Source organism: Dermacentor variabilis, chromosome 1 (assembly GCF_050947875.1).
Source record: "Dermacentor variabilis isolate Ectoservices chromosome 1, ASM5094787v1, whole genome shotgun sequence".
NCBI lineage: Eukaryota > Metazoa > Arthropoda > Arachnida > Ixodida > Ixodidae > Dermacentor > Dermacentor variabilis.
The window spans coordinates 202877858-203166215 of NC_134568.1; the positions used below are offsets into that span (position 1 = coordinate 202877858).

A 288358-nucleotide genomic window follows, 5' to 3' on the forward strand; every position below is an offset into this window, starting at 1 on the left:
CGCCGACCATCTGCGGGCTGAAACCTTGGCTCCACGACAATGTTCGCTCGGTACAGGATCTTGTTCATCGCCGGTATTGGTTTAGCCGCTCACGCACCAATGCTTGAAGCTGGTCCTGCGATATTATCTGGTAAGCACGAGGACAACTAGGCTGGAAACCACTTTGCGACGTTGTCGTTTGACAATGCGCCCGTTCAGCAGTTTCTGAGGAAATTTCGTGGTACACAGCGTAATTTTCGACTGTGCTAAAAGTTTCGACATCTCTTTGTTTGTTTGATGTAGAGCTTTTATGCAGTTCGTATATTTTTTGAATTTGCATAACAATCACAAAAGTCTGCTGGCAATCCTGATTATCTTAGCGTACACAATATTATGTTTAACCATGGCCGGTATCCCACAATTCCCATTTTGTTTCAGCTCTCTTAAGCACTCAGGTATCATGAGACAACCTTTCATGGCTTTTTTTATGGCAATGGAAAGTCAATTGTCACACCTCAGCGGATGAGAATAGTTATTTACCGAGGAACCCGCGGCTAACAAATAATTGTTAGAAACAGGGCCGAGTCCACATCTTATTAACATCCATGCGTCAATGAAAAAATATGGTGAATAGCAATGAAGCCATGAACAGTGCATGCCGTTTCATGCTGTATGTTGTCGTCTGCGTATAAGTCTCTGTGGACCTATAGGTCTGCTCTGTGGTTTAGGTTTGATGTGGATGAAAAGAACCAGGGGCCAAATATATTCGTCAAAGCTTTTCGTTCGTAAGAGCTTATTGTCATTGGCTGGCAGCCTTCATTAATGATATGTGCAACATCACTGTTGTTTGGCAACCGCTCTTAAGGTCAGTTGTAGCATAAAAACTAGGCCCCTATTCACAAAAAGCTCTTACGCTCGAACTGTTAGTAAGAATGAATTACAACCAATTCTGATGCTGGGCATATTATTAGCGAAGACATCCGGAAAATGGCAAAGAGCACTTGTGGATTAAAAGCTCGGAGAATTCGGTCCCAGAGGCCTAACTCACAAACAGTTTTCTCCGCAAGATGGCCAGCATCAGGAGTGGCTGGCATTTGCTCTTGCGTTTTCTTCTTGTGTTTTTGTTTTGTTTTATTGTTTGGATACGCGCCCAGAACTAAAATGACTTTCTAGCAGTGCAACAGGGAAACTTATTAAACTCGTGCCTGGGAGCATTACTGCACAGTTTATGCACTAATGTTCCATACACACAAATGTTGTTCTTATTAGTTACAGATAACCACCGAACTGCATGTTGTGCAATCAGGACTCCGGTTGTAAGGTTTACTTGTTTCTCAAAAGTTGCTCTTAGAATGAATAGTTGACCAATAATTCTAAGGTCTTCCTTGAATTATGTACAGTGTAAGAAAAGCGGAGTATGCATTGCAAGAAAAGAACACCGTCTTGCGTGCTCTCTTCACGCTAGCACTGTAGTGCATAATGCCACACAAATTAGCCCATAAGTGCGCTCCTTTCATCATTGAAGTTCAGCCCGAAAACCGTATTTTGCTGTCTGCTGTGATTTATACTTTCTGCGACATCTCTAAATACTTCCCTGGGAAATTAGCACACTGAAAGAATTTCCAAAACGCGGCATTTTTAACGAACAAACAGCAAATGCCGAGTGCAAGTGCAGCGAAATCGGGTGACTAGCTGCCGTTGTCGCACGACGAATTGGACGAAACGATCACAAAACGATGACATGGCCACCGTTCACGTACGGAGAACGCCAAGCTAAGAGAAGAAACTTCTGCTCAATATAAATAAATAAATGAACAGTGTTTTTATCTTTCAGAAAATACTTGTCATTATTACGTACAATGCATAATGAAAGGCGGGCATTTTTTTATCATCAGAAAGTATCATCTTCTAATATATGCCTATAGCGTGCTTCAGGCAGCAGTTGACCTTACAAGCGCGTGCTATAGGGCCGATGGTCTTACGGCTTAGCCTCTAGAACGCCGGTCTTTGAATCAAAAGTCCAGGGTTACATTCTCGGCGCGACCAGGGAAGCAGAGTTTACGTTTCACTGCTTGACAATCGAAAAGGGGTATTATTTGCCAAGAGCTTGCCTGAATGCCATTCTTGTCGCCTTGAATACATTCCCACGGCCAATCATTATTTGGTGTTTTGCAAATTGTCCGCAGCACGCGCAGCACGCGCTATCAAATATTGGGAAGCCAGTCGGAAGTTATGTCTGAAAGTCCTGAGAGAGTGAGAAGACGAAATGTAGGGAAGTTAAACGTATCGCTCATGGCTTACTATGCAGCGCGGAGGAAGCGCAATGTGCTCATTACATAGCTTAGGATACGACGATCAGTTAAAGCGGACTGCAATTACCTATCATGAATAGGGACAAAGTAATAAAGCGATGAAAAGGTGACAAAGGAGCAAGTGAGCACTATGATGAACAGCTGGGGTGTAAGCCCAGCCACCAGAACAAGAACAGCAGTGCTGTCATCCACGAGGAATTTATTTACATTGACCAGGAACTTTGCTGTGAGAATAGTGGTGGCAGTGAAGCACGTAGGTGGCATGCAGCTGCTGCTGCTCGGTTGGTTGAGGGGTGTCTTGACGGATATATTTGTGTGCATATGCCCGAAGTTTATATGTGCGCCGAATAGAAGTGGCAGCAAGTGGCCTCATGTTCTGTGGAATATTTGATTTACTTGATTTTCTTTTATTCACAAATTCTGGGGCCACTGGGTGAGTGTGAACATTCTTGGCCAATCCTCCAGAATTGGTCTGTGCCACTGTGACAGAAAAGGTACAGATCCTTAAGTGTAGCTAGATATGTGTCGTACTTATCGGTGCATACACCTGATATCGCCATTCTTCTGTCTACAAGAATCAATACATCAGCTTCGGCCTTGTGACATCGCTACGAAGGCATGTGACACTGTGCATCCGCCTGATTTCGGGTTCGCATTTTGACATTGGTTGATGCGGTGTAGTGTATAAATATAAAAACTACAGGAGATTACAGTTACGTATTTTATGATGGATAAACGTAAACATAACATGAGCTTGGCCGCTACATAGATGAAAGTAAACACAAGTGTACGCATCGCTGTAAGTTGTACAGCATTTAATTAACCGCTTCACCAATGTTTCGCTTTACATAGATTCCAACGTGAGCGTTGGATCAACATTTATTTTTTCCATTATATGCATTCAGTCACGTTCTACAAGTGTAGAAGTTCAGGGAATCAAAAACACTGCTGACAGGCAACCAAAAAGCGCGTTTTCAATTGCGGAGCACGTGCTTCGAAAATCCAAAAAGTGACGAAACTGCAAATCACCCAGGAGAAACATGCCACACGGCTAGCCGCAAGTTATACCTACAGCTCTACTGTTTCTTTTTTGTCGTAAAAAATCTCAGTGGCGTAGCTAGGTCGTCTGGCACCCGGGGCCCATAGATGTTCTGTCTACCCCCCCCCCCCCCCTATAATAATAATATTTGGAGTGTTACGTGCCAAAACCACTTTCTGATTATGAGGCACGCCGTAGTGGAGGACTCCGGAAGTTTGGCCACCTGGGGTTCTTTAACGTGCACCTAAATCTAAGCACACGGGCGTTTCCCCCCCCCCCCCCAGGGTGTAGTCGAGGAAGGCGAGGATATCGACATTTTCCGGGTTTCAGCACCAGTACAGCCTCCTAGGAAATCGCACACGTCCCCCGGTTCCCCCTCTCCTTTGCTTTCTTTCGGAGAGATCGCGAATGCAGCAGGTATACACGCTGTTTTTCTGCGCCAAATAACACAGGGCGCTGCACTGATACTTGTGATAAGCGCATGTGCACATCTTCTGTCAGACTGTAAGGCTTGGCAGCCAATACAAATGCGGCATCGTGGAAAATATGGCTCACGTCACAATTAACAAAAAATATCTTTATAAAGTAATAATTACCAATTTCAACGGCAATATTGCATTTGCAAAATTGAATCCCGACATTCATATCTTGCACAACAACAACTTCACAAAAATCCTCGTAGGTACTATGGCGCGCAGCATTTTGGCTGTGGGCAGCCCTGAACGAAAACGAAAATTAAATTGTGTCAGTGATTCTGATCTCCCCCCCCCCCCTATTAGAAGAACGGAAAACGCCACCTGCCTCCCTGCTGCGCGGGCGCCAATGCTATGACAATTACGAGTTCTCTTCATTCTGATCAATAAAGCCTTGTTATTATTTGCTGCTATACGGACAAACCTGATTATCCGAGCTGCGGTATCCCCACAAGATTGGGAGCAGAATAGAGCACGCTTCGTGTCGATTCTTGGCGTCACCATAAAAAAAATAGAAAAGGCCGCGATGAAGCCCGTGCCAGCGAATGCTTGCCCTACTGTTGGTCTGCACTCTGCACTGCTATCTTTGAAGTTTGTTCGTCTTCGCTGCGCGTTCTGAACGGAAGAGGGACCCAAGAGCCTCAACGCCCTACAACGACTGACTATGTTTAGTGACGCCTGCTCCCAGCATGAACGCACGGCACGAGCGCTCCCCACATGAAAAGTTCCGCTAAGGCGAGTAGTTTAGCAACCACATTGCGAATTAAATTTTTTTGCCCGAACATTCGTGCAATTATTTCGTGGGGTGTTGGTAGAGCTGCAGCTGACAATTCTGCGGCGCGACGCATCGGGTACATGAGCTCGGGCTACTGGATACCGGAGCATTCTTTGCCATTTGCGCCCAGTCAAGCCGGCGGAAAGAGGGGTGTTTTCAGACGTATATGACACCCCCCCCCCCCGCCCCTGGCCCCTCGCACCCGGAACCCCCCCCCCCCCCCCTCCGTTGCTGTGCCATTGCAAAATCTTGTTTAAAAGATTGCAGCAGAACCCATCTCACGATGATTGTCGACGGTGTATAATGCGTTAGCATTGAATCAATACAGCGACGCTGCGCATTGCCACCGTCGAAGCAAGTTATGTGTGAGGCGTGTACTGTAGCGCGTCTCCTTCGCGCTTCCCTAAAACACTCGGCCGCGTCTAATCCTGCGCGTAGCCTCCGAAATGTATGGCGCGCGAGCCGTTCGAACGCTGATATATATATATATATATATATATATATATATATATATATATATATATATATATATATATATATATATATATATATATATATATATATATATATATGTGTGTGTGTGTGTGTGTGTGTGTGTGTGTGACTATGTACTGTTAAGCGTTTATCACTGTATATATCATAATCATCACCCAACACCTGGAGTAGCATGTCCAGCGAACAGCCAGGCTGACATCTCCATCATATCATTGAAGCCTGTTTCTCTTCCTTGCATGCACTTTTGTCTGGACACGCTGCACCATCTAGTAGCACTGTCGAGAAGTCCACTCGTAGCCGCCGAGACGATAAGCGGGGCGCGCCGGTGCCCGCGGACGCTGTCACTCGCTTGCCGCACACTCAGTGGCACACACTCAGTGATCGAAATTGCTGGGACGTTCAGTGAAGAGCGGTGTATACCTAGAGTATCGTTGGCGCAGCTCACTAATGGGTTGGCCTGAAAGGCGTTCATTGAAAGCGGCGCATACCCAGTGCGTTTGTGGCGCAGCCTGCTTATGAGTCTGGTTGATGTCTTTGAGGAGCCCTTGTGCAGTGGGTTTGATTCTGCTCAGCATCGAATAAATTTAAGAGATATTTCTTCGTCATCGTAGGGCGGAACATAACTGTTTACCCAAGCTGGCGTCAAAGACCTTCAATGAGGAGCGGCACATACATACTGACACATGCCCAGTTGCCCAAGTTGGCATCAATGAGGTTCATTGGAGGCCACCAGCACAGGCCGAGTGGCACATACCCAGTACTCCCAGTCGGTCTCAAAGAGGTCGTTCGGACAACGGTGCCTACCCAGTCCCGCGTCTACAGTGACTCATGTCGGCATGAAAGGGATTAGCTTAAGAGACACGCTAACACACACCCAGTGACCCAAGTTCATCCGGTGGCTGGGTTCCAGACGTGCTTCCTCAGCACGGCAACCCTATGCGATACCTATTCGACCACTGACACAGCACAGCAGCCTGATACGCTAACCAACCGACCATGGTCAGCAAGTTGCCTCGCCCGTCCCTGGAAGATGGGATCAGGCAGACCTCATGGCAAAAGGCATCATGGGGGAGGCAGATGCCTATTTAATTCAATTCAGTTCAATTTTATTCCATTCTACACCTAAAAAATATGGAGGAGGCCAGAACAAAAAGTGACTCTTTGTTCACATGACGGGCACTCGGGGCCACCTTACAAGGCAGACAACATGACACTACATGTTATTTTTGACGTAAAGAAACACGCTCAATATGCGTAATTGCAATTCACAGAAAAACGCTATACGAACACATACATCTAGAAACAAGAGAAACACAATTGTTCTCAGATATACGTTACCGAAGAGACACACACACACAAACTTTCTCATTGCTTTCTTACTGATAAGTGCAATAAATAATTCATGTTTCAGCAAGTAGTTGAAAAGTTTCGGACTCATGTGATATAATATCTACTCACTCACAATTAAACGTGCGTGTAGTATAATCCAGTTTTCGGTATTCCGGAATGGGTATAGGTGTGTTTTTAATTTAAGGTTTGCTAATGAACGCAGTATTCCATCAGAAAATTTAAGGCTTTGTTGGTATCTGCGGACTAAATTGTAGGCATAGAAGCTGTGAAGAGAAATTATGCAAGAATGCGTGGGAAGTGGGGCCGTGTGTATTTTTGTAGTGTTTCCCAGCTACATACATGACGGATGGCTTTCTATTGTTGTGCGTGTAATCGTGCGTGTGCGTGTCCCAGACAAGAAAACAGTAGCCTCCTTGAAAAAATATAATGCCTGATACAGTGGGGATATGCTAGCAGGGAGTTTTAAAAAAATGATATTTTGCTAGTACACCAATAGCCGTGGAATTGCAACACTTGAGACGGTTGATATGTGTATCCCACGACAAATGTTTATGAAAGTAGACTCCAAGAGTTTTAACGGTATCAACAATCTCTGTTTATTTATTAAAAATGATAATATTTATTACGTCATTATTATAAAAATTAAGCAATAACGGACCTGAAATGCTCCCTTGAAGAACTCCTGTATTTGCGCGTGCGCGTGAGGTTAAATAACCATTTATTTCGACACATTGCATGATGCTGTTAGATCTAATTGTAAACCGCAAACACCGTACAGCTGTAATTTTTTTAGTAAAGTTAGATGACTCAGACGATCAAACGCCTTGGAAAAATCTATGTAAATGCCTCTTACTGATTGCTTTCCTTCGAATGCTCTAGGAATAGAATCTGAGTTAAAAGCGCAAGTTCTGTGGAACGGCCACTCCGAAAACCAAATTGAGCGACTTCATTAAATTAGTCAGCGAACTTGGTTAGTCTAGATGGTGATGACCCTGGATGGTTCTTGCGCCAGTGATGGACAGGCGCAAAGGAGGGAATACAATGTCTCGATGTGGCCGCACAGGCTGAACGCAGGATGGTGCGATGGGACCCTTCCTGTAGCGACACGTCGCCATGAAAAAACAGCTAGTCCGTAGAACCGCGCGGGCTGCCGTACTCCTAAATAAAAATACGGAGTGCGCTTGTCCGAATAGCCGGCAACGACAGAGACTGAAGGGAAAAGGGGCAACCCATAGAGCGTCATACAATAATTACTAGAAGGTTCTTTGGCGCTGCGATCGTTCAGCCACCATGGGAATGATCGAAAGTAGACGGATTTAGCTGATCTTCGGGCTTGGGGATGGAGACACTCCTGTGGCTTTGTTCATTATGCGTTTTATCTGCCTTTATTGTCCTAAATTTCAGAGCAATGTGTACTTATTTAAGTGCTACATACTCTGCGAACACACAAAATTGCTACTAATTGCAGTGGTTCAGACTGTGGAGGTGACCAAATGGAAACGCACCAAACGTCTCAATGCGCCGACTTTCCCGCGAGAAATTCATAAGGGCGTTTGTCGATGCTTGCGTCCGGGCCATAATGGTTTCAATATCGGGCTTGTCTACTGAGGTCCTGTGCTGAAATCCTGCCATCGAAGATTTTTAATCATGTTTATCTACTTATTACACAGTACTTTGTTGAAATGACGAGTTTACGAAGTCACGAAGCTGTTTGAAGGCAGAAGGACGAAGTTTAGGCAAATCCATGTACTTCCAATAATTCCCATTCCAGCTGAACCGTCCTAATTGTAGCTACCGTAGATACTAGTGCCAGAGTTACCTCTAGTATTTATTGTATGAAACTCTATGATTCAACCAAAGAGGAGGAGCCAGGAGTCGCTCGCACTGGTTTTCACCGTTCTGAGTGCTGTGTCATTTCCGGCGAGCAGTAATGGTGGCATTCCCCTCCCGAGGAATTACATCTACGTCGATACATCTACGTTTGCGAACTTTTTCTGACATATTCACTCGTATTTCAAACAGGATATTTTGCACATAAACTGGTGTATATCTGTACTATCTGAAACTAGGGTTTATACACGGTCGAATATTTGTTGCTTGGCCTTTAAAAGGTACGGGCCTTTCAAATGAGACTAATTTCTAGTTATACGTGCACGGGGGGGTTGCGCTGCAGGCATCGTTCAGAAACCGCGTTTGGTCGAGTAGCATGACAAAAAATTGAAGAATAAGGTAAACTAAGCCTCTCAACTGTTACAATGCACACGAGCAAGTTTCTTTCTTTTTCTTTTCGTACTTCGTCTTGATTGGTTCTATGCGCGGTGATACACTTTTTGAAGATATGCTGTTTCAGCATCTGTTAAAGATATGGAGATATATGGATATATGAAAGATACGCATCTTGCCTCTACTGGATATGATGTGAAATCTCTCTATAATCTTCCTACTCCATTTGTCTTTTTTCGTGAGAAGTGAACCTCGTGTCACCAAACGGTGTGCTGACCAGGCGCACTTGTTGATGTGCATTGCCAGTGTCGTGGTTATGGCTAAGTGTCTAAGTCTTGCATTTGCCCAGAGGCATACTCCTTCCCGCAGGAAACGGGTATGGAGTACTCTACAGCGCAACTCCGTGTCTATGAGAGAAAGCTTTAGTTTGGGGCCAACTCCAACTTTACAGCGACGCTCTATCTGGCTAGCCGATTCATCCAACCATCTGTCTGTTGCCTGTACGCCGAAAACTCCTCCGGCGCCACCCCATGCTTATGCACAATAATAAAAAGAGAAAGAAAGGCACCGGATTGGCTGCGCCAGTAAGAGCGTCGTTCTTCCCCGTCGCAGCCGAGCGTGTGCGCAGCAGTTTCTCTCCGGCTCCAAAATGGATAGACCCCGCGTCATACGTACTCCTGAGGATAAGGCAGCTTTCGATCAGCAACATAGCGAGCAGAACCGGGGACGAGCTCATCTAGGCCGTGCCGATGCTGCAACCCGGGCACGAGAACAGGCTCGTGCAGCCAAGCACAAGCAGCAACTGCGTACAGAGGATCCGGCAGCCTACCAAGGCGTCGTTTGAAGAATTGTCGCAATTAAACCAGTTATAAACACTGGGGCGGCACGTTTCATCTTCGCTGGTTAACCATCTGTACGGGGTGCTTGGGTGGTGTTTTTGTTTTTCTATTCAAAGACAGTCAAAACGCAGAAATGCTTTGATGGAACAACCGCTGGAATGATTTGAATGACATTTTTGTATTCTAGAGAATAAGTGAAATTCTAGTCACACTAGAAATCAGTAATTTCATTTCTGGCTTGCAATTTTTTTCGAAAATAGCCGAAAATGGGTTCGTTGAAAAAAGCAGGAACTTTACAAATCCGTAACTCTCCACCAAAGATATGCATTATGTTCTGTAAACTGCATCCATTAGAGGATCTAAAGCGGACAAATTTTACATCTACATCTACAACTTACCTGAAATTATTACAATGTTTAAAAGGGTTTTGCAAATGTCCTATTTACAAATTAGTGTTATATATTATAGTGGTGTATCAAAATAAATATAATACAAGTTACAGAGTCCTATTTTATGGCTGAGCTTTTTTTTTAATTTGGCGATTTCCATAATTTTGTTTTAAAAATCTACCAGCTTGAATAAAAAATATGTTGCCTACAGTAACTAGATTTGAACGTTTGAGTGGAACAAATCTCACCAAAGTTTGTGGAGTGGTTGCCGAAAAAAACTATTTCCCCATCAACATGTATAGACAGCCGCTCCAGAGCGCTTCCTCTAACAGATGCAAAAATGTCTTATCTTTCAGAAGTGCATCAACGAGCAGAGGACTATTCTAGAAGATGTGATGAAAGAAAAATTCTCTTTATTACAGTTGTCTGGCTTTGTAGACCTTGTCTTTCTTCGATTTCTTTGTAATTCTACTCTTTACCTACTACCATCTCCGTTTTATCACCGTCGATGAATCACGTGTGCAAAATCAACAGTTCTTATTCTGCCCTCGTTGTATACGTGCTTGCTCCTTCATCCTCGTGTGTGTCTTTTCGTCATATCCACCAAGGTTGCTTAGTGGCTCTATGGCGTTGTGTTCGGCAATTCCGCCGAGCATCAGAGATATTAAAAGTATCTTTTTTGTCATTATAGAGCGGCAAATTGCCAGTGGCAATTCCTCGTTAACGAAGTTGGTGTCGAAGACGTTCATTGAAGAGTGGACACCTTCTTGCACATAGTTAACCAGTGACCCAAATTGGTATCAAATGGTTTCGCTAAAGAGCATCACATACAAAGTGGAAAATACGCAGTGCTCTAAGTCAGTGGGAAGGACATTCATTTAACACCAGTACAGATACCCATGCCCCATACCCAATCTGGCATTGCTAGTGGCCCATGTTGTCGTAAAAGAGGTTCGTTGAATAGCCGAATTTGTTTTCTGGCAGGTCCACGTTATATGGTAGAGCGTGGGTGTTTCCTGGCACGACGGGTATTCGTCAGTGTACTGTGTGGGTTGTATTTTACTGAGTGTGTTTAAGTTCGGATATGCACCCGTCTGTAGCAGCCTCCAAGCTACGGAGTCCTCTCTAGTGAGAGAGCTATGTGGCGGGGGGTACCGCTTCATGCTGCCCTTATAATGGTTTAGGATAGCCGAGTATTCTCTGGGGACTGGCTCGGTTTCCTCGAGGTCATTGGCGGAGGGTGCTTGGTATGCAGTGTATCCTCGAGCTACCCTATCAACCTCGCGGTTGCCTTCCACGTCCGTGTGACCCGGCATCCACACTATCGTGTGTCTAATTGGTTGTTCTTTTTCTGGGTCTTGTGTGTGGTGATCTTCAGAGCGGAGTATGCGGAGCGCTCTGTGACCTATTCTGCTTAACATGTAGTTTTGGCATGCTGTTTGGGAATCGGTTAGGATGGTTAAGGACTGCCTAGTCCGATAGCCCTCCGCTGCCGATAGAGCGACGGCCGCTTCTTCAGCCTCGACTACCGTTCTGTCCCGTAGAGATGCGCTGACGATTTCTCGCATGTCCGAGTTTATCACCACCGCTACTGCGTTGGGGTTGGTCGGTCTCGCCCTTCTGGTGCATGTGGCTGCGTCCACGTATACTGTTGTTGCCTGGGAAGCTAGTATACCAAACCCGAGTGCAGTGCAATGGGGAAGCTAGTATACCAAACCCGAGTGCAGAGCAATGGGAAGGAATGCTCTCCTGCGACCGTCAGGACGTCCAACTAGGGCTGATCCGACGGGCCCAGCTGGCAGCGGCATCCAGCGGAGTCGGACTAGGGGCAGAAGGCCATTGCCAAGAAGATGGAAGACACCATCTTAGCATCAAGTTCATCAAATTTTCTAGAGCTTAATAAACGTTTTTCCTCCTCCTCCTCGTTGAATAGCGGCACATATGTACACAGCACCACATGCCAAGTGTCCCAAGTTGGCTCGACGGTTAGTCTCTAACTATGTTCCCTCAGTGCCGCAGACCGACTCGCTATCCGTTCGACCAAGAACTGCACAGAGATCCAGGTTTACGAGAAAGCAGTTATAGATAGATAGATAGATAGATAGATAGATAGATAGATAGATAGATAGATAGATAGATAGATAGATAGATAGATAGATAGATAGATAGATAGATAGATAGCCCCCGGAAAGTGCTTGAAGTTCCTTAATAATGCTAATCACATTAAAGGTCATTACACTACAACTAAATTAAAGTGAAATTCTGAGACTAGACACCCGAGACTGCACATTGTGTTACGAGGGGCATAATAGAGAGCCTCGAATTATTTTCGGACACCTAGGTTTCTTCATGTGCACATCAATCCAAGTACGCCATCGTACTTGCATTTTGCTGCCTTAAAAATGCGGTCACCGGGGCCCGGAATACAACCCGCGACTTTATGCTAAGAAAGAGAAGGCCGTCACTGAGCCTCCAGTGGGTCTTAACGTTGGGACTTCTCGGAAAAGAAGATTCCAGTCAGCCATCATGTTGTACATATATGTCAAATCCAGCTGGCCGTTGGCAAACAACCCTTATGAACGACAAAGCTCCTGATTCCTGCGCGCTTACGTAGGAAACCTCGTGTGCCAGTCCCGCCGTTCTCGTATTGTTCGGAATAGCGCGAGAGTCTTGGTAGCGGCCCTGGGCTCCATTTCAGAAAGTTTTTCGTTCGTAAGTTCACATTGCCATTGGCTTCGTTAAAAGATGTCTAGCATTAGGATTGGCTGAAATTTGCTCTTACACACGATTCTAACGGAAGAGCTTTTAATGCGATCAGAATACTTCACGCACCCTCCGCGGGATACTGTCGTCCCTAACCGTTTTACCGCCTGTTTGGGTCAATGGGTAGTTCATGGTCTACTGGGATGCGCAGATCGGGCTGCTGTGCTGACAGAACAGAGTTCAAAACCAACCATCGGACTAACTTGTGTCACTTGTTATGGGACAGAGTATGCGTCACTTCCCTGATGCGCTATAGCAGTGTTTCAATACTGACCCGGCAGTACTATAACGCAGCAAAGACGTTACAACTAAGTGCCGTAAATACGCATGTTAATAAAACAGCGCGTTGCTCGGGTAGCTGTATGAAATATAATTTTTTTAATGCGGCCCATTAAGTTAAGCTGGGGCACTGCGGTAAAGTTCGACAGATGGCCGAAGGGACAATGCCCAAAATTCTGGCACATGTTCACAAAGAGGGAGAAAGAGAGAGAGAGAGAGAAACATTGAGTTTTGAAGTGTCGTATCGGCGAAGACGCAAGCTTTCTACCTTGCAAAGGTTTGCAAAGAAAACAAAAGAACTCAGCCTTCAAACAACTTATAAAAGCCGGCATCTTGGGTGTCCCTTCAGTCCTCATCTTTTTGGCGCTTCAAAGCTTCGTTCACACTGAACCAGCTCGTCTACTCCAAGGTTCTTCCAGTGTGCGTGTGTGTATGTGCGTGCGTGTATGTGCGTGCGTATCCGTTACTCTCGTTGTTGCTCACGTTCTCTCTCCAGAGGTGAACGTGACGACGCTGTTGAATCCCGTACTGCAAGCAGTCGACGAAGGCGCTAGAGTGGCGAGGCAAATCCCGGTGTACAACCGACGCATTGGCTTCTACCCGTATGGCGTGCGGTTCGGCAGCCCGTTTGCCAGCCTGACGGGGGGCGCTGCTGTCCCGTTTGGTGGCCTGCTAGGAGGACCATTCGGCGCCAACATCGGGAGCGGAATCGGAGCTGGCTATGGGGGTGGCCTGGGTGGCTTCCTGCCCATACGGGGACCCACCTCGTCCGTCCTCGTGCCCCAGCTGGTTGTTGGGTACCAGAGACCCTACCTCCCTTTCCTCGTGGGTATACCGTACCCAGTGTACATACCGGTACTGCCCACTACAGGCGCGGGCATATTTCCCACAGACGTTGGCTTCGACGCCGCCACCAACTGATTGAACTCTGTACTGCCTCCACGTGTATTCTGATGTGCTCTAGACGCACTTTCACTACACTTGCAATACATCTTACCTGAATGCATCTTTCAAAATTAAGCAGTTGTTTAAGACTGTAGTGTGTTGAATTTTCTTGACGGCTTAAAAGATGGCTGGCATTCCATATGCTACGAAGGGTTCAGGAGGGATGCAAGTGACCTTGACAATCGGTCATTGTCTTTCCGGTAAAGCCTCAGAAGACTGCCAAAATGGCACAGCTGGTTGCACTCAAGCTTCGTCCGGGGGACGTATACGCCGAATTAACAGGTAAATTTGCTCCTTTGGAATCACTGATATGTTGAATGACGCAATCACATGTCGCATTTAAGTTCGTGTATCCCATATCAAATGGGCAATAAAAATTGGGTGAAATACACTTTCAGAATGTGAAATAGGTGACCATTACCGAAAACAATCGTTCGAAAAAAAGACTCGGCTGGAAAGCCACGTAAACTGAAAATCAAGTGGTCCCATCTCGAAATTCTTCCACCAGTCATTCGTGGAACTACAGCATCATGCCGCAGTACGTGCTGAGTTCCATAATAATAATAATAATAATAATAATAATAATAATAATAATAATAATAATAATAATAATAATAATAATAATAATAATAATAATAATAATAATAATAATAATAATAATAATAATAATAATAATAATAATAATAATAATAATAAGTATTATTATTATTATTTTTCGCTAGTAAGTGTTTTTGCAAGTAACCAGCTGCCTTCGCTAATGAAATATCCAACATGACAATCGGCTGGCAGTTTTACGAAGACTTCCAACTCAAGAACATTTCCTAGAATACGGGTTCTGGTGTATTGTAAGACAAGTAAACATTAAGCGTGGCACGCTTTATGGAGTTCCGCGACACAAAATGAGCCTAACTAAGTGAAAAAGCCGCGACATCCTTGACGGGACACATATGTCGCAGCAGCTGTGCTTTAAGTTCTTAATCCATAGGCAAGTTTGCCATTAGCTTTTTTACTCTAATAAGCCAGCACACTCCCCGAGCAAAAGCAGTTCGGACGCGTAATCTACCTCGCTAGATTGATTATTTGCTTCCATATATCGTGCGAGTAGGGCAATCATAAGCAACAATTTAGATATGCATCGGATAAAAATGTAGAAAAGGTAAATTGAGAACTGGAAGCGGGAGGAATATTTGCGCATATCTAAGTTCTTGTTGACGCTGTCCTGTGATCATGTAGGCACGTTATTTAAGTGTGTCATATCGATGCTTCTTCTACGTCTTCAATAGTTGCGTTAGACTTCGGTGAAAATTTTGAGTGCGGGCATTCTGTTGAGAGTGTTCAGCTACGCCAATCAGAGATTTCCCGTATATTTGAAAATTTGAGGCAGGAAAATTACTGGTACCCCTTCGTTCTGCCAGAAGATCATGTTACAATGTCTAAAGTTCCTATAAAGTTCTCATTCTAGGCATACTAATTCTCATAGCAGCAAAACTAAGTTTCTTAGGTAATCATCCGTAATATTCTCTTGGATTTTGAGAACAAAACTACAAGGTATATTGTAAACTCGCGAAGGGCACTGCAAACCTATTGATCGTATCGCGATTTCGCACGCCGTTTGGGAAATAATGTGGGGACGTTAATCCCCATAATTTATTTAAGATAAAAATTCATGATCGTTCCACGGTTCAGCACGTTTGCGTTGCTTTATCAGTGCCTTTGGAAGAGGCATTCTTTTCAATGCTGGTTTCCTTCCTATGTGAGTGTTGTTCCGCAATGTTTCTTTAACACCATCAATAATGGCCGACAACACTTTGTCCGACGCCTCCGTGATGCTGGGTAAAGATATGTAGTGGGGAAAAAGTATACGTCTGCTTTAATCCGGAGAATAATGAAGCTAACCATATTGCCTGGTGGACAAGTCGTGGCCAAGATAGCAGCTCCGAAGGGACGTTCTTCTTCTATCTGGGAAGCGCAATTTTGGCGCATTATCTGACGGGAGCTCAGAAGCATGCAGTCCTTATTTGTGGTTCTATCACATGGGTACCTTAGTTACCTTAGTCGTCCTAAGATCTGCATTTACAATGCCGTACTATTCTACGCAGTTTGCTTTATTTATTTATTTATTTATTTATTTATTTATTTATTTATTTATTTATTTATTTATTTATTTATTTATGTTGGCTGTTAGTGCTGCCCTCAGTGCCACAACTGCTTAGCCGTGTCCAGTCCGAAACAATAGAAATGATCATTGCCGCATCGTCATGTGCATGATGAAATAATGTATGAGTTCAAAGAAGAGCACACGATGTGCATAACCACTGTCGTATGTCGAACATTTTCGACTGGAAAATTGACGATCCACCATAATACGTCTTGAGAACGTCCTCAAAAGGCGAACGCTAAATATAGCGATGGCTCATTGGGCGACCGCTATGGTTCGCGCTAAAGTGCGCGAGGCAAGTCTTAAATCAACGATAAGATGTTCAAGAGAAAACAAAGACGAATATATGCACTGTAGCCGTGGTTGCAATGAATGAAGGCGACTACGCAGGGACTCCTGATGACATACCGAATATGTGTTCGGTTCACATTGTATTTCGGCTGTTCCTTATTTTCTAGGGACCCTGCCTATCAAATTAAACCCCTTGTGATCTTACAGAAGTACACTCTAAAGAACAGTTGCACCCTTTGGGGTGTATATTTGCCACACAATAATCGCCATCTGTCTTGCCCGCATTGCCTTTCTTTAAGGCTACGAGCCCAGTACTTCCAAGTCACGAACGGCATGCGCGTTATCAGCACGACACAGCATTCTCGACAGGAAAGTAACGAACGCTGCGTTTTCAAGAAAGGAAATGCGGGCAAGACAGATGACGATTGTTGTCCTGTGGCAAATATACACCCCAAATGGTGTAAACTTTTTTTAGAGTGTATGCTTATAATCTTAGGCTACCTAAGTTCATCGTGGACAGGAAGCAAGAATACCTATACAAGCCTGCTGATTACGCGTCCGTGCAGTTCAGACTCTTTCTTTCTTTTTTTGAATTTATGATATTTCACGGAGGCGATTACAATATGCCTGGTGTTCTTTTTGGATTCTACATAATATTTAAATAGTGCGTGTCGCAGATAGCACAATTCTAGTCTTTGAGCTGGATCACTCAAAATTGGTGACATTAGTTGCACACGAAATCCAAATGCATAACATTTTTTTTCTAAATAAGTTTTTAATTATTTACTTTATGACACACATTGCAATTTACGAAGTGTAGCCGGTGAGTTCACAAGGCGTATTCGAACGAATTCTCAGGATGACAGTTTCGAGGTATTACTTTCCCAAGTTGGTGCCGAAACGCATTGACGGTCCAGTTTCTCGTGTGCGTCAATGCATAAAACAACGTTTTATTAAAAAAGTAAGTGGAACAACAGTGCAACAGTGCCTGCTTTAATTACCCGCATGAGTGTTATAACTTCCAGGATAATTTCGCTAGCACTGCACAGTTGTGCGCGTTACGCTATATATATTGGCACAACCCTACCATGCATGATCACTTTTGATAGTTACGACGTTAGATTCGGATAAACTTCTTACAACAGTCAGAAACATATTTATTTACACGAACAAACAAACAAAAAACAGGAAAAGTGAAGGAACACTCAAAAGAATCATGTAGGAACCGGGACCTGAAGATGAATAACAATGAAGTCTTGCTTTTGGCAACACTTGAGACACTGACAAATACCCCGTCACCTGAAAAATAAGCCATGAAAGCATGCGAAAAAATACGTTAAGGACAAGTAAAATCGAGAAGCATGTCACAACACAATAAAATCCGAGGACACCTAAGCACTTCTTATTAATTGTGAGTGTGAAAGCATTAATGTCCAATTCAACGCCGCTGGGCGGTCCTTCGAACTATGAACTCCTCGCGGGCAAGCGAGCGCGTTGAGGCGCTTGGCCAGCGCCTCCTAGATAGCACAAATCCGATGCACTTCGATCCATGACGTTACGTTACTTTGCCCGATTGCCATAGAATCTAATGGGGAAGCTCCCCAGTAAGCCGCTGTGATTATGACATCAACGCATTTGTCACGCCGGGCCTCGCAATGGAAATTTCGGACCAAGCAGCATGATGTCATAAAGCAGAATGCACAGGGCTGCTATGTATACTAGGTGCTGGTTTTGCCCAGTGGGCAAGACACTCGGCCTCTGAGCGATGGGTAGTAGGCTCGAAACTCACTACCGCCAAAGTGTTTCCTTTCGAATTTATTCTGTTTTTCATACAGTAATTTATTCATAACGTTTACCGAGGTGAAGTTAGAATGCAGGCGAGAGCTTGCGTGGACAAGGAACGTGCGGATAACACGGACCTTCGAGAGCGAGGATGATGTGGCGTCTTGGCGATTCTCTCTCCCCTCACGCAAGAGCTGGCATGCCAGCGCGGCACCAGGTGTTCCCTTTCGCCCGCTCTGCTCCGTCGAGGCACGCACGTGATCTGGCGTCGCAGCCAATGAGAATTTAGGTGCCCTTTCGTTGCTGCAGGCGACAGACGCCGGCTTTTTCGCTCAATTGGCCTCTTGATGCTTTCGAATCGTAATTCAAATTACTGCAGTCTTGAAACACGTGTTGGTAATTGTCTGATGACTCTTCGTTCATTTGATTAACTCGCTGCACATTACCACGGGTTAATAGTAATGATAATATCACATTCCTATGGTTCTGCGTCTTCAGGCACGATGGCACACCACAAGTGTGGACATGTGCGTATATGCATGCGACTCAGTGAGAGCACCGCACAGGCTTAGAAGTTTCGCCATATTGGGCCAACTACAATTTCGTTTCATCTCGCAAGACCTCATAAATGTTTATAGCAGTGTTACCTGGATAAACAGCAAAAAAAAAAACCAATCTCTAAAACCGGTACTCCCGTATGCTACATTGCATAGTGATATAGAGTTGGTAGGAATGTTCCTAAGTCGTAACAGTAAAGAACACATAAAAATACCTTTGTAATGACTTGTGCCGAGACATACGGGCCACAAAAGCCTGCTTACTTTCGACCAATGACTCCTTTATTAGCTGAGCCGATATGACACGACACCTTGCTGACGGTTCGCAGCGTGCCGCCTACAACTTCGGTTTTCTGCATTTTTTTTTAAATCACGAGCGCTGCACTGAACATACGAGTAATAACCGGCTCTGTAAGAGCACCTTACAAATCAGAGAATATGCCTAAGGCATTTAAACGTTATGCCAATTACTCACCGAGTGGCTATAAAAAATCTGAATATCCTAATGAATCGTCATTGACGGCTGAAAGCTCGCATTGCATGCCCTTCGGGTAGTAGAGCTTTTCTCACAACCTAACTTAACGTGCTTACTCTATTGGTGTTTGTGTGCCTGAATATTATTTTAAGGGAGGCGAAAATTAGACCCCGGTCGTTATTCCTCACACTGTATACGTTATATTTCTTTCTCCCGTTGTATACTGTTTTCACGTACTAGATCATAGTCTATCAATCAAGGAACGAAAATTATTGGAGCCCCATCATTTGTTTGCGACAGCTAATGGGTATCACATTGCCCCTGACGAAGACAAGTCGCTTTGTCGAAACGTTGGCTCCAGAGACATTTCTTGTCCAATTACTCAAAACTTTCTGAAATGTGCAATAATCCTTGGTAAACGAACTCGCATTAAAAGGCGAATTATTTATAGTAATTCCCACTCTCATAACTGACTCAGTACGGAGGCTAGTAGCACGATTCGAATCAATGAACGTAGCAAAGAACGAACGCTGATGGTGACTGCGAACGTAAAGCGTAGGACGCAAGTTGCCGAGAGTGTCGCTCAACTTTGTTGCTAGAAGTGTGGATATGAACGCCTTGAGGAATTCTTTTGTTTTGATGGTAATTCGATTGGCTGGTCGTAGATATTTCTGCACTTATACAGGGTGTCCCAGCTAACTTTAGCCAAAGGTTAAGAATATACGAATGCCACGTAACTGGACAGAACGAAGATAATGTTGTTTGCCGTCGCTTGGAGATACCTAAATTATTTTTTTTCATTCCGCCGAAATAGATAAGCGGTCTTAAGTAAATAGTCAACTTCTCAAATGTTACAATTATATGAAAGGTGTTAATGAGACAATTGTAGAGCAGCATGAAAAACTGCTTTCTGTTGCTCAATACAGGCTAGATAAAAGTGTTTTTCCGAGCCTGAAAGAAGCCCACAAATGCACGCAAAGTGCCTCGAGCGGCCAGTCGCGCGGCAATTTCGCGTGCATTTACGCGTTTCTTTCACGCTCGAAAAAACACTTTTATGTAGCACGTATTGAGCAACAGAAAGCTGTTTTTCATGTTGCTCTACAATTGTCTCATTGACACTTTTCATATATTTATAATATTTGAGAAGTCTAATAATTAATTAAGGCTAATAATCTACTTAGGCGGAATGAAAAAAGTAATTTGAGTATGTCCAAGCGACGGCAAACAAGGCTACCTTAGTTTTCTCCAGCTACGTGACATTCGCATACTTTAAAACTCTGGCTAAAGTTAGCTGGTGCACCCTGTATACTGTTCGAGACTATCTCAGGTAATGTCCCCAGCGGTCACGAAAAGCTGTGGCAAGAGAAGGCACGCGGAAATCCATAACCCATGCGACTGCAAGTGTATGATCATGAACCTTAATGCAGCAAATAAATTGTCTCACCTTGATCCCAATAAATAAGCTCGTTTGGAAGCGACTGCCTATCCCAGATAGCCATGCCCGTAGCCTCCGTAGCCTGCGTAGCCTCCGTAGCCAAGACCGTAGCCGTGACCAAGCGCACCGAGACTACCGTAACCGTAGTGAGGAGCAGCTGCGTAAGCAGCCACCGGAACGGCAGCCTTCGCGACCACAGCAGCGGCGACTGGTGCGTGGCCGTAGCCTCCTCCGTAGCCTCCTCCGTAGCCTCCTCCATAACCATATCCAAGATGTCCGCCGTAAGCAGGGATCACTGGCTTCACAATGGCAACCTGAGCCGGTTGGACCGAAGCCGCAGGCACAGCCTTGCCATTGGCCGACACGTAAGGAGCTGAGGCAGGTGCGCTGGTCTTTGTACCAGGCTCGTTGGTCTTGACGACGGCGCGGAACCCGAGCTTGTCGGCCACGTAGTGCACCTGCCGGTGGCGGCCGTCGATGTCGCCGAGGTAGTAGGAACCGTGCACGGGGCCGTACGCGCCTCCAGCTTCGTGGCGGCCGTTCACGGCGCCGTAGCCGTTGACGATGTCGTAGCCGAATTGGTAGTTCCCGTAATCCTGGACAAGAAGCGGACGCATATTACTGCAGCATTAATATACTGTAATATATGTCATGGCATAGTTTAGATGCGCTGGAACTACTGGAGAATTTCAGTTATGCAATAACCACATTGTTAAAGGTTAACGACATTTATTGAAATACATCCTGAGGGTTGGAAATGAATCCTAATTCCAGCAAATTAAGAATTTCCTGCTAATATTTACGATGGGTGCATTAAGTTCAGTTCAGTGTGAGAGAATTATCACCATTATGTACCACTGCGTAGATACGAGCCGAGTTGTTCAATACAAGGACTCTCAAACGAGCGAATATCAGGTGAGCACACATCTCAGCAGGCCTTACGCACCTCAAAGCATATCTCAAATTTAAATAACCTGCAGCTGATTGCAGCTGCAGGTTTCCGAATTTTAGCTAGGATTAGTGAGTCATGAATAAAAATTGCATAAATGCATATAATTTGCACCACCGCTCCAAATAAAGAAAATTTATTCGTTGTCATATAAGATTTATGGCGCACCTTGCGTTCTTTTCAAGTTCCAATATCAGGGTGCAACGATTATTTTCTCAATTCTGTTGTTTATAGTCTAGTAACTTGACAGGAAACCAGCATTAGCAGCATCTTAAATGTTTGATGTAAAGCAATAAGAAAGAAAACTGTTTCAAGTTCAGCGGACAACCTTTTTGGCATAGAAAGGATGTTTGTGTCACGTTACACAATGCGTTACTCACGTCCTGTTTCCTGTGCTGCACACTGTGTCCTCCGCTAGACGCGACGATACCAGCGCTGACGGTGACTGCCAGGCAAAGGACCGAAGAGACACACTGCATATTCGTGAAAAAATAGAAAACGAAACAGGAGTTGCAGTCTCCCGAACTGATATAAACATGTTATTCAATATTTAATATGTTCGTGTGAGACCTAAATGTACCATAAAAAGAAGAACCCCACCGACAATCAACAGCGCGTTATTCTTTTTTTTAACAGATGTGGTTTCCAATACTGTAGGGATTTCGGTCGAGATAAGTGAAGACATGTTTATTCTGTGGAGTCCCTTGCATATCGCATAAGTTACTCAGGGGCAACACATAGTCACTGCACATTCTTTCACTGCGAATATCTGTAGTGTATTTTAGCGTTACAATGGCTTAAAACGACACAATAATCATTCACAATAGCTACAACGTTGCCCTTATACCATGCCTCGTGCTTAAGGTGGTATGCAAACGATATAAATGAGAATTAGAGACATGCTCAAAGTTCACATGCTAAAGTTACAGTATTACGTGACGCCAATTGTCAAAAGCATGTAACACATCTATCATCACGGCTCTGAGTGGCGCTGGCTAACACTCCCACGGTCGTACCTTTCACAGATACATAAATACTTAAGAATGGGGCCGTGGGAGAGCCGTTGTCATAGCTCAATGGTATATCATCGCACGCGTAAGGCGTAGGTTTTGGGTTCGGCTACCATCCACGGTAGGTTGTTTTTCGTCCACTTTCTTTTTCCGTTACATCATAATTTCTGCATTTCAATTTAAAGCAACCAAAAATTTCCCCTACGCTGTTCTTGGCTTCGTATGGTTGTGCTTAAAAAAAACTGTCCCTCCAGTACGCAGTTTGTGTGACGACGGTTTGTGTACGCGGTTTGTGTGTGTGACGACAGCAGCAGTGCAGAGACGTTGTTGAAGACGATAATTGACGGCTACGGCGATGAAGGTGACTGATTTTTAAAACGTAAGCATTCTTAGGCGACTCACCAAGAAAATCTCTCCGTCAGTCCGTAACCCGTAAAACGATGCGCTCCGTAAAGAAAAACGGAATAAGTTTGAAAGGAAAAGAATATTGGCGGTGACGAGTTTTGAGCTTACGACACTCCACCCAGAAGGCGAATGTCTTAAACCCTGAGCAAAGCATCCACGCTAGCGGAAGGTGAATATGTCTGAACCAAATGAATGTGTTGTACCGGCGGTACAAAACAAATGTCAAAGGAGAACAGTTTTATGAAGGCTTTGTGAAATATTTGAAGACAGTAAAATAAAAGCCTCCTCTAGGACCATGTGTGGAGCTGACTTAGAGCCTTGTAGACATCCGGAATATTCCGGTTTTGCAAAGTTTGCTGTATATATATATATATATATATATATATATATATATATATATATATTGTTGCGCGAAAAAGGACTCTGAAACATGGGCTGGACCCCCCCCCCCCCCCCCCGAAGGTGCTACAGTCTAACGGAGCGTCTCAACGCGCTAGATGCCACAAGGGAAAAATGGGAGGAATCGGCAGGCTTTTACCTGGCTCGCGCACGCGCCATTAGTTTCAAAGCGCCTGTTGACAATGGCCCGAGTGAAGTATACGTACGATTTTGGGCCAACGGTTACAGCGTCTGGTTGTTGTGCTGAGAGACCGGCGTTTGATCCCACTATCGGACACGTATTCTTTCTATTGAAGAGGCCCGTTACTAGGCCTACATGCCGACCGAAACATACCTACCTAGCGCAAAGTGCGTGGTATTAGGCAAAAGAATGCTTCGTATTAAAAATGCAGCAAAAAGAAAGAATGACAGGTCAGACACTGCCATTCTCTCTTTTTTAGTCTCCTTAGAGAACGGTTTCCTATAAACGTTTTGCTACGACCATTGTTACAGCAGAACGAAGAGGACGCCAAGCAGTCGCATGCGTGCCTACATGCATCTGCGGCCTTGTGCGGAACCGAAATTCACGGCTAGTGGCGGCTGGGCACTGTCTGTACCACTGGTTGGCAGATAGTGCACTTACTATTCGTACTGTACGTCGTGTGAGGAAGCGGATCTTGTTCTTTCCCAAAGGCTGCGCTCTATTGCTCTACGAAAACCGTACATGCATGCGGGAGGCAATCTTTTGCACACATAACTGCACCAGTAAAATTGACCAAGCTCCCTCAATGGAGGAAGAACAGAGAGACCAACTCTTCAGACACCTGCCACGTAAACAGTGGCGAGATCGGGTGGCTGAACAGTCTTGTCAAGGGCATCGAGTAGCTCACCTGTTCTTAATCGCCTTCGCCCATGCCTGCAGCGAATACACTACATACACATTACCTGAGTTGTACATGCTTGAAGATGGGCACAAGTGCCTGCATATAATTACTGAGGGTTGCGAATTGTACCGGTAGAAAAGTAATGAGGAAGGTAGTTCCACGACTGTTTATTGCCTTTCTTCCAGACGAGGTCAGTATATATGGTGACACACCCTTGCTAACAACGTGCGAGATGCTCAGGCAGAACAGTTGCCACTCAAACATGCCAGGCTAACCCCGCGTGCTCTAACACTACCACAACCGGCCCCACTACCATGTATATTACTTATTATGATGCAAGAGCAGCGGATACAACCATAGAGTCTTGTTTTGCAATCCAAACCTTGTTGTACCGCGTTGTACCGCGTTGTACCGCGTTGTAGTCGTCAATCAATTACATGCTAACATCACCAAACCTCTCAACCTTGTATTCTCCTCTACATAGATTTGACTGTAGCGCCTAAAACTACTTTGTAGACAGAAATGCACCAAGCTATATTATACAGGGTGATCACTTTTAAGTTTTATGGAGTTTTCAAATATAGCCTGTTGCAGATAACATTGTTCTACTCCTTGAGCTGGGTTATTCAGAGGGGCGGACATTACTTGCACAAAAAATAGAAGTACATATTTAACTAACTGGCAAAATCCACTAATTATCTTTTTAATAATTACTTTACGGCACATATTGCAATTTACGAATTGTATCCGGTGAGATTTCAAGGCGTATTCACTTGCAATGAATTTCCAGAATGATACAATTTTGGAGGTATGAGCCATCTAACTTTCCCTAATAATGCCGTGTTCCACTTACTTTTTTTGACAAAGTGCTCTATTATGTACTGAAACGCAAAAATAACTGGAACGCCCATGCATTTCTTTCCACACTTTGGGAAATAATATCGCAACATTGGTATCATCCTGGAAATTCATTTGAAGTGGATACGTCTGGCGAGCTCACCGGCTACAATTCGTAAATCGCAATATGTGCCATAAATTAATAAATTATGTGTTTCCATCACGCGTTTCGATTTCTCGTGCTAGCAATGTCCGCTTCTTCGAATAATCCAGCTCAAGGACAAGAATTATGATATCTGCCACAGGGGACGTAAAAAAATTCCTAAACTTTGAAATGGTCACCCTGTAGATGTATAAGCTAAACTAAAAGCTGGCCGAGCCAGTTTGGTAACCGCGTTGATAAAACAGTAACATTTTAGGACTGGACGCCAGAAAAAGGCAGGCCACAGACGCTGTATTCCTGTAGTGTCTTGTCCAAAATGTTGAGTATTTTCTCATCGACATAGCAAGACACACTGCAGTTTCCGAAAAAAAGAAACGAAAAAAACATTCCCGTTTTTTTTTTTATCTTCGCGTGTTTAGCCACAGTATCGGTACGGCTTAGGGAGATGGATGGATAAGACATGCAAGTGCGCTCTGCCAAGCCAATCGGGATGAATCGGGAAGCGCGTATCTGGGGCATAGACCACTGCGAGAATTAGACAATTGTGCCTACCGACGATGCAGAATCTAACGAGATGAGAGCAAGAGGTGCCTCGATTGAACTTAAATCTCTTTACGGAACGTTCGGGCGTGTACCGTGGAATGCGACAATGAACGGAGCATCCGTGGACTATTACATGTTCTGTAAAAGTTCGGATTCACATGCAATGCACGCAGTCATCTTCAAGTTACTCGTTTCCGAAACTAGTTGCTGTGTTCGCATCAAGGTGATCAGTTACGGAAGTACCCATACCGAGGCGCTGTAAAGAATCTATCCGGACAAAAAGAATTTTTTTTCTATACTGATGGCAATAAGGCCCCGACCACCCTTTGCTTCTCCATTTTACGCAATAATGGTTAATATTCACATACTTTTATACTCGCAATATCTTTTTCCTTTCATATTTTTTAAATATCAGTACATAACTTCCTTCCTTTTATAAAACTTCTTCCTCTTTTGCAGCTGCTACTCGTGAAAAAATATTTGAGGTCGCGAATAACGTAGTCATTACGGTGGTCTGCACCATGCAAGTCATCCGATTAATCAAATCTTTTCGCTGCGAGGCCACTACACTATATAGACTCGGCGGCACTATGGCCACGCAAGTTATGAGCACGTATGCTTGAATTTAAGACATGGAGCACCTGCTTTGAACGGAAACATTCCTGCCTCCCGAAGCGACACAGGTCCCAAATCTTTTACAAAGACACGAAAGGCATTTGGTTAGCGTGTCTGTATTTCGAACTGACTTTTATTGAGCCTGACATTTAGTGACTTCCACTGACAGAATCTCTGTCAAAACTGGCTTCCTTAAGAACTTCATTGCTATTACCGCTGTTTTAATCTCTGTGTTACAAGTTTAACCAACTTCAACGAACTTTTCTGGCAGACGAATTGATTCGGCATTCAATTTTATTCACCTCCCCAGATACTTCTCTTTATGATTGGGCCGGAAGTGTCATATGTAGACGTGTGATCGCATACATACGGTAGAAAAAGGCGCTTGATCACAAGGATTTGGAGCTTTGTTGTGAACAGCGCTGATTCTTACATTTCTGTTTTGCTATGATGAACTGCGGCCACGGACTCGAGAGCTGGCTACAAGAACATTAAAGTACTTGAGCAGCATCTCAGCTTATTTAACGTGCAAAGCAGAAAGAAAAATAGATTAGTGGGAATTGCTCGCTTTGTCCCTGGCGCTCGAAGAAGGAGACAGTTAGCTGCTAGTTCCCTATAGAACAATAGGTGCGGGACGTAATAGGAGCTGCTGCACTGTGCTCACGTATTGCAGTAGTGCGAATTTCCTCAAATAGCCAGCAAAATAACTTGACATGGCCAGCAACATTTACTGAGCTTTCCTGGCACTAAATTCAAATTTCGGCAAAGCTAATCCTTGAAAGGTCGACAACTCCGACCTTGAAGTGAACACTCTTAAGATTTCTTTTCCTGCGAGACCATTACTGCATCCAGAATACATATAGCTGTGGCCGTCATCACGGATTAGGCAGCTTCGACAGGTCGACGTGCTTGCTTCGATATACTCGTCTTTTTTTCACTTCACGCACAGAAGTGCTTCGGCTATTTCAAAATGTGTTTAGACAGGTATTACAGGAAAACAATTAAGTCAAGCGCAACTTGTAGATTGTGCTTTAACAGTAGCGAACAGATCAGTGTTACGAAAACTGGAGGCGTGCCGTATGCCGAAAAGAGAGAGGCACAAAAACCACACAAACCCATCGACGTCACCTTCCAATTTCTGAGGACGCTCGTGTGGCCTAAATAGTTATTGCAGCATCTAATACAGCATGAAAAAGAACTGAATTACGGCCGACTCGAAGGTTAAAGGGAGCACCAACTTGTAATTTTTGCAATAATTCTGCATTAGAAAAGGATGGTTTCCAACAAAACGAAACCAAAAAGGTAGGTCGTCACTCGATGACATAATCAATTACGCAGTTTGGACACTGGGAATAATAAAGGGAATCGCTTTTTTTATGGCCTAGCTTGATATGTAATATGCCCTTATTGTAACTTTAACGCCTTCTAAGAAAGAATTGAGAAGTTGTTCTAAGTTGTCAACAGTGAACAGCTGAATATTAAAGCAATTCAGAACGAAAAGGGGCAGCAAGCTGAATTGATGATTTACGTTAGGAGTGAGTTCTTGACAGCTTTATTAGGGGCCTACGTAGCATTAAATATGCGTACTTTTTATCCTCGTGATCGCGTCCGAGAACATTAACGGCCACTACGGTCATGCACATCTCTAAAGCATAGAGTGAAATGGGCGTCGTCCCCATGCGGTTGTACATCAGGGTAGCCACTATAAATGTACACACCATCAAAACGCACTGCAAGACACCCAGATTCCCAGGGTGTCTTTCTTATTCCAAGTCCCGGAGACATATCATGCCTAAATTTCGTGTTTGTATTTCAATTACTTCCCGTAACATGTCCTCAAAGCATTGCAGCTAGAGATGCGTACTGCATTTGACACACAAAACCAGATCGCTAGTTGAAGTTTTCAATTGGTACTGCACTGAAAGCACGGTGTCCCTTTTCCATGCGCTGCATGTTTACGCGGTAACGCAGTGGACAGCTGCGCGCATTTTTCGCATTCTTCCCTTCAACGTGCTCATCGTCGCAGTACAAGCAACACACCACCTAGGGCACATCGCCCAAGTCATAGCGCCCCCTCTCGCATGCTGCAATGGAACGCCTCCCTGTGCCAAGCTGTTTGAGAGAGATGTGGGCTCGCAGAACACTGCTACGACGGCACCGCGGCCAGACCGCGCGCCACGAGGCAAGAACTGTCCCTCGTGCCGAGTGTCGCCGGCGACGCACGTGGACGCACGTACCTTGGCGAACATGTTGCTGGGTTTCCGTCCCGTCGGGTGCACTACGTATTCCAGTCGGGTGTATGCGTCGGCGCTGCTTTCACTGTGACCACTTGATGAGGCGTACGGAGGATTTTATAGTTCCTCCTCCGGCGGAAGAAACCACCGCGCCCAGAGGCCTCCTCGCTCGACCCCGAGGCGCCGGATGGAAGGAGGAGTGACCGCCTTTTGGGGCCATTATTGCGTCATCCGCTGCCCTGCTGTCTTGGACCATTCCGGGCGGCCCTTATTGTTTCTCCCGCGCGGCAGCCAACAAAACGGTATTGTATCGGCCGTAGGATGGGGAGAGCGAACACGGCTTTGTTCTCCAGCGGCTCCTGCCGCCACCGCTGACCAGGAATCGGGTCGGCCCAGCATTATCGCCAAATCACTGGCTCGTGCGCGCTTCGCGCTCTCGTCTTGCCCCAGCCTTGATGCGTTTTTACGTGTGTGCCTTCACGCCTGGACCAAGCGTGCTCCGCGGCTCTTAACGCCCGGGCACGCGTTTCCGCTGCGGAATGTTTCTCCTTTTGAGCAACAAGGCGCGCACCCTGACAGCGACGTCCCTACGCATGCTCGCGTGAGCCTGTTTGCCGAGACCTTGTCAGAGCCATCAGCCTCAGCTTTCCCCTTCGCGCAATCGAAGCGAGCTCGCCGGCCGGCCCGATTTCGCGGCCGATCACTTGCCAAGTCGTTGACAGCCCCTTCTGTTGTCCGTCTCGTTTGACTATCGTCGGCGCAAAACAAGAAAAGGAGGACGTACTAATTGGGCCTGCAGTTTAATGCGTCATACGCCTACATGCCTATCCAGGCCTTGTCAATCAAGCCGCCACACGAGTGGGCCGTGCTGGCAGCTCGCGGTGAGAGTACCGCGTTAAGCTCCTTACGAATTGGTCATCTGTCCGAATGAACAATTAGCGAGAGCTGCTGGAGGAGGAGGCGCGAAGCGGAAGGGAGGGGGGGGGGCAGCACCCGATAAACAGTGGCGTGACATGAAAGATTGAGCACTCCAAGTACCGGCTTATTGTATAGCTCAGCATAGTGTCCAAATCGATTACCCATGGCAAGTATAAATCGATCGGGGGAACAAGGTTCGCTCTTTCTCGCGACAGATCACCTGGTAGTAGTAATTCCTTGTTTATCAACATCAATAAAATAAATTAGGGGTAAGACATGCAGGAATACTGCTGCTGGCCGCCCTGCAACTCTGTAGCTTTGGCTACTGACACCTCAACCGTAATCAGTAGTGGGGTGACAGGCTATGGGAGTACTTCCGCTCACTGTTTGATGCCTTATGTGGAATTGTTGATATTGCATTCCTTTTGTTTAACAACGCACTGATTGACATACATAAAGCGCCTTAGAGAAAAAGAAAATTTGTGGCAAAGGACAAAGAGGCGAAAATTTTACTAAATTAGAAGCACTTTTATGAATTTAGGGCTGCAGTGTATGTGTGCACAGAGCCAAAGTCATGAGGCTATGCCACAAACATAGTTATGAAACGAAATTAGTGTCGGAATACTGCAAGGCTTAAAAGATTACGTGCTTATACTTGTTGACTAACACACAAGCAGCATTCTGTAGTGTTTGGAGTTATTTGATCCCAAGTTGGCTGCTGCTTGAAGGCTGCTCTTTACTTATACCTTTAAATACCTCTGCCCCATTTTCGCAAGCAGTGACCTGATTCACAATGCATAAGCGCGTTCAATTACTCTTCAAGCTTTCTGGTGCATAACTACTGCTGCTACTGCAAAGAGAAAAAAGAGCTAGTCTTTGTGTACATTGACCAAAAGTCCACCTAATTGAAATTTAGCAGAGGAATTGACGCGAAGGAAAAAAAGCTGCACAATTTTAACAGTCGTGTACTTTTCCCGTACGTATTTTATTGCACGACGCTTAGTTATTAAGTTAAATATTTAAAAAAGTTCTAAATTGTAACCTAATAACGATGGTGTTTCTGAGAAAGTGGCATTTGGAACGTCCAGAGGCTTTTGAATTGAATACTTTTGGCAAGCCTACTTTTTCGCCCCTTCTTTATACAGCAAAGCTGTTATCTGGTGAGGTACGGGGAAAATGAACGCACTATAAAACGTACTCTAAACGTCAGCTCCATACGTCAACAAAAATGAATTACTATAACTATTTCCGTCGGCGAATTTAAAGTTGGAAAGAACGTTTAGCATATGCGGAAAATCAGAAGTCTGTCGGGTAATGTGCGGCTTGTGAAAATTTTCAAAGTTCTGTTCCTTACGCTTTAGGGATTCACGGTTTATACTCAACAGTCCGTCGTCCCAGAACCATCGGCCATGTTAATATTGAACTTGACTGGAGTAAAATGCAGCTTAGGGGAAACATGCTGCGAGATACTAAATACGTACATACTAAAAATACATACTAACCCTACTAAATTTCACATTTCAAAGTTCTCGAAGATTGGGCATCGTCGTAAGAAATTATAAATGTGCCATTTGCGGGTCTTCTAGATGCCCGCCAAGGGACTAAGACGCTGACTGTTTGCTAACCACTAGGCGTATCGCAATGAAACTTGACGCGTTAGGGGCAAGGCGCTTGAGGCATTTTCCATTACGCGCATTGGGGCACCATAAAAAACTTTTTCACTGCCATCGGAATCTGTAGAGAGCTCCTTCTAGCAGCGAATTGCATTGTTTTATTAAGATGGAACTATAAATTGCAATCCACATCGAAAATCTAATTTAAGCGAGCGGCCACACCATTTCGGCTTTCTCCTTTAAACTTTGAACACATGCTGGAAGCAACCATTGAAAGTAGTTATAAGTTGAGGAATGTTCCTTTGAGAGTGTTATTTATGAGCAGTCGTGCGCTCATCGTCGCCGGCTCATGCGTGACAGTGGTGCGACGCGAGGTGATGGTCATAGGGTGGTGCACATGAACTGAAAGTTTCGCTGGGACCGGAAGAGCCTTTTAACCGCAGAGAGAGATGAAGAGGAAAGGCAGGAAGGTTAACCGGTTGTTAGTCTCCGGTTTGCTACCCTACTCTGGGGATGGGAGATAGGTGTTAGAAAGAGGACAGAGAGGAAGCTATAAGAGAGAGAGGCTATAACGAGGAACGTCTTGTGCACCTCGGCCCATTTGTCTCAAACTCTGCGTTACTGGACCTGGGTTGCCATTCTGCAAAGTCAAACAAATCTGCTTTTAAGGCAAAGCGTGCATATACAATGACTGCCCGGGTTTTAAGTGCAGCATACCTCCAGCATATCATATGTCTAGCATCTCTTCCCGGTATCCTCAAACGCACAACGATATAAAAAATTGGCAGTGGCATAGCTCGGCTATGCCAGGATATACGTAGTGAAAGCTAAGGCATAGCATGGTTAGCCTTGGTTAATCTTGATTGCAAGCCCAGGTTAGTCTGGTTGTTTAGCTATGTTGCGGCGTTTAGCCAGTCGTTCGGCGCGCTGTTCGTCTGTTTTCTGGGCAATTCGTTTCCTCTTCATCTCGTTCCGATGTCGAATACAGGCCTCCTCCTGCTTATCAGGATTGTCGCCGTCCATACTGCCGCCTCAGCTGTGGTTGCGGCGCACGCGAACTCTCCTTTTCAATCCTCCGACATGTTATCAGGCATGCGACGCAGCTGGCGAAGGTAGCGGAGGCGAGCGCAACAACGAGGAACGTGGTGTGACGTCATACCAAACGGCGGCACGGAAAGGCGCGGCGCTGCGCAGCGGCGGAACACCTGTGGCTCGGTGCTACTAGTGGGGCATGCGCAGTAGTGACTTGGAAGCGAGAGAGAGAGAGAGAGAGAGAAATATCCGCGGCGAGGCGCGCGTTGTGACGTCATGTGCCTCCTCGGAGCACCGCCACTCCGAAATCGCAAATTCACGGGCCAGTAAAGCTTTCGCTTTAATAAAATTAAATGTTCCGTGGTTGGATTAGAACCAAGGGCCCCCATCGTAGCAACCCAATTGCTCGGCCCATTATATAGGCCTCAAACGCACACATAGCGCAAGAGAATAACCACTTTACCACTTCTTCTGTCGAGCAAGCAGCGCTTTGATTCACACTGTGTGTGTTGCTTCACAAAGCAAATGAATTAGTTTTAAACGTAAGAGCGCGCAAGTTTCCCCCATCCGTACCAGCGGCAGCTAGAGCTTTGAGATGTTGTGACGTTGTACAACGTTCGGGCTCGGCCAAGAAAGGCGGTAGAAATTACGCGCCCGGCGTTGCGTGCTGTGTAACACTACTACACACGCCAAAAGCCAGACAAACGTTTGCGACGAAGTTCGCGCGCAGTTTTCCGCCTCGCTGTCATGCCTGCGCTCGACCGCCAAGGGCTGTGGTGCAACCGTCGCACAAAACGACGACGCCTCGTAGTTTGGTGTCAACAAGCATCGCGACAGCGCAAGACCTCAAGAACAATGCATCGTGCCGCCATTCTGACGATGCTATGCGCATAATTGTTTTCCCACATGCGTTATTTAAAAAAAAAGTACGGCGAAGCTGTTAGTGCGACTGTGAAGTGCGACACTTGCACCCGAAATCATTACACGTACATTAAGCGCAGAACTCGTGTTTGCCCTGCGTCGTGGGAAAGATGAATGTGTCCGTGAGATATTTGAAAGGAATCGGATTAATGTTATAGGTGTCGCGTGGGCAAATGTTAAAGTGTTTCCGTTAGTAATGTTAGTCAGAGAATGTAACTAATACAAGTGTTCGAATGCTTTATCCGCACACATCCCCAGTGTAGTGGGACAGGTGAATGGGCCAAAGAGATCATATATTATACACAGGTAAAATTTAAAGTTTGAGATTTAATTTGAGGCCCTAGGGATGATGACTATGTCCTGGTGTCTGTCTGGTGTCGTGGGACAGCTTAATGGAGCAGTATGGGTGATGTGAGGGTAAAGTATACATTGTGTGAGTTTATTACGAGCTCTGTAGAAAATTACTAATACAAGCCCTGGAAAGCGACATGGGGCCCTATAACATAACACTATTCGTATTTTTTTTTCATTCTAATCTCTTGACATCAAATTTTGGTAAACGCCTAAGCAAGGAAGGGGCGTTGACCCGCAGCGTTGCCTCAACAGCCCAATCAAACGCTCGATTAGTTTACAGGAGCTCACTTTTCTTTGCTTTCAAAATTAATAACATTGCCTACATTGAGTAGTTTTTTGTTTGTAATTGGCTGCCAGGAGGCGAGGAGTTGGCTCAAATGGAGAGGGTTTCGATGGGGCCGGGCCAGCGCACTGTAAATCGATAACTGGATGAAGAGGGAGGTGCCGGCGCCTCCATTTTCCCTTCCTTAGCTTGCGGCGGCTGGCAAAACATTGCGGCGGCATGCAACGCAAAGTTAAGAATGCTGCTAAAACAGATCCTCAGCAAAGAAGATTTGACAGCGCGAGGTCGTAAAGGTGCTGAAAGTACTCGAAAACGTTACACGGCCGCGCAAGGAGTCTTATTATACGCAAATGCTCTCCGGCAGGTGCGAGGGGCCAGCGCCTGAGCGATCGGTAGCAGCCATCTTTTATTCCTTTCGGAACGGGGTAACCTGCGGCTATTAAGAAAAAAATCAGTTTTGTTCGGCATATTAGTACATCTTTAACGCGTTCACGTCTCTTTGACGCGGAGATTTTTCGCGGTTTTGTGATGTCGCGTGAGAGGCAGGTGAAGTGGGTGCAGCCCGAAAACTTTTGACCAATAGCCGACGGCTAATGGCAAAAGAAGGCGTCTAATAAGGAATAACTATTTTTCTTTTGTTCGGTCCAATCATGCATAATCAGTGTTTACACGTCATATCAGATGGGGATCTATCGTGGTTTTCGTGACGTCGCGTGACAGACAGGCGAAGGCGTTGTGGTTCAAAAAAGTTTGTGACCAATCGCGGAAGGTTGACTGCAGAATTAGAATAGGAAAGTTTGGAATAGCTTTACGTTATAGCGTCCATGTTTTTCAAATGGCAAAGAAAGTTTCTCCGGTGTACTGGGAGAACTAAATGCGGCTGAGTTTCAATTTGCATGGGATTGTGGTCGTGTTAAGGGTAATGTGTGGCTAAAACTTTAAGCCTTTTGGTTAATTATGGACTTTGGAAAAACATCTTCCTTGGAAATGGAGTTGCGATTTTACAAAGTTACATAAGGTTGCAATGTTTTTTCTTCCTGTTTTTCTTTACTTGCCGCCAAATAAACATTTAAAAGATAAAAAAACATTTTGCTATTCATTTATGCACCAGAATTTGCTTTCGATGGGGATCTAAAATGAATGAATCGCGCATGCTTTCCACAGTCGTAAATAAATGAGTCCACTTCTCAACGCTTTTTACGCCTTTCTCATTCAAATCCGCTATGTTAATTCAAGATATAAAATATTATATTGACTGAATGTTATGTGTGTTCAGTTATGCACCATAAGAAATACGGGCTGTTGCGACGCACAATTACTTCATATGCACATTTGCGTTTTTTTTTTCTTTTTTGTTGTTGTTGTTGTTGAGCTCCCCGGTTATATATTAAAAGAAAATTATACAGGCAGTTTTATGGGGGCAATTTCAGGGCATCATAAAGAAAGTGCACGCAGACCGTGTGTCGAAGGTAAAAGAAACATCGTAAAAGAACTGCGGGCAACACCCGCAAAGACGGACATGATACTTCAAATAAATATGAACGAAAGGAAGTGGCCGAATGAAAATGATTAAAAGCGAGATGCAAGAGGATAAAAAGCGGACACGAAGATGTCGGATATTATTTGCGGGCAGTCAAACTTTGCTATGGAATGGAATTGCACTCTTTTTTACAAAGGTGCATGGTTCTATGATCGCACTGTGGCCGCAGTGATAAAGAATTGTGTACGGAAAGCCTGCAGGGCTACTCAGTGGATTGCATGTGCGATTTCACTGACCCCGAACTCACAATGCCGTTCACATGAAATAGGGTCCCGCAAGAACGAGCACCGGCCAATTGTGTGGTTAAAATAGATTACATTAAAGGAATTTGACAGTGAGCAGAGTTGTCAAGAGCCATATTTTATTGATAACTTGTTTATTCAAGGACAAAATAAGAGCCGGGAGGAGAAACCTTAAGTTGTACGGGCCCTGACTTAGAAGAGGTACAGGGGGAAGAAAAGTGTGCCAAGTGTGGAATTTCAGACTGGTGTCCGGTAAATGCTGCAAGGGGGCGTATAGAGTGCCTTCTGGGTTCTTTTTCGGTTATCGCGGTACAAGTCCAGGTCCGACGTCGTCAAATTCAGTAGTTTGAGGTTAGAGGATTTCACAGTTCTTCTCAGTGACGTTGGGTCAATATCGATAACATTCCTAAATTGTTCTTTTTACATAGAGGTGAATGTTAGCTTCCGAAAAGGAGCTGGGTAGGAGTGATCGTTGTTGCCATTCTGAGATAATTGTCATTGACCACGTAGGAACGTATTCACCGTGGAACCGATGCCCGTCTTCCGAAACTAATCAATTACGCCTCTTTGCGGCTACAGGCCGCTTGTGACGAGCAAGGCGCTTTAAAACACGAACAGCGCATACTAACAGGACTTTTTATTGGTCCGTTTGTGTGCGCTCTTTTCGTTCTAATTCTCATGTGCGAACTAGCCCGAAAGCCAACTCTGTTTAAGTATGGCTTCTTTTCTTGCCCCTTCAAGATTGTAGCAGTCGTAAGCATTTTTATTATTGTGCTGACGCAGTTCTTCACTGCTGGAGCGAGGACAGGTGCCCGGGAGTCGACCTCTTTTAGCCATTTTGCTGTGTCGAGAACTGAAATTTGTTCATGGGTAGAGAGCCGAGTGGTACCGCAGTGAAAGCGAGGGTCCCTGTCAGATTTCTTACGAGGGTGTTTGCTGGCAACCTAGGACATGTGAACTCGTGCGCCTTGAAGGAAGAGTCGCCGCAACATTACGTGAATGTACGTCGTAGACCCTACCCCACAAATATCAGCACTCTCGAAGCGCTATCGTCGAGTCTGCGTATAGGTTGGGTTATCGCTGCCAGGAGATTGTGCTGGTGCCCGGTGGAGCAAAGGCAGATCAAGCGACGAGTGACACGTAACGAAACTGCTGTCATGGCACTGAACGACGGCCATAATTTCGTTTGCATCAACCGTAACTTAGAACTTAATCACAAAGTGTAAAAAAAATGTCCTCGCCTAAGACTTCAGCTTTCGGTACTCTACTAATTATTGATACCTGGAGTAAGCGGTAAAGTGGCTTCGGAATATCAGGTAAGTTGGCGAACGTCGAAATAATGTGCATGTCCAGTGGACATGTTCGAATCTATGTGAAGGGACGCTTAAGTGAAGCGGGTAAATAAATGACTTACAACTAATGGTGATGCGTACAATTTTGTTTATTTTCATGCTATGCATCGTGTAAACTCATGAAATTTTGTTTTCACTACAAAGAACAAAGCTTTATTGTCATGCTATTTTTATGACTATGTACTGAATCGCACTCAAGCTATGCCAAAATTCAAGCACCAAATCGGGCAGATGCACAGCGTCAGACTTAGAACGACAGAACGTCGAGCGCTTCGGTAAGGATTCACGTTAGAAAAAGTTAGGCCTGCAGACACGAACACAGAAAGAGGGAAGCGGACGACAAAAATGCCGCGTGATAAGTGTACAGTATCAGACGTCTACTGTATCAGTGAGATACGCATACGCAGTAGTGTCACAAAGGCGAAGGCGATGCATCATGTGGGCTGAGGGAAGAATGGGGATGACAGGTGCATGCACAGAAAAGTGCGACACGTATGAAGCAATATTTACGGATTCTTTACCTCTTGGGTCATAGTGGGAAATGCGCATCCGGGAAGGTTAGGCAACCACCCAGTGACACATGCTAAGTGTTTAAATCAAAGAAACTAAACTAAATCAATGACTCTGTTAAATATAATTCACCATGTCATTAACATATCGGTGTGCTATAGAGACGCCTGTGAGTCGACATTATATGTTCAAGCATTATGTAGGAAGATATTTTTTTTTATTCAGAACAGGTCAGCAAATAAGGTTTATATAAGCCCTCGTCGGTAGTTTCATATAACCTTTGCATATATATCCACAAGTATATCCGCTAAGATAGCGACCGGCCCAACAGCCAGGCATGCATGCAGCCAAGCAACACATGGAAACGTAGACCAAAGAAAGCTTCGCTCTGAAACCGAAAGCCCCGTGATGTTCTGTGTGGCTTACATATTGCGAACCTTATCCTGAGCCATCAAAAGTTAGGGCAATCTATAGTTAAAACCATTAGAAAGGCGTTAGTAAGATTAAATCCGTTATGACAACCTTTACAATAATCCATCTAAGCAGTTACTCAAGCTGTGGCGAAGCAAAACGCCGATGAACGTTAGTATAGCAAAAACATCAATTCAGCGACCTGACCAAGTGCAGTTTCTTGTCGTCATACCTGACTCCAAGATGTACCCACTGCTGTTGTGCGGCAGACTCCCTTCCACCGCACTCTAGCTACACGTTAATGCAACGCAAAGAATGACTAATGGGCGCTGGAAGAATCCCTCCTTTTCAAATGTTGCATTCTAAGCTGCTCGTGAATTATGTACGAGTACTTTTAAAGCGAAGCTTTCTTTGCCTCTTCGTGCTGCCTCTTCGTGCTGCCTCTTTTTGCCTTTCTTTGCTGCTGTGATGGTCCTGACGCGAGTGCCACCAGGTTTCTTGGAACACCATCAGACCACTGCGGCAGCGTCGCACAGTTTGTGCGTATCGCACGTGCTGTGATTGCTTTGCTATGCGACAAAAATGCAGGTGTTGGACTGTGGAGGTCGCGTGCTGGGCTGTGACAGTGTAAACATTACAATCGTCCAGTGCCTTAAGAGAACGCTTGGCGCTGGCGTCTCAACAGGGTGCTGGCCACGTGTGAAGAAGGCGCACGTAAGCCCGTGCTAGCAAATGGCTCCAAAGCATGCACTCAGCGTCGAAGACACCAAGGCCCGAAAAAAGCGTCGCGCGGAACAGGAGCGTCTTCGCTACGTAGCGAAACGGGGTGCAAACCGCGAATGTATGTATGTAATGTATACATATTAATTGAATTACGCACAGCTCCATAATTCAATTAAATTTTAACACTTCTGTCACGATGGGATGTGCTATGTGAGGCAATGATAATGCTCAACCCTCTCAGACATTATGAACAATGACGCATAACACCTCAAACAATCACCTCTTCCTGTGTGTTCTGTAGACTACACAGACAAGCAGCAGTGGTGCACGCAAGGTAACGTGTAACATCAACTCACCACTCTCGTACTGGACTAAACGCTGAAGGAATTGCAGATTGGCCGCCAAAATCACCGCTAATTATTGTCAATCAAAGCAAACAGCATACAATGCTTCACTTACGTCGATTCCCACAGTGCGTGCGATCCGCCATTTAATTGTTTTTTTTTGCTTTATTTATTTTATTTAATGTGGCAAATTGGGCGTGTTGGTGCATATTTGAAAAGGCAGCAGCACAAAAAGACACGGACGGAGACAAGATGGCGCATGCCCGAATAACCCCTGGCGCTCGGGCGGCAGGTATATATTCGTTAATCATTCACAAAATCAGCGCTCATCCTAGTCGTCTCGTCTCCGTCCGTGTCTTTTTGCACTGCCGCCTTTTCTTTAATTTGCCTTTCGAACACCAGTATGACAGCCCATAGTCGTTATAGCTCAAGAACCTCAGGACAGCTTTTCGTGTGCTACAGACAGCTGCCAACAACACGGTACTCATCATCCGTCTCATCATCATCCGTCTGTCATCAGCCAGTATGTCTCATCCAGTCATCATCCGTCTGTCTTCTTCGCTCCCAGATCTCTTCCAGCGAAGTCGGAGGTGGACTTTATCTTGCGCTTCCCTCGCAGTCGACATCCTCCGCGTCCTTAGTTTGCTGTTTCCCTGGAAACTAGAACACCTCAAGCCTCCGTTGTCATGCGACAGTGTGGAATCTCATTCCAAATTTCCTCATTTTTACACCAAATGCCTTACCTTCGTGGTGGAAGCGGACCTGGTATACTCGAACACGTTTGCTAAAGGTTCGGCAGCTCTTTTGACAATGAAGATGAGATAGTGCAACGTGTATGTGATTACGGCTTGTTATGGCTGCCACATCTTAGAGATGAACAAAGGGAGCATAGAAATAATCAATGAAATAAAGTATTAATTACATAGTTCTCTAGTACGCTATGTAGACTCTGTAGTTCAATATCTTAGCCGTATCACAGGAATACTAAACAAGAATAGATATCGTCTACTAACATCCGTAAAAATATTAATTTACCACTAACTATTTGCATAACACATTATTTATACACACCTTGTGTGGGGCACAACTGAAACTAACCTCAGGAAAATGCACTTACTACAGAAAAAGATCGTACGTATCATTACAAACGTGCCATATCACAATCATAGTGAGCACTTCTTTAAACAATACAACATACCCACAATCTACTCTCTATACCACCGCTCTCTCCTTTGTATATGGCACTCAAACTCAAACTTTGAAAACAGCGTATTTAATGAAATTGCTTGCCTGCAAAAAAATACAGCTACCTATATTACCCGTCATGGAAAATATTGGTCTATACCCCCTTCAAGAACCAACTATGGCTTGCAAATGACGAAAAATAAATTACCCAGAATGCTTAATCCATTACATGACGCCGAAATTGCCATCATCAACATAACATGGTCAGAACTCTCGTCACTTATGAGAACCTTTCCTAATTAGTGAATCAAGCGTAATTTCTTTTTCACCTGTACTCACATGTGCGTCTTGTTTAATGTTTGTAATGACATAATTTCTGCTCATCTTTTCTTTCTCCTAATCATTCCAATATTAATCGAGCACCATATATTTTCACCTTTAATTATGCATCGTCAAGTGTACGCGATTTTTACTTTTATTTACGTAGTGCCAAGTGTATGTAATGTGGTGGTGCGTACAATCTGCATTGGTTTTATTTGTCATTATCCAATTTCTTTGTTCCCCTATAGAAAATTATCTTGAACTGACTAATGATTGTATTTAATATTTATATGTAATGTTTTTTTGTGTACGGTTGATTGCGCGACTCACTGCCACCATGTAACACGGGGGCTAAGGGCACCTCAAGCTGCATCACTGCAGCTTTTATCTTATCCTCCGCCATTTTATTGTATGTTTAGCAATGGAAAGAAAGAAAGAAAGAAAGAAAGAAAGAAAGAAAGAAAGAAAGAAGGAAAGAAAGAAAGAAAGAAACAAAGAAAGAAAGAAAGAAAGAAAGAAAGAAGTCCTGTCTTCTACAGTGTGTGAAAACGTTGTCGTCAAAGCCTGAAAAAATAGAAGTCCTACCAATCACAGCTTGTTCAGATTTCAGAAAGCAAGGCTGTTCTGCAATCATCATATCAAGGGTAGCCTTCTCCATAGGTGCACACAGTGTTCATTTCTCACGGTTCTATCATTCGGCTTGTACCGGGGTAAATTAACGAATACATTCCAATGTATGAGTTTCGTACACATGAAAGCCAGCTGACCCGTTCTGTTTGTCTGGCCGATGCTTCTTTAAGTGGTGACATGGAATATACGTGCACAGGCCCAGCGCCTCCCATATGCACATCCTGTTTTCTGCCTCGTCTTCTTTAGCGCAGTTGACGTGTTAGATGAAGAGCATCGTGTTCCTGTATCTAGTTTCTTTTTTTTTTGTTAGAATCCTATAGTCCAATCCCCTATATACCTTAGGCGTAGAATGGTACATGGATCCAAAAAAGAAAAAAGAACGGCTCCCTATCCCAAGCGGAGTTGTAAGCAGAAATTGGTCACACCAGAGCCAGTAATTCGACACTGCCTCCCTCATGAAGTTCACAATTAACACACTTTTCCTAAGTTCCCTATGGTTACGCAACACTTCAGTCGTTGCGAAGACAGTCGACAACTCGAAGCACGGGAAGACTGAATATGATAAATCAGTTGTGCAGAAGCCTGCAAATTTAAGTGCACGAAAGCGTCGCCCTGGGTGGCTTCCGAATCCTTCCTCCACTCTGGCGTTCCTCTACGATTTGCTAGCCTCCCGGCGCACTAAGAGCGCAGAGCGGAATAGAAGCTTGGACTAGTTGGTTCGACATTAGGAATGATAAAGCAGCGCGAAAGACATACACGAACCACGAAGACTCAGTACACATATACAGGCACCGTATATGTGTCTTGAGTTTTCGCTTTAATCCATGTCATTCGCGCTGCTTTACTATTCCTAATGATAAACCGCCGTGGTTGCTCAGCGGCTATGGTGTTGGGCTGCTGAGTCCGAGGTCGTGGAATCGAATCCCGGCCACCGCGGCCGCAGTTCGATGGGGGCGAAATGCGAAAACACCCGTGCACTTAGATTTATAGGTGCGCGTCAAAGAACCGCAGGCGGTCGAAATTTCCGGAGTCCTCCACTACAGTGGTCCTCATAATCAGAAAGTTGTTTTGGCACGTAAAACCCTAAAAACCCCTAAAACGTGTTGGTGCCGGGTTCGATAGCCGGTATGGGACAAATTTTTCTTCAACACTGAAGTTTTGTGTCTGAGAAGCCCGCATTGCGTTTTCTGTGAAGCTTCGTGGTACTGTCGGATGGACGACAATATCCCTTTATAAGATGTGGATGTTAGAACGTGTAAAACGTGATGTACTTTAGTCATGGGTGACTTAACGTAAAAGCGGCGAAATGGCAGACTGGAGAACAGGTACTTTGAAATTATGGGATCGATTCTAGAAACAATAGAGGAAATATGGTGATGCGTCAGGCTTACCGCCTTTTGTCGCAGTTCCCTCTTTCATCTTTGAAGCAAAATAAACTTCAACCTTCAACCTTCAGATGTTTAGGAGAGTAATAGAATGCGAATAATGCTGTTATTGAGTCGAACTCGAGAAGGGAGAAGGGAAGAGCAGTTGAGGACGGCAGGAAACTAGGCGAGGTGATGAAATTAGGAAATGCGCAGACGCAAGTTGGAATCAGTTGGCGCCGGACAGGGGTAAATAGAGATCGCTGGGAGAGACATTCGTCCTGCAGTGGACATAAAAATAGGCTTATGATCATCAGTGGAACTCTCGCAATGAATAAATGAGAGAAGGGGAAGCGGGGGGCACAATTTTGCTAATCGTGAACATATGATGCCAACGGACAATGATGCCAAGGAAAGCGTCGGGTAAGTTAATTGTGGTTGAAACTGGAACGTAGAAAAATATTTATACAATTAACCATTTTCTACATTCCGACCTCAACCACAGTAAATTTCCCCGATGCTTTCCTTGGCAGCATTGTCTGTTGGCTTCATCTGGTCTTGGGGCGCTATAACGTAAAGCATTCCAAACTTTTCTATTCCTATTTTGCAATCAGCACTCCGCGATTGGTCAAAAACTGTTTTGGGCCACCCTCATTTCGCCTGTCTGTCACGCGACGTCACGAAAGCCACGATAGCTCCGCATCTGATATGAGGTGTACACTCAGATTATGCATGATTCCAGGGCCCCAGCCGTCTACGGAGTTTTCCAGAGCATGGGGAGGGGGGGGCTCAGCCCCCCCCCCACCTAAATTGCCTTTACCAGCGCTTTCTCACCCTCATCATTTGAGGTTCCTTTTGCCGTTCCTCGACCTTTTCACTTGAAATTCTACTGGGGCTAATAGTTTACTGCATCACTGTTGGCGTGGACGTCCACGGCTTTTCATTCATACTGTCGCTTTGTTTCTGCCTATGCTGACAGTAGGAAAACACGCGCATTATAAGCACTAGCGGCAGCTGCCTCATCCGTATTTTCCCACTTCAACATTGTTTTAAAGTTCCACTGTAAACACCATGCACATATACAATATATTTAAATATGCACAAAAGACAAAGTTTATTATATTTTTGAAACAGTTGGAGGTAGCCAATTAAAGTTTATTCCATTTCCACCCGACGCTATACAGCTACATCTGTCCACACTGCAACGTGCCAGACACCCTGATGCACCTCCTCATGCGATGCAAGAACGCCCGAGCAAGCATCACAGCGCTGCAACTAATAGCAACAGACGCAGACCCAAACCTCCTCGCTGAAATGTGGGAGGCTGCGATCTCCAAGCCGGACCTGGTCGACCAGCGCGAACTCGTCGCCCAGGCCCGGAGGGCGATCCAAGCCAGAGGGTTCCTGGAATAAGCGACCCTCCCACCTCGACTGACAAATCACTACTTCAAACAAAGTTTCTCTCTCTCTCTCTCTCTCTCTTTCTCCCCTAAATGTATGAATAGCCTATGCCTAAAGAATGAATATGTTGCTGTATGTTCACCACGCTTCAAATTGCTTTGCGTAGTTTTTTGACCATGAAAAACACCTATAGACTTCAGTGACCCCTTGGGCAGAATCTTTCTCTAATGGCGTGTGAAATGCAGCGGAATGTTGTGTGTCTCAGTATTGCTTCTCTTTCTAGTAAGCAGTGCTAACGACTCATGAAAAAAATATTTTTAATTATTTACAACATTTATTTGGGATGGAAACATCGTCACTGGTATGCAAGGGTTATGAATATATACAGGGTCTCCCCATAAGCCATCGCACCAAGATTTTAAAAAAGAGTTATGGTTTACTCGAAGAAAATCTAGTGCATATTGTTTACAGTACATTGCAGTAGCTGTGAGTATTTTTTTGTTACTGAGATTTAATTAGGTAATTGTAATTGATTATCTAACTTCAGACGTACTATCCTAGTTATCAAAGTGTCAATGAGGCATTTGAAGGCACAGCCAAGGGTAATCTAACTGTGGTATTTTCAGCGACGCACTAATTGTGTACTAATTCTTTTTGCGGCTGATACAAAAACCCCGCGAAATATGGAGAATACCACGTGGCTACGCTCCCACTCGGATCATAAAGCAGCGGCCTCAAACAGGCTCCCTCTGAGTTATCCAGAACGAAATAAAGCAAATCAAGAAAAACATAGTGATCAAGCTAGTGTCTTATCTGCCGCGCCCCGGCCGAAGTGACACGTCGCGTTTGGTGTTAGTTGGAAACAAGCTGTGATAGCTGTTGTCTTAGCGTAGATAAAGTGCACGCATGTTGTTGTTGTTGTTGTTTTTGTCACAATAGGCTATCCCCACAAAAGCGAATTGGCGTCATTGTAAATGTTTAAAGGTGCGTTTTCTTTCGTCCCAGTCGCCATGTCTTTCTCTAATGAGCAGAAGGTAAACATGATCCTCGCCTTGGGATGTGCAAATGGCAACAAGAGGAAGGCCGCAAATATATGTATCAGTCATGGAAGTGTGGCGGTAGATCAAACGCATCGACTGTCATCAGAAGTTATGAAAACCTGAGACAAACCGGCAGCTTCAAAAAACAGCGGCGGAGGACTCCATCTTTGAGTCCTAGCCTACGCACGGATCTTCTAGCATTTATGGCTTCAAACCCTCATGCTAGCGTGCGGGACGTGGCCGCCCAGCTACCAATTTCCAAGCAATCGGTTTGGAGGATTCTAAAGGACTTCCGTTCACCCGTACCACCTTAACCAGCACCAATGCTTGGAAGATAGGGACCTGTAAAATCGCCTAGATTTCTCCAATTGGGTCCTCACAAAAGCCGACGAATCACCGGACTTTTTGAGCAACATCATGTACTGTTTTGATCCCACCGATGGCATCGGTTGTTGGGAACTCGGCGCTGACGTCCGTGGTTGTACCTGGGTCGCAAGCCCCAAGGGTAGCGTTGGCCTGGCGGCCTGGGGTACAACTGGAAGCATCCGAAGGTCCCGGCAAAGCATGAGTCGACTGGTAAAAACAAAACAACTTGTTTATTTTAACATCGCAAAGAGTTGGCGGTCAGGTTGACCGAAGTAGAGAGACGGGAGAGCACTTTACTCAACAGAAGAAATCGGAGCCCTCCTTTTGGCGTCCGGGGGCAGCTGTTTTTATACTCTCGCAGTTGAGGGCAAGAAGGAACCCCTCAATAGACGAGCACGTGATTGTACAATGGGCTAATGGTGACGCACACTGTCGTAGCGCCGCCGGTCGGGCACAAAGACTGGGAGGAGAGGGTGACCCCCTGCTGACGCATCGCCGCCGTTCGGGCACAATGGCACATACACTCACACACGCACATGAAGACACGTGGCATCGGAACATGCCTGGAAACGCCTGGAAACGCCTGGCGGGGAGCGTTGCGGCGACGCCGAACGGGCCAAAATGTCTGCCGCCCCGCCGCAGTCGCGCCTGGAAACGCCTGGAAACGCCTGGCGGGGAGCGTTGCGGCGACGCCGCACGGGCCAAAATGTCTGCCGCCCCGCCGCAGTCGCGCCGGCAAAACCGCGTGTCGCAGGCGAAACGCAACAGACCGCCCCGCCGGGGGAAGGAGATCCCGATGGACAGGGGACTGCATCCGCTGTCCGGAGGGATGTCGCTCGATGATGCTCATAACCGAAGTCGGGCGTCCCTCGACGTTTCTTGAGCGCAGCGCACAGAGAAGGCCTCGTTCTCTCGTTCAGGTTCGCACGGGACACTGCAAAGTGACTTCGGGAGAGTTCACATTTTTGTTCTCGTTCCCGGCAAGCGTTAGAACTACGCTGAAACTCAACCGCTCAGTCAGCAAGCACGGCACAACCCTCACTAAGCCCTGCCAGGCTCTTTCCCCTTTTTATACCACTGCCTAGTTCCTTACAGTAGTCTAGCATCACTCAGAACGCGTCCACAAATTGGAAAATTGCACTAGAAAGCATATCATCACTTTGAAACACTAAACAAAAGCAATATGTTAAAAAAAATCCTGCCTCAGGAAGAAAAACATCAGTAACCAACAATTTTGAGGCTGATTCCTACGTTAGGGGCTTCGACTTAAGCCATCGGCGTTACCGTTGAGACTCCCCTTTTTGTAACGCACCTCAAAGGAATATTGTTGTAAAGCGAGGCTCCAGCGCAGGAGGCGGCCATTTTTGGGAGAGATGGTCTGCAGCCATTGGAGAGGGCAGTGATCCGTCTCAATGATAAACCTCGAGCCGGCTAGATAGCATGACAATTTCTGAACGGCCCACACGAGACATGCACACTCTTTCTCGGTGGCGCTATACGCCTGCTCACGACTGGTCAGCTTAGGACTAGCATACAGGACGGGGTGTTCTACTTCTCCCTTTTCCCGTTGGCACAGTACAACGCCCATGCCTCGCTCACTAGCATCGCACTGAACAATGAACCCTTTTGTATAGTCTGGCGATCGTAGCACAGGCTGGTTTGTTAGGGCACTCTTTAGGGCGCTAAAAGCTCTTTCCTTTGTCTCGTCCCAGACGACTGTTTGAGGCTCTGACTTTCTTAGAGCATCCGTCAGGGGAGCCGCGATATCAGAGTACCTGGGGATGTACCTCTGATAGTAGCCGGCGACACCTAAGAACGACCGAATATCGGTCTTTGTGCGCGGTTGCGGAAAGTCTCGCACAGCGGCCACTTTTATTTCAGAGGGGCGGCGACGACCCTGACCAATCACGTGACCGAGGTAGACCTGTGCTAACTGGCACTTAGGAGCCTTTACTGTCAAGCCCGCTTCGCGCAGGCGGGTTAGCACTGCCCGCAAGTGTGCCATATGCTCAGACCAGGATGCGGAGAATATCGCTACGTCGTCTAGATACGGTAAAGCGAATTCTTGCTGTCCCCGCAACACCTTATCCATGAGGCTTGAAAAACAGTATGGCGCGTTCTTCAAACCAAAACTCAACACTTTAGGACGGAATGTTCCCATTGGTGAAATGAACGCCGCATACCTACTAGCCTCTTCTGTAAGTGGAACCTGCCAATAACCCCTGACAAGATCTAGGGTGGAAATAAACTGAGCGCTACTAACTTTCTCAAGGCGCTCCTCGATGTTAGGGATCGGATAAATTTGATCCTTAGTGATGGAATTAAGCCTGCGGTAGTCGACGCAAGGACGAGGTTCCTTGCCCGGTACCTCAACTAAAATCAAAGGGGAGGTATAATCACTCTCACCTGCCTCAATAACACCGAGCTGTAGCATTTTCTTTACCTCAGCCTCCATAATATCGCTCTGGCGGGGTGACACCCGATACGCCTTGGATCGTACTGGCTCTGGGGAGGTAAGTTCTATATCATGAGTAAGGACAGAAGTCCTACCAGGCCTCTCAGAGAACAGACCTTGAAACTCTTGTAATAGCTGGTGTAGTTCGGTTTTCTGCTCGGGCGACAGCGGTGCTTTACTGATTAGGTCACTAATGACTTGACCGGTGTCTTCCCTGTTCGTCACTGAGCCTAGTCCCGGAAGCTCGACCGGAAGCTCTTCAGGAACGTTTACCATCATGCACACCACTGCTTCCCTTTGTCTATAAGGTTTGAGCAGATTACAGTGGTAAACTTGCTGTGCTTTCCGCTTTCCTGGCAGACTTACCACGTAGTTAACGTCCGACAGTTTCTGAACAATTCGTGCTGGGCCCTCCCACTGCACGTCTAGTTTGTTGTTTAGCGATGTGCGCAATATCATGACCTCATCGCCCACCTCAAAACGACGGGCCCTGGCTGTCCGATCATAATAAACCTTGGCCCTCTGCTGGGCCTTTGTCATTGCTTCACCTGACAACTCCTGTGCCCTTCTTAAGCGTTCGAGGAGCTTAAGTACGTACTCCACCACGACTGGGTCGTCGCCCCTACCTTCCCACGATTCTCGAAGCATGCGAAGCGGAGATCGAAGCGAGCGACCGTACACCAGTTCAGCTGGCGAAAACCCCGTAGCCGCATGCGGCGCGGTCCTTAAAGCAAACATCACCCCAGGCAGACACAGCTCCCAGTCAGTTCGATGTTCAAAACACAACGCTCTCAACACGCGCTTCATGACGGAGTGGAGCTTCTCAACGGAATTCGACTGTGGGTGGTACACTGAGCTGTGTAGCAGCTTTACCCCACACCTTTCGAGAAAAGTTGTCGTCAAAGCGCTAGTAAACACTGTGCCCTGATCTGATTGGATTTCCGCAGGAAAACCAACTCGCGCAAATATGGACAGTAGTGCATTGACTATCTCAACTGAGCTGAGTTCTTTAAGCGGCACTGCTTCAGGGAACTTTGTCGCTGGGCAGATCACAGAGTCAAAATGTGTCTGTACCCCGTGGCTGTTACCGGCAGAGGTCCCACTGTATCAATAACGAGCCGTCTAAAAGGCTCCGTAATGATAGGTACCAATTTCAACGGCGCCCTCGATTTGTCCCCTGGTTTGCCTACCCGCTGACAGGTGTCACATGTCCTCACGAAATGGTCTGCGTCCCGAAAACACCCTGGCCAATAGTACTCTTGCAAGAGACGGTCCTTAGTTTTCTTAACTCCTAGGTGTCCGGACCACGAACCCCCATGCGACAAGCGCAACAGATCCTGACGATAGCATTGAGGAACGATCAGCTGATCGAACTCCACTCCTCTGCGGTCTAGATACTTCCGGTACAGGACTCCACCTCTTTCCACAAAACGCGCATTTTTCCTGGCGATACCTTCCTTGACATTGCAGCGTATGTTTTCTAGGCTACCATCCTTCTTTTGCTCGGCTATCAAAGCCGACCGGCTGACTTTTAGCAACCTATCAAGTCCGTCTGACGTAGGCGCGATGAGCAAATCAGTAGATAGCTCTTCTAACTTTCCCGCATCGGGATTTTCCTCTCCAGTATCTGGTGCCTTTAACGTTACAGACTCAATTTTATTCAGTTCGGGCGTGCTCTGAATATCGGCTTGCTGCGCCTCTGACCCTTTTTCGTTGTTTGATAACATCGGCCCCGCAACTACCGCCTTGCAGCGAGCTCCCGAACCTTCGACCTGGTTAAGGCCTGAACGCTAGCCTCACCGAACAAAAGCCCCTTCTCGCGCAGGAGGTGATCGGACCTGTTTGAAAATAGGTACGGGTACTGGGGTGGCAGCATAGATGACACTGCCGCCTCCGTCTCAAGCGCTCCTAAAGGTCCTTCAATAAGCACCTTTGCTACTGGCAGACACACGCTATGAGCTTCCACGGCTTGCTTGATCCATGCGCACTCGCCCGTGAACATATGGGGTTCTACGTAAGACGGGTGAACTACATCCATCGTAGCTGCGGAATCGCGAAGCACTCGGCACTCTTTCCCGTTCACGAGGAGGTCTCGCATGTAAGGCTCGAGAAGCTTCATGTTCTCGTCAGTGCTGCCTATTGAAAAAAACACAACTTTTGGTGTTGTTTCCGGACACTGCGCCGAAAAGTGACCCGGCTTCTGGCACGTATAACAAACGCGCGCTCGCCTCATCTCGAACCGCTTTCTGCGTTTGGCTGCCGCCGTCTCTTTACGTTTGGTCGGACTGCTTTCACTCGCATCCTCACTACGCGTGTCCCCTTTTAATCTCATGGGCGTGAACCTCGGCCTCTCAAACTTCGAGCCAAATTCACCCTTTTGACCGTCCTTAGCTCCGCGAGCCCGACGCGTCACAAACTCCTCGGCTAGCTCAGCGGCTTTAGCCACCGTACAAACGTCTGGCCTATCCAAGACCCAGTATCGCACGTTCTCCGGTAACCGACTATAAAACTGTTCTAGCCCGAAGCACTGCAGAACTTTATCGTGGTCACCAAACGCTTTCTCTTCTTTGAGCCACTCCTGCATGTTTGACATAAGCCTATACGCAAACTCTGTATATGACTCACTTTTGCCTTTCTCATTTTCCCGAAACTTCCGACGGAACGCCTCCGCAGACAGCCGGTACTTTTTTAGAAGACTCGATTTCACTGTGTCGAAATCCTCTGCCTCCTCTCTATCCAAGCGAGCGACTACGTCGGCCGCCTCGCCGGGTAACAAAGTGAGCAGGCGCTGTGGCCACGTTTCCCGAGAGAACCCCTGCTTCTCGCACGTTCGCTCAAAGTTAACCAGGAACAAACCAATGTCCTCTCCAAGCTTAAACGGCCGCATCAGGTCAGTCATTTTGAACAATACGCGTTCTCCTGCACCGTGTGCCTGACTTCCATTACGAGCGCGTTCCATCTCTACCTCAAGACGCTTCATTTCCAAAGCGTGTTGACGGCCACGCTCTTGTTGCTCTCGCTCTTTCTGTTCTTTACGTTCACGCTCTTCTGTCGCGCTCCTGTCTTTTTGCAGTCTCCCTCTCTTCAATGGTCTCAAGGCATTCCGACAGCTCGTCATCCTCAGCCTCTAACTCAAGAATAGCCTTTAGCAGTTCAGGTTTTCTGAGTTTGTCTGAGACATCCAGACCCAACTCTCTTGCAAGCTCCAGCAATTTCGGTTTGCGCAACGACTTCAAATCCATGGCTGCTCTGAATGCTGCTTTCTCTACTGCCTAATATTGTCTTGCCGCAAACTAACCCGGCAGCAACGACAACCACAATTACCAGCTCTGTTTCTAACACTAACAAAAGCCTGGCAAAGCTCAGAAGAAGAAAGTCCCGCACTCACCAAACCTCGCAGTCAAGAGTTCAGCGCAGTCGTTCCGCTGCAGGCAACCAGTCATCACACAGGGCTCGTTGCACTGCTCCCGGATCGTTGTTGAGCTGCTCAGCATACAGTCAACTGCATCCCTTCGCTGCTGGCCTCCGTTGTCGCGATCTCACCGCTGGCAGACAGTTGTTTTGAAGTCGGAGGCGATCTCACCGCTGCCAACCAGATGTTTTGATCCCACCGATGGCATCGGTTGTTGGGAACTCGGCGCTGACGCCCGTGGTTGTACCTGGGTCGCAAGCCCCAAGGGTAGCGTTGGCCTGGCGGCCTGGGGTACAACTGGAAGCATCCGAAGGTCCCGGCAAAGCATGAGTCGACTGGTAACAACAAAACAACTTGTTTATTTTAACATCGCAAAGAGTTGGCGGTCAGGTTGACCGAAGTAGAGAGACGGGAGAGCACTTTACTCAACAGAAGAAATCGGAGCCCTCCTTTTGGCGTCCGGGGGCAGCTGTTTTTATACTCTCGCAGTTGAGGGCAAGAAGGAACCCCTCAATAGACGAGCACGTGATTGTACAATGGGCTAATGGTGACGCACACTGTCGTAGCGCCGCCGGTCGGGCACAAAGACTGGGAGGAGAAGGTAACTTCGGCTCTCGTAGCGCCTCTGGTCGGGCACAATGACTGGAAGGAGAGGGTGACCCCCTGCTGTCGCATCGCCGCCGTTCGGGCACAATGGCACATACACTCACACACGCACATGAAGACACGTGGCATCGGAACATGCCTGGAAACGCCTGGAAACGCCTGGCGGGGAGCGTTGCGGCGACGCCGAACGGGCCAAAATGTCTGCCGCCCCGCCGCAGTCGCGCCTGGAAACGCCTGGAAACGCCTGGCGGGGAGCGTTGCGGCGACGCCGCACGGGCCAAAATGTCTGCCGCCCCGCCGCAGTCGCGCCGGCAAAACCGCGTGTCGCAGGCGAAACGCAACAGTACACAGATGAAGCCAATTTTTGCAGAAACGCCTTGGTAAATTTCCAAAATGCACGTTATTGGAGGGACTTCAATCCACACTGGGTAAAGCGCAATCGATACCAGTACCAGTGGTTGCTCAATGTATGGTTCGGAATTTAAGCAGGTGCTATAATCGGTCCTATCTTCTTCGATCAAGCACTGACTGGACAGTGTTACCTGAACGAAATCCTTGAAGGAGTGGTGGATGATTTTCTCAGCGAAGTTCCGCTGTCACGTCTTCCATTTTTGTCTTATCAGCAAGATGGGGCACCCGCACACAGCAGCAACCGAGAACGAAACTGGTTGATGCGACTTGTCATGCGCAATAGATATTAAGGCACGGGCCTGTAAATTGTCCAGCTAGGTCACCTGACTTCTCTCCACTCGATTTCTTTCTTTGGGTTTATGTGAAAGATCGTGCTTACATGATCGAGATGGACGTCAGATTAGTCCACGACAAGGATAACGGATGTCTGCCGTAGTATTCAGGCGTCGGTCAATAAGAAAGCCACTGAAGAAAACGGACAAAAACTGATTATATTATTTTTTTTCACGTTTAAAACAAAATGTCAGTGACAGGCCGGTACCTTGTTCTACACAACACCTCCTTGCCTCGATTTGGAGGGGATAGAAAAAAAGAAAGAAAGGAACACAGCCGAATTAGAAGGAATAAAAAAAGAAAGGAAGACACCAGGAAGCCCAACCAGTGTGTTGGAGAAGCATGTGTGATAGCGGCAAATAAAATGATAATTAGATTCGGATATAAAACATAACACATCAGAGAATGGTGGATTATGTTACCCAACAGGAGTAGCTAGAGCTTGCAGTGGCGCTAGATGTGTACTCTCTAGCTAAGACGGCTTGGAAAGTTGAAAGGGCAGCTTCTGGCGCGAGTCAAATCCACTTCGTGCTTGCACAAGACGCAAAGAGCGGGAAGACAGAAACTACAAGACCAGGAGTAGACTGTCTCGAAAAGGTGTATCTCAGATACACTCTGCCATGCGCTGTGAATGTGCGCGGACACGTTCTTGCCGCGCTCTCCGATTCCGCCAAACTTTGCACATGTACGGCCGTTTCTTCTGCTGCCATGCCATGACGGGTTCAAAGGACAAGTGCGATTCGTGCTCGCAGCCGTTCTTCCGTCGACAACAATTTTTCCGTTGCTGTGGGCCTTGCGGCCGCCGATTCCACTGCAAATTCTGAAACGTCGCTGACGATGAGTACGAGCTATACATGTCCCCAGAATCGAGCATTTACAAGTTCCCCCAATGTAATAGCCGCAACGGGTGCGACAGTATATGAGGCTCCAAACGCTGGCTGTAAGGGTCTCGCTGGAGCCAACTTACAACTTGGTGTTGTCGTGAAGGCCCTGTGCGACAGAATCGCTTCATTTACAAGTGCGGTGCTTGAGCTGAAGAAGCACAACGACAGCTTTCGCTTGCACTTTGGCCGGAACACAGAGTCATTGCGCAAATGCGCGCGGCAGCAAGGTTACGGGAATGAATAGCCTCCTTTGGCGCCTTCACCGACATCCCTTTGGTCTAAGAGAACTTCTTGTTGGGCAAGTTGGTATCTATCCACTACAACTATGTTAAGGTGCCAAAAACCACACAGCCCACAAGAAAAGACAAAGGGACAGAGCGCCTTTGGTCACACGTCGCAAGTCAACCTGTCCTCTCCACCGGCTTCGCATCGGTACGTGAAGAACAGCCCAGCGTCAAATAGGCACCGGCTCCTGTGAGTGGGTCATCGCCGGAAGCAGATATGCGTCCAGGCCTACAACCACTTCAGTCAGTTCCGACTCAAAACGACGGCGAAGCAGTCGCTGGTGTCAAGTACTTGCAGCACGCTGTTTTTGTACCGGGAAGGCGCTCGCTTATCGTGTAGCGCTTGGCCCCTTCGACGACTTGCAAGATAATCTGTTCTACGCTGAGAAAAGTTGATTGCAACGATGTCAACTGCCAAAAGCTCAAAGCGAAGCACGAGAGTTTAAACTTCCTTGCGGGTCACAGTGAACGTCTTCCAAAAAATCAACTCGAAAACATTTGGCCGAAGGCTTGCCTGTTCAGGCTTTTCTACGGCAGGCACGATGCATCGAGGGACGCCAGCGACAAAATAGCGTATTTTTTTCTAACGTCATTAATGATGGGCTCCACTTTTGTTTCTTTTTTTTTTTTGCTTCGCGTAGTCTACGCACGAAATCCTCCTATTTATACGGGAACGTCTAGTGTGCTCCTATCATGTTTTCTTGACTGAAACTTGGCTTTCGAACAACTTTATTTCTAAGAGTTACTTTCCACCGGAAGACACAGTGTGGCAAAAGCATTTTATGCTCTTTCTCATGACCTTGTTATCCATAAACTCTTTACTTACGGTATTAGTTCCAGCCTGTGCACGCTAATGAAAGACTGTCCACTCAGTCAAATTACGTTTGCATTGGTGCTAAGTACTCTTTGCCTGATGAATCAACTTCCGGTGTTCCGCAAGGGTCTATCTTATACCGATTATGTTTCAATATCTTTGTTAATAATCTGGAAGAATGTTTGCGTAATTGGCGGCTCCTTTTGTACGCTAAAGATATTAAACTTTACCGCGAAGTATCATTGTGAATTATTATATTACAGGAAGATGTAAATTCTGTCGCGGAGTGGTGTGCTTCCAACATTTTGCGTATTGATCCAACTAAGGCACTTGTTGTTTCCTTTAGTCGTAAAATGTTCACTTTACTTTACGAATACTCATTTGATAACATTCCTCTGAAAAGAGCGAGTTGTACGCGCGACTTAGGAATATTGGTTGACTCGCGACTAACTTTCGAACGACGTGTTTCAAGCATTGTTAATGCATCCTAGAGAAAGTTAGGTCTTACATCAGGAATAACAAAAAGTTTACGAATGTCAACTGCGTTGTTCTCTCGTGTTCTTCTATTGTCCGGTTGTATTTGACTAAGGTGGCATCTGTTGTATTTGACCAATTTGACCAATGTAGCAAAAAATGAATGTGTTCAGCGACGTTTCATTCGTACCTTGCACGATCGAATCGTGAGGCGTCGTGTATTTTATGCCTGTGAGCATGTGCTGCCCATGTTTAACATTCGACTCCTACAAATAAGGCGAAAACATCGTGATTACTTAGTCTTGTATAAACTAATTCCCAACCACTTCTCCTGTCTGCGGTTGCTATCGACTGTAACGTTCTGCGTTAATTCCTTGCCCAAACTTGCGTAATCCCAACATTTTGTATGTGAATTCCGCTTGCACCTCTAACGCTATAACACGTCTTTTAACGCAACAAAATTCATTACGTTATGATGTTGATATTTTCAACACTTGTATTTGGTCTTTATCTGACTTCTCTCTTTGATCTAATTCAATTTTTTGTTGCATTTGTTTCCTTAATATTTCATGTTTTCTGTTTTGTTTTTTTCTGTTTTCTGTTCTTTATGTAGCATGTTTACCTATACTAAGGCGTAGAGATGTTCTTGCGAACTTTCAGAAACAAATGAAATGAAATGAAAATCCTCCCCCTTCCCTCGTAGAACAGTCAGAAGAAACCAACGCTGCGGCCTCCATAGCAGAAGGCTTGACCCTTTAGCATTGTATACCTATATGCGTCACCAGTACTTTTTGCCTTACTCTGCCTAATAATGCCCGGTGTTTCAATTGATAATTGTTTAAACAGCCATGCTAACCTAGCTCCACTTGATTAGGTTTGAGTGTTGAACTTTGTCATCTTCAGTTTCCTGTCCGGATCCACAGGCTTTTAGCACTCTCTGCTACAAATCTTGACTCATCGCCGCCTGAATGAAGTGCTCCGAATTCGCTGGAGACCGAAAGGAAAATATTAATTGTGAGATTTACGAGGGAGCTGTTAACTACACAAGGGAGTGGTTTTGTTGCTGAGCCGGCTTTGATAATCTAATAACATATAGACTATTACAACCCCGCTGATTTTCAGCATTACTGAATTTCTTGCTGGCATCAAGGGGCATTGTAACCTTAAAAATGCGGTGGGTTGGATGGGTATTCGAACTGATGACTTGAAGTACAGGAGCCCTGTTTTCTACCATGCGACTGCTAAAAGTAACGTTATGTATGCTACTAAGACAGCCGCCAAAGCATTCACGCACCTATAGTGCGGGCACACCAGAAGGAGAATGGGTGAATATATCAATGTTCGAAGACGTTGCATCTAGAAAATAGGTGTTTTACAGAGAAGCTGTATATGGCTAGCCCATTCGTCCGTCTGTCCGCCTGTCGCATGTACGCTGAAAACTCCTCCGGCGCAACCCCATGCACATGCGCGAAAAAAAAAAGAGAGAGAGAAAGAGAGGCGCGCGATAGATAAAAAAAAAGGAAAGGCGGAAGGCGCGCCAGTAGTGACGTTATTGCCCTCCGTAGCAGCCGAACGGGCGCGCAACAGTTTCCCTCCGACTCCAAGATGGGTAGACCACGCGTCATACGTACTCCTGAGGAGCGGGCACCTTTCGATCAGCAACGCCGCGAGCAGAACCGGGAACGAGCTCTTCTACGCTGTGCCGATGCTGCAGCCCGAACGCAAGAACAGGCTCGTGCAGCCGAGCGCAAGCAGCAGCTGCGTACCGAGGATCCGGTAGCCTACCAAGCCATCGTTTAATAAACCGTCAGGATTAACCCAGTGATAAACACCGGGGCTGCACGTTTCAGCTTCGCTGGTTAACAATCTGTACGGAGTGCTTGGGCGGTGATTTTTTAACTTATTCTTTCACTGTGTGTTTGTAAATAACTTTGCTGAGCGCAGAACTGTCAGCTTATAGCACAGAGAAAGAAAGGGGACAACGGAAGCCCACGCGCGAGACACTGAAGGAAACACAATTATATGCGCATGTCTTCTGTGTCGTTTGCGCTTGCGAAGAACATGCAGAAACATGTCATTGTGTTTGTGTGTGTGTGCGTGTGCGCGTGCGTTCCTTAAACTCAGCCTTTGAATTCGCCCCGAAAGACAGGTAGCCATCGCGTGCCGCGGAGCAGCTTCCTAAGTAAAATTATCGTGCGAATTCTGTGATTTGTGAACGCCTAATGAAAAACACAACTCCGCAAGAAATTTAAAAAAACAATTTGAAAGAAAGCCTTTAATTGTGTCGTGAAATGCGTTTCTTGCCCTTGTCTTGAAGCAAAGAATAAATTTAATTGAATGAAGAAAGGTTAGGGTCAGCTAAAGCCTTTTTTATGTGTTACTGAAGAATCCATTTATTTATTTATTTATTTATTTATTTATTTATTTATTTATTTTCTGAATAATTTTTCCGCTAACAGGTGCGTCAGCACAATTGAACATCCTGTTTGAGAGTGCCCATGTATTAATCACTTCCTTTTTGCAGGAATATCGCATCTGAAATTCCCCTTATAGTCTATGACATTATACACCGCCGCTCTATCTGTAGGTGCAGCTGTTGTTCTCTTATTTTTTCGCCGATCATTCCGGTGGCACTAAACCTGTTCTTCCATTCGTGTTATGTCAAATAAGCAACGCTTTTCAGGCCAATGAGCGACGATAAATAAACCATGCGATCTAAAGCCACTATGGGCCTCCACAGCGCCACAGTGATGAAGAGGGTGCCCTCGTCATCAAACTACTTATTTTTGTAGTATTTGCTTAAATAGGTCCCCCTCCAAACCACAATGCGCCAGTGAAGACCGCGCGCCTAACGATCCTTCCAAATGGACGATCATGTGGGCTACTTTCTAGAATTTGAAAAGGCGCCGCATTGCACTGCGTCCGGGTCGTTGGTGCCGATGTTCTCGCGGTGAGGATTGGACCCGAAAAGACTGACTGGAAACTTCTGCGTTCAGCTTGGCGCTTCCGCAATCTGTGGTACTGCAAGTTCGCGCAGTGCTCTCACACGCAACAATTACGGTCACGATGGCAATGCTGGCATCTTTTACCGCCCTTTAATTAGATTTACTCCTGGGTCTTCGAAAAAGCAGCGTACAAGAGGCTCAATCGGTTGTCTGTAACGAATCGTCCAAGATAACAGCGTGTAGCCTAATTGTTTTGCGCTTTCGAATCCTGCAGAATCTGGGTCAGAAATACGCTGCTGCCGTCAATGTGTCTCTTCGCTCCATCTTGTATCGTTTATGAGTACCAGCGTATTTTAGGAAATACATTATTTAGAATAAATCAAGAATAAAGGTATCACATCTAACAGAATTGTACAAGCTAAAATTTCTTGCATGTGTTAGGGAAAAAGAAAGTAATAGCAATTAACAAAGCAAGCTTACACGATGGGAAAAGAGTGATGGTGCAGGGGAAGACTCTCTGTTAGGTTAAACTATAAGCAATTACTTACAGTGGCATCAAACTGGCCGTCTCTAACTTAATAAATTCCGCTTCTAATTGAACGAACGCCACCGGCGCGGCCGGAATTCGGCCCGGTGATTTCGTCCTCGGCAGCAAGAGAACAGCGTCACTCTGCCTTGACGAAGTTCCATTGAAATAAATTCTGTGGTTTTACTCGCCCATACCGCTACCCGATTATGAGGCACACCGTATTGGGGCAGCTCGGAATAATTTTGACCACCGTAGGTTTTTTTAATCTGCACCTACATTGAAGTACACGAGCGTTTTAACGCACGATTTGAATGTAAGAATGAATCACCAACGCAATGGATAAGAATGGTTAATGAAAATAGCGCAAGATACGTTTGGAAGATGGCTTCCCTTAGCGTAATATATATATATATATATATATATATAACTTACATGGCACAATGTCAAATATTGATAGCAGAAAAGTAATCATAGTTAAACGTTTGTAACAAGATTTCCCAGTCTATTCCATTAACGATACTGGTAGTCTTATGTGCTAGTTACCGGTAGTTAGCTAAATGTAATTTCGTGCTACATGGCGCACGCAGCGTGTTTACCATAGACATCAGATTATAGTCGTTATCAGCAGCAACGGCTTATTTTTTCTGTCCAGTGCAGGACGAAGGCCTCACCTTGCGATCTCCAATTACCCCTGTCTCGAGCTAGCTGATTCCAACTTGCGCTTGCAAATTTCCTAAGTTCATCACCCCACCTAGCTACTGCCCCTCCCTCTGCGAAGGCGCTTACGGCACTGGTCCACTGCCAGTCGGTGCGATAATTGCGGTGTCAGATTCTTTGCCTCAATATATCGCTAGCGCCTTCGTTATCGTCGTCTTCTACAGCTGGCTCCGATGCTTCTCATCATGCTAGCGTTGCCACACTGCCCCTCCCTCTGCGAAGGCGCTGACGGCACTGGTCCACTGCCCGTCGGTGCGGTGATTACGGTCTCAAATTCCTTGCCTCAATATATCGTAAAATGAAAACACGTATAAAGCTGCGCTCAGATTTCGCATTAGGGAGCATCGTAAACGTCGGACGTTCCTCTGTATTACTTAAACGTCTGGAGTGGCTGAAAATATTACAACGCAAACCTGGGGTGACGTCACCAGAGTCGGACAATCTGTTTTTCACTTAATGTCAACTAGAATATCAGCTATTTCCATTTGCTGTCTGATCCACACCGCTCTCTTCCTGTCTCTCGAGGTTACGCCTAACATTTCTCGTTCAATCGCTTTTTGCGAGGTACTTAACTTATTCTCAAGCTTCTTTGTTAACCGCCAACTTTCTGCCCCACATTATGGAATCTGTCAACAATTCCCGAATTGCCTGCGATCTACGAAACAGGGATTCTGAGTCAAACTGTTGTCTCCCCCTGATCTTTACTGGAGACTTATAGCTACAAACAGGAAAAAGTCTTACTGGGACGGCAGTTGAAAGCATCACAGGACATGCAAAATACCTACGCTTGCACTGCATAAATAGTTCTGTTTACAATCTAAGTACCATAATGCACGCTGCAGAGTGGAATGTCACGTAGTGGCAGTTTCATTGTATTCTGTACGACTCCAGAGAAGAACGAGCTTACCATAGCAAGCAGAGACTAATGAGACTTCGGTTAGGTTGATTCAATTAATCAAGTGTCGTAGCTTTCTCTCTCCTTCACTCCTGCTATCACAGCGAGACGCTGGGACAAGCTAACTGGCTGCTTGACTACTCGCTGCGCTCTAATTGTAGTGGTTCTGAAAAGTGCCGCTGCCAATCTGTAAGGCATACCTCTACACGAAACTACATATTGAATATCCACAGAGTGTACACTTGCATATAGGAGTTGCTTACGACCATTATAGTCGTAGCAGAATGCCACAGGACATGGTGTAGGTGGAAACATTTTCTATGAACCTTACGAAGAGTCGGGGAGCCTATATATAGAGCAATATCAAAATGATTGGGCTTTTCATTTGTATCCATGCTTATCCTTCTACTGCTTAGCTATATGCCAAAGATTTCTGTTTTAGGCACAATGCACACGTGGAAAGCCGTTTGAAGATTCCTCAGACACGTAGATATATGCGTGATGTGAAGAGTTCGCTTCCGGCCTCTAGCATGGGCAGGGCTGGCCGCGATCACATATTCAGCTCCACGTTCTGCTCGCGAAGCCGTCCAAAGCCGGAAGAACCGATTGGCACAAGCGTTAAAGGGCTCTTTTGGTGCTTTGTTTGGAAACCGACAAAAGCGAGCTGTGCACAATAGCGGGCGGTGTTTAACTATGGACATCGGTGGCGCTTTGATGTTGTCGGTGTGCGTTAGAAGCATATTGCTCTCTTTCTTCTTTTGTTTTGTTTAGTTTGTCTTAAACTGATCTCTCGCTCCGTTTTTTTTCTCGTTTCACCTTCTTTTCTGACTAGTGCGCGGATATATAGACAACAGTGCTGCACGCATGATGCTGCGTGCGGTCACCTCTACGGCTGCCGGTCCACGTTCCTGCATTGTTTTCTTCGGCACGAGGTGCACCGAATCTCGCGGCGTTATTCTGTGTGTGCCTGTTTGCATCCGCCACCGGGACTGCTGTTTACCTACAGCGAAAAGAAAAGCGCGCTCTCCGGAGAGCTGTCTTTTTTTGACGCGGCCACCTTCACTGCTGGCGCACGCACTTCCTGCTCTTTGTCCCTCACCGCCCGGAGCTCTTGGCGGCGCGTGCGGCGAACAATACGGGCCGCGGGCCTAATGTCCATTCTCCCCGAGCGTCCCGTCATTCGCTTTCGGCGCCTATAACGAAATCGTTCCTCCGTGGTAGCAGGGCGAGCGCCCGCTGTTCCCGAGAGGCGCGAGTCTTTTATTTTTCGTCGTCTTTCGGCCTCGTTCCTCCGGCGGAATTCCGGGCGACCCTCGGGGACCTCCGGCGGTGAAAGGCGAGCCGCGATGAAAGCGGCTAAGTGCGGATGCGAGCTTTAAAAAAGGTTGCGCGGAACGAGAGCTCACCTGAGATGAAGGGAAGCGTATCTGATCGCTAATGAAATGGAACGCGATTATCACTCCCTCTCAGACACGCACGCTTTCTTCAGCTATTTCCCGTCGTCAGCCGTACTCAGTAGATCCGTTGTGCCGGATTCTCCGAAACACCGTGCGAATGTGGCGGCTGAGAAACTTTAGCAATATACACATCATTAGCGGGTACGAAAAAGCAACCTGCGACCCGGCGTGATGGTGTCGGTGGCTAATGCATTTTGCCCCGCTGGAGGTCATTGTCTTGATGAGCCGTGGGTAGGTGCCTTTCGGCACCCTCCACACTTCATTGGGCGCGAAATACATAAGCGGTCGTGTGTTGGCGTTTTGGTTCATGCTGTAGAGCCCATGTGGTCTAAATTAGTTCGGACGCCTGAAGCGAAGTGCACCTGTGAATGTGGCATTAAATCAAAACGCGCAATGTAACAATGCATTTAAGATGCATCAATGTACGTAATATTTATATACGCATTGTTGCGCGTTTCTCAGTCTCTACAGCTGTTTATTTCCAACAGCAGCATGGTGTAAGTCGGCGGACGAAGAAGCGGAAGTTTGAGATCAAAATGGGTCTCATGGCAAGCTCCCTAAGTTATTCCGAGAAAAACAAATTTGAGAGCATTTACACGCTTTTGTGGGCAGTCGGTACAGCAACAAATTTTTACAAGTAAGACCTATTCCTGGGTGCGCCATTCATAACTTCGCGTCACGGGTTCCTGGCTACAAAATAAATCTGCGGATGATGCCGCTACTGTGGGAAAAAACGTTTTTTCTTCGTATAGTTAAGATTAGGAAGAGCTGTATTTCTTAAACTGGGTGAGTTTCCTTCTTTGAGACTAGGACCCCAAATGTAGGTTTTATTCACACTCTTCTCTCTGTCCTCACCGACGCCCTTCATAACATTATTTTTCGGCCCTTCCCCTTCGCCGGTGCACAGCATCCGGCGAAATATTTCTACCGAAGATCGATGACTATGCCTCTTCCTAAATAAATGCTGGAGTAGATAGTATATCTAAAGGCGCCAAAGAACTATCGAACCTAAGCCTGTAATTCTGGAGTATTTAGACGCGCCTACATTTACGGGGCTAGTAAAACGTTACAGCATAACTTCGTGTTTCTACCTAAGTTGAGGGAGAGACATAGAGAAAGCCGTGGGTGAAATGGTAGCGAAAATAACGCAACTGCACTTACTAGGAAGAAAGTCTAGCGTGCCTATAGAGCCACCTGTATAAAGTACTAAGTAGGACTGGCGATTTACTTCGTGAAACCGCCGCGGTGACTTAGCGGCTATGGTGTTGCGCTGCTAAGCACGAGGTCGTGGGATCAAATCCCGGAAGCAGCAACTGCATTTCGATGGGGACGAAATCCGAAAACACCAGTGTCCCGTGCATTGGGGGCACGTTAAAGATCATCTGGTGGCGAAAATTAATCCGGAGTCCCTCTCTACGGCGTGCCTCATAATAAAATCGTGGTTTTGGCACATAAAACCCCATAATTCAATTCAGCTCAATTTACTTCGTGATAGAAAGCGTAGATGAGCAACTGTTGTCAGACAAGATCGATGCCCATAAAAAATAATACAGGCAGGACAATTTGGTGACAGCCGCGGTCAACATCTATATCCCTTCTATTACCAGCCAGAGACAGGTACTCTCTTCGGTGGGAGGTATGACATTCTCCCACCGAAGAGTTTAAGACAAACTTCAGTGCACTAAAACACGATGGATGAGAAGAAACGAACCGACATGCAAGAGCAGTACTTCTCGTCCAGCGTATTTTATTGCGCCTAAGTTTTTCATAGTCTAGACGTTGCACCAACTAGCACAATCGTCCTCATTAACCGTAGAGTACTAAAGTCGAACATCCAGAGCGCCGAAAGCATCCCTCCTCAGTGCACCAATAACACATTGATGCGACATGCTGTTTGCTACGAGGACGCTGCCATAGGTCATCAACAACAGCAGAGTCGGTAAAGATAACCACTCTAGGTTCATAATCTCAGAAGCTGCCTTCAAGATCAAGCCTCAAGGTGCCTATCTGGAAGCAACAATAAAAAAAGAAGTTTAGCCTAAAGTGGCGTTAGATAACGGTCGAGAAGAAAGGAGGTTAACCGAGGGGCCAGATTTTTATTAATCATATCATAAGAAGCCAACAAACACTGACAATAAAACAATGACAAATAAAGAAACGATACATTAATAGAAATGAAAGTGGATGAAAAAAACAACTTGCAGCAGGTGGGGAACGATCCCACATCTTTCGCATTAGGCGTGCGATGCTCTACAAATTGAGCAACCGCGGCGCCATTTCTCCATCCACTTTTTTGGGTATTTATGTTTCCTAGTAGAACCCTGGGTAGAGCATCGCACGCGTAATGCGAAAGACGTGGGATCGTTCCGCGCCTGCGGCAAGTTGTTTTTTATCTACTTTCATTTTCATTAATTTATCATTTCTTTATTTCATTTACTAAGCGCAAGTAATGTCCCCTATGTTGTCCTTGGTTTCAGTGTTTGTTGGCTTCTTATGGTTAGATAATGGTGTCGGATAACGTCTCATTTAGTTAACAAACCTAGGCGTGAGCAATGATTAACTGGTTTAACCTTCATCGAACGAAAACCGCGACAAAACTGTCATCATAGTTCTCAAACTATCCAGCTTTCGAAAGCTAGTTTAAGCTCCGAGTATTCTTGGAGGAGAATCGGCGGTACGTTTTGAAGCATAAAATGGACGTAGCGCGAAGCCAGCGATAGATGAAGTGGCGCAAAGAAAGAAAGCACACGAGCAACTACACCAACAAGCATCGGCACAAAGTGGCTAGCGAAGCAACGACGAACATGAAAACAACAAGCGGCAATTGTTTGATCGTTCCCTTCGAGGCGCGGAAACGCGACGTCGTAGACAGAATGAGCAAACAAAACAAGTAGCGCCGTAAAATGTGTGCGACGTCATCCCCACTGTTGTTGTTGTTGTTGTTGTTGTTGTTGTTGTTGTTGTTGTTGTTGTTGTTGTTGTTGTTGTTGTTGTTGTTGTTGTTGTCGTCGTCGTCGTCGTCGTCGTCGTCGTCGTCGTCACATACCATCGTGTCCCTTTCGACTCCTGATGACACAAGAAATATATGAACACCAATTAAATCTTCTTAAGACAAGTTCTTTAAGCTCATTGAGACGCTTAATTGTGGCCTGAAGAATCCCACCTATTCGTCTTGTGCACTGGCGACCCCATTTTCTCTGACCTTCAACTTGAGCGAGCGTTAACTTACGTTTCATTCACTTCTGCCTCGTGAAACGAGACTGTGGCACTACAGGCTGATAATTTTATCTCCCATGCGTACGTGCCCCCTTCACTTCGAGCACCGTGTGCAGTAAGAGAAAGGGCAAACACTATGAACAGCCAATGCAAATGCTGTAACGTAGGGTCGCCTCCTGATGGCAGCATGCGGTTACCGGAAGACACAACGGAACGGCGACTGCGAAGCACATTAATGCAGCTGAAAGACCTGCACTACAGCTATCGCTCTAAATTGCTGAGCGCAACTACCACGTTGGGAACGTGTATAACCAATGCCAGCCTTATTTTTGATCCGCGCTTATTCAGAGGGCCGTCACACCATAAGTCAGTTGGGGAGCGTGTCTACGAGCAATGCAACATTGGCTTCTACTCTACCTTAACGGCCACATGATGCTTCATGTCGCTCAGCCAACCTTGGATGCTGAACGCGGTACCTTCGGGTGTGAAATATAAAGAAAAGACGCATTATTATTTTATTATTTTGCCAAATCGTCGCGATGGTATACCGGATAGAATAGGCATGTGCGGCAGTAAGCGAAATGAACAATTTTAGAAACGGTGCGCAGGTAATGCAATGCGTAGAGCCAATAACTTTTAGTCAATCAAGGTAACAGTATCATCCTATAGGTGTGTGATAGCGTTTTTTGTGTGTGTTTCTTTAGAATTATTCAGCGAAACTTCGTATTCATGTGCAAGGATCAATTAGCCTGCACACAACCGTTTATTATTGCAACAAAATTGGTGCGAAACTGAGGGAAACTCAGTTGAGAGGGACATGTTTTAGGTGGAGTGATGATGTGTGCAAATTTGCAAGCATAAAGTGGAGTCGGGTGAACCGCTACATACTTGTGAACAGACATAAAGAAACACAGTGAACAGTAACAGATGCTCATGAATAATAATAATAATAATAATAATAATAATAATAATAATAATAATAATAATAATAATGATGATGATGATGATGATGACGACGACGACGACGACGACGACGACGATGATGATGATGATGATGATGATGATGATGATGATGATGATGATGATGATGATGATGATGATGATGATGATGATGATGATGATGATGAAGTGCGCAATATTCACAAAAATGAAGCGGAGCAAAGGGCTAATATAGGTGCCGCAGAGCCGTTTTTAAAGTGGCCTCGACAACTTCCCCGCTCGTCCTCCGTTGCTTTTCACGCACAGCCTGGTAACAGGAGCCTTAATTTAATCATTGAAGATGACCACTGGTGATTTCATCACTGAGGCCCGGTGCAACACATGCTCGCACGTGCTCCAACGAGCCACGCATTGATAAGGCAGGACAAGAGCATCTCCGCGATGAAGAGAGCACAAGAAAGTTGCAAGAGGACAAGCAAAGAGCGCGAGAGGTGTCGTACAGCTCGTTTATTTCTGCCTACAGAAAAGCTTAATTCACGACATTTGATCAACCTTGGGGCTATCCCCTTATGTTTCACTTCGAATGTTTCCAGGGAGCGCTCAGAAAAGCAATACCTATTTATGGGTGGCCAGAATTATTTTTTAGGCACCTTTCGCCTGAGCAATTTTAGGCCGCAATGTATGCACCTGAAATGACAACAATGGCACTCACAACGTGCCCACGCTCTATCGACTAAGTTTCTTGATTTTTCGTGCCCAATAAAACTGATAAAAAACGAAAAGTAAACAAACTAACTATACACATGCGCACAAAATTTTCCTATGCATGTTTCTCGACATTTGTGACAGATTACCAGGAAATGTTTTAGAAGTTATGTGATTGAAATTATCTAATAATAATTACTTAGCCACAGTTGAAATGCTCCCAACTGAAATGAGCAACTGAGAACATATATTTGACTCAAACTGCCATTTCGAGCAATGCCGTCATATCTATCTCGACGCTACCAAACAAGCTCCATTTTAACAATTACTCATCTTCATCTTTTATCACACTGCCGTCCTGATCACAGAGCAGATTCCACGGCGCGCCACGAATGACTCTGCTCTTTTCATGAGACAGACGTATTTCTGCACTTCGCCCATCCGCACTGTCTTTCTGAACTCTTCCTTTCGCTTTCCATCAGTGATGTTCCATTTCCGAAGAAACATACTCTGCGCCGGCCGCTTCCAGCAAGTTTTATTTCTTATCAAATTTAGTTCATGCAAGAGAAGTCTCGTGTCTCGTTCGCCATACAGAACAATGTAACTTTAAGTTTCTTTTAGAGCTCCGTTTGCACACCAATACTTGCTAGTTTAAGTTAAATACTTCCTTAAACTCTTCTGATTCCTAATGATTTCGGTACAGTACCTACTGACTTGTTCATGAAAATAATAATATCTCGGCAGCTACTTCGCATACTTAAAGACCTGGGATCAGGCTGTTGCCGTATTGCTCGTGATCACTGAGAGAAAAGCAGACCATCATTTTCTATAAACTCATTTACCGAGAAAGCTGAAGGCTGTCGCAAAGGGCACCGTTATCATGGTAAGGTGGAAGCTTGGGCGAGTTGGTGATTCAATATCGACATGTATGCACAGCGCAAAAGATGAGGACTGAAGGAAGAACCCAACACAGGCGCTTACTTCAACTGATCTTTATTTGGGAAATCACCAGAACCATATACATGAGCAAAAGTAATGAAAAACAACTCATGCATTATGTCACGCATGAACCCCTATTGCATCACAGCAAGATACTTGATTTCGTTTTTGGTGAGGGCAATAGACGCATGCTGATGCAAAGGTCACCCAGTCGCTCTATCTTGTCAGCCTCTATGAGTTCACGTGTAAGCTGTTCTCGGTGTTTCGAAATTACGACGCAGTTTTCAAATTCAGGGTCACAAGGGCAGTCTCTACCCGCCGTGGTTTCTCAGTGGCTATGGCGTTGGGCTGCTGAGCACGAGGTCGCGGGATCGAATCCCGGCCACGGCGGCCGCATTTCGATGGGGGCGAAATGCGAAAGCACCCATGTGCTTAGATTTAGGTGCACGTTAAAGAACCCCAGGTGGTCAAAATTTCCGGAGTCCTCCACTACGGCGTGCCTCATAATCAGAAAGTGGTTTTGGCACGTAAAACCCCGTAATTTAAAAGGGCAGTCTCTGCAGTGAATGCCAAGATGACCTTGCATGGCGGTGTAAACGTTGTAAAAATGCTCTTTCAATCGCTCATTTAAAGGTCTGCCTGTTTGGCCAACGTATTTCTTTCCGCAGGTCAGGGGAATCATGTAAACCACACCCAGGGCGCATGCTCGAAACCCCTTCCTATGGTTGGCAGTGCAAATATTTCGTCGTTTGCCATGAGCATTCACATGCCTACAGAGCACTGATAATTTTTCCGGGGCAGAAAAAACAACTTTAACATGTACTTTACTGCCTATCTTCTTCAAGCTGTGCAAGTAAGGGAGCACCGTGCAAGTAGAGAGCACATCTTGTGCAAGTAAGGGAGCACCGCGACTGGCTTATCGTCTCTGGCAGTGCAGTCAGCTGGTGCTTTGCCTACCAGCTTGATTTTCATTAATAACTTTTCTGCTACTGAAACGAACAAAAGTTCGGGGAACCCAGCATGTGTTAGGCTGGAAGCCTGTGCATGGAGAATGCGCGTTAAAGAGTGGAAGCAAGACTTATTTAGGGCATTTGTGAAGCAAAGATTTCCAAAATCTCGTTCAACCAGCTTGGAATGGGCCGACAGATCCGACAAAAATGGCTTGTTTCCTCTGGGCTCGTACATCCAGCACAAGCGATCTCTAGAGATACTGAGTCGCAAATCTAAAAACCGACGTGCCCGAGGTTATTCGCGACAACAAATCACGATAACAGGCAGACGGTGCTGACAACGTGGTCGCCAATGGAAGTGCGTGCTGTTATCCGGTATGAATGGGCACCTGTTCCCTGCATTGAAAAGCCCACCCACTCTCGGGACGTCACTTCCAAAATAATGCTGAAGTGGAGCAGGATGTGCGACTATTACTTGCACCGCAGGGCATAGAGTTTTACCAGAGTGGTTTTTTCAAACTGGTTGCACGGTACGATGAATGTCTGAATGTCGGTAGCGACTATGTGGAAGAAGAGCGCAAAGTGTGTAGTTCATTATTTCTTTCTCAATTACGTTTCCGTGTGAAAATAAATAACGAAACTTACTTTCGGAACGTCCCTCGTACATGCCAAGACGACACCACTATAAGTGTAGTGCTTGAAACCTTCAAATATTACCAAGCACTAATATCCCCCCAGTGGTTAGCGTTAGCCGTTACCAGTTCTGTGCTTAACATTCCCAAACAACGCAGATGCTTTTAGAGACACGAAAGCGCCGTGTGGCGGTTTAATTTTCGGCTACATAGCATTTTTTTGAAGTGCACGGAACTCGAGGGTTTTGCATTTCGGCATCGTGAGAATGCGTTCATGGTGGCAGGGAGTCGAACCCGCAATGCCACCCTCATCCGACAACGCTATTATAACCATTGACTCATTGCGGTGACACACTATAGAGAGACTTATAGAAAGGTGATGAACCAGCCAGGACAGTCTACGATCGCTGGCGAAGCTAACATAGAGATGTCTGACAAAGCCGTAGGTTACTTGTCTGCCATTGTCTGTGGCAACGCGTCGTACACGCACACACACAAAAAAATACGATTCAGTTAGATTCTTAGCACACCTTTGTTGCAATGATATGTGCGCAGGCTTTCGGCGCACCTTGTTTCACGTGTTCCGTGCAGTTTAGCCTGTTTTTACTGCGCACGAGATCACTTGACCTCAACGAGTCTCTCGAAGCTCTGGCGTATTGTGCATCTCGAGAGACAGACCGCGCCGAGATGTGGGCAGCGGCGCCGAAAGCTCGTCTCCGTCACTAGTCGTCGGCCGCAGCCTCCTCACACAAACGCGCACGCAGCAACTACGAGCTCTTACGAACGAGCCCTCCGTTATAACGGTCGTCCTCTGCCCTGCTGTGGCTTCTGGAACGCACACGTTCCTGCTTGTCCTGCAGTATGTAGAGGATCACAAAGCGATGGCCTCATGACACGACACGCTATTAAGGCCATTCGGATGCACAGCATCGATGGGCCATGCACACGCGCGCCGGAGAGGCGCGTATGCGCTTACAGTGCCTCTTACAAACAACGTATATCACAATAGAGGATCGAGAATTAGCCGGCGAAATCACACGTCAGATAACAAATGTAGCGTGATACAAATCAACAGCCTTTTTTCTTTTGTTACCAACGATTCTCATAGGCTGCATGAAGATATCTATTAAAAATTATTTGTTTCCGCAGCCGCCACTTCGCATACAGCACCTCTCAGCACCGCTCTACATTTTCATCGAGACACTTGTCTCAAGTTGCTGAACTTTCTCGGCCCGTGGTGAAAAGGCGCGTTCACGTTGAGCACAACCAAGGTGCTTCCGTTCATCCTGACACCTACAGGATTTGACGAGAGTGCAAGTGGGTTCATTTTGTGCATGCGTGTTGTTTCTCGGCAGTGAGTGCGCGAGTATTTACTGCCGTGCATCTCGTCGCCTTTCACTCGCCATCTGTAGCAGCACGCCAGCTATTCAGTCCAGGTTAACATATGTCTAGTTTCTCCTAAAAAATAACTCATGCTCTTCTTCTACAGACATATGCGCTTTCCAGACAGTGTTACGCCCAGATTGTTTTATCATAGAACGCACTTTCGTCCCACTACAAGTGGTAACTGGTGACACTCTCTGATGGAGGCATTTGACTGGTTATAGGCTGGTCAAATAAACAGAGCGCCCAACATGAATGCCTCGTGAAATCGCGAGTGACTGCAGATCTAGTGCATGAGTACTACGTGCCCGATGCGCTGTCCGTACTTAGATGCCACGGCGTTCATAGTCTGTTAGAAGAGTGAGAAGCCGCAGTTTCCATCCTGCAGTGAAATATATTATTTGTTCATTTAAAACCGAAAGACTAGTTCCGCAGCGGGAGTAGAAATCGCTCATCGTGCGAGCGGTAACGTTCGCTATATAACAAAAGGATATTGGCAGACCCGCGCACTCCGTTGCAGAGCGTTCGACAGTAATATGCAAGGGAAGAGCAGCACCGTTATGTCTCCCACTTCGCCACTGCTCATGCTTTCATGCTGAGTTGAAATAAACTCAGATGATGATTTTTGCAGAAGCATGCAGGTTGAGACCCCTTGACAAGTGAAGTAAAACCGAGTTAAATAAAATGGGATAACTTCATACTTCACAACGATCAGATTGAAAGTGGAAGCCACGCCTGACGTGCGCTCAATAGGCCGAAATGCTACTATTGTGTTTGTATATTTTTCCATTCTCCTGGCGCGTCCAAGAAAAACTTCCGCGCTGGGGTGAAGCCCAGAGGTCTGCGAGTAGCGTGATCAATCGAGGAACATCCTGGTTTTCACTCCAGTGAGTCAGCAAAAACAGGTGGACATGTTTCACAACGCAGCACTTCCTCAGCGACAGGACTGCCCGTCCGACAGCACCATGTCCTCGCCCGTGACGCCATCGCCGGGTGCACCGGTTCAGTGGACGCAGAAAGAATTGAACGGATGTCGCGCGGACGCTCCGCGCTCATGCGCGACAACTCAACAGAGCTTGCTGTGTCCCGTAGCTTGCATCAATGTAAATAATTGGCACGCTTTCGGTGTTCGAATATAATTGAAAAATTACGAGCTCCATCGCGGACCGCGCTGGTCTCCCAGAGTAGATTTTATTTACGCCATGTGTTTCAGTCACCACATTCAGTAATCACATCAGGCAAATCACATTCTCTAAGTATACATGACAAAGGGAGATGTTAACCTTCCCCTTATTAAAGAAGCTGTATTCTCCTATCATAATTTTTATAGCGAATGATCTTGGTAAAATGTTTGCAGTGATTTCATTTTCTTAATTATATTGTCATTCTTGTTCACGTGCAATATAATTCTTGTCAATGCATACAGTATTTATAATCTAATGAAATATGAATGAATGAAATGAATAGCATTCATTTTTATTACCGATTTCTGCTACTCGCTTTCACTTCTCTCACTTCCCACATAGCTTCTCACGATGCCGACCAAAAAAGGAAAAAGTGGAGAAGGAAGGCAGGGAGGTTAACCAGTTTAGCCTAACCGGTTTGCTACTCTACACGTGGGAGCGTGATGGGGAGGGGGGGGGATGCCAACCAAAGATGCAACATCACCAACACGCCCGTTGAGCCACCGCCGCGATCTTATCTCCCTTGGGCTTGTATACGGAACCTCAAGGCAACGCCGAAAATGACCACCACGATGTAAATTCGCCTAGAGGGCCCATATAATTGCTATCGCAGTAATGCATTGCTGGCGTAGCGCCAACGAGGGGCTGCCACTCAAGCAGAACGGAGTCAACACCCTCAATTTCTGTTCTCCCCTAGTACGTACAATCTTTCACGAGTGTCGAGAAAGGTGCCTCAATGATATTTTTTATAAGGTTCGACACCTCGTACGAACGCAGCATGGGTTTCTCGTTCGTTTAATATAACAGCGATCACGCTTCTACCGCCCGATCTTCAACATTTTATGTAGACTTTTATTTGACAAACAGCCGTTCGTGAGCGATGCATTATATTAAAGAGCGGAAAACTACCCTCTGTGCCTAACCAGGAAGCAGGTAAAGCACGATTCTTTTATACATAATCGGTATATCGAACTCACGTGTATCGAATGCGCTCATCGCCATCGGCTCCTCAGAATCTAACCACCATTACCTCGTTTCATTGCTTCGTGCGTCCCGTTACGTACTCCCTCTATGCTTATTGTCACCACTCTTTTTTTCTTTCATGCAACTTTCTCTTTGTCATCAGAATATATACTTCGCTCTTCGACACACGGCTCCGATTTTCACAAGCCAGAAGATTTAACCTGATCCCTGTGATCGCGCTACTTAATTCATGGGTTTAGTCAATCGAAGGCCAACCTCAAATTATAAAGGTTAGTGGCTAATGCCAAGTTGTCCAATGGAGCAGAAATTTCATTTGACAGGGTTCTTTATCACCAGATGAACAGTGAAGTGCGGTGTTCTCATCGAGACAACAAATCTGCTTGAACCCGCCGTGGTTGCTTAGTGGCTATACGGCGGCGGCATTTCGATGGGGGCGAAATGCGAAAGCACCCGTGGTACTTAGATTTAGGTGCACGTTATAGAACCCCAGGTGGTTCAAATTTCTGGAGCCCCCCACTACGGCGCGCCTCATAATCAGAAAGTGGTTTTGGCACGTAAAACCCCATAATTTAATTTTTAAATCTGCTTGAAGCCACATGTGCGAAGTCCGTGCATGCTTAAGAACAGCGCAATATTGGAAGCTAAAAGCAATAACCCTATCGCCTTGCAAATTGGCATAGATGTTGCTACATTCACCCGCACAACACCGGAGTGCCCGTTGTGTCCCAGGAATGCACTTTTGCCCGTTATCGGAGCTTGCAACATGCACGGAAAACACTGGCACGGTTGGCATCCGTCCGTTCGCACTCAGCAGGGAGAGCGTTATGACACGAAGAAGCGCGACTCGAGGGATTCTGAGGCAATCGCCGCACCGATATGCGAGCAGCCATCAGTGCGAGGTGCGGCGTCGGGGTGCGCACGACAGCGCAGGGGGTGGACCAAGCGCCGGGCTCGCAGGTCGAACGAGTCCTTGGGGAGCGAGGTTACGCGTTCGAGCACGAGCTCGTTACCGCCACCGCGTGAGAACAATGGTGGGTTGCTTCATAACGAAGAAACAATCAGCGCAGCTGCGCCAAGCGCGCACAATGGCTGCGCCGTGAGGCCCAAGACTGGGTCAGCATCCCTCGGAGGTTGACCTCCGGCCCAGAGCGCGCAAGGAGCATTCCGCGTCGGGCCTTGGATGTGGCTGTCCGTTAGGCGTGATGAATGGCTGAGCTCAATCAAGGAGGGCCACTCTCTCCAACGCCGGTGTGACTGCCGACGCTCGGACAATCCCAGCGGTGGTGCGTCGGCTGCTCCAACGAGTCCTCGTTGGCGCCTCCGAAGCATTGTCGCTGATTCCACTTACCGCCCGGCACGGTGTGTGTGCGGCGCGTCACTGCCCTGTTGTAAGCTGCTGGGCGTCCGCAGCCTTGTGTCGGTCCCCGCCCGCTTCTTGAGATGCGTCGGTCGGCTTTATAGTTGGATAATCACGCTGCAGGCCCCATCATCTCCCCTTTAGCGCAACGCTCATGAACATGTTCCTGGTCCTTCAGCAACAAACGTCAGCAACAAAACATTATATATTTATAAACGTCTTGTGCAATATTTCTGTCTCTTGCACTTTCATTTGTTTGTTTATTTATTTACTTTTTCTGTGTGCATTGTCTTCATGAAAGGTCCACCGCGGTGCTTCCATATGCAGGGCCACACATATTAACGGTTAGCCAACGAGGCATCACCACGTGGAAGATGAGGTAGGTCTCGTCTGACTGATCCAACGGTAAGCTAGGTATGACATCATGCGAGAGAACATATGCAGGTAACCAGATATCTTTAATAAAGTATTTAATTATTCTTTCGGCACCATACGAAAGACGGTAAGTGAGGGCCGCACAGCGCGCGAGAATGTGATAAATAGTTATTGAGTGGTGGCGAGGACAGGGAGAGTACAAGGACGTCGAGGCAATTGCATCTATACTAAAGAATCACTGTCTCTGCTGGTATTCGACAGCCTTGGGCCAGTAAGATGAAGTGAATTGATGGAACGTAGTCTCTATACTCAGCCAAGTATATGAATCCTGCGGTCAAGAAGTTAAAAAATAAGAATTGACCCGTCAATTCGGCTGACACACGGTGCTACCTCCCATTCCTCCACCGACGTTCAGTAGCACAACTTTCTTTTCAGTTCTACACCCTCGGGGAAAGTGGGGGGGTAAGGAGGGGGAACTATTCGCTGCAGGTTACATTGCGTGACTACTTGGTTCGATGGATGAGGTTTGCGCCCCGGAATAAAACAGTTTTGGCTAGTAATGGCAGCATAACTTACAGTCTGAATTAAGCTTACCCAGCAAAGGGACTGTTTACGAACTGTGCGAGCGTCCTAAGCAGTGGTAAGTGCTGGATTACAGATATATTTGTTCTATATACCGCATGGTCCAAGCATACGGCATCAGCGGTTATATATCTATAAAAGTTGTGCGGCGTGACTATGCAAAGTCGTATTGCGGCGTTAGCGCTCGTTCCGTTCTCTACGACGCACTCACACGTATTACGGCAATTTTGTCCTCAAAAATAGCCATCGCATTTTTTTAATGCGATCCCTCTCATATATTATGGCTGTATACAGGCCAAAAACGCAATGCCGAAGCGCACAGCTCATATATGTATCGGGCTGGTTCACCAACCACAGTGATCGCTGTGTTTAGCAGCGCCATCGGCCTCATGCAGGAAGGCTAGCGTAGACATATAGTAATTTCAAGCCTACTAGACTTGAAAGGCGTGAGAACGATGCGGTGAATCACAAATATTTGATAGCGCCTGCCGCTTAGATGTTGCGTGGTTACCTTAGGTTGGCCGTGCACGAGCATGCGCTCTTATGTCTTATGTTTTACTCCCTACGCCAAGCGATCAGACAGTGAGCTGATTTGCCATTTAATGCTGGTAATACAGAGGTCCTGGTTTTCTTTGTTGAATTAAAATCGATATAAGCAATATAGTTCACAACGCACGCACACACCGCGACTGATAACGTGCGTACACCGCAGCTGATAAATTGCGTCACATTTTTGCGCCCCCAAGACATATTTCCGCCTACTGTAGTTACCGACGCACCGAAAGGCTTCCCTGACGACCTTATATGAACGAAAATGGCGTAAATGTCACAAAGTATCATCTAAAACATCTCGAAATCGTTCCGCAGCACGCGACAGCAATACTTTCAAGCAGCGCCGCGCCGGATCGCCCAAACCAGGGAGGAGGAAAGGCTCCCCGCGCACCCTATCCTCCTCGCCCGATGAAAAGGTCTATATATACTGTGCCAAGGAGAGCATACGTCGCCTTGAAAAAGTCAAGTCCACTTGTCGAAACGTTGGCTCCTGCCTTCACCTTGTTCTCGTGTTGCTCATCGTCATGATTTTCCATCTCCCGCATTTCCCATGTTTTCCCTGTATAGGTATCGAGAAATTGATCAAATGATTGTATGCCCTCACATACAGGTGACTTTCAGCTGAGGCTGATTAATTTTCGAATCATTAAGCCAGCAGACAAAGGCACGAACAAACTTGAAATCGCAATTAATAATAATAATAATAATAATAATAATAATAATAATAATAATAATAATAATAATAATAATAATAATAATAATAGTAGTAAGCAAAGAAGGGAAAACGGGATGAGCGCATCTTCCCGGCAACAGTCGAGCTCTGTGCGCTCTGTCAGATTATCCTTACCCAATTTCTGGAATAAATATTACAAGGGCCTACTATGTGTGTTGTTTGGAAAGCACAATTCGCTGTTGTTTTCAGGCGCCACTGCCAACGAGAGACAGCTGCAAATCCCGCATTTGAACGTTCCTCCGAATGCTTAGCATCTCAAAAACCAAAGTGGTTTCGGATAGGTTATTCGAAAGAGAAAAAAAAAAAGACAGGTGACATCTAGACACAGGTGCGCGTAGTGCAATTTAAGGAGTTGCTTCACTGTGCCTCAAGTAATGACCTGTAGGTATATAAAGTTCTCTTGTACGAGTATTTCGTGCTATTTTTGTTGTTAACAAAAACACATTTATTGAACAAATAACCACATTGACAATAACAGAAATGACAAACCCAATGTGCTTACAATGCAAGGAAATAGGGGAAACTAAGACCGCTTTGTTGCTTAATGTTCTTAGAGGTCAATACCGAAAAAAGCGACGAGTCTGAAGCGACAATGCCAAGTGTCATGCGAAAGCATGGCACACTACGAAACGGGCGGGGCACACTGACAGCGACGTACACGGACTTTGGCATGACAGCGAGGGGCATCCGGCGATCTCCCTCAGAAGTAGGCTCATGGCGCAGACTTACTACGAAGATCACAGAAGAGTATAATAGCCGACCTGAAACAAAAGAAAAATTAAAAAGACAGCACTGCAGATGCGCAGCAGTATACGCCGTATATTCATTAAAAATAAAAAGCAAAAGACTCACAATGAAAAACAAAGCGCCTACATTCACGCGACGAATGTACGCATACACTAAGCAATTAGAAAGGATTTTGATTGATGCATCAACATGGGGCCCACAGCTAGCTTTAGCTTTAATGCTCGAAATTTTCGCGATGACACAAACATAGTCAATAAACACCATGCGAGGCCAGTAGTTTAATTGAGTCAAGTCACGGCGTAACGACAATGCTGCTTTAGCAGCAGGTGCGTAGATGTGCATGCGCCAAACGCTCGGCCTTAGAGCGTTCGGGCTGGCTCTGCTGCGCTTGCAATCTCGCCGAGCCGACCTAGCTCCATTCCGGGCATTCCGTCATTTTCCTCGGAGTATGAACGAATCATAACGAGAACACAATGGCGGCATAGGCCAATACATACTCGCGATTCATTTTAGCAACATTGTACATAATCTTGAAGTTTGCTTTAGTAAACTAGTGTCAAAGCAGCCGACCTTACGCTGTTAATCGAAATAAAAGTCTGCGGGTCTTACGTGCCAACACCACGATACGATTATGAGGCACGCCGTAGTGTTGGACTGGGGATTAATTTAGATAAGCTGGGGTTTTCAACGTGCGACCAATCCATGGTACAGAGGCGTTTTTTGCATTTGGCCCCCACAGAAATGCGGCGATCCCGCGTCCTCGGGCTTAGAAGTGCCCCACCAAAGCCACTACGGCGGGTGACGCCGGGCATCGAAAAGGGTCTGCTGGGCTAAAAAAACCACCTCTCGTCCTCTCGGGTTAACCACACCAGATGTGGGTAAATCACGCAGCGTGCCCTGGTTGCAGTCATCACAAATACTGGAACCTTCGAACACGTCACCGAAGCTTGGTTGTCCTAATGGTGGTGGTGGCGATCATCGTGTAATATAGTCGAAAATCGCAGTTATGGCAAAATCTTCATACGAAAAAGAATGGAGCGCCGCAAACGCCACAATGTAATGTCTCGCAAAGTTTATTGCTGCCTCCGGCTGATTAACAATTTGCAAAAACGGTATCGAGGCGCCTGCGCTCTCGAAGTATTTGGAATACGAATGATATCGTCATTGTTCTTCTGGCTTCCCTGTCAACCGCTTTGCGTTTAACCCACTGTTGAACAATCAGTCAGCCAAACTGCGCTTTATAGGCACACAATGCACGACTGAAAGACCGAACACTTAAGGCAGCTCGCGTGTGTAAGACTTTTGTTTTGCAGATTGTGAAGCAGCGCCTTTCTTTCCACGTCAAACTGCGCAGTGTGGCCTGGAGTTCTACGACAGTTCATTACCTTCCTTCGAGACGCGGTGTGGACCAGCGTCTGATGACGCACCCTTGCTAACAACGTACATATGATGCTCAGGCGGAACAATTGCCAGCCTAACCAAAACGTCAATGTTTAAGCGCTTTAACAGGCAACGAACAGCCCTTGTTGTCGCACATGTGCAATGAGGTATGGAATAATATGCGTTATTTATGTATATTTTGCCCTTTTAGGAACTGAGCACTATGAATCATTACTGTAAAATAAATCTATAGCAGGGAAATGTGTACCTTTTCCCCTTTTTCTGCTATATTTCTCATTGTCCTTTTCCTCACTTTCCTACGGCACCGCAAAATTACATTGCTTCGTCTGTTGTTTCTATACTGCTCTTCCTGCTTGGGCCTAAGGCCTGTAGTCTCTTCACAAATAAATGAATATGAAAACACTGAATTCTCCTCGCGATCAATCATCGCAACACAGCCCTTACTGACGTCAGCGGTTGTAGCATGGTCCCGCAGAAGCTTCCTCGCTAAGTGGATATGCTCTTACGCGAACAAATCACCCATTCTTCTGTTCGCGCACTAGCGGTGCTAATGAGCCATTTTCATCGTAAATGGCGCCTCCTAAGATGTAGCGTCAAACAATGCCCTCGTATATTTACTCGCAACGTTGCTGTAGGGAAAGGCACTCAAGAAAACACAGGTCGGCTCTGACTAGGCCAGTAAACGGCGCCGCGTACAACCCCCCGCCGCTTGAGCCGCGGCGAACACGATGGTTTGTTTCCCACCATGAGTGCGCATAACGGTGGCTTTGTGTTCCACGGGCGGATAGGGAGCTCATCGCGTGGAGGGATTCTTACAAACGCGGCTTTTCACAAAAAAAAAAAGTAGGAAGGGGTGGGGGGGGGGGGGGTTAACGTAGCGTTTGCTGAAAATAGTAACGCGCATGTTCCGGTCTTCCAGCGTGCTTTCGTGACATGTACGTTGTGATACACCAAAATATTGCCATTTCCACACCGTGCTCCCGTTTTCTACCTTCCTTAGCTTATGTCGTGCGAATATGTGAGGCTATATGTCTTATCAGAAAACCACTAAGTTCTGGGCTGCATCTTTTCATAGCTTCAAAACCACATTCTCATAGAAGTTGCGAGGCGTTACGGGGTGTATTAATTAATTAATTTATTTATTTATTTTTCGTGGCGGGCAACAATGTCACAACGTTTTTCGTCTGCCTCCCCCCCCCCCCATATGATTTAGCGTGTGTTCTCACGAAATAATACCTATGATATTCTTGCTTCTGTCGCAACATGCAAGCTGGCCTTTAGCAATCCTCTTTTTCATACCCGCAGCGCTGGCTCGATGGTTATGGCGTTCTGCTGCTAAGCAAGAGGTCAACGGACTCAGTTCCCGACCGTGGCGGCCGCATTTTGATGGGAGGGGTGTGCAAAAACGTTTGTGTACTCAGATTCGTGTGCACGCTAAAGAATGATGAGTGGTCGAAACTAATCCAGTGCTTCGTACTATATACACGGCATCTCTGATAGACCATGTGTTCCTTTGGGACGTTATAACTGTGGAGTAATTTCAATATGTATTTAGAAATCAGAAGCACTCTGATTATGTTAACACAGAAAGTACACGTGAAGTACAAGTGAAGAGCTGTGGCATGCAGACACTAACAAGCGTGCGGTGCCCCAAAGCATGGGCATAGCTGCTTCCGACTTGTCCGCACACAAGCATAATCCGTGCCCAGGAACTATACACCCAGACTCTCGACCTTCTATCATATAACACTGAAACGAAAGCTTCATGTTAATCGCCGACTGACCGTCCGTCACTCTTGTCGGCACAAAGCAAATTCACTCATTTATTGACTGATCGATTTTCAACGCCCCAAAGCAGCACAGTGCCCATGCTGCATGGGCCGTATTGAGTATAGGTGAAAGGCTCCAGATCAAATTTTGCATAACATGTGCCCAAATCTTGGTACACAACCTTTTCTTTTTCTTCTTTTTCTTTTGCTTTGCGGGGCTCCCCGGAATGCACCCGCGGATGTCGAGAACACAACTGGCGGCCTCTTACCTAGTAGGAGAGCCCCACAGCCACGCAGACACGGCTGTAGGTAATCATACATGGCATGGATCGACACGATTGTCTTTTCTGCGTATGTTAGCCATTTCCGTGTGTTTTATCTCTTCACTCGCCTAAGACATCATGACCCCGAGTGGCGCTAAGACAACGTGAGAAAGTTCAAACACCTGCCTGGAGCAGCAGCCTAGCCGTGAAATCCGTGGCCACCGTAGCCGTACCCGCCATAGGCGGGGACATGCTTGCCGTTGGCCGAGTGGTAGGGCGCGGCCGCCGGGTAGCTCGTCTTTGTGCCCGGTTCGTTGGTCTTGACGATCGCGCGGAAGCCCCCCTTGTCTGCGACGTACTCGACGCGCCGCGAGCGCCCGTCCACGTCGGCCAGATAGTAGGCCCCCTTGACGCCCCCGTACGCGGAGCCGGACTCATGGCGTCCATTTGCGGCTCCATAGCCGTTCACGATGTTGTAGCCGAAGTTGTAGTTGCCGTAGTCCTGCGAAGAGGCGCACAAGAAACGCGTTCGCAGTTCCTCTCGCATAAACGACACCATGCTGGTGTATGTTGCTATGTATGTAGTGTATGTAGGGTTCTTTATTTTATTACTGATACACTAAAAAAGCAATTTAGGGCGTTGGCTTCTCCCACGGGTAACAGCCCTACCGTTAGGGCTTTAAACACTTTTGCAACGCCCGACCACGGGAGCTCTAAGTTGACCGACGTCTAACTTGATGTGCCACGGGAAAAAGCGTGGTTGAAAACTGCGTGGCAATTCCGACAGTCTTGGGCACACAGAAATATCCGAGAAAAGAACAGCGATAGTGTTGAATGTTTATTTATTGCACTTTTTACGTCACCTCTTACACCTATCATCCTTTTTCCTTGCCAGAAAATGTCGGCAAACAAGATACTTTCGTTGGTCCTTATCAACAATTCGTTGTTACGCCCTTAAACGTGAAGGCGTTAGCCATGGGGCTACGAAACAGCCTTTATACACTCGTAAAGGTGTTAAAATGTTTAGTGGGATAGAGCATGAGCTTACCACATGTTCCAATTTAATTCACAATGTATTTGCACGTTTCATACATTCAGGAAGCAGGGATAAAAAGCTTTAAGATCGACAGCATGACGGGTCCCTTGTACGTTCACAGATAACAGCTAGCATAATTGTTTATTAATACAACAAATCAATTTTGTGGAGGAGCCGGCAACGTACTCTAATTGTTGCCAATATTTCCAGTCCGCCTTAAATAAATAACTTGCTAAAAAAATAAATTGCTAGCAGTGCGACAGTAGTTACTGACGCAGTTAAACATCTTACGAAGCATAAAAGCGTCAGTTCTAACAAAACAGGTTAAAAAATCAGTGACGAATACAAATAGAAATGCTAACAAAATTGGCGAAGAAACAACCATAATGCAATACGCATACGCCCACATGGAAGGAGTATGCATACGCGAATATGCAGTAAAGAGGTACTGTACACTGCTATTCTCTTCTTTATATATTGTTCCCTCGCTAAGTGCTTTTTTTTTGTACAATTTCGCCATAGCGGGCTCTTCTGTAGTCAAACTTCCCTTGCAGTCGCAATTAACGAGCGACACCAAAGCTAAATATAAATTGGCTTCAGTGCATGATAACATTGCGTCCTAAGTATAGTAACTGCATTGGAAGTGGATTTTGAGATCAGTTTTCCTTATTATTAAAAGATTCATAGCGGTATAAATTAGGTCATTCAAAAGTCTCACCCGATTTCACGCTGCTTTATCCGCGATCTGCTCGACAGAAAGGTACAAGCCAGAGGCGCTTTTCTCAGCCGTTCACTTTCGGCGCTACAATCACGTTCGCGAGATTTCGCGTGACTCACGCCTGATGTGTCGGTCTCTCCGGATGACACAATTCGTGGCACGGTGCTCAGAGCGCGTGCTTGGCGCTGTTCCAGAAATGCTGTCGACCGTATATTAACCGACGCGCCCTGTGCTAGTCACGCAATATCTCGCGAAAGGGCTTGTAGAGCCGAAAGTGAACGACCGAGAATATGGCCTCAAGTCGCGTTGTTCGAAAAAAAATTTTACACTCATTCTGGAGCTCTCTCTGAGTTGCGCAATGACATAAATGACATGTTACTATACTTTAATCTTATTTTGTAGTAGAGTCATAACATGTACCTATACAATAGTTCAAAGGCAAGAATCCTGCATGTAAGGAACAGATTATGTGACGGTTCTTCCCGGAAAACATTTGCAGTCTGATGGAGAGCCATGTACCGTAATCTGTAATTCCAAACTACATTTGTATACGTATACTTGCGGCATCATGCCCCATAAAACAAACAAGAGTTTACCTGAGCAGGCAAAAAGCATGTACAGTGCAGTAAACGCTCCCAGGTAGTATAACATTGGCAGATACACAGCTCCCAGACCATTTTCGCCACATTAAGAGGAACATGTTTGATTTGTGCAGTTCAGAATCACTGCTCAAAGAATTCTACGAACATTGGTTTCTGCTTCAATAAGGCTAATCCTATGTATGTTACCTTTCTGAAAGCACATTGAGAAGGTGATATACCAGTAATTTTTTCAGACCCATCAGAAAATATAGGCAGCAGTGAAATCGGTAAGTAATTAGACAACTCGCTTTCTTACCATATTTTTACACAACAGCCACTTATGCGCGTTGCACACCATCTAGAAATGTGCCGGAAGATGTGTGACTACAAATAGAATGCTTGCGAAGACAGCTTATTTTGTTGTTTTACAAGTCCATCGATGTTTCCCACTTTATTATTGTTTATTTCCATAAACGCCGAACAAATCTCACAGATGGACGGGTTTAAGAACTCACTGTCTTTGTTTCATTCAGGCGAGTATAATACAACTCATTGGTTGTGCATGCTTGCTTCAAGGTTGGCGAAACACTAGTTAAAAGAGTCTAATAATGATCTACCTGTAACATTTGCATCATCCAGCAAAATTTAGAGACGTGTAATACACAATTTATTGTTATTTACAACATAGTTCAACGTACATCATAGCATAACCTTGTCTAAAACGTTGTTACCGAAAAAGAGATGCTTCGTATGTGCGGTAGCATATGAGCCATATGGAAGCATGAGCTCATTTTCAGAATAGGGTTTTCAAGGTCCTCTTTTGTTTAAGTTGGTTGAGCTATATCATGTAAACATTCTCCTTCGAATCTATTAATTTCTTATCAGCTGTCCACACTGCATGCGTCATTGCGAGCGACCGATACCGGAAATAGCGAAGAATCATGTCCGCCATAGACGAAGGAGAAAATAGAAGGGAAAATGAAACGAATCTCTACACTTTACGACCATATGTATGTGCTTGAAAAGGCAAGATAGTTTTACCCTTATACCCCCAAGCACCCAAGGACTTGACTCCGCCCTCTGCGGCTTTCATTTGTGACAGCCCTATTTAGTCACCAGCTGGCGCTGACACCAGTGGTGAGACCGGATTCATTACAGGCATAGGTAGCGGTACATGGTGGATAGAATCTTGAGGGAAAGAAAAAAGATTAAATAGATCTACACAAAAATGCTAAAATGAAAGGCATGTGTAGCATACCTGAGTAAATCGAGAAGGCAAAGTGACTATTTATCACCACCCCATTTCAAAGGGGATGCCAATATCAGTTTCTCATCGCGTGATACATCTTCAAAGAATGCGCTACGTGAGACATGGGGACCGTGCTAGGAACAGAAATGGGGCAAGCGGCGAGTCTGGCCTTAGCGCATATTCAATGGCACGTGTAGAATTCTGGCTACACGAGAAACTTCAATATTGAGTACTCACATCCTGCTTTCGGTGGGTGACACTGTGTCCTCCATGGCCGCCGTAGCCGCCAGCGTACGCCAGGGAGACAAGTGCGGTAAAAATGCAAATCTGCACAAAGAAATATTCTAAGTACAAGGGTCAGGAAAGAGAAGTAAAGTCTTTATTTCAAGTATGAAATGACATAACATGACATGGAAGGGGTGACTTGTTGATCTCGAACTTTTGCTCGGCTTCCTGAAGAGAGGCGCTCATGCCCTCCACAGTGCGTACGTTTCTGTGCTGTGGCAACAGTTACTTCCGTCGATCGCATTTGCTCCCCAACACAGTAACTAATACGAAATAAATGTAGACTCATACAAGAGCTTGCGAATCTTTTACTGGTGATATTCAGTTGACAAAGCGCTTCATATTCTTAAGCACACGCGGAAACTTGGGTAAAGCGGGGAAATCTGGCTGGAAAGGCCCTGTCGTGCACGTTGTGCCCTTTGTACGCCAAATCAGCAGCGCTAATCCCGTCAAGTATCTTCACTTTCTCCAGGTTTCCGTTTGCACTGTACGCTATAAATGAGTGACAACTTGTTAACTTAAACATCCTCTAACTCATCGCAAGTGTATTCAGTCTTTCGGTTGGTCAATAATTTCGACTAAACAATAAAAAAAAATGCCTCGACGGGGAGTCGAACTCATGACATAATTACGGCAATGTAAAATTAGGGGCTGTACGTGTCGACCATCAAGCTAACGTGCAGCTCCTGCGATTCGGTGTTTGTATCTGTTTGTAGCATGGCGCTAAGCAGACTCGGAGAGGGGCATAGTCTGTGCGTGCATTTAGGAATAGGACGCAACGTGCTGACGTAGCATAGCTTGTCGGCAACGTAGCAGTCATTATCAACGTTCTTCTTGCGAGAAGTAGAAAAACATAAAGCAACAACGACGGGACAAGCTCGGACCCATTTAGAGTCATCGTTGCGGTCGGGCAAAGCTGCCAGCGGCGTTCAGATAGCATATCTTAGCTCAATGAAGGTAGGCTACCCCCGGCAGTAAATATTATTCAGCTTTGTCAAGAACGGGAGAATCACTTGACAAGGGTTGAATCACTCATCATGTCTCTGAAATACAGTTTCAGTTTCGTATATTATTCGAGCTCGTTAAAAGTAATCTCTCAGCTCACTAAAATTGATCAAAGTTGTGTTTTCGGGTTGCACGTGACCCTTTCACAACAGTTCACCTCGTAAGAATTCTTCTTTAGTGTTTATTCCTCACAAAATTGTTCCAGTGAAGGAAGGAAAGAAGGCACAGCCTTCGTCCGCCTCATCTACAGAGCGTGAGAGCTGTGCCCTGACGATCGAACAAAACTTTTCCCACAGGGCCTGTTGGGTTCCAAGCACTGTGCTGGCGTATTACATGGTTTTTATGCCGCCGTGGTTACCTTTGAGCTTAGGAGGAAATACTTTGGGCTAGTTGGTGGGACACTGGAAGCACGGGACCTTAATCGGCGCGCACACAGAAAGAAACGCAGGCGCTTAGTGACGCGAGTGCCAGCTGTCAGCGCTCCGTCTGTCTTCACTGAGTAAGCAAGAATTGACGTATCTGGGCTCGTTAAGACTGCATGTGTAGTGATTTTGCATTCCTTCGTTTCCGCGGCTTGTTTGTCTTGATGAGCTCATATACAAGTGCGTCTTGAAACGAAATTTCAGGTGACAGTGGGGCATTCTTCATGTCTCATTTTCTGTCCGCGACAATAAAGCGCTATGTTTCTATTCTTCAACACAGCCTAGATACAACTTCATCCGCCCAGCAGCAGACCGCTCGAGTGCTTTATTGGTTCGGAAGACAATGGCTATGCGTATGTCCCTCGACTCTTGTTAACATGCGCAGGCAAGAAACACAGGATATGTCGACCAGGTTGAAATCGGAGTATAGACAGAGAGAGAGAGGAATACAGGAAGGTAGGGATGTTAAGCAATCAATAGTCTGGTTGGCTACCCTGTGCTGGGGGATGGGAGAAGGGGAAGAGAGAGAAGGGAGAGAGAAGGTGTAGATACGTGTACGGACAGCATTTGAGTTAAAGCCGCTCGAGCAAACCAGAAGTTCTGAGAAAACACAAAAGTGCCTTCACTGCCTTCTGAGCCGATGATCGGTCAGGCGCTGCACTAAGTGGAGAAAGTGCCTCGCCAACGCAGGAGAACCGTAGCATTTGCATCAGTGTGGTAGCTGTAACACATCGAGGCAAGCTTATTTCGACCTGCGAACCACGCCTGCGAGGAAACAGGTGCCGACAAAGCAATCGACAGAAAACTGGGGCCCGCAGAAACGTTATCGTACGTTGTCGCAAAATTTCAAAAGCATTATTATTTGTTGTTCATAATAGTAGTGCTCTTTCCGTCTGTACCAACACACCAGAATACCACTACATTACAGCCACGGCAAGGGGTAGCTCGGTTTGGTTTATAAGTACTGTAAAAACAAAGCAAAGCGTAAGAGACAAGGACATATAATTCATGGGAGTTTCACGGCCCGGTAGCTGCACCTTGGTTATTATAGACACCATATTGGAAGGCTCGGTTATTTTGACCACCTTGAGTTTCTTAATTTTTAAGTACATGGTCGTTTTTTGCACTCTGCCTCCCTCGTCACGCGTACGTCGCGGCCGGGGATGAAGCCCGCGACTTCGTGCTCAGAAAGAGAACGACATGCCCACTAAGTCACAGCGGTTCTTACGGGCAACAAAAGAGAGCCCAAGAGGGCTCGTGTGGCTCCTTCCTGTATGGCCATTAGGTTTCAACGTCGGTTTGCCTTATCTACAAGTATAATCAGTGGCGTTGTGGGATGCAAGCGCAGATTAAGACGCGCGAACATGTCTATTTTGATCATGTGTGCGCCTGTACCTCTATACAATGTTACCCGAAGCATGTTTGCTGATAGCTCGTGCACTGCGTTTGATATTATTCATTTGCCAATGTTAAAGTCAGCTTCCTTAAATCTGCATATTTTGCGCGAAGGTGCAATTTGTTCTGTCAATACAATTATCACATCCTGTCGTTTTACACGTATTGATTTGGTTTATTTAAATAAACAAAATAACGTTACATTTAAGGTTACGAGCACCGATAACTTAAAGTTTGCGAGCACGAAGGTTTCCTAGAGTTGTCTTCTTGCCGTGATTTATTGCCTTCGTTAAATGTGCACTCTTATCCACGAATAAAAATTACGTAACCGGACATACTGGGCTTCACATATGCTTCCCCGGTTGAGCTCTGCACAGGTAAGATTTTATTTCGAGCAATAACTCGCTGCTACATTATGAATACGGAATTGCAAACTTGTGTTGCCTTAAACAAGACTCAATAAACACATTTCGCGCCAGAACAGGTCCAGACACCATATGTGCACCAAATTACACATATTGTACAACCACTGTCAATGCAAATTGCACCATATTGATAGCCTAAAATTCGTTTTGATCGCTATAACAGCCCTTTGAACTTCTCAAGCCACGAGGTTGCGTTAACATGAGATCAAAACGTTGACTGTCCCAGTTATGTAGAGTGCATGGCTGAACCCTCCAGTGACTGCTGTCTGACCAGTGCCACTAACTTAGTGCTGATCTACTAATCATGTTCCCGTGAGGCATCATCAGTAAGGTTTGAGCCTCCTTGACAAGAATGCAGATCGTCAATCACCTGCCTAACCCTCAGCGCACGGTTCAACACGCTGTAGTGGTAACGCCGCGAACTGGCACAAGGAAGACGTTTATGTGAAGCAGACAACGAGTAAACAATGTTACTGACGCTGTCCTGTCGAAAGCGTCAGTGACATTGACTTCTAGCCACCGGAAGCAGACGTGGCAGGACCCGAGCGCCACAAGCAACATACCACAACGCACCTTCACAGCCCAGTGAAGCTTACAAAGATCTGCGTGCCACGGCGCTATTCAATCGTCCTTGCATATATGTTCGACAAATAATTAGCCACGTTGAGCTCACCTTTGCAATCATTGTACTGAATTAAAGACGCAAGAAGCTCCGACGCAAACGCTCAAGCACACCACACCACTGGGGCAACACGTGGAACCAAGCTTCCGGTGTGTTGCGGGCCCCTCGCTGGGCCGGCTTATATATATCGAACCGCATGGCTGCTCCGGGGCACCCACTTTCGTCCCCTTACCCGAGGTGGCTAATCGAACCTAAAGCAGCGTCCCCTTTCCCATAACCTCAGCGTCATTCTCTCTTTTGCTCTGCCACTGCAATTTCGGGCAGTTTCCTCTTTTGCTTGTGTCTCTTTTTCCCCAAGCCGAATGCACTCCGTGCAGGTCGCCGACAATGTGCAGTGCCGTTGCCCGCCACTGACCGTTCGGTCGCGAACACTGGTGATTTTGCTGCTTTGTGCGCGACACAGCCTGTTTCGTTTACAGCGCTGTCTTTCTCAAGAGAATCTTGATCCGCTTTCTTCGGACGGCTAAGGTGAAGGGAACAAGGGTGGTGGGGGGGGGGGGGGGGGCGGTCCTACATTACTGGATATCCAATAACAGTAGTTACAGAAGGAGGCAGCATTGGCCGTCAGACACGAGACACATAGGTAGTTCCACATGCCGCGATGCTTTTGTCGGAGGTATTTCATGCGGCCATGCAGTAGGTCGCCAGCCACTGTTTCACAGCGTCAGTTGCACAACGCTTCTCAAGAAACAAATTTTCATTCCTGACCTTCGTAGTGGCGCTGTATCAAGGGTTAGCCCGCAGTGGAAAGCATCTAAGCGCAGGCGGACAAGGACAAGAGCAAGACATTGACATCACAGTGCGCCATGGGCCTGTTGTTGTTGTTTTTGTTGTTTATTAGAAGATTACACCATGGGAAAATAAGCTACACCAAAGCTGGATATCCTAATCATCAAAAACAAACTCCAGTGTATGTAGGAAAAAAACAACACAACCGAAAGAGAAAAAAGTCATGATAGCATAGAAGCAGAGAGCATCACCAAACTCAGGCGTAGCTTGCTATACAATATAGAGGGCGCTGTACCAGCGACGTTCGGGCATTCAGTCACAGTGTGCATTGCCAGAAAAGTCCTTATCTGTATATTGTGAGTGAAACACATGCCTGACTTTCAACTTCAGCATCTCTACATATCATCACCCATTGTACACCTCCATCTGTATGTATCATCACCAGCTGCACAGATTGATCCTAGGGGTGGCAGTACGAGCTCGGCTGGAAGAAAGCGGTTCCTTGCAAGCTATAAAAACACACAGTGAAGAATAAAGCACACAAAAAATACTACGAGTTCACATAAACGCGCACGAAGGGAGATACTGAGCCCATTTACAGTGGCTCGTCTTTGAAAGAGATGGCATAAAGTCACTATCGGAAAGTCACAAAGAGCGGTGACCGCGTGTCTTTGTTTCTCTGGGCGCTATGTGGTGCCTTCCTCTTGTCCCTCTTTGCTTGCGCTCAATGATTTCTAAGTACGTTTACCAACATTCCCAACCCGCAGTTGTACTTATCCCGCAAGCTTGCTGTTTTTCAACGGCACGAGAAACGACGCACATTTTCTGCTAATCACTTAATCATCATGTAAGGGGGTCTGTCGGAGACAAAAATAGCATGCCACAATGTGCATCTAAATTGGAACCGAGCCACTTATTACAAAGCAAAAATAAGTAGGGGTTGGCGGTATCCATAGCATGCAGAGACATCCACATCCATAGCATGCAGAGTCCCGGACCAGGACGAATTTTTCTTCAACTCTGAGGCTTTTCTTTCGGGGAACCCGTTTGGGTTTCCTTTGTAGCAATTGCTACGATCGGGTGGATGTCTGATTTTCCCTTTATTAATGCAGAGACGATCATCCACATTGGCCGGAACTTCTTTCTTGAGTCGTGAAAATGATTTCCACTGACTATAAAATCGACAGACCGGCATTAACGTCCCAAAGATGCACCTGGGCTCTCATAGGAGCCGTGACAGTGGAGGTGTCAGAAATTATTTTGTCCGCCCGAGTTCATAACACGTGGCGGTAAAGCGAGGCCGCCTTGAACGTCCCGCACCAGTACGCCGCGACGTCATGGATTTTAACGGTGTCAGCTTGGGCCTAGTTAATGATTTTATCGGTACAAGTGTATTCTAATTAATGTGTCATTGCTATATTTCATTCGAACGGAGCCAAAAACTGAGTTTAGCAAGATTGTAGAGCATTTACAGCATCTGCACAAAGAGCACAACTGCTCAAATACCCGAAATTACTTCGAAACCCATGACGTCACACTGACGCACCAGCGCTGTGGTTCCGGCGCGAAAGTCAAGAAATGTAAGTGTGGTCCTCATTTCCTCTTTTTTAGCATAATGCTGCGTCAGCTAAATTAATTTTGTGTTTCTGTTTAAGTGCCCGTTATAAAGAAAAAAATACATATATTTTATAAATTTAGATCGAGAACACGTGGTTTCAAGTTTAAAGGAAGCTGAAAGGCGGAGAAAGCGAAAAGAATGCATAAAAATGCTAGGCGAGAACTTAGCACCGATAACTTCTCAGAGTTGAGCGTAATGAATTACACGTAAATAATTACTTGTGATCTATTACACGTTCCGGTAATTTTGTAACTTAGTGATTACATATTTTTACTCGGTAGCGCTCATTGTAATCCAATTACCATTTTGGGTAACCAATTACATGCAATTAATTACTTTACTAAAGAGCTTTAGGAACCTGAGTTTAGTGGAAACTGCAGTTGAACGCCCGAGATCGTGCCGCGCAGCAGCCTCGCGGAGGCGCAGTTCAGAGAGGCAAACCCGAGAGCTCAAGCTTTGTTTCCTCGTGTTAACGCTCCACCAGATGTTGGCCGAGGAATTGAACCGATGCAAGTACGTCCCAATAGCGACGACCACTTAGGGCGTTAAAGCCAGGAAATCGCCTACGGACAATATGTACAGCTTTTCATCGACCCCCAACCGGGAACGCCTTCTTCAAGTCCCAGCAACAGTGAAACAACGAAGCGCTGCGCTTCACACAAGTCCCAGACGCCAAGTAAACCGTGCGCGCAAGATGCACATAGGTTACAGCTCCATCCAACCCCACATCGCGCGCATCGAGCGAGTTCTCATTGTTGCTGCTGATGTATTCGCGACAAAAACGACGGAAGATGGCCCAAGAAATTTTGTAAAAACCATTTTCGGTACAGATAAGCAATGTAGGAGGGACTGCAGAGGACGCACTGGATGTGCCAAGTCGGCTCCTTCTGATTACGGTAGCTGTGCCATGCTATAAAAGATTCGAACGAAAGTAGCGTAACAGTAATCAATTACTTCTATGAAATTCCTCAGCTATTTTCGTCGGGCAGTCATAGATAATCGTAATCAATTACATTTTGAATGAAATAATTGCAATCGGTTACTTTTTTCAATAACATATACAAGTCTGTAACTCCTTAAGTATGCATTAGCCGTAATTATTTTCTGATGTATCGGCAGCGGCGCGCACGTCACAGGCCACCTTGCACATACACATTTATCAAAGTGACGTTTCCATACCTCGCATCTCCGACAAACTTGCGATTTCATGCCAACTGTGATGTGCTCGAGTATGCTGAACACATTTCGCTATTTCTGTTAGATAACTCTTAAGTAGGTGAAGTTCACCTATAATGCTATAAAAGATTTAGAAGAAATTAATTCCAGGGTTACGTGCCAATAGCACTGCATGATTTTGAGGCACGCCATAGTGGAGGACTCCGGTTTAAAAATGACCACCTGGGCTTCTTTAACGTGCACCCAATGCACTGTACACGGGCGTTCTTGCATTTCGCACCCATTGAAATGCGGCTGCCACGATCTCTATCCCACGCCCACGGGCTTAGCAGCGCAACGCCAAAGACACTACGCCACCACTGCGGGTCTATAAAGAAATGCGCGACCGATTGTGGATCGAACGTCTGCCTTCCAGCACAGCAGCCCAATGCTCTAACGATTAGGCCGCGAGCTCACGCATGTTCCGCTCGTGCCAAAGTCGCTCTTTGAAACGTCTGGCGCGTGCGTCATACTGTCAGTTGCTCGCATTCTTCTCTCGTGACAGCTAGCACTTTGAGACGCTGTGCTAGACTACACTGCCTTCGAGATTGGCCCATATTTCTCGCCGAAAGAACGTGATACCTACAAAGCGGGTAAAACCCACTTATAATACTATCGCATTAAAAAGAGACTCTCATAACAAAAACACTCCGTCACTGATATGTGAGTTCATAAAGAAGATGAAGAAAACATAGCATTAGTAAACGGCTTATTTCTCATACATCATTGTCGAACACAGAAATTCACACACTGCTGTACGCTTAGCTTATGAATTTTTGCTTTAAATCAAGAAAAAGATTTGCCAATCCTTGCAGAAGATCTTGCAGAAGTATACATATCTGGCAGGTTAGCAGGAATGCCGAACCCTCCGTCATCTCAATCGTTTTATGCGATGGATACACTATTCACCTTCCGTGAGTTGGATTTGACGCTTAGCAGATTAAAAAGACGCTGTGCTGTGAGTCCTGATTTGATCAGCAATCGAATGCTGACAAATCTACCACACGAGCAAAGGCCAGCCATTCTGGACATATTTAATTGCGTCTGGAGCACAAGAGAGATCGCCAAAACGTGGAAGACAGCATGGTGCCAGTGCTCAAGTCTGGAAAGGATCCTGCGAACCTCGCCACATATCGGCCAGTATCGCTAACATCATGCGTCTCAAAGTTGATGGAAAGACTTATATGTACGAAGGTAACTTGGTATCTTCAGCAAGTAAATAGATTGTCATCGTGTATGACCGGATTTCGCCCACGATTGAGTGCCCAGGACAGTGTCCTGGACTTGCTAAGCCACATCTAGCACCTTCGCGTCGACGGCCTTTCGACACTCGCCATTTTTATGGACGATGCCAAAGCATATGACTGTGTGCTTCATACTGGCATCATCAACAGACTCCAAGCCCTGGGTGTCTCTGGAAATGCTATTCAATTCGTGCATGAATTCCTTAGACAGCGACATGTTAAGGTTAAGCTCGGAAATATAATGAGCGAAAAGCGACGCATTCCCCTCGGTGTCCCACAAGGAAGTGTCCTATTTCTCTTGCTGTTTAACGTTGCAATGGCCACCCTTCCAGACGCACTGAAGGTATAGGTTGTACGGCTGTTCAAATGTCCATCTACGCAGATGACATCTGCATTTGAATCTCGGGGAACCGACACAAACGTTTGGCCCGGATAGCCCAGGGTGCAATCACCCTCATCGATCGTCGCTTATCGATGCTTGGTATATTTTTATCAGCTAAAAAATCTGCCTTCATGCTTTTTCCGGGAGTGAGGCGCAAGTAAACTCACCTGTCGCCAAATATCAGAGGCCATCCAATTCGCCATACAACTAGTGTTCGATTCCTGGGCATCAGCAATGACAACAAGCTACTATGGCGAAGCGCAGTTGAAAGTATTGTGGCTGCATCAGTGCAAAGTGTCAACGCTCTTCGTTGCATGGCATGTGTACGCTGGGGAAACTATCCTATGTTTGTGCTTAAACTGAACGCTGCACTGATAACAAGCCACATTCTTTATCAACTGCCGCCGGTATCATCACCGAGCCAATTCGAGCGCTTGAAGGCAGTGCACAGAAAGGGACTTCGCTTGGCGATGAGAGTTCCTCAGGTGGCTTCAAACAAGAAGGTCAATGATGAAGCGGAGTCTCTTCCACTCCGCCTTTTGGCGTCTCAGGCCTTGCTGATGCAGTTTTTAAGGCTGGGCGAGTCCCCTGCAGGCGCAGTGCTTCTCCGGCGGCTAAGAGCAAGAACTCGCGCCCATTTCCATGCGGCGATGAACACCTTTCTATTTTTAGGATTGAAGTGGCCTAAAAGGAGTCGCCTCGACCCGCCATGGTCTTTTTCGGACGTTACGTGCAGCCTCAGTGTACCCCATCTATCGGTGAAACGCACCATTTCAAATGGCGAAGCAAAGTGTCTTGTGCTAGATCACTTGAGTACAGCGTTTCAAAGCCACCTACAAGTGTACACATACGGGTCGTTGTGTCCACAGACAGACAGCTACGCAGCGCCATTCTCCATACTCTCACTTGATGTGTCATGGTCTGGCCGCCTAGATCACGTAGTTTCGTCTACAAAAGCAGAAAGGGCCGCCCTTACTGCGGTTTTACGAAATTTGCGCACTAATCCCGCACGTGACGTCGTGGTGCTGAAGGACTTGAAATCATCGTTACAACGATTACACCGTGGCCTACCTCTAGACAAGTTTACAAGGCAATCTCTGACACTGATCAAAGTTCAAATCAGCAAGGGATTTAATGTAAAATTTCAAGGGATACCATCCCACGTAGGAATTGAGGGAAATGAAAAAGCTGACTACCTTGCATGCCTGGCACTGACATGTGTCCCAAAAGTAATAGCGCCAAAGAATTTTCAGAACCCTAAGAATGCAATCCGCATTCACTTTAGGGCGATCCACCAAACTCGACACCCAGCCCGTGCGACCCGTGGACTTACTCGGGAAGAAGCAACGCTGTGGTACCGCATCCGAACCGACTCCGCGTACACCCCGACTTGGGTATTCAAGACTGGACGATGCGCTTCCCCTTTCTGTGCCTTCTGTGGTGATATCACCGACATCGAATATTTCATTTGGATATGCCCGCAGTTCGACACAGAAAGGAAAGCGATGGTCGACAGCCTGCAAAGGAATAGTCTTCCGCACAAGACCTTTGAAGATGTCGTTCTCTCCGGAGGGCCTGAGGCAATCAGGAAGAGGGAACAACGACGGCTGATTGCCTTCACGCGATACAAGGGGCTCTTCGACACCTGGTGACACACACAGTGACACTCATAGGAGGCTCAGGTGGAACAATTATGTACGCCATGATAACCCCGCCTGCTACAACACCACCACCGCCACCTAGCTTATGGATAATGTACAGTTCAATACCTTGAAAGTGGGTGAAGCTCACCTATAATTCTATCGTATTAAAAACACACAACGAATGAAATGCTTGCGGAGTTGACCTACACGTGCTGGAATAAAATTTGCAGTTGGTGCTTCTGGGCATTATCATCTCCCTGTGCATGTGCTGCGGGGAAATTAAATTTTGTTGTTCCTTCCACATGCGGCCAATCCGGGGAGAATAATTCCTTGGGTGAGAACGAAACTAAATAAACGTCGTTGAAGAGCATTGGGCAAATCAGTGTTGTTGTTGTTGTTGTTGTTGTTGTTTTGTTTTGTCGTACAATCTACGTTGAAATTTAGGATTAAATATTTAAAGCTTGAATTCAGGAAAATTTTCAGGTACGCAGCTGGTTGCCGCCATGGGGTCTACTAAAAAGCCGATTTTCTGTAATGACAGCAACAGAAACTTAAGCATAATGCGAACTATCCGCGCCAAACAGTGAAAACTCGAGAAAGAAAGGCTTTTCTCAAGCGCTACTGTTAAATCGTTTTCCTTCGTATTTTGAACAACAACCACAAAAATCTTGACTGAAGCAAAACATAATTACGCCATTAGGCGTTTTGTTTGTTACTGCCTAAGCTCCTCAAAACTGACTCGTAAATCTAACAGAAAAGTCAATTAACCTGACTTTGTAGTTCGTTACTTATGAATTGCTTCGTATCATATTAGTTTCACGCTTGCGCTAACGCAACAAATTTGGGAAAGGTTGATCTCATTCACGTAGCACAGAGAGTACACCGCAGTAGTTGAACATTGCCGTGGTGTAGCCAATAGTACGGTGTATAGGAAATGTGCAAATTTTATTTGTAGGTACTTTGTAGCTCATCTCAGGATGCCAAATCTTATAAATGTGTATTCTTGGCTGTGCAAAATTTTAGTTGCATCTACGTTTCGTTCTTTTTATGCCATGGAGTGGACTAAATATGCACATTGCCTGATCTGGTGCTGATGCATTCATTCATTCATGCCTTCATGCATTTTCCTCATTCATTCATTCATTTTCCGTTCTTTTGTTCAAATTGATTTAAGCCCCAACTGAGCGTCTTGTTGGTGATGGTAGTGTCTATATGGTGGGGTCGATGGCTCATTTTCTGAAGCAAGTGCCTACAACGAGGTTCTCTTTTCGGACCATCGAGCATTGTCGCAGGAAAACGAAATGGCGCTCAGGATCAGTATTGCACCGTTTTTCGCTTTTGAAGATAACGACTGGTGTTGGGCTGCTGAGCACGAGTTCGCGGGATCGAATCCTGGCCACGGCGGCCGCATTTCGATGGGGGCGAAATGCGAAAACACCCGTGTACTTAGATTTAGGTGCACGTTAAAGAACCCCAGGTGGTCGAAATTTCCGGAGTCCTCCACTACGGCGTGCCTCATAATCAGAAAGTGGTTTTGGCTTGTAAAACCCCCATAGTTTATTTTTTTTAATATAACAACAATGTTGCTTTTAGGCTTTTAGGCTCAGTCTAATCAGTTACATTCTCTGATCTGTTTCGTTGGCTTTGTGTTTCTCTTTCCTTTCAATCTTCCATACTCGTTCTACCCTTCTCCAGTACAGGGTAGCAAACTAGAGATAACCACGGGTTAACCTCCCTATTCTTGCTTTCCCTTCTCTCTCTCTCTCTCTGATATGCCAAGCAGATCCACAACCACGTTAAATGTGGCAGCAATGAAGCTCAACGGGTCTGGTCTTGGCATGCACACCATGAGACCATTTACCCTCTGCTTGTCAGGGACTGCTGAAACTCAAGGAAGAAAGAAAGAACAGCCGCGATAACCCTGAGTCTGTTGTTATAGCATGCTTGCCGCCACTGTTCGCACGCCATGGCTTTGTCGGCGGTGGCGCCATCCTTAAATTTGCAGCGCATCACGGGCGGCGCCGACAGCTGATGAGTGGCTTTGAGAATAAGTAGGCTTGTTCTAAACGAGTGTGCGGGAGTAACTAATTCTCGTCAATAAACAAGGCCATCTGCAACGCTTCTTGTGCCTGCAATACAAGCGCTTTAAAAATTTCGTCATCCCTTCCACTCTGACGAAGGATGAGCAGCGAAGCTGAGGTGTGTTTTACTTCGACCGACGCATCTATATATATATATATATATATATATATATATATATATATATATATATATATATATATATATATATATATATATATATATATATATATATATATATATATATATATGTGTGTGTGTGTGTGTGTGTGTGTGTAATATTATTATTATTATTATTATTATTATTATTATTATTATTATTATTATTATTATTATTATTATTATTATTATTATTATTATTATTATTATTATTATTATTGAAGGACACAGACACCAAATACATGCTGGCCCTTCAATCACTTCGAGGACTGAAGACGGAGGACAACGAATCGACCATCGTCGGAACAAGCACCTAGATTTGTCTGTCTCCCGTCAATGTGGATTCGCGTAAAAAAATGTAAAGGAGCGCTCCCTTTTTATATCTGCTCGCTATTTCATTTATCTTTGCCGCTATCTTTCTTTTTCTTGAACGAAGATCATTAGGTTTAACTATTATTCAGAAAATAACACAGATCGCAAGAGAAAACATTCACTGTACGCGAAAATAGGATGGCATGCTGTGGAACATCCCATTGAAAGTCCGACGCAACGGAATATTAAAGACGCCAGCTTCCGACGTCGCGGCAAGGCTGGATCTGTCACTCTTTTCTTTTGCCGGGCGCATTCGTGCCCTGTGAGTTTGGAATTATATAGGTTCATAAGCTGTTTTCTTATATTACCGGCGACAGTAAGTCGCGGTGAGCAAGCGCCCTAGACACAGAGCAGGAAAAGAAAAGCCGGTGCCACCAAGAAAGAGCCTTCGTAACATGCGAAAGACTGTTGTTTCGCGGCCGCTTGCTTTGTTTTAAGGCACCTCCGGAAACGACGCAGCCTCCACGCTCAAACGGTTCGTCATGAGGGAAACTGCATTTGCATTCCATAGCTCCTCGAAGTGCGCGCACGACGCGTGACAGATTAGATCGGTTCCGCTTGGGAGTGAGTTTCGGGCCGGCGACAACGCGTTCGCCGCAGGGCCACCGGCGCCGGCACGCGGGGCGACGACGACTGCGCGCAGGCGGAGCCACAATGGCGGAAAGTGGTGCCCCGGTTCGGGCCCTTTGAGAACCGTCAACCGGTCACGCTTGGCTGCCGCGAGCCTGGCCGCACCAGGCCACCCTTTGTGCGGACACCAACACAGCTTCTGCTGTGGCCTTGATGCCTGCACGAGCCTGATACGGGCTCTCTGACCGAATTTCCAGTTGCTCAAACGTGGAGCCCCTTGGCGACGACGACTGACGTGCTCGCGCGGCCCGGCGGTTGTTGCATCACGCGACGCTCGCACTTCGAGATCCAGTCCTGCTCGTCACGCCATTGCTAACCCCTAGCTATACACCGCTCCGCCCCATCCTCATGCAAGGTCGACAGTTACCACAACTCCAAGTGGGCCGCATTCCTCAATGTCAGTATTTGCTCCAAAGAGCCCGAGACATTACTTCGATTGTTAGAAATCATGCACTTCTGGTAATCGCACTTGACACATCGTGTCGCGTAATGGTCCCATATCTTCCCTTGTGGAAAATGTAGACTACATCTTGAATGTGCTTCGGTGCATCACAGGTATGAAATGGGACGACAGGTCTGAATCTGTTATAAAACATGTCGCACTTATTCGTCAAGCCATTCTCTGGTGCTTATCTGTTGTGCATTATTTACCCTAATTTAGTGAACACAAGTTAACTAACATAACGGCAAGAAGTCTCAGAATATGTCATCACGGGCCTCGTTGAACGTGGAGCATTCTTGCTGTCGCTGAAGTAGTGTAATCAACTATTCAGGATATTCGCGTTCAAGAAGCGGCTAGTCAATTTCACCCTATGTCATCGCGACACGAGGATCATCCATGAACAGTAAAACTCATGCAGAGTTGTGGTAGCACCTGCGATGCGGTGTGAGCACCACAAAATTAAGGAGTATAGTGTTTTGCGACCAGATATAAATCGTCCTGCTTGGTGGCTAACCCTGCTGCAAGTCCCGGACGATAGGCCATTTACGAAAGCCAAGGGCAGGTTGTGGGAGGCAGACCTCACAACTCATCAGCCCAGAAAGCCGTTAGAGCTCTTCTACAGGTCCGAAGGCGACAGACTTGAGTACCCGATTTTAGATACGCTGCACCTGACCTAATGCATATGAACGTGCGATCAAGACTCGCGTCTTCTCTCTCTTTTTCGTTCACCCCCCATCCTCCTCTCTACTTGTAAGGTAGAAAACTGGACAAAGTCTTATCGACCTCCCTGCCTTTCCTTTCTCCCTTCTCTCTTTCTCCCGGCCTTAAACGATTAATTCATCCATTGGAGGCAAATTTTCTGACGATTCTACATATTAATAGATTAAAGGAGAGCTAAAAGTTTTTGCTCAGAGATAGATCAGCGACAGATAACAGTTCAACGGTTTCGCATTCACGGCGCACTGTAATAACGAACAGTCATCTGGCTCTTGAAACAATAATTACAGCAGCAGAATTCTTTGACACTCGAAATGCTGCAACACTTATGGGCCAAAGTGTCCGCAGTCACAATAGGGGATGTAGCCAAACTGTAAAGCAGCTCTGGAAAGCAACTCTACGGCAGGGTGACAATCACTCGCTTTGTTAAGTAATTTAGAACATATTTAAGTTTGCATTACGTGTAGAGGATTCCAGGTCACATTGAAATAGCAATGACGCAGAGGGCAATATGGTGGCTCCGTGCGTACATTAAATACAGAGACAATCATTGCGTTTTCTTCATCGCACGCCACAGAAGCTCCGCATGGACCAATGTGTCGATTACCAAAAGCCACGTGGTTCAATTAGCAGGCGAAATCGTCTCTTTTGAACAAGATATACGTTTTGCTATGTTTCTCACCAAACATCATGTAAGAAAGATAGTTCAGCACAATGTGTTGGCGGGCTAGTTGGTGCGAATCCATGAATACTTTGTGTAGCGCAAAACGACAGGCACAAGAAAGACGACAGGACAAGGAGGCACAAGAAAGACGACAGGACAAGGCGCTACTCTATACTCAGAGTTGAGAGTAGCGCCTTGTCCTGTCGTCTTTCTTGTGCCTGTCGTTTTGCGCTAAACAAAGTATTCATGGATCGTGTAAGAACGAGCTCTATGCACATTCTTACATCGTCTATGTCTCGATTTAGCCAACACGCCATCTAGAGCCCCGGACACCCCGAACGCTTCTGTAGTGCATGTATTCATCGAACGACCGAAGTTTTACCCCCATCAAGATACACTTCGTTTTGTCTTGCCGTCTTAGATAGGCGTCCTTTAACGGCAAGGAAAGTGCTACAACCTTGATCCTGCCCCTATACCTATATATAGAGAGGAGCTGTGAACGCCTTGCGTGATTTTCCTGTGGACTAGTGCTGCGCTATTCGGGGGATGAGTCTTTGGATGCCACTGTAACGCCGTGATGACTTTTCCATGTCTGTGGCTTTTTGTGCACAATTGTGCTGACATATTTTGCAACATTAGAGGCTAATAATACTTGCCACAGGGCATGCGCTGGCTCTACGGTACCCAGTATATGTACTGCAGCGAGAAAAATCTTTGCAGACCGAATTATGCAGCGAAAAAATAATTTTTCTTCTCAGCCTGAGCACGCCGCCTGAAAGCAAGTGATGCAGGCTACGTGAGCGAGTTCAAAGAAAGTAAGGCATTGAAGTAGTTTTACGTCGCCAGGACTGTGCTACAAGAAATTTCTTCTTTTTTTTTGCTGATGCCTTTGTCCCAAAACATTTGCTCGAGACTCTAGACATATACAGCTTTCTGTAACATGTTTAGTATCTATGCCGGTTTATTTTCTTTTCCAGCCATGCCGAAATGTTTATTATTCCTTTCTGCTTTATTGCTTCGCTTTAACTACAATTTTTAATAGCGGGCTCTTTAGTAGAGAAATTTGTCATTTTGTCGAAAAAACACGCACGAAACGCGATATCATGGCCAGATTGTGATCAAAGTGCGAAATCTACGGAAAACTTTCTGGTGTCTATTTAGGCCAATGTGACAGCATTATAGTCCCGAGTACGCCAATAAAGAGTATAGTTTACGTTTAAAAACTGCAAAATCAGCGTTGACACTTGAATTCGCACTTTCTGAACTGGGCGTTTCAACTGCGCATTGAACCCTCTTCCTGAAAAAAAGTGATCAGGCTGCGGAAGCAGCCTGCCTTCACGCTGTTATTTCTTTCTAACTGTTAATACTCAAATCTAAAGTCATTGTCCCAGCTGTCGAAAGCTGCCATTCAAACTTGCCAATCCCCATGACAGGCCTTCATTATCTGCGGTCGTTTCGCTAAAGCTAGCTCTGTTTGAAAAAATCACGAAAAGGCTGTTAAAATACATCCGCATTTTTCGAACGCCTATAGTGGCATCCGCTAGACAGTGAGAGCGAGCTCCAATGACTTACCCGCCTCCTCCCGTCGCACAACACCAACCAGCCTACATGCAGCAGTAAGTCGTTTTTTATTAGCGTATACACAATAGTTCAAAAGCAGTGTTGTTCTCTTGAAGGCATATGTATCGTCCGAAAAAATGGCTGGAAGTTACCAGGCAGATGAATAAAGACGTAAAATACAGTTATTACAAACACACATGTTGGCTTCACATGTATGGCTCGCGAGGAGCAGCCGGACTTGCGTCACAACGAATCTGTGTCCTCGCGTTCAAGGTGCGCCTTCCTGAAATCACAGCAAAAAAAAAAAACATTTTTGTTTCAGGCACTTTACTGACATGAAAGGTCAACTGCTACACCAGCCTTTGAAGCATATTCCATCCGCTAACATTCGTGCTTACAGCCCGCCGTTACTGTTTAAGCTTAGGTTGGTATCAACGAGATCGTGGCAAAATCTTGAGTGTTAACGCCAATATAACTCTCACGGGCTAGCCACGGGATAGCTTTAGGAGTATTAGAACAGGTACTCGAAATGTCCACAGGAGAGACGACACTTCCGCGTAATCGGGATGCTATTTTGACCGGTTAAATCGATTCGCACGCGCACGAGACCATCAGGGTGATTTATTCCACACAACGTGGATGAACGCAGCAGCTCATTCAAATGTTAGTAAACCCTCTCCACAAGCTGCGTTATTAGGTACAGAGTATCATATTGAAATAAACAAAAATGATTTTTTGCGATGCTGATACAAATGTGCGCGCACGACATTGGTCTTGTGGTAATCACGCTATAGTACAACGGTGACATGGTCAAATAAACTCTATCGGCATAAATAGTGTAACGTGGTGAGCAAACAGCAAGGAAGAGAAATGCTTCATTTTATGTTCATATTTAATACTAGAAATTTCGAAGGGTTTTAATTCTCACTGTGATGTTATTAAGCTATACACCTATATTTTCTCACCGCGTTTCTCGCTTTTTATGTGCATAATGCGAAGAGCTTCATTTTTGTCATATGAAGTTGCTTCTGCCATTAAAGGACAGAATTGCCCCGTAAGGTGACCGTCACCGCCCACGAAACACCGGCCTGGCTGTAGCGACGACGAAGTGCCCATCTTAGTAGAGTTAATCTGCCAGCACAATTTGTGAACCTAAGGAATGAGCAAGGATTGCAAACATCTCTCGTTACCGAAAGGGCCAAGATGCAGATGTCTGCGTGAAAGTTTTTAACTCGGGTTCATTCCAAAGTGTTAAATAATCACCTCCGCCTACGCTTGCGCCGTGCTACAGAAATTCGGAAGCACGATAAAAGAGAAGACCTGAGTATGATTACCAATGACGTCTGCTTTCTGGCGGATAACTAGGGAATGTGCGAATACAGGAAACTTCCGAATAACAAATCCAATAGTATTCTATTCGATTTAGTCTTCGAATCGGAGAGTCACTATTCCTAAATGCGAATATTTTTCGAGTACTTTCCGAATATTTCAGAACGTCAACTGCGCCCAAATAAACACGCAATTGAAGCAAAAGTACGGTACCTTATCACCCTGCGGGCATGGTGTGTATAGACCACGGTGTAAGAATACATTTAGGTGTTGACACTGCGCTCGGCGGCGCGAGCAGGACTTGTTCGCCGCTCCCTGCGCTTCTCTCGAACGCTGACAGATGGCGCTACGCACCCGGGGCCCCTAGTCGCCGAGCTTCGGCAGCCGTAATGCAGATGCCACGGGATCTTCCGGTGCCGCTGCGTGTACGCGTGCTTTGTGAAGTGCGGCAAGACAACGAAGGATTGAAACTGCTGTCGACACCAAATAATTTTGGGCTACTTCGTGTTTTTCTTGCTGAGACTGCATGAATGGGCGGAACAGCAGCGAGGACGCAGCCCTGTGCTGCTTCCGAGCTCGTTATCGAAATGCGTTCATAGCAAATTTTTTTTTCGTTCATCCGCACGACTGCTGTGAGCATAGTTAACTACACTGCCTCTTAAATATAAAAGGTCGGACTCAACGCGCCCACATTTGGCCTGAAGAGCCTACGCGTACATTCAAACATTGCTTGAGCAGTGTATTGCGCCAATGCTGCGAGATGACCGCCGCGTTGAGAACATGGTTAACTTCGGCCACCTGGAGTTCTTTAATTTGCACAGAAACCTCAAGGACGTTTCCGCATTTCGCCTGCATCAGAAATACTTACTCCGCAGCCACGAATAGAACCCGCGCTCTTGTGCTGTATTGCAGAACGCCACTGCCGCTATACACGCGAACGCCGGGACCAAAACAAAAATCCAAGTGTGCATTTGCGGCTTTTTAATAGCAAGTGCAGTCCACAATTAGGTACGCGAAACGCAAATAGTTACTGGAAATGCCACTGGCGTTGTTTCTGCCAATCTTATCCCTCAGGTCGGCACCGACGATGCTGAGTGGTTGTCTCTAGCACTAGGCCCGAGAACGTAGGTGTAATGCCGGCTGCGGTGGCCGCGAAACAACGCAAAAGGTGCCCGTGTGCTGTGTGATGTGAAGAATCCCATGTGGTCTAAGTTTGGAGCCCTCCATTGCGGCATCTATTAATGCCCATATGCCCCTTCGGGATATTAACAGCACAATTTGCTTTTTTTTTTGCTCAAATGCGGCCTGAATAGCCATTCTGTTGAACAAACAAATTTATTACTACAAGTAGCCTCTCTGAGAGATGTGATTTCCTGTAGTCACTAGGTTACGCACAAAACACAGTGAATCACAACCTACTGGGCTACTTTCGTGTAATCAAGAGCCAAGACCGTGACTGCAATTGTGATGATCACTGCATTCGTTTATTTGGACGATACACTGAGCGAATCATCCTCTATCATCTAGGATGAGCACAGCTTGGCCTGTTTCTTTTTTTCTTGACACTGCTTTGTCATGACTGCATTGGTGTGCTTACAATGCTGCCTCATACGCATGCTGACGTAATAGTGGAGGAGCTGTGCGAGTACTTCTTCCTTGTGATCAGCACATGGGAATGTCATCGTGTATGTATCTATCACTGCGTCTATGGTGTCCCAGTACACCGTGTGGCAGTCTGCATAGTCAACAAAAAACCGCTCCGTATGCTTTAGAAGGTCAAATATGTTGACGTTAGGGTGGGTAAGACCCCCTCTGGTCTTCACATTTGTTAGAGCTGCTTCAGCAAAAGAATTATTTTTTACGCTGAAGGCTGACAAGCAAGCCGCGCAGCTGGCAACTCTTCGCATCTTTCTGCACAAAAAACCGGTGACATAATAAAGTATGCAGTCTGTAATTTGCCCTCCGTCTGATTTGTGTTTCCGAACGATATCTTCACATTCCCAGTCTTCTACTGAAACTAGATCGTCTAGCTTTTCTTTAATTTGATTGATGAATCCAGGGCATGATGCCACTTTGTCGTCTGTTCTAATGAGGGCCCTGAAATATGACGCATCCAGCAATGGTTCCTCACCCTCGACGACTTTGCAATTGCCATACTTCGGAGGTTTAAGGATACTGTAGATCGACAGCGTCTGGTAAAGCTGCATAAAGGTGGGCATCGAAGGGTGATCATTCTGGCTTCCTGCCAACCGTATTTTGCCAAAGAACCGCTCGATAGGATCTTGGTTCATTTTGTTGGTTAGGACATATTTGAAGTTGTGGCAATCAAGCAACACCTCACAAAGATCCAAAGTGGACTTCAATGTGACTCGAAGTCCCTCGCAAGTGCTCTTTGTCAAGAACATGTCGTTTATAATGTTGCCACTTTCCAGTTCTCTTTCCCAGCTGTCCAGCCAGTCAATTCCATGCTTGAGAATTGCGAGGTCTCGGCTGTTCCTTGTGATCCCTTCTGCTGGAAATCGCCTGTTCAGTGCATCAAACAAATTGTTTAAAAACAACGTGAATTCTTGAGTTTTCTCGCTGCCTATGAGTTTGCGGATACCTTGTTCCCGATAAAACTGAATACCCGCCGCCATGGAGCGGCTAAAGACTTGGGTGGCTAACTTCACACGCATCTTCTCACAGTTACTCGGGTACATGTGAGAGTGCGTTATTTTCGGGCAGACTTTTAGGCCCCCCGCGTTGGCAACGTCTTCCTTGTAGACTTCAGCATAGTACTCCCACTTGATCCACTGTCCTTCGTTTTTCAAGTATCGCTGCTGCTTAAGTCTATTTCTCACACACTTAAACAAGTGTGGAGTGTCAGAAAACGCAAAAACTTTTCTTTCAGGGTCAACTGGGTGCGTGAACGAGTTGCAGCTCTCCTTGAGGCTTCCATTAACACCTAGAATGTTCCACATGCTCCTGTTTGTTGACGCGCCATCACAGACAAACCCATGAATCTTTGCACCGGCTTCTTCGAGCATCACAATAGCTTGGAGAAGCAACTGAGCGAGAATGGAGCCTTTGGTTGCATTTTTTGCTGCGAACACCCCTATAGGTTGAGCGTAGCTATCGCCAAAAGGACAGAACATGAAAACGAGGGCGTGATCAGCGAGCTCATCAGCGTTTCCAGCGTCTGTTGCCAGCCCTACATATGTCATCGTGCGAGAATTGACACGTTTACTTTTTCTAACCTGCATTTCATCGAACATGATAATCCCATGTCGCTTGAAGTCGTCCATTTTTTCTATTTTCCTTTTCAGAGCAGAAAAGAACTTGCTGTCAAATCCCGACTTAAATCCCACCATAGAGACATACCGGCGTATTGTTCGGACTGACGGCAATGCGAGCACTTCGTTTTCCATCAGGAACCTGTAGGCTGCTGGTGACCTGATATGAAGGAGCAAGCAAAGCAGGATCCAGCTGTCCGAGTATCGTCGTCCCTTCTTAGAACCAGTCTTGCCAGCAGCCACACATTCCTTTAACACAAGCTGCTGTGCCTCAGTAAGGTTCGCATCACGAGAAATGCGGTCAAGTGTTTCATCACTTAATTGTTTAAGCTTGGCTTTGCATTTGCTCAGTTCCGCCTCAAGCTTTTTTTTTCCTTTTAGAAGTCGCACTTTGGACCTGTAGCAGGAAATTCTTGCCTTCCGCAAAAGGTCAATGCGGGCTTTTTTGGAAGGGCTGCTTAAAAGACGAATGTGCTTCATTTCTCCTCTCTTCTTCATACGGGAGTAATGTATCCGGAGTGTGTCTTTCAATCTTTCGCAACGGTCGCAACTTGCTTGTTCAGAAAATAACATGCAGTTTCTGTGCCGCCACACGCCACATGCGTCGATATATGCACACTCGGGTTCGATGTTGTGGTACATCTCGCCACCGGGGCCACCAGCGCATACGTGCAGGTTGTGAAACTTGTGAATCACACTCTCCAAGTCGCTTAGGCCGCATGGAACAACATCGCCGCTTATGGCGTTGACAGTTATAGGGTGACCATAAATGAAGGCACGCAGTGACAGCATTCCGCTGGATGAAACTGTAGCATCTAATGACTTCCTCAGGAAAGGTGCCTGGTCGCGCTTCTTCGCCAAAGCCACTTCCGTGAAGACTACAGCCTCCACACCAAAGCTATCAACAACTTGTGTTGCCCACGAGGTTCCTGAAAGTTGAATGCTGGATACATAACTCGAGAGACATGAAAATGTGAGCGGTTCCTTTTCATCTTGGCCGCTGACAGACACTCCCTCGTGACTTTCCTCGACTAATCCGAGGCTGCTGCATGCTGCCAATGGTGCTTCAGTCTGGACGTGACACAATCCATCTGGACCATCCTGATGTGGACTCGTGCGGTTGTCCTGACGAAAAATGAGAGAAATTATATCAGTGGAAATGGATTTAAGGTATTGTTATAAAACATATGCTACTATCAAAAGCAGCCAAACCCAAAAAGCTACAGGCAAAAGTTTCGCGGACTGCTTCATAAGCTAAGGGCTTAATCATGCTGTATGTTAACAACAGCTAAATTATTTAATGTCCTGGGCTGGGCAGTTACTATTAACCTGTATTGCAAGCAACTGTATCTCGTTATCCAGGGGCACCTATAGGTATCTATGGCATGCCGGGAGGACCGATACGGTTAGCAGAAAGTTATGTACAGGGAACACTAAGCACCTAGAATATTAAGTACCCGGAGCAGTGCAGAAGAGAACAAACCTTAACGTCATGAACGCCAAGGAAGACGGAGGTGGCACTTGAGGAGGTGCCTCCAAGTTCCATGGTGGGAGAAGGGCACGTTCCTTGATCACTCCACTCACATGTCTGCAGTTTCTTCTGAGGGCTCGATGATGGATCGGTGCCTTTTTGTTTTTCACAGACCGTCCAAACGGGCAGTGCGACAGCGGCGGGAGCGGGCCGCTTGCTTGACTGATCGCCACACGTGGCCGTAGACTGTCGTTTTCTAGGAGGCTTTCTTGACCTTGTCGGTTTTGTCAGATATTTCGGACACCCGGGAAAAATACTGGGCACAGCATTCGCCGACAGCACCGGGATCTTCTTCGGTACATTTAAAAGTACCTTGCCATTGAACTCGGCATAGTACGATTTTGATATTATATGCTCGGGAAAGTGCTTCGCGCAGACGTGGTCGCTCGGTTGCAATATCCTATCTGCTCTGGGAATTGCCCGGCGCCAAAGTTCTAAGCGAGCAGGCTCCGACGGAGCTTTAAAAAGTGAAACTTGATCCGGACAACTCCGGTAGCCCGAACTGCAGTTGGGTACGAAGCACTTCTTACCCATAATTGCGTCTAGCAGACTTCTGGACCCGGCTGAAGTTGACAGGTGTGTCACAGCAACAAACAACAGATCACAGACACAATGCACATAGGCCGCGACGACCGTCCATGGCGTCGGCCCGCGCCACCACGTGCGTTTCCACAACTGTCAATCCGGCTTGTGCCAAACCGCGACACAAAAAGCTAGTTCTCGCAAAATTTGCTCGTCCACGATGGAAGCTGACGACGTGGAAGCTGAGATCGTGGTGTTCACAGCTTGTGATGCACTCTCTCAGCCCAAAACATCGACCAACGCAGCCTAAAAGGGCACCTAAAGCAGGGCACGCCGGAGAAGGGAATACACGGCTCTGGGCACGCCGCTTGCCGCACCGAAAGCGAAGGGCCTCTGCTCCGCAGCGCCCCCGCGCCGCTGCGGTCGGCGCATGTACTAGAGGGCGAACACAATCTGTGCGCGCTCTCCGCCGCGGCGGGCGGCCAGTGTCAACACCTAAATATATTATTCTTACACCGTGGTATAGACATAAAACATGAGAACCTGCGTAGTGGAGAAGGCTAGGTCACTTAGGTAGCCAATACCTTACAGGCTGTACAGCGATCATTCGCACTCTCTGAATAGTGTGAATTGTGCTTTCAATTAACAAAGCTTCGTTCGATATTCGATTCGATATTCGATTCGATTCGCTTCTGGCACTATTTGATTCATATTTTATTGAATCTCAAAAATCCCTATCCGCACACCCCTACCGATAACGCACCCGCGGATTCAAACTGCAGCACCACTCATATAGCCCACTGATAGCTCAACGAAATTTTGAGCCGTGCCCCCCTCATCACCTCGGCATTGAACCGGTGAAGTTTTTTCCACTTTGCTGAGATGTAAAATCCACTTCACAGGCGGCTATTAGACAGCCCATTGACGTTACTCTGGAAGCGAAACACCTTTGTATTGCGGAAGGTCAAGAAACTCGAAGAAACGTCTTGCACTGCTGGCTGACTAGTTGGAGAATGTTCAAGTTTACCGTAGCCGATACAACTTTCTTTGCAATGCCGTAACTTTCCGAACGTCATCGAACTTACTATTCGATACAACGCACATCGCGCACTAGTATTAGATTTCATGTTTACCAAAAAAAATTACCGACGATTACGTTACTTCCTAATGCGAAATTTGAGCGCAGCAAATAAGCTGTTTCACCTTTTCGATAGATTGAGGCAAAGAAATCGAGCAACACATGTATGCGCTATCACAGAATTTTTTTTTATATTTCCCGTACTCCTGGATCATCTCGACGGCGGCGACGGTAAGCTTCTGCTTCGGCGGCACGCACCTCTGGATTCTGACGGCGACGGCGCTGGGCCTCTGCTCTGGCAGCTCGTTTAGCAGCAGCAGCAGCAGCAGCAGCAGACGGAGGACTTCCATCGGTCGTCTCGCTCATGGCTCAGAAAGAACTGGCAGATAATTTCGCAGTGGCGAACGGCAGCGGCAATTTCGGCTCGGGCGGTGCACATATACAGATCCGCCGCCACCGATCTGGCTCTCTGATTGCCACCGCACAGGGCGAACGGCAGCGGCAATTTCGGCTCGGGCGGTGCACATATACAGATCCGCCGCCACCGATCTGGCTCTCTGATTGCCACCGCACAGGGGTTGCATTGGAGGAGGAGCGAAGAAAGGAATTAAGTTCGAGCCGGCGCTTTGACAACCGGAGACTCGCAGGAAGAGGGGGGAGGGGGGCGGCGTGTACACCCAGCGGCAAACGATGGGGGCAGAAGCGCGCGCAGCAAGCGGACAACACGATAAAGGGAGGAGGGAAGAGATAGCAGCGATTGACTGATGCCGCTGACGCCGATAGTGAGTCAACCCCAGCTGCGGAGTTGGTTTCACGGACAACGCCGCCTATGCCGACACATACAATATGATACCCTCGCTTCCGCAGCGCTAAGAACCAGGTCTAGCCGTGGGAAGGTGGTCACGTATTCGTCGACGTGCCGGGGCCTACGTGAAATAACCGGCGCGTCGGCAACTGAAGAGCACCCTATCCGCCACACAAGAACAGGGGGGGGGGGACCCTTTCCTCCTCTTTCTGCATGGCGGCGACGGTGTTCTATGCAGTCACGTTATCTTGACTCTCTAGCGGCGTCAGCGGCATCCAGCGGTATCAGTCGGTCGCTGCTAGCGCTGGGGGGATGAAAGGGGGGCGGAGCTGGTTACGAGGCCGACGACAACGCCGACGACGACGCGAAACCCAGGAACGGACGCCAAAGAGCTGCGCTCTAAAACATCATCACCGATTAAATCATTACCGAAGGAAATAGAAATATCTTGTCTCAGTACATGAACAGATGTGAGCCTCCTAGCTTGAAGCAAGTTTTAACGGGAAAAGTAAGAACGCGCAATACATATAGGCACCGGTTAAGGCTGACGCAAACTCGCGGCTGTCAGGCTGTCGACGCTCGCATGAGGGTGTGTGTGCGTCATGTGAGTGCATCAGAAGTATACTTACCAGTCGTTCCAGATTTCAATAAGGTGTAGACAAGGTTCAGGGTGGGATGACCACCACGTAGTGGGTGCACATATTGCACCCGTCATTTAAAGGGTGCAAAATCGAATTCGCCATATATCAGATCGCGTTGTTTTTAATTCTCTTCTTGCCGACAACGTCAGAGGTGAGAAATATTCGCTCGTATGCGAGAAAATACTCTAGTTATAGACGGCTTCTGTCCTGCTGCCTTGTGTGGGGCCAAAATGATTGGCTAGCGGCGGCCGGATGGAGTGCATTCTGCTGGCTGCCAGCTGCGGTGGGGCGAGTCTAATTTAAATAAATATATTACGTTGAAAAAAAGACATGCAACGTTGCATCTTAATTTAATAACGCCTAGCCTTCCTTTCAATGATGGGCCCGCTGCCGTCATTAGTACTAAGAAAATTCCGCATTGTGGTAAAGCTCCCTTTCAAATTTCGAAAATATTTTACTTCTGTCCCGTTATAATTTTTTGCTTCACTTTTTCAACCACTCTTGTCGAAATTTGTGTCCAATATGACTAGATGGAAGGCTTTGGTACCGAACTCTTCGTATTAAGTTGTTTGTTAGTAACAACCATACGGAGATCACAGACAATGAAGCCAAGGAAAGCACAGGGGAAGTTCACTGTGTTGGGTTTTTCTTTTCTTGTTCTTTTTTAACTGAGATGTATTAATAATAAAAAAAGGAAAATTACAGTGGACTACCGTACAACTTGCTACCTTTGCGAGTCGAACTCACAACCTCCGCATGACTTTTGCGGTGCTCAACCAACTGAGTTACGGTGGCGGCTGCCACCCGGTCTCGGGTATTTGTGCATGTATGCTAGGCGTAGCCGTGGCAGCGTTAGCGTTACTCATGGCCATGACGGAGGATGTGGAACAGACCAAATCGAAACTATGCCCACTGCGCGTCGGCCAGAAGCAGAGCCTGCCGACTGCGCAACGGATTCGAAGCGGAATTTCATTTTGTGAGAAAAAAAAGTGCGAAACAGAACAACGTCAATATACCGGCGGGCTCCCTTCGCGAATTCTCGTGGGGTGCTTCCAAAGCTTGCGGAGGCCATTGTTCCAGCGGTTGCGTGAAACAAGTGTGCGCTCCGAGAGCGGTGGCTAAAACTTACGCGGAAGCACATTTGGCTATCACTCAAAGAAGTCCTACCGCTCCTCGTGGTCTGTGTGCAGGGGCGTCGGGGGACAGACGTTCACCCGCGGCACATGCGGCTCAGCGTACTGCCGGCTCAGCTCCCGAACGAGTGCGGGCCGGGGCACCACTGGATACGGCAGAGCGACGTCCAGCAGAGGCAGCGTCTCACGAGGGCACCGGTCATCCAAGTCGGCGCCTTCAGCGACGCTGCGACCTCCCTCACCTTCTTCGTCCTTCTCTCCTGCATGGACCACGATGATGATGATCTCGCTGCGCCACCGTTTTGGCTAAGGTTTTCGTAAACAGAAATAGACGATACTTTTGCACTATGCTTCAGCCGTCCTACCCAGCATATGGGGCACTATAACGTGAAACTAATCCAAACTTTTCTATTCCAATTTTGCAATCAGCCCTCCGCGATTGGTCAAAAGTTTCTTTGACCCTCGCCCACTTCGCCTGTCTGTCACGCGACGTCAGGAGAACCGCGACAGCTCCACATTTGATACGACGTGTACACACTGATTACGCATGATTGGACCAAACAAAAGAAAACAATTCTTTCTGATTTGGCGTCTTTTCGCCATTAGCCCTCTGCTATTGGTCAACAGTTCTCGGGCTGCACCCACTTCACCTATCACGCGAAGTCACAAAACCTGAAAACTCATTGCGTCTAAGTGACGTGAACGCGTTAAAAATGCACTAATATGGCCAACAAAACTGAATTTATTTCTGAATAGGCGGAAACTGCCCCGTTCCGAAAGGAATAGAGGATGGCTGCCCGCCAATCACTCAGGCACGTGCTACTCGCACTTGCCGGAGAGCATGGGTTTATTCTGCGTATAATAAAGCTTTTTGCGTGGCCATGTAGGTTTATCGAGGCCTTTCGGCACGTGTGCGACGTCGTTCTGCCAACTCTTCTTTGCTGAGGATCCTTCATTCCTTACAAAAATAAGAGATAAGAGCATTATTTTTGTGAAAATTGAAACAGGCTTTCTGTTATATCAGCGTTTCGTCGCGCGTTGTGTTTTGTTTAGTTTTGTTATGTTGTATGCATGTCTTTTACGGTATTTCTGCATTCAAGCGTGCACAATACATTTTGCAAGAAATACGACATATGTGAAAGTCGTCGTATTACTGTCACACATGTGCTGGCGGAGAGTCCAACGGGATACAAGTCTCGAGTGTGGAACGATTGTTTGTGATCACATTTCAATGCTTCCTTACTTTCCGCACTATCGATGTTATGGTAAAGATTATGAGTGCTGTACCGTTTTCATCGTCGATGGGTGGGCGAAATGCTCGTCAAACTGCGATTATGCATATTTTTTTGCCGGTCACCTTTATCCGCTGTAAATTTTTAGGTGAAAACAAAGTTATTTATGATTGATTGATTGATTGATTGATTGATTGATTGATTGATTGATTGATTGATTGATTGACTGATTGATTGATTGATTGATTGATTGATTGATTGATTGATTGATTGATTGATTGATTGATTGGCACGCGAAAGAGGACGGATGTCAAATACAACACGCGAAGATTATCGGTGAGTGATACATACTGCAGTCCAGTATTTCATTTTTGTGGCTGCTGCCACAAGCTGGTTCTCTTTCCGGCTCTTGTAGTGTGTCATTAACGACATGCAAGATAATGTGTATTTTCGCAGACTGATGTGTCCTCCGAACGTTGCACGAAAAAGAACAACATTTATTTCTTTGTTTTCTATATGCAGTGCCCTGTGAATGTATTTAAAATAAACGCTGATATCAAATGAGAGCATAACTACTGATTTTCCCTGTAATTGCGCGAAACAAGTAAATAAATATTGAAGAGACAACTTGTGCGACACTTCTGGCGTTTGCTTGAGACTGGCTACTTAATAAATTTCATTAGATCACATTTTGTTTATGAAAAATGTAAGATCGAATTATTCTAGATTAGTTCCCACACAATTGAAATTCCTTAAGTGCGTCGAACAGTTACGATAAAACAAATTGAAGCTAAAAATGATTGCTTATCAAGGAAAAATTTAGGTACCGAAGGGTGCCATTATGATTAACTGCTCGGCGCAAAGAAATATTCAACTGAAATAGGCCTGTGGCCGCTTCGCCAAAGAACATGCGTCAGCGCGCCCGGAAACCGTAATCGGAAGTGAAACCAAACGTAGCCTCCCCCACGCGGCTTTCGTAAATGCGATATCACGACTGCTGCGCATGCGCACACTATTCACACCGAACACCAAAGGCCCTATTAGCATTAGTATAAGCATTCCACGTCTTTTCTAGCTCTATGAGAGTGCCTACAAATACAGGCAAAGTGCCTCGAGCGGCCAGTCGCGCGGCAATTTTGCGTGCATTTGCGGCCTTCTTCAACGCTCGGAAAAAACACTTTTATGTAGCACGTATCGAGCAACAGAAAGCTGTATCCGGAGTTTTTCATGTGCTGTACAATTCTCTCATCGACACTTTTCATCTGATTATAATATTTGAGGAATCGACTAATTATTTAGGACTAATTATCTAATTAGGCGAAATGAAAAAAAAATGATGTGATTATCTCCAAGCGACGGCAAACAAAGCTGGACTCTGTCCAGCTACGTGGCATTGTATATATTTTTACTGTTTGTCTCAAGTTACGTGCAACACCCTGCATAAAGGTGGACAGAGAGCCAATGGAATTTAAGAACCTAACTTATACATTTTCCGCAACTGGATCAGTGCACACTGTAGAAGGTCTATGGCCGCTTCATATATTTATAAATTAGTGTAGGCATTATGCAGCACAATGTATCGTTGGAATAATTTATTTTCGGGATTATCACTTTCCACTTTTGTTTGTATCCTGTATTTAGCGATGCAATGTTCTACTGCGGATGATAAATATCACGCAGAAGATGTCAATTTTCTTTCACTTTGCGTCCTGTCGCATCAGATAATTTAAATGTGTAGAGGTTATGGACAGGTACAATTTCAGCCTGTTCAAAAAACTCACCCGTGTGGGCATCATACTGAAAGTTAAAAAGCATTCTGATATATTACTTTTGCATCGGGCGTAGTTTTTGCAAGTTCATAAACGTTATGGAGCCCCATACCAGAAAAGGATAAGAAAGGAGTGAATAAAAAAGGGACTTATAAAATAAAAACTTTACTTGAAATGGCAACACTATTTTACATCTGTATGTCATACCAAGAATGCGTGATAACTGATTCAGCACACTGTCTATAGGTTCGTGCCAAAGCATATTGTATGAGAACGCAATTCCCAGAATGTGTATATGATTCACCAGCTCTATTTCAGTAGTGCCGTACGTGAAATGCAAATTATCATTCACTTGCAAATTTGTTGCTATAAATAATACCGTCCTTCGTTTTACTTGGGTTTATGCTTAAATTATTAAAACATCACCAGTGTTTTAGTTTCGCAAGAAACTGGTTCATTCTTTCCTGGAATGTTGTACTGTCTGAAGCCGAAACAAATATGCTGACGTTATCGGCATATAGAATGTATGGAGAATCGGGATAAACATGAATTAGATTATTTATGTAGGCTATAAAAAGAAGAGGCCGGAGGATGCTTCCCTCTGGAACGCATTAGAAGTATACTTCAAGTCCGAGCGCTTTCTGTAGACCTCGACTAAGGGTTAGTAATGTTTTGGATAACATTCCATTAGGTCTAGTAGATGAGCACGAATTCCATATCATTGTAATTGAAACAATGCAGAATGCTAAATATTATCGAAAGCTTTGCTAAAGTCTACACACATAACACTACAGAATCAAAGAACATGGAAGACGGATTTGGATCAAGAAGAAATTGAATAAACTCACTAAACATCACGTCATCTGTACCATTCACCAAGCAGTCGTTAAATGTATTTACAAGTGCTACTCCTGATATTTTGCTCCCGTTGATTGTAAGATTTCCCACACTTTGCCGTGATACATTTCGGTTTAGAAATAAATTCAGTTTGTTACACAGGACGTCAATCTTATTTGCGGTGGCTTCTATATTCATGTGAATATAGTGCAATCTACGTTTTTTTTTAATTTTCTTATTTAGTTGATTTCTGTACATCGTGTAATCTTTCAGAATATGTGCTTATCCTGAACGTCTAATGGAGCTAATTGTTCTATCTAATTTTACTTAGCAGATCAGGGGTCCTCCATGGCTTACGGGTTTTTTTACTCAAGTAGACTTGTTTTTCTGGGAACTGATAATTCATGGGCATTTGCTCTCAGCGCAAAAGGCATGTAGAAACGTCGTTAATAATTACGAGCATTTGCCAGTATCAAGTTACGACCATTCATTATTTGCCATACAACTGTTTCACTTAAGAACACATTTGGCCCTGGGGCTATATATTGGGTCATTATTTAGCACACTAAGAACAACCAGCTGCCCCTATTTACTTCCTTCACTTCCAGCAAAGTTATTTGCTATTTCGTACTCTCAAAGCATGCTAACAGGGAGTACAAATGTGTAAGTTGGCCATATAAAATATTTCTCGTGGAACTATCAAATGGTGGCGAATATGTTTTCTCCCTCCCAACGCCCGTCAAGATGACAAATTTAAGTGACATGCTTACCGGTCTCCTTTCTCTTCTTGGAGTCCTGCGAGTCTCCATGGCGCAGTTTATCGACGGACTTCAAGAGAGGCTTTGGCGTTCTGTTACGAAGAATGAACGCAGTGAGAGCAAGACTTGCCCGCAATTGATGTCGTGTCGACATTAACAACTTGTGGACATGCGTAGCGTGCGGCTAATAGAAGATTATCGAATGAGACTGAACAATACCATAAAAATACGAATATCGAGAGCTTCAGACAGAAAGAAAAATAACCTATATGCAAGGGGTGGGTATACACTGGCACTGCTTCATTTGCCGCTGGTGAGACAACTCAGTCGAAAATACTCAGCCATGCCCTACAGCCTTGACTTTTTTATGAATTCTACTTCAGAAGGCATTTTGCAGTTGATATGACTTCGTTAGCAAGCGAATCTGTGGAGTAGCTATATTTCTTACCCAATAACTAGGAGGCACCTAATACAGGTCCCTCCTAGTTATCTAAGCTTTCTGACTACTGCTTATATCTGCTATTGAGAAGAAAATTTTTTGTATGTTGGCTAGGTGAATCTTGTCATGCTTTCGTCACCATAGGTAGTGCGCACCGGTACCCATCTCCCGCTCTATAGGACATGGCACGTAATATTAAGCCACATCATTAGAAGAATGAATAAATGTTTACGCGATAGCCATGAAGCACAGATAAAACATTCACGATGATTTATAAGTTGACTATCTTTCTGCTCTAGTCACTCGAAACTACGCACACTTATTCGTTTGTGGATGAGCTAGAACAGACAATTGTTTTAATCTGGAATCACAACAGTTCCTCGTAGTCCCGGAACCAGTTTCCGCAATTTCGTCCCTCCATGCAGGATAACCGGTAGTCGCTATGTCTATCCCCATGTGAACTGCGGAATAAGTTAAATTTTCAGGACCTGAACAGGTGACGTTTGTTACCGTTCTCTGTGCAGTACGAATCTGCTCATTGTTGTAGAACAGGTGGAAGTTGTTCGTGCACTATCCTCCATGCCTTTAACGTTTATAATTTTTTTTAATGCCTCATGATATCACTCTAATGTTCCGCGACCTTTGGGAATTTACCACCGTAACCTCTTAGGGCAGCGCCGCAGATCTACGACACGGGCAGCACCACCTTTCCTCATAATTATTCCAGCGAGAACTGTTGCAGCGCAACAACGTGATGTCCTGGGAGCCAAATAAAGACCGAGGGATTGCCACTCCCAGGGCTCACTTTATATCATTCTCAGGCTAAAAGAGACACGGAAGTAAACTGTGGCATACAGAGAGTCGACGAACTGGAGATGAGATCTGCTGAATGTTAAGGCTCTGGGGTAATTGGCATTGTCATGTTTTCGGTAAAACACACAGACTTAGACACCTTTAGTAAAATGAAGCGCGGTTGTTCGCCGCGCAGTTTCCAGTAGTCATTCCCTATGTTACTCTTACAGAGTTAGCTATTTGGTGTTTTAGACGTTAGCCAATGCAGCGTCGTCATCATGTCGTCATCGTCGTCATTGTGCCATTGTTGTCATGCCGTCGTAAAAGCACGTAAGGTTGCGAAACGTGTACCATACACTTCTCGCAATTCTTCCCTCGAAAAGCATTAACCATGGCGTTTCTTTTCTGGGCATCACTGCGTCGACGTGTCAGTGTGAATTCTGCTTGCATTCTGGCTTATATTGTGAACGGTGCAGGCCATAAACATAAGCATTGCACGAAATTAAAGTTGAGACCGATACAATGCATAAACAGGCATTGCATAAGACTAAACGTCGCATAGACCACAATGAAGAGAACTGCGCGCATCACATTTAGTGTGACAGTGCTAATTTAATTAACAGCTTCACAAGAGCTTCGCTTCACACAAATTCCAACTTATCGAATATGTGTGTTGAATCTGCATAATTATTTTCCTATCTTTTCGTATTCGACTATGTTTAAAAGTTCCACTATTTGAACATTTCTAAAATAAAGCAATTGGAAAGATCTGCGTCGCCTTATCGCACTCAAGTACTGCAGATATATTACATCAGTAGTGAAAGGTAGTGATTTATTCATTCATATGGGGGTTTAATGTCCCATAGCAACGCTGGGACTCCATAGGGGAGGGCTCCAGATTCATTTTGAATATCTGGATTTCTTTAACTTCCGCGTAAAACCTAAGTACACGAGCGCTTTTGCATTTTACCCCCATCAGAATGTGGCTGGCACTGCCGGGAACCGAACCTGCGACCTCGTGCGCAGCACTAGAACGCCGCAGCCACTGTGGAGCCACGGCGGATGCAGTGAAGACAAGTCTTAATCGCTACGATCCGCGTGGTATATATCCAAGGCCTTTTGTTTAAGATACTGAAGACCCAGAAGCTTATTACTTCAGTGATCATGAAGGAACGGCCAACCACGTTGGAGAGATGAATGCTGGGCCGAAATAGATGTTTTGTGCAAGAGGTGAAATCTTAAACTCACCTTGGGGAGGTCTGTTTCTTCCGTTCTGCTTGGGGAGTCCGGTTTCCAGATGGTGCACCCAAGCCGTGCCCGTCCACTAGCGGCTCTTCATCGGAATTCTGCAGGTTGTACTGCACCTTTCGGCCACGAGCCTCTGCGTTCACAATGTACGACCGCTTTACAAAGAAGATTCAAGGCGCATATCCAACCAGAATATCACTACACGTAAGGGAGTGCGGAATTATTGACCGGCGAGCAAAGAGTGAGCCAAGAACTGCCCCGAAACATTATTTCTTACAATTTTATTCGTAGCGCCTTTCTTAGCACGAGAAATTGGGCTTTGAGCAATGATACATACGTACTCAAACACATTGCGAGTACCTTGTTTGCTCGTTCATTCCTAGGCCTGCAAACTTAAGTGGAACTTCCCTGTCTGTATTCTGATAAACTCACTGAGCTGACACCCATACATAGAAAATGTAAGACATTATTTGAGATCTGATAATATTCCTACTACGTAATAGCTCCAGACTGGCAGGCGCTTTTTTTTATTCACCCTGAAATGTATTTTCTTAATGTATAAATAATTGGCAGTGGTATCGCAATCCCACGGAAACATGTTGTAGGAAGCATTCCAGATTGCGTGAAGTATTGGCAATGCTATGCGGGAACAAAGTTCCCTTGTTTTATCTAGAGCCTCTCTCTGCAAAGCATTTACCATCGCGAAATGTTAAGCACCTACGAAAGAGATTCTTGATAACTGCTGATGCATTTTTAGTTATTTTGGATAATATGTTACACTGATCTGCACAACATTGAGGAAGAGAAGAACGACCTTGGGACTGAAGAAGACGACGCTTCAGTGACTGGCCTGCTGTGAATTCTATGCATACTGTAAAAAATTATGCGGATCCCATGCACCGTAGGAATCGATGTAAGTGAAGTTTTCTGGGCTGTTTGCGTTGACTGACGATAATTAGTGGTAATGTTGACGGCTAAAGCTTACTTTCTTCAACGTTTATTCCAGCACGAGAGTGGTGAGTTGATATTAAACGTTACCTTGCGTGCACCACTGCTGTCTGTCGGCATAGTACACAGGACGCACAGGGAGTGGTGTTTGCTTGAGGCGTTATTGTGCTCCATGCTTCATAACATCTGAGAGGGTTGAGCATATTCATTGCTTCAAGTGGCACATCGTATCGTGGCAGAAGTATTAAACTTAAATTGAATTCTGGGGCTGTACGTACCAAAACCACAATCATATTATGAGGCACGCCAGAGTGGCGGACTCCGGATTAATTCTGACACCATGGTGTTCTTTAAGGTGTCCCTAAATGTAAGTGCACGAGTGTTTTTTTTTTTATTTCGCCCCCATCGAAATGCGGCTGCCGCGGTTGGAGTAAGAACCGCGACCTCGAGAGATGACATTGCCGCATAGCTACCGCGGTGGGCAAAGAAGCGTTGATTTGACGTGTGACCGCTTCCGTAGTGACGCCCATACCTCACGGTGCGCTTTAATGCGGATCTACTTTTGCATGTCCTGCGTAAGTTGTCAGCTTGACAAATTTGCATGGTGCTTATTTTTCAGAAATAGCACAAACGTACCAGACCGTGCATTGAAATTAAATGTATCCCATTTGCCCGAAACTGCTATCGTGTCTATAGCAGTAGCATTTTCTTGCCTTCTCACGTCACGTGTTTCTTCGCCCCTCCCCCCTTGTTTGGGAACTTAGAGCAAGGAGTGGCAAAACTGTCATTCACTTGTTTCGCGAATGCGTTGGTTCTACCAAAGGACTCTGGACCTATTTTCTGCCTCCTCTCCCCTTCTGCTTTCTTTCATACTATCTAGCTTCTCTCTGGACTTATGATGAGAAGCCAGCAAAGACACCAAGGAAAACATAGAGGGCATTACTTGTAGTTACTAATTGAATTACAGAAAATGATAAATTAATGGCAATGAATGTGTATGAACAAACAACTTGCCGCAAGTGGCGAACGATCCCTCGTCTTCGCATTACGCGTCCTCAGCTTGCGGCAAGTTGTTTTTTCATCCACTTTCATTGTCATTAATTTATAATTTTCAGTAATTCAATTAGTAAGTGCAAGTAATTTACCCTCTGTTTCCCTTGGTGTCTTTGTTTGTTGGCTTCTCATGATATAATGAATAAAAATCGGGCCCCCCGATTAACCCTCTTTCTTCTCTCTGGACTTGCGTGTTAGTCGAAATGTAATCGCTACAATTTCTGCAATGGTTTTGCATGTGGTCACGGATAACCACAGCTGTCAAGAGGCTAATGTGGCGACGCCCAGGGCAGTGGCGTAGCTAGGTCGTCTGGCACCCGGGGCCCATAGGTCTTCTGTCAACACCCCCCCCCCCCCCGGCTGTAGTTCAGGAAGGCGAGGATATCGACAATTTCCGGGTTTCAGCAACCAGTACAGCCGCCTCGGATACCGCGCACGTCCCCCGGGTCCCCCTATTCTTCGCTTTCTTTCCCAGAGATCACCAATGCGGCAGGTATTGGTGCCTCGCTGGCGTAGTATGAGGGATCACGCGGCGTGCTCCTCATAGGTTTTGCTGTCAGCGCTCACTGAAAAAACCACGCGGGAGCTCTCCCGGACATTTCTGTAAGTACTTTCGAAACGAAAGAAGGTTTTTACTGTCTAAATTATAGTCTTGGGCAAACTGAAAGCACAGAATCGTTTACAGACGCCATCTCTTTACCGAATACGTACAGTGAACGCCACTGTGCGCGGTCGCCGCGATGGAGTCTCCCGAACCGGCTTCTTGCGTGAAAGGTAGGCAAACGCTGAGAGTAAACTATGTGAAATATGTTGTTAGAGTGGGCTGTCTGTATAACCAAATGGGGCATAACAGAATGAAGCCTCAATGCAGCGATCGCACAGCTTCGCAGCGACCGACTGCGCGTCTGCATGCTTGTCCGCGCACTGTTTCGCTTTCGCCGCGTGCGCGTTTTCGCACCGTGCCATGAGCTTTAGGCCGCAGAATATGAGCATTTCACAGTATGCGAGCAACCATTGTTGCGTGGGCGCTATCAGAGTTGTTCAAAAATAATTTCATTTTAGAGACTTCGACGCCTACGGGGACTGTGAAGTGCCGACGCGACGATTCAATCTTTTTTTCTTCTAAATTCTTGGACGTTTCAACATTATTTCTCGAGTTGCGTCGCACTATATGTTTATCGGTTTTCTCAGCGTGCGATTTCACGCTGCTTCTTTCTTTGTAATCCAGTGCATTATTTCATAACACAAACATGACCATATGCCATGCTTTTTTTTAATGTGCTTCTTACCGCTCCCTTTCCACTCCAGTGAACTTACCAGTATCTATAGCATCGACAAGTTCATAGACCAAACCGTCATGACATTAGTCGGGCAGCGGACTCGGGCGAGAGTCTCAGTGGGCGTTTTTCGAACATCGCAGACCCGGCGCCGTAGCAGAAATCTTCCTCGCGTCTGTGCTTGCTGCATACCCGAGTTGTAGCCGATGACTGTTTGCCGGTTTTATGTTTCGCGAGCCAAGCTTCACGCAGCTTCTTGTCCTGCGGCTACGTATGAATAAGGCTGACACCGGGATCCGTTGCGTACGTCCTGCATTGCGGCACCGAGCAGTAGCCTACCATGTTGCGCGCCTGCAAAGGCAGCCACTACGTATTGTAGGGCTTTCAATCGTGTTAAAGGAGACACTCGAACCGGGAAAAGCTCGCCACTAAATGAGGACCGCAGCGTACGAGGGAACTCTCATCTCCAGCTCGCTTCGGCGCTCCCGAAGCAGCCGACGCGGCCGCTATGTCCACGTGATCCATCCTAGCACGTCACGCCGACGGTGGCGCCAGCTTTTCCCATGGTGGAGCTCGAGGTCAATACACGCTGTTTTTTCTGCGCCAAATAACACAGGGTGCTGCACTGATAACTTGGGATAAGCGCATGTGCACATCTTCTGTCAGACTGTAAGGCTTGGCAACCAATACAAATGCGGCATCGTGGCAAATACGGCTGACGTCACAAGTAAAAAAAAATTTTCTAAAGTTTTAATTACCAATTTTAGCGGCAACATTGCATTTGCAAAATTGAAGGCCGACATTCATATCTTGCCCAACAACAACTTCACAAAAATCGTCGTGGATACTACTGCCTGCAGTATTTTGGTTGTGGGCAGCCCTAAACGAAAATGAAATTGTGTCTCAGTGACGCTGATTCAGAGACCTGGATGGGGAAGAATTGGGGATAAAAGTTAATGGAGAATACCTTAGTAACTTGCGATTCGCTGATGATATTGCCTTGCTTAGTAACTCAGGGGACCAATTGCAATGCATGCTCACTGACCTGGAGAGGCAAAGCAGAAGAGTGGGTCTAAAAATTAATATGCAGAAAACTAAAGTAATGCTTAACAGTCTCGGGAGAGAACAGCAATTTACAATAGGCAGCGAGGCACTGGAAGTCGTAAGGGAATACATTTACTTAGGGCAGGTAGTGACGGCGGATCCGGATCATGAGACGGAAATAATCAGAAGAATAAGAATGGGCTGGGTTGCATTTGGCAGGCATTCCCAAATCATGAACAGCAGGTTGCCATTATCCCTCAAGAGAAAAGTATATAATAGCTGTGTCTTACCAGTACTCACCTACGGGGCAGAAACCTGGAGGCTTACGAAAAGGGTTCTACTCAAATTGAGGACGACACAACGAGCTATGGAAAGAAGAATGATAGGTGTAACGTTAAGGGATAAGAAAAGAGCAGATTGGGTGAGGGAACAAACGCGAGTTAATGACATCTTAGTTGAAATCAAGAAAAAGAAATGGGCATGGGCAGGACATGTAATGAGGAGGGAAGATAACCGATGGTCATTAAAGGTTACGGACTGGATCCCAAGGGAAGGGAAGCGTAGCAGGGGACGGCAGAAAGTCAGGTGGGCGGATGAGATTAAGAAGTTTGCAGGGACGGCATGGCCACAATTAGTACATGACCGGGGTTGTTGGAGAAGTATGGGAGAGGCCTTTGCCCTGCAGTGGGCGTAACCAGGCTGATGATGATGATGATGATGATGATGATGATGATGATGATGATGACGCTGATCTCCCCACCAAATTAGAAAAACGGAAAACGCCACCTGCCTCCCTGCTGCACGGGCGCCAATGCTATGACGATTACGAGTTCTCTTCATTCTAATCAATAAAGCCTTGCTTTTATTTGCTGCTATACGGTCAAACGTGATTATTCGAGCTGCGGTAGCACCAAAAGATTGGGAACAGAATAGAGCACGCTTCGCGTCGATTCTTGGCGTCACCATAAAAAAAAAAAAAAGAAGACCGCGATGAAGCCCGTGCCAGCGAAACCTGTTGGTCTGCACTCGCAATGGTGAGGGTTGAGGGATCAACGTCACTGGTCCACTATTTCATATTTCTTTCGCTACTGCCATACTGGGCGCCGCCCGCCGTGCCAAAGTACCGTAGGTTGTAGCACCCAAAATGATTTTGTTTAAGAAGTTTTTGTTCAGTTAATAATATTACTTTGAGTCCTCAATTCTTGGAATTGAAGTGATTCCTCTATAAGTACTAATTAAGAAATTATTAAGAATATGGTTATTACTTATCTGCCATATTTTTCATGCTACCGAGTTCCTAGCAATCACAAAGACACGTAACTTCATAGAATATCGGGAAGTATACTTACAAAATTCATGTTTTTTTTTGTAAAATTCTGTGCAGCTGACACAGACACTGTACTGGTGACATGAAGTCACACAATAATAACAGCTTTCTGAAACTTTCGAGGGTAGGAAGGAAAGCGTGAAACATACCGCCATGTTTCGCAGCGGCTTCTCGGAGCGAGCGGGAGAGGGGAAGTAAAAGCGAGCTGAACATCGCAACACCCGCGACTATATGCAGCCTGTCGAGTCATACGCCGCCAAACTCTTCGGCCGCACCTAGTCTGAAGACGATCCAGAGAATCCGATTCGCGACTTCTGACGGCCGCACTTATGCAACGTCGCTCTCAACGAACGCTTCGCCGTAAACGAGAGCGCCGGGTGCGCGCTGGTTGAACGCCCTCTTTCTGCTGTCTTTGTTCGTCTTCGCTGCGCGTTCTGAACGGAAGAGGGACTCAAGAGCCTCAACGCCTTACTACTCCTCACTGCATGTTTAGCGACTCCTGCTCCCAGCATCAACACACGGTACGAGCGCACCCCACATGAAACGTTCCGCTAAGGCGAGTAGATTAGCGACCATTTCGCGAAATAATTTTTTTAGCCCGCACATTCGTGCAATTATTTAGTGGGGTGTTTATAGAGCTGCAGCCGACAATTCTGCAGCGCAACGCATCGGGTACATGAGCTCGGGCTTCTGGAGCATTCTTTGCCATTTGCGGCCAGTCAAGCCGGCGGAAAGAGGGGTGTCTTCAGGCGTATGACACCCCCCCCCCCTCCTCTGACCCCTTGCACCCGGGGCCCACGGCCCCCCGGCCCCCCCTGTTGCTACGCCACTGGCCCAGGGAGCTCCAGAGGGTAGAGTGCACAGTCGACGCGGTGCAAAGGTCCAAACCAGTTTCCCGCGCTGCCTTTCCTCCCTGCTTCGCTCATCTAACGTATACGCTAGGGTGCCCTGAATAGTTTCTCCCTTGCCGTCGTTCTGCGGAGCGGTGGCGATGGCGAAACCATTCAGGCACCCTAGTATACCCACGCTCTGAACCACCCTACGACGTGGTGTGCCAGACAGCAGCAGCAGCAGCAGCAGCAGCAGTGGAAAAGTCGAAGGAAGAGGCAAAAAAAGCTTCGCTTTAATGCATTTCCCGTCGTGCTTCTTCCCTCCGTAACATTTATGGTGGAGGCACGGGGCACTCCTGTGCACGACGGAGCTCCGGAACGGACAAAGCCTGGCCACTAACATGACGAGAGATGGAGCCGTTGCAGGGAAAGGCTTCATGCCGATAGGAGGCCGCTACCACGACGCCGACAGCCATCTTGTCCTAACCCAACGACCCATGAATGTTTTCCAGGACCAACAATATTGACTTCGACGACTCTCCAAATGTACAACCGCGTCAGCGCCCATAACAGGTGGCGCCAGACCATTATGCTGGCAAACAGAATTTTCTACCTGAAAGGCACGGCATAGGTCTAGTTTCGAAACCACGAGGACGAACTGATGAGCTGGAATCAATGCAAGCAAAAGCTCTATGAGTTTTTCGGCAGGCCTTTTGGCCGACAGCGAGTTACGCAAAAGGAACTTGGGTCCCGCGTTCAGATGTGGGAAATACACCCAGGACGCTCTCCCTTTTTGTCGCTAGGTTCACGAGCGCATGTCAGAAGAAGACAAAGTGAACCACGTACTGAAGGTCATAGCGGATGATCTTCTTGTGTATAAGAACTTTCCCACCATCGCCGACATCATTAATGAATGCTGACGCTCCGAAGAAGCGAAAAGCCGTCGCATCGCACACCAGTTCACGCACCTTCGAAATACGGCTGCTACTTCATCGTGCGAAGGCCTTCACTCTATGCATCAGCCGCCAACGGCCTTGAGCCTCGTTAGTATCGTTCGCCGAAAGATCGAAGCCGCGGCACTAGTTGGCTTCCAGGCCTATTCTAACGATTCTCGACCGACGATTTCCCTTATGCAGGCTGTCGTGCGCGAACAGTTGGCGTACCTTGGAATTCAATCTGGCTGTCCTTTAAACCGTCGGACACCTATGCCTTTAGCCTACGACCCCTTCTTGTCGACGCCAGTACTCCTCTCGGCCTTTTCGCAAGTGGAATGGCGAACATCCGATTACCGGCCTCCTTGGTCAAGTACCGACGTGTTGGCCACATTTCACGTCACTGCCGCAATTTCTATGACTAACATTTGCAGACTCATATTTGCCATACAACTCTGCTCAGGCGTCCTCATCTACACGGCAGAGTCGTTCGCCCTCACCATGACCTCCCCTGCCCGCTCGCCCACTATTCACCGTTCTCCGTCCCCGATGTATTGAAGCTCTACGGGAAAGTGACGGGTGCAGCTCCGAAGGTGTGATGCTGCTACAACGACCCGAACTGCAATTGCCCTACTGACCTTACCGATGAATAAGAATTTACTTGATGTGTACGTGGACAGTGTCCCTTTACTGCTCTGATTAATACCGGCGTGAACATCACTGTAATGAGCGACCAGCTTCGTAGGCGGCTCACTAAAGCCCTTATCTCTGCGGTGCCCTCTGCTTTACTAGTCACTAGTCAACGACGGAAGCAAATTGACCACAATAGGAATGTGTGCCGCCAGCGTTGGTGTCACTGGCCGTCAGACATCTGTTTTGCTTACTGCTCTTCAAGAATGTCCCCATAAAGTTGTTCTATGCCTTGATTTTCTATCCGCTCACTCCGCACTTATCGACTCCTCTGCTGCACTTGTTCAGCTCGATTTACCTTCTCCTGACCCTCCCGAGGAAGTTCCCACCAGAGTGTGCTCCGCCGAGCACATTCTACTCAACCCACAAACCATCGCCTGCCTTCTCCTTTCTCTCGCTGACGTCCTCCTTGCCCATCACGTTACTCTTCCGCACACCGTCAACACTATGGCCAACTACTTCACCATACTTAATACTGTTTAAGCGCAGAATCTACAAAAACCAAGAAGAGACACGAACGGGGCAGGCGCTAACCAACGCTTACTCCGAACCAACGCTTTACTCCATCAGCATTCCTCTCGTCAACGTCGGAATTGGTGACCACGTCCTACCGCAAGGCACAGCCTTAGGTACGCTGTCCTCCTCCCAAGACTACCAATTAGCAGTGGCATTTGTCGACGCTAGTCCTAAACCATTAATTTATAATGTTTGTGGAGTCGTTCAGTTCGCTACACAAAGTGCTGCGGCCACAGCGCGTGCTTCAAATACTTACGCTTCGTATTCCGTCGCGGAATCACATCATAAGAAGCCAACAGTCAAAGACACGAAGGACAGCATAGGGGAATACTTGTACTTATTATTTGAATTTAAAAAAATAAGAATAAATGGAAATAAAATGAATCGAAAGACCGGCCGCAGGTGGGGCACGAACGCATGTCTTCGCAATACGCGTGCAATGCTGTTACCAATCCACTTGAATTTTCATTAATTTATCATTTGTTTAATTCAAATAATAAGCACAAGTAATTTCTTCTATGTTGTCCTTCGTGTCTTCGACTGTTGGCTGCTTATGATATGGCTCATATAAATCGGGCCCTCGGTATCCTTTCTACTTGTTAATCGCGGAATCACGCAGCAGTTGCGTATTCTGAAATGTACCGCACGCCGAAGCGGCTGCATTAAAGTTTTTGCCGACTTTATGTGGTTTAATTTATAAGCGTGGCATTCTTCAATTTGGCTGTATACATGCGCATCGGCCGTTTTGATTTATAGCTTGGGTTCTTATTCCTTTACTGACAATTTACATTTAAAATATTGGTTGATAGAAAAAAGGACGCAAGATATCACTTATGGAATGTTTCAGATACGAATGGTACAATGAGACAAAAGTTCCGATTTGACAGATATGACTACCCCGTGGATATATTACATGCACATTAACACCCCAAACACTGTACTATTGCACGGTACAAGCATATGTGATTTTCGTGAGTGTGTGTGGCAGCACGTCGAGGCGGTGCACACTCACGGAGCTTAAGATGCATTGACATTGGACAGCAGTCGCAAATGCTTCCAGTCGCTGTCTGCTACAGGTGTGAGAGCACGATATAGCAGCGCATTTTTTTCTTCATTCTTCTTTCGGAGCCAGTCATCCGCCCTAAAGGAAAACACCTTAGAAGACAGCGCAAGATTACTGCAGCGTCACTTACCGCTGGATGGAGTGTCCGAACCGCTCGGCTTGTTGGTGGGACTGTCTGAACCGCGTTCGCGATCGGCGGCCGCTGAGAGCAAGGCAGCTGCCTTCAGCTTGGCGGGGAAAGTGGACGTCATGCGGCGAGCCGTGTTCCACTTGTTCAGTATCTCGGCTGTTCGCTCGATATTCGACTCAACCTTCGGTACCACAACTGTGGGAAAACAAACACACCTCAATTAAGATTACGATGAGAGTGCGAGAAAAGTGAAAAAAAAGCATAATTAAGAGAATGGAAACGTGATACGAGTAACTGCCGATTTTTTTTTAATGTAATGATGATAAACCTATAGCACCTTCATACCTTTATTATACTGATCACAGGTACTCACATGGAAATAATAATAATAATAATAATAATAATAATAATAATAATAATAATAATAATAATAATAATAATAATAATAATAATAATAATAATAATAATAATAATAATAATAATAATAATAAATTCAGGAAAAGATCGCTAAAAATACGAATAGATCTAAAGCAAGTGTATAAACTTGGAAGGTGCTTTGTAGCAATTGCTACGAACTGGTGGATGTCTGATTTTCCCTTTATTCATTACTTCTCTCCACCTTACGGGTTTCCGCAGAACTACTACGTCAAACTCTTGGCTTTGCTTCGTGTTGTCGACAAATTCGACTTCGCCATGCCATCTCCTAGCCGCCTGGTTAGCTCAGATGGTAGAGCGGCTGCCCCGGAAAGGCGGTGGTTCCGGGTTCGCGTCCCGGACCAGGACAAATTTTTCTTCAACTATGAGGCTTTCCTTTCGAGGAACCCGTATGGGTTTCCTTTGTAGCAATTGCTACGAACGGGTGGATGTCTGATTTTCCCTTTATTCAAACTTGGAAGGAGGTTAAGATGAAGTTCTGGTGTGAGTTCATGTGCAAAACTGCACATATTATTGCCCAATAAATGGAAGAAATCGAACCGGCGCTGTAATGAAAATTTATAGTTGGAACCAGTAAGGCGAGGAAACAAGTTTAAATTTAAAGGGTAAATATTAAGTCAAGCTGAAGTGACAAATTAACGCTCGAGAACGTCTAAGGCGTCAATATTATCGCGAACAGAGCTTTAGTAATCGAGAAATTGAGGTAAATGCAGGATACGATTTGAGACTTCCCCGGAACATTCAAGTTCTAGCCTGATGACGTAGCAACTCCTCATTATAATTCAGTCACTAGTACTCAACCACTCGTGATAAAAAGACCATTGCATTGCATTATAAGACGAAAGAAAATGCTACTTGTCCAGTTCTATTCGATTTTCAGAACAAAGGCCTCATTGATGTCACCCTTGACAACAACGCGGGCGTCGAAAGGTTTCGTTTTCACTCGATTCTGCGTCGCCCGTGCTTTCGCGTTTCACTAGTTTCGTAATCGCGTAGTGCTGCGATGGTTTCACTGGCTCGCGACACTCACACAAACTGCCAGTAGCAGAGGATGCCACGTTCATGTGATGTCGCGAGATGCCAGAACGCTTAACGCCACTTGGCCAAGAGCAGCTGTAGAGGCGAATCAAACGCTCTGTTTTTAATGGGTTTCTCCATTGCCGCGCGTTTGCGTTTTGCGCAAGAAACAGTAGCGCCGTCTGCCGGGCGCCGATAGAATCACTGACAGCAGTAACGGGCGCTGACGTCACCATTCCCCGCTCAGAGGCGGGTACTTGAATTCATCGAAAAGTATGTGGACCCTTCAGACGCGCTTTTCTCTCGAACAAAGTATTTTTTTGGCGCAGAACAAAGGCTGCGAGGTTTCTGTAACAGTGTTTTAACAGTCCACGTTGTCCTAACATTTGCTTTCAGTGTCGCTTTAAGATTCACTTTCTTTTACGTTGACCCGACGGCAAAAAATATCGCATCGATCTTTTTGATACGTAGCCCTGAGTTTATCGAGGGCTTTTAGTACGTCAGAAGTTAATGTAGGTTTGACACCGGATCTCTGTGTCTCTTCCGTGCAAGGCCTCAGCAACTGGCTCAACAAGTTTTAAAGCAATTGACACATACAGAAGAATTCGGGTAGCAAGCCGATAGTTCGCATAGCGTGGGACGACTTGAGGTAGAATAAGAAATGCGCTCGAGTAATTTGAATGAGCTCTCAAATAAATACTGCAATTCACGTAATTTTCTTGGTGCTCTTTGGCCACTTCTGGCCCTTGCGCCAATAAACTCCAATCATCATCATCATCACGTAATCTTGTTGCGAATTGCCGATATAAAATTACGCTTGCTATTTATAAACGATTACTGCAGACAGATGTATAAAGGTATAGGACCGAATATCTGCATCACTTGTAGTGCATTTTATGTACGTTTTGATGCGTGCCTAAAGAAGCAACTTGTGGAATTCGCTAATAAGAAAACAGAAATCATATAAGTGTGTATGCTGGAAGCCCTGGGGGTATGCGCGGTGCAGGATAAAATATGACATCAGTGGCTAAGGATAGCCCAGGACACAGGTGACCAAGCAGGGGCGTGGCGCGGTAATGTGATGACGATATCAACGGTTCAGAAGGCATCGCAGGTCACCTGAACTGCAACGCTGCGCAATCACCGGTAAACAAGGCCCCCCCGCAGCGTTTGCCGGTTTCGGCCGGCTTAAAACCCGAGCCCCGGCTAATGAATGCGTAACTCGCGCTATGTCAGCTTGTTTCAATTCTGTTGCGGTAGAAATTTCGGAGAATATCACGTATGGCAAGCCTTCTCGCATGCGACGTACCTCGCGAAAGAAGGAGGCTGGTGCGACAAATGCGCTGTGTGGCGCGAGAGAAGTCATAGGCACAATTTGGTCGCGCTGTCACTTCCAAGCCCAGCTGAAAGCACATGTTGTCAAGCTAAACGCTGCAATGCGTGTCCATTTGCTTTACTAGCAGCGACCCAGTACCATGCATGGCCACCGGAACAATGGCGCAGTTAATTGATCAAGCTGACACGATATCAGCTGCTAGCGCTCGCGCTGCGACTGACCGTGTCGCCGGTTATGGTACGCGTTGATGGCCGTTAGATGGTCCGACAGACATTTGCTTCTGGGGCAACTAGAATTGTGATGGTGACTAGTAAATCGGGCGACCGAGTTAACTACACCCGTTGGGTGAGGGACAATACGTTTCTAGAGTTATTGCTGCAGTTCCTGCACCGCGCAAAGCTCGAAGGTTTCATTTTACAAATTTTTTTTTATTCCCCACATACTTCAAAGCAAATCCTGAAAAAGGGAAAAAGAAAAGTATCTGTAGCTCTTGTGTTATAGGCACGGCGAGATAGCACAAGTCAAAAAGCACCGGTGTAACTGTTGGGTTGATTTTCTTTCCATTCGTCGACTTCACGGTATAAGAAAAATAATAGATTTACAACCTACCGCGGTTGCTTAGTGGCCACAAGTTTTGCTACAACGACGAGGTAGCGGGTTTTATTCCCGGCCATGGCGGCCGCATTTCATCGGGGGCAACGCAGAATCGCTCGCGTACTGCGTGGTCAAAGGGATTCGGTGCCTTCAATTGCGGCGTTCTTAACAATCTCGCAGTTTCGGGACTTTAAACCTCACAACTCATCTAATTACATTCGACGGTCCGTCAGTCGGTCGGTCCGTACCTCAGTGGATATATATATATATATATATATATATATATATATATATATATATATATATATATATATATATATATATATATATATATATATATATATAAGTATATATATACTATATAGATATACTTCTCTCTCTCTCTCTCTCTCTCTCTCTCTCTCTCTATATATATATATATATATATATATATATATATTACCACCTACTTTTATTACCGCTGCATGTTGACCGCCATAGTAGTGCCAGTGAGCGCCAGTCTGTTCTGCGCAATGACACAATTGGGAAAATAATCTCTGTGCTTAATTCAACGTAGGAATAATACCGTAAACAGAAATGAAACTAGACTTAAATATCACTTGTCACAGCTGGGGCGTGAGCCACACCTGTGGCACCTTCATTTCCTTTTACCCTATTATTTCTCTATTTCAATTAAACATAATTAACCTTGCCTATGCTTTCTCCGACTTCGTTGTCTGTTTCTTTGTGGGTTGTGACTAACAATAAATCGGGCCCTTGGGGCCTTTTATTCTTGCCATGGGTATACTCGCCGCAATTGCTTAGTGGCTATGGTGCTGGGCTGCTAAGCCCGAGGTCGCGGGATCGAATCTCGGCCACGGCGGCCGCATTTCAACACTTAGATTCCCACTTAGAAACACCCGTGTACTTAGATTTCGGTGCACGCTAAAGAACCCCAGGCGGTCCAAATTTCCGGAGTCCCCCAATACGGCGTGCCGCATAATGAGATCGAGGTTTTGGCACGTAAAGCTCCATAATTTTTACCCCATAGGTATAAGAGCCTAAATTGTACTTGCCCATAGACGTCTCACTTCTATCTGTCATACACTTCTCCTCGCTATTCTTCCCTCGACAAGCATCAAACATCGTCTTCGTCCTTGTGGTATTTCTACGTACGTCAATGTCTCCCATTGTGCATCCGCATGAACTGGTGTTTACATTTCGGCGTAACTTCTGTACGGTGCAGTGCATAAACAACAACATTGCATGACATTAAAATTGGGTCTTTTGCTGCGCATAAACGCAAACAGTGCACGTGATTACACATATTGCCTTAAAATAAAGACAATTGTAGGCTACTAATTTAGCTATATAATATTTAACAAACTATTTCACAAACATGATGATGATTTTATGTGGTGTTTTGTGGCACAAGGGCCAGTCATGGCCAAAGAGCGCCAAGCAATGTTTTGATGCAGTCAATGACGCAATTAATGGCCAACGGCGTCATGCTTGGCTGTAACAATGTAACCTGGCTGTATAGGGGCCTCAAAAACAATGGTAAAATAAATATATATCTATTAAAAGTGTCACAATGACTTCAGATGTGCTATGAATTTAAAAGATATGCACTGATGGAATGAGATAATAAAATATATAAATGCCAATAGCAGTATTGCCTCAACGAGGCCCTTAAATGCAAGGGCCTGTAGGTATACTACAACAGTATAAGTATACTATGCATAGATTCTAACGTGTTCGTTGGATCTGCGTAATTATTTCTTTAGTAATGCAAAATAGGAAAGAAAGTGTCACGCTATTTAAGATTTTACAGTGAAAACTGTATATGACTAACCTTCCGTAGTTTTTTCGTCGTTCGGTAACAAAAACGGACTTAGTGATTTCTAACAAACCCATATGTGTGCAGTGTGGAGGCGCAGTTGTCAAAATGCGGAACAGATTAGAACGCTCACCGTAAACAACAGCGTGACTTCAAGGTTATTGCAGTATATAAGCAGGTGAGGTATCGGCGCTAAAAACAGCTGCGTTATCGATGGGGCAGACACGTATAGTTCGTACACCCGAAGAACAACATGCGTATGAGGAGCGCCGGAGGGAACAGCAATGAAATGTAAACGGCGCCGGCGCGAAACGACCACCGACGAAGAACGTTCCCGCGATGCTGAACGAAAACGACAATCGCGAGCCCGGGCACCTCCGAACGAGCAACGACCCTAGACTCGCAACGCAAAAAATGACAACCATTCCACTCTGTGAAGATGGAATGGCAGTGAAAGCAGTTTGCTTTTCGTTTCAGAGCTTTCACTGTCGTCAGCTTTCGCTGCCATTCCATCTTCACAGAGTGGAATGGTTGTCATGTTTTATGTGGGATTTGCTTTGAATAAAGAGAGAGAGAGTCGAAGAGGGAGATGTGGGGAGGTTAAACAAAGACGTGTCTGGTTGGCTTCCCTACACTTGGGAAGGCGAAAGGGGAAGAATAGATAAGAAGGAAATAGAAGAAATATAAGTCACTCGCAGACTCAGTCACAGCGGAATGTCCGCTGTCACAAGCGTTTGTACAGTCCAGTAGCCTTCAAGAAGTGCAGAAGGGCTTCTGTGGCCTTTTGCAAGCAAGAATGCATAAGCCATGGTCCCAGAATCTTTTCCTCCGCCAGCCCTATATTATCTAACAGGCTGAGTTTAGCTTGTAGAGCATGTCGTTGAGCGTCAAAGGATGGGCAGTGAAACAGAAGGTGCTCTAGAGTCTCATCGCACCAGCACAAATTGCAGGCCGCACTTTTGACCATACCTATTAGGGATGACTAGGCTTTTGTAAATGCGACGCCCAACCACACGCGAAACAGTAAAGTTGTTTCACAACGGGAGAGTACAGGTGGTAGGTGAACTCTCAAGTTGAAGTAGAGGGAGTGCAAGCGGGAATTAGTGAAACCTGCTGAATTCCATCGTAGAACTGATGGTATAAGCAAGTGATTGAAGTTGACACCCAGCATCCGTTCGTGAGAGCGCGCAGCTTCATCTGCGCAAGGGCGTGGTGATGAGCGTGCCTTATTTCGTACCCTGCTCGTGTAAACCATCACATAGGACAAACTGCAGAGTTTTTAGGGCTGTTTTCGAATCGCAGAAAATGGCTTAACGATTTGGTGGTTGCTGGAGCACGTGTCCCCATTGGTCTAACATGACACCACTTGCACGGGCCTTACGATTGGATAGAAAAGACGACACCTGCACGGGCTCGACGATTATCTGAAAATGACGTGACCCCGACGGACTGAAGGGGTTATAAGCCAGAGGACCATCGGGATGAGAGAGACGTTCTTCTTGCCGCAGACCGCAGCGTCCGATTTCCTGCCGGCCGTAACGATGACTTTTTACTGTTATTTTGCTTTGTTATATTCCTGTACATAATGTAAATAAACCTTCATTTCATCAACGTCCGCCTCAACGTCGGCCAACTCCCGCACTCAACGGCAAGATCCAAACAATACTTACTGGGAATGCCCCTAAGCACTCTCTTCTCAATATTTCTTTAACTTACTCAAACATCCCACCCTCGCTTCCCTAAACCCGCCAGAGCTTGACCACTCCACCGCAAGAGCCCTACAAAAACCGTGGCCCACAAAAAACACGTCAATGGGTGGAGACAAATAGACTCAACACCAAGACCAATGGCCAAGCTGGACTCCGACAGCAACGGCTCGCACTAAGAGTCGTTAAGAAATTAAGTTTCTCCCCTCTATTTTCATCGTACGTAATTTCATATGAATCCATTGCACCTCTCAGTTCTATTGGCAAACTAATTGCGAAAATGGTTCTGCTGCGTTTTGACTTGAATGCGGTAAACATGAATGTCTATCCTCCTCAGATGACAGGGTTCAGTCCAAGCCGCAGTAGCATTGTTAACGTAATGCCTTTGCTAACTATGTAAAGGGTAACAGAGCTGTACACCAAATCCCAGTTGCTGTATTCTTGGATATTAAAGGACTGTTTGATAATGTGGCCCATGGCGCAAGTAGAATGGCATTTAAGTACGTCGGCATTTGTGGCCGCATGTGCACCTGCATTTGTGATTATCTAACCGACAGATTGATTTGCATGTAAACTAAAGACGGCCCTATATACCACACTGCACAAATGATCACGTGGAGTACCGTAAGGTGGACTTCCCCACACTATTCAATATTTGTCGCGTTGGGCTAGAGAACTGTGTGCCACAGAATGTGCACCTTCTTCCTTTTGCAGATGATAGCTGCATATGGAGTTCGAGCCGAAGCATGCGTGTTCTATGTGCAAGTTTTTAGAAAGCCATTAGCGGTATCAAAAAGCTCGTGCATAGTCGAGGCAGCAGCTTTTTGACACAGCAGCAGTATCGCACAAACGACCTAATCTGCGATTTTGGCACGCTGTGTGATATTCACAGGAGTTATCGTGCATGTCTGCACCGTATTCGTCTGAACATGGCTTATGCAAAATATTTATGAAAAATTAGGCGGGTAGGATCACCAGTGTGACTTGTGTGAAATATATGAGAGGGCATAGACCACTTAATCCGTAATTGGAACCTCTTTGCACTCCAAAGGACAGTCTTAAAGACGACGTTAAATGGACCATAAGGTTTACGCCTTGAGCTCATGTATTTGGACCATGGAGAAAGAGAGAGAGAATAAACATTATACAAAAGAGCACGCGAGCGAAGCGAGCGTACGCACTAGAAAGCTCCTGCGTTTTGCAATTGGCAGATAATGCCACCTGTGCTTCCCGCGCTACGTAGGTACTTTTCAAGTATTGATTGAAGCGCCTCTCTCTCGCTCTCTTTCTATCTCTCTCTCTCTCTATCAATGTTTCATCATCTCAGATATGCGAGTACATTCCTTGTTAAGTTTTCTTCGACGCAGCATTTACGTAAAACTTGTTTTTTAGATGAGAATTAAAAAAGATACGTCACCTCCCTCTATCACCTGAAAAGAACAGAACAAAAAGAAGGGGATAATAATTTAGTAGCGTCAAATTGTAATATTTAAAAGTTCATTTTGAGCTAATATAGGGGGGTCCCTCTTCATGTCCCATAGTACGTGCGGCTGTTTCGATTTGATAACGGTCCAAATATCTGCAACATTCATTTTGCTGCTCTCGTCTTATCATCACTTTCTGTGAGCAAAAGCGCACCCAGTATCTTATCCAATTCGGGGGTTTCATCGGGGTGACTATAAAGCAACTGCAATGCTCAACAATAGGCAATAGAAAAAGCAATAGGAAATGGCTTTGAGGGTCTGCGGTAAGTTCGTGCTCAGCCGACCTTCTGGTTCCGGCAGGACCGTCTCCGTGATCGTGACTGTTGTAGTCGGAGCCGGTGCTGCTGCAGTTTCCTCTTTTTCTTTCTTCTCCGGTTTTGTTTCCGTGTCTTTCTCCTGCACACAAATTCATATCCATGCGCAGTGAAGCACGCTTAACGTGACTCTACACGAATATGCCAGGACAACTTTGAACTCCTACTTCACTATTGGGCTTCAAAAGCATGCGTTCTACATCTTTATCACTTTCTGGTGTGCTCTTTCTTTTTCATATTATTTCTTCTTGTCTTCCACGTTTCATCCCAGTGATCTAGAGTAGCATGACCACCTCATGCGCAAACCCGCTCATATCACGCGGATAAAATTTATTTTCTGTCTCTCTCTCTCTCTCTCTCTCTCTGTCTTTTCGTTAGTGCGTCTTACTTAAGCTGAAATTATCTTCATTAGCTGAAAGCAGCTGAAGTTATCTAACGAGTGTGCTGTGCGGCAATATCAAAGAGCACTTTCATTTTGCCACTCCTACTGAACTTCGATTTACTTTGCTTATATTACTGAAACAAAAATAATGGATGTTGACGCGCGAATACGGCGCCAAGTATTCATTGTCTCATGAGCAAGATGTGCAATACACTCATACCTGCATAAACTCATATAGTCTAGTTATATACAGGAGTATATTTGTATAAAAAAAACGACTGGCCTGAACAGCATGCAGAAACAACGACAATAAAATGGAATAGTGAAATATACAGAACAAAATTTCAAAATAAGACTCAAACAAACACTGCGAGCAAATTCATTGATATGATGTGCGAAATTACCACATGACATACATAACCTACAAAACAACTTTACTAGCGGTAAGCACTGATATGCACAAAATAACTGTGTATCTATACTTTTGTTTAACATGGACATAAACTCGCTGCTCGTATGTACTCTTAAAAAAGTAAACGGGCTTGTTGGCGCACTCCAACTGCTACTGCTTGAGCGACTGTGAAAAGGACTCACCCCCTCCCTCCTCCAATACTGCACATATCATCGCTATTTTAGGAAGTAAATATCGAGCTAGGATTTATAATAGGAAGCGTGCTTCCCGCAGCGACCTGGCAATCGTCGCGGCATGTTTCGAAGAAGCACTGAATTTGCAACTAGGAGTTAAAAAAGAACGCAAGGTCAATGCAGGCGACCTATAGGTCGCCTTTCTTTCTTAATTTACGTACCCGCCTTAATTGCAGTTTCAGGTCATTGTTCGATTCTCTGAGTGATCCAGTGAGGGCCACTAAGTAGTATATGATGAGTCTGTAAACAAAAACTATTTATTGCAGCCATAGTTGCAAAATATACATGGCACTGATAAGGAAAACTCGGTATAAAATCTAAATGACTACGACATTAACTATAAAGTGACAGGCATGAAAGTGACACATTCGCAGTTGCCTAACGCGTTCCCGTTATTACCTTCCCATAAAGGAGGTACACTAAAATAAAAAGTAGAATGTATAATTTTTCTGACCATATACATGCGCGAAACAATTGCAGTTGAACCCCGATTTTACAAAGTCCATTGGGAATGGTCAAAGAAATCATGTTGGGGCCAGTTGGTATGCCATGATGCGAGGCGGTGTAACGCGGAAATAAGGGGGACGAAGGGCAAGCGCTGACTTCCAAATAAGTTTTATTCTAACAACACGTGCACACATAAAGAAAATCGCTGCATATGCCCAGGCGCCTTAAAATACTTCCGCGCCAAAATGAAATGACAATATTTGCAAACACGAGCAACCGAAGAACCACAAAACATGTTGTCTAGGACTTAAAAACCACAAAAGCCGCGTGTTCACCCAACGTCGTCACTGCTCGTCAAAATCAACGTCACGTGGTGCAATATCCTAATTCGTACTGCCAAAATTCACTAGACGAAACACTCACACACTTTGGTGCCAAGAGGGCGATTTCCGTTGCCTCGATAATTTCTCGAGCAGTCTATACCCAGAATTTCTAGTAACAACTCTGCATTCATTGAAGATAGGCTCGCATGCGCAGCTCTTGCAATGGGACCTAAGGTGCCCCACATTGCTGTTGTGAACGTTGTTTTTGTGCACGCGCAGTCTGACGTTTAGGCACCGCCCTGTCTTACGTACATAATTTCTGCCGCATGACAGAGACAACGTATACAGTACGTTTTTAGCGCAGGAAAAAAAACCTGTCTGAGGTTTGTTTCGCAGAATGACCTTCTTGGAGCCTCGGCAGCTTGTTTTGCGCAAACTGGCTAGCCTATTTGGTGGCGAAAAACCAACACCGATGCTAGTACTGTTGCCTGTCTTTAGCCTGCGCGAGATGTCGAGAATGCATACGGTGTAATGACGTATGTTCAATAATTACTTTGTTTAGCGCAAAACAACGGACACAAGAAAGCCGACCAGGACGAGGCGCTACTCTCAACTCACATTTTATTGCGTCACTCCTTTATAGACAGCGAGTTTGTTTGTTTTTGTTTTTTCACTGCAAGAACGCACAAGTCGGATGTGCCTTTCCGTACAATAGTCAGTGAAAACAACTGTTGGCAGGTTTTGGTTAGCCGCTTTTTGCAACAGCAGTTGAAGCATTTAACTATTGATGATCCTTATGGCACAAAGAATTATTTCGGTGTTGTTTTCTTTCTGGAAGACAACCATTCAGTAGCCGACATTTTTTTCTGTTGACGTCGAAGATCTTTATTACTAAATACCGCAAGATGAGCTATTTCGTAGTGTAATGACGTGCATCGAAGAAAGTTGCGAGGTAGGTTTTCGCAATGCAACCGGGTTGTTCTCGGAAAATGTCATGTCCCTTCTCGAATTTTATCTAAGTGAAACCTTTATCTGGTTCAAAAATAAGCTATTTATTAAGAAAATTTGTGTGTATATTGGTTCATGTGTGGAGCCTGCCCTTTGTAATATTTTTTTTTATCATTTGTCGACCGCGTTCTTAAGAGTGCTTTAAACCATGACTCGGTTCAAATTTTTAGACATGTTGATGATTTTCTTGTTGTGATAAAATAGACTAACCCGCAGTGGTTGCTCAGCGGCTATGGTGTTAGGCTGCTGAGCACGAGGTCGCGGGATCGAATCCCGGCCACGGCGGCCGCATTTCGATGGGGGCGAAATGCGAAAACACCCGTGTACTTAGATGGTGCACGTTAAAGAACCGCAGGTGGTCGAAATTTCCGGAGTCCTCCACTACGGCGTGCCTCATAATCAGAAAGTGGTTCTGGTACGTAAAACCCCATAATTTAATTTTTTTAAATAGACTAACAACGAATGCTCCGTTACGGTAGCTAAAATTTAATTCTGTTCAATCACAATGGCAAAGGTTCAACTTTCACACATGAGCTATCTAGGGACGGTAAACTGCAGTTTTTAGATTTGCAGCTATCCTTACAAACAGGTCACGCCTGTTGGATGTACTCGCCACGTGCACGTAAGGAACTTTTACCTTGTGCGTCTGCGCACTCAAAGATTGTGAAACGTGCCATTGCGTTGATGTATCTAGAATCTTCGTTAATGAAATCATGTCATCACATTGCGAACCAGAGTTTCATTGCACAGTTAAATAGACTACAGGCTGCGGGTTACCCAAGTGCGGTGGTGACGTCAGTCTCTGAGGTATTGCTTCAGAAACTGAAAGGGAAGCGGTACAAAAGTAACTGTATTACACAAAAGAATAGGCGTGAAGTTGTGCCGTATTTCCATAAAGTGGCTCACTATCTAAAGAATATCGCCACTAGATACCAAATTCTGGTAGTGTTTTCTGCTCCTCAGAAACTGTTAATGTTGTGCAGCCGTATTTCTAAAACAGGTAAAAAACCAGATTGTGAAAAGAACCACGCGAAGTTTGTAGATTGCAGCGTCGGTGTGGTATATAAGATTACGTTGTCATGTGGCAAAGTGTATGTAGGGCAGTCAGGCCGCTGTGTTAATGAGCGCCTTAGAGAACAAGAGCGATCCGTAACAACAGACACAGGTTCCCATTTGGCTCAACATTGTAAAATATGCAAGTGCAAAGCCATGTTTCGTGATACTACTATTTTGAAAAAGAGCCGTGATACCCCCACCCGAGAGTTCTCGGAAGCTTTCTTCATACAGTCATTGAGGTCACAGTGCATTAGTGTGCCTTCTTTAACCTTTGTACAGTGCTGAATGTTTCTTATGGATTCTGTCGCATGAGTGCGCTCTTGTGATCGGATGTTAGTGGCTTCCGCTCATGATGCTCACTGCGCATGTTCTTATAGATTCTGCTGTCTTTAAAGGAGTGACGCAATAAAATTGTCTGTTGAGAGTAGCGCCTTGTCCTGGGGGGGGGGGGGGGGGTCATCTTTCTTGTGTCCGTTGTTTTGCGCTAAACAGAGTAATTATCGATTCGCACCAACTATCCTGCCAACGCATTGTGCTGACGTAGTTCTCTTTCCGCCAGCAACCGGTGCAGCATCGCTAGCGTTGAGGCGTTGTCGCTTGTGCGATACTGACATCTTCTCAGTACCGAAATCATGACGAACTGGGAAAATACTGCGCCCAACAACCGGCATGCCTGAAACTGGCTCTTGTGATCACAAGACTGTGAGAAGCACTGACGACGTTGGGTGAGCACGCAGCTTTTGGTTTTTAACCACTGTAAATAACATGTTTTGAAGTTCTTTGCTTTTTCTTGTCTGCCCCTTTTGTCATGTCGTTTTGCCACGAAAGTACTTTAGGATGCCTGTGCCAGTGGAGCGGTTTCCTTTATATGTGCTCAAGACTTCATGAGGAAAAATTAGTTGGAAGTCAGCACATGTTCATCGTCCCCCTTATTCCCGCGCTACAACACCTCGCGTTACAGAATCGTCAAACTTCTTTACTGTTAAAAAAAATAAATTATGGGGTTTTACGTGCCAAAACCACTTGCTGATTATGAGGCACGCCGTAGTGGAGGGCTCCGGAAATTTCGACCACCTGGGGTTCTTTAACGTGCACCTAAATCTAAGTAAACGGGTGTTTTCGCATTTCGCCCCCATTGAAATGCGGCCGCCGTGGCCGGGATTCGATCCCGCGACCTCGTGCTCAGCAGCCTAACACCATAGCCACTGAGCAACCACGGCGGCTAAAGTTCTTTACTGTAGGGACTTTTGCAAAATAAACAAAATGTAAGAACAGCTCCATTAAACTATTTCTAGCGAGAAAGTTTGCTATTTTACCTTATCCACGGTTAGTCGGTAATGGTGTTACGCAGCTCTCGTAGCTCTAGGGAGCGATGAGAACCTGTTCCCCTAGCTCGCTCTTGAGACCCAGCAAATCTCCTCAGGAGGTCGGCGGCGTCTATAACCTTTCCACATGTAGGCACAAGGTCTAGGTTTACATCAGTGTCGTTATCTTCAGACACTTAATTGTTCTGCGTCGTCAACAAGCCTCAAAAGAAGCGTTGTGTCCTGCGGTCGCCTGAAGCGCATTATAACTGCCATAAGATAGCGCAATCAAAGCCCCAGCTTCTTGAACAGTATGCAATTTCATGCAGATCGACTTACGTGGCATGTGTATACAATATATCTCCACAATTCAGCTATGTGAGCAAAAATGGAATTGCTTTAATTGAGGCCGTGTTTTAATTTTATTTTTGCAATGTGCGCGCAGCTCTCACTCTAACACTTCGTGCTCTTTTTTCTGCCTTGCTTTTTCGGGGCGGCTTCGTAAAATCAGGAGTGATGGGCAACTTTTCTTGGTAAGGTCGAATTGGTAAATATAAATCCAATGGCGAGCATTTGGGGCATTTGAATTTGTTTCTAAAATTAATAAATTTCTAAAATCTGATTTCGTAAGTTTGTGGTACAACAGTATATTAAAAACCTCCCGGAAGTCTTGTGCGACTTTGCAGAATCAGAAACCCGATATCAGAAAAGTAGACTTCACGAAAACAAACAGACGCACTATAGCTGCCTTGCCGACGGTCACCGCTTACAATTACGCGCTCAAATTAACACTTCTCAATATAGAAAAATGCACTGTAGCAGAAATAACAACCGGGCTAGTTGGTTTGCTTGCATCTTGAAGACTCTCTTTCGTGCGCTAAAAGAGTTCTCAAGAAGCAGAAAAACACTTTAAACAGTTGAATCTAAATATACAGGGTCCCCAACATATGTGTGTTGACATTCAAGCAAGAGTGTTCAGCCGTTTTTGCTAACAGCTGCAATTAAGACATTTTTTACTGGGCGAAAGAGCCTGTCTAAATCATTAACGACATTTTCTAGATGTGCTGCGGTCTCCCCAATGCATCTACAACGTGAAAATTCATCGAGCATGTTTCGTCAAATGAACATTGTACTTCCACAAACTTCGATTTTGACATTCCTAGTGGTTCGCAAATGGCGAAAGTTTTAGTCCCTTGACAAGCAACGCGATTATTTAGTTTAATGCTATAGGGCGTACTGGTACCAATAAGGAAAAAGGGGAAAAATGCAGCGACGACTGCTATACTCCCTAATGCGAAATTTGAGCGCAGCTCTATATGCGTTTTCATTTCGCGATAAATTGGCTGGCGCAGACAACATGTCTCGTGCGGCGCGCTGCTAACAGAGCGCAGTGTGGCGCGACCGCCTCGCCAATCTGGAGATCGCGAGAGGCAGCTCGTGGGTGACGCGTGGGTGCGGTTCCCAGCAGCCGCCGCAGACAGACCTCGCAGACGACGCGCGCTACTCTGGCGCCATCTCGTAGCCATCGTCGCCGCATTACGCTTTTCTTCTCACGCTTTCGCCATACCCTCCTCCTCTACTTTCCGCCTCATGGTTCCGCTGCACCCTTTTTTTCTGCTTTCATCCCTCGTTGCGCTCCGGGTTCGCTCTTTCATGCCTCGCTGTGCTCGTTCGCTCGGTTACGCCGACGCTGACGCTCGCCGCAGGAATGGGCGCCTAATAGCTGTGCTCTAAGAACAAGCAACGCTAAGAACCCAGAGTGGCCCAAATTTTAGCATTTTCTACGGCCCCCTCAAAACATTTAAGCTTTATAATGTCCTATATGTTTTCCTCTCGAAAAGCACTTTTCCTTTCTTTTCGAGTTCCGTCCGCAACAGCTAGTCGTAGTAAGCGTTTTCCTCTGAGAAACTCGTACTACATCGGAGAGCCACGCTACACTGCGGATATGGTGGCTTACTGAGGCAAATGATGTCAAATGCGACATAATAACAAAAAGGCTCTGCCCGTGCCAAAGCTGCAGAAAGTCATATGGGCATTTTGCCTTGCCAAGTGCGCTTGCAGCATGCATAACAGACAAAACTATATATAGGTAGCAATAGCAATCACAATGCAATGTGCATCCAAACACAACCTTACGTCGAGTGAATGCGTTCAAGACGGCGGCACCCTTACATCAACAAAAGGATGAGAGGTATCACCACACCAGGCGACGTCAGATACTCGATTATCTTGTTCATCCAAGTCGGTAACGTGTTGTCTAAATAACCGGTGAACACCCTGTAAGCCCGGAAGTAACCACTAGAAGGAAAAAGGAAAACGGTACAACTTCACGTTAGGTTCGAGAGACTTAGTTCCCATCATCTTACTAACTTCGCGGTGTTGTATCGGCAAATGAAAAAGGTGTAAGCGCTCGAAGCGCAAGTTGCAGAGCTGAATCTCGGCTAGCTGTCTTTAATTATTGCTTGTTCGACAAGTCTCCGCAGCTCAGAAATCAGCAGATTATTGAATAGCGAAAAGAAAAATAGTGTTCAGCAATAAAAAATGAAAATGGAACCACTTCAGCGCTCTATGCACGTTTCACAAATAACTTGACTAAAATTCTGGGCGACAGCGTAGTCAAAGTCAACGTCAATCAGCTGCTGTCATCGAGTAGAGCGTGAATGGTTGACTGTCATTACATAGATCTCCGGAAGAGGCCGTCGCCCTTCAGCGGAGCATATTAATCGAACTATGGTCATTATTAATTAAATTTGATGATCACTTTGAAGCAAAGTTTAAAGTTTCAAGCAAAATATGAGACACTTGCTTCTGATACCTTTCCGCAAGCTCTATAATTACTGCTGATAATATAGGGCCATCGATCCCGGTATAATGATTGATCCCAGTCAAATCTACTTTATCTATACATAGGTGTACAGACGACCGCAATAATTATCGTAGCGCGAAATTCCTAAAGTCAAATTTGTTTTCTACTCTACCACTCATGCTAGAATTCAGGTGAGCAATCAGTCGGTCCTGCGTAGAGGGAAGTACTCACTGCACCTTGCAATTGGACGGTACTTAAAGTGACTGTGCCAAATACGTCTTTCTTTTTTTTTTCCAGAGCTCCCACCGAAAATTTTTGCGGCCGTGGGTAGACTGACTTATGAGTAGCAGGGCTACTCTGTCACTTGCTTACACATAAATCAAATGCTTCGCATGTATCTCACCTGAAAGGCCCGCAGTGCCAAGATGGTTCCAGCCATACCATTGCATAGCCAACCGGCAGTGTACAGACGAACAGCATGATGAGTAAAAGCATGAAGTAGAAATTGTTCGAGCCAGATGCCTTGAACACAGTCTCGTGGGGAATGTTGCATGTCAAAACAGCCCAGGAGCGCAGGTACATCATAATGCACAGCTTGACTGTGTTGACGGCCGGAAGCCCCGGTGAAAAAAACATCCCCATCCTGCGCAAACCATGTTCAGAGCCAGCGCATGCAGGAGGGCGTTAAGAGAGCACACATTTGTCAGCTGTGTTATTGCCCTTCAGCATTGCTTACGACACTAGTAATCAGGAAGATAACCAGATAAGGTGACAGAACGCAAGAGTTATTCACGGAAAACATTTTTGTTTGGTCCTCTAGAAAACAACTTGGCCGTGAAACGAAAGGGGAGACATGTTCATCATTCATTTAAGCCTCAGTCACAAATGTTAGCCTACAGAAATGGACGTTTTTAACACTATCGTGTAGTTAGTGCTTAAAAAGGAGAGCTACGTGGTTCTCTGCTTTGAGAAGCTTCTTTTTCAGACGAGAAAAAAATTGATTTGCGCCAATTTAATACGAACCGCAAGCGGTCGCGGACAATGTGAGCCCGTTTTTAAAGTGTTACTCCACAATCAGCACGCTCAGTGAGAAACATCGTATCCTGTGTCCGTCAGTCTGTGTCAATATGTGAATGTATTTCGTGTTTTTCCTTTGCGCCTTTACAACAAAACTCTAGAGAAATGGATATTTCCATCTGTGCAACGTTACGCCTTCCTTTCAGTAAGAAATACCAGCTGCTCTCGTACACTAGTCGTATGGCTAGCGGATTTCGCTGCTGTAACAACGTGTCAGCTTATTAGTGCTGGGATTAGATTTTACCAAATCAACATAGATATTGCGGAGATATCCGTTTCCTAATTTTAATAGTTAAGAAGAACCTTTTTCTCTCGGCCAACTCATACTTGCCATTCATAGGCATATGTGAAATGCAGAAATGCTCTTAGTAGACTACCGCTAAACCCAGTTGAACAAAGTTTGGTGCGAATATGGGCGAAAGCTGGCATTCAACTGACTTGTGCACGCACTCTTCATTCAGACTTTTGCTTAAATTCCCCAAAGCCATCAAAATAAATAATAATGATGCATAAGTGTTTATGCCTTCGTATCTCTGAACCAAAAACAAATGCTGCCATTCTGTAAACTGTGGTATTCCAAAGAGGAGGCAAATTTGCCCCTTAATTGAAATTATTACATGGTTCACACGAGTTTTGCAAAAGTCTCTGAAGTCAGCACGACAGAGTGACCGTCTGTGAGGCAGTGATGGATATTACACTTCGTTTCGTCTGCTTCCAGCGCACCTGAACTTCGTCCTATCTCTTCCAATTAACCCTTTTTCCCATTTTGCCTCCCCTAGCGTAGTGTGGACAAATGGGCTCAGCCTTGGTTAACGTCCCTGGCTTTCCTTTATCTCCATCTCCCCAGTTAGGTCCGCATATTTCTTGAAATCGCCAAGGCACTGTTGTTACATACGTATGTACCTCCAACCTCAATAGTTCTCGAAGCCATAGAAATCGACGAAAAGCGAAATTCCTTCACAACCAAGGCATGCTTCAATGAATATGAACATGCATTAGATACTCCGCTGAACGATCACCACGTTGTTCGCCTTAACTTCAGTCTGTGCAGGGAAGTCGCGAGATGTAACTATATCGTAAATTCTGTGTTTTGAAGCCTTGCGGCAGCCTGTAAATGTTCCAGCAGTTCGCGAGAGCTAAATATTGATGCAATGACCTAAACTTTTCTTAAATGTGTTTCTATAATCAAGACAACGCAACACAAAAATACCAAGTGACCTCACTACCAGGTGGCAATCTGCAGATCTCAGTAATCCCGCACACAGGAAATCCAAATTCACTAATACTGAACTGCTGTCGCAGTCATTGTTCATCGTCGTCCAGACATTTTTAGAGTTCATTTGATCCGCGTTCAATCATGATACGTAGCATGCAAAAATAAACAGAGCATTGTCTTGTCTTCGAGTAAACAGACATTAAGAATTGCTGGAAAATATTTTCAGCTTAGGGGCTGTTTCTCCGTGTTATCTGCGATAATCTGCTAATACCTTTGGTAGTAAATTTTATTGATCCACTCTAGTTCACGTGCTAGAACGTTTAGCGGAAACAAGTGCCGCAAATCGTGACTGCATACACCTAATTAGCAGAGCTAGCTGGCCAATCAAGAAGAGCTTTTCTGAAAGGGAAGCTTGGTCAATTGAAACCCTGTTTTCATATTTCAGTCACGTAAGGGTTTTGTTTGTTTCAACATTGTTTATTTATATACGGGATAATGAACTCCCATTCTCCTGAGAGCTGGCTCTAGTTCTAACTTGTAATACTTGGTATACCAATCCTACATTTGTTTTAACAAAAGGCATGAAACAGCTGCAACCACTCAGCTCACCCTTTTTATCAACTACAAATACAAACAAAGCTTAGCCACTATGTTAATTAATGACCACAATATAATCGCCCCTAATTTCTCTTACCACACCATGCCTTGATTATTGACTAAGTGTAGTATGTTTTCGGCAATCTTGAAGTCTCCATATCCAGGCTGTAACGATAAAACGGTGATAGGCAATTAGCATTTTTGCCACACTTTCCATGACATTCATGGAATACATTAGTTCGCGGTGATATAACCTACACCTACGCCTACAATATACAGCTACAATATACATCTATAATATACACCTACAATATACACCTACAGTAGCATATTAATTTATAATTAACACATGTACACATAGTGTTCTACCCATGTAACTGTTTTGACCTGTAGAAGTAATTAAATGTGAAGTTCCAAAGACGCCAGCTCAGCGAAGATGTTGTGCAAAAAAAAAAAACACTACATACGACATTTCTGTGTAGATTCTGCAAAGGAAGATTAATCATTGTTGCTGTTCAAAACAAAAGTCACCACCCTCCAGAAGTTTTCTTGCCCTTGTATTCTGAGTTGTGAATTAGGCCAATTTGTGAATTGTACCAATTTTATGTCAGTGTTATATGTTATAAAACGCATTAAACGAATGTGATGTTCACTTTCTTTGTGAGAAATTGACAGTAATCTGGAGTACTAACGCATGCACTGTTTTGTGTACAAGTAGGCAATAAAGATGAACAAGAAGCGGCCATGGCGCAGTGTTTAAAATTCAGGGCTTGAAAATGCAAGATTAATTCCAGGTATATCTGTCCGGATGTCTTTTTTTACGTTACATTTTCGTGCTTGTATCAAAGTACAATACCCATTCGCTAGCTCATAGCTGCTATTGGCAGCAAAACGCTTCTCTAAGGCTTGTCACTGTTTCAACGAGCGAAAAACGGCCTTTTACATTCTGTCTCTGTTATGTGCATCACAAACCACTTTTTTCGCTAATACTATCTCATACTTTCCGCCTAGTACATGCCATCACTGACACAGACAGCTAGTGTGTTGTAAAAGTTGCAATCGCAGGAAGCTGCGCTTCTAAGGTAAGGTATTCCTACGCTTCTCTGTTATTCGAGAGCACCTAGCTAGCGAAGAAGTTTCGCACGGACTACAAACGCTCTTTAATGTTGGTGGAAACTGGAATTTACAGCCTAGACATTTATTCAGGTAATATTCTCTGCCTCCTCAGAAAGTATTCGGATAATCTAGTATTACCTGTTAACTCCTAGTAACGAATAGAATAGCTTGATTTTCGTTGCTTCTTAAATTTAAATATTCGCACACTTTTAACAATAGGAACTCTTACAGATAATACAGATCTCCTTGTCATGTTTTGAAGCTTGAAAGCGTACGAGCGCGTATATTGTGGGACCATGAAAGGCTGACGTATCGTGGAGAGTCGATTATTGCTTACTGCGATGTCTATTAAATCCAGTGCAAGCACTTACAAACCCTTGTTCGAGGTCCCAGCACCAGCAGTCATTGGCATAACGTACAATGAGTGCCCTTATGAAATCGGTAATAATGGTTGATGCTATTGTCATTACAAGGTCCATTACAGTGATCTTGACAATCTCCTGAAACGCAAGCAGAAAAAGTATGTTTCAGAGGGGTTGCTTAATTATAAAAAATTATGCAGCATTTTTATGCCAGCGTTGTGCTACAAAGAATAAGTCCGTCCAATATAACTACCTGACTTTCATTCATAATTAACGACATCACACATTTTATGCCAGCAGACAGTGGCGCATGAAGGCTAAACGTCTATTTACGCGAGTTTCCTTCAACATTGAAGTCAAGGTGAGCTTACAGAAGGCAATTGGGTTTAGCCCAGAAAACCTGTTAAGAATCAATTACCTTACTTAAATAAAAACATTATCTGCTACTGATCAGCTTGAAAAGTTCAAATATGTCAACTCGTGCGAATTTTTTTCTTCCTTTTCTCGGGTGCCTGAAATTTCAGCTTTTCGCGGCAAGCTTGTGCCGCACCACTTAGGTAACAGGCCTGTACCATTTCAGCCGCAACGACTCGCCGGAAGACGGGAAGAGCCCATACGTCTAATGAGACATGTGGCCAACACCTTGGGTGACCAGATCTTTTCCAAAGCATGGTTGTCAAGGGACTCCCTGCCTTCGCACGTGACATCACAGCTCAAAGCGCATGGACATATCACCTAGGAAGAGTTGGCTTCGGAAATGGGCCTATTCAGTAGCTCATTTAGCTACGCTATATTTAGCTTTGAAAATCAACAATTTATCCTGTTTTATTCACAAGCGCGCAAACTGAGAACATGCAGAGACACATTCGCGCGCGGCATATGCAAGGTGTTCAGGGAACACTTTCAATTTTTTTTTTTAATGTTACCTGTGGCAGACTGCACGATTCTAGTCCATGAGCTAGTCTACTCGAAGAGGCGGATAATATTTGCATAAATGATTGAAATGCATAATAGACTAATTTACAAAATTCACAAATTATGTTTTTAACTAATTACCTTATGGCACATATTGCAATTTACAAATTCTAGCAGGTGAGACTTCAAGGCATATCCACTTGAAAAGAATCGTGTGGATGACACCGTTCACGAGATATGCGCCGTCAAACTTCCGTTAAAAATGCACTGCCGTTCTGCTTACTTTCTTAAAAATTTGGAGGACGCTTAATCTTCGCGTTTTAAGAGTGGAATGCGATAGCATTCAAAGATCCCTGACTGCTTCTCACACTTCCCGGCAACTGGAGCGTATGTAACCATAATGTTGGCCGCGAACGCTGTGCACGAAGAACGGGGTTTGTGGTAGAAACACGGCTTCTTGCGTGGGCCGCGATACGGCAGAGGCGAGCGCCAGCTGGAGATATTACAAGGAACCGGACTCGCCGCTCCGTGGCCCCCGAAACACCCGCGCGCCGGCGCGTGCAAATGGCGGACGCCGCGGCTGGTTTGTGAATGGTCGAAACGCTGTAAAAGGGGTTTCTTTGAGTTTTCGCGTAACATAATTGTGTTTTCTCGTACAGTCAAATTACAATACAAGAACTTCTGTAGGTTGTGTGTGTATGTCGTAGTTTATGATTTGTTCACGTATTTTAGCTTGAGGCATTCAATTACTTCAGTAAATTCATTGCGCTACACAGATAGCCTGGGTATGGGTGGTTCGAAAATATTTTGTCGGCGCGACGTCCGACACTGGCCGCCGACGCGACACGGGCTCCTTAACGCTATCGCGTTAAGACGTGGTTTTATGCATTGAAGAAGAAACGTAACTGGAACCTCAATGCATTTCTGCTCAAAGTTCAGGAGTTGATATCTCGAAACTAGTGTCATCGCTAGAATTTGTAAATTGCAATGTATACCATAAGAAAATTAGCTAAAAACTTAATTAGCGAATGTTTCTTAATTCGTCGATTATTCATTTTAATGTTTTGTGTAAGCAATCTGCGCCTCTTCGAGTAGTCCACAATTGTGCTATCTGTGACAGGCAATTTTTAAACATTTTTGAAAGTGTTCGCTGAAACAATCGGTATAGTCTGGCTGACACACTGCAACAGCCTAATAGTAACTAATCACCAGTCTGTGATAAATTAGGCAAACGAAACTTTGGCTGCTTGTTCTGACCGATTGCACTGACACGTAATGGTTTGAAAGACCCAACTAAACCGCTATGATGTGGCGAGGCTGGTAGTTAAAAATCTCCACGACTGCAAGTTCCACAAAACCCCGTGCTATTTGCAAGAGAATGTTGATGAAACATTGCGAAAGTATTTATGAATAAAACTAATTTACTCAAAGGCCCCTCACCACGTCTATTGTAAACCGCCGCTCAGCGAACGATCAACTAGGTAGAAGCAAATGAAATGGTGCGGATTGATGTTGCGACGATGCGAATTATCCCCTTCCCCGCTACAGAGGATCTCTCACATTGTCTCGACTTGCAAGCGACGTTCCTTCCCTAACACCGCATCTAAGTCGTCGCCATAGCAGTTGCCAGCCTGCTCTTTCCTTTTTTTTTCAATATTATATCTTTCCATATGTTCAAACCTAATAATAATCTAATAAAATATATTCACAGGCTGACTTACATCAGATTTTTTTTTACGAGTGGTAGAATTCAACCAGGTTTAAAAAGTAATGTTCCCTGAGCTCCTAGGCAAAACGTGGGCAAGGCCGTGGATGATGAAAGAGAGTGGAATAGGCAGTGGCAGTTAGCCTCCCACCACGGCCTTGTCTGACAAGAGTTTCACCGTTCGGCAACGTTTCCTCAAATTTTAAGAAGGGTTAGTTGCGCTTTCCCCTCCAGTCCTCTGGTTGCACTGCTGAACTACAAAACTTCACGACTACATTGTCATCGACTGCCTTGACATTACACCACTTACGTTCTTATAACCCTTCGAAGATGTTACCAATCCGGCGCAACATCATCAATGCTTCACGCTTTTAATATGACCTTCAAGAGCCAGACATAGCTTTCATGCTTGCAATGAAATCTCCACGTACCTGGCCGAACATCGTCTCCCAACAGAGTTTCCTGAGTTTTTCTTTCGTCTGCTCGTCCACCTTGAGTAGGTCCTCAGGCCTAAGAGGGCTGCCAGGTTTCCGCGTACTGGGCTCAGTGGTGGTCGACGTTGTCCGTGTGGTCTCGGACGACGTCCACGATGGAATATCGAAAGGCCCGTCGGTGGCACCATTGCACACAGACACGTACACCACAGTGCAATTGTTGGGGTCTAAAGTCGTAGCGAACTCGGTTAATGTGGGCACGGTGGTGTCGTTCGGGTCCCGCGGGGTGCCCACAGTGCCCTTCCACAACGGTGGCCATTTTTCTGGCATGGAACTTATCTCTTCGTCTGTTACGTTCACAGTCTTCGAGTAGTTGTCTACGTAAATGACTGGCATTGAAATGTTACCATCGGGACTCGAAGGGAACCGATATGTCCAGTTGGCCACACCTATCACCGTGAAATTAGTTATTCGTAGCAAGATGGCGTCGTAACCTTCGAATAGCTTTGTAGGCGGCACCTGAGTGGTCGTGGGCTCTTCAGTTTGAGCTGTTGTTGGCGCCGTTTCGTTTATTAATGAGAGAAGCGTGGTGGTCATCTCATCCAGGTAGGTGCCATTCGTGACGACCAGGCTCTCAGACTGCAGAAATGGAAGAATCCCTGCTCGGGTAAGATTCACGCCCAGTTGGAAAAGAAGCGTGCAGTTCACTGGAACGATAGTACAGTTGCCGTTCGGCGTAGAAAAAGGTCCAGATGCCCCCTGCGCGAAAGATTGTCCCACCAGAGCTTCAGCCAGCGATGCGATGAAAGGCTCCATTGTCGTGGTCGAGAAAATCGAGTCATCCGACATCGTGGACGGAACAAAAGTAGTGGCGTTGCTGTCGAGTATTGTGGTGTTCAGTATCGATGGTTCCAAAAGACCCATGTCTAACAAGTAGGTGATGTTCTCTTTTATACCGACAAGGGCACTGGTCTGGAAAGGAGGACAGAACAGAACGGTAGAAAGAACACATGCTTGTACCGAGAAAATCAGTGTGAGAAAAGGAAAAATAACAGAGAATACAAAAACAATGGTTCCTCACAAGCTGTGGGCTGTTCAAATTAATATTACTTACAACCTGGTGTACTTGCTTTCTGATTTTCCTTATGTTTTCATTCAGCCGGATTAAAATGTGTAACACCGGTGACTAACTGAAATTGTGCGATGAACCGCGAGTGGCAACCACGAAGCGACACGCGGCGAGCAATGTTCACACATACGCGCCTTGCGAGCCGCCACCCCGAAGTGTCTTCTTTAATTATTGGGACTGGCGCCGCTTGCGTCTGCTTTCGCACTGAACAAGTTTTATTGCGATAGTACTTATATAGACACTCCAGGCGCTTTTTACCGTCGCCGTCGTCGTGATGTTTCGTATAAAGTCCAAGGGCGATAACATCGTAACCGCGCCTCGTATGCTGTATGTGCGAGTGAAAGCTCGCGAGGGAATCAGACGATCGCGGCTCAATATGGCGCGAGCGAAGGATGAAAACGGAGAGCAAACGCGCTGTCTTCCGTCGCCAGAAAGGCCCTGCGGGGACGGGATGGATGGGGGCGGCGTTGTGCTCCGGCAGCAACTGCGCATTTACCTTTCGGGCGCAACGGAAACTGAAGGTCGCTGCTCAGTCTCGCGCGCCATATATGGAGGAAAGTGGGTAGGCAGCCACGGAGGGATGAAGGGGGGGGGGGGGGGTGGCCTGGACCCCGCCAACAAGTAAGTACTTTGCACGGCCGCGCGCGCATGTTGAAAGGGACCTGCAGGCGGCTCATACCTTTGTGCGCGCCGTGTTGTGGCCGCTCTTGCGTTGGAGCGACAGACTGCACGAAGGTCACTTCGCTCGCTGCTGCTGCCGCGGTCGCTCACACCAGCATTCTGACCCCGCTCATCCAGTGTGATGTGTTCATGTTTGCTTGTGCGCGCTGACACCATGCTTGTTAATGCAGTTAGTAAGCCAATGTTTCCAAGTTTATACGGCTGATAAAACTACTATCCTTACTTAGTATAGCTGTCTACTCATTTGCAATTGCAATCGATGCTTCGCCTTTAGGGCGGAACTGTGACCATTTTGATGGGCACATTAATGATGATCTCATTGTTATCGCTGTATTTGAAGCAGAAAGTTGGGCTACTTGGAAATTCAACAAAGTCATGTTTCAGGGCGTAAAAAAACGAAAAAGAGCGCAGAGAAAAAGACAACTAGACAGGTAGAGCCTACTAGCGTTCTACCTGTACAGTCGTCTTTCCCTATGCGTTCTTTTTTTCTTCTTTTTTTCATTACGCCCTGTAACATGTGATTGGCTTCTTGAGCGGTCCGCATAGTAGGTACGCGCCATGGTATAGGAAGCATGCAATTGAGCAATGTCTTTGTTGTTGTTATCGATCATAGTTGCGTTATATTCATCTGTGGTTCACGGCACTTCCTGCACCAGTTCATAGTGCAAATGTATCGCGACGACGCCTGCTCTGACAGCATGGTTCGCAGAGAAGAAAATGCGGTAATCGTTATTATGCTCAAGGCACATTCATTTGCGGGAATCCGGGTCTGAAATATGAGTTGGCGTATTCCGAAATCCTGCTCTGACTGCGTGTGATTAGCACATGCGGACTCCAGACGCTGAGCTAAACAATCACGCCGCGAGTAATTGACCTAGGACAGCCCATATTCAACAAAAGCAACCATTCATGAGCGAGTTTAGCGAGCGACCTTCGCTACTCGCCAGCGTGAATACTACAGCAGTCAAACTTCACATTAAAATATGGCAGATCGGCCTGTTCATGCATATAACAGCAAACCTCCTACTAAGCACACCGACTAAAGAAAAAATTGTTACTCACCATACTCATGACTTTTCCAAACAAAGCGAAAATTAGAGTATATAAATTTAGCAAATATAATATCAATATTCTGAAAGAGATAAGAAAAAACTGACATAAGGCAAATGTCCCGAGTACATACATTTCTACTTAAGCGGAAAATGACCAAGGTTTGCATCCCAGACATATATCAGGAAGCAAACGTCGCGTATTTCAAACTGAGCGATCGATCGATTAAGTTCAGCTACCCAGAGCAACATAGAGACATCGTAGATGGAGAGATCCTTTAATTTGACCACCTGGGACACGAGCCTCCTTAGGCGAAGATTTTTTGCCTGCCTCCTTGAAGTTAGGCGTCGTTCGGTCGCTGGTCGTGTTTTCGCCAAGTAGGCTGTGTGGTATTTAGGCTATCGTTTAACAAGGATAAAGTATATGTGCGATGGTGGGATTCGGAACCAGGGTCCCAGTGTAGGCAGAACTTTTCTTTTTTCGGGAGGGAGGGAGAGCAGCCATTTGACCGGGAGACAGGCTGAGAAGCCTAAATAGAGCTAACACATAAATTGCAAGGGGTGGGAAGGAGAGCGAGGCACGTGCCCGGTGTGGTTTCCCCTGGCTACGCTCACTGCGGTGCTCCCAGATACAGTAGCCCTATATGCTTTAAGCATTAAGCAACATGTGCGGGCTTCTAACGCGCACTGAATACTCAGCTTCAACATTATTCCCTCGTGGCTGCTAGCGAGTTGAGATGGCTTAAATGTGCATTGATGCTTGAACATGCGCGAACGCGTCAAGCATCTCATCTATAAATCATCTCGACACGTGAACGTCCGCTGAAGAGTCATGTGACAGTACGCGACAGTTGTATGCGGCGGTACCTTGCGGAAATAAAAGAAACGACCGCGTTGTGCGGTAGATGTGAATGGCTCATGAGTACTTGGCCTCTTTGCCAGGCGTATTCGCTCACAGCAGCTGGCTCTTTGGGACAGCTGAAATGCTCATTTGCGCTCGATAAATAACAAGTTTAACGCGACTGAGGAAACAAGTGGCGCTTTGTTTACAGCAATTCCAACAGCATGTGGGATCTGCATTATTAGTTTTCTTATTCCACCCCCATCGAAAACGACCGCCGCGGCTAAACATTAAACCCATGAACTCCGGCTCCGCAGCAGAACGCCATGGCCATTAAGCCACTGTGACGGCTAAACCAAGCCAAAGCACTCAGATATTTTGCATCAATTAGATATTTTTATCTTGGTCTGGCGCACATGTGCTCGTTGACAACTGCCATATTCGCTCAACTGTCATGATTGATTTGGGTACAAAGGCCCTGTGTTTACTTTGACCAAATTTCAAAACAAAATATGTATTTCAATGACGCCCGCTACACTCTGGCTGTGGTGCATTCGAAGCAGTTTCTTTTTAATATTTTGGCGTATCATTTTCATTTAATAATAATAATAATAATAATAATAATAATAATAATAATCTTTTATTGCACATAACGTATACAGGGCAATGAAACGGGCCTGTCAAAGCCTCTAGTGGCTTGAGGGACTTGGCCCGGCAAAGTAATAATAATAATAATAATAATACCGTAATTTACAGTGAAACCCGAAAGAATATTACTATGCTTGATTTAGTAAAAGTTTACGACATACGGCGTCCTGGCCTCGCCAGTGTAAGAACGTAGGATCGCACTGCTTTCAGCTCCTACAAATTATTGAGACTTGGTCGTCGCAGTACGACAGCCGGGTTGTATTATTATTATTATTATTATTATTATTATTATTATTATTATTATTATTATTATTATTATTATTATTATTGCAATTAAATTAATTTTCAATTTTTTGCCGTTAGTTTCTTTTTTTTCATGTGTCATCAATTTATGTATATTTTGTGGCAATTATTATTATTATTATTATTATTATTATTATTATTATTATTATTATTATTATTATTATTATTATTATTATTATTATTATTATTATTATTATTATTATTATTATTATTATTATTATTATTATTATTATTATTTCTGGCTTTAAATGCGAGCGCTTTTAGGTAGCTTGTAACAAGTTTGATAAAGGTCCTTGACCATACGATAGAGCTTTGTTACAAGCAGTCCAGAAAACTACTATGATGAAGTTAATGCAGTTGTTTATCTACATTTTCATCTTCTGTTCTTGTCCCACCAGCAAACTTGGTGTGATCAAACGCCTCACGCTTCAACTTCAAAGGCCAGTTGGGCGCTTTAATTTTAATGGTATTAAAACTTGGTGCAATTAGAGACAAAATGTGTTCCGACAACTCGGTCTACCCTCGAAAGCATACTCGCGGTCTTATATCTTTGTGCTGCGCAAAACGCTTCGATGACTGAAAGAAATGTGTAACAACAGAACTGTGACTATCTGTTGGAAGCAGTTTTTCACGCTAAAGTCATCAAGATTGTTATTTTCAGTCTGAATTCTTCAAAAATATAGGCATCATTTTTCTTCAAGTACATCTCGTCCGACAGCCATTAACCATAATACTTTGTGACATAAAAAAAATACAATACTTCTTAAAAGCAAAGTGTATTTAATATATGCTTATTTGTGCGTTTTGTGGCTTTAACTAGTAAGCAACGCTTCTTGAAGATCGCGCTTCCAAACAAACTTGCTGTGCCGATGCCGCATAGAGAAGCGCGCACATGGCATTATATACGCTCTCTATAGCATGAAGTATGCACCTGTCTATACCAGGCTCGAAAATAATAGCATAAAGGCACGTAAGGCCTCAGCTGCATAGTTACAATAGCGTTGTCCTGATAATACAGGTTTCAGAAAACCTTGTAAGGCAGGATATTCATTCAGACATTGTTTATTAGTCGGCGTTTGATGGGTGAGGTTTACTGCCCTGACGTAATTAAATCACGTAAGCCAAGCATCCTTAAATCAAGATTGCGTGAAGGACATGTTTGCTTACATCCGTGTCAACGGGGAAAAGCTAATGGCAATAGCCTTTACCTGATGACGTCGGTATCCGAAAGTATGTCCGTTGCACAATCCTATCCTAGCGATGGTTCTCACGGTTTACTCCGAAGGTAACTAAAGGAACAGTGATTATTTTCATGTGTGTTTCATCCAAACTTACCTTGCTAATTGCCATCGAAGCTGTATACGTGGGTGATACTGCTCCATCAAACCAATGAGATCAAAGAGATTAGGGTAAACAATGGATATCATTGACACCACCAAGGTCACCTAGAAATACGAGACATGGGCATGAGAGCATTGGACATTGTGCGTGTAAGCGTATAGAAAGGGCGCAAACAGAAAGGGCTGGAAAAACAAATAATCTTGCCGCGCAACCTTCAAAACACGCAACGTACCTCATTTTGACGGTACCAAGTCTTTTCAGCTTCCGGTTCTTGTGACCGTTCAACTACGAGAACAACAGCGTATGCACTTGATGCAAGCAGTATTAGAACTATTAAATTTGCCAAGGCCCTGAGAAACATGATTTTCCAACTCCTCTCTTCCTTTTTTCGTTCCTTCTCTTCAAGGATTGCTTCCTGCGTAAGATAAAAATACATTTAAGAAAATGTTTTTGAAGAACAAGTTGTACACGCAACAGCGCGGATGCTCTTAAAATTGTAACGACAGCGGGCACAGTAAGATGAAGACTTGAAGTGATCATAACTGGCCGAACAATAAGCAAATTATGGGGTTTTACGTGCCAAAACCATGATCTAATTATGAGGCACGCCGTACACTCTTAAACAACTGTACACCCTTTGGGGGGCATATTTGTCACGTAACAATAATCGTCATCTGCCTTGCTTGCGTTTCCTTTCTTGAAAACGCTGCGCTCGCTACTTTCCTGTCGAGATTGCTCTGTCATGCTGATAACGCGCATGCCGTTCGTGACTGGGAAGTACCGGGCTTGCAGCGTTAAAGAATGGAAATGCGGACAAGACAGATGACGGTTACCGTTGTGTGGCAAGATACGACGCAAATCGTGCAATTTTGCTTAAGAGTGTAATGGAGGGCTCTAGAATAATTTGGACCCACCTGGGGTTCTTTAACGTGCACCTAAACCTAAGTACACGGGTGTTCTCGCATTTCGCCCCCATCGAAATGCGGCTGCCGTAGTCGGAATTTAATCCCACAACCTCGTGCTAAGCAGCCCAATACGATAGCCACTAAGAAACCACGGCGGGTCGTGGCTGAACAAGGGGAGCATCATTCTCTAATGAAAGTTTTGTCTACGTCAAAGCAAGGACTCATTTGCTTGGCAGCGTTTATGCAGTTCCCGGTCCCCTAGTAGCGAGTATGATGGGCGTTACAAAAGAGTAAGGTGAGGGCTGGGTAAGGGAAAGGTTAAGTTCAAAAAGAGGGTTAAGTTACGATAGTGGAGAGGAGAGCGCCGCGAAGAGGAGAGCGCCGGGTAGGGGGAGGGAGAGATGGCGCAAGTTTTACAGCGAAGCTGTTAGCCTCTATCTTTATTTTTTGTGTCCGCGCGCGCAGTGCTCACACAAAAATGTGGGCCAATCCCGGAGACAGTGCAAAGAAGCGGGAAGCCCACAGTGTGCTGATTCCCAAGAGGCATCACATGACGTGATCAGGTGACATCACTTGACGAAGACGTCATCGCGTGAAGACGTCATCAGGTGATATCGTCGCGTGATGATGCCGTTATTGTATATTCGAATTACGATTCAAAGCTATCATGTCTGCAGCTTGTGTGTACGTCGTACTTTACGAATGCTCTTACGGAATTTGAGAAATTCATAACGCACTTGCGCTTGGCGGAGGGCCTAGGGAGAATGTGGATGTATGCCGCACTTCAGCACACGCGCGCGCGCGTGACGTACTGTTACGTTTCGCCTACGACGCGCGGTTTAGCCGGCGCGGCTGCAACAAAGCGGCAGACATTTTGGCCCATTCGGCGCCGCCGCTACGCCTCCCCGCCAAGCGCGTCCAGGCATGTTCCGATGCCACGTGTCTTCATGTGCGTGTGTGAGTGTATGTGCATATTGGTGCCCACGCTTGTCGAAGCGCGGCAGCCGGGGAGAGGAGCTCCCAACAACTGTGAAGCGAGGGGGTCCGACCGGCGCCGACACGACAGTGTGAGCCACCTTCTCCTCCCCATTGTGCCCGACCGGCGCCGACACGACAGTGTGAGCCACCTTCTCCTCCCCATTGTGCCCGACCGGCGCCGACACGACAGTATGAGCCACCTTCTCCTCCCCATTGTGCCCGAACGGCGCGGCACGACGGCTGCGCCACCTTATCCCATTGTTCCCGAGCGGCACAGTCACGTGCTCGTCTATAGAGGGGTTCCTTCTTGCCCTCAACTGCGAGAGTATAAAAACAGCTGCCCCCGGACGCCAAAGGAGGGCTCCGATTTCTTCTGTTGAGTAAAGTGCACTCCCATCTCTCTACTTCGGTCAACCTGACCGCCAACTCTTTGCGATGTTAGAATAAACAAGTTGTTTTGTTGTTACCTGTCGACTCATGCTTTGCCGGGACCTTCGGATGCTTCCAGTTGTACCCCAGGCCGCCAGGCCAACGCTACCCTTGGGGCTTGCGACCCAGGTGCAACAACGGGCGTCAGCGCCGAGTTCCCAACAACTCGTACCAGCGGTGCGATTACAACAGTACGTGGGCGCACAATGTATCTGTCCTTGATATGTGGGGCTCTCTTCCCGCGGCATCTGTTGCACAGCTTGTGCTGCGGCCGTAATGGGCATTATGGCAAACACTGTCCCAAAACCGACCCTCCACCTAGCAGCCGCGGCCACTCAGACAGACCTCAAACGGCAGCTGGAAAAGGGCTTTGTCTTTGAGTTTCCGCGTAACAGAAATATGTTTTCTCGTATATTCGAATATCATGTCTGCGCCTTGTTTGACGTACTTTGCGAATTCGTACTTTGCGAATTCTCTCTCGTAGTTTACTTTGAAAATTGAATTAGTTTAATGAGGTACTTGGTCTTGGCGGAAGGCCTGGAGGAATGAGCATATATGCGGCACTTCCACACACGTGTGTGCGCGCGTAACGTACGTCGCTTGTGGTGGTGGTGCTTGTCTATCGTCGGCAAGAGCTTCGCTATGCATTCGCTGTCACAGGGTGGAATGGAGGCGGATTTTTTCTTAAAAGTGGGGGTGGCACAGAAAGAAAAGACTGAGCTTAACAATCCCAGGTAAGCAGGCGTTTCCAGCCCGATCGGCTTAGTTTTTTCCAGAAAACAAAAAACTGAGCAGACATGGGAGGGTTCGGAAATGATTTTTATGTAAAAGGGGCTGGGTTGTATCAACAGGTGCCCAGGTAAGAGCGTGCCAATAGGATACGAAAGCAATAAGTACGAATGCGCTTCTTCTCGAACATTGAGAAGAAGAAAAGCAGATTCACCGATTAGAATATACAGGTAACTATCAAATGAATAAAAATGGCACTAATGCTAAACAAAAGATGATAAACAATAAATTAAAGAACATAATTAGTACAAAACATGACGTGCAACAAAACGAAGCGGAAGGAGGGGGAATGTAACATCAATAGTTAGCTCTTATCACATGTAAGGTAGCCCAAGTTAAGCGTTGCTGTTTTTATATCCTTGTCATTACTATAATGAATATTCTCCATCTCTGTTTGAAATATTCAATACTGGTTACAGTATGTTGGACTTGGGGATACGATTTTTTCAACTCTGGGTGTCTAGAAATCTCTAGATAAGATTTCAAGATCTCTAGCCGAACAAAAGCGGTAGAAATAAAGGTTTTGACTGTGGAATACAGTTTAAGTTCTTGTAGATGTAACCGGGCAAGCTAACATCTTGCATGAATACTTCGGAATGTTTCTTGGCCGCATCTGTGCTACGCCTGTTTAATCTAATTTGCAGTTATTGTCCCGCTTCGCCGGTGTATATTTGTGGCAGAACGAAATCATTGCAGCATGTACAGATAGCGCAGGTAAAGCACTTTCATTTCGTACACGTTGTAATTATCGGCGTTTTCAGTTTTTTGTCATTTTGAGAGTGCTTGCAAGTATGATACCTGGTGCGAAAATAGGCTATTATTTTAGCCTACCCTAGCGCCAGGTGCCACAACTACTCTTTAGAAGAACCTGTAATCCCCTCGTCTTCCTCTTCAATCCACCTTTTCTAACTCTCCCGACTAAATCCTCCTTTTGAAAATTTCGATTTCTCTTACCCAAAGTTCGCGCTCTTTCGTACCCGCTTTTAACCCTCCCACCTGGGGAGGAGGAGGAGGCAAAGGAGAGGAAAGACAGGGAGGTTAGCCAGTGTTAGTACCGGCTGGCTACCCACCTGAGGAGAATGAGCATATAAATACTGCCAAGGAATACAGCTGCTGCGCTAACGAATTTCCCTTGTTCTTCAGGCTGAGGCCTTCCTTGGTCGGCCACTGTTCCTTCCAGATTAGTTAATTATTTCTCTATTGCACTTCGTGTGCCTATTGGTTATAGCGACAGTAGTAATAAAAATGGCAATGACCTGTTACACTGTATTTCTCTATTGAACTTCGTGTGCCTGTTGGTTGTAGCGACAGTAGTAATAAAAATGGCAATGACCTGTTACACTGTGCTGTCAATTTAAAGCTCTTTAACCAACTCGATTGCCAGTGGTACCGCACGCTGAAGGTGCACACGTTAGTCACTGCCAATCGTGCATGTTCACTGACCTTGAAACTCATTACGAGAGATGCTACTTTATTGTGCGCTGTCTCGGAGTTTCCAATCATGAAGTCCCAGCCCGAGAAGAGTTTCCATGTGAAGGTGCACTCGTCCTCTTTTTCCGTCATTTTGCTTTGACGAGAGTTCTCCGCCATTCTGACCAGGAGAGCCATAAAAAGTAGTGTAGTTATAACAAGTGCTCACTTTGTCAATAGCGAGTCTATCAACATTTCTTCGTGATGACAATAAGTACGCGCATTTCCTCACACCTCGTTCAGGACGGCAGAGAAGAAAATCACCCGCCTGCATGCTTGGTGTAGAGAAGTTAAAAGTGTTTTCTTCGGGTATATAACAATAAAATAGGCAATGCAGCACTACGTTGGTCAAGGTCTACATGGTGTTTCGACTAAGGCTTTCGAAAATCCTTGTATAAAAGGGCTTGCGAGGTGGTTTCACTGAAATGTCTAACCACAGCGACGACCATTAAAATATGCATCTTCACACACTTCGCATGCTGCTCTTCTCGTCTGGTTCTGGGCAGCCTGACTCCTTCTTTCCATAGACACACTTAGGCACCGTAGGCCTTATTTTCCAACAATTCATTTGATTTTCCCAGATTTCTTTTCTTATCATCTGTTGCGCAGAGTGTCTTGTCCCGGCGATAAAGGTCGCGGAGGCGTCCGAGTCGCGTATGAAGAGTGAAAAAAATAGAGTGCATCGTTACCGAAATATGTCCTCAAAAACACATTTACGAGTACATTTTCGAAAAAGCTATGCTTCATTGAGACGTGGTTCACTTAACCCGTCAAACACAAAGTGGGCGAACCAACTCCACTCTCCGAGCTCGCGCCTCTCGCTGCACTGATCATCCAGTTTTAAGACAACGCGTCGCTATATAGTTTTCAAATCGACATAACTTGAATGCTTACTTCACTTCATGGCAGAAAAGTGACCGATGTGACGCCTAACGCAGGCGTCAATTATTAAAACAATATTCTCTAACCATGCGCACCAAATTCCAGCGGCGATGCGCGTTCTCACACTAATGAGGCGTTCGCCGTATCAGTGGACAGCCATGCACTATCGAGCACAGTATGAGCTACAACACGCGACCACTTTGCCACGCCCTTTTGCGTTGTAGCTTATACTGAGCGCGCAAGTACATAAATTCACTGACACACCTCGCTATCTGCCGTCTACAAGCTTTCGGTCGCTCACGCTATAGAAACATTTGGGTAGTGCCATGTAACGACAGCAGTGCAAATTTTGTCCGCAAATAGATGAGGCGGCTGCTTCACCGCAGGACAAACATGTCAGCTGTGGCCGTCGGGCCAGGCCGATCGCTGTCAGATAACTGCGGTTGGGCGCTACCGACAGATATGCCTCTTCGACGGACGCCTCCCTGTAGAGTGGTCAGATGATTGAAACGCGATCCTCGGAGCGCATGGCTGCCAGCACTTTTTGCACCAACCGTGAGCGCTGGATACATCGAGCTCGTGCATACTGTTATACGATGAAAGCGAGAGCCTTTGTGACTGATTGCAACTATATTTGGTCCATCGCTCACCGCTATATTTGGTCCAGCGCTCACCGGAGGTGCAGAAAAGCGGCGGCCCTACCCTAGCAGCCCCTAGCATCGCGTTTCAATCGTTGAGCATGGCACGTGAAATTCAGTAGTTTCTGCTTTCTCGAGTACAACCAGCAAAAAAGTCGTCGTACCTGAGCACATGGGCGCATGTTCACAAAAATGCTCATACGTTAGAATTGTTCGTAAGAGAAAATTCCAGCCAATCCTAGTGCTGGGCCTATTATTAGCGAAGGCAGCCAAGCAAAGGCAACGAAAAGCTTTGTGCACGGCCCCTAAATTTAGAAAAATAATATAACCAATACGGACATGAAATCCATTCTTTGTGGACAAGTTCCATTTAAGATTACCGCCTAGACAACTTGCCGCCGGTGGGCGCCGAAATCACAACCTGTGAGTACAGCTCTCACCAGCGGCAAGTTACCTTTTCGTCAACTTTCATTTCCATTTTCTTCATTATTTTCTACATTTCAATTTCAGTTACAGCTAATATCCGCTATGATTTATTTGGCTTGATTGTATGTAGGCTTTCATCATCAGCAGCAGCAGCATGGTTACGCCCACTGCAGGGCAAAGGCCTCTCTGATACTTCTCCAACTACCCCGGTCATGTACTAATCGTGGCCATGTTGTCCCTGCAAACTTCTTAATCTCATCCGCCCACCTAACTTTCTGCCGCCCCCTGCTACGCTTCCCTTCCCTTGGAATCCAGTCCGTAACCCTTAATGACCATCGGTTATCTTCTCTCCTCATTACATGTCCGGCCCATGCCTATTTCTTTTTCTTGATTTCAACTAAGATATCATTAACTCGCGTTTGTTCCCTCGCCCAATGTGCTCTTTTCTTATCCCATAACGTTACACCTATCATTCTTCTTTCCATGGCTCGTTGCGTCGTCCTCAATTTAAGTAGAACCCTTTTCGTAAGCCTCCAGGTTTCTGCCCCGCAGGTGAGTACTGGTAAGACACAGCTGTTATATACTTTTCTCTTGAGGGATAATGGCAACCTGCTGTTCATGATCTGAGAATGCCTGTCAAACGCACCCCAGCCCATTCTTATTCTTCTGATTATTTCAGTCTCATGATCCGGATCCGCAGTCTATACCTGTCCTAAGTAGATGTATTCCCTTACCACTTCCAGTGCCTCGCTACCTATCGTAAACTACTGTTCTCTTCCGAGACTGTTAAACATTACTTTAGTTTTCTGCACATTAATTTTTAGACCCACCCTTCGGCTTTGCCTCTCCAGGTCAATGAGCATGCATTACAGTTGGTCCCCTGAGTTATTAAGCAAGGCAATATCATCAGCGAATCGCAAGTTACTAAGGTATTCTCCATTAACTCTTATCCCCAATTCTTCCCAATCCAGGTCTCTGAATACCTCCTGTAAACACGCTATGAATAGCATTGGAGAGATCGTATCTCCCTGCCTGAGGCCTTTCTTTATTGGGATTTTGTTGCTTTCTTTATGGAGGACTACGGTGGCTGTGGAGCCTTTATAGAAATTTTTCAGTATTTTTACATACGGCTCGTCTACACCCTGATTCCGCAATGTCTCCATGACTGCTGAGGTTTCGACTGAATCAAGCGCTTTCTCGTAATCAATGAAAGCTATATATAAGGGTTGGTTAAATTCCGCACATTTCTCTATCACCTGACTGATAATGTGAATATGGTCTATTGTTGAGTAGCCTTTACGGAATCCTGTCTGGACCTTTGGTTGACCGAAGTCTAAGGTGTTCCTGATTCTATCTGCAATTACCTTAGTAAATACTTTGCAGCAACGGACAGTAAGCTGATCGGTCTATAATTTTTCAAGACTTTGGCGTCCCCTTTCTTGTGGATTAGGATTATGTTAGCGTTTTTCCAAGATTCCGGTACGCTCGAAGTCATGAGGCATTGCGTATACAGTGTGGCCAGTTTTTCTAGAACAATCTACCCATCATTTTTCAACAAATCTGCTGCTACCTGATCCTCCCCAGCTGCCTTCCCCCTTTGCATAGCTCCCAAGGCTTTCTTTACTTCTTCCGGCGTTACTTGTGGGATTTCAAATTCCTCTAGACTATTCTCTCTTCCATTATCGTCGTGGGTGCCACTGGTACTGTATATATCTCTATAGAACTCCTCGGCCACTTGAACTATCTCATCCATATTAGTAATGATATTGCCGGGTTTGTCTCTTAACGCATACATCTGATTTTTGCCTATTCCTAGCTTCTTCTTCACTGCTTTTAGGCTTCCTCCGTTCCTGAGAGCATGTTCAATTCTATCCACATTATACTTCCTTGTGTCATCTGTCTTATGCTTGTTAATTAACTTGGAAAGTTCAGTCAGTTCTATTCTAGCTGTAGGGTTAGAAGCTTTCCTACATTGGCGTTTCTTGATCAGATCTTTCGTCTCCGGCGATAGCTTACTGGTATCCTGTCTGACAGAGTTACCACCGACTTCTCTTGCAGACTCCTTAATGATGCCCATAAGATTGTCGTTGGCTTTATATGGTCGTAGTTAACAAAAGTAGAGCCCCTCAGTTTCCCGTCTCTCATTCGCCTAAATACCTGCCACTTCGAAAGGAAATTTGAATACTGTTTGAGACTGATTAGTGAGCTGACACAATTTAATGAAGCTTATAACCCCTGTCACTGTAGTTAGTGATTTCGATGAAACTACTCACGTGCCAGCCATGCAATATAGAATATGCGTAAGGATGTGCGAAAGCCTTAGTTTAAGCACACTGTACGTATCTATTTTAAGGATATGTGAAAGCTGGAACTGAAGCACACTATGTATATATATATATATATATATATATATATATATATATATATATATATATATATATATATATATATATATATATACTCTATTCTATATTCTGATTGCTTGTTCAAAGCAATCAAGATGTTCGCAGTGCGCGCAATTCACGAAAATATGGGATGCTTTCGTGCACGTACACGCGCATTCGTGATGACTAATCAAATGCGCTATAGCAGGCATTTTTTTTATCAGAAAGTATATCAGAATGCTTTATGTAACCAAAAGAAGCAAAACACAGCTACTCACTTGCGAAGTATCACGAAGAAGCTAAATATGTACATAGTTAGCGAAGAGAGTAAGTAAGCGAGTGGAAGTCGGTATCCTTCCTCTGTCATCTCTCTGTTGCTGTAATATCCGTAAAAAATTGGCGAATACTTTAAATAACCCTGAAAAAGACAATGAAAGGTAACGGTGATCACCTGTAAACATAATGTAGTAAAGGAATATTTTTCTTTGCTGACTATAAATGTACTCCGTGAGTGCCCATACATCGCTCTAAATTTTTGAGCTTGGAAACGTCATTGGATACCTCAGTAAAAGCATGCGTTATCATGAAACCCGTCGCTGTCATTTCCTTTTAATCATGGATACACAAGGCTAAAGGACTCGTGTACGGTTAAAAAACGCGAACAGCAAAGCCAAATGAACAAGAATGACGACTCGTGTGTTCGTACTTTATGTTTACCAGCCGCGTCGTCGTTTATGCCTTTTGGTATCGGTATCCGTCATTTTACAGCGTTGATTGTCATTCCGCAAATACCAACTAGTATGAGAACTCAAGACTATTCGTACACACGAATGGCGTCTGGCACGTTCTGTATCGTGTATTTGGCTGTCATAGTGCTGCCAGCGCTAAAGCACTTGCCCAGTCCATATTGGTCTTTTGTTCGTACAGCTTTGTGAATTTTGTCCCTTATTTTCTTACACCAGCTTCAGCTTTCAAAACGGCGCACAGTTTTAGTACGCCATAGCAGAGACCGATTAAACAGTACGCAGACCGGGAAGCTATTCAGTGTCGGTGAAAATAAGATAGCAAAGAGAAAAACATTGGCGTACCTCAAACTCCCATATAGCTTGCAGGTTTAGTGCACTTTTCATTTCCTCACTTTCGAGTTGTTTTCTCATTCCGCTTGGGTCGTCATCACCACGTAAAACCTTTTGTTCCAACAGAAAAAAAAGAATTGAAAACATGCACAGGTACATGAAAGGGTCTGTCGTTTACCGACGTCTTAACTACAAGGACGCTGCGGATAGACTAGAATTATTTTAAATTTTTAACTTCAAAAATGGCGGTAGACGCATATGCACTTCACTAAGGCTTATTTCACTACCAGGTAAAGCAGTACTATACACTACTGAAGTAAATGGGCATGCATAAAATGTTTCGTACCTCTGGGATCATGAGAAAACAGGAAACGAAAACAGCGATGAAGATGTTCAACCAGAAGACCCAGCGCAGAAAAATGAAGTAGGAAGCCACGACACTACCGAAATGACCTGAAAGAGGTTGCAAATTCTTTCGTTGTGTTCACTTGTCACGACAGCTTTTTTCTCTTCACTCAGGTCACGTACAATAGTGGTATGAGAAAGGAAATGCCACCGCGCACTTGAATTCATTAAAGTACATCAGCTCTGTGATTTTTAAATATAGATTTGAATTAAAGAAAACGCACATTTAACACCTGCGAAAACCATCAGACGCACGCCATGCGTCTACAGGTGAACTTTCACTCCATCTTTACGACACCCACAGTTAAAAAAAAAAAGGTACACAGAATAGAAAACGGTGGAGAGAAATAAGAGCAGTGTATCGTTGCGTCATTCCTCTTGTCACTCTTCCTTTCCCTGATTCCTTTATTTTTTTCTTGGATCCCATTACGCTAAAATAAACCAGCACGCTATATAACACCTTATTCTGGTCAGGCCACCTGTTTCTTTTTTTTTCAGTTCCAACAGATTTGTTTTAATTGACCATGCTTCGTGATAATGATGATGATGACTGTGGTGTTGGCGGTGATGATAATGATTTACTGGCATCCGCTTGGAAATGGGATAGGGACACATAGTCAACTAGCCTGCTTGAGCTTATCAGGTTATCTATACATGCTTATAATTTTAACGTTTTGTTTATCTCTGCTTATTCACTTCTTTCTTCATTAAAACCTCCGTGTCTACCTTGTACAGTTACCCATGCCTGTAACGGAACCGATCCTATCAATCTCTTACCTGCTTCTTCTCCACCAATACTCTATAAACGTATCTTGCTAATCTCGACTGCTGACGGGTAATGCTTCTATTTGCAACAAATCCCAGCGCTTCAAGAAGGTATACGTTACCTACGTATATCTCTGGGTGAATGCTTTCGCCTTCGATTACAATCTGCTGACTTGTCTCCGCATCTTTCCTACAGCACACACATACGACAACCTGTTGCGAATGTTTGATCCGGTACGTTTTTGTCCTTAGCAACTAGCTCAACCCTCAAATAGCAAGACACTGCCCTTTGTGTTACCGTACAGATTTCCCTTTCTGATTTCTTGCTTGACATACTTGTAAATCACCATGTTTTTTTTTCTTTAATACGTAAGCATTCTTTGAAGATTGCCCCGAAGAAACCGTGTTTGTTCCGTAACGCCTTGTAAATGAGAAATAAGTCCGTAATTGGTCAAGTTAGGACATTTAATCGTGATAATAGTGTAACTGCAGATAATTGGTAGCTTTATAAAGGATAAAAAAAAACTGGTCACGTTGCCGTCGCCTCGATATAGTTTTTTGATACAATAAAGAAGTATAATATGATAAGATTGGTAGATGTGGTTTGAAAAAAAAAACGTTGTGGTAGCGGTTAGGATAAGTTCATAAGATCGCCTAAAGGGGTCGGATGTGCCCAGATGAGTTCTTGCAATGGCACTAAGGAAACGTAAGCTTGGTGAAATGAAGAAGCGGCGTGGGAGTGCTGAACAACAACAGAGATATCGTAGTCGGCAGAAGGAACAACTACAACAGCGACAGGCACTAGAAAATAACCAACACAAGATGAGGAAAGAAATTGTTTAAAAGCTGATGGGAAACGAAGTTACGCGGCGACGCTCGATCAAAAAATGCTGCAGAAATTCTAAGAATTGTATTCTAGTGCGTAGGTATTCTTTGGTTCCGGGAAAAGCGATTGGTAGACATGCATAAGCTATCAAAATAAGTAAGCAAAAGCCAAGTACCAGTGTAGTTAAGGAATGCTTACGCATTAGCAGAAAATTCTCAGAATTTCCCTAGCATTTCTTCCTTCTTTCCTAAGCATCCAATTTACTGTCTCTGTTTCTTTCACTTTCATTTTGGTGACTCCGGGTTGTCTATTTACTCATTATATTACACTGCCCTTGTCTACCAACTTTCTTAACTCCTTCCTCCATTCCATGTCCGCGCTTTTGAGGCATAGATATTTGTGGACTTTAGCCGCCCATTTAATTTCATTCATGTTGCTAAGTCTTCAAAACAAATTTTGCTGTGCGCTTCCTTGGCTTCAACGGAAGCCCAAACCATGTCACCGTGCACTGGCTCATTTGTGGTTTTAGCGTGGGCCCCAAAAGCCAACCGGCCTTCTGATCTCTGGTTAACTTCCTACCCGGACACGATGTCTGATATTGAGCACAGAATGGTATTTGCGAACATTAACGCTAGCACAATTACTACTTTCCAGATTCCTCGCACCGCCTCATATTTACTATAGCCCCAAAATGCTCTTTGTTTTATAATTGCTGCATTCCGCTTCCCCTTCATTCTTAGATTAACTTCTTGGATGCTTGAGTAGGTACTTCATTCATTTATGCATACTCCCAGGCAAGTAAGCGCAAATAATGCACCCCTCCAGGTGGATTTCTTGGGAAAGACATTGCTTTCTCGGCACATCCCAATGTTAAGTTAATAATTAACAGTTTCAGTAAATACTTCTTTAATTGTTCACTTAGGACACATGTTACGATTGCGAAATTTATGCTGTGCAGTAATAAGTCACGACCATTGAGCAGAAATCCTAAGATTAGCCCCTGGTCAAAGATATTTGTCTCCAAAATGTGGGACAGGACAGTTAACACATTCGCGCGTACGTCTTGACAACCAATGTCAGCAAGCAAACAGAAGAGGCTGAGTACTTGAGCATCAAGAAAGTTACGCGCCATGCTCAATGCCTGGCAGTCTCTTGACGCTCACGCATAGGTTCACCAAACAATTACTGATTCAGTTAATATGCAGCGCACAGCCGCAGCTATCGCGGGTCACTCCTGAATGCCAGGCCCACGCATCGAAAACCAACAGTTGGCTGGGATTCAAACCTTTCGTGTCATTTTGGCAGTTTATTTCTGTATTTCACGTCATAACAAAGGCAAACCGAGGGTCCGGGATCATTGTCGTGTGCCTACCGAATTATGTCTCTTGCAAGTAATGCGAAGTGACACTACTACAGACCGCGACAGTGAAATGTTTTCTCGTGCCAATAGTTGAGGATCCAAAACTTACTTTCGATTCTCTTGATGCGCATTTCCCATGGTGTCAATGTCACAACTAGTTCCGCCACCTCACGTTGCAGCCGATGCCATGACTGGAAAACATTAAGAAGACAATAACGGCAGCCAAAACAGCATGCTCATGCTTGAATAGTGTAACGCGCAAGAATAACCACTTGGCAACAGTGGATAAATACTGGGCAACATTAACTCTTTAACTCCCAAGTTTTCTTGCTTTTTTTCTTAAATAAGCGAGCAATATTTACATATCCTTTTAAATTTCCAGTAATTTTATTGCATATTTTATCCAGGTTCGAAAAAACATTGCATGTGTGATTTATTCTATATTTAACACAAAAATTATTGAAGGCCATCTGCTCAAAAAATATATATTCCCTCAGCACACGTGTAAAGTTAAAGCGCTATTATTTGAGCAGATAAAAACGAAATGCATCGAAGATGTCGAAGAAAATGTTATTGGGCCGAAATTCAAATGTACGACGCGAACTGAGTTAACGAGCATGCCTCTTTTACGACAAGCAAGAGTGTGAACGTGTATATTGCTGATCTTTGGTGACATCGGTGCAAGCAGCTAGGACGAGTACAGCTCGGGCTTGGTAGTTAAAGAGTCCATGCAAAGCAGCTCACGGGCGCAAATGGTGCGGCATTCATAAAATTAATCATTTCTATTGAAGTGCTTGTCACCCACTTGTGTCTTTGCTATCATTTCGCTATCATAAGGCTATCATGACTGGGCAATAGTGATAGTTAGGAACCATTGTTTGGTGTCAATGGCCTTGATAATTCCAAGCCCAGGGCCAAATTCAACATGTTTTCATTCGAACAATCTGTCATTTCTAACATGCTTGCTATCTCCTGTTCCTTCAAGGCACTCTAGCGTGCGAACACCCTTGCGAGTATCGCCTAGAACGCTAGAATGATTTATGACAGCAGGTGCCAGCGAATCATAATTATTAAGTTGTAGGCTTTTAGTGCCAAAACCATGATATGATTATGAGGCATGCCGTAGTCGGGGACTCCGGATTAATTTTGACCACCTGGGGTTCTTTAACGTGCACCAAATGCTCGGTACAGGGGAGTTTTTGCATTGAACCCCCATCGAAACGTGGTCGTCGCGGCCGGGTTTTGATCCCGCGACCTCGTGCTTAGCAGCGCAACGCCATATCGGCAACTAAGCGACCACGCCGGGTAGCGAATCATGATAGCGATTATGTTAGCAAAGGCGGTCAGCCAGTGACAAGTGCTTCTTGCAACAATAGCCGACCGACAATGAAGTGAAAGAAAGCATTAAGCTAAATTAGCTGTTTCTATACTTGTAATGTAGAAATGTTGAAGCCAATGGAAACGAATGTGAATGAAAAAGAAAGTGCCACAGTTGGGAGTTGAACCCACATCTTTCGCATCACGAGTGCGGTGACCAATTGAGCATTCTACGATTAAGTGGAGCTTTTACAACGTCAGCAGTTCAGGAGCGCTTCTAGCCTTCGTGTATATTGCTTACATCATTAGTAATGATGTATTTAATTTTTAGTAATTGAATCCTTGTTGCATTTCATACACGATGGTTGCATCAGAAGTCATAGAAAAGGTGGCATAACATCTTTTTATGAACAAACATCTGTTTTTCATAATCTACGTGTTTGTAGAGTAAATATTTCTCTACAACATGCCATAATAACCATTATTTTTCATTGCAGATGCATAATGGATTCCAAGCAGAAGCAAATGGCTGTGGTTGAGTTCTTCAATTAGAAGGACAGCAGACTGTCCTACATTCACTGAAGGCTACTGCATGTTTACGCAGATGACACCATTGGGAGGACTAATGTGCAAAGATAGATGAAAAAGTTTAAAGAAGGATAAACGAGCGTTGAAGATAAACCATGCAGTGGGAGACCATCAACTGTGACCAGTGACACGAATCGTCACCGCGTGGGCGAATTTATTCGTGTACACCTGAATTTTTTCAAAGAGTATACGAGCATTGGGTTCGACATTGGCGAAAATGCATCCCTTGCGATGGAGACTATATTGAGTACTATATTTGTATTGAGAAAGAGTTACTCTGCAAGGATGTGGAGTTTGAACAATGTATGTCTGTTAGTGAACAGGTTATGCCAACTTTGGCATTACTTTTAGTATAACTCTCGTATTTTCTTAAGCTACAAAATGCTGGCTTTTTTTTTTGCAAAGGCCGTATCACTTGAATTGCTATGTCACTTACGTTGTTCAGAAGTATCGTGTACTTTGCAAGTACATCTCTGGCCTGCTTACTTTGAGCGAGTTCACCTTCGTGCTTCTTGACGTAAGCCTTAGCACGTCTGGAAACAAAAAGGACCACATTGACCACTAGATACCACGTTACTACAAATTAAAGTACTAATCAACTCTTGCATTTTCATAGTACATATGTTTTGCTAATACAGCGCCAAATCTTGCAATGTCCTCACGTGTCCCACCAGGACTTAAATGCCCTAATCGCGTTGTCAACGTTATGTTGAAAGTCAGTACAGGAATCGTTGGTGATATTTCGGCGTTCTAGCAAGGCCTTCTTGTCTATGAATATCTGTTATTTGTATTTGAACGCTAACCAATCGATTTTCAAATATATTAATATAATGAATAAGTGCAATCTCTAAAGGAAAATATCGTTGTTAGCTGCAGTTTCTCCAACTCCACCCCAGTATGCGCAAATATTTCCTTGTGGAAAATACCGCATATACCGTAATAGAGCAGCGACTAATCGCCTCTAAACCTGAGCAGTGCCTGCAAGGCACTGGTGCGGCCGTCAACGAGCTATGACGATCGCAACGAAAATGCTTGGATGACCGCGGGGCTTCGGCCACTGGCACCAGGCTTCTCATCTCGCCCCTGCAAGTTCGACGTATGGGCTCCCACGATGAAAACGAATAACATAACCATAAGTCAGGTCTATTTTTTCCGTACCACCCTCCTTCCAAAATCCATTCTACCACAGCACTCTAAGGAGAAAAAAGTGGGCAAATGTTTAACAACATGCCGCACGAGAATAGCGAAAAGCATGTGACGCTCCATGCCCCCGAGCCGCCAAATGCGCAGCGATAGACCTATTAGCACACCCGGAGGGGTATACATAGTCCTAGCCACTGCTGGGCGTTTGGCAAACCGTAAAGTGGCTCACAAAGGCACTATGTTAAGTGCTCTTATGTTCGTTCATTCTTGTTTTAATGCTGCATGCTTACAGGTCATCCCACGGAAAGTTTCAAGGAGCAATTACGTACCAACTTACTTTCCGATGGGTGCGAAACGATTCTTACCTGAGCATCTTGTACTTTTTATTCATGGGCCAAGGTTGATTTTTGCACGTTTCGATTATGCTTTTGTTCATTCGCACATTCTCCTTCACCTCCTCCTCCGTCTGGTCCAGGTCGTCCACATCGATCGCGAACTCGCTGCCAAAACTGCGGCGAAAAAAGAAAGGGGGGGGGGGGGGGTTGCTAGCAACGATATAAATGGCCAGACGTCGTAAGTGAAAGGCCAGATTCTGTCGCTTTCAAAGCAAACTTCGATCACGTCAGTGACACGACGTTTGCGCTGTAGCTGCCTTCAGTAGCTGCAAGTATTGGTTTACAGGAAAGCAGAAGAATAAACGGAGATGGGAAGACATCCAAACAGCAGATGGTATGAAGCGCTTAAGCGTTCGGATTGCTACGCTTTGCAGGCGAAAAAAATGAATAGACATGCGTGCTTCCTGTTAGCAGTGCATCTGTGAACTCTGACGTGGTGAACCGAATGTCGCGCCTAAAATTAAAGAAAACGACCATTGAACTGTCCGAATTTTTAACTGTGTGCGTTCGCATCCCACCGTACATGAGATGAGCTGTCATATGGTGTCGGTGGCACGGTTGCACTGCATTTTTCAGATCGTGCTGGCTGTTATTAAAATGCCTATACAGGGTGCCCCTTTTTTCGATTTTTTTTTCTTTAGCTACAACAATATTTGATTGCCTGTGGCAAATAAGACAATTGTAACCCTTGATTAAATTACTCGATAAGTCGGTCATTACATTTACAAATAAAAATACTTAATATAATAATTAACATAATTATATAACTACTTAATTAATTACTTTACGACACATATTTCAATATACCTATTGTAGCTAGTGAGTAGGTAAGACGATATATATCGACTGAGAAAAAATTCTTAGGATGACACCGGTTTCGAGATATGCGCCGTCAAGCTTGCGTTCAAAATCCACTGTTCCAATTACGTTTTTATGAAAGCGCTATCTCATGTATATAGGCACAAAAGTAACTGGAACGCCAATGCGTTTCGTCTACACATTGAAAATTATCTCCAAACTGGCGTAGTCCTGAGAATTTGTTCTAAGTCAATATACCTAGCATATACTCACTTCCTACAATTCATTGATTGAAATATGTGACGTGAAGTAATTATACAAGTTAATAAACATACTTATGTTACACATTCGACTAAGCATTTTGATTTCTCGTAGAAGTAATAGCCACCTCATCGAGTAATTTAGATCAAAGGTTAGAGCTGTGCTATCTGAAACAGGAAAGGAGGAATAAACTTTTATTTTGGAAACAGTATTTCGGGGTAAGCCCCGGTTCTACTCTCGGTGGGAGGTCTCCTCATTCCAGGAACCTTCTGGCCTTCGCTGCTTCCTTGGCCTTGGCGACGAGACGTCGTTGTTGTTCCAGGTCCTCGGAGACGAGCTTGGCCTCCCACGTTTCTATGAGGTCTTCGCTTTCTCTGGCGTTGCAACAGACTCTCGGTGAAGACAATGCATCTTTGTCTAGATGCCATGGACATTCGAGGATCAGGTGCGCTAAGGTGTCCGGTACGCCGCACATTGGGCAGTGGTAACCTTGTAGCGTTGGGTACAGTCTATGCATGATGATTCCGTGGATATAAGTATTACTTTGCAGTCTTCTGAGTGTAGTGCTTTCTTCTTTGTTGAGCTTTGGGTGAGGTGGTGGGTACACCCTGCGTTCCAGCCTGTGATGATGAAGGATCCCTGAGTACGTGATGGGTACGGTCTCTGCCTCCGCTGGCGCAGACCGGGCGTCTCGAGGGTAGGAAGGGTTGGCCCGGCAGGTGTGGCCTCGGGCCGCGGCGTGTGCCGCTTCGTTCCCCTCCAGCCCCTCGTGCCCAGGAACCCATGTCACGCAGGTGTAGGGGATTGGAGTACTGCGGTGCTTCAATAGCTTCAGTGCTTGTGTTGACACGCGACCCTTAGCGTAGTTTCTGACGGCTGCTTGAGAATCGGAGAAGATGACAGCTGCGTCCATGCACGTGGTAGTCGCTAGGGCGATCGCCGTCTCTTCTGCAGTCTCGGCGTTTTGTGCACGGACTGTGGCAGACGCTAGCTCTCTGCCCTGAGAATCTACGACGCACAGGAAAGTTTCAAAATTTTACCGCAGCTAAAGAATAGAGAAAACATGTTTTTGTGCTATACAGTAAGAGCAACAACAAAACGTACACTGGCACCTTTTTTGCAATGTGTAACAAGCAGCACAGCTAGTCCTCTTAAATTCGTTCTCTTGCTTTCTGCAATCGACAGCCATGTTCATGCTTCGCAGCTGCATTGTGAGTGGTTTCGGAGAGAGAATTTAGAATATAACGAACACCGTTTTACATCGAACGAAGGGGAGCAGGAATCCGAGGAAAATATTACGAATCCGAGACGCATCATCGGTTCAGCAAACGGCTGGTCAGAAATTTTGCGCACCCGGCGACAGACGAACGACCGCGACATATGACGGATTTGGCATGATTATTCCTCATTAAGCAAGACAATTGAAGGCGCAGCCTCATGGGAATGCATCCGCGTCCCGTCCATGATGGACAAGCGGGGGTATCCGCGACATATGACGGTTTTGGCATGATGATTCCTCCTTAAGCATCATAATCTAGGGCGCAGGCTCATGGGAATGCATCCGCGTCCCGTCATTGATGGACAAGCGGGGACACCTGCGACATAGGGCGGTTTTCGCATGATTATTCCTCGTTAAGCAAGATAATCGAGGGCGCAGGCTCACGGGAGTGCATCGACGTCCCGTCCATGATGGACAAGCGGTGGTACCCGCGACATATGACGATTTTGGCATGATGATTCCTCATTAAGCAAGATAATCGAGGGCGCAGGCTCATGGGAATGCATCCGCGTCCCGTTAATGATGGACAAGCGGTGGTATCCGCGACATATGACGATTTTGGCATGATGATTCCTCCTTAAGCATCATAATCGAGGGCGCAGGCTCATGGGAATGCATCCGCGTCCCGTCCATGATGGACAAGCGGGGGTATCCGCGACATATGACGGTTTTGGCATGATGATTCCTCCTTAAGCATCATAATCGAGGGCGCAGGCTCATGGGAATGCATCCGCGTCCCGTCATTGATGGACAAGCGGGGACACCTGCGACATAGGGCGGTTTTCGCATGATTATTCCTCGTTAAGCAAGATAATCGAGGGCGCAGGCTCACGGGAGTGCATCGACGTCCCGTCCATGGTGGACAAGCGGTGGTATCCGCGACATATGACGATTTTGGCATGATGATTCCTCATTAAGCAAGATAATCGAGGGCGCAGGCTCACGGGAGTGCATCGACGTCCCGTCCATGATGGACAAGCGGTGGTACCCGCGACATATGACGATTTTGGCATGATGATTCCTCATTAAGCAACATAATCGAGGGCGCAGGCTCATGGGAATGCATCCACGTCCAGTCAATGATTGATAAGAGGGGGTATCCGTGACATATGACGGTTTTGGCATGATGATTCCTCATTAAGCAACATAATCGAGGGCGCAGGCTCATGGGAATGCATCCGCGTCACGTCAATGATGGATAAGCGGGGACACCTGCGACATAGGACGGTTTTCGCATGATTATTCCTCATTAAGCAAGATAATCGAGGGCGCAGGCTCATGGGAATGCATCCACGTCCAGTCAATGATTGATAAGAGGGGGTATCCGTGACATATGACGGTTTTTGCATGATGATTCCTCATTAAGCAAGATAATCGAGGGCGCAGGCTCATGGGAATGCATCCACGTCCAGTCAATGATTGATAAGAGGGGGTATCCGTGACATATGACGGTTTTGGCATGACGATTCCTCATTAAGCATCATAATCTAGGGCGCAGGCTCATGGGAATGCATCCGCGTCCCGTCATTGATGGACAAGCGGGGACACCTGCGACATAGGGCGGTTTTCGCATGATTATTCCTCGTTAAGCAAGATAATCGAGGGCGCAGGCTCACGGGAGTGCATCGACGTCCCGTCCATGATGGACAAGCGGTGGTATCCGCGACATATGACGATTTTGGCATGATGATTCCTCATTAAGCAAGATAATCGAGGGCGCAGGCTCATGGGAATGCATCCGCGTCCCGTTAATGATGGACAAGCGGTGGTATCCGCGACATATGACGATTTTGGCATGATGATTCATCATTAAGCAACATAATCGAGGGCGCAGGGTCATGGGAATGCATCCGCGTCCCGTCATTGATGGACAAACGGGGACACCTGCGACATAGGACGGTTTTCGCATGATTATTCCTCATTAAGCAAGACAATCGAGGGCTGACTTACGCACGTGCCACCACTATTATTGATGTACTGCGTCTCCATCATAAAACGCACTCTTCATGCCTATGACTAAACCAAACTTCATTGTCGGGCAATTTTGGAGTACACTTACATTCGTGACATTGCATCGAATGGTTACACACGGTTCCACCGGTCAACGATCGCTTGTGGTCAGTTAATCTGTGCAAATAATGCAACGGCATGTCTGCCCTACAAGAAAGCGACCATAGTTAAACAGAAACTTTGTAAACTATTTCCATACGACATTCTACAAACGTGTTAGTACGCTTTACGTGTACACCTATCGGGACTATTCTTCGGCCGTTCACCTGTTCTTTATTTTACTGCACGGCGACGAACATCATTCCTACCTACTATTCAGCCATAAGCACAACGTTGACCTGGTATAGGCTGCCTGCTTTCTTAAGTTTATGTGACAGAATGTTAGGTATACTCCCGACTGTCTTCTTGCGAGTATCTTGGATACACTGATGCATAGCAGAAAATGAAGGATACCAATGGATGTGGTAGTAAGAGCACAGTTGCCAACAATTTTTATATAGTAATTCATGAGGATTAACTGCCCAAAGCAACACCAAATACGCTATGAGGGACGCTGTGTATGATAGGGCCCGAAATTAATTTTGACCATGCGGTGTTTTTAACGTGAACTAAAATCGGGGTTAGACGAGTGATTTTTTTTTCATTGCACCCACATTTATATACGCACACCGCGGCGAGGAATGAAATCCGCGACCTCATGCTCAGACACTAAACGCAATGGCCACTGAGCCACCGCGGATCTTACAAAAAATTATGCAGTTATTTGAAATAAAGAAGTCAGGCGCAATGTCGTATTTAACGGGCCTGACAAACGAATTTCATAGTACCAATTATCTTTAGTGAAATGGAAAGCTTACCGGTCCGGGTGTCTGATAATAATAAGTCTATAATAATAATAATAATAATAATAATAATAATAATAATAATAATAATAATAATAATAATAATAATTGCTAACGCGGAGAACGCCGTGGAACATTCTATATCAGATTTTTTTATATCAGAAGATGTAGTCGTCCACTGGACGCATGCTTTTCAGCATGCTTCGCATTCGTTTATAGGTAAGCGCGATAGCAATTATACTCTGGCATTTGTGGGAGGCAGACGACAACTGTGGCCGTGCAGTACGTAAAAAAAGTTTGTCAAGTTGATGTTCCTGCGATTCATGTTTTTCGAATTGTTAAATTATTTATGCGATGATTGCTACATGTTTTCTTGGTTTCCTGTCCAACTGCTTTGGTATTTAACCAGTCAAAACGAAACCAATCGGATCGAAAACGAAACGACGCTTGTGCGCGTGATACCCAGTTCAACTTGTTGCTGTAGCCATGCCTGCGCCTTTGCTTTCCGAAGCATAGAATAAAGCCCGAGTGTATACTAATATACCCACTGTAATTTTAAGCAATAATTCTGCTGTACTTAATAACAGTCGACTTACGTACAGTAATCTCATAGAATACACCCGAAGTACCAAGATTTCACCACGACTTACTCGTTTTTGAGACTTTCTTTGCCAATTTAAAATTGTAATTCCTATTTAAATCGCGAGCAGCACGCTGGATTCTATCACTACAAGTAATCGTAATTTCATTTCCATTAATGTCTCGCAACACATTCTGGCCAGTTGTCAGTGCCCTAATTGATCAATGCAGTTCGAAGAAATGGTGAAAAGCTAGCTGTCATCTCTCCTAAGCTCTGCTCATTCCGTAAAAGCTCCAAGTACAACCAGCATAAGGCCCCACCCAGCCAGAAACGTAAGTTCTACACTCAAGAACCCAACATGCCCGACAAATTGCGCAGGACCACAATATGTCTTCATGAAAGGCACTGACTCTGTTTTCCGCGACGCTCTCTCTCTCTCTCTCTCTCTCTCTCTCTCTACAGCGACCGCGCTTTTTCACGTGTTAGAGACAGCGTTTCCTGTGCCTCCTTTCTACTCAGTGCGAAGAGACAAAATGGCTCACAGATATCTGGATTAAGGGCACGGAGCAGCGAGAAAGAAAGTACAGACAATATGCGACTAGCATGAGAATGTAACAAAGTGAAGAAGCGTCCGGGATTCAAGGGAAAAGTGGTAGAAAAATCCCAGCCGGCCCACGGGAACGAACTCTCCTCTCGCCCGGCGACGCGCGGGGCGTGGCAACGAGCTCAGGGCGGGTCCGGACTCGCTGCTCTGTCTTTTGTCCCACTTCATTAGGTCTGCGGCGAAGAGCATCAATAATGCAGCAGGGGAAATAACAACGCTCGCGAGCCGCCGGCCGGCGTTGCGACCAGCGCACGCTGTGTACGCCGCCTGACACAGTGTGCGCTCAGCGCAGGTATCTCTTTCCCTGGCTGCCTTATCGTTGCCGTTGAGGCCCACCCGCCACGACCCCCGAGCAACTGTATGTCGGGCCACCGTCCTGCTGGCACCGCACGCGATCACCGAACGGGTCGCGCAATCACCGTGGTCATTAGGTGCACATACTAGAAAAGTGCGCAGTTGCTGTACTCGTTTGCTCAAAAGCTACGTCTTAAGAAAGAGCATGGCAACACCGCATTAACCAGAAGTTGTGTGACCTATTAGTGGATTGATTCGATTGATTTTCAAGTCCCGAAGCCACACAGGGGCGACGAGAGACGCAGCAGTAGAAGACACCTGGTTAATTTTGACCAACTGGGTTTCGTTAACACGCACCCAAGGTACGATACATGTCTTTTTTTTTCATTTCGCTTTTATCGGATAACGGCTGCCATGGTCAGCAGTAGAACGCGCGCTCCGCATCGGAACGCCGCAGCTACTGAGCTACCGTGGAGTGTATGTTGACATTTGTGAACAGGAAGCAAGGACAAATTTTTGTCCAGCGCGGTATATGTTCTATTGATAAGAAAACTGCACGCTTTAATCTTTCAGCGCACCTACCGCGGTGGCTCAGTGACTACCGCCTTCTGCTGCTAACCGCAAGGTCGCATGTTCGGTTCCTGACCACGACGTCCACATTTCGATGGAACCGGTATGCAGAAACATTCTTGAACTCGGATTGTGGCGCATGTTGAGAAACCCCAGGTGATTTCTCAGCAGAAATTAATCTGGAGACCTCTTCTACGGCGCCTCTTATAATTCGTGCACTGTTTCGGGGCATAAACCCACACAGGTCTATCCTTGCTAATTTCATCATTGACCGCAACCTCTCGTGGAGCCCTCACTGCGTCTATCTGAAGAAGAAGTTAGTCGCCATTGCTCAGGTCTTCAAATTTCTCTGCGGGAAAAACTGGGGTACACCAGTCCATACTATGTTGCAGCTGTACAGGGTTTTGTTTCTTGGACTCCTACATTACAGCCTACCAGTGGTGTCAAATGCATGCAAGACGAACTTTCGCGCCTTGGAGAGCATACAAGGTCAAGCCCTACGCACGTGTTTAGGGCTGCCTCGGTGCACCTCAACAGCAGCAACAATCGCCATCGCGGGAGATCATATAATCCAGACACATGTGGCTGTCGACTCTCTCAGAGCGCACATTCGCCATCTGTCAAGGATCCCCGACCATCATTTGGCCTCCCTACCAGCCGAGAGACCTCAAGCGACCTTTTCACGAGGGATTAGCGCTCATCAAGAGTGCATACCGGCATCTTTTACCCCGGCGGCGAAGCCTTCCTCTCCCCTGTGGTGCCTGCAACAGCCTCAAGTGAATTTTGCTATTCCTGCAATTACAAAAAACTCCAATTATCCAGCGCCGGCTCTGAAACAACTTACGCTCCTATTACTGCACCAGACGTATCATGACCACATTCATATATATACCGATGGTACGACCTCACCTACCAGCTCAACTGCCGCATTCGTCGTTCCAGCCAAGAACGTTACAGTTAAATTCAAACTGTCGCACACGACTACATCTACATCGGCAGAACTTGCAGCTCTCCATGCCGCTATGATGTACATCACCGAAGAGCCAACAGAGAAATGGGTCATATTTTGTGACTCTAAGGCAGCCCTTCACAGCATCAAGTCTGGATTACGTCACAGAACATACGAGCAGATGATATCTGACATCAGGGAAGTACACCACCATGCTCTGGAAAGAGGACACCACATTACATTTCAATGGATCCCTGCTCACTGTGGCATCGTCGGCAACAACCTAGCTGACAAGGCTGCCCGGTGTATCCACGAAGATACCAAGACGCGTCCAACACCTTTGGCGAGGTCGGACGCTGCCAAAGAACTTCGACTACTTGCACGCATGAAGCTACAAGATCTCTGCCTTCAACTGCCTTCAATTGCAGATTGCGTAAACTGGACCCCACGCTACGGCTACAACTGCCATCTAGCCTTTCCCGTGGCGAAACAACCTTGTTGTGTCGCTTGTGGCTGGGAGTGGCGTTCACGAACGCATACTCCTACCGTATGGGAATGGCCGAGAGCCCGATGTGCGACTCCTGCGGGTGCGAGGAGACCATCGAGCACCTATTGTGTACCTGCCCTCGCTACGATGTCCAACGTCTCTCTCTGCGGGCAACTTTACGCCGACTGTACTCGAGACCATTCACCGAGTCAAAGATACTCGGACCGTGGCCACACCCGTCACTGGCTCGAAAAGCGATTCGTGCACTAGTGCAGTACTTGAAGTGCACCGGCTTAAGAGACCGTTTATAGTGTCCTTGTGTGTGGTGTCCCTCCCACACGTACTCAGTGCTTATTCTCTCCCTTTCTTCCTCTTTCTATTCCCCTTCCCCCACCACCAGTGCAGGGTAGCAAACCGGATGCTGTTCTGGTTGACCTCCCTGCCCTTCCTATCCTTGTTTTCTCTCTCTCTCATCAAAGCAGGTTTGGCGCAAAGCGCATTAAATGGGGATCAGACAATCAGAGGCTAGAAAATGCAACATTTCGGTAAGTTAAGTGTGGGAGAATCTAAGACCTCTGACAGTGCGCAACGGGCTCCTTCTTATGGTTCTCGGTAGATGATAATTTGGGATTTTTATGGCGCAGCAGCCATGCAGGCTATAATGCGCCAGGGTTCTCGGTAGGCGCACGGGTACAAAAGAACCCAAAATTTGAAATTTCTATATATGCATTCCGAATGTCGTATAACTGGCTCAATCCCTTTCCGAGTCTTGGGCAAATCGGCGAGCTTTCAGACGATCATCCACATGCATCCGGTTGGTGGAATGATTTTTAACCGTCTTCTCATATACGATTCGGGCATAAATTGCCATTTACATTGAAATATCCATTTCAGAAGTGAACGGTAAGGTTCACCTGAAGGCTCTCTTAAGAGTAATTCAATTCTCCCCACTGGAATTCTCCCCGAAAAACAAATTTGTCAAGTATGTTGAAACCACCTTTTAAGTGTTAGCTTTCTTAGGGTACTTCACGCAGTTTCCGGGGGCTGGCTGGCTATATCTATCTATCTATCTATCTATCTATCTATCTATCTATCTATCTATCTATCTATCTATCTATCTATCTATCTATCTATCTATCTATCTATCTATCTATTATGTATGTATGTATGTATGTATGTATGTATGTATGTATGTATGTATGTATGTATGTATGTATGTATGTATGTATGTATGTATGTAACCATTTTCCCGCCTACCTGGGTCACTGGGTAGTAAGTTTTCGAATGGGTAGCACACGGGGGGGAGAGAGAGACAAAAGGGGAGGGAAGACAGCGAGGTTAGCCAGTGTAAGTACCGGCTGGCTACTCTGTGCTGGGGAAAGGGGTGAAGCGAACAAAAGGAGAAAAAAGAAAAAAGAAGCTGAGAAAAATTCAAACAGTAACGCGATGCTACGCGCTACAACATTCAAAGACGGTCGCATAATTCGCGTGCCCTTAAAAACTTCCGCAAAGCCCTTAATGTCTTGAGTGCCGAAACCCGTCTGGACCAGTATCCTAGAACTTTTGCTCCTGTGAAGGGGCGATTGTACAGTTTTTCGAGCGTGGTCACGAGCACTTTTCTCGGCACATTGTAACGGGGACAGTCACAAAGGAGGTGCTCGATCCTCTCCACACAGCCGCAGGTGTCGCTAGTAGGGCAGTCGGCTATTCCAATGCGGAAGGAATATGAGTTCGTGAATTCCACGCCGAGGCACAGGCGGCACAGAAGTGTCGCTTCCGCTCGTGGTAAACCTTTATGGAAGACGGAGTTGCAGACATGGATCCAATGTATGGAGACATGAGTTCGTGAATTCAGTGGTGTACCACAGATTCTGCGTAAGCTCGCGTGCGAGGGAGCGAAGACTTGTGGCTGCGTCTGTTCTTGACATTGGTATTGGTATAATATGAGCACCATCGTGGGCAGATCGGGCAGCGTCATCCGCACTGTGATTTCCCGGAATTCCGCAGTGACGCGGCATCCACTGGTAGATGTTGTGCCCCTTGTCGACTGCGTGATGGTAGAGTGGTCACGTGTCTGAGACTAATTGTATATTAGGTGTGTGGTTGAAAGGGCACAGCAGACACTGTAGAGATGCCAGCACACGAGGTTGCTGTGCTGAGGTAACAGAGTTCGAAGCTAATCATCGGAATAACGTGGGTCACTTATTTATGTGAAAATGTGTACATGCGTGCCGCTCTTTAACGAACCACTTTCACGCCGAAATAGGTCACTGTAGATACGGGACTGGGTAGGATACCCGGTACTCCAAGTCTGCGTCAAAGTGTTTCTTCGAACAGCGGTACATTCCCATTTCCGTATCTATAGCGACCCATGTCGGCGTGAAAGTGGTTCTTTCGCTGTTCGAAGAGACTGACGTCTACTTGGAGTACTGGGCACCTGCCACTCGATCTGCGCTGGTCTTAAATGAACCTCGTTGATGCCAACTTGGGTCACCGGGGTAATGTGCCAGTAGGTGTGTGCCGCTCTTCAATGAAAGTCTTTGACGCCAACTTGGGTAACTAGGTGTGTGCTACTGGGAATGTGCCGCTCTACAATGACGAAAACGATCCCTTAAATTTATCCGATGCTGAACTGAATCGTACCCACGTCACAAGGGTTCTTCAAGGACATAAACCCGACGCATTAGCAGGCTGCGACACACATGTACTGGGCATGTGCCGCTTTTCAATCAACGTATTTCACGCCAACGCTTTAGAGAGCTGCGCCATGAATGCAGTGGATATGAACCGCTCTTCAATGAGCCTTTCGCCAACCTGCGTCACTGAGTATGTTCCACTCAGTGTGCAGCAAGCAAGAGAATAATTATCAGCGTTCGCAGGCACCGGCGCGCCACGCTTCTCATCTCGGATGCCATGCATGGCCTTATCGGCAGTGCCACTAGATGGCTCAGCGTGCTCAGAAGGAAGCGCGAGCCTGGTTGCCGCATGACGCATTTCTCAGGATTCGCACGCACTGGCTCACCATACATTTCAGAGTTCACGCGCAAATTTCGCGTCAGCGGCGCTAGATGGCGCTTAGTGTTCTTAGGGAAGCACGAAAGAGGAATCCTGCTGCAGTCCACGTCTCATACATAACTCGCTTCGTCGGTGGCAACACGTTGTGTCGCGACATTAATATAATGCTGAAATTACCATCAACAGTCATCGTGAGGTGGGTTCTGCCGCAATACGTTAATCTAGTTAATGCTTTATGGTTCACATTAAAAATTCCTATTCATAGTCACGTCACTAATTAAGAATCTTTGCGCCTAACGATCACTATGATGACTCGAATCGTTTAATATGACTACGGCGTGCAACTTTCCTCTCAACTTTTCATATACCTCTGTACATACTAATGGCCTATGAATAGCTCAGGGATGTGCCAGGATGGGGGGGGGGGCGGAGGGGACTTATGGGGCTTCAGCCATCCCCCGTGAAATTTTTTCGTGCTGTCATGCACGGCCGTGCAAAAGAACCCCCTCCGCGGAAATCATTCTAGATTTTGTCTAGAATGTCTTTTTCATTCTCGAAAAGACATTTCGGCGCCATCATTGCGAACTCTGACTGGATTTCGTTGCAACGCCCATCCACCGGGAGACACATAACGCAAGGAGCCCCATCGAAGCACAAATAGTCAAGGGCGTTTCGATGGCGAGCGGGCTCGTTGCGGCATCTCGCGGAGGTCAACGAATCTACGGAGCCCATGGATTTCAATTCCGAAACTTTATAGGTATAAAGTTCTCAAACGTTTGGTGCGAAAAGTCTATTAACATTTCCAAAGTCATGCTTTAGATTTTCAATTCCGGAACTTTGTCGGTTTAAGGTTGTTATAAACATTTCACGCCAAAGGGGCATAGTCTTTTCTAAAGTCGTACATCGGACCATACAACGAGACAAGCGAAATCAACACTTAGACAAGTTGACAAAGCACGCAGCGAGGTCCGATGAGACGAAGTGTTGTGGTGGTTCATTTGTGCCGTCATGTCACAGAAATTAATATCAACATTTTTTTCACCTGCGCCAATGCATACATGTTAAGACACTAAAGCCAGCAGGTGTAACTCCGTTCCTATTTATTTTTCTACTTTGACTTTTATTCGCCGAAGACCACATTGAGCCTCTTCAATTTTCATGTTCTCGCTGCCCGCGGGCCGCCAGAGCCAACCAAAGCGCATGCGTTTCTCTCGTGTTGCCCCGACACTGCTCGGCGCACTTCCGTGCGCGTTCGTTTTTCTCTGGTTGAGTGGATTTTCGCCTGGCAGATTTTTGGGTGTTTTCTGGCTAGAAGACGAGAAAAAGAAACAATGGTCGCTCGCCAGCATCACTGTAGGGATTCGACGGATTGCAACGCGATCGCTTGAGCGCAACCTCTCTGGGAAATCTTGTCTCGCCGGTGTAGGATACCAAGCAGTATGCGTACGCTTCTCTATGAGCCAAGTGTCTCACGTTTTCGTCAATATTTCTTCGGTAGCCACATTAGGTGCCCATCAAAGTAGGCGCTCGATTGTGGCCAACATGCTTTCCCTTACGTTTTTTGTCATTTCGGGGCCCCCGCCCACCAAAAGAAAAAAAAGGCATTGCTGCGGCGCAGTGAATTGCCGCATGGTGAAAGTTCGATTTTGTTACTTCTTCTTTTGCGGAAAGTAATGGGCCAGGATACGCTTCAGTTGCCGGATACTCTTATTATATTATTGCGATAACAATTATATGGACGCTCCAGGCGCATTCCCGCCGTCGCCGTCGCCCTCATGTTCCGTATAAAGTCCTATGCGATAACATCGTGACCGCGCGCCGCTTCCTGTATGTCATCATCATCATCAGCCTGGTTAGGCCCACTGCAGGGCAAAGGCCTCTCCAATACTTCTCCAACTACCCCGGTCATGTACTAATTGTGGCCAGGTTGTCCCTGCAAACTTCTTAATCTCATCCGTCTACCTAACTTTCAGCCGCCCCCTGCTACGCTTCCCTTCCCTTGGAATCCAGTTCGTCGGTTATCTTCCCTCCTCATTGCAGTCATGCTCATGCCCCCCCCCCCATTTTTTTTTCTTGATTTCAACTAAGATGTCATTAACTCGCGTTTGTTCCCTCACCCAAACTGCTCTTTTCTTATCCGTTAACGTTACAACCATCATTCTTCTTTCCATAGCTCGTTGCGTCGTCCTCGATTTAAGTAGAACCCTTTTCGTAAACCTCCAGGTTTGTGCCCCGTACGTGAGTATTGGTAAGACACAGCTGTTATACACTTTTCTCTTGAGGGATAATGGCAACCTGCTGTTCATGATCTGAGAATGCCGGCCAAACGCACCCCAGCCCATTCTTATTCTTCTGATTATTTCCGTCTCATGATTCGCATTCGCGGTCACTACCTGCGCTAAGTAGATGTATTCCATTACCACTTCCAGTGCCTCGCTACCTATCGTAAACTGTTGTTCTCTTCCGAGGCTGTCAAACATTACTTTAGTTTTCTGCAGATTAATTTTTAGACTTACCCTTCTGCTTTGCCTCTCCAGGTCAGTGAGCATGCATTGCAATTGGTCCCCTGAGTTACTAAGCAAGGCAATATCATCAGCGAATCGTAAGTTACTAAGGTATTCTCCATTAACTCTTATCCCCAATTCTTCCCAATCCAGGTCTCTGAATACCTCCTGTAAACACGCTGTGAATAGCATTGGAGAGATCGTATCTCCCTGCCTGACGCCTCTCTTTATTGGGATTTGGTTGCTTTCTTTATGTTGCTGTATGTGCGAGGAGTGAAAGCGTAAGGAAGGGGGGGGGGGCGGTATGGGTGAGCCAACGATGGTGGTTCAGTCTTGCGTGTGCAAGGGCAAAAGCGGGGAGGAAGCGCGCCGCCCTCCGTCGCACGCGATACACCAGGTGAAGTGGAGGGAGGAGGAGGGGACGGCGGGCCTTAAGATTCTGTGATATGTGATTGGGCAATATGTTTATTTGCCTTGTTTGGCGCATTATACACAGTGACTTTTTCTTAGATACGTAGACTTATTGGAGACATAGGTATATTTAAACAGCTTGTTGTGAGGTTTTCTGTGTACGTGCAGTGAACGTTTTTTCCAGTGATATTTTCTTGCCCTTTATCAAGCTGTATCTTCGCATTTGTATATGCCATTGTATCTTCGCATTTCTAATGCACGAGGGCGAGTCAAATGAAAGTGAGCCAACCCCTCCCCCCCCCCCCCCCCGCGCAATAATGGTTCGGTTCCTTATCTGCGAGGTATGCGCGTAGCACTCAGGCACTGTAATCTGCAAACTTTACACGTAGGTGTGAGGATAAAGGTTCTTTAATGCTCTCATACACTGGGTTGAACATGGTTACGTTACATAATGGACGCTCCTAAAGTTGAACAGCGTGGTGTCGTGAGGTTTTTGATAGCTGAAGGTGTTTCCAGAACAGAAATTAGTCGCTGTATGGCTGCCATGTCACCCCCAACACAAATGCAAAGGCTGATCAACTGATTAGACAAGAACGGAGGATAAGCATCGATGAACTGGTGGAGCCTGTGAACATCAGTCACGGTTCGGTCCCCACCATAATTCATTAACACCTCGGTTATCGGCTCTTGTGTGCGCAATGGAATATGCCCTACATTTTGAACCAGCCCAAACGTGTTGCTGAATTTTTTTATCATCAGGGGCATTTACTAATCAAATTCGGTTAACTTGGAGAGGCTATCAATCGTTTCCGGTATTGTGAAACGCCGGATCGGCTGCGTGTCGCAATCAAGAACTAACCACGTGAAAAATTGACGAATGGGGTCTTCTTGCTCCACGACAATGCCCGTCCCCACGTCGCTAATGTGGTTAACACAAAACAGCCATAGTTCAAGTGGCAACCGCTGCAAAATCCGCTATACAACCCAGACCTGTCGCTTCGCGACTTCCACATTTTGGAGCAATTGAAGAAAAAGCTCAAAGGAACCAGATTCGTGTCGGACGATGACGTGAAAGAGTCAGTGACAGGCTTTTTCAAGAAGCAACCCAAGGAGTTTATGAGACGATAATCACGCGAATCGTTAGTCACTTGGACAGATGTCTAAATGGTCATGGACACCACATTTAAATAAAGTACCGTGTTTGTCCTATTCTAATTTGCTCACTTTCATTTGGCTCACTCTCGTGTATCTTGCAGAACTCCTGCTTTCTATACGTGCTCTCTGTTGAGACTATAATTTCGGTGCAATTATTCACAATACATGACCGGTGATAGCTGCTCCTGCTCAATACATTGGAACAAAGGACAGCGTCATTGAGATTTTTCCCTGGCGGTTACATATGTACAAGAATGTAAACAAAGTTCTTGAATGACAAAGTTTCATTAAAATATTTGTCTTCGACTTGTTCATTGCATGGCCTTTCTATTTTTCATATCGGCGTCATGCATTGCTTTGCTGGTTTCGAACTTATATATTTCTAAAGTTCGTGTGATTTTTTCTTTACTTATTAAATAGACAAAAACATGGAAGCATTGACATCAGTTATTTCGGGCACAATTTTTGGGACATACGAGTATATTCTTTTATGAATAAGTACATATTTTACTTGTCTTGACAATGCGTAGCGTTTAAGAATTCGTATGCAGCATCTTTGACAATGGTAATGCAGTTATTATTCATCTATTTGATCCTTTGAAAAATTTTATAACGAGGAGGCCGAGCTGCAACGTGAGCCCCACCCTCCTGAACAAAATTTCTGGCTACGCCACTGGAATAGCTAGGGAAAAAATGGCACGAATGTATACATAAACTCAACAGGATTAGTAAGCAAACCTAGAGGCAGTATGTACATTGAGTCCAAGAAGATGTACGATAACTGCGGTGGCTTCTTACTCGTATTTCATATCCTACATTATGGCTCTGCCATGAGACGCTGGTCCGTAGGCAGTTGAGTCGCATGCTGTGGTCGCAACAGTATCCAATGCAACGTGCACCATGCCAATCAATTCATCAATGAGCTGAAAATCATACAGGCCGTACTTGATCGCTTGTAGTCCTGGCCGTGCATCTTATTTGGCCCTCTGCACAATATGAATAGAAATTCGCGTGCGTATGCTCTACAGCAGCTAATAGAGCTGCTCTAATGTTAGCACAAATGGCTAGGTGGGGAGATGAAATTAGGAAATTCGCGGGCGCTTGTTGGAATCGGTGGGCTCAGGACAGGGGTAATTGGAGATTGCAGGGAAGAGGCCTTCGTCCTGCAATGGACATAGAATGGAATGATGATAATGCTGCTGCTGATGATGATGATTATCATGATCATGCTGATGGTAAGCACACCAAATGAAAGAAAAAGATAAAGCGAGTGACCACTACTAGGTCCATGATGCATAAAGAGGTAAATTTCGCCCAGCAACACATTTGTCATTGGTAGATTCATAGCACGTTGAGCTAAGGAGACAAAATAATGATACCATTCTTATTTTTCGCCAAACCAAGAAAATATGTTGCATAAAAAAATCTGCTTACGAGATATTTTACAAGGCACCGGGGATGCTAGTCCCACTTTTGCAGACAGTTACACGGCCTCCGTGATTATGAAAGAATTTACGTCCACGTGTTCAAACTATAAAACACCGCACAGTCATGCCATAGAACTCATGAACAAGTGTCGTGCTTTTCATCTTCAGTATCAGTTTATTTGGCGTTTTTTTCATACAAAGTATCACTGTTAATACAGTGATATAATGTTCATAAAGAACACACATAGATAATGAATACGTAAGCTATTCGCCATAATCACCCTCAACTTTCAAAGCAAATAGCTTACGACAGTAAATAGTAAATAAAATTAGGACACGAATAGTCCGGAAGAGTTCTCAGCAGACACAATAAGATAGTGGTAGTTTAAATAGAGCTTCAGCCAGTTAACCTTGCGTGCTTGATCTTCAAAACAAAGGAGTAGAACTAATTAATCTATACGGACGTAAGCTAACGCGCATAATTCATTGCCACAACAATTTCTGTTTAGTTCAGGGAGCGCTAGACTTTGGACCGAATAGCGTATCTTGGTACCTGTGTAGAGGATGCCAGAATAAAGAAATGGTTCAGTTTCCCTTAATTATTTATACCAACGTATGGTGCCTTCCTAAAAGGCACCTCTCCCCCCTGCCCCACCCTTTTAGACTCATGGCCTAAACAGTCTTAATAATCTAAATATATATTAATGGTCATTTGTCAGGTATAATCAAGAGTCGTCACTGTGTCGGCATCGTTCTTGAGGAACGCATATTGTGCAGATGTTATAAAAAAATATCGGTGGATAAGCTCACGCAATACTGTACGTTCTTGGCAACATGGCGAGGCCGCGACGGGGAACGTCCATGGACAAACACGTGAAATGTCATTTCGATTTAGCTTTTGTCTATTCAGAAGTAGCCAATACAACACTGACACCAGAACACCCTGCAGGGACGACCTCCTGCACCAGCTGATCACAAAAAGTGTCCGTCTATAGTTTTCTAGTACGGGGATCATAGCACAAACATAAAAGCCTCTCGTGACTAAGTTGAGAGCAGCCGATAAATGATGAGACTTTTTTCTGCATACTTCCACAAAGCACGCGTCATCAATTTTTCAAAGTGTTTGTCACATATAAGTGGGTTATTCAAGTTTAAAACGTTCGAAATTGTACGGCCACGGATTTATGACCTGCTCCAGACACTTCCTTAAATAGAGGGAACGAAATATACAAGCGGGTTTGACTGCAGTCGTGCGTAAGCTCTTTTTCTCATCTGTTTAGCTTTTTTTTTCATTCAGGTGCTGTTATTGCAAATACATGTTATGCGATAATCTGTATTTTCTTTGACAACAATAACTGTTCGGGGTTCTTTGTCCAAATTTTGAGGCGTCGGTGGTCAGATAAATCATACTGGTTCTGAGCATATTTAAATCGCTGTCTAAGGTTCAAGCCATGAGTTTAAATCGGAGCCATGTGCTCTCCACGTCTAGTGGTGGAAAGAAAGAGACGTTGCAAGAACTTAAAATAGCTCAGTGCGAGTTGCAAATGTTTTCAAAGCGTTAATGATAATGCCGCAACGATCCACTTGATTGTAGATTGAACCACATGACACGCAAAGTGGGAAGTTCAAATGTTGCACACAAGATTCTAGACTCGGCATCAAAGAATCTGGTGAAAAAGGGAAAAAAATACGAGTTGCTGCGCAATGTAATGAAAAAGCTCCAGGCGATTTAAACTGCCTCCTGTTTAGTGGAGCCGTAGAAGGCATTTTGTCGACACACTACGCCAATATGAATGCCTTCCCCGGCCAACATAACTCAGTACCCTCGTTCCTAGAATCATTTATGGAATGAAGCGGTGGATTGCTGGAATCATTCCTCAGGAAAAACAGCTCTATAAAAAGTTGCGATGCTGCAACATCTTCCTACGTGGATGGTGCAGCATCGGAGCTTTTGCCTCATTGACCTCAGGTGTCATGACACAACATTTCGCTCTTCTATGCGACTCAAATCCCCTAAGAGAATATCAGTGCTAGAGAAGCGATATTCAGCAGGTTTTTCAACACTTCTTCTATAAAGTGAGCGAATCGTCGACAGGAGCGCACATTGATCAAACGTGAGTGGCAAACAGAGAGCGCGCGCATAGGATGTTTTTGCGCTTTGACAATGTAGTTGGAAATGCTAAACAGGTTGGCGAGGTAGTTGGTTCGTATTCATGATAACAGAGAAAGAGAATAGACAAAGAAGCAGTGTGTGTGTGTGTGTGTGTGTGTGTGTGTGTGTGTGTGTGTGTGTGTGTGTGTGTGTGTGTGTGTGTGTGTGTGTGTGTGTGTGTGTGTGTGTGTGTGTGTGTGTGTGTGTGTCGTCTTTTTTCTTTTCTTTCTTCGTACAGTAACGTTTCACATTGCAGTCGGAAAGGAAACCTTTCGAGAGAGTGGCGAATGCCGCAGCAGTTACTTACTCCGAGGAGAGCGTATAAGACGACAGGCGTCTGCGTCCAGCTGCAGTCTCCCATGGGAATGGCGATGAGCCCCTCCTGGACGAAGATTGCCGGCTGAAGCGGCGGCTTTGACGCCGCTCGGTTCCCTTGTGACGTAGATACATTTCCAGGTACATGTCCTCCTCACCCATGTCCTCCGTGATGGACGTCGCCGCCATGCTGACCGCTCGCTGTCCTGTTCCCAAGAAAAAAAGTCAATTGTTCGTTTTCCTCACCTAAAGGACAGCCGTTATCATGTACGCCTCTGCGCTCTCTACCCACTGCCACCACATCCTATTTCGGCTGCCCGTGCACAGGATTACAAAGCACATTTCTTTGCGAAGGTGCCTACTAGAGCCTAAAGGTCGTCAACTCTTGCATGCGACACGCTAAAATGGGATTCTGTTTGTTCATGCAGATAGATACACGATGTCGTTTTTGAGCACTCGATTGGACACTTTTCTGAAGATCTAGAGGGCAAATATCCGATGCTGGCCAAAGTTTCTTTATAATGATGCTCTCCATTGCTATGGCAGCATCCGCAGAGATATACAACCATTGAATTGCCATAACGAGGTCATAGTCTTCAAATCAGGCTACATGAGCTTTATTCTGCTTTATCAGCGTGTTGTTAACTCGTGTTCTGAAAAGAACGAAACAACAACGTGTTCTCCGAATTCTCCATACCTTGATTTCTTAAATCTTCTACCCTTTACCCTTCTCCCAATGCAGAGCAGCCAACCAGACAGTCACTCTGGATAACCTCTCTGATTTTCATTTTGATGCGAAAGCATCAAATGGCCCACTGAGCGAAAAAGCTGGCGTCTGTCGTCTGGACAAGCGAAAAATGGCACCTAAATTCCCATTCGCTGAGACGCCACGTCATGAGCCCGCCTCGACGGAGCACAGCGGGTGAAGGGGGAAACCTGCTGTCGCAATAGCGCACCATGTGTTGCGTGGGGAGAAGGCATCGACGCCACGTCACGCTCGCCCGCGGAAGCCTATATTATCCGCGCGTTCCTTGCCCGTGCAAGATCTCGCCCGCATTCTAAATGCGCCTCGGTAAGGCCAAATCAAGAGGCGCCAAGCCGTTGGCCAAGAGTGTCAACGCGCTCGTTTGTCGGCGAGGAGTTCATAACTCGAAGGATCGCTCAGCGGCGTTTAATTGGACATTAATGTGTTGGCATTCACAACTCGTAAGAAGTGCTTAGGTGTTCTCGGGTTTTTTTTCTTCTCTCTTTCTTCAGCGTCCATTAGCAGGAAGTTATTGCAATACAGCGGTGCTGGAGAGTTTCCGGCTCAGGCCTATTCTCGGTAATTTGTACTATATATTTGAATTAGCTTAGAAAAAGGTACCCTTTTATATGACAAGCCAACTTACGCTGTTTTGTTTTTTAGTTGACGCACCTATTTCGGCGACAGCATAACTTCTTTCTATAGAGAAACAGTGACTCCTATGAACTACCTATTGTATATAAATATTTACTCTATACATCTCTTATTGGTCAAAGAAACAATTAAGGACGAGTACTCTACATAGCCTACTTTTTAAATGCCTTGCCAAATTTATGACTCAAGATTTCCGGACTGAACTATGAGTAGGTTAGGAACTTCCAGTGGCATCAACCCACCAAATGTTGATTGCAGTCACGTCATGACCTTAGCAGCCCGCGAAACTTCGGCGAAATAGTTTACGGATACACCAAGCATATGCGTCACCAAGCAAATGCGTTATACTTATAGGCTTACAAAACATTAAGTAGACTGAAGCGTTTACCTAAACATAAATATGAAGGTGCCCGAGCGTCTTACCACCAACAAAATCTGGAGGACAGTGAGCGAATAATATTCAATTTTGGAAAGCTTTTATGAGAATGATAGTAACTTGTGCATTAAGTGATTACTATCGATAAAGAGGATATTAAGTTGCTTGATTATAAAAGCAAAGACTGATCACTATCTGCTATTAAGAGAGGCTGGTTCTCCTCAAAACAAGAAAGCATCGTGTCTAAAGTTAACCATAAAAAAACAAGGCCGCCATTATCTGGGACACGAAAGAGGTTGTAACAATTAAAACTTCATAAATGTGACACCGTCAATGCGCGTTACTTCTTTGTCTGGCTGTGAAATAAATGCACTGCTAAAGAAGAAATTAGCGAGCGTCATGTCAGGAACGTGTTCCGGTGGGTGGTTTGCGGGAGAATTGTGTCAGTGTCATGACTCATTTTTAAGGAAATGACTATCTCTACCATTCACCTTATAGAAGACCTTTCTTTTTACGTTTCCTTCTTTCAGATCGGAAAGCAATCAAAAGAAACAATTTCCTTAGTGTAAGAAGAAGTATTTTAATGACTGGAAAATGTAGAGAGGTCGGCCGGATAATGGAACATCTGGCCTGCTACTCTACGTAATGGAAGGGGAAGAGGGGAAGAAAAAGGGTCACAATGGGGGATGATAATGGGAGGAATGAGGTGAAGGACACATCACACAACTGGTAAGTGTAATTATTCAAGTTGCAGTAGACCAAAGACAAGCTCTCGTTACCTTTTTCTTAAGGTCTCCTAAGGAGTTTTAAAAACGACGTGCTAAGCCTATATTATAAACTTCGTTGTGGGTGGCCGGGTCAAGATAGTCATTTTCATTGTTCTGTGACTTGCCGATTCAGCCCGGGAGACTGGACCCACGAAGCGCTGTTGTGTACAGTTTATTTCTTCGTGTCCAGCCGTCTTCCGCGCTGCATCGTGAAACCATTGTATCAACTCGCTAAAACCTACGTCCTGCGCATAATCCTATGTCCGTTTTTGTTCTTTGTCGGGACGAGAACATTTTAGCACATCTGAGCCTAGAGATATCCAAAAATTTATTGTCTTCCACTAAAATAAGTGGGTATAACCGGTGTCTTTTTCTTGATCGGATAAATTTATCGTGTCTCCACATAATCGCCATTGATCTCGACAGCCATTTCGAATGTGTGTGCCCATTTTCTTGAAGCACTCCCGAAAGCCACCGTTAAAGAACTTGACAGTTTCGCTTCAGTGTTATTGCCACATCTTCTCGGTGCTGTTTGAAGAAAGAGCAGCGTCAGCACCACGCAGTGTATTGTGATAAAATTGTGAATTAGAATTCACAAAAATTTTTAGGAAGGTTTTCTCCGATTTCACCCCAGTTTCTTCTTTTAGCAAACCATGAGCCTAACAGAATATGTGGAGTGGGTTTTGGAGGATTAAGCACAACCTGCTCGCTTTGAAATTCTTGCGATTTCTACGAACATGCAGTTGTAGATTCATCTGCGGCTATCCTTGGCAATATCTTTCTTTCCAGCAAAGGGTTCGAGCCAAGGTTGAAGCCGATAATTCTTGTTCACGGGAATCATCATGACGCGCCCATTCACCTAGCCTGAAATTGACAAAAAAATACTGTTTCCTTAACTCGGCGCAACCTAAACAACAACAAAGCACACAGTAAAGGGCAACTGCCGGCGCTTATTAGAACTTGATTGTTTTTTTTTTCAGGAAACACCCATTCTGTGCGCACAAGCCTTTGACTTACGCATACGCCACGCCATGTCACAGCATCTTATCATGTGCAATTGTCGCACGTGTTCTAAAAGTTGCGATTTCCCTATTTCATATTGTTAAGGAAGCGCGGCTTGCGCACCCATCACCATTCTGCTTTAAAAATTAAGCTTCCATACTTGCTCGAGACACGATGCCTCGGTGACTCGCCGTGGTTCCTTAGTGGCTATATTGGGCTGCTAAACACGAAGTCGCGGGATCCAATCCCGGCCACGGCGGCCGCATTTCGATGGGGGCGAAATGCGAAAACAGCCGCATATTTGGGCGCACGTTTAAGAACATCCAGATCATCCAAATCATTACGGTGTGCCTCACAATGAGCTCGTGATTTTGGCCCGTAAAACGACATAATTTATTATTTATTTTAATGCGTCTTCGTGTCAAAGCACAACTGTGTTTGCATGAAACGACGGTTCGCCCGCCCAGTCCCGGCAGCATGTCGGGAGCGCGGCCATTCGGAATCAAGCTCGACCGAGGGGTTGGCCAAAGGTGCTTTGTTCAGTCAGGCGCGAGGTCAAGTTCGTATCGTGCACCAGTGCTCCTTAGTATACATAACGTCCCTCTCAGAGGTGGGCGCGTGTATACGTTGGTCAGAGAGGCAAATATATCCAAACACGCACCTATATCGGAGCAATAAAACAATCTGGAAGGTTTCACAGTCTAGCATGGCGGCACACTGTCGGGATTGGGCCTACCAGCCGTTGCTTCACGCAACAGTTCTTCATCCACACAAATATGTTATGTCCCAAGAGACTACGGGAAAAAAAAATTCTGGGTTTTTTACGTGCTAAAACCACAATATGTTTATAAGGCACGCCGTATTTGGGAGACTCCTGATTAATTGAGACCCCCGGGATTATTTAACGTGCACCCAATGCATGGTTAACGGGCGTCATTGTACTTCGCGTCCCCATCGAAATGCGGCCGTCGCGGTCGGGATGATCCGCCGGCGCCCTCGGGCTTAGCAGGGCATCGCCAAAGCCATTACGCCACCACGGCGAGTAGGTTACGGAAACTTATTCTACAAAGCGTAATGGGGATGGAGATCTCTAAGCTAAGCTTTCTCAACACTAGTAGATGGTGAAATAGCACTTTTTGAAGACGGGCTACGGTTGTGCATGAAGAAACACTGTGATATAGCGTGGCGCTATCGTAAAGCATGACTTCTGTTCGTACAGTATAACTGGTGTTTCCTAAAAACACGATGAGTTGTTAGTAAGCGTTCGTATTGCATTTGTTCGTGTGCATTCTCATTGTCATTGCTTACTTCACGCCTTTGTTAGGAAAATAAATCCGAAACTCGCTCTATTCAACGTACTTCAAAGAAAACAACTATTTGGTAGTTCTCAGAGCGAATACCTAATCACCCAAGCAATTGCTGAGATTTCTGAAGGTTTGTGAGGCCGATTAGCCGCTTTAAATATGGTGCCGCAAGGACACCAGTTTGTTGCGGCGGTAAGGCGCCCACGAAAATATGAACCTGGTTAAGTCGATTTCTCAGTCCTACGATGAATAAACTAAAGAATACGTTATTGCGAAATTGATCAAGCGAATCCGATAAAATATTTTCGTGATCGGTTCATTCTCAATGTTTAAGGAACTGACTTTTAGGACTCCTCACGTACAAATTGCTGCCAAATTAGCACGAACTCGGCGTTTAAGGAGGTCGAGCCCGTATATTCGTCTTTATTTTCTCGAAGAGAGCTGGAATCAAAACTCTACGTAATTGAATTTTTTTCCCTACGCCTTGTACGTAATAAAGGTTGTGTGTCGCTCACTTTCTGTTCAAACCCAACTCTTGTGCACCGCCCTTGTACAAATGAAGACAAATCAGGTTAGCCTAAGTTTGCGAGGCTCAACAGCGAACTAATACTTCTCATTTTTAATCTCACTGAAATGACACAAGAATGGAGGCATTTGCACTTCTTTAGGTAAATGCGTGATCTTTTGCACATTTTATTACCGAAGTTTCTGTGACAAACTAAGCATTTATGCATGGAAAGTAACGCAAGTAAGAGCCGTCGACGAATTTAATTCTTCTTTTAAACATTATTTAAAGACGGCGATTCGCTTTTCAAGACGCAGATTAGCTCGAAATTCACGTCTGTAAGCGATACAGCTAGCCACAATCTAGCAGATTAATCTTTTGCCGATGCAACCAACTTTCGTATGTGAAAATCACCTCATAATTAACTGCAGTTGGGTTACCTACGCCAGACAGGTCAATTTTTCAATCTTTTGTGAAATGTTTCGGTTGAGAATGTTGAACTAAATTAATTTACTCTTGTCCCACATACAAATATCAGGTTTCACGGCATATGTAAAGTGCAAATGTAGTAATGTGCAAGCTTAATAATAATGCAAGCATAATAAGAACACTGTTCTAAACGTGTTATCTGCCTTTCCCCTCGCACCCGTTCGTAAATATGAAGTATTCGTATATTGGAAGGTCGACAACTGAAGGAATTTCATGAAGAATATTTGCTTGTATATACCAAACATGCGAAACTCACGAGAATCTACTGCACTGTTTCCGTTGTTCCGATGCGCATGGACTCTTCTCGGTACTTGCTCATTGATAATGCGCACACAACTTTACGCAGAGGCGATCCAACAATCAAAAGCACTAGAAGACAGTCGCTATAAGCGGTCAGTTTTATCGGGAAACTTCCTTTTCCGGGTGTATTGCACAGAAAATTACGCGCCACGGGGATCATTCGTTAACAAAAGTTAGTGTTATTGTTTGCTTGGTAGGCACACTCGCAGGCCCACACACGTTTCGCTTTGGCAGGTCGAGTGAGCCTATAGTCCGGTAACCGGCGCCGTGCCTTAGCGAGCAGTTGTTACGCTGGTTGACAGAGGGGACCTATATACCGCGTTTAATACAAGTATATAATGCGGAAATCGAACGTAATCGAGTCAAGCGTTAAATTACGGCTCTAGAAAATTAAAACTAAACGCCCGCGATGCAGTCAAAGTTTATGTGTACGAACATCTGAGGAGCAGCTCTTTGGATGATGTGGGCGCACACGTGGTAGATTAGTCGACTGAACTGAATAAAGTTTTTTCTGCTTAGAAAGAAAAATGCGAGAAAAACATTTAGAAAGCAGTCGATGCCAATGGGACAAGCTCGCCAATAGGGTGTCGACTCGCACTCTGCCATGCGGTCTCAAAGTGTGAAGTACAATCCTCCATAACGAACGCGCCTTAGTTCGTCCTATATATAGGTATGAGTGAATGCGAGGGTGGAGAATGCAACTTCTTATGCATGTTCACCTGTGCGTAAACGTCATGTCGTGCGTTCTCCGGGTGGGTCGGGCTCTCCGAGAAGAACGGTGGCAACGGGCGCGCACGCCAGCCGGCGGTGCGAGCGGCAGACGATGCTCGAGACGCGTGCTCACCAACGAGCGCGCTGCTGGAGCAATGACAGCCGGCAGCCGGCAGCGCGCACGTTCCGCAAACGAGCGCTCCTGTGAGGAACCGCCGCAGCAGCAGCAGCAAAGTGCTTCCGCGAACGAGAGGGCGAGGTCGCCGAACCCTTCACGTTTGCCCAGACATGGTAATCCCTCCTCTGCTAGTATCGATTTTGCCGCCCAGTAACGTTCGCGAACACCTGCTCTAAGTCTTCACGACCACTCATTTTCAAACCAAGAGCAGCGCAGCAAAAAAGAAATAAATGCAGCCGACAGTGGAAATTTCCCGATGGCCGGAGACTGTCGGGTGCAACCAAGGCCAATTAGCCAGCAAAACTGTGCTGTAGCATGCGTTATCCGATTTGATGACACCAGGATGTGTATTTAAACAATTGTATGCTGAACTGGTTTAGAAGAACCGGCACTGGCAATTTTTTATACTGAAAACAGCATGAGTAGCTAAGGCCTTAAACGGAAAGCCTTGAGTATAGCCTGCTCCAGGTCGCAAATTGATAGACTAACGGCGAAAAATCTGTATTGCGAGCTCACGAATGCATACTGCCGTTTTCTGTTTGCTGCGAAGTATCGAAAGTTCTGCCCCTAGTGGGCCGGTTATACTTGAATCTTAGTCAACAAGGAAAGCAGCTATGGAAAAATAATTATGGGCATAGACAAACAAGACGTTAGCAAGCAATCCACGCTCAATATGTAAACATATTTATTTATTTATTTATTTATTTATTTACCCTCAGGGCCATTGGGGCGTTAAAGAGGGTGTGGGTACAGGTACAGTATAGAATCTCAAGCGTTTGGCTCTCGTGCTCAATTAAGAGAACGCAAAGGCAACATAGGCTAAGTATCAATTATTTCAGAGAGTACAGAAAACACAGACATCTACAAAAACACCAGCAGTGTGAAATACATATCTACACATCAATCTTCAAGTTGTTTATTGATCCCATGAAGATATGTACATTGGGTATGGTAAAAAGGTGGGGCCCTATAACTCTCGTAGGAGTTGTGAAGTTATATGTTATATGTTATATGTTATATGCTGTTATATAAAGACTACAGCGCGTGAGAATTTGAGACAGCACAAATATGGTACGTACTCATTGAGCAAGTGACGCGAGCATGAAGGAGCGAAGGTTAGTTTTGTTGCTGATAAATGGCTGTTGTGCTGTTATAACTGTTGGTAATTTGCAGCGAAAACTATACAGTTACTTTTCTTTACGTTAGCAAGAAGACAGTTAGATTTAAGCCAGTTAGATAGTTTTAGCCGGACATCATTACCTTTTTTGTAAAGATTTGTTTACGTACAAGCTGTATTGTAATATTGGTATCGTCCGTGTATAAAATACAGTCTTCCGAGAGATAGTCGGGTAAATAGTTGAGGTATGCTACAAAAAAGGGCCTAATATCGATGCCTGAGGAATTCCACGTTTAGTTATCATTTGGGAGGACGACATATTGTTAACCACTACGTAATGCTGCCGATTTCTCAAATATGTGCTAATTAGGCTTAAGTGTGCTCCACGAGTACCATACTTTTCAAGGTTATTTTTAGTAATATGTCGTGGTTCACAAGATCAAAATCCTTGGTTAGGTCCATGAAAATACCCACGGTTAATTTTCGTCCTACGTTTATTTTAAATTTTTTTCACAATGTTAATTAACGCTGTCTCAGACGACTATCTCTTTATATATATCCGTATTGCTCTTCAGCATAAGCGCTGTGCGCTGTGAAAAACTTATCCTATCGGGCTAGCACTACTTTCTCAAAGACCATGGAAAATAGGAAATTTTTAATAGCGTCGGGAACGACCCTGAAACGGACACTTCGTTAATGATATGTGATAGGGGTTCGCATATAATACTTGAAGGATGTTTTGGCAGTGGTACAGATACCAAGTCTAGACTGGTTGATCAAGATTTTCTTAAAGAGAGGATTATATTGTTGACCTCATGAGGGTTAGTAGGCTTAAGAAAGAGAGAACGGGAAGGGTTGGTTGTTTTGACTCTGTCTGATTCCGTGGGATGTACGTGACTTATCTATAATTAAATTACTGGTCATTGTATTGAAATAACTGTTGAAGCTTTCGGTATTAATAGAAGAATCATTTACTATTGTGCCATTTACCGAGATTCCACATACAGTGTTTGCGTTGCACGAGTTTAGAGCGGTAGTTATCACTTTCTATGTATAGCTTTTGAGTCACCATGTGCTTGTTTAATTTTAGCGCGAAAGTAATTTCGCTTTTCGCTTAGAAACCATGTTCAGGCTTTCAAGCTTTTTCTTGTATGTCCTATATACTTGTTATTTGAAGTGACGTTGTGTGGTTTTCGTGTTAGTTTCCTATACATGTTATTTTTGAAATGTATTGACTTTAATATGCCGGTTGTTAGCCACGGTTTTCTTGCAGAGTGCGAGAGCACAAACTAAAAATAACAGGGTACCATAAAAATTGTGCACTAAAATTTGCAAGAAAATCAGCTTTTATTTGCTGTTTCTTAATGAGCAGTTGACGTTTATCTCGCTCTCTCGCAGGATCTGTTGCTGCTGATCATCGTTGTGGAGTACTCAATGAGACAGTGCTCCACAGAAACATCGGAGGTGACACAGTGAGTGCCCTCAAGTGACTCCCCACTCCTCGTACGATGGAAATGTTATGGGCGGGAATGAGTGCAAAGCATCTCCAACACATCTGTTGCTTTAATACGACGATCAGTATCGAAAATAAAGATTATGGGATTTTACGTGCGAAAACCACTTTCTGATTATGAGGCACGGCGTAGTGGAGGACTCCCGAAATTTCGACCACCTGGGGTTCTTTAACGTGCACTTAAATCTAAGTACACCGGCGTTTTTGCATTTCGCCCCCATTGAAATGCGGTCGCCGTGGCCGGGATTCCATCCCGGGACCTCGTGCTCAGCAGCCCAACACCACAGCCACTGAGAAACCACGGTGGGTAACCAGTATCGAACATATATTCCGCCACTGCGCTTCGTTTGAGGACCTTAAAACGTTCTCAACGTGCTGCCGCAAGTAGCTTGAACAACATGTCACTCACAAAGAAGCTCTAGATTCTCCGAACCTTTGACATTTTTTTCTCCGTATATTACAAAATACAGTGCGATCTTTTTTTAAGTTTTACGAAATTTTTAAAGATCGCCTTTGGCAGACAGCCTACTCCTTGTCCTTGAGCTGTATTATTCCAAGAGCCGGACATTACAGCACAAATCGCAGCACAAATCCAATTAATTAACGAAAGTTTACTAATTAACTTCTTAATTAGTTCCATTACGGCACATATTGCAATTTACGAATTGTATCCGGATGAGTTTGCAACACGTACCCACTTGAAATGAATTTCCAGGAAGACACCTGTTTCGAGATATTATTTCCCAAAGTATGGGAACACGGCCGTTCCTGTTACTATCGTGCTTCAATGCATAGAGGAGCGGTTCGTTAAAAAAATAAATGAAACGACAGTTCATTTTTACGGCAAGTTTGATGACACATATCTCCGAACTGGCGTCATTCTGGAAATTCATTCCAAGTGGATACGCTTCACGAACTCAGCGGCTACAAAGCATAAATTGAAACATGTGGCGTAAAGTAATTATTTAGGAAGGTAGTTAGTGAATTTTTGGTAATTAGTGGAATGTGTTTCAATTTTTCGTGCAAGCAATTTCCGCCTCTCTGAATAATCGAGCCCAACTACTAGAAAGATCCGCAACAGGCGATTATTTAAAATTTCGTAACACTTAAATGTGATCACCCAGCATTTAGAGCAAAGCTCCTTCCTCCACATAGCGGCTGCTGACTGCTATTTTTGCGCGATGAGCTGCTCCCGCAGAGACACCAAGCACGGACGGGAGTTTCAATGCAAACAAAATGTGGTCGAATCGTGTGCGGAGTGCGGAGAATAGAGACGCTCGGAAGAAGCGTCAAGTGGGGCAGGGACGTCTTCGAGCGCGGTTTAGCACGCAAACGAGAAGTGGAACACCGTTGAGTGCCGGCGATGAGCACTGAGGAGCGCGGCGAACATTTCCTCCAGGAACACGAGGCGGAGGAGCGTCGACACGAAACGAAGGGCGAGTTAGAACGCGAGTGCCCACTTGCTGGTAAACGCAAAGCCGAGCGGCGTCGATACGCAGCTGTCTCGTTACTGCGTGTGGACACCAGCTGGCTTGTGTAAAATACGCATGCATTTTATGCTAAAGGCGCGGCCACACTGTAGGACGACAACTCGCCAATTTCTTCCAGCGACAGCGGTCTGCGTCGTGTCGGCGCCCCTATCGTAATTTGCCGGCGCCAACAGTCTGCAGGCGGTCTGCCAACGGCCGTGTCGGCAAGCTCTGACTGTCTGGAGACAGTCATATTTTGCTGTTATACATCAACGACATGACGGCCCTATCGCTGTGCAGACGTTCCTATTGTGGAATGCGTTGCCACTGATACACGTACTGTCCGCATTGCATCTGTTTTGCCCCTTCTAGAAACTGCCCCCCATTTCGTTACCCGCAAATACTTATTCTCCAGATAAATCATGGTGATACGCGGGTGCCAAAACTGTAGTACTGTTGAGAGAGAGAGAGAGAGGAAGGCATGGAGGTTAACCACATGGGAGATCCGGTTTGCTACCCTACGCTGGGGCGAGAGAGGAGGGGGAAGTGAAGTGATAGCAAAGTAGAGATAAAGAAAGTAAGGAGCATAGACATGCAATTACAGTCGGTCACTATCACCGCATACCGTCACCGCGTAGCACTGTAGCATTTGCAGCACTAGAAACATGTGTTCAGGTTACAGCCGCTTTTGTTGCCCTTAAAAATTTTGTTGGCATTAAAAACTGCAACAGCGTCGCCCTCCGCTGCGGTGGCCTTGTGATGTCGTATTCTAAAATAAGTTCCTCTGTTAGAGGTCTTTGGTCAAGGCGCGTTATCGCGATTGGGAGCGATCGTCTCTGATGGAAATTAAAAAGGTTCCATTTTTCTGTAACTTACTTTTCTACGTGAAGAAAGGGGATTGCAGAAACCTTGGCAGTGGATGTGGAACACACGCCGCCAAGGTCTGTGAGTGGTGGCGCTGGCTAACATTCCCAGGGTTCTACTAGTAAACATAAATACCGAAGAAAGTGGATGTGCAAAGGCGCCGTGGTAGCTCAATTGGCCGAGCATCGCACGCATAATGCGAAGGTTGTGGGATCGCTCCCCACCTGCGGCAAGTTATTTTTATTGCGAAAGTAATACTGCTCGCACTTTCGGCCCATCGGTGGTCGTGGCGCCTCCTTACACAGCTGCGCGTCACGTGACCGTGTGACGTCACGCCAGACCGAGAGACGGGGCCCCAGCTCGCGGCATCGATGGTGGAGGCGAAGCCTTGCGCGCCGCTGCTGCGGCGCTACCGAGAGAGGGCGCTCGCCGGTGTGACGTTTTTGCCAGACCGAGAGTCGGGGCCCCAGCTCGCGGCATCGATGGTGGAGGCGAAGCCTTGCGCGCCGCTGCTGCGGCGCTACCGAGAGAGGGCGCTCGCTGGTGTGACGTCACGCTAGGAGGATAAATGGGGCTACAGCTCGGCTCCTCGCAGTGGTCAGCGCGCTCCAATTCCTCCAAATAAAAGCGCAGAATCCAATTCCTCAAGTATCTCCCTTTTCTCTTTCGTTTCAAGTTGATGTGTTGACTGCAGCAGATAACGTGTAATCTTACTGTGTGTTATGTTATTCACCGCCGGAATTAACACGCGAATATTGGGCATAACAGGCTTCGTGTGAGTTAATATTTATTTTTCTTTCTTTTTTCTGAGCACACTCGGCCGCAGGGCGTGCCTTATTTTACGCAGACTCTAACGTAACCGTTGTCTGAAGTTGTCCACCTGACGCATAATATCTTGCAAGCAAAGTTTCATTCAAACATCTGCTTTAAGAATCATGGTCTATATAAAAGTCTTCTTGAGTATGCTTAGCGATGAAGATTACAGGTGTGCTTCAGCACTCATTGCAATATGGTTCTCAATTTGTATGGCAACAGCTACTTTTTTATACTACTCGCGGTAGCCTTCTGATGAACTGACCTTATTGTTTTCGCTTCCACGTTTGCTGCGGTTAGGCCATGGTCAGGAAATTTTCTTGATTTAAGGACTAACTCTTTTGTCTCTTTCCATGCTGCGAAAATATACTTTGGCAGCAGAGAATAAAGTGCAGCAGGAGCGGTGACAGCTTTGCGAACATTGCAAGCTGCTGATCTCCAAGTGTTGGTCAGAACGTCTGTAAAGTTGAGCGATGGAACCATTTGACTACTGCACTTTGTTTAAACGTTTATATTTGGAATGACATAGCTGGTCATCATTCCTAGCCTAGCTTCTGCTGCAGAAACCGAACTTGCTCCAACAGTCAACTGATATGGTGTGTCATGTCAGAGTCGAAGTGGTTAGAAAATCCCTAAGGCAGAAGTTATCAGCATCTAGTTCATAACTACGCTTAAACAGGGAAAAAAAAGAAGCTAAGTAATGCTTATTTTACTGAGATTAGCGTTCATTTCATTTCATTTAATTTCATTTATTTACTCTCAGGGCCGTTCGGCGTTACAGAGAGGAGTGGCTATACAAAAATGCAAATGGCTATACACGAATACGTTTTAGTAGGCAGGTTAATGAAGATGATCATGTACAGCAGACTTGAAGACTTCGGGTACTGCGATGGACACGATGGAGGCAGGAAGGTGGTTACAGTCCGCGCTTGTCTTCGGAACAAACGAATCAAAATAAAGATTAGTCCTGCAGCTGGGCACGCCAACTTTGAACCGGTGGTCCATGCGGGATGAAAAGTAAGTAGGAGTAATAAAGAGTGATTGCTTAAGAGTGTTAGTGGTGAAATATATTTTGTGAAAGAGGCATAATCGAGAAATACGACGGCGTAAGGAAAGGTCAGGAAGATCTAATGTTTTCTTCATTAGCGTTACACTGGCTGAACGAGAATAATTAGAGAGTATAAAACGAGCAACGAACCTCACGCAACCTCACGCACTTCTCATTCTGTCCCCCCATATCTAACCTCTTTCACGCCAACCTGTGTCACTAGGAATGTGCCCGCATAAACAAATTGAAAGTAGACAACTTGGGCCATCGGGTATGTATGGTATGAAAGCAGAAAAAAATTATTCGCAACTTGAACGTGAAGTACTGGCCCTCGTATTTGGAGTAATGAAGTTTCGTGGTTACCTTCTAGGCCGAGAATTCATCCTGGTCACAGATCACCAGCCGCTCCTAGGCCTGCTGAGACCGAATCGGCCCACTCCGCCTCTGGCTGCGGCTCGCATACAGCGCTGGGCGCTGTATTTGGGAGGATTTAACTACAAGTTACAGTATTCGCCAGGCAAGCAGCTCCTGAACTCGGACACGCTTAATAGTTTGCCACAAGAAACTTTGGAGCCAACCACGGAAGGGGAGCCACCTGACTACGTTCTGGCACTCGCATCTGTCCAGGAGGGGGCGGTCTCGGTAGAAGAACTGCAGGCGCTGACGGCAGGTGACGCAGTACTTTCAAACGTCGTGCAGTACACAAGAGATGGGTGGCCTCCAAGCTTTAAAGCATTAGAACGAAGCTTACTCCCCTTTTACGACCGCAAACTAGAACTGTCATTGGCCCACCGTTTCCTGTATTGGGGCCGTAGAGTTGTCATTCCAGTTAACGTACAACATAGAATGTTGCACATGTTGCACGAGACACATCAAGGATCATCGGCGATGAAATCAATCGCTCGGTCAGCTTTTTGGTGGCCAGGAATGGACCACGACATAGAACAACTGTCAGCGGGGTGCACAAGTTGCATCCAAAATCGACCAATGCCGGCATCTGCTCCGCCAGTTAACTGGCCGACCTGCCAGGAGAACTGGTCAAGAGCGCATCTAGATTTCGCGGGGCCAATCAAAGGAAACATGATCCTTGTTCTCGTAGATGCTCACAGCAAATGGATTGAGGCTGTACCAATGAAATAGGCGACCACATCTTCGACTACTACTTGCCTGCGCAGCTTCTTTAGCAGGTTCGGCATTCCTCGCACCATTGTTTCAGATAATGGGACGCAGTTCACTAGCCAAGAATTTACTGATTTTGCGAACGGTAACATAACCCACCTGCGCACGGCTGCGCTTCATCCTCAGTCGAATGGCCTAGCAGAAAGAGCTGTCCGAACTGTTAAAGATGAGCTGAAGAAGATGAACCAGGGCAGATTAGAAGATTGCCTTTGCAGACTACTTTTCAACTACCGGAGAACACCCCTTGCATCGGGCAAATCTCCTTCGGAACTTCTTTTTGGCTACCAAATCTGGTCCCGCCTCGACACATCTTTTCCTCCTTTGGTTGCAGGAAGATCGGGAATATCGGATGACTGGACCCTCGCACCAGACACAAATGTTTACGTCCGTAACTTTGGTAAAGGTGATAAGTGGAAGACGGGCACGGTAAAGTCAGCAGACAGAGCTGGGATGTTGACAGTGGAAGCGCCTGAGGGTCTCGTTCGGCGACACGTTGATCAAGTTCACACATGGAACGACCCAACGGCTACCCAAGACCACAGGGAAAGTGAAAGCTCGTCCATCTCGAGAACTCCTCAAGAAACTCCCGGAGCAGGGCCAAAGGCAAAAGCCGAAACTCGTGAAAAGTCACCACCACAGCGTCAGTCATCACCCCAACCCCTGGACGCACAAGAGAGAAACGGTGAACCTACACTGGCCTCAGAACTCCGACGCTCAGCACGAGAGCGCAGACCTGTGCAGCGTCTTCCGTATTATTGATGGAGAAACGTTATAACTGCAGTGTTTTTCTTATTTCGCAGATGTAGTCGACAGCTACACGTGCCAATCTGGTTGCCTATCTTATGTTTTCTTACTTTGTTTGCTTCCTTAACCTGTCTTTATATTTCGACGTGCACTGCAAATAAACGCCCATTCTTCCAGCTTGTCAGCTTGTGTCTGCCTCGTCTGCGTCAAGCGCAGTGTCCGACAAACTAATAGATAGGGTTGTTCAACGCCGTATAACAAATATTATGCACGAAGATATACTTTTCAGTCCTTGTCAAATTGAATTTCGTCCCGGGCACTCCATATGGTGCGCCCATGTAGAAATAGAGAGCCGCATTGAACTTGCTCGCCGCAAACGAGAGTACGCAGCTTTGGTGGCGCTATAGATGTAGCAAAAGCAAACGACTCTTGTTACGATCGGCCTGCAGGGGTACTGCGCTGCAAAGCGATTTCAGCCCGCTGCACGTGCTTCGATCAATCCGCGGTGGTGGCGCCCTTCAGAGAACCAGCGAGGACGACAGCACTAACCGACCATGAACTTTCTTCAGAGAACTGGAGACTACGGCAGGGTTAATCCACGAAGGCCTAGTTCGGAGAATCGGCGACGGCAGCAGGGCTGGCCACATTTGGCGCCCCGTGTATTGTTGGTTGATTTACCGGGTCTTCATGGTCTCTCTGCAGCAAGAAGACCTCCCTAACAAAAGGGTGCTTTGCGGTATGTTTTCCTCGGGCCCCAGGATTCGTCACAGACTGCTGACGCTCGTGGTGACTACAGGAGAAAGCCAGCTCTGGAATTTAGAGGCGCCGGCTGGGGTCAAGCGTGATCACCTGGCTACGAGGACGCGCTCAACTCGGTTTCTGGGAATCCAAAGTTCGTACGTGTGTGTGTGAGCCCTCCTCCTCCAAAAAGGCGGGTCAGCTTCAATGACGTTGGACGCTATGAAAAGGCGGCTCGGGTACGATGACTGGTCGAACGTTTCCCTCACCTAAGGATCGAGGGAGGACAGAGTGTTTATAAGCAGCTGTTTGTCTCTGCTAGAGTGAGCTCGTCAGTGTGTTCGTGATCGTACTCGTGAGCTGTGTCCTCGTGCTCGACCAGCAGTGTGCTGGGTGTGTTTGGAGCTTCGTGCTCGTATGCTGTATGCTTCGTCCTGCGTGCTCCATTTGGGAGTCACGCTAGACTGTCGAATGTATCCCCTGTTCTAATGTATATCTGTAAATCAATCCTGCTCGCCTAGTCCTGTCCCCCCAAGTTAGTCCCTACGACCTACAACCCTTACAATTAGTGGCAGCGGCGAGATCGTCCGACGACTCCGACACTCTGTTCAATAAGCTTGAATGCACGAATTTCCAGAAATATATAACCATTTGGATCAATGAATTTATGAGAGATAGACAGTTTTATAGTTATCAATGCGGTATATCGACGTCTGAACAGAAGGTGACAAGAGGTGTACCACAGGGTGCCGTTCTTCCCCTATTTTATTTAACATTTTGCTAAGTACAATTCATTTGTCTCAAAAAGTACATGGGCGCTATAACGTAATGCTATTCCAAACTTTTCTACTCCAATTCTGCAATCAGCCCTCCGCGATAGGTCAAAAACTGTTTTGAACCACCCCCACTTCGCCTGTCTGTCACGCGTTGTCACGAAAAGCGCGATAGCTCCCAATCGAATATGACGGGTACACACCGATTATGCATCATTGGGCCAAACGAAAAAGGATTGTTATTTCTGATTCGACGCCTTTTAGGCATAATCCCTCGGCTATTAGTCAAAAGTTTTCGGGCTGCACCCACTTCACCTGTCTGTCACGCGACGCCACAAAACCGCGAAAACTCACTCCGTCAAAGTGATGTGTACGCGTTAACGATGCATTAATATGACATAATAAGCCATATGCCATAATAACAAAACTGAATTTTTTTCTGAATAGCCGCAGGCTGCCCCGTTTCGAAAGGAATAAATGATGGCTGCCGCCGATCGCTCAGGCACTGGCTACTCGCACCTGCTGGAGAGCATGGGTTTATTTGCGTACAAGAAACCTTCTTGCGTGGCCGTGTAACGCTTTCAAGCACTTTCAGTACGTTTACGACCTGGCTCTGCCAAGTCTTCTTTGCTGAGGATCCATTTTAGCGGTATTCTTAACCGTACGTTGTATGCCGCCGCGAAACCAAGTAAGGGAAAGCGGACCAATCGCAGACGCCGGCACCCCTTTCTTCATCCAGTTATCGATTTTCAGTGCACTGGCTCGGCCCCATCGAATCCCCCTCCACTTGAACGTGCCCCTCGCCTCTTGTCAGACAATTAGGTAAGACAAAATCACTCAGTGTAAGTAATGTTATTAGTCTTTCAAGCAAACAAAAGTTACCTCCTATAAGCGAGGACAGCGTTTGATTGGTCTGTTCAGGCAACCCTGCGTGTCACCGCCCGATGCTTGCGTTGGCGGTTACGCAAATATGACGCCAGGAGATCAGAATAAAAACATATTGGGATAGTTTTCTATTATATGACCCCAAGTTTATGTTTATGCGGACGATATCGCATTTATTACATCCGCAACTAATATACACTCACTGAATCAGTCGTTCAAGAATTACTTATGCATGCTATAGACATAGGGGTTATGCATGTCGTTAAATGTTAGAAAAAGTGCGGTACTAGTCTTTCCGTTAAGTGCACAAGTGCATATATCTCCACAATACCGCCAGGAAATCATTCCTCAAGTTGACTCAGCCACGTACCTTGTTGTTATTTATTATGGCAAGCTCATCTGGCGCAGTCACATTGAATATATTAAAACCAAGGCAGAACGTGCCGTCGCTCTGCTCCGCCGGCTCAGCCACCCTTGCTCTGGACTACGCAGGGATACCTTACTGGATATATACCAGATGTATGTTCTGCCCATATTAAATTCGGCTGCGTATTATTTTCCGATGGTCCCGCGCACAAAATTAGGCCTGTCATAATTTTTTTTTTGAAAGGGAAGCCCCACGCTTATGCATCGGGCTACCTGGATTCGTTGCGAACACTGTTTTATATCAGGAAGCTCATATACCCACTTTTGATTACAGATTCCGCATGCTTACGGTTCAGACATTTTTAAAATGTATGACTTTTTGAAAATAATTAGGCAATATGTATTTATCACTGAACCGTCTGTGTTTTTGAAGCATCGTGGTCCAGACTAGAGGGCGCTCAGATATTTGTGTAAGCGCAGTTACTACAATTCTGTTTCGATACGTCAAGTTTGCCATTCGAATAATGCCTCACCAGATTTCCAATTGAGATTGAGGGCATATTTCCGAATCATGCTAAACTATTACCAAGCAGACATTTAATTAATATCTTACAAGACCACCTACACCAGCTAGCCACTGACAATATAATAGCTACTGACGCTTCTATGTACACTGAGAAGGCAGGAGTGGAGACCTTTGAACCTCTTCAATGGTCTTACTCTCTTCGCCTTCCTGACTTCACACCCATACTTCAGGCAGAATTATTAGCGATTGTATCAGCATTACGAAAGCTTCCCCAAAATGACCCCTTAGCTGTTATCGTGACCGACTCGCTGCGTGTATTCACAGCTAGCACTTACTGCATCTTCGAATTCAAGAATTCTGCGAACAATTTGAACGAACATCCCTCAATGGCCCTTCCATATGTGTTTTGCCGACATCAGCTCATGTCACCGCGGCTAGGTACAGAAATTTCTCTATATCGCAAAATTCTGCAATATCCACGCTAACGTCGTCTTCTGAATTCCATCACCTTAGTTTTCCATGGAATAATAATTGGTGTCCTTCAAGGCTATTGGAAGTTTCTTTCACAAAAGTGCGATGCCGTATACCGCCTCTAAATATTTACTTAGACGGATCTGGTCTCGCTGTGTCCCCTCTATGTTCTTTTTGCAGTGAACCTGAATTTATTGAACATTACTTTCTCTCATACCACCGATTTTCTAGACAAAGTTGCCCGTCCCACGCTCTACTATTCAAAAAGAAATTATGGGGTTTTACATGCCAAAACGATTATCTCGTTATGAGGCATGCCGTAGGGGAGGGGGGGGGGGGACTCCAGAAATTTGGACCACCTGGGGCTCTTTCTGAACGTCACAGCGCAAACAGCTAAGACGAACCACAAAAATAAAGACATGGCGCACACTGGCGCTGACTAACAACTTCTTTTTTTCCTTCGTCGTCGATGCATATATATACCTAGGCCACACAACCGCACAGGCGCAGAGAATATATTACTGACATCTGCCAACTTATCGCATACGAAAACGTAGGAATTCAAATTCTGATGGGTGCAGGGACAAAGATGTGTCACTGACGCAATTATTGCCTTATCTTTTTATGTGGTAGGCCCCTAAGGCAAGCCGCGCATGCTCATTCTTGCTTTTGCCAAGAATTAGCGTCCGATCGAGTCGCGCCTCACAATTTCTGCAAGAGTTTACATGCGCAACAAGGTGCGCTCCTCTACCTACATTTTTGTTTACTTTTTGCGCATGTCCCCTGAGTCGCTCATTGACGCAACGCCCTGTCTGGCCAACGTATGTCTTACCGCATGAGAGTGGAATGCCATAAACCTAAATCTCGTACATGGGTGTTTTCGCATTTCGCCGCCATCGAAATGCGGCCGCCGTGAGAAAGGCTTGCATGAAAGAGGAATCTTGCAAACTACACAGTCACAGCAGTCAACAGCAAACCGCTGCCGGTGCTGCATTTTACAACTTTTTTTTTTTTGCTATCGGTGACTCGATTGACTTGTTGGCACAGTCTACCTAACTTATTTCGGGCAGTGAGCAACAACCTAACGCCTGCTCTGCTGACAATCTTTTTGAGATTATGCGCGACCCGGTGCACCTATGGGATAACTGCAAACAGTTGCTGCGAGTTCTCAGATTGAGTGGCTGCCGAGTGCTTGCTTTTAGAGACTGCAGCAGACCTTATGTGCAGAACATATCCCATATGTGCACCAGACCATGCATGATTTTAAACATCACCGCCCATGCACTCCGTACAAATTGTCAACCAGCGAAGCTGAAACGTGCGGCCCGGTGCTTATCACTGGGTTAATCCCGACGGTCCAATAAACAACGGCTTAGTAGGATGCTGGATCCTCGGTACGCAGTTGCTACTCGCGCTCGGCTGCACGAGATTGTTCTTACGCCCGGGCTGCAGCATCGGCACGGCGTAGATATATATAAGCTCGTTCCCGGTCCTGCTCGCGGCGTTGTTGATCGAAAGCTGCCCGCTCCTCAGAAGTACGTGTGACACGTGGATTTCCTATCTCGGAACCAGAGAGAAACTGCTGCACACGCGCTCGACTGCGACGGACAGCAACGATGTCACTACTGGCACAGCCAATCACGCGCCTCTGGCGCAGCCAATCACAGCCAAGCCACGCCTGGCTATATGACATGCGGTTATGCAGGTTACTTTTTCTTACATTCTTATCAAAGTTATTGCTTGCAATTTTGAGAATGACAGCGCACAAACAAATGTCATGCAACAAAACACCGACAGCGCATGTCTTTTATGTTAAATCTTCTCAAACTCAAGTACTGAACGTGCGAAACAATTACAGAAACCTGACAATGATGTAATATTTTTGGCGCGGCTGTGCACTACCTCCGGAATCGGTCCACGCAAGAGGCCGCGTTTCTACCAGAAAACTCGCCTTCGCGCATAGCGTTCGCCGTAAGCGTTTCCTGGTAAACATTACGGGTACACAAGCTGCAGTTGCAGGAAAGCATAAGGAGCAGTCAGGGATCTTTCAATGCTTTCAATCTTACAAAGGCGAAGCTTAAGCGCCCTCCAATTTTTTTTCTTGCAGTGCAAAGTTCGCGGGCAGTTTTCACTCACAGTAAAGTGAATTATTTATTCAAACGCGAGAAATTGAGTGCGAAGATGAACAATTCTTGCTAGCTTTGGGTTACAAGGGTGGGATGAAAAATGCGCAATAAGCGCAAAGCTGAGGAAGGACGGGTAAGTTTTATAACGTGAGGTGAAGATGAGGCTTGGGTGTAGACGGCAAGGAAGGAAAACAGAATATGAAGGTACCTGCCCCGTTCAGCAATCCTTTGCCTTATTGCCGTCTACATCATTTTATCATGTCATTCAATTGTCGTCAAGCCGTCGTCATGCTATTGTCATCTCCGCCATCGACATGCATCGTCATTCCATCGTCGTCGTGCCGTCGCCTTTCCAGCGTCCTCTCCATCGTCGTCAAGCTATCATCGCCGCCGTCTTGTAGTTGTCATACACGCTCGCATTTTACACATTTGGGCATCTCAGCACGTTTATACAACCCAGCTATCGTTTTACTTTGATAAACATCCACCGATGATTTCTGTCAAATGGTTGTTTTGTTTTAGTTTCAATGTTCTTGTTCTTTTCCTTAGTTTTTTTTTTATGGTTACTTTTTTTCTGAATGTAAATGGTGTAAAAACGGTCAGCAGCGCAAATTTAGCCTTCCCTGGCTCCAACCAAAACGCCCACATAAGAAAGAGCTTAGCAGAATGGACAAATGGGTTAGTTGGGTTACTTGCAACCGATTTTTTTACTACCTTACCACCTTCGAGTTATATTATAGCCAGCGTCTTCTTTTTCTCTTTCTTTCTTTTTCATTTCATCAGATCGCAATACGGCATTCTCTGGTGGATTAGCATCCATCGTTGGTGCAGAAAGCTGTGTGCGCACTATGGGGCAGATCCTCAAGTGAATCGACATGAGCAACCGTTTATGGTCCCTCTTGCGCGTCCTTGTCAGTGCTCACTCTCTCCCTATTTTTCTATTTGCGTTCCCCCTCACCTCCAGTGTAGGGCAGCAAACTGGATGCTCGTATAGTCGACCTCCCTGCTTTGTCCCTCCTTGCTTTCTCTCAGGTAGATCGCCATAAATGGCGGACATTAGTTCAAGGCCACATAGAAATGAGCAGGTAGGTAAAAAGATTCACCACTTAACTAACTATTCACTTTCGAGCAAATGCTGCAATGTTGAAACTGAAGCCTAGAAGTAGGGAACAACAAGTCCAGCGTGTGCCTAGGCCAAGGTCAAGGCCTGATGGTGCACGGCACCTCGCCCATTTCCTCGTCGCAATGCACTGGAACATTCAAATTCACCGGAATGCGCTGATTTGCGACTGCACTCGCTTGACCTCCATTGTGCCTTCGACAACCTCCTGGTCTGCTTGGATGCGGCGCAACTTTACCGTGTCGCTTGTGGTTTGGCATAGCTTTTACGAACGCGTGCTGTTTAAGTATCGGCGTGATGGGCAGTGTCTCGTGCAGCGTTCGTGACTGCGACGAGACCACATGACATAACCTCATCTACTGCCATTTTTTACAGTGAAAGACAGACAGTACGTGCCGCTGTAAGCCGGCTGGACAACAGTGTTCACAGAATAAAAAATATTGGGACCGTGGAGTTGATCGCCATCCACGCAGCGGGCCACAAAAGCACCAACTGCGTTTTTTCGTCTGAGCTTGGCGACCTTCTTTGATTGCGTGGTGAACGCTGTGGTGTACGCGCGCGAATCACTTGTTCTTCCTTTACTTTTCTGCCCACTTCCCTCTCCCAGAGTGTAGGATAGCAAACCAGGTGGAGCCTAGTTAACTTCCCTGCCTTCCCATCCATTTCGCTTTCTGCCCTTTGTCGCCTCATTCCCGGCATTTCAATAACAAAAAAATGCGCGTCCGACGGTGGGCTTCGACCCGTGGTCCCTCTTCACAATAGCCCGATTCTCTACAAAAGGCCACTAGACGCATGACTTCTTTTCGTACCAATGCGAACTAGCGGTTGGCGTGCGTCACGTCGCATCGTTTCAAAATGCCTTGAAAACCAAGAGCAAGCCCGCTCACGCCAGTTCCTTTAGGATGCAGGCGCAGCAATGGAATCTTTTCCAGGGTTTTGCCGTTCGTAGTCATTTCCTCACCGGATATATTTATGGACATGTATAGACAACTTGATCCCCAGGGCAGGTGCCCGAATAGATAATTTGCTGCTGGCTGCTATCTCATCCAGCAGGCCACTGGTATGTGCTCAAATAGCCAACCTCGGATCTGGCTATGTGCTAATGTAGGAATGTGCCACTGGGTATATGTTCAGTATTGACTAATCCCCCAGAATGGATGTACCGCTATGACACAGGGGGTATGAAGCCTTGAATGTATTTAGATATGTGTACTACTCTGAGCATGCGTCTCTTATCAACATCCCTCCCTCAAAGAACATCATGCATGGCTTTGTCCTCGTGAAGCTGACGGTTGCAAGCTATAAACAATTGACGAGGTTGTGATCGCCTCATCTATAGCTGCTGAGCTACGCTGCGTTACTGCTTTGTTAGTGCTGTGCTGCTACCTCAAGCAAGCTTAGCTTCAAACATTTTGTTGAATCTGCGTGTTTTATTTAACTGTATATAAGGCTTTTTGCGCTCTATACGTTACATGTACCGGGTGTCCCAGTTAACTTGGACCCAGATTTAAAAAAGAACAGCGCTCTAGATAAACCGTACTGACTGCATAGTAGCCGTAGTCATGTATACTTACAGCCAGTATTTTTTTCATCACGAAGTATTAATTAATTTATTTATTTCAACTAGTGAACTTTTTTCATTATTGCTTGAATCGCCAACATATCAATTACAACGTTGTAGGGCACCTCGAATAACCTCCGAATCAAGCATTTGTTTCGTGCTCAGCTTTGCCTCGTTGGTTTCTCCGGGTTTCTCCGGAAAGCCGGGAAACCATGACAGAGCTCTTGTGACTATTATAACTTTGCGCACTCATCTTGTTCTGTAGATAGGCGCGCCGCGAACGTATGTTCCTTTTGTTCCTTTTAGCAATAGAAACAAACCTTGCGGAGACTATCTCCATCTAATGCGTTATGGCGAATCTGTACGGCCAGCATATGCTGCTGTCGATTACGTAAATCATTTTTGCTTGACATGCCAGTGCGTAGATAATAACGGGAGATTTCAACGGTACCACGCCAGTGACCTGCTCTTCAAGAAGACCGTCATGCCCTTCACGAAGGATCAGGAGGCTAATATGATCCTGGCTCAGGGGGCGGCGTACGGCGAGGAAGGCAGCCAAGCCGCCAAGCTATTCCGAATGTGGCATTGTGGAGGACGCCCTAGTCCGTCAACAATACTCAGAACGTACGAGACTGGCAATTCCACAAGAAAGCGACACAGGACTGCAACGGTAGTTCAAGAAGTGGAAACGGATGTTGTGACAGTCTTTGCTGCTAACCCTCACGGTAGGGTGCGCGACGCCAGTGCGGAGGCCGAAACCTCAAGGTCATCAGTGTGAAGGACTTTAAGAAAAGGTCATATGCACCCGTACCATGTACATCTTCATCAAAAACTTGAAGACCAAGATTTAGAAAACAGACTTCACTTTGCCAATTGGCTTTTCACGAAATGGGAAGAAGAACCGGACTTTCTCACTCGCGTGCTTTGGGCGGATGAGACGAATTTCTCCAGAACCGCACAAGTTACACGATGCAGCGATCAACGAATGCAGCCGTATATCTTTCTAAGGTTGCTTGGAGGCGCTTGAGTAGCGGGGCGCGAGCGCGTATCTATGTTATTTCGCGTATTTCGCGGGCTTTTTTTTTTCTTAGAAAAGACAACCAGGCACACTTCAGCACGAAATAAGTGCTTGATTCGGAGATTAAGGGGCCCTACAGCTTCGTAACTGACATGTTTGTGATTCAAGCAAGAATTTAAAAGTTCACTACTGTAATCTTTCCCGATTATAAGGCGTGCGTCAGCCGTGCATTTGCTACCTTCCTCGTTGCCTATCAATCTCACAACGCGCAGTACTGGAGTGATAGGAATCCCCACTGATTGGCACAAACACAACACAAATACCAGTGGTCGTTTAATGTGTGGTGCGGTATTTTTGATGCCAACATTATCGGACCCATCTTTTTTGACAACACACTAACGACGCAGCGCTAAGTCAACGACATCCTCGAGGGCCCCGTGAACGACGCCTGTTGCAACTTTCCACTTGCGCACCTTCCGAACATCTGGTTTCAACACGATGGCGCTACTGAGCATAGTAATAGTCAGCCTCGAGCATGGCTCGACAAGCATTTTCCTGGACAGTGGAGTGGCCAGCATGGATTTGTACCCTGGCCTGCAAGGTTGCCGGACATGATACCGCTGGACTTCTTGTGGGGCTACGTGAAAGATCGCGTGTATAGCAGTGAAACTACCACACCGGAGGCCCTAAAGGCAAAAATAAGCAGAGTCTGCCGCGAGATTCCGACGTCGTTGGTTAAAGCTGCAACAGCACAAGTGTTGAAAAGGAGCAAGTACTGTATTGCTTAAGACGGTGACCTGTTTGAGCACGTGATTTAAGTGGCAGTGGAAAATAACCGCTGAAAACTGGTGTAAAACGTGACTGTTTAACGCACCTTCACCATGTCACCCTATCCATACATAAAAAAAAAGTTTGCGACAAAGATAGAAATAGGTGAGAAACTGCTTCGTTTTGCCTCTTTTATGAAGTACAAGAGACAAAAAGGGTAAATGGCTAAAACAGTTGCACCTTTGGATGTTTTTTTGTGGGCGACTGAGACACCTTATGTGCTTTTCGTTCATTTTTTATTGAAACAAACTCCTGAGTAGCTCTTTTCTGTTTTTCCGAGAGCTGCGTTTTTCTTCTTTTGTGGTCTTTTGCGCATTGTTTTTTTTAACTTTGGTTGAATTTCTTTTGCAGCTTTGTTTTGTGCACGGGTTTTGTGATACACGAAGGTTAAAGCTATCCCGACTGCCTTATTATCGAGCACAACAATCCTGCGTTCGCAGATGCTGACGCTTACCGCACCTCGCTAGTTAGGTCGCGAAACCTCTCGAGTCATCCTACATGACGAAGCCTTACACGATGCAGCGATAAACGAATGCAGCCGTATATCTTTCTAAGGTTGCTTGGAGGCGCTTGAGTAGCGGGGCGCGAGCGCGTATCTATATTATTTCGCGTATTTCGTGGGCTTTTCTTTTTTCTTAGAAAAGACAACCAGGCACACTTCAGCACGAAATAAATGCTTGGTTCGGAGATTAAGGGGCCCTACAGCTTTGTAACTGGCATTTTTGTGATTCAAGCAAGAATTTAAAAGTTCACTACTTAAAAGCAATTAATATTTCGTGATGAAAAAAGAATACTGGCTGTAAGTACACACGACTGCCGCTACGTGCAATGGGTACGATTTCTCTAGAGCACTTGGGCTTTTTTTTTAAATCTTGGTGCAAGTTAACTGGGACACCCGGTATATGTATGTGGGATTGCGAGGTGACAGATTCCAACACAGAATACCAACCTACGCTGGCTTATTCCCTTGCAAAAGAACGAACGTAATATGCATTACAGCAGAGTCCTAGAGGCAGCAGCAGCAGCAGCAGCTCCGGTCCGGCGATCAGCGAACCGCGACGTAAGTCTGATCGAGTCGTTCGTAAGGCAAGCAGTGACATTTCAGTGGCACGCAGCCTACTTACAGCTGTTGCTGTTATCGAGGCCGGTGATGTACGCAGGCGTGGAAGGTTTGCCTCGCCGGACGAAGTGATGACGCGTGGGATCCTTCGGCAGAGCTATGCGTACAGCTGTTGTATCGCCACATGTATGTCAAAATTTACCAAATTTTGGTGAGAAATAGGTCTGTTGAAATGGCATCCTTCATGTCGTTTCTTTTGCTGTGCTGTTTAAATTTTGCACTATAATGTTTTCGTTTCCCTGAAGTCCTGCACTAAATTTTCCAACTTTCTGACGACTACTGAATGGAAATGATTGCATGATAATGATGGCATACTCCCAATTCAATGACGACAGTATGATAGCGGTGGCATAATGAAGGAGTAATGACGTCGATGGAACGAAAAAGGCAGTGTGACGACAGCATGGCGACCATGGAATGACGTTTGTGATGACGATTATATGACAGCATGACGAGATGGCATGACAAGAGTCAGACGACGACGATGGAACAACCATGATGGCATCACTACCACGAGCACATCAACAAAGCCGGTAGATAACTTGGCCATAGATAGATAGATAGATAGATAGATAGATAGATAGATAGATAGATAGATAGATAGATAGATAGATAGATAGATAGATAGATAGATAGATAGATAGATAGATAGATAGATAGATAGATAGATAGATAGATAGATAGATAGATAGATAGATAGATAGATAGATAGATAGATAGATAGATAGATTAAATGCCCGAAGTAGGCAGGAAATGCTAATCGAATTAAATGACCTCCTCCTCCACCTTCCTTTTATGCGTAGCGACACTTGACGTACGTGGAATGCAGAATATCAGACTTCAGCTGCGGTTGCTCCAGATGTCTTAGGAAGCATGAAGTTGACGCAGGAGCGGTCCTAGAGACCAACATTTTGTCGTGTAGAGATACAGTGCGCTGTAATCTTTCCTTCCCGATTATAAGGCGTGCGTCAGCCGTGCATTTGCTACCTTCCTCATTGCCTATCAATCTCCGCTGAGATATCTTGGTGTGCCTATCGATATATTCTGTACTAGTGGTCCCCATTGGCCGTAAAGAATCGTCATCCTGTCAGCGACGTAACCTCTCCATTTTTGCGAGAGTTGAAGCGTGTAAGAGATTTCTTGTTTTATAGCTTATTTACGTTCTGCACGTCTTGCGCTGCCCATGTGTACTACATATCCAAGCATTTTATAGGATATTTGCATGCTTTATTTATCCTTCCTCATAGGAGGCCATCACCTATAGCTGCTCCTTCCACTTGTGAATGAAGGCCTTAAAATTGTGTCTTTGCTTGTGCAGCAGTTGGCCATGCAATTTGTTATCTTAGAAACGTTCATCATCCATTTGTTATTGATGTCATACGAACACTTTTCGCTTCGCACCTCCGATTTCTATTTGTTACTGCCTGCCCTGCTGAATAATCGCAGTTACGGGGTTTTGCGCCACTGGGAGTGAAACAAACCGTCGGCCGTCTGCCGGAACACCTGATTTACTCCTCACGTCCTCTTTCTCTTTGTTCCTTATTCCTTGCCCGCTCTGCCCCGTGCACATCATATTTACAGGTTTCTTGAAAATTGCTCTCTAGAGTGCATTTACAGTGTCGACAGAATACCACTAAACGCTGCACTTGTGCATATGCCCTTCGTGCCAAAATACTGAAAGCTGTGTTTGCCTCTCTTCGGTCAAGAAGTCCTTGTGCGCGTGCGCAAAGTAAATGTTATTAGCAACAAAACATTTTTCTTCAATATTCGTCTTTCTAGTTTAAAAACATTCATTTAATTCTGGGGTTTTACGTGCCGCAACTACGATTTGATTATGAGGCGCGTGGTAGTTGGGATTCCGAATTAATTTTGAACCCCTGGGGTTCTTGAACGTGCTCCTTTTGCATTTCACCCCCATCGAAATGCGGCCACCACGGCCGGGAATGAACCCACGACCTCGGGCTCAGCAGCGCAACGTCATAGCCACCCAGCTCCCACGGCGGGTACCTTTCCACCTTGCTTATAAAATCATGGTTTCAAGAAGAATAGATATTTGTATCGTGGAGTGCGAACTGTAGGCTGTTAAGTCAACCTGAAACTATAGAGCACAGCTGCGTTATTTGCAGTGACGCATATATTTCTCTATTTTTTTTGGGGGGGGGGGGGGGGAAGGGGGCATTTTACTGAGAACAATAACAAAAGGAATTGCCTATCACGTCATTACTTCTACTTACGCATCATTTCTGGTTGAGAAATAACATCAATAGGGCACCATATGATTTTTCTGTTACTGAGGCTGCATTCGTTATGTATCCGCGAATACTATGTTGTTCGGTTTCTTTTTTTTTTGCTTTTTACTACAGTGAATTTGCTCATTGCTTATTTATTTCTGATGTTTACTATAAGATCCCCTATCCCAACTCTTACATGAGTGATGGAGATCTACATGTAATACTTACATGTATTGGATTTTACGATTTCAATCAATCCATCAGTCAATAAATCAATCAACCATTGATTTATTTATTGTGTCCAGGAACAACCGTAAGGTCTCAGTGCTGGCGCACACGTACATGAAAACAAAAAAATGCTACAGAGAAATATAAGTAAAGAAACACACACACACGTAATGAATAAATGGGCGTAAAAAGAATGGACATAAAACAAAGAGCAAGATAACTATAAAAGAAAAAGGAGGAGAAAGGCAGCTCAATAACGTTTAATAATAATAATAATAATAATAATAATAATAATAATAATAATAATAATAATAATAATAATAATAATAATAATAATAATAATAATAATAATAATAATAATATGGAGGAACCGCATATTCAACACACACGCCGAGCAACCTCGTTTGTCAAGTGTCCCTGGCTCAAGTGCGTCACTTTCTTACCACCTTCGAACTCTTTCCTGAGCGACTTCCGTAGCTACATGGGTATTTCTGTTCCTTTGCCCCAATTCTTATTTGGCTCTTAGCCATTGAATATAATGCGTGGGTAGCGTGGGTGTTTTTGGACGCAGTTATTATGTACATGACGTTCGCTCGGCGTTTGTGGCAGTGTTTTCATGTAACGAAGAAAAAGATTGAGACAGCTGAGTTTTTAGCACGTCCCGCTCTCAACTGCTTGTTGCTGCAATAGCATGGGTTAGATTCCCAGTCGCGGTAGTGGGTGAAATTTTGTTTTTCTTCGCCTTGTGGTTGAGGGCTCAGTACGACAAAGTTATAGTCGGGTGTGAAGGAGGCCTGATGAGGACGGTGTAACGGGAAGGGTGAACACAGCAAACGCAAATCTGAACTTGCAGCAACAAAGAAGAAAACAAACACGCCAGCTTTACACAGCATTGTTCGAAAACGATAAGAGATGGCGTCGCAACTGTTTTTCATTCTGTCCTTACATTTTTTTTTCTTTTTGTCCATACCTTAACGCTCTCTCATTAATCACGTCACGCCAACTACACCAACAATTACTATACTCTTGATTCTCAAAACGATAGAACTTACAGAAGTGAGCTCCTCCCGCACGAAGCTTCCCACATTCTTCCTCATTCTCTCTCTATCTCTTGTTTTCAACATGCTGTTTCGTTTCTTGCTTCAAATCAGTGAACCCTACTTACAGTGTGTGCGTACCACACATAGCCACTTTGACAGAACCTTCACCTTGCGCGCGCCATTCTTGTGAACGACGAGCACTTCTATTCTTTCAGCACATAATCGTTATAATGTTTCAGCCGCCTGATATTTCATTCTCATTTCCGTGTTTCCGAGCAGTGTCCTCTTCCCGTGCATTTCAGCACAACTATATCTGCGATGCCGATCCAGTCAGGCCACGTGTATTCAACTCACTATAGGCATATTTCGTTACGAGTATCCGGGCTTCGGGCCACTAGAGCACAGCCGCCCTTTTTGAATACGAATTAAAATGCGGCCGCCTTTGATTGTGCGGTGAACGTTGTTGTGTGCGTTCGCGCGCATCAGTGGTTCTTCATTTGCAGCTCCCTTTCCTTTACTGCCTGCTTTCTCCTCCCCCAGTGTAGGGTATTTTTTGTCTCTCTCTGCTAATACTAATACTAGAGATAATACGAAGATGTACGCAACTTCAAAAATCACTGGCACTTGCACAACCTACAAATGTGAATTCAAAGCAACGTTTGTAATTTAGGTCGCCTATGCAGGGCGGCATTAAAAAGCATTAAACCTGAACGTGAGCATCTCGCTTACAAGTGACCCTAACGGCGGCAAAGCTCACGGTGAGGAGCCGTTCGCTGTTGGTTGACATAAAGCTGCAACTTTCCCATAGGATGGAAGTTGGGCCTCCTCCTCTCCGTTCCGTTTGAGTTACGTGATACGGATTCAAAGGGGACACCACAAATCACTAAAATAGTAAAGGAAGCTTTCTTTTTTTTTCGCTCTGGCTCTGACAATCTCGTTTCCTCCTCCATATCTTGTCAGCGTTCAACGCTAACGTAGAAGTCGTACTGAAGAATATCAGAGAACTTACAAAAGTGAATCATACGCGGAGAATCTAGGAACGACATAAAATCGTCTACGAGTAACCATGACACGTGGTTTGTGAGAGGGATTTGAGAAGGAAAGAATATCCAAATGACAATTTTCCCGAGCTGAAAATAAAGGTCAATTAACATTGAGCCAGCCCTTAATGGTCCATATCAATAAGCTCTAACGCTAGAATTGTTCGTAATAGAAAATTCTGACCAGCCCTCATGCTAGACATATTATTAATGAAAGTGGTCAGCCAGTGGTAAAATTCATTTACGAACGAAAAGCTTTGTGAATTCGGCCATTGAGCATTACGCGGATTCATCTGAAACGGTGAATCCACGGAATGCAGCCACGAGAACAAAACCAAGCGAACGCGCTGGATCTTGCGCTCGGTGCTGGGACTGGTCACCTTTTGGTTTTCTGCAATACGACAGAGGCAAAGAAATTCATTTCAGCTTACCTTGCAATGTGGAGTCGAATGTGTCTTCCGCTGGTTAGCGATAACGTCTGCTGTTTTTGTTGTTATCTTCTTTCCCCCGAACTGCTTTTCAAGGTTCTTGCAGTTCTCAGATAGGGAACAGGAACATAAGACAACTGAGGTGACGCAAAGGGCAGCTAGATCTGCACTGCTGAGCAACAAGCCGAGGGGCGCTTCTGCTCCAGCGAGTTCTGGCGCCTCCTGTCGACCAGCGGCATGGTGGACCCACGGCGCGCTGTTCACCTGTGGTCGTCGCGCGGTGCCCTTCGGGAAAGCTTTAGCGGCGTGTCGTGTTCCGAGAAAGCCACGCACTCGCGAGGAGGGAGAGTGCGGAGAATTGGTCAAGGAGGAAATGAGCGGCTCTCGGGGCCGTAACCCTCTTGCCGTCACTTCCCGGAACGCGATTCCGCGCGCACGCCCAGCGTCCAGTGCGCACGCGCCGCTCCCACCCGAAAGAGGGTGGAGCTCGACGACTCGCGTGATTGCAACGCCAGCATAACCAGTCTGCACGCAGAGGCCTCCTTCCCTAGGCAAAGTCAGAGGGACGAAAAGAAGGGAGGGCGACGGGAAAAGAACGAGAGCGAGGTTAAATTATTTATAACCGTCGCATCCAGCTTGGGGAAGGCATTGGTAAAACGGCAGTTTCCTGCACGTGGCTAGTTCCTCCCTACTCGCGAGTTTGGTAGAGCAGTGCGACACGGCTTTACAGATTTGGAACAGTGCGTCAGTCTCTGACCGAAACCGAGAGTTATACTAAGCTTCAGCCAAGAGTTTGTTTATACACATGCATGCATCAGTCCATATCTTTTCTTTAGCATGTGTTGAGCGTATTTTCCCCCTCCCTCTCTTTTTCTTCTTTTGTCGGCTCGTTAACATCGAATTTCTGAGCAGTTTGTGAGAGTGCTCGCATGTGGAAGCACGGCCTGGAAATTTGAATACGAGGCTGCGGTCCGTGTTCTTTTGACTACAACTGTACACTGGCACGTACCCAGGATTTTCTTTCGGGGGGGGGGGGGGGGGGGCACCCAAGGTAACTGTTCTATGCAAATGAGGGGGGTATCTTTACAAGTACAAATGTGAATAACACCCACCATTCGCCATAAAAACACGCAAACCCACAAAAGAGAAATGAAATAAGGTGTATTTTACAGGTACGCCTGTGCGATACACCTCTCCTTCACTTGGCAAACAAAGAACCGCGTCTAATTGACTCGTGCAGGAAGAACACTGCCAAGACCAAATGAAAAAGCTGAAAGTGTACAATAAAGATTACCTTAGTAGAATAGAACTTAAAAAAAAAACAGCAGTTGGCAACAAATGCACGCGGACCGCGCGGAGTCGTGTTACTCCGCCAGCCAATCACAGAAGCAAACAAAATCGTTGTCATGCGGCCTTTTCAAAATGGCGTCATACTTGATATCTTTGGAGCGTCTGCTGGTCTTGAGTCTTTTCACCGGCGGAAGCAATGAGGTGTGCAACAGACATGGACAAAATGTATGGAGTCGGAGCATTTCACTCTTCAAAAATCTGAGGTGCAGTTCATTTCACTGCTAAACCCGTTTTACTCATGAAACTTCACTGCCAACTGAAGTGAAACTTCACAACAAATAGTTGTAGCGAAGCAAGCATGTTATTTCAGTTCAACAAAGAATTAGGCGTTCGCCATTCCACTATAATAGGCGAGTGAAAATGTATAAAATTAGGCGCTAATAATTTTATTTTTGTAGTTACCGCCTTATTTGGGTAACAGAAAAAGTTTGAAGTACGAAATATTTGCAGCCTTGAGGAGGAACAGTGGCTGGTGGTTATGATTGCGTGGGTGGGGCTTCATTGCAGACTTAAGTTGTATCCAACTATAGTAGCGTTTGTTGAATTAGCTCTGGAAGAATTATACAGAAATATATGTTTGCGGAACAATCACAGTTTTTTTTGGTTCCCTCGTTTACTGCTCTAACCAGTTAAGTGCTACAACAGACTCATATTGTTATTTGGGAAGTGACGAAACGATGCGTGGCCGCCAGTCGCGTAAAACCACGCATCGCAGAGGACGCTGTGATTCTAGACGTACTGCGCCCACTGCGAAAGGTTAGAAAAACACCTACACAAGCACATGAGAGAAGTGGCTACGTTAGGCGGCTCGAATGACAACTGTAGAAGCGTCATTCAGAACACACGGAATTGTCCTCCACTTCCGGCGGCGTTTTCTTTACTTCCTTTTTAAATAAAAAGACATTGATCCATAAATATTTTCATAAACAACGGTTAAACTTGTTAATTTTCGCTTTTCCTTCTTGTGTGACTGCTGCCTTGGCTCTCTCCATTAGTGTGTGTGTGTGTGTGTGTGTGATAACTTTATTTGGAATCCGGCGATTGGGAGGCCCGGGCCTGGGGCCGCCTATATGGCCACTGGGAGCTGCTGCTCCCGTGCGGCTTCCTTGGCTCGCTGGACGGCTCAAAGTTGGTCTTGGAGTTCTGAGCTGAGCAGCACGGCCGACCACCGCGCCCGTAGATTTTCTGGGGAGACTGCCATTTTATTTTGGTATATTTCACATCCCCACAACATGTGTTGAAGGGTGGCTCTAACAGACTTGCATAGCTTGCACATATCGCTCTTGTATATATCGGGGTAGAAAGTTTTTAGTTGCATGGGACTCGTATAAGTTTCTGTTTGTAGTCGCCTCCAAGTAACGGACACAGCTCTGTTCAGTTTAGTGTGAGGCGGTGGTAATACCCGCCTCCGATTTTGATAGAATTTGGTAATATCACTAAATCTTGTTAATACATCTTTTTCTCTCCAGATTTCCTCCTCCGCGTTCTCCTGACCGATGGAAGTCACTCTTTGCTCAGCTCGGCGAGTAAAACCTCGAGCTTCGCGGTGTGCTACCTCGTTGAGGTTGACTGCGGGAATGTCTGGAGTCATATGCGCTGGGAACCAGATCAATTTCCTGCCGTTCTTCTCTGCATTGGATAACTTTGCTTCATTGACTCTGATGATGTGCCATACCTCAGGAGAGGTCCTACCTTTTGCATAATTTCTAATGGCCGCTTGAGAATCGCTAATGATGTACTGAGCATTCGTGGAGACCAATGCTAGTGCAATGGCTACCTCCTCTGCGGTCTCGGAATGTTTAGTATTAACTGATACGCTTGTAAGGGGTTTTTGGGTGTGATCTACGATTACTGCTACAGAGCTATTTCTGTCTGGGTATTCAGCCGCGTCTACGAAGGTTGCTCTGTCGTCTGACCCAAAGCTTCGGATAATTTTCTCTGCTCTACTCTTGCGTCTGCCATCGTTGTAACCTGGATGCATGTTCTTGGGTATATTTGGTACTAGGAGTTTGTCACGAATTTCTCTCGTTATCGTGCTCTTTTCCCCGTATCATCATCATCATCATCATCATCATCATCATCAGCCTAGTTACGCCCACTGCAGGGCAAAGGCCTCTCCCATACTTCTCCAACTACCCCGGTCATGTACTAATTGTGGCCATGTTGTCCCTGCAAACGTCTTAATTTCATCCGCCCACCTAACTTTCTGCCGCCCCCTGCTACGCTTCCCTTCCCTTGGAATCCAGTCCGTAACACTTAATGACCATCGGTTATCTTCCCTCCTCATTACATGTCCTGCCCACGCCCATTTCTTTTTCGTGATTTCAACTAAGATGTCGTTTACCCGCGTTTGTTGCCTCACCCAATCTGCTCTTTTCTTATCCCTTAACGTTACACCCAACATTCTTCTTTCCATAGCTCGTTGCGTCGTCCTCAATTTCAGCAGAACCCTTTTCGTAAGCCTCCATGTTTCTGCCCCATATGTGAGTACTGGTAACACACCGCTGTTATACACTTTCCTTTTGAGGGATAGTGGCAACCTGCTGTTCATGATTTGAGAATGCCTGCCAAACGCACCCCAGCCCATTCTTATTCTTCTGGTTATTTCAGTCTCATGATCCGGATCCGTGGTCACTACCTGCCCTAAGTAGATGTATTCCCTTAACCACTTCCAGTGCTTCGCTACCTACCGTAAACTGCTGTTCTCTTCCGAGACTGTTAAACAATACTTTAGTTTTCTGCAGATTAATTTTCAGACCCACCCTTCTGCTTTGCCTCTCCAGGTCAGTGAGCATGCATTGCAATTGGTCTCCTGAGTTACTAAGCAAGGCAATATCATCAGCGAATCGCAAGTTGCTAAGGTATTCGCCATCAACTTTTATCCCCAATTCTTCCCAATCCAGGTCTCTGAATACCTCCTGTAAACATGCTGTGAATAGCATTGGAGAGATCGTATCTCCCTGTCTGACGCCTTTCTTTATAGGGATTTTGTTGCTTTCTTTGTGGAGGACTACGGTGGCTGTGGAGCCGCTATAGATATCTTCCAGTATTTTTAAATATGGCTCATCTACACCCTGATTCCGTAATGCCTCCATGACTGCTGAGGTTTCGACTGAATCAAACGCTTTCTCGTAATCAATGAAAGCTATATATAAGGGTTGATTATATTCTGCACATTTCTCTATCACTTGATTGACAGTGTGAATATGGTCTATTGTTGAGTAGCCTTTACGGAATCATGCCTGGTCCTTTGGTTGACAGAAGTCTAAGGTGTTCCTGATTCTATTTGCGATTACCTTAGTAAATACTTTGTAGGCAACGGACAGTAAGCTGGTCGGTCTATAATTTTTCAAGTCTTTGGCGTCCCCTTTCTTATGGATTAGGATTATGTTAGCGTTCTTCCAAGATTCCGGTACGCTCGAGGTTATGAGGCATTGCGTATACAGGGTGGCCAGTTTCTGTAGAACAATCTGACCACCATCCTTCAACAAATCTGCTGTTACCTGATCCTCCCCAGCTGCCTTCCCCCTTTGCATAGCTCCTAAGGCTTTCTTTACTTCTTCTGGCGTTACCTGTGGGATTTCGAATTCCTCTAGGCTATTCTCTCTTCCACTATCCTCGTGGGTGCCACTGGTACTGTATCAATCTCTATAGAACTCCTCAGCCACTTGAACTATCTCATCCATATTAGTAACGATATTGCCGGCTTTGTCTCTTAACGCACACGTCTGATTCTTGCCTATTCCTAGTTTCTTCTTCACTGTTTTTAGGCTTCCTCCATTCCTGAGAGCCTGTTCGATTCTATCCATATTATAGTTTCTGATGTCCGCTGTCTTACGCTTGTTGATTAACTTAGAAAGTTCTGCCAGTTCTATTTAGCTGTAGGGTTAGAGGCTTTCATACATTGGCGTTTCTTGATCAGATCTTTCGTCTCCTGCGATAGCTTGCTGGTTTCCTGTATAACGGCGTTACCACCGACTTCTATTGCGCACTCCTTAATGATGCCCATGAGATTGTCGTTCATTGCTGCAACACTAAGGTCCTCTTCCTGAATTAAAGCCGAGTACTTGTTCTGTAGCTTGATCCGGAATTCCTCTAGTTTCCCTCTTACCGCTAACTCATTGATTTGCTTCTTGTGTACCAGTTTCTTCCGTTCCCTCCTCAAGTCTAGGCTAATTCGAGTTCTTACCATCCTATGGTCACTGCAGCGTACCTTGCCGAGCACGTCTACATCTTGTATGATGCCAGGGTTCGCGCAGAGTATGAAGTCGATTTCATTTCTAGTCTCACCATTCGGGCTCCTCCACGTCCACTTTCGACTAACCCGCTTGCGGAAAAAGGTGTTCATTATCCGCATATTATTCTGTTCTGCAAACTCTACTAATAATTCTCCTCTGCTATTCCTAGAGCCTATGCCATATTCCCCCACTGACTTGTCTCCAGCCTGCTTCTTGCCTACCCTGGCATTGAAGTCGCCCATCAGTATAGTGTATTTTGTTTTGACTTTACCCATCGCCGATTCCACGTCTTCATAAAAGCTTTCGACTTCCTGGTCATCATGACTGCATGTAGGGGCATAGACTTGTACCACCTTCAATTTGTACCTCTTATTAAGTTTCACAACAAGACCTGCCACCCTCTCGTTAATGCTATAGAATTCCTGTATGTTACCAGCTATTTCCTTATTAATCAGGAATCCGACTCCTAGTTCTCGTCTCTCTGCTAAGCCCCGGTAACACAGTACATGCCCGCTTTTTAGCACTGTATATGCTTCTTTTGTCCTCCTAACCTCACTGAGCCCTATTATATCCCATTTACTAGCCTCTAATTCCTCCAATAACACTGCTAGACTCGCCTCACTAGATATCGTTCTAACGTTAAACGTTGCCAGGTTCAGATTCCAATGGCGGCCTGTCCGGAGCCAGGTATTCTTAGAACCCTCTGCAGCGTCACAGATCTGACCGCCGCCGTGGTCAGTTGCTTCGCGGCTGCTGGGGACTGAGGGCCGGGGTTTGATTGTTGTATTCATATAGGAGGTTGTGGCCAAGTACTGCACCAGGGTGGCCAATCCTGCTCTGGTGAGAGAGTGCGTTACCGGTTCTGGTCACCGGGATCAGGCCGCACTCCAGGCCTGTTTGTGCAATTTTCTCAACACACGTTTTTTTTGTATTTTCCGGTGGAGAATTGCGCGGCACCGGGATTTGAATCACGGTCCTCTTGCACTGGAGACGGATACTCTACCGTCCCCGCAGGAGTTAAATTAAAAATTGGATTATGGGGCTTTGCGTGAGAAAACCACTTTCTGATTATGCACGCCGTAGTGGAGGACTCCGAAAATTTCGACCACCTGGGGTTCTTTAACGTGCACCAAATTCTAAGTACACGGGTGTTTTCGCATTTCGCCCCCATCGAAATGCGGCCGCCGTGGCCGGGGTCCGATCCCGCGACCTCGTGCTCAGCAGTCTAACACCATAGCCACTGAGCAACCACGGCGGGTCCCGCAGGAGTTGTACGCCTCATTTAACCTACAGTGGTGCCTTATTTGATCAGTCAAGGTGGGCGAATCTGAGCTCGGTTATACCGCATGGATGGCACTCGGCTAGAGAACCTGGCATTTATGACCTGCACATCTGTGGCCACACATAATTGAGGATAAATAATTTTTTTTTAGGAGGGTTTCCGTACAGTGATAAAATGAAGGAAAAGATTATTAGAAAGAAAGAAAAAAAGGGGGGAAAAAAGGAACACAACTTGTGATTTGAACTCGTGATCCTTCAATGTTGCCCGGAAAGGTAGCTCAGTCGGTTGGTTCGTCAAGCCAGCGGTTACTTTCAAGCGCCATAGCTCCTGCTCCGAGCCTCATACTTATGTGGAAAGGGACTGATGTTGTCCGCGACAGTTCTGAGTGGTTGGAAGGCATAATTTCTTGGAAAAATGGCCGCCAGAGGAGCAGCGTGAACTCGAGCGGCTTTAGAGCCTAGGAAAACTGCCTTAAAATATTTAGACTTGAGGGGAAGCTTCGTTAACAAACTATAACACGGCAATCAGCACTCGAATACGACGAGAGAAATTACTGAGAGGTGGAAAATTCCCTTGAAATAAATCCGGTTTGCGAGACAAATGCTTGTATGTATTGAATCTCTTAAAAGATGAGGGGGGAAATATGCGCTCACCGAGAGGGCATCGTCAGCATGAGACCACCACCAGGCACCTTACTGAGATGTGGAGAGCTTCGCGGCCGGAACGAAGCCTCCCCTCTCCGCCGGCCAAGCGTGGAAAACGCGCTTTCCGATCGCTCAAGGTTGCGCAGGCATAGTGTGGACACGCATGACACGCATGACATGCGTGTCCACGCATCATGGACACGCATGCTTATATCGCCTTCCGTTTCCCTACCACGGTTGCGCTTTAAAACCACGGCGCTGCAATATTGCTTTCCTCTCCTTCCTTCTTCTCCGCCCTTAAACTGGCTCTCTTAACTACTACACGCAGAGACAAAGAAACAGCGCGCGCATGCGATCCCATAGATGAGATGAATACATATATATAGAAAAGTATCAGTCATAGCTCTCGTAGTATAGCCTTCTGAGCCGTTTCCTTTTTTTTCTTTTTTTTTCTTTGAAAGAAGTCCTATTAGGGTTATTATAATTACACGAAGGTATTTCACCCTCGCCAGCAGCAGTACTTGAGATAGCTATTCCGGCGGCTAGCTTCCCACGCTATGCGTGCCGCCCTCGCACCTGTTTAAGCTTTTCCAAGACGCTAGAGCTACACTATGCCTGCGCAACCTTGAGCGATCGGAAAGCGCGTTTTCCACGCTTGGCCGGCGGAGAGGGGAGGCTTCGTTCCGGCCGCGAAGCTCTCCACATCTCAGTAAGGTGCCTGGTGGTGGTCTCATGCTGACGATTCCCTCTCGGTGAGCGCATATTTCCCCTCTCATCTTTTAAGAGATTCAATACATACAAGCATTTGTCTCGCAAACCGGATTTATTTCAAGGGAATTTTCCACCTCTCAGTAATTTCTATCGTCGTATTCGAGTGCTGATTGCCGTGTTATAGTTTGTTAACGAAGCTTCCCCTCAAGTCTAAATACTGTAAGGCAGTTTGTCGTGTGCGTATCATGGACACGCATGCTTATATCGCCTTCCGTTTCCCTACCACGGTTGCGCTTTAAAACCACGGCGCTGCAATATTGCTTTCCTCTCCTTCCTTCTTCTCCGCCCTTAAACTGGCTCTCTTAACTACTACACGCAGAGACAAAGAAACAGCCCGCTCATGCGATCCCATAGATGAGATGAATACATATATATAGAAAAGTATCAGTCATAGCTCTCGTAGTATAGCCTTCTGAGCCGTTTCCTTTTTTTTTCTTTTCTTTTTTTTTCTTTGAAAGAAGTCCTATTAGGGTTATTATAATTACATGAAGGTATTTCACCCTCGCCAGCAGCAGTACTTGAGATAGCTATTCCGGCGGCTAGCTTCCCACGCTATGCGTGCCGCCCTCGCACCTGTTTAAGCTTTTCCCCGTATAGATTGTGATAATTCATTCCTAGTTTGCTTAGTATATGCCGTCCGGTTTTGGTTTTGGTTAGTCACTCTGCTTGAGATGTCTGTTGTGCTTCTATGAGTTCGTCCAGTGTGTTGTGGAGTCCTAACTTTAGCAAGAGATCCGTGCTCGTACTGATGGGAACCCCTAGCGCTAGTTTGTATGCTTTTTTTATCATGTTGTTAATTTTACACTTTTCAGCTGCAAACCAATTGTGGAAGGCTGCTATGTATGTGATCTGACTGATTACGAATGATTGTATCAGCCGTATGATACTTTCTTCCTTCATACCTTGGTGCTTGTTAGTAATTCGTTTGATTAATCTCATGGTGTTTGTTACCTTTGTGTCTAACTTCTTTACGGTTTCCCTATTTGTACCTTTGTTCTCGATTACCAGACCCAGCCCTTTGAGCTGGGTGACTATTGGGATATTCCGCCCGTTCTTGGTGTGTAGCTTGATTTCCTCATGAGCCTTGTTTCTGTCGTATCCTTTGGGAGGCCTGCCTCTAAGCGTGGGGCGGTACAATAGAAGTTCAGATTTCTCTGCAGAGCATGTGAGGCCTGTTCCTATGAGGTGTTCCTCTACTCTGTTAATTGCTGTCTGGAGTCGTTGTTCTATTGATCCGTCGCTGCCATCACAGGTCCAGATAGTAATATCTTCCGCGTAGATTGTGTGATCATACAAGATGTAGACGTGCTCGGCAAGGTACGCTGCAGTGACCATAGAATGGTAAGAACTCGAATTAGCCTAGACTTGAGGAGGGAACGGAAGAAATTGGTACACAAGAAGCCAATCAATGAGTTAGCGGTAAGAGGGAAACTAGAGGAATTCCGGATCAAGCTACAGAACAGGTACTCGGCTTTAACTCAGGAAGAGGACCTTAGTGTTGCAGCAATGAACGACAATCTCATGGGCATCATTAAGGAGTGCGCAATAGAAGTCGGTGGTAACGCCGTTATACAGGAAACCAGTAAGCTATCGCAGGAGACGAAAGATCTGATCAAGAAACGCCAATGTATGAAAGCCTCTAACCCTACAGCTAGAATAGAACTGGCAGAACTTTCTAAGTTAATCAACAAGCGTAAGACAGCGGACATCAGAAACTATAATATGGATAGAATCGAACAGGCTCTCAGGAATGGAGGAAGCCTAAAAACAGTGAAGAAGAAACTAGGAATAGGCAAGAATCAGACGTGTGCGTTAAGAGACAAAGCCGGAAATATCGTTACTAATATGGATGAGATAGTTCAAGTGGCTGAGGAGTTCTATAGAGATTTATACAGTACCAGTGGTACCCACGACGATAGTGGAAGAGAGAATAGCCTAGAGGAATTCGAAATCCCACAGGTAACGCCAGAAGAAGTAAAGAAAGCCTTAGGAGCTATGCAAAGGGGGAAGGCAGCTGGGGAGGATCAGGTAACAGCAGATTTGTTGAAGGATGTTGGTCAGATTGTTCTAGAGAAACTGGCCACCCTGTATACGCAATGCCTCATAACCTCGAGCGTACCGGAATCTTGGAAGAACGCTAACATAATCCTAATCCATAAGAAAGGGGACACCAAAGACTTGAAAAATTATAGACCGATCAGCTTACTGTCCGTTGCCTACAAAGTATTTACTAAGGTAATCGCAAATAGAATCAGGAACACCTTAGACTTCTGTCAACCAAAGGACCAGGCAGGATTCCGTAAAGGCTACTCAACAATAGACCATATTCACACTGTCAATCAAGTGATAGAGAAATGTGCAGAATATAACCAACCCTTATATATAGCTTTCATTGATTACGAGAAAGCGTTTGATTCAGTCGAAACCTCAGCAGTCATGGAGGCATTACGGAATCAGGGTGTAGATGAGCCATATGTAAAAATACTGGAAGATATGTATAGCGGCTCCACAGCCACCGTAGTCCTCCACAAAGAAAGTAAGAAAATCCCTATAAAGAAAGGCGTCAGACAGGGAGATACGATATCTCCAATGCTATTCACAGCATGTTTACAGGAGGTATTCAGAGGCCTGGAGTGGGAAGAATTGGGGATAAAATTTGATGGAGAATACCTTAGCAACTTGCGATTCGCTGATGATATTGCCTTGCTTAGTAACTCAGGAGACCAATTGCAATGCATGCTCACTGACCTGGAGAGGCAAAGCAGAAGGGTGGGTCTGAAAATTAATTTGCAGAAAACTAAAGTATTGTTCAACAGTCTCGGAAGAGAACAGCAGTTTACGATAGGTAGCGAAGCACTGGAAGTGGTAAGGGAATACATCTACTTAGGGCAGGTAGTGACCACGGATCCGGATCATGAGACTGAAATAACCAGAAGAATAAGAATGGGCTGGAGTGCGTTTGGCAGGCATTCTCAAATCATGAACAGCAGGTTACCACTATCCCTCAAAAGGAAAGTGTATAACAGCGGTGTGTTACCAGTACTCACATATGGGGCAGAAACCTGGAGGCTTACGAAAAGGGTTCTGCTGAAATTGAGGACGACGCAACGAGCTATGGAAAGAAGAATGATGGGTGTAACGTTAAGGGATAAGAAAAGAGCAGATTGGGTGAGGCAACAAACGCGGGTAAACGACATCTTAGTTGAAATCAAGAAAAAGAAATGGGCATGGGCAGGACATGTAATGAGGAGGGAAGATAACCGATGGTCATTAAGGGTTACGGACTGGATTCCAAGGGAAGGGAAGCGTAGCAGGGGGCGGCAGAAAGTTAGGTGGGCGGATGAAATTAAGACGTTTGCAGGGACAACATGGCCACAATTAGTACATGACCGGGGTAGTTGGAGAAGTATGGGAGAGGCCTTTGCCCTGCAGTGGGCGTAACTAGGCTGATGATGATGATGATGATGAGATTGTGTGATTCAGGGACTCTGTGTGATTTAATTTTTCGGGGAGTCCCATCAAGACGAGATTAAACAGCATCGGCGAGATGACAGCGCCTTGCTTAATTTCTCAAATCCTTGCGACTCTTGTTTCCAGTTGGCAATATTGCACGAAAAGAGCTGTACAATTAAGGAAGAACTAGATGAGTTAACGGGTGACAGTCATATTTCCTATGAGTTTAAGGGTTATTGCAGGATTTGATGACGGACGCTGTCTCGCATTATTTTATTTTCCACCTTATCTAACCCATATCACGGGCATATGGTTCCGAGGGTCTGTCAGCGTCGCGGCTAGCCGCCACTCGAGGAAATAATGAAACAAAAAGAAAAGTTAAACGCAATTGGCATTTTCTCTGGCCGCAACTCGTTCTACGTGCATACAGACCAGCTGACCACGAACTCAATCCCTTTCCTGGTCTCTGGATCAGTCTAAACGAAGAAGGTTGAACTAACGAAGCAACAACGATGCGCGTGACCCTTGAATAGGCGCTGACAACTGAATGCATCTGGAGTTAATCGCGCGGGCACCGAATTGATGAGGAAACTGGCCTTCACATCCCAGGAGAGGCCGATAACTACCGCCATCCAAAAGGAGTGAAAAAGGCAGCAAAGTGTTGACCGCCGAATAGCTGTCAAGTCTCAACATTGATTTGGCGGCGCTTTAGGAATGTGTGTGAGAAGTGGTGACGTGGGCGGGGAGGGGGGGTATGAGTCTTAAAGTCGGGGAGGGGGGGGGCCCTTGGGTACGTGCTTGACTGTATGTACATCATGCTAGCAAAGAGCGACGTCTGAATTTCTTTGCTCGCAGGCAAAGTAGGAAACGAACTGTTTAACAGCACCTTCATTTGCTTTATGCGCTCAGAGCTAAGCGACCGATTATCTCCTGACGACAACCCACATTGGAGGTATCACGTCCTTCTGACGAAAAATATGGGCCGATACCAAAGGGTGCTGCAGTCTAACACAGCGTCTCAAAGCGCTAGCTGTCCCGAGGGAGGAATGCTAGAAAGTGGCACGTAACGAACACGCCGGTAGTTTTGAAGAGAGGTTTTGGCAGGAGAAGCATGCTTGAAATCATGGACTAAATTGGTTAGAGGATTGAACTGCCGTGCTGGAAGACATAGGCTCGATCCCACCATCGATTCCGCATTCGTTTATAGTACCCCACGCCGACTTCATCCACTTTGTATGTATCCAACCAGAAAGTCGAGAAATCGCAAGCTCGTAAAAAATTCGAGGTACAGAAACGTCGCTTTGATGAATGAGAGTGTTCTAGGTCGCCAATGACACACGCATGCGTAGCTGTCGAGATGTCATAGTCATCACATTCTAATAGCAGTAAGGTGGAGAGCTGGGCGAGTTAGAATTTATGCACTCTCTGAATCAGCGCTGAAAACGACGGTAACAAAAAAAGACACAGGACGAGCGCTGTTTCAATATGACATTCTAAGTTGCTATCGCATACTTATCATCGCTAACTCTCTAGGTATGCTAGCACACTCTTGCTAGTTCTGTCCTAGTGTGCGATTTTTTTTTATTTAGTAAGGTCGAGGTCACAATGGGGGGGGGGGGGGGAGGTATCTTAGCGCCCACCAAACCAAACTGTAACATTATATATATTGTCTCGTTGTAGCGACCCGGAAGAACCAAACACTGCCAAATGTGTGATTCAATAACTCTTTACAGGACGAATCTGTGCCCAGAAAGATAGACAGTGCACCAATGGCTAGGATTTAGTGGCGAGCATGGTCGTCGAATATAAGCTCAATGGTCAAGTCCGTCCGCTATTTATGCATTTCTCGCGGTACATTTCAGAGTAATATTTAGTGCTTGCCTAGATTCGAGAAGGTACTACAACACCAGTCACGTCACCCACCGTGGTGGCTTAGCCGCTGTGGCGCTGCGCTGCTAAGCACGAGGTCTCGGGATCAAACCCCGGTCGCGGCGGGAGTATTTCGATGAGGGTGAAATTCAAAAGCGCCCGTGTGCCGTGCATTGGGTGTGCTTTAGAGATCCGCAGGTGGTCAAAATTAATCCGGAGTCCCCAATCACGACGGCGTGCCTCATAATCTTATCTTGGCCTGGCTATGTCACCTAAAACCCCAAAACTTTTTTTAACCATTCGTGTCACATGCGCAATCTGATTACAGGTCTCTTTCATCATAGAAATGCGTCCCTCCCTCTCCATGACAACGTTCAAAATTTTTCATTACAGCAGGCGCACTAGCGCCGAGCGGTAACTTCATAACAGTGACAACTCAACGAAAAACGTTCACCGCGGCGCGAAGTGTAGGAACGAAAAAGAAAGTGTGTGATTTTTAGTCGTTTTCGGGGGTAAACTCCTTGCCCCGTGGACAGTTCCTTTATTTATTTTTTTTTTTTTTTGCGGGGTACAGTAAATTCTTTGGGTCTGTCTTTGGACTTCGTTATGCCTTATTGAAATGGTCGGGAAACAATGAACATATGAACATATACCCTGATATGTTTACGCTTTTCATGTGTAGTCCAGTTTATACTTTGAGGGCATAAAGTTATGCCAAGTATCTATACATATGTTCCCTCTCATCAGGCTTACAGTTATGCTATTGAGACGAATTAACGTTATCACTGCTACCTGGGTGCAACCTCGCCCTTCCATAAAGGTGCATTCTTAAGCTGGTAAGACATTCTGTAATGCTCAGGGCCTACACAATCTCGTTGCAAACGGGAAACGGTAGTCCTCAGTTTCTTAACGCTTCCAATGAGAGCTGAAACCCAGATCTGTGAGGGAACAACTCGGACAAGGACGAGCACAAACGAAGGAGTCTGAACAAGTGAATCCCGAACTATCAACTGGCGCTCATTTTGAAACGCATGGCAGAAGAAAACAAAACAAACAAACACACGATTATACCTTACCTTCGTGAAAGAACGTGCGCAGGTGCATGTTGTTTGAAACAATGAACAAAAAGAACTTGGTGAAAGAAATGTTCGAAATTGTTTAATTAAAATATTGCCAATTAAAGTAAAAATTCCCTTAGAGATAAATTACCGTTCTTAAACAGCCAAAAGTACGCTTTTATCATTTCTAGGCAAATAAATGTGAACTGTCTTTTAGGACCTCTCTGGCCCTGTCATTCAACCAAATCCTATTCCCTCACATACAAACGTCCAGAAGCAAGTTTAAAGACACGCTGGCGCGTAACCTGAAACAAGCTACAAGGTCATAAAAGAATAGTAATACTTTCAACCGGTCAATTCTTTATAAACACTGTTTGCCTATGAGAGAAAGTGTAGTGGGCATCACCCATGATGCCAACCTCTACTCCACAAACGTTTAATAAAAAAAACTGCATTTAATCATTCGCGCCAAAGAATATAAAATCACGACGTCCCTTCCGCTTCCGGGCGTGCTGTCATAAATTTAATGTCAAGTGCCTCGCTCATCCCAGCCGTAGAGTTTCCCACAATTACTAGAGGGAACTCTGGCACTGCGATCGTTCAACCACCATGGGGATGATGGGTGATACATGGATTTGTCTGATCTTCCTGCTTAGAGCTTCAGACGTTCTTGTCACTTCGTTTATGACGTTTATCGGGGCCTCAATTGGCCTAAAGTTGGAATTAATTTATACTTCTCTAAATACAGGAGCTAATAAGATTCTGCAAGCACGCATAATCCCGGCTAATTGTAGTGGCTCGGCTTGTCCATGAGTCCGTGGCGAAAAAAGAATGTGAACAGTCCATTTCTAAAAGTGATGTTACAACTTCGATTAATCAGTTACCTTCCAGAAATAGTTGGGTCGTTATCTGTCAAAGATGCGCCAACGGCTCCTTGGGGCTTCTTGACGAGGTTGTTAAAGGCTTTCAATTTTTAAAGGCTCGCTTTAGTATGGATTATATATTCACTGCCTCCCGCCAAGAAGTTTCTGCTGCAATCATAGACACATTGTTTCCTGTTCCCCATTATCGTGGGCCTTATTTGGAATGTTATTACCCAGATGTACTTAAGTGTGTCCGTGTAATGATCATTCCTCCAGGGATCAAAAGCTTTTTTCTTTAAGTTACATTCAACAACTCTTCCTGTCAAAACCTGGTTAGGAAAAAAGGGGCTGTTTCGTGCCGTGGTCGACAAGAGAGAGAGAGAGACAGCCAAAGGAAAGACAGGGAGGTTAACCAGGCGTTAAACGTACGAAGCCTCGCATTCTTGTAGTAATAGAATTTGGCCTTCTTTTGAGCTACTCCCATGTTCTTTTCGACTAGCTCTTGGGTTGCATTTAGCCGTTCCGGCAGATTTAGCACGCATTCTACCACTGTTGTAAGTTTAGACAGTGGAAGGAGAGTTGGGCTCACTCGTTGTGTAGAGTCGGAAGTCACTGCCTCTTTTTCATCGCGCAACCGTTTCTGATACAAGTTTCTGTTGTAGATATGTGCTTGTGTTTACGCAATTCCATATAGTAAACACATGCATGCGACATCTAGAATATTGGGGACCCGGACGTGACGAAACTTAGCAACTATTTGCTGACAACGGTGAGAATGGAATCCACCGGCTACTCCAGACAAGCCTCCTCCGACCCCGCAGCGTTCCAAACAGTCTCCGTTTTTCGTTCCGACTACTCACGTTCTGGCCAGCTGATCCCTCCCTCTGGCTAGCGCAAGTCAACAGCCAGTTCGTGATGGCCCAGATAACATCGTATGCTTCCAAATTTCACCACATTGTGTCCGCGCTTCCTCCAGATTTGCCGGAGAAATCCGAGAACTCATTCTTCCTTCGCCCGAGAAAAACCCCTATGACATTTTGTTGGCTGAGCTCCTCAATCGTGCTTCGTCGTTGGAAAGGCAGCGATTCCAGCAGATACTATCAGCTGAAGAACTAGGCGACCGCAAGCCTTCACAGCTTTCGCGCCGTTTTCAGCAGCTCCTCGGTGTTAAGGCTGCCTCTCTCGATCAAGACCTACTCCGAGAACACTTCTTGCAGAGCTCGCTTTCCACTATACGTATGGTGCTCGCCGCTACAGCTGGTTTATCTCTGGCGAATCTCGCGCAACTTGCCGACTTCGTGATGGACGTAGCCTCGCCACCCATTTCTACGATCGCGACGACTACCGCTACAAATGAGTCATCTCGTCTCTCGCTACGTCATCTGCAGGCACTTCGCGACGACTTTCGCAGCCAGATAGACCCTCTTTCCGCCCGGAGTGCCACCCTATGCGCACGCTCTCAATACTCGTCACGCCGCCGCTCTTCATCACGCGGTGTTGCGTTTCGCCTGCGACACGTGGTTTTGCCGGCGCGACTGCGGCGGGGCGGCAGACATTTTGGCCCGATCGTCGTCGCCGCAACGCTCATCGGCAGGTGTTTCCAGGCGCGACTGCGGCGATGCGACCGCAAAGGATCACCCTCTCATTCCAGTCATTGTGCCCGAACCAGGCGATGCGAAAGCAGGGATCATCCTCTCATTACAGTCATTGTGCCCGACCGGCAGCGCTACGACAGGGTGCTACGAGATTGTGCTCGACATGGTGCTACGGCAGCGCTACGACAGTGTGCGTCACCATTAGCCCATTGTACATTCACGTGCTCGTCTTTTGAGGGGTTCCTTCTTGCCCTCAACTGCGAGAGTATAAAAACAGCTGCCCCCGGACGCCAAAAGGGAGGGCTCCGATTTCTTCTGTTGAGTGAAGTGCTCTCCCGTCTCTCTACTTCGGTCAAACCTGACCGCCAACTCTTTGCGATGTTAAAATAAACAAGTTGTTTCGTTGTTACCAGTCGACTCATGCTTTGCCGGGACCTTCGGATGCTTCCAGTTGTACCCCAGGCCGCCAGGCCAACGCTACCCTTGGGGCTTGCGACCCAGGTACAACCACGGGCGTCAGCGCCGAGTTCCCAACAGATCGTACCAGCGGTGCGATCCAAACATCTGGTGGCAGCGGTGGGATCGCCTCCGACTCCAAATAACTGTCTGCCAGCGGTGAGATCGCGACAACGGAGGCCAGCAGCGAAGAGATGCAGTTGACTGTATGCTGAGCAGCTCATCGACGATCCGGGAGCAGTGCAACGAGCCCTGTGTGATGACTGGTTGCCTGCAGCGGAACGACTGCGCTGGACTCTTGGCTGCGAGGTTTGGTGAGTGCGGGACTTTCTTCTTCTGAGCTTTGCCAGGCTTTTTGTTAGTGTCAGAAACAGAGCTGGTAATTGTGGTTGTCGTTGCTGCCGGGTTAGTTTGCGGCAAGACAATAGTAAGCAGTAGAGAAAGCAGCATTCAGAGCAGCCATGGATTTGAAGTCGTTGCGCAAACCGAAATTGTTGGAGCTTGCAAGAGAGTTGGGTCTGGATGTCTCAGACAAACTAAGAAAACCTGAACTGCTAAAGGCTATTCTTGAGTTAGAGGCTGAGGATGACGAGCTGTCGGAATGCCTTGAGACTATTGAGGAGAGGTCAAAAAGACAGGAGCGCGAACTTAAAGAGCAAAAAGAGAAACAGGAGCGCGAACTTAAAGAGCAAAAAGAGAGACAGGAGCGCGAACTTAAAGAACAGAAAGAAAAAGAAGAGCGTGAACTTAAAGAACAGAAAGAAAAAGAAGAGCGTGAACGTAAAGAACAGAAAGAGCGAGAGCAACAAGAGAAAAAAGAAGAGCGCGAACACGCTTTGGAAATGAAGCGTCTCGAGGTAGAGATGGAACGCGCTCGTAATGGAAGTCAGGCACACGGTGCAGGAGAACGAGTATTGTTCAAAATGACTGACCTGATGCGGCCGTTTAAGCTTGGAGAGGACATTGGTTTGTTCCTGGTTAACTTTGAGCGAACGTGCGAGAAGCAGGGGTTCTCTCGGGAAACGTGGCCACAGCGCTTGCTCACTTTGTTACCCGGCGAGGCGGCCGACGTAGTCGCTCGCTTGGATAGAGAGGAAGCAGAGGATTTCGACAAAGTAAAATCGAGTCTGCTAAAAAAGTACCGGCTGTCTGCGGAGGCGTTCCGTCGGAAGTTTCGGGAAAATGAGAAAGGCAGAAGTGAGTCATATACAGAGTTTGCGTATAGGCTTATGTCGAACATGCAGGAGTGGCTCAACGAAGAGAAAGCGTTTGGTGACCACGATAAAGTTCTGCAGTGTTTCGGGCTAGAACAGTTTTATAGTCGGTTACCGGAGAACGTGCGATACTGGGTCTTGGGTAGGCCAGACGTTTGTACGGTGGCTAAAGCCGCTGAGCTAGCCGAGGAGTTTGTGACGCGTCGGGCTCGCGGAGCTAAGGACGGTCAAAAGGGTGAATTTGGCTCGAAGTTTGAGAGGCCGAAGTTCACACCCATGAGAGCAAAGGGGAACACGCGTAGTGCGGATGCGAGTGGAAGCAGTCCGACCAAACGTAAAGAGACGGCGGCAGCCAAACGCAGAAAGCGGTTCGAGATGAGGCGAGCGGGCGTTTGTTATACGTGCCAGAAGCCGGGTCACTTTTCGGCGCAGTGTCCGGAAACAACACCAAAAGTTGTGTTTTTTTCAATAGGCAGCACTGACGAGAACATGAAGCTTCTCGAGCCTTACATGCGAGACCTCCTCGTGAACGGGAAAGAGTGCCGAGTGCTTCGCGATTCCGCAGCTACGATGGATGTAGTTCACCCGTCTTACGTAGAACCCCATATGTTCACGGGCGAGTGCGCATGGATCAAGCAAGCCGTGGAAGCTCATAGCGTGTGTCTGCCGGTAGCAAAAGTGCTTATTGAAGGACCTTTCGGAGCGCTTGAGACGGAGGCGGCAGTGTCATCTATGCTGCCCCCCCAGTACCCGTACCTATTTTCAAACAGGTCCGATCACCTCCTGCGCGAGAAGGGGCTTTTGTTTGGTGAAGCTAGTGTTCAGGCCTTAACCAGATCGAAGGTTCGGGAGCTCGCTGCAAAGGCGGTAGTTGCGGGGCCGACGTTATCAAACAACGAAAAAGGGTCAGAGGCGCAGCAAGCTGATATTCCGAGCACGCCCGAACTGAATAAACTTGAGACTGTAACGTTAAAGGCGCCAGATACTGGAGAGGAAACGCCCGACGCGGGAAAGTTAGAAGAGCTATCTACTGATTTGCTCATCGCGCCTACGTCAGACGGACGTGATAGGTTGCTAAAAGTCAGCCGGACGGCTTTGATAGCCAAGCAAAAACAGGATGGCAGCCTGGAAAACGTGCGCTGCAATGTCAAAGAAGGTATCGCCAGGAAAACTGCGCGTTTTGTGGAAAGAGGTGGAGTCCTGTACCGGAAGTATCTAGACCGCAGAGGAGTGGAGTTCGATCAGCTGATCGTGCCTCAATGCTATCGTCAGGATCTGTTGCGCTTGTCACACGGGGGTTCGTGGTCCGGACACCTTGGAGTTAAGAAAACTAAGGACCGTCTCTTGCAAGAGTACTATTGGCCAGGGTGTTTTCGGGACGCAGACCATTTCGTGAGGACATGTGACACTTGTCAGCGGGTGGGCAAACCAGGGGACAAATCGAGGGCGCCGTTGAAATTGGTACCTATCATTACGGAGCCTTTTAGACGGCTCGTTATTGATACTGTGGGACCTCTGCCGGTAACAGCCACGGGGTACAGACACATTTTGACTGTGATCTGCCCAGCGACAAAGTTCCCTGAAGCAGTGCCGCTTAAAGAACTCAGCTCAGTTGAGATAGTTAATGCACTACTGTCCATATTTGCGCGAGTTGGTTTCCCTGCTGAAATCCAATCAGATCAGGGCACAGTGTTTACTAGCGCTTTGACGACAACTTTTCTCGAAAGGTGTGGGGTAAAGCTGTTACACAGCTCAGTGTACCACCCACAGTCGAATTCCGTTGAGAAGCTCCACTCCGTCATGAAGCGCGTGTTGAGAGCGTTGTGTTTTGAACATCGAACTGACTGGGAGCTGTGTCTGCCTGGGGTGATGTTTGCTTTAAGGACCGCGCCGCATGCGGCTACGGGGTTTTCGCCAGCTGAACTGGTGTACGGTCGCTCGCTTCGATCTCCGCTTCGCATGCTTCGAGAATCATGGGAAGGTAGGGGCGACGACCCAGTCGTGGTGGAGTACGTACTTAAGCTCCTCGAACGCTTAAGAAGGGCACAGGAGTTGTCAGGTGAAGCAATGACAAAGGCCCAGCAGAGGGCCAAGGTTTATTATGATCGGACAGCCAGGGCCCGTCGTTTTGAGGTTGGCGATGAGGTCATGATATTGCGCACATCGCTAAACAACAAACTAGACGTGCAGTGGGAGGGCCCAGCACGAATTGTTCAGAAACTGTCGGACGTTAACTACGTGGTAAGTCTGCCAGGAAAGCGGAAAGCACAGCAAGTTTACCACTGTAATCTGCTCAAACCTTATAGACAAAGGGAAGCAGTGGTGTGCATGATGGTAAACGTTCCTGAAGAGCTTCCGGTCGAGCTTCCGGGACTAGGCTCAGTGACGAACAGGGAAGACACCGGTCAAGTCATTAGTGACCTTATCAGTAAAGCACCGCTGTCGCCCGAGCAGAAAACCGAACTACACCAGCTATTACAAGAGTTTCAAGGTCTGTTCTCTGAGAGGCCTGGTAGGACTTCTGTACTTACTCATGATATAGAACTTACCTCCACAGAGCCAGTACGATCCAAGGCGTATCGGGTGTCACCCCGCCAGAGCGATATTATGGAGGCTGAGGTAAAGAAAATGCTACAGCTCGGTGTTATTGAGGCAGGTGAGAGTGATTATACCTCCCCTTTGATTTTAGTTGAGGTACCGGGCAAGGAATCTCGTCCTTGCGTCGACTACCGCAGGCTTAATTCCATCACTAAGGATCAAATTTATCCGATCCCTAACATCGAGGAGCGCCTTGAGAAAGTTAGTAGCGCTCAGTTTATTTCCACCCTAGATCTTGTCAGGGGTTATTGGCAGGTTCCACTTACAGAAGAGGCTAGTAGGTATGCGGCGTTCATTTCACCAATGGGAACATTCCGTCCTAAAGTGTTGAGTTTTGGTTTGAAGAACGCGCCATACTGTTTTTCAAGTCTCATGGATAGAGTGTTGCGGGGACAGCAAGAATTCGCTTTACCGTATCTAGACGACGTAGCGATATTCTCCGCATCCTGGTCTGAGCATATGGCACACTTGCGGGCAGTGCTAACCCGCCTGCGCGAAGCGGGCTTGACAGTCAAGGCTCCTAAGTGCCAGTTAGCACAGGCCGAGGTTGTCTACCTCGGTCACGTGATTGGTCAGGGTCGTCGCCGCCCCTCTGAAATAAAAGTGGCCGCTGTGCGAGACTTTCCGCAACCGCGCACCAAGACCGATATTCGGTCGTTCTTGGGTGTCGCCGGCTACTATCAGAGGTACATCCCTAGGTACTCTGATATCGCGGCTCCCCTGACGGATGCTCTAAGAAAAACAGAGCCTCAAACAGTCGTCTGGGACGAGACAAAGGAAAGAGCTTTTAGCGCCCTAAAGAGTGCCCTAACAAACCAGCCTGTGCTACGATCGCCAGACTATACAAAAGGGTTCGTTGTTCAGTGCGATGCTAGTGAGCGAGGCATGGGCGTTGTACTGTGCCAACGGGAAAATGGAGAAGTAGAACACCCCGTCCTGTATGCTAGTCGTAAGCTGTCCAGTCGTGAGCAGGCGTATAGCGCCACCGAGAAAGAGTGTGCGTGTCTCGTGTGGGCCGTTCAGAAATTGTCATGCTATCTAGCCGGCTCGAGGTTTATCATTGAGACGGATCACTGCCCTCTCCAATGGCTGCAGACCATCTCTCCCAAAAATGGCCGCCTCCTGCGCTGGAGCCTCGCTTTACAACAATATTCCTTTGAGGTGCGTTACAAAAAGGGGAGTCTCAACGGTAACGCCGATGGCTTAAGTCGAAGCCCCTAACGTAGGAATCAGCCTCAAAATTGTTGGTTACTGATGTTTTTCTTCCTGAGGCAGGATTTTTTTTAACATATTGCTTTTGTTTAGTGTTTCAAAGTGATGATATGCTTTCTAGTGCAATTTTTCAATTTGTGGACGCGTTCTGAGTGATGCTAGACTACTGTAAGGAACTAGGCAGTGGTATAAAAAGGGGAAAGAGCCTGGCAGGGCTTAGTGAGGGTTGTGCCGTGCTTGCTGACTGAGCGGTTGAGTTTCAGCGTAGTTCTAACGCTTGCCGGGAACGAGAACAAAAATGTGAACTCTCCCGAAGTCACTTTGCAGTGTCCCGTGCGAACCTGAACGAGAGAACGAGGCCTTCTCTGTGCGCTGCGCTCAAGAAACGTCGAGGGACGCCCGACTTCGGTTATGAGCATCATCGAGCGACATCCCTCCGGACAGCGGATGCAGTCCCCTGTCCATCGGGATCTCCTTCCCCCGGCGGGGCGGTCTGTTGCGTTTCGCCTGCGACACGTGGTTTTGCCGGCGCGACTGCGGCGGGGCGGCAGACATTTTGGCCCGATCGTCGTCGCCGCAACGCTCATCGGCAGGTGTTTCCAGGCGCGACTGCGGCGATGCGACCGCAAAGGATCACCCTCTCATTCCAGTCATTGTGCCCGAACCAGGCGATGCGAAAGCAGGGATCATCCTCTCATTACAGTCATTGTGCCCGACCGGCAGCGCTACGACAGGGTGCTACGAGATTGTGCTCGACATGGTGCTACGGCAGCGCTACGACAGTGTGCGTCACCATTAGCCCATTGTACATTCACGTGCTCGTCTTTTGAGGGGTTCCTTCTTGCCCTCAACTGCGAGAGTATAAAAACAGCTGCCCCCGGACGCCAAAAGGGAGGGCTCCGATTTCTTCTGTTGAGTGAAGTGCTCTCCCGTCTCTCTACTTCGGTCAAACCTGACCGCCAACTCTTTGCGATGTTAAAATAAACAAGTTGTTTCGTTGTTACCAGTCGACTCATGCTTTGCCGGGACCTTCGGATGCTTCCAGTTGTACCCCAGGCCGCCAGGCCAACGCTACCCTTGGGGCTTGCGACCCAGGTACAACCACGGGCGTCAGCGCCGAGTTCCCAACAGATCGTACCAGCGGTGCGATCCAAACAGCGGGCGTTCCTCATCCCGATCGCCGCATCCCGGAGAGTGCTGGTATCACCGCAGCCTCGGCGCAGCCGCCCGAAAGTGCACGTCTCCCTGCACTTTCTCAGGAAACTCCCCGCCTCATCTCCAGAAGCGGCGAGTGGTGGCGGTCCAGCAAGCAGCCGCTCATTCTTCGTTTTCGACAAGACGTCTGGGACCCGCCGTGGTTGCTCAGTGCCTATGGTGTTCGGCTGCTGAGCACACGAAGTCGCGGGATCGAGTCCCGGCCACGGCGGCCACATTTCTATGGGGCCGAAATGCGAAAACACCCGTGTACTTAGACTTCGGTGCACGTTGAAGAAACCCAGGCGGTCGAAATTTCCGGAGTCCTCCACTACGGCGTGCCTCATAATCAGAAAGTGGTTTTGGCACGTAAAACCCAATTATTTAATTTTTGAGACGTCTGGGCGCCGTTTTCTAGTGGACACGGGAGCACATACATACATACATACATACATACATACATACATACATACATACATACATACATACATACATACATACATACATACATACATACATACATACATACATACATACATACATGTGTACTTCAGAACAGAAATCGCGTGGATGTTGTTAGCGTTTATCTAAACTTACAGTACCATTCTTTTGGTCATCTTTTTTTGAGTAATTAGCCGAGATAAATAAATTAACTTTTTAAATATAGTAGCTTGAAACGTTCAGGCGTCAATAGGAAAGTTGTGGAGCTCCACAAATATTGCCCAACCCAGGCACTTCCAACGAGATAGACTTAGCGTAGCCGTTTTTATTCGGGACAAACGAAAGCCCGCGGAGTTTAAAAAACACCACGTGATAGCGGGCTCCGTGCACCCGAATGCGCCACGATTACAGCGCTCTCAACCGTGCTTTGTAAAAAAACGTCGCTCGCTTCACGCCTTTCGTGCTGCCCACGATAGAGCTTCGCGTTGTGCTTGGTTCCGAGATAAACGCCAGTAGGTTCGGGCGGCAGTTGAAATACAGCGCGGCTCCCGGGAGCCGCAGAAACGGCCGTTTCTGCGGCGATAATTGCACTCTCACGCTAGCAGAATGCACGTGGAGAGAAAATGACAAGCTCATGAGTTCGAATTTAGGAGCAAGACCCCAACAAGCAAGCACGCATTATAACAAGCTTAATAACGTCGTGTGAATTACACTGGTTGTCACAAAAGAAAGAATTGTAAACTGACACGGAAGGTTCCTTTTTAGCCTCCTGTCCATTCCTTGTCGGCAGAGAATTTGTGATTTCATATTACTTACGTGCCTTTTCCACGTCGTACAAAAGTTTCAAACAGATGGCTCTTTTCATGGATAACGGTTGTAGAGATTTATTCGCTCTGATGTCTGTCTAAAGAATCTGTTCAAACAAGTCGCCCTCTGCCATAATGCACTATTGGCACCTTTTCAGTAGGTCCGATGTAGCTTTTTTGATGACGCAGGACGGTATCTCGCTGCAGGCCTCAGCAATCTCTGCCTTTAGCGCTTCTGGTGTAGTTGTAGGTTTGCGGTACGCTCGGTCTTTCACATGTCCCCACAAGAAGAAGTCAAGAGGTGTCAAGTCCGGTGAATTTGCAGGCCATGCCATTGGTCATGCCGCCCTACCCACTGGCGTTTGAAGGCTTCGTCAAGCCAGGCTCGGGCAAGGCTGCTGCTGTGAACTGGTGCACCGTCGTACTGATACCAAGTTCGCTTTAAAAAGGCAAGAGGAAGATCACAGCGAAAATTTTCGACTGGGCCTTCCAAGATGTCGTTCAGGTACCGCTGAGCAGTGAGCGTGTGATAAAAAAATATGGGGCCAAATATTGTTCCGTCAAAGATACCGCACCACACACTGAATGACCATGGACACTGGTGTTTGGTCTACGCCACCCTATGCGAGTTCGTATCGCTCCAGTAATGCGCATTATGGATGTTGAGTTGAGCATTTCTGGAGAAGGTTGCCTCATTTGTCCAGAGCACTTTGTCAACAAAATCCGGTATTTCTACCTGTGCACAAGGATCCAATTTGAGAAATCAAGCCGCCATTGAGTCTCTTTCTTGCAGCTTCTGATGCAGTTGGAGGTGATACGGATGCATTTCAGCCTTCCTAAAAACTCTCGACACTGAAGACTGAAATGCTGACCTCGCCACTCACATCACGCACGCAGGAATGAGGGTTTGCCGTCATGAAAGCCAAAATGTCTCTTTCAGCCTCTTCACTAATGGTCCCCTTTCTGTGCCGCGTCTTCTTGAAGCTACATGACGTTTCATGTTTCGTTATCTGCTGTTATCGCGAAGCGTGCGCTGCTGTGCGTTGACCGGCGTGGGTAGTTTCGTCAGTTTCGTGGTCCTCGGTAGCTGTGTGCTTGTGCTCCGCGATGTTTCACCCCTTTCACGACTCGTACCGCTCGTTCATCGTGCAGTGGTGCACGAATACCTCAAAAACGAGCCCTGCAAGGTTGTTCCGGGTGCCTAAAGACAACCGGTGAGCGCGCAGAACAAAGAACATCAGAAGGCGCATGTACACGAACACAGCCCTGTCCATGTGTGTGCTCCATGAGCCTCCGGACGTCGTTGCGCCTTGATTGTGCTACACTTGCCTCTTGCCGGTAGAGAAAGCTGACAAATAGATGTTTCTCCTCATTGTCACCTGGTGTATGACTTGTGTTTTTCTGTGCCAAGTCTCATTCTGCAACTTCAGTAACTTGCCCAGCTTTCCATACCGCCCTCAGTGCTTTTCTGTGTGTCACGTTCTACAAACGTACTAACAGCTGAAAAATTACTGTTCGTGTTTGTGTACTATCTCAGTAATCGCCGATGGGAAAACCGCGCGAACCTTCATGTGTAGGCATGATACGCGTTTTTTTCTTCTAGAAAGCATGAGCATTGCAAGCGTCCTACGTGCACATTTTTGCAGTTCGTGTTTATTATACAAAGGAGGGCCCACTGGGTACGACTTAGTGCCTTAAGTGACGTAATTTCATTGCTAAGCATTGCATTCGGGTCGAAAGAAAAGTCGTTTTGTTGGCTTATTTTACCTGGTCTTTGATTGAGGAATAGGCCTTGCTGCGAATCTTTTCTAACAACAAAGAGCTGTGGGACGATGCCCTCCGCGACGGACCTCCCAAGGTCCTCCGAGCTGTGATACAACGGGCTCGAAACATCGCCGGAATCATCTTAGGGACCCTGGACTGAGGGTTCCTCCCACACTGCTCTCGCCATTCAAATATTATTAATAAAGATGTTTTACTATCTCCCTCTATGTGCTGCTGCAAAAGCCTACTACCATCTGTTCCCTTTGCCACCGTTACTCAAGTTGTGGCCAAGTGCAAAATAATGTGATAACGTGTAGTTCAGTTTTTAGTACAATGTTATTTTTGTTCTGACATGTCGTTTTCAATTTGTTGAGTAGTAATGAACATGTCACGCATTCCATATACTTTCGTGCAGGTTTATAAGTAAGCTCTTTTTTTTGGTATGGCTGTCAATCAAACAATGTTAGCATTTGATTCTATTTTTAGGTATTTTGCGTGTCATTGTTTTTGCAATTACCAGTGAGTTTTCCCTTTCTATAGTTGTCATGACTATGTCATACACGTCGTCCAGTTTTGTGCAATATCTTAGTAAATATATCAGAAGCTCGTTTCCATTTCGGTCTTGAGGGCGTCATATAAAAATCTTGCCTTTCTGTATGTGTGTGTACATGAAACGGCCTTCGCGTTTTCTAGTGCTTTTTTTTTATTTCACCGTCTCGGAATTTTTGTGTTTACTACTCTTGTATATGTCATGGACCTTTCACTTTTGCTCATTGTTTTAGCGTGTATCACCCACCACGTTATAAGAAAAATCTGTTTTCGGAAACGAAGTCAATAAAGCGAGACCAAAGATCTGTTGTATTGGAAGTGGAATTTTGTTATGTCCCGGCACCTGCTGGTATAAGTATGGGCAAGACTGCGTGCGTGCCAACGCATCGTGATAAGAAAAAAAACGCGCCGCGTACAGGTAAAAACAAAACAAGGGGCGTGCGCGGCAAGGGGGAAAGGGAGCGGAGCGGGTCGGCATAATAAAAAAAAATAAAAACGTTCGGGAGAGTAGGCACCGTGCGGACGCTGTTCCTGTTGCCATGACAACGTAAACAATCGTGTGCGCCGCCATTTTGCTTCTGCGTCGCCCTGCGGTTAGGGCCGTAACTGAAGGGGACCTTGGCGCTGTTAGGATCGGCCTGCAGCTATTTCAGCCCGCTGCAGGTGCGTCGATCCACCCGCGGTGGGAGCGCCCTTCAGAGAACCAGCGAGGACAGCGCTAACCAACCGTGAACTTCCTTTGGAGAACTTCACTATGGCGGCGTTCACCCACCAAGCGCCTCGTTCGGAGAACAGGAGAAAGGCAGCTCTAGAATGTAGAGGCGCCGGCTGGGGTCGGGCGTGATCACCTGACTACGGGGACGCAGGACAATGGATATCACGACGACTGCGCTGCAAAGGTCGTCTGCCCTCGAGAGAGCACAGAAACCTGTGCGGCACGTGGGTGTGAGCTCTTCTCCTCCAAAAGGCGGGTAGTCTACTATGACGTCGAACGATGACGTCGAATGGAGTGCTTATAAGCAGTGGTTGTCGGCTGCTACAGTGTGCTGGTGCTCGTCGTCGTGCGAGTGCTCGTTGTCGTGCTCGAAATGTACTCGTGAGCTGTGTGCTCGATTGATGTATGCTTCGTCTTGCGGGCTCCATTTGGGAGTCACGCTAGACTGTGTAAATGTATCTAATGTTCAACTGTAAATACTGCAAATAAATCCTGCTCGCCTAAGTCCCCACGAAGAGTCAAGGTCCTCCCTACAGCTACGACTGCCAACTCTTACAACTGGTGGCAGTGGTGGGATCGGCCTACGGCTCGTACATCGGCCTGCGACTCGGAGACAGCAACGGCAGCTGACGGACGTTGGCACATGGTGACCGACCGGTATCCATATCAAGTTGGAGGCGACTTGGGATTGACCACCTCTTGCAACTGACTGGGTACGGCGGAGAATGACTGGTGATATGGGGCTGCTTCAGTGGGTAAGCGTTTGGTTTTGGCTGTAAGATTTACCAGGCTTCAATTTCTCTGTGTTTTTGGATTTGATTCGCTGGGATCTTTTAGTTGCATGCTGATTTGCGTGGGTATCGGAGCAAGTATTGTGTGACAGCAGAGCCAAAGCTTAAATTAGCGACCATGGTCCTATTGTGTTTGACAAGAGCTGACCTGTTGTGGTTGTGTGAAGAGATCGAGGTAGACGTAGAGGAGGACTTGACGGAATCAGAGATTCGTAAAACCATTCTAGAAAGTAACAATGATTTGAAATTCATCGAACAAATGGGTAAAGAAATTCTAAACAAAAGACAGGAACGGGAATCAATTAGGCAAGAACGCCAAGAGCGTGAGCAGAAACGGCAAGAGGTTGAAAAAAAAATTGAAGCAGTGAAGGAATAGATACAAAATTTGCAGCAGTTAAACGCACGAGGTCAACAGCGGCTTCAGGAATCTGTAGGCTGGACGCAGCGAAAGTGGGAGGAAGTAGACATCAGATTTCAGTCGAAAGCCGAGGAAAGTAGTAGCACCTGCGAGATTAGCAGCACGTTCATAAGTGAACTCAAATTTTAGCCGCTAACGATGCCTTAGTGGCAGCAGAGGCCGTTAAAGGCCAGAGTGAGAGCGACGAGGTGCTGCGCCACCAGAGGACTGTAGAGACAGCTAGGCCAGCTGCGAACAAATTGACACAATTACCGCGCGTGTGCGTCGCTTGTAATGTTAGCGAGGTTGCTAACGAAGTAGAAAGTACTGCTGACCCGACAGACGCGAGCAGCCATGTCGAGTCAGATCTGCGTGCCGAAGTGAAGTGCGAGCTGGACGATGCAGTTGAGGGCAGTTCTCAGGATTGCTAGCTCCATAGCTCAAGGGAAGACAAGTGCATTGTTCAGGGATCGGTGCGGCTCTCCGCCAGTCTAGGTAGCCAAGAGAGGGGTGATTTAGTTAAGAATCACTCAGACTGTGCGGGTAAGAGACCGATCCGGGCCTACGAAATGTGTACCGGCCAGCACGAGGCACGAGAAGGCGGCATGAAAGGAAATTCAAAGAGAAAGCGCCGTAAAAAGAAGCGCGGTAAAGATCGGAATGTGGTGAATAAAGTAACGCAGCCAAAGAGGGCGACAGGCGCGATAAAAAGAAAAGTGCGGTCGTCGTTGACGACGTGGGCGCATCAAAAACATTCGAGCCACCGGTCGAAATGAGACCGAGAAGCATGTTCTGCACGGATGCGGACAAAGGGTGCGGGGCAGTTAAGTTCCTCGTCGTTCCGTCGTTCTTTTCGGAGTGCAGCATGTAGGGCGAAGAAGCGCCAGGCGGCAAGACAAGACGAGGTGGTAGGGAGTCGAGACGCGGTCAGTCAAGTTAGTGATGAAAGCGTGGCGCCAGGACGCAAATTGGCAGGAGGCTGTAACGTCTTGGAAGAGCTGATTGAGTCAGCCCTTTTGTTGTTCCTGGGTAGCCAGAATAGCTTTCGAACCGCGACCACCTCGGGTAAGGCTCAAAAGTATGAGTCAGTCGAAAATGTTTGGAACGGGAGGGCAAGGGAGCTTCCGCTGAAGTAAAACGTATTGTTTTGTTTTATTTTTGTGCACTTGAAAATTTTCGCGATTTAAGACTAAAGTTTCTTTCAATAAGTAAGGTATGAGCTTTCTTTAAGTTTTCTTTTGAGAAGCTCCGAGGTTTGAAAGAGGTGTTGTATTTAAACAATTAGTCCCGCGAGTGTTAGTTAATGAGTAGATAGGCTTTCTTTTTGTGTGTGTGTGAGTAACCTGAGTGTCAAGGTTATCGCTGAGAGGCCTATGGTAACGCGTGTGTGTATTAGTTAACCTTCTTTTTTATGTGTTTTTTTATTTTCTAAGGTTAAGCGCGTAGATTTTCAGTGAGTGCATGATTTGCACTAAGAAGAGTTCGTAGTTCCATCAGCGCGTGTCCTGTGCGGACAGAAGGAAGCAGAAAGTTTATGACTGCGTTTCTCGTGGGTGTTGAGGGCAGCCGTATTCTGACTTCTCTAGTACGCGTGCGTAGAACGAGTTATTAGCAGACGCATTCTTTAAGGGTTCTGCGGAGTGCGTAAGTTACGCAAATTTAGTTGCTCGTTTAAGGTACGTTTCCTGTATAGACTAAGGAACAAATGTGAGTAAGCGTGATGAAATGCTTACGTACGACGCAAGTACGCGTTCTGAATAGAGACCACAAAGCTAGCGCGATTGTGATTACGTACCTGTGGAGTTGGCCAGACGGTTCATTGGCAACCGTACATGAGTAAGTACGCCACTGTGATAGGGTAAGAACAGACTGTTCGTCAAGCTAGCCTGCTTAAGACATGTTCGGGTATTGGTAGTTGAGAGCCTTCGGTTCAGTTCTGCGTAAACCTTTACACTTGTGCAGCGCGACGGTCGGGTTTGGTCGAACTCAAGAGGAACGTGAACGCGCGCTTTGGCGGCACGAAATTTTGGGGCAAAATTTGGGGTTTCCCAGTGGAGTGACTTGCATTGAAAATTTTGATAGGAAGCCTGGTGGGTTAACAGCTTATTCCGGGCGTTTGAACGCTGAGCGGTATTGTGTTGCCGGGATCGACTCTTCTATGCCAGTTGTTGTGAGATGGTTGGAGGCATTCCAAGTGCGCAGGGGTTGCAGAGAGCAAAGCCATCCTCTTGCTCGCCAGCCATTCTCTTCCTGCCCAGCGGTTGCCAGCACTGGCCAGGCGAGATTTTCCGGGCCATGGAGGAGCTGTTAGGATCGGCCTGCAGCTAATTCAACCCGCTGCAGGTGCGTCGATCCACCCGCGGTGGGGGCGCCCTTCAGAGAACCAGCGAGGACAGCGCTAACCAACCGTGAACTTCCTTTGGAGAACTTCACTACGGCGGCGTTCATCCACCAAGCGCCTCGTTCGGAGAACAGGAGAAAGGCAGCCCTGGAATTTAGAGGCGCCGGCTGGGGTCGGGCGTGACCACCTGACTACGGGGACGCAGGACAATGGATACCACGACGACTGCGTGGTACTGCGTGGACTGCGTGCTACCACGACGACTGAGGTCGTCTGCCCTCGAGAGAGCATTGAAACCTGTGCGGCACAGTGGGTGTGAGCACTCCTCCTCTAAAAGGCGGGTAGTCTACTATGACGTCGAACGACGACGTCGAATGGAGTGCTTATAAGCGGTGGTTGTCGGCTGCTACAGTATGCTGGTGCTCGTCGTCGTGCGAGTGCTCGTTGTCGTGCTCGAAATGTACTCGTGAGCTGTGTGTTCGATTGCTGTATGCTTCGTCTTGCGGGCTACGTTTGGGAGTCACGCTAGACTGTGTAAATGTATCTCATGTTCAACTGTAAATACTGCAAATAAATCGTCTAAGTCCCGACGAAGAGTCAAGGTCCTCCCTACAGCTACGACTGCCAACTCTTACAGCGCAAGCCTTGAAAGAGCGTCTGCTTGAAAACAGCCAATGGCAGCCATGCGGAGATTCACCTCCCCTGCTTTAGGCACTGCAAACAAATTCTTCGAAACGGTTGCGCGGTAAGACAGTAGTAGAGTCAAGCCCAGATGCATCTAGCCGCTGGCACAGCTAAGAAGATAAGCGGTTATGTAACAAATGATGCCCTCTCTCGCACATGTTCCAGATGTATGATGCATGTTTTGTATTTTTTACTATTCCGCATCGACTTGAACCGTGGGAAAAGATTGCTCTTCTTGTCATATCGGAATAAACGGCTGATGACGGCGTGTTCTTCGGCAACAGGCGCGAGCGGCTGCTGACGAAACGCTTTTTCTGAGCGCCGTCGCCAGCCGCTGCCGGTAATGTCAGAGCCGAGCAAAGGCTGAAGCCCTTTCTCGTAAGTGAAGTGAAGGCGCGGCGCTGGCGATGTTTTTACAAATCACTCATGAGAGCGCTGTAATCGTGGCGCATTCGGGTGCGAAGAGCTTGCTGTTACGCGGTCTTTTTTAAACTCCGCGGGCTTTCGTTCTTCCCGATTAAAAACGGCCGCGCTAAGTCTATTTCGTTGGAAGTACCTGCGTTGGGCGATATTTGTGAAGCTCCACAACTTTCCTATTGACGCCTGAACGTTTCAAGCGATATTTAAAAAGTTAATTTATCTCGGCTAATTACCGTAAAAAAGACGAGCAAAAATGGTACTGTAAGTTTAGATAAACGCTAACGACATCCGCGCGATATCTGTTCTGTAGAACGCATAGGTTTTTTCAAAATCTTGGTCCAAGTTAGCTGAAACACCCTGTATATATATATATATATATATATATATATATATATATATATATATATATATATATATATATATATATGTGTGTATAAAAGCACACAACTGTACTTTTCGTTTTCACCACGGCTCACAAATGTTAAACAATATCGCTCAGCGCACGACGCGCCTGCATGAATGGGAAGTCCCTCGAAGATTATCGATGGTTCTCTCCGTTGTCTGTTGTCACCGAAGCTTGCGTTATGTGATCGTATGCGGGACGCGTATTGCGTAGTACTTTCTGGAATAGACGCGAGCACCAGCGATTACCCTGGAACCTTCGATAGCTCATGTATAAAAGCCGACGCCCTTCACCCGCTGATCAGATTTCGATGATCGCCAACTGTGTTCGCCGTTATCGTTGTGCTTTGAGTGCAGCCTGTTTCGGTGGGCACAGGTCCGGCCAATAAAGAGTTCGTTTCGTCATTCACAGTTTTGCTACTGTGTTCTTGAACGTTACTGCAACACGATATATATAACAAGACTGCCACGGCCGACAGCGTATTTTCCTTTCATTTTGTACTCTAATAAAACCACTACTGAATCTCCTTTATGTTGTTGTTTAAATATGCAACAATAGCTCAACTAAGAGATTTTAAGCAGGCTGTCGCACTGCGCGGTTACCCGTCATTCGCGCTCAAGAACGAACCCACGATCACAAAGCCAAGTTTGCCTTTCATAGCCGAATCTGGTTAGCGCTATCCAGACTGATGCTGGGCTTTTCGAAACGTGCATTGCGCCCGCAGTTGTGCTATCTGTGCCTTTAGTATGCGTAAATGATTGTCTTGAGGCGAACAATGAAACATTGTAGTAGCAGGCAGCAAGAAGCGTCCGAAAAGGTACGCTAACGTCCTGCAAACCACGGCAGATATACAGAAGTCACCTTCGCAATATCGGTTAACGCTCTTTCTTCTCGTTCTTACATAACGAGTGTCTCGAATCCGGCAACATTGATGCCTTCAAGTAGCATATGCGGGTTTATTGACCGTTTGCCTTCACCCAGAAAGATCACGTACTCGTGACGCCTGCGGCAGAAAGGATGTTCCACATCCGCCGCCAAGGTTTGTGAGTGGTGGCACTGGCTAACACTACCAAGGTTAGTTCTAGTAGTAACAAATAAATACCGAAGAAAGTGGATGAGGAAACCGCGCCGCAGTAACTCAATTGGTTAGAGCATCGCACGCGTAATGCGAAGACGTGGGATCGTTCCCCACCTGCGGCAAGTTTTTTCATCCACTTTCATTGTCATTAATTTATGATTTCTTTAATTCAGTTACTAAGTACAAGTAATTTCCCCTGGGTTTTTCTTGGTGTCTTTGTTTGTTGGGGGTCTTCTCATGATATGATTTTAAAAAATCGAGCTCCTCGGTTAACACCCTTTCGTCTCGTTCTTATATATATATAATTTGGCGAGCCGCAGGAGCGCGGCGACCAGCTCATGCCATAGCGCATGCGCACAAGCGCCCGGCTTTGAGCCCTCTTTCGCATGGCGAAAGTACACTCAGGCGTATCGGACTAGGCCATGGGGAGTCACCATATTGCGGCTAAAGTCCCTAGATCGGCTTTTGCCAAGTAGTGACATGTTCCTCCTCTCCTAACACACTTTCCCTTCCGGCTCGCGTCGGCCGCCATGTACGCTCTTAAGCAAAATTACACCCTTTTGCCACACAATAATAATCGTCATCTGTCTTGTCCGCATTTCCTTTCTTTAACGCGGCGAGCCCGGTACTTCCCAGTAACGAACGGCATGAGCGTTATCAGCATGACATAGCATTCCCGACAAGAAAGTAGCGGGCGCGGCGTTTTTAAGAAAGGAAACGCAAGCAAGGCAGATGACGATTATTGTTGTGTGGCAGAGATACACCCCAAAGGGTGTAACTTTGCCTAAGAGTGTACTTCTTAACGCGCTCCCGCGGCGCGGTTGTACGCGCTGTATGCACATGAACGGTATGCATTTGCAGTCACGGCTTTGGTGCGAGAGGCAGTAAGGAAACGTGGCAAATTAGTTAGGTACTGACAGAAAGGTGAACGTGCGAGTAATGCGTTCCAGCTGTTATTTACGTGCTGTTTTGTCGTAGGCAGTACAAGCGGTGAAACTGCGTAGTCGTAGTGCGGCTGCTTAGTTCGCGAGAGAGCAGTGCACGCGCGCATTTCAAAGCGAAAACTTTACTGGCCCCGAACTTGCGATTTCGCCGTGGCTGTGCTCCGAGGAGGCACATGACGTCACAACACGCGCCTCGCCGCCGATACTTCTCTCTCTCGCTCCTTAGTCACTACTGCGCATGCGCCACTCGTAGCACCGAGCCACAGGTGTTCGCCGTTGCGCCGTGCCTTTCCGCCGCCGCCATTTGCTATGACGTCACACCGTGTTCCTCGTCGTTGCGCTCGCCTCCGCTCGCTTCGCCAGCTGCGTCGGATGCCTGATAACTTGTCGGAGGATTGACAAGGAAAGCTCGCGTGCGCCGCAACCACAGTTGAGGCGGCAATATGGACTGCGACAATTCTGATAAGCAAGAGGAGGCCTGGAATCGACATCGGAACGAGATGAAGAGGAAACGAATCGCCCAGGAGACAGACGAACAGCGCGCCGAATGACTGGCTAAACACCGCAACATAGCCAGACAGCCAGACTAACCTGGACTTGCAATCAAGATTAACCAAGGCTAGCCATGCTATGTCTTAGCTTTTCGCTACGTATATCCTGGCATAGCCGAGCTAAGCCACTGCCAATTTTTTTTTGTATATGCAGAATGTTATTGCAGATGTTTCGATCAGTCGCTCGTATGTAATACAATTCAGAACTGGGCCTGCAGCTTCGTATATAAAGTGTGTTATTGCAGATGTTTGCAACGGTCACTCGCCTGCGGCAATATTCATAACTGTGCCTGAACACTCGCGTGCAAGCGGTGCAAACTTATTTTCGCACTTAGTAAACAGTGCGCATTGCTCTTCCGTCGTATCCTTGCTCGCCATCCTCAGTCCCTCCCCTTGCCATCTTCTCCCTATCCCTTCTATTTCTGCCGGCCCTAGCTTGTGGGAACGAAAGCTCAGATAGCAACTGCCGTGGCCGGCAGCGTCTTTTCCTTTCATTTTGTTGTCTAAAAAACAACTACCGAATCTCCTATATGTTGTTTTGTTTAAATATTCAACTATAGCTAAACTAAGCGATTTTAAGCAGGATGTCGCACTGCGCAGTTACGAGTTATTCGCGCTCAGGAACAAACCCGCGACCACAAAGCCAAATTTGCCGCTCATAGCCGAATCTGGGGTGCTATGACGTAGCGCTATTCCAAATGTTTCTATTCCAATTCTGCACTCAGCCCTCCGCGATTGGTCAAAAACTTTTTTGGACCACCCCCACTTCGCCCGTCTGTCCCGCAACGTCACGAAAACCGCGATAGCTAGCTCCGCATCTGATATGAAGTGTGCACACTGATTTTGCATGATTGGACCGAACAAAAGAATAGTTATTTCTGAGTCGACGCCTTTTCTCCATTAGTCCTCGGCTATTGGTCAAAACATTTAGGGCTGCACCCACTTCACCCGCCTGTCACGCGACGTCACAAAAGCGCGAAAACTCACGCGTCAAAGTGACGCGTACATGTTAAAGATGCATTAATATGCCGAACAAAATGAACTTTTTTTCTGAATAGCCACAGGCTGCCCCGTTCCGAAAGGAATAAAAGATGGCTGCCGCCGATCACCCAGTCACTGGGTACTCGCACCTGCCGGAGAGCATGGGTTTATTTGCGTATAATAAACTTCTTGGGTGGCCGTGTAACGTTTTCGAGCACTTTTGGCGCATTTAAGACCTCATTCTGCCAAATGTTCTTTGTTGAGAATCCGTTTTAGCGTCATTCTTAAGCTTCCGTTGCATGCCGCCACGATTTTCGACCAGCCACCGCAAGCTAAGGGAAAGCGGACCAATCGCAGGTGCCGGCACCACCCTCTTTATCCGGTTCTCGATTTTCAGTGCACTGGCTCGGCCCCATCGAATCCCTCTACACTTGAGCATGCTCCTCACCTCTTGTTAGCCAATAAGATAAGTCAAACAGCTCAGTGTAGACAATGTTATTCGTTTTTAAAGCAAACAAAAAATTAAATTATGGGGTTTTACGTGCCAAAACCATTTTCTGATTATGAGGCGGAAATTTCGACCACCTAGGGTTCTTCACCGTGAACCTAAATCTAAGTACCACGGGTGTTTTCGCATATAGCCTCCATCGAAATGTGGCCGCCATGGCCGGGATTCGATCCAGCGACCTCGTGCTCAGCAGCCCAACACCATAGCCACTGAGCAACCATGGCAGGTAAACCAAACAAACGTGACCTCCTATAAATGAGGAGAGCATCATGATTGGTCTCTTCAGACAATCCTGCGGGTCACCGCCCGATGCTTGCGTCGGCGGTTACGCAAATTTGACGGCAGGAAATTGGAATAAAAATATATTGGAATAGTTTTGCGTTATGGGGACCCTGGTTAGCGCTATTCACACTGATGCTGGGCTTTTCGAAACGTGCATTGCACCCGCAGTTGTGCTACCTGTACCTTTAATATGCGTAAATCATTGTCTTGAGGCGAACAACGAAACACTGCCGCAGCAGGCAGCAAGAAGTGTCTGGAAAGGTACGCCGACTTCCAGCAAACCACGGCAGATATACAGAAGTCACCTTCGCTGACATTCTGTAGCCGACAACTGCACAAGCAAGAAAACAAGCGTGCTAGCGCCGTCGAACTCAGCAGCTGGACTGGCCCAGGAAGAATATGGCGGACGGAAGCAGCTCCCAGCAAGAAGTGGACGCTGTCCAATAAAGTGCGTCGGCGGCGCCGCAAACGTTTTCGGTACTTAACTTTTAAAGCTCATAAATGGCCTTCAGTTGCGGAGACTTCGTTGCACATAGCGATTATTGATCTGTCGTGTGTTCACGTGCTGCGCGACGAATAGCTCATCGCTATACGTTCTCGAATATTTCGTTGCGTTTACGTCCGTTTAGGCGACAGGAATGTGTGCGCCGATCCCGGAGATGTTAGAATACCCGGCATGTGTTCCCAGGGGGCTACGCTGGCCGGCTTACTTCCGTCTAGGCAACAGGAATGTGTGCGCCGAAATTGCGTTTTGGTGTCCATCTCGAGTGGCTATTTTTGGAGACCGCCGTAGACGAATCGAGTGACAATGCACGCTACAGTCATTAAATGTATTCTCAACCTATGAGGGGCTTTACGTATACCAGAGCGAGAAAAACTCAGTACAAGGTAGAGAATGAACTTTTATTTTCCAGCCACATGTGCATTCAGCTAGGTGTGCTTCAAACGATTTCAAAACCAAGCGTTTCGCGCCACTCCATAAAATTTGTCATTAGGCAATGATAAAAACATGCAAATAAAAGCGTAACATGGTATGGAGCATGGGGTTGAATGTTTCGATTTTCATTTCTTTCCTCGACGAGCTGGTCTTGGACGGGGCCGTGCTGGTTCGCACTCGGACAAAATTGCGGCGATGTTTAACTCTCCTTCATCATCCACAGCTTTGCGGCGACTGACTATCTTTCCAGGCTGCCTCGAAGTCATCTTTGAAGTGGCATCTCTGACCGGTTTAGCTTCGGCGTCTCTACTTTTGGAGGAGATGGTGGCCGAGTCCTCGTCGCTTTCGCTGGCGTGATCCTTGATTTCACCTTCACTGGCGCTATGCTCCCTCTCCTCGCCTTCGCTGGCACGTTTCTCGTTTTCGTTGGCACTTTTCTCCGCCTCCACGCCTTCGCCGGAGCGCTCATCCGCCTCCTCGCCTTCGCTGGAGCGCTCATCCGCCTCCTCGCCTTCGCTGGAGCGCTCATCCGCCTCCTCGCCTTCGCTGGAGCGCTCTCCCACGTCGTCGCCTTCGCTGGAGCGCTCTCCCACGTCGTCGCCTTCGCTGGAGCGCTCTCCCACGTCGTCGCCTTCGCTGGAGCGCTCTCCCACGTCGTCGCCTTCGCTGGAGTGCTCTCCCACGTCGTCGCCTTCCTTCATTGTGTTCAAGGTCTTTGGCTTGCCGGCAGCAGCCTTCTTGGCCTTCGCCTCGCCGGCAGCAGCCTTCTTGGCCTTCGCCTCGCCGGCAGCAGCCTTCTTGGCCTTCGCCTCGCCGGGAGCAGCCTTCTTGGCCTTCGCCTCGCCGGGAGCAGCCTTCTTGGCCTTCGCCTCGCCGGGAGCAGCCTTCTTGGCCTTCGCCTCGCCGGGAGCAGCCTTCTTGGCCTTCGCCTCGCCGGGAGCAGCCTTCTTGGCCTTCGCCTCGCCGGGAGCAGCCTTCTTGGCCTTCGCCTCGCCGGGAGCAGCCTTCTTGGCCTTCGCCTCGCCGGGAGCAGCCTTCTTGGCCTTCACCTCGCCGGGAGCAGCCTTCTTGGCCTTCGCCTCGCCGGGAGCAGCCTTCTTGGCCTTCGCCTCGCCGGGAGCAGCCTTCTTGGCCTTCGCCTCGCCGGTTGCAAGTTTCTTCGCGTCGACGTCGCCACGTTTAGCCTTCTTACCTACGGCGTTCGATGACTGCCCTGGAGCTGAAGGCAATGCTGCCGACGAGGAACCTGGAGACGTAATTTTTTTGCGAGGCTTCGTCTTCGCCGCCAGCTTGACCCGCCCGGTCATGCCTTCAGCGTGTTCAGTTGCTTTTGTCCTTACCAGCACGTGGTTCTCGATCGCCTTCATGAAGGTCCTTTTGAATCTCGCCTTGAAGAGCTGAGTATCCATTTCAGGGTACTTGCCTGGAGAAATGAAAATGCAATTAAATACCTAGTTGATAATCTCCTTCGTTTCTTCCACAGCGTACTTTAATATCAAGCCAGCGTTTGGGAAAAGGCAAAAATATTTGTGGGGTTTAACGCACTAAAGCAACACGGGCTATGAGGAATACTCATAAGGGCTCCGAATTTTGACCACGTAGTGTTCTCTCACGTCCCCCAAGTTTATATACACGAGCATTTTTGCCTTCCGTTCTCATCTGAATGCGAACGTCACGACTGGGAATCAAACCCGTGACCCCATGTTCAGAAGCAGAACGCCAAGCCACTGAGCCACCTCGTCGCGGTAAATGGTCAAAAACAACCGATACATTCCAAAATTGCTATTTTGAATTGAATCAAACCCGCTTTGCTAATATGCTTCAATTGAATAATCGTAGCAGCTGGCAACTTGATGAATTCATTCTATAGTCGCGCAGGCGGCAGTGCTTGAAGTGTCCAGGTTATTTTAACTCAAAAACGTATAGGTGCGCGAACAGCAATTTATGACACTGAATTGAATGTAAATTGAATGTAATATTTTTGAACAGACTAAACATTTTAACACCCGTAACATGCAAATCAGTTTGTTGCCAGACGAGCACTCTTGGGGTGTTCATACACGCTCCGCTATTTGATTAACACCGTTCAGAAAGGTTGTTTGGGTGAACTAAGAGCGAAATGAAAGGAAAACTTTCTAATCTCATCGTAGTTTCCGCTGTTTACTATTTGTTCATTAAGATCACCATATAAATGAAGTCCAATAACAAAAATTTCATCCGTAGGTGTGTTGAAATGCACGGAGGTGGATTCTAACCCAGGAACTTGACGTGGAAGCTAGACACTATACGCTTGTGCAGTCTTCTTTATGTTGTCAGTTTGTGTACTGCTCAGCATCGACAGTTTCTCACTCGCCCATTTTTCTGTTTTTATAGACACGATATCCACCGCGCCACACAGCAACCACGTTGTAGCTCTTGAAATATTGGTATCTGTAGATATAATTGGTCCAGGAACTCAAGCTGCTTCATTTCATGCGAAACAAAGCTTCAGATCCAATCTTGCATGAGAGGAAATACATTACGCTTGGCTTTTTTAACATCCTATAGCTGCAAATACAGGTCTTAACGGTAACGAGCACACTAGTATATTCAAGAGCACCTTTCACACATGGTGCCCATGAACACCCTGTGGGGGTCAGCAATGAGTAGATTTTAAAGAACACCCTTTCAATATCCTCACTGGCGCTCATCTGTTTGTTTGTTTTTGTTTGTTCTTTGTTTAATGTGGTGATGTTCTTGCATACACCCATTTCATAAGGTATTTTTTAAAAAATGGGTGCTAAATACATGCAATGGACGATGCAACTCTAAAAACACCCATTTAGCTCTTAAGGGTGTTTAAAGTAGTTTGCGAATAAGGTAGTCTCCTCACGAACAAATCTCACATCCTGATATTCCCAACAATAGAAAGTGCCATTACACAACACATTGTTAAGCGTGATTTATTAAAAGCACAAAGGGAGTATTAGGAACAACTAAGCAAATTGTTCGCAAACCGAAGGTTCTTCGGAGCATATGCGGTCATGCATTATGATACAAACTTTATAAAGGTAACCTTGAGGGCCAATGAATATGTGTGCATACCTTCGCGACCAAACCAAACATGCGTGCCGCCTGCGGCGATGGCACAGTGAAAAAAAAATACATGCACTTTCTCTAGTTGGACTGGTAGAGGCACAGAGTGCCGCTATTGTACAAGTTATGTAGCAATAAAGACATTTTAATTCGATGAGAGAACGCATGTGTTCTATACATAAATAGTACCAAACAATACCGATTGCCGAGTCTAACCAATATTTCATTGGGAGTGATCGTGTTTGATCGGAAAATTCTGACTGTCTGAACGGCGCAGTACAACCTGGTACGTTATGTACACTGTGCAAGCACCTGTACGTCTGAAAGCAGAAGTTGTCCTGAATACGCTGACACCAAATACATATTGCGTTACCGCAAGCCAAAGATGCAACGTGTTCTACTTAAGTGCGGCCCGTCTGAGCCCATGATAAATTCATTTTGGCCCTAGCTGCTTTTGAGTTGTGCAGCCCTTTATACCATTAAGTGTTGGATGCCGTACAAAACACCTTTGACGCGCATATAATTTTTGCAATCTTTTGCCATACGTCATAGCACCGTTAAATTAATGAAAGCTGTAACGAAGGGTACATTTTCACCATTCGACGCCTGCAGTAAAAATGACGAGCACATCCGCCGCCTTGATCGTGAGTGGCGCTGGAACACTCCCAGGGCTAATTTTGTACACACACAAATAACGAAGAAAGCACTGCACGCGTAATGCGGGAGATGTGGGTTAGCCTCTCACCTGCGGCAAGTTTTTTTTTTCGTCCACTTTCATTTCGTTTTACCTTACTTCTACATTTCAATTAAACAATTCCTCATATGCCTTCTCTGGCTTGATTCGCGGTTTCTTCCTTATGGATGCAATTTCACTGAGTGCATGCATTGCACAATATACCAGAGCATTTGCATCCGCAGTTTGGACACACACCACACAGCACCTAAGTAACACGGATCTTTCCAGAGATCAGTTTCTCTGCAGCGCTCGCTTACAGGCAATATTGTGAATAAACGAGTTCACCAGTGCATTCCAACTAATCTTGAGGTACCGATAGACCACTGATGAAGCTTTGAGTGCATCGCTTTGAGACAGGTATCGCTTTTTTGTTATGCGTCCAGTGTGCTAGGATATCGACAACTGTTTCCGCAAATGTCTCGAAATATTACACACTTTCTATATCTGGTGTATTGATGAATAATAGCCCTTGTTGCTCATAGAATAGCTACCAAGAACCTGAGAATCTTTACTCAGAAGGGCGATTCCCAGAACTGACCCCGAAAACTTCGCAACTCTCACCATTCATTTTTATTTACACTTATGACAAGATTTTCTCAGACAGTCTAGTGTTTACTGCGATTATCTTGAAAGGAAGCTCACCGAGTATGAATTTCTTTATGTACATGGGAGTTGCACCTTTCCTGTCATCTGCAAGAATCAGGAAAAAAGTGCATGAAGACACCGAAACGCAAACATGCTCACTTCAAAATCAACAAGCATGCATGGCAGGTTGACCTCACGATTTCCCGTCATCAAAGTAACGAGTGTATCCGTACTTAGGTACATAGAAGCACTCTTATCGGCCTAGTTAGTATGATCTATATCTCAGGATAGCGAGAACACCGACAACAGAACAATACTAAGACAAGCGCTTAAGTACTTCATTTTAAGTATTCTGTCAACATGGGGTGGTACAGGATTAATTTATTGAATTTTGTATACAGCGAGCGCACATTGCATACAAAATAAGGTATAATGACCAAGGAAATGAGAACATTACTTCCCTTACGTTTTACAATGATCCACACTGCCATTCACAGTAAAATCATACATTCTGATCTCAGCGAGTTATTTTGTTGAAAATTTGCAACACTTTATGCGCCAGATTTAAAACTTAAGTCACTTAATGGTTGCTGCAAAATGTGATGGCCTATCTTGTCCGATAGCAGGTTTAAACTACGGATATACGTTTTTCCACAACCGTCGAACATGCATTTCATGAAAACCTATCGCGGATACCGTGCGATAGCAAACCATGACACAGCAGGCTGGAGCGTAGCCCTAGTGATACCATTATCGCTATCTTCCCGGCCACTTGGCAGCGTTGCTATGCTAGATGATCCTTTCTGTGCATGCACCTGGCGCAGCTTAACACTAGCAGGCGCAAAGCTCGCATAGAGCACTGCACTGGCCATTTTTTCAGGCCCGGGCCCGGCCCGAGCCCGAAAGTGTTATGTGGCGGCCCGCCCGAGTCCGACTCGGTAGTTTCAAACCTGACCCGGACCCGGCCCGGGCCCAAAAGATTTGTACCCGGCCCGACCCGGCCGGCCCTGTTCGGCCCGTTAGCTCTGGAGCGTAAGCGAAGCATGGTCCACTTCTCGGTAATTGTGAAGATATCATCCGCGGCACAGGACATTTTGTAGAGATAGTTTTGACTTTTCAGGACTTGGTCTGGCGTTGTTGCTAATAAATTAACAGGTAAAATTGAAAGAAATATATATTTAACCCATTATATATACCCGTGCCTTAACGTGCGATATGAAACCCTGTGCTACATTTGCAAAATAGTTGTCCCGTCCTCCAGCGTGCCCGATGTTGGAGGTCACGTGATCAAAATATAGCTAGAGCGGAAGCATGGGGTGGGGGCGGACAAAGTAAGCGCGCGCTAGGGGCAGGGAGGACGAGGCAAGCGCGTTTCTCCTCCGCCGTAGCACAGGCTGTGCATCGCTCGCTGTCCCCGTGGCTGAGCCCACTCTGTAGATCCTGTGGAGAACTAGCAACACTGAATCACATAATATTGGACTGCGAGGAGGATCCCTCCTAACCTGATGGCCTCTCCCTCACCTGAAGCATGGGAGGCGGTGCTGCGCAGTTCTAGCCTGGACACCCAACTGCAGGCCATATAACTAGCTGAAGAGGTCACCATCAAACATCGATTGACGGCCATCTGCCCCGCCTGGAGAAACCACGCCTTATCACCCCATCTAAAGCTGACAAAAAGTTTTTCCTTTGTATTGTATACAGTTTTCAAAAGTCACCAATAACCTACGCGGCCTATTACGGGCCTCACCGAGGCCCGGGCCCAACCCAAGCCCGAACCTCCTTGACCCGAGCCCGGCCCGCGGGCCCCAGGCTTTCGGGCCGACCTAGGCCCGTGCAGTGTTAAGCTCGCAGGTAGCCAGGACGGTAGCGGTAGAGTGGTTGAGTTGTACTGAAACAATACAACGTTAATTCTGTGAGCAAGTGTACTGGCCAGTCAGACAAAAAAAAAAGGCAGAACCCATCTCACGATGAATGTCGACGTTACTGCGGTTAGCATTGTAACGTGAACTTCGTCTGTCACGTAAGAATGAATGGCTCATACCCCCGTAAGCAAGCAAAAAATGCAATGACTCATACCTATATCAGGCAGAGGCTACAAGCGCTCAGCTAGCTGAAGCTAACAGTGCATACATTCATTGAAATGATCCATACAACACAGAACAGTATACGTTTAAATAAAGAACAAGCTCAAAACAAGCATCCGAACCATGAATAAAGCATTGTATACCCCCTCCATCCTCAGTAAATGTAGTGGTGGGCTTGCAACAGCTTCGCTTTAATCAATACTAATTCCCCTTAATAGCAAAGATCGTGGGTTCGAGTGCCTTAGTTGGAATTTAATGGCACAAAGGCAACGAAGGCCATGCTGCGCCAGTCACAAGACAAAAGGAGACGCAGGGTTAGAGCAGGCAAACCTGCATTGCACTATAATTCGTGTAAATAACCAATTGTCTCTAAAAAAATGGAACAGGTTAGTTAAATGGCACTAGCGGGTCATGTGCCAGTAATAGGGTAGGATGTAAAAGTATGTAAATTATATAGGTTGTGTAAAAGCTTTCGTCGCTGTGTTTCAAACTGTGGACATGTTCTAAGGATATGTATTACTGTAAGAGGTTGATTGCATTTTTCGGAAGTCGGCGAGTTTTCATTTCGGAGGAGAAAGTTGGGTGAAATGTGTGTTTCCTATCCGAAGTCGACGCTGGATCACATCATAGAACCGTTGCTGGTGAGTGCACGGCTTCCACTCACCAATTACGGGTTTAGTAAGATGTAGCTTGTTGCTTAAGCAATGGTCCCATTCCTGTTGCCATTTTGCCGTCAAGGCCTTCCTAATCGCCGTGATACTATCCCGATATGGAAGTGCCCTGTTTCTTATCTATTTGCGCGCTGCCATTGATGCACACCTATCCGCTGCTTCATTACCCGGTATACCAACATGGCTTGGTACCCAGCAAAACCTAATTGACCGGCCGTATTTCTTTAACGTTACCGTGTTTAAAATATCCCCTATCAGGGGTTCACATCTGGATTTCGCGTGTAGAGCCTTCAGTGTGTTTAATGAATCAGTGTATATTACTGTATTTTCGTGTGTCAGCGATGCTCTTTTTAACTAAAGTCCATATTGCGTAGACTTCGGCTGTGTAGACAGAGGCATGTTGTGGTAATAGAATACTTATTTCCCAATGTTCCGTTACAGCCCCAACACCCACGTGATTTTTTGTTTTAGAGCCATCGGTGTAAAATTCCATGCAATTTTGGTATTTGTCCTGAAGAGCGCGGAATTTTTGTATAATGTGTTCGTGTGGGGTGTCTTCTTTAAATGTGTCATTGTCCAGTCACATAACGGTTCAAAATCATACCACGGGGCCAAACGCTGTGGCTTTCTGGCAACCTGGAGGACTTCGCGAGGAATGTCATAATCCCGAACATATTTCTCATATCGCAGGACAAACGGCTTAATCATGTTCGGTTTGTTTGTACAGTGTAAGCGCGAGTTGCGCTGTGCGACAATGTTGAAACATGTGTTGTGGTGAGGACTGAATTCTGAGTACATAAAAAAGTTGGTAGCACTCTGCGCTGCTGTAAAGGACGTTCATTAGTCAACATATAAGCTCTGGACAGGCGATGTTCTGTAAGCACCACTTGCCAGCTGTAGTCCAAGGTTATGAACTGGGTCAAGTCGTCGGACGTAAGATAGTCTGGCTGAGCCATATATGATGCTACCGTAGTCTAATATGCTACGCACCAAAGTGCGGTAGATGTGTAGCAGGCATTTACGGTCAGAGCCCCAGCGCTTCCGGGACAGGGCTTCGAGGATGTTAAGAGCATTGTTCGCTTTAATTTGAAGGCTATTTATGTGCGCGAGAATGTAACTTTTTATCAAACAGAACACTCAGAAACTTGTGTTCCTGTTTTACCGGTAGTGTGGCTTCCTGTAGCTTAAGGATGGGATCTGGTTGTATGCCTCTTTTTTTGTATAAAGACAACAGTAATGGTTTTTTTCACTTAAGAAGCGAAAACAGTTTTCAGATGCCCACTGCGTTAGTTTGTTTAATGTAATTTGAATTCGCCCTTCGCAGGTCGCCATGTTCGATGCACGACACACAATTTGTAGATCATCCACATATAATTAATGCATCACGGAGGATGGAATTACATTATGGACCGAGTTCATTTTCACCACAAACAATGTGCTTAATGCGCATCCCTGAGGCACCACCGTTTTCCTGAATAAATACGCGGGACAGCACCGTTCCTAAATGCACTTGGAATGTTCGATCGGACATGAAATCAGCTAGGAATTTAAGCATTCTACCGCGGATCCCTAAATCCACTAAGTCCCTTAAAATACCAAACCTTCATGTTGTGTCGTACGCCTTTCCTAGATAAAAAAAACACACAGTATTGTTTGTGTAGAAAGGCCGCACGCATCTCGTGTTTTAGCCGAACTATATCTGTTGTAGAGCAGCCTTTCTTGTAACCACACTGATGATTATCGAGCAGGTTCTCAGTTTCAAGGACGTATGCCAATCTGATGTTTATAATGGATTCATAGGACTTTGCAAGACAGCTTGCGAGTGCTATAGGTCGGTAGCTGTTGTAGGATGCTTTCCAGCTTTCAAGAAATGGATTATAAAGGCTTTTTTTCCACTCATTCGGCTTTTTTTTCTGTTTCCCAGATTATGTTGAGAAAGCGGAGCAATGTCTTAACTGCTTTTGGGGATAGGTGTGCCAGCATTGTGTAATGCACTCTGTCCGGACCTGGCGCTGTTTTTTTTTTTTGCCAGTAGCGAGTACTCTCTTGATTTCCGGAAGTGTTAAGGGGGCATTATATGATCTCTCGGAACTTCCTGTTGTCGTAAGCTTTGGTTTTTCTGCTGATTGTTTATATTTTTGAAATTCAGTGGAATAGTTTACTGAGCTGGATATGTTTTGGAAAGGCTGCCCTAATATGTCTGCTTGTTCTTTTAAATTCGTTTGTGTACCTGGAGGTGAGAGTATGGGGATCGTATAAGGAGCGTACTCGCTTCTAAGCTTACGAAGCTGATCCAACATTCTTTTGGATGTTATTGAGCTATTGATGGAGGATACATAAAATTGCCAAGACAGTCTTTCGGCTAGCCTACGCGTGTATCTGGCTTTCACCTTTGCTTTTTTTGAAATACAGGAGGTTATCTTGTGTTGGGGTATCGCCGAAAGATACCCCACGCTTTGTTTTGTGCTTTTTTTAGTTTGTACGCATTCATTCGTCCACCAGGGTTTAGTTTTTGCCTTAAAAATCAGAAGGATCGCGGGATCGTCTGTTCTGCTGCAGCAAGTATGGAGGCAATAATCTTCATTCATTTCGTGTAACGTTTGATCATCTGATATGTCATCCAGACTGGCCTTCTCGCTGAAGAGAGGCCAGTCTGCTAGATGGAGTTTCCAACGGGGTGATCTTAATGGTACTGTAGGGAAAGTAGATGTTTTTTAATAATGCTGGGCATATGATAACTACCATAACTGTTGTTAATAACACTCCATTTAAAATCGAGAAAGAGATGGAGTGCACAGCGCCATATCTAGACAGCTCATAGCTCCTGTGCTTGGGGAGCAGTAGGTTGCCGCACCAGTGTTTAAAAGGCATATTTCGTTTGTCAGGATAAAATCTTCAAGTGTTTGTCCCCTGGTGTCGGTTGTTTTGCTGCCCCATAATATATTGTGAGCGTTAAAATCACCCGCTATTAAGAAAGGTTTAGGTAGCTGATTTAAAATTAACACCAGATCTCGTACGTACAGTAAAATGTGAATGTGGTGGAATGTACATTGAATGGTAATGCTTTTGTGTGGTATAACCGTGACAGCAACGGCTTCTAAGTGAGTATTAATGGCAACTTCTCTAGCTGCAATGCCGCTCTGTAGAACAATAGCTATACCACCCGAAAGCCGGTTCGCCTGAGTACGGTCGCGCCGTACAACAATGAAGCCTTTTTAAATGTTTTTGTGCTTCTCGCCTAAGTTTGTTTCTTGTAAGCAGAAGGCCACAGGAGAGAAGTTACTTAACATGTCTTTGATGTCACCTAAGTTGTGTAAAAGCCCTCGACAATTCCAATGGATAATAAAAGTCATTTTGAAATTGAAAGGTAAAAATGGCTATAAAAGTAAATAAGAATAAGAAAGATGTTAGGTGACAAAGATTTCAAGAATGCTAATACAAAGGAGCGATACCCTTTAGGTTATCGCTTTCTTATTTAACGTGGTCAATTGGACTTTGTCCCTGTTTCCGCGCTCGAGAGAGCGCTTGTCCTTCGGCGTCGACGACACCGGGGTTTTTGGATCGACCTCCATCGCTCTCTCTGAAGCACTGGAGGACCGAGAATCGGGCGCCGAGACACGTGTCTCGGGCCTTGTAGCTCGCTTGAGCTTAAGGCCCTGCGGGACTGGTGTCTGCAGGGCCTTTGTAGAGGATGGAGCAGCGCCGGATGCTTCCACCACGGGGGCGGGAGGGGTCACTGCGGGACCACTATGCGTGGTCTCGGAGGACTCCTGAGACCTCTGTGACGCTGCCCCCATCTGCGTCACACCGGCGTAACTTCTTGGCGGGAAGATACGTTAGCCGCTTCCTCGCTTCATAGAATGAGATTTTTTCTTTGACAGTTACAGCAATTACTTTTTTTCTTTTTTCCAGCAAGGGCAGGACCGCGAATAAGCTGGATGATCTCCCTTGCAGTTAACACAAAGTGGAGAAGAGGTGCAATTGTCAGTTTGGTGATCGTTGGAGCTGCATTTAGCACAAGTTGTTCGTCCTCGACATGCATGCGAAGCATGTCAAAACCATTGGCATTTGAAACATCGTCTGAGGTTGGGAATATATGGTCTAACATTTACCTTTACATAACCTGCATCCAGCGAGGTAGGCATTACACTTGTTCCGAAGGTGAGTATAACATGTTTTGTGGGGATTTCTTGGTCGTTCCTGCGGATGACAATTCTTTGGACTTTGGTAACATTTTGTTCCTGGAAACCTTCCAGCAGTTCGTCGCTCAAGCCAATAAAGTCTTCCTCTGATATCACACCCCTGCTTGTATTTAGTGTTGTGTGGTGAAATTGTCACTGTTGCTTTGCCAATACTGGTAAGGTATGAGAGTTTTGCGCTTCTTTGTCATTTAGTTCTAGGAGGTCCCCGCTAGACACTTTTGAGGCTTTGTATGTAGGTCCGATTTTTTTTTAGACACTTTGCCACTAGGAATGGAGAGCGCTTTCTTACTGGTACATTTTTTCGCTGTGCAGTACATAGTACTTGGGAAATGATGGAGCATTGCTCCGAAAAGAGAACTGGAACGTTGCTTCGGTGCGGCATCTTTTCAGACGCCGATCATAGGGAACAGAGGCTTGCGCTGTTATGAGAAAAATGTGTATGTTCGGCAACAGCGCCGACCGCCCACCACGGGGACGCGGCAGAGCTTGCGTACAAGTCTGCACGACGCCACTCGTGCGCCGTCACTATAACCAAATATGGTGTACCCGAGGTAGGATAGCCACACAAGGTTAACCCTTGCCGCCATGGAGAAAGGAAGTAAATGGAAGAGAGAAGAAGACAGGAACGGTCAAAAAGTGAGAGATAAAGACGAAGATTGGAGGAGAGAGAGGCAAGTAAAGGAAAAGGCGACTGCCGATTTCCCCCAGGTGGGTCATTCTGGAGGTGCCGTCTATGTGAAGCAGAGGCCAAAGGGGTGTGTTGCCTCCGCCGGGGGGGGGGGGGGCTTGAAGGTCCAAACACCCAGCAACGGCTCAACCCCCAGGATCCCCTTTTCCCCAGACACTGCTAAGCCGCGCACGGCTACACGCGGGAGAGGCCAACCCTCGCGTGCTCGGGTACGTGGTGTCGCAACACACCAAACGCCTGCTGACGCAGACGCCCCTGCGGGGGAGTGCCTTAGTGTTGTAATAAACTGTGGCTAATTTACTTCACCTTAACTAACACTAATGGTGGTGGGTTCGACTGCCGTAATAAAGTATATATTAAACCTGCCTTATCAAGTTCGCTATCAAACATAAGCGAACGACCGATGAGGGTTGATAAGGGTTTATACTCGTCGGATCAAGTTCCATGACATTGATATCACAAGCCCGCGTGGAGATGAGCAAGTGGCACAATGCTTACGCATACTTAGGCAGCTACCAGAAGAGTTTCCGCGTGAGTTTTTATTGAGTGGTTTCATTGTGCGTAGCGCTCGCGCAACGCTCAGGCAGTCACTGAACACAAATGGGTTTGGTATGTGTTTTTCTGGTATGTTTCACATCCATACTTATAGCGTATGCGTCGGTTGTGAATATGCTCGCGTGATCTGTGGGCATCAGAAAACTCCGGTCCTACTGCAGCAGCAAAAACCCAGCTTTTTGTTTTCGATGCGTCGGTGTGAAATTCCATAGAGTTGCACTTCTGTTTTAAGGATAAGAAATGCCGTTCGATTGCTGTTTTTGTTGCATGGTGAGCCTTTACTTCAATAAACAATGTGTTCCACTGCATGTAAAAAGTGTGCTACGGCAGTGCGAAATGTAATGTTTAATAAAGTAATTAAAATGAAATTGTAGGATTTCAGGTCAGAAAACTGAACAGTGGGCAATGAGGGACGCCATAGTAGGAGGGCTCTGGAATAATGTCGACCACTTGGGGTTCGTCCAACGTACACCTATAATCAAATACACCAGCATTTTTTCATTGCTGCCCCGTCGTAATGCGGTCGCTGCTGCCGACAATAGAACCCCGACCTGATGCTTAGCTGCAAGACGCCACAGCCACTGAGCCAAGGCGTTTTCGCATTGAGAACAGGATCAAACTAATAAATATGCAGCGATTCCAACTGAAACATGAGAAAACGACGAAGGATCCCCTTGCAGAGTTATTCTAGGAACTGTTGCTGCTTTCCAACTGTGTACCGCGGCGGCCTTGGCCGCGGCACTAGAGCACGCCATGTTCTCGTGCGCTTCGGCCGTCAGGCAATTGTGCGGGTTATACGTCGTGAGCAACAGAGTACTGAATTATAGGCGATTAAAGGCCAACAAGAAAGGACGCACAAGAATCACGCAGCACCCCTTTACATTTAGACTCGGCGCAGTGACAATCCCTGAGGCTTCTGAGGTCTGCATACTGGGTCTCGATATTCACCAATCCGGCAGTGGTGCACACTGGCTCCGTAAAACCAGACAGAGTTCGTCAAAAACACTTCACCTTATTCGTCGCATTGCAGCAAAAGCAGCTGGAGCTCGTACTGACGTAGCTCGACAGTTGGTGCGTGCAGTCTTGCAGCCACGGATTTTATATCAAGCTCAATTTCAACGGCTGACTTTGGCACAGCTGGCACAGTTGGAGACGATTAATCGTGATGCTATGCGCACAATCACAGCACTGCCCCGCATCACTCCGATATCAACCTTACAGGAACATGCCCAGCTCAACACAATTGCAGAGCTCATTTTTCAACGTGAAAAAGCACGTGAAATAAAAAAGCAACTTATTCCGGCTGTCGCTGCGTTGCATGCTCATTTTCACCGCGGCTCTCGGATTGACAATCAGCCCTATCCAATGCCTCCCTGGGAATTCACCAGCATCACAACTAATAAGCCAACGAGGTTACGACGCCGCGATATAACATGTATTATTGACGAACACAACATCGTCGATGCATCGTGCGTTAACACCTGCCAAGTCTATACGGATGCTGCCATTCTCCCAGACGGCGGAAGGACATCATTCCTGAGTACTACGCATAATTTCATCAGCGGCCACCAGCGCTATTTATCTACAGAAGCCAGCGCTCTAGTAATGGAACTTCAAGCCATCCACGACGCTGTGCAAGATGCGACATCTAAGCTGCCTACCATCAAGCAACTAGATATCTTCACTGATTCTTTAGCGGCTATTCAGGAACTCAAGAAGGTTGATAAGGCGATGGAAATCTGCGAGACAATACACCCTATGAATAGTAAGACATCTACTTGCGTCAAGGTACACTGGATTCAAGGCCATTCAGCGAACCCTCACAACATTGCTGCTGACCAGCAGGCACACTGCCCTCCTAATCCTGATCCTCCACCTATTCCCCTCCCACCCCAACCCCGTAACTCGCTGCGAGCCCGTAAAAAATGTTCTCCGGCAGGACACACGCGCTCTTATCCCACCGTGTGTCTGCTCCCTCCCCCTTCACCTTACTAGGGCGGAGGAAGTTGTGCTTAGGAGGCTTCGGGCCGGGGTGGCCCTTACACCGGCTGTTGTCTCAAGGTGGAACTGGTCGCATTTACCACTGGGTGCTACGTGTCCATACTGCTCCGTTCCTGTGGTGGAATCAGATGCATACCACCTAATATGGACATGTACGGGTTTACAATCTGAACGCTCGCGTCTCCTACTGGAAGCCGGCCTCCGCTACAGTGTGACAACCAGCTATGACCGCTGGATACACGACAACAGATTCCACAAAACAATGCTCCAATTCATACACAACACAGGCCTCACAGCACACATATAATACACATATACAGTCCAAGAATTATGCCTTAAGGGCAAGCCTTATCGCAAAAAAAAAAAATATTTTGTTGCACAAAATTTCACTTTATGGCATTCGAGGCATTTCGTTAGGCCCGATTCGAATTTTCGGGGATTCGGGGTCTCCGCGTTAATTTTAACCATCTGGGGTTATTTAACGTGCACCCAATGCGCGGTACACGAGCCAATTCAATCACTGCGCTGGAACACCATTCCTACTCGCCGGATTTAGTCCCCCGTAGGTCATGGCCAGGGTGTCGGAACGAAATGTATTTCGTTCTGGTTTTGGTTTCGTTCCACTGAAAAAAAGTTCCGTTCCAGTTCTGCTCCGGAACGAAAAAAAAATTATCCATAATGGTTCCTAACGGTTTTGGTTCGCATGCAAAAATTTTCGAAGCTAAGTACGATAAGACATAGCATTTATTTTTCCCAATAAGTGAATTACCAATTCTGAGATCATGCTCAATGCTTTGAGACAAGGTACTGGTCTCAGAAACAGCCCGTTATCGAGTCTACTCTCCGAAATGAGCGGCCGCCGTTCCGATAAAACAAACTTGAGCTAACATTAAACGAACGATAAAACTTCGGAAACAAAGCATTGTCCCCGTAGAAGCCGAAACGATAAGCTCTTCAGTGCGCAAGCCCTGGGTTTTGCTGCGATGCCGATCTGCTGGTGCACCGAGCGGCAAGCTTAGATCTGAGGAACGCTCGACCGCCTATCGTTCGCATTATCCGTGCCTGAGGAACGCGCTTGCACTGACGTTGCCTGACGTCGGTTGTGCCGCATTGCCGACTTTCCCCTCGAACCTAAAACCTGTAAAGAATACTTCAGTTTCACTCCAAAACAAAACAACGTTTCGGTTAAGTTTCCGTTCCGCTGAAAAAAAAAATTGTTTTCGCTTTTATTTTCGTTCAGTTCACACAAACTGGTCATGGCGTGTTTTGTCAGGCAAAACGTGCCGTCTCAGTATCGGCCGCGACTGGCCACAAAATTCAGTCATGGTTTAGTTAATTTCGCGCTTTCTGTCACAGGGTGTTTCCGTTGATACGTTAGTGGGGCTGCCTTTTCTGCCCTCCCGGCGCGCTCGGTTTCGATATTGCGTGGATTGAGCGTTCAAAATCGGTTTGTCGAATTAGCTGCAAATTTCAAAATTTGTAAAAAATTGGGGCGCATTAAAATGTGGCGGTTCAAGTTTGTGATTTAAAGAAACGCCCCTGAAGTTCTAAACAGAGATAGATTTTTCGTCAATCTTCTGAAACGTTATTAGCGGCAAAGTATTTTCGCCTCACCGAGGAACTCATCTGTGAAGAGTTGTTCGCTGCGCTCAGTCTTACCTGTTTAAAGACAATAGACCAAATACCTTGTGTAATTTCATGCGACATTATGCCGCGTGGCAACACAAGTCAACAAAAAAACAAAAATCTGAGCCATTCCACTCTGAAGGTGCATGATCAGCGGAGCTGTAGATATGGTGATAAATATGAATATATGGACGGCTGAATACTAAGTGGGGTGATGAAATTATGAAATTCGCAGGCGCTAGTTGGAATCTGTTGGCGCAGGATATGGGTAATTGGAGATCGCAGGGAGAGGCCTTCGTCCTGCAGTGTAGATAAAATAGGCTGATGTTGATAAATATCTTGATTGAAAATAACATACCACAATCAATTTCGTTTTTTCAATTTTTTTTGTTTTATGAAATTGCATACTCATAGCTTTTCTTTATTTTTAACTTTCTTTTGTTTGCTTTCTTTAGATTTATTTGGTCACCAACGGGACTGTCGCTTTATGACCGCTATGATATACGGCCAGTGGCTCTGTGGCGACACTGGAAAGGTTCTCGGCCAATGCGAGGCATATATACCGCACCGATGACGCGTCGTGTGCACACTGATGTTTGTGTAACATTGAATGCCGAACCTGTCGAAGAGAAAAGACACGAAACATTTTCCGTCTGGCCGAGACACGTCTATGTTGAAATGACCTCCAATTACGATGGAAGTGGAGTCGGTAGGCGTGATCCAACCAAGGGTGCATAGGCTTGGCGTTTGCTGCACAATGTTCGTCCGATTACGCGCCGCCCGCCGTCGCCGCGCACATTCCCGCTTCTGTTCACGACGGTGTTCTTCGAAGGCGCGCTGTTCTTTCGCATTGCTCACCGCACGCGGCCTACCCATTATTGCACGGGTGGAAGGGAACTGAGATAAGGTTACGTGGTCTGCCTATAGAGCCCGAGACGTCAAACCGCAATCCATACCAAGCAGTGTCTACTCTGGTTTTACTTCTATTAAGATAGTTTTTTATCACAACGCCTTTTTACATTTCTCTCGATTAAACGCAGCTGGGACATATACCTGGCGATACGCTTTTGCTGGATCTCTTTAACTCTCGGGCGGCTGCCATCTTTCTTGCTTACGCACACAAACAGCCAGAACCTAACGTACAACAGCTCCGCTGTAAAAATGCCTCATGAAGTCTGTCAGCTCAACACACAGGTTAGTCTAACACGATAGAACAATGAGCGAGCGACGACGGGGCAGCCTAACCAGCGTGACAAAAACCATTTTATAGCAGCCGGATGAACTGCGAGCATGGTTCGCCCCTCCGTTGAGATGCACTTTCTGATAACGAAGTTGCCAAGAATCCTGCTGTCCTACTTGTCCTGCTACATAAAAAATTTTGATGCCGCCGTGCATTATTCCACTGTTGAGTGGAGTCGAGGTTACGCTGTACGACCGCTTCTTGTCGGTCACCAATGCGTCACTTTTTGTTTTAAGTGTACCACGCTTTTATAGGCAGATTCGGTTACGTACACAGCTGTTCGGCATAAAGCAGACAAGCCGGTACAGTGCACGCGAACAGAGGCGAAGCGCGCAATCACAGCCGAAGTGACGCAGTGAACGCCTTAATGGTGCTTGCACCATTAGCGCTTACAAAATGTGGTCCAGCGTAACTCAGGTTTCAAATGGAGCTAAAGTGGCCAAATGAAACTACATGATGGAACTTGCAAAATAACCCAGCCGTACCATTGTCCTTGCTCATATATGCATATGTGAATACGTTCATTACTGGTCTTCGTTTCCACAGGTGGAACTTGTTTTTGCTTTCTAGAACGGGCTATTCGGTGGCACCTTTTATGTTTGAAGATATGGGGGCGTGGGCAGCTGTATTCTACAGCGAAACAGGGTGCGTCTTATGCATTCACTGAATGCACAGAACCTCCCGTGTAGGTGCGACCAACACGGAAGTTTTACCGCCGACATAAGTGACATCAGCGCAAGACTGCCGTGCAAGCAAGCGCAGGTTAGAAGGTAGCCTCAGAATAAACGCTTAGCTATAAAACTACGCGTCGACGGCAACACGACGAGCGGAAGGGTGTGTACTCACCAACGTTATCCACTGCGTCGATTATCGTGTCAATCATCTTCGGTTGCTTTTTCATGGCAAGTTTTGCTCCGCTGCTTTCTTTTGACAATGGCTTCCGCTCGCTCGAGTTCGACGATGATCCATCACTTTCAGAATGCTCGGAATCCGAGAAATGGGCTTGCTTGGCTCGCTTCGCCATCGCCACCTGCGTCCGCTACAGCATAATTCGCTTCTCTTCAGCACGAGCATGTTACACAAGACAAAAACAGCCGAAACAGTCCCTTAACGTAGCACTTAAATTACCGCTAAGTTACATTCATGGAAATTTCGAAACCCAAACAATCTTAATCGCGACGCCGTTCAGCTATGTGCACAACACACTTACCAGACCACGCAATTTTAGCGGAAGAAAATTCATTCGTAATTATAGAATACATTTAGACACAGTAATATTTTTGTGCCCTTGCTTTTGCAGTCATTCAAAGAAGGAAGTAACGGCCAAAGTAGCAGGTCGGTCTCTATAGCTAGGAGGCGTTTGTAAAAAGTTCCTTCGCTCACGACTTTATCTTCGGCCCACTTTCAACGCAATTTCTTTACTTCTATTGCGGAGCTTCATCGCAGAAAGTAAAAACGCCACTTACGCGTGTGCAGAATCGCTTGTTAATAGCCACAGGCACGCTTTTCAACTACAGTCACGACTAAAGCAAACAGTTAAGCCTAACACTGATCACCAAGACCTATCGGCAGGCTCGGTTTGCCACTAATATTGCAGTTCGCTTCGGGCCTTCCGTGAGAAAACAGCACCAGCGCAATAGTGGCGTCAGCCTCCGGTTTCTCGGACAACAGCGACACACCACTTAGGCGCCCTCTTTCTAGCTGCATAGCATAGCATGACATGCACATTTTGCATATGATCAACACGTTCTTGATAAGAGTTCCGTACCTTTTGAGCCATGACGTCAAGCGTAAAAGTAGAGAGCCTTTGAACATCGTGGTTTAAAAAGAAAAAGATGATTGGGGGGGGGGGGGGTGCTAAAGGTCGGCAATGTCCTCTGCTTTTGAAATGTATGGGCTCCCGGATGCCATCTTGACGTCACGGCTCAAAGCACGCTGACCTGCTGTTGCCTGGGCCGTGCTACCAGGGAGAGGGGGCGCAGAGGGGGCAACAGAAGATATCAGATTCTAAACAGTATATTATTTCCTAAAGTTGCCATCTTACACGTGCCTTATCAGAGAAGCGGTGGAAACGTAGACATGTGACTTCAAGAAGCGCGTCTCAGTCTTATTAGCGCCTGAATAGTGCGAGCCGCGGAGCAAGAATGTTTCGCGGGGGACACCAATACTCAATTTTTGCAACTCCAAAAGGACATTGTGCCAGGCTACAGGTAGAAAGATTATTCAATGGATGCTGAAAATGTCTTCCTGACCATGCGCCTAGCATGCTACTCCAGATGATGCGGGCTACGTATGAAATGACATTGCGCTGCTAAGCACGAGGTCGCGAGATCACATACAGGCCGCGCCTGCTTTATTTCGATGTGGGTGAAATGCTAAATGCGCGCGTGTGCCGTGCATTGGGTGCAAGTTAAAATACCGTAGGTGGTCAAATTTATCCGAAGCCCCCAACTACGGCGTGCCTCATAATCATATCGTGGTTTCGGCACGTAAAACCCACTTTATTTTTTATATGAAAGGACGGATCCCTAAATCCGCACACAGTAACAAGTAATTACAGTGCCTGATAGAGGCAAATGTCCCGGACGGAGGCCAAGAGCGCCTGTGTTGCTCGTTGCTCCAAGATGCAATCCGTACAATTACATGGTGCAACTCGAAGGAGCTGCCCCGTAAATTCACAGCAAATCTGTTGGACTAAATAGCTAAACATACTCATTGCTGTCATTATAGTGCGAAAATAAAACACACACAAATGCACGTTTGTCTCATCCGTGCGATCTAATTACAGAAATGTTAAAGCTGTTCCCTACACGTGTCGTCGGCCACAGGAGACACATCGTAAATTGCAGGACGAATCCAGAGGTCACACAGACACAGCGCAGACCTAAGGCCATTTCACCAGCAAGGGAGGACATGTGGGTAAATGGAGAGGCTGGAAGCAGTCTCCTTCCGGCAATAGACTCCATTTCACTCATAAGAAATATATACTTGCTTAAATAAATTAAAATTTCGACAAATCATAAAACGGACGCTTTAACACGGCTCACATTTCGGAACATTTGCGCTTAGCATATGCGTCTCTGCAATGAGTAGCGGTGTCACAATCGACGATAAGCACAGGCAAAAATCCAACTACTATAGTAGCTTGCATCTCAAAAGAAAGTAACTACAATCGATGTTCTTTGACTACAAAGCAAAATAGGTGATGGCTGAACATACACCACATTCTTTGACTCAGGCACCCCCGTTTAGAGCGGGTGCACCTAATTTCGACCCTAGTCGCCACCTGTTGGCGCGCACTGCACAAGAGCTGCGGATTAATGAAGGAGCTGGTGACAAGAAAGCCATGAAGAGTGAACGCCGGCAACACACATGCGAAATAACAAGCTGAGCACTGTCGCCCTATCTCTTTATCAATTCGTTCTTCCAATTCCTGCAGTCACCGGCAAAATATGGCTTCCACTTCAAGAGACGCAAGTTCTTGTCTATATGCTCTTGAACGTGAGCTATGTCTTACAGCTTTAAAGCGAAGCTTTCTTTGCCTACCCAACCCCCAACGCCGTGTTGGGTGTACTGCTGCTGGCTGCTGAATTGGTCAGTCGTTATCTCGCCGGATATATTAAAGCGATTAGAATTCTTTGGCTACATCACGCAGTTTTTGCTCTGCGACCATCTGGGTCTGGCTGTCTTTCCCGTGCTCTTTAGTAAAAAAGTCGAACCTTTACCATTTCTCCAGTTCTGAGCGTAACTGAACCTACGTCACACGGGTTCCTCAAACACAGCAGCCAGGCGCTTTATCGAGCTGCGGCATGAAAGCACTGGGTATTTGCCGCTCTTCAATGCATGGGTATAAGTGCCGCTCTATTGGGTATGTGACCTGCGAAGGAACAATTCTCAGCGTTTGCACGCACCGGCGCGCCACGCATCTCAGAAACCACGCGCGGACTTCAGGACAGCGCGTGGTTTCTCACGGCGTGAGAAACCACGCGCTGACGGCGTGACGGCGTGACGTGACATGAGGGATCACGTGAACACAGCGGCCGCGTCGGCTGCTTCGGAAACGCCGAAGCGAGCTGAAAACGAAAGTTTAAAGTCCCTCCTTTGCCGCGGTTCTGATTAAGTGGTGAGGCCTTACCGCCTTGGGTGTCTGCTTGACAACATTTGAAAGTACTATAATATGTATTGGCTGCCTTTGGAGGCGTGCAGCATGGTAGGCTACTGCTCGGTGCCGTAGTGCCGGATGTATGCAACGGAGCCCGGTGCCAGCATTATTCACACGTAGCCGCAGGGCAAGGAGCTGCGTGAAGCTTGGCTGGCGAAACTTAGAAACGGCAGACAGCCATCGGCAAGAACTCGAGTATGCAGCAAGCACAGACGCGAGGAATATTTCTGCTACGGCGCCGGGACTGCGCGATGTTTGGTGAGTATCAGAAAACACGCACTGAGACGCTCGCCCACGCCCGCTAATGTCATGACGCTTTATTAGGTCTGTTAACTTGTTGATACTAGATTCTGGCAAGTTCACAAGCATAGGAAGGGAGCGGTAAGAAGCGCATTAAAAGAAGGCATGGCATACGGTCATGTTTGTGTTATGATTTAATGCACTGGATTAGGAAAAAGAAGCAGAAGGAAATCGCACGCTGAGAAGACCGATAAACATACAGTGCGACGCAACTTGAGAAATAATATTGAAATGTCCAAGAATATAGAAGACGAGAAAAGGCTGAATCGTCACGACGGCACATAACAGTCGCCCGTCGAAGTCTTTACAACGACATTATTTTTGAACAGTTCTGATAACGTCCACACAACAGTGGTTGCTAATGTGCTGTCAAATGCTCATATGCTGCGGCCTGAAGCTAACGACATGGTGCGAAAACGCGTTCATAGCGAAAGCAAAACATTGTGCGTGGACATGCATGCAGACGCGCAGTCGGTCGCTGCGAACCCGTGCGATCGCTGCATTGAGGCTTCATTCTGTTATGCTCCATTTGGTTATACAGACAGCCCACTATAAGAACATATTTCACATAGTTTACTCTCAGCGTGTGCCTACCTTTCACGCAAGAAGCCGGTTCGGGAGACTCCATCGCGGCGACCGCGCGCAGTGGTGTTCACTGTACGTATTCGGTAAAAAGATAGCGTCTGTAAACGATTCTGTGCTTTCAGTTTACCCAAAATTACTATATCGACAGTCAAGAACTTCCC

The 288358-nt window shown here is 46.1% G+C and overlaps 4 protein-coding genes and 1 non-coding gene across 6 annotated transcripts; 1 reads left to right on the plus strand and 4 right to left on the minus strand.

Annotated features, from left to right (window-relative positions):
• Positions 1–20592: 20592 nt before the first annotated feature.
• On the minus strand, positions 20593–28592 carry LOC142558511 (uncharacterized). Its single transcript, XM_075670675.1, has 3 exons — positions 28581–28592; positions 21889–21981; positions 20593–21155 (listed from the first exon to the last, which is right to left on the minus strand). Exons 1-3 carry the CDS (start codon positions 28590–28592, stop codon positions 20607–20609), a joined length of 654 nt encoding a protein of 217 aa, XP_075526790.1. The 3' UTR covers positions 20593–20606.
• Positions 28593–80253: 51661 nt separating this feature from the next.
• On the minus strand, positions 80254–87855 carry LOC142572745 (adult-specific rigid cuticular protein 15.7-like). The gene is made up of 3 exons (XM_075682070.1): positions 87844–87855; positions 83876–83965; positions 80254–80556 (listed from the first exon to the last, which is right to left on the minus strand). Exons 1-3 carry the CDS (start codon positions 87853–87855, stop codon positions 80254–80256), a joined length of 405 nt encoding a protein of 134 aa, XP_075538185.1.
• A 13496-nt stretch (positions 87856–101351) lies between these two features.
• On the minus strand, positions 101352–195221 carry LOC142558593 (transmembrane channel-like protein 1). Its single transcript, XM_075670779.1, has 23 exons — positions 195014–195221; positions 175339–175482; positions 174267–174363; positions 172035–172116; positions 168916–169022; positions 168582–168680; positions 167772–167911; positions 163137–163284; positions 158825–159007; positions 158587–158696; positions 155473–155542; positions 152598–153572; positions 149556–149684; positions 148166–148233; positions 145582–145821; positions 144545–144670; positions 138396–138474; positions 137178–137289; positions 128503–128697; positions 118693–118825; positions 116226–116305; positions 111652–111877; positions 101352–101589 (listed from the first exon to the last, which is right to left on the minus strand). The coding sequence occupies exons 1-23, from the start codon at positions 195208–195210 to the stop codon at positions 101550–101552; spliced, it is 3780 nt and encodes a 1259-aa protein (XP_075526894.1). The 5' UTR covers positions 195211–195221; the 3' UTR covers positions 101352–101549.
• A 66312-nt stretch (positions 195222–261533) lies between these two features.
• Positions 261534–261606, plus strand: TRNAT-CGU (transfer RNA threonine (anticodon CGU)). The gene has a single exon. It is a non-coding gene; the product is annotated as a tRNA-Thr (tRNA).
• Positions 261607–265632: 4026 nt separating this feature from the next.
• On the minus strand, positions 265633–284783 carry LOC142591077 (uncharacterized). 2 transcript variants are annotated; one of them, XM_075703456.1, is made up of 4 exons: positions 284617–284783; positions 283997–284180; positions 270141–270188; positions 265633–267110 (listed from the first exon to the last, which is right to left on the minus strand). In XM_075703456.1, the coding sequence occupies exons 2-4, from the start codon at positions 284172–284174 to the stop codon at positions 265813–265815; spliced, it is 1524 nt and encodes a 507-aa protein (XP_075559571.1). In that variant the 5' UTR covers positions 284175–284180; positions 284617–284783; the 3' UTR covers positions 265633–265812. The 2 variants fall into 2 exon arrangements, with proteins under 2 accessions (XP_075559571.1, XP_075559563.1); XM_075703448.1 differs by having other exon boundaries at positions 283997–284189.
• Between the last annotated feature and the right edge of the window lie 3575 nt (positions 284784–288358).

What these genes read in the sequence shown, in the direction of transcription:
- LOC142572745 (XM_075682070.1), bottom strand. An exon ending in TCACCCACCGAAAGCAGGAT is followed by an intron (nt 80,557 to 83,875) that starts GTGAGTACTCAA and finishes GCCTCTTCGCAG; the next exon opens with GACTACGGCAACTACAACTT.
- LOC142591077 (XM_075703456.1), bottom strand. Translation starts at nt 284,174, where the DNA reads ATGGCGAAGCGAGCCAAGCAAGCCCATTTCTCGGATTCCGAGCATTCT. An exon ending in CGACGCAGTGGATAACGTTG is followed by an intron (nt 270,189 to 283,996) that starts GTGAGTACACAC and finishes TGATTCTTGCAG; the next exon opens with ATGACAGGAAAGGTGCAACT. An exon ending in CATAAAGAAATTCATACTCG is followed by an intron (nt 267,111 to 270,140) that starts GTGAGCTTCCTT and finishes TCATTTCTCCAG; the next exon opens with GCAAGTACCCTGAAATGGAT.
- LOC142558593 (XM_075670779.1), bottom strand. Translation starts at nt 195,210, where the DNA reads ATGGCGGCGACGTCCATCACGGAGGACATGGGTGAGGAGGACATGTAC. An exon ending in AAGCTATATGGGAGTTTGAG is followed by an intron (nt 167,912 to 168,581) that starts GTACGCCAATGT and finishes TGTCTTTTTCAG; the next exon opens with GGTTATTTAAAGTATTCGCC. An exon ending in GGGAGACGATGTTCGGCCAG is followed by an intron (nt 149,685 to 152,597) that starts GTACGTGGAGAT and finishes CTTGCGTTTCAG; the next exon opens with GAGATTGTCAAGATCACTGT.
- LOC142558511 (XM_075670675.1), bottom strand. An exon ending in TGCAGCACAGGAAACAGGAC is followed by an intron (nt 21,156 to 21,888) that starts GTGAGTAACGCA and finishes CTTCTTGTCCAG; the next exon opens with GATTACGGGAACTACCAATT.